The sequence below is a fragment of the Chiloscyllium punctatum genome, chromosome 37 (assembly GCF_047496795.1).
Source record: "Chiloscyllium punctatum isolate Juve2018m chromosome 37, sChiPun1.3, whole genome shotgun sequence".
NCBI classification, from domain to species: domain Eukaryota; kingdom Metazoa; phylum Chordata; class Chondrichthyes; order Orectolobiformes; family Hemiscylliidae; genus Chiloscyllium; species Chiloscyllium punctatum.
Window position 1 is genome coordinate 51,896,826 of NC_092775.1, and position 288,358 is coordinate 52,185,183.

Here is a 288,358-nt window from a genome sequence, read left to right on the forward strand (position 1 = left end):
GTCAGATGAAGTTCAATTGGGACAAATGCGAACTGATGCATTTTGGAAGATGCAACTCAAGAGTGAACTATACTGTAAATAGAAAGTTCTGCGGAAAATTGACATACAGGGATTTGGGTGTTCAGGTCCATTGTTCCCTGAAGGTGGCAACGCAGGTCGGTAGAGTGGTCAAGAAGGCATATGGCATGCTTGCCTTCATCGGACAGGGTATTGAGTTGGCAGGTCATGTTACAGTTGTGTAAGACTTGATTCAACCACAACTGGAATACTGCGTACAGTTCTGGTGGCTACATGACCAAAAGGATGTGGATGGATTGGAGAGGGTGCAGAGGAGGTTCACCAGTATGTTGCCTGGTATGGAGGGCACTAGCTATGAAGAGAAGTTGAGTAGATTAGGATTATTTTCATTAGAAACATAGAGGCTGAGAGGGGACCTGATTGAGGCCTACAAAGTCATGAGAGGTATAGACAGGATGGATATCAAGAATCTTTTTCCCAGAGTGGGGTCTCAATTACCAGGGGGCACGAGTCAAAGTGAGAAGGGAAAAGTTTTGGGGAGATATATGTGGAAAGTTCTTTATGCAGAGGGTGGTGGGTGCCTGGATCGCATTGCCGGTGGAGGTGGTAGGCGTGGGAATGATAGCGTCATTTAAGATGTATCTAGACAGATACATGAATGGGTAGGGAGCAGAGAAATACAGATCCTTAGAAAATAGGTGGCAGATTCAGATAGAGGATTTGGATCAGCATAAGCTTGGAGTGCCAAAGGGCCTGTTCATGTAATATAAGGTTTTTTGTTCTTTGTTCTTTGTACCAAGAATTTTACCATCAACCAGTACTCTGCATTCCTGTTACTCCTTCTGAAGTGAATCACCTTACACTTTTCCACATTAAACTCCATTTGCCACCTCTCAGCTCAGCTCTGCAGCTTATCTATGTACCTCTGTAACCTACAACATCCTTCATCACTATCTACAACTCTATCGACATATTTACTAACCCATCCTTCTATGCCCTCATCCAGGTCATTTATAAAAATGACAAATAGCAGTGGACTCAAAACAGATCCTTGCATTATACCACTAGTAACTGAACTCCAGGATGAATATTTCCCATCAACCACTACCCTCTGCCATCTTTCAGCTCACTCTTATTTCAGTACCTACCCACGGTCACCTTGACTGGAAAAAGAAGGCAATCAAGGTGTAATGATGTGACTCCAGATCCACAGCAATGTGGTCAGCTCTTAGTTGTCCTAGGAAATTACTGAACAAGTTACTCGATTCAAGGGCAAATACAGGCAATAAATGCTGGCAGTAATAGTGACACCTCCATTCCATGAAAGAATAAAGCAAAACTAAAGTTTGCATCAAGGAATGATGATCTGTGCAGAAGTAAGTTGAACCCTCCGTCTATCAATAATCATTCACAGAGAGAATGGGAAATCATGCCTGCCTTGAAGATGCTGGGCTGACCTCTAATCTCATTATTCACATGTCCAAATTGTTTTTAAAAGCCTTATTTCAGTATCATTGGCTTTAACCAGCTGAGGGGTTAGAGATCTATGTCTACCTGCTTGTTGTGTGGAAAGATTAGATTAGATTATATTAGATTACTCACAGTGTGGAAACGGCCCTTCGGCCCATCAAGTCCACACCGACCCGCCAAAGCGCGACCCACCCAGACCCATTCCCCTATTTACTCCTTCTCCTAACACGACGAGCAATTTACCATGACCAATTCACCTAACCTGCACATTTTTGGACTGTGGGAGGAAACCCACGCAGACACGGGGAGAATGTGCAAACTCCACACAGTCAGTCGCCTGAGGCGAGAATTGAACCCGGGTCTCTGGCGCTGTGAGGCAGCAATGCTAACAAGTTGCAGTTTTAATGTCACGTCTCCTTCACAGAGAATGGATTTTAACAAGACTCTAAGTGTGTTAATTACCCTGAAACCTGACACTCAAAACGCTAATAAAATGTCTGTGTACGAAGCTTTATTTTGGCAACACAGCAAGCGTTTTGAAGGATTGACATAATAAAATAAGCAGACAGCTCACTGAACTGCGATCAGAAAGGGAAGAGGGTGAAGCTAAATTCGACGGCATCGGAGAGAATCAAGTCATTAGGAAGACTAGGATTATTCCAGGCAGAAAGGAAGCTGAATAAAGCATTGTCTCAGTCATAGCCAGCACAAAGAATGTTGACTGAAATGTTTATAATCAGATGAGAGAGTGTGGTGAGGATGTGGAATTTACTACAACAAGAAGTAATCAGCCAAGACAAAAAAATGGGATAAACATGATAGAGAAAGGAGTAAAAGAAGACGGTGATGGGGGTAGGAAGAAGCTGCTGTGGATCATAATACTCTTATGCTTTAATGTCTTCATTGTGGTGTGGAGAATATTGCACAGAAGGGGTCTGGGATAAAAAAAAACTTGGGATTATTACAGTGTAGGAGGCCATTTAGCCTGTCTAGATCAACTCTCCATAGCACTACACTCAAGCCTTCTCCCCTGCAGATTCTTTTGCAGATAACAATCTAATTTCCTGACAGTATTTCCTGGTCACCTTGGAAACTGACAGGATCCGTAACTTTCCACATATTAGAGCTGAAAATGTGTTGCTGGAAAAACGCAGCAGGTCAGGCAGCATCCAAGGAACAGGAGAATCGACGTTTCGGGCATCAGCCCTTCTTCGAGCTCATGCCCGAAACGTCGATTCTCCCGCTCCTTGGATGCTGCCTGACCTGCTGCACTTTCCCAGCACCACACTCTCGACTCTGAATGTATGTCTCTGTAATTCTCAGGTAACTGGTGGAGACCTCGCACTGCAAGTGACAGACAAAGCGAAGTGATCCCATAACCAATGGATCAGATCTAAGCTCCACAGTCCTGCCACATCCAGTTATGAATGGTAGTGGACAATTAAACAATTAACAGGAGGTGGAGGCTCCACAAATAACCCCATCCTCAATGATGGAAGAGCCCAGCACATCACAGCAATCATCAGTGCCAAGTGGATGCTCCATCTTGGCCTCCTCCTGTAGCCCCCAGTATTACAAGAAATGGTTAGGGACACTGGGTACTGCAAAGGCTGTGGGCCCTGACAACATTCCGGTAAGAACACTGAAGACTTGAGTTACTGAACTCAGGGGAGGTGAGAGTGACAGCCCTTGACATTAAGGCTGCATTTGACCAAGTATGGCATCGAGGAGCCATAGCAAAACCAGAATTAATGAGCATCAAGGGGCAAACTTTCCACTGGTTGGAATAATACCTGGTACAAAGAAAATTGGTGTGAATGACTTGTTCAGCAGTGTCTGGGGCAGGGAGGAGTGCAGTACAGAGGGGGAAATACATGTGGGTGGTCAGGGGTGAGGGATCTTGGTCTGACCAGTACATGGTTCTGTGTGTGATGTTGAAGACCCTCATATTGAATGGTGCTACAGCCCCCTCCCTCACAGCTTGAGACCCTCACCCCACCCAATATGGCTGTGCTTACGGCCATTATCTTGCCCCATTGTTTACTCTCCATTCCCAGCTCGATGGAAGGTGACAGTGAGTGCACATCAGCAACAGGCTTCTGAATGTGTGGGCAAGGCCCGAGAACATCGCGATCCCCTTCCTGATATCCCTTCACCTTCACCCCATCAGCTAGATACCGCCCAAGCCCAGCCGATCTGTCTACCTGCTCCTTCCTGCACCTTGGCTCCCACCCCACAAAACCAGGCACATGAGGTGACCATGTCAGCCAGCGTGACATACTGCTCCCCCCTCAAAGGTCAGTGTGCCCCTGGCTTGGGACAAACTCTGCCCTCCCCCAATCCATGCTATCCCATGTGACACCTTTCAGATGATGTTGCTTCTCTCCCCTTCACAATTGTCATTCCCCACCACCCCCATCCCCCCCCCCCCCCCCCCCACTCCCCCCCAGTTTGAGGCCTCCACTCTCAAAGACAGACCTGGCAACACATGGCTAAGGCTGTCTTTGGCCCCACCCACTTTCTCCTTGGACAGACCCAATGGACTGACCTTGGCCCATCTCTTCGAGCAATTTCATTGGAAAGCCTCATATGATAAGTACTCAGAGCCCTGACTGCATTAGCTCTACTCCCTGGACTTGCCTCTGTGGAGCCACAGGACTGACTGTGAGCCACTCCCCGGACTAAGGAGCTACAGGATTGACTGTCCTGATAAGATAGAGAGCTGAATATTAATGAGGACAATTAAGCCATAATTTAACAAGATGTTTAACATTTGACAACTTGTCACATGTCATGCCACACAGCTAATGCAGAAAAGGTGGAACGAGTTGCTTCTGATCTCAGACTTACACTGTGGGGTTGTCATAGTAGGAAGCACTCAGACCATAATATGCTGACAGTGCTGTTTACCCCAGGAACTACATGTAGTCCCTTGTGCTCTTCTGATATCCCTCTTCTCTAGACCTATCTCTTGCGATCTCCCTTATTACCATCCCCTTTTTGGCCTCCACCATCATCTCTCCTACACTTCCCCTTTCCTTGCTTAAACCTGTCACATCTCCAACTTTTAAAAGCTCTAATGAAAGCTGAAATGTTAATTCTGTTCCTCTCAGAGGAGGTGTTAAGAAATTTTCATTGGTTTTACAATAGATTATAAGGCCGACTGCTCTTGCACACACAAAGGGCTGAATTGCCTCCTACTGCACTGTATCCCAGCCCCCAACGCCTCATCTTCACCATGGACATCTAATCCCTCTACACCTCCTCCCACCATGACCACGGCCTCCTCTCCCAACGTCCCCAACAGTACCCTTCCACTGACACTCCCATTCGTTTGATTGAACTGGTCCTCACCTTTAACAATTTCTCCTTCGAATCCTTCCACTTCCTCCAGACCAATGGGGTAGCCATGGGCACCCGTATGGACCCTAGCTATGTCAGCTATGTAGAATAGTCCATCTTCCGTAGTTAAACCGGCACCACTCCCCACCTCTTCCTCCACTACATTGATGGCTGCATCGGCGCCACCTCGTGCTCCCGCGAGGGGGTTGAGCAGTTCATCAACTTCACCAATACATTCCACCCTGACCTTAAATTTACCTGGACCATCTCTGACACCTCCCTCCCCTTCCTGGACCTCTCCATCTCCATTAATGATGACCAACTTGACACTGACATTTTTTACAAACCCACCGACTCCCACATCTGCCTGGATTACACCTCTTCCCACCCTACCTCCTGCAAAAATGCCATCCCATATTCCCAATTCCTCCGCCTCCACTGTATCTGCTCCTAGGCAGACCAGTTCCACCACAGAACACACCAGATGGCCTCCTTCTTTAGAGACCACAATTTCCCTTCCCCCGTGGTTGAAGATGTCCTCCAATGAATCTCATCCACATCCCGCACCTCGGCCCTCAAACCCCACCCCTCCAACTGCAACAAGGACAGAACCCCCCTGGTGCTCACCTTCCACTCTACCAATCTTCGCATTAACCTCATCATCCACCGACATTTCTGCCACCTCCAAACAGACCCCACCAACAGGGATATATTTCCCTCCCCACCCCTTTCTGCTTTCCGAAAAGACAATTCCCTCCGTGACTACCTGGTCAGGTCCACGCCCCCCAAAAACCCACCCTCCCATCCTGGCACCTTCCCCTGCCACCGCAGGAATTGCAAAACCTGTGCCCACACCTCCTCCCTGACCTCCTTTGATTTCCCACATCCATCAATGTTTTACCTGCACTTCCACATGTCATTTATTGTATCCGCTGCTCCCGATGCGATCTCCTCTACTTTGGGGAGACTGGACGCCTCCTCGCAGGGAACATCTCCAGGACACCTGCACCAATCAACCCCACCGCCCTGTGGCCCAACATTTCAACTCCCCCTCCCACTCTGCTGAGGGCATGGAGGTCCTGGGCCTCCTCCACCGCTGCTCCCTCACCACCCGACGCCTGGAGGAAGAAAGCCTCATCTTCCGTCTCAGAACACTTCAACCCCAGGGCATCAATGTGGACTTCACCAGTTTCCTCATTTCCCCTTCCCCCACCTTACCCCAGTTCAAACCTTCCAGCTCAGCACTGTCCCCATGACCTGTCCTACCTGCCTATCTTCTTTTCCACCTATCCACTCCACCCTCCTCTCCGACCTATTCACCCACTCCCATTCACCTATTGTACTCTTTGCTACGTTCTCCCCCGTCCCCACCACCTCCCCCACCCGCGCCCCCCTTCCCCACCTCCCCCCCCGCCCCCACCCCACCAACCACCACTCCACACAGTTATCTCTCCACCCTGGAGGCTCCCTGCCTCCATTCCTGATGAAGGACTTTTGCCCAAAACATCGATTTTCCTGCTCCTTGGATGCTGCCTGACCTGCTGTACTTTTCCAGCACCACTTTCACCTTGGTTATGGAGAGAGATAGGTGCGCACAACAAGGTAGATTTTACAATTGGGGGAAGGGAAATTATGATGCTGTAAGACAGGATTTGAGGAGCATAAGTTGGGAGCATAGGCTGTCAGGGAAGGATGTGGTGGAAATGTGGAACTTTTTCAAGGAGCAGATACGACGTGTCCTTGATATGTATGTACCTATCAGGCAGGAAAGAAATGGTCGTGTGAGGGAGCCTTGGTTGACGAGGGAGGTTGAATGTCTAGTAAAGAGGAGGAAGGAGGCTTACATAAGGTTGAGGAAACAGGGTTCAGACAGAGCAGTGGAGGGATACAGGATAGCCAGAAGGGACCTGAAGAAAGAGATTAGGAGAGCTAAGAGAGGGCATGAAAAATCCTTGGCGGATAGGATCAAGGATAACCCCAAGTCATTTTATGCGTATGTGAGAAACCTGAGAATGCCGAGAACGAGGGTAGGTCCGATCAAGGACAGTAGTGGGAGATTGTGTATTGAGTCGGAAGAGATAGGAGAGGTCTTGAACAAGTACTTCTCTTCAGTATTTACGAACGAGAGGGACCGTATTGTTGAAGAGGAGAGTGTGAAACGGACTGGTAAGCTAGAAGAGATACTTGTTAGGAAGGAAGATGTGTTGGACATTTTAAACAACTTGAGGATAGACAAGTCCCCTGGGCCTGACGGGATATATCCTAGGATTATGTGGGAAGCAAGAGAGGAAATTGCAGTACCGTTGGCAATGATCTTCTCGTCTTCACTGTCAACGGGGGTGGTACCAGGGGACTGGAGAGTAGCGAATGTTGTGCCCCTGTTCAAAAAAGGGAATGGGGATAACCCCAGGAATTACAGGCCAGTTAGTCTTACTTCTGTGGTAGGCAAAGTAATGGAAAGGGTACTGAGGGATAGGATTTATGAGTATCTGGAAAGACACTGCTTGATTAGGGACAGCCAGCACGGATTTGTGAAGGGTAGGTCTTGCCTTACAAGTCTTATTGAATTCTTCGAGGAGGTGACCAAGCATGTGGATGAGGGTAGAGCAGTGGATGTAGTGTACATGGATTTTAGTAAGGCATTTGATAAGGTTCCCCATGGTAGGCTTATGCGGAAAGTCAGGAGGCATGGGATAGAGGGAAATTTGGCCAATTGGATAGAAAACTGGCTAACCGGTCAAAGTCAGAGAGTGGTGGTAGATGGTAAATATTCAGCCTGGAGCCCAGTTACAAGTGGAGTTCCACAGGGATCAGTTCTGGGTCCTCTGCTGTTTGTAATTTTTATTAATGACTTGAATGAGGGAGTCGAAGGGTGGGTCAGTAAATTTGCAGATGATACGAAGATAGGTGGAGTTGTGGACAGTGAGGAGGGCATTTGTCATTTGCAAAGGGACTTAGATATGATGCAGAGCTGGGCTGAGGAGTGGCAGATGGAGTTCAACCCTGCCAAGTGTGAGGTTGTCCATTTTGGAAGAGCAAATAAGAATGCAGAATACAGGGTTAATGGTAGGGCTCTTAGTCAGGTGGAGGAACAGAGGGATCTTGGGGTCTATGTACATAGATCTTTGAAAGTTGCCACTCAGGTGGATAGAGTTTGTAAGAAGGCCTATGGTGTATTATCGTTCATTAGCAGAGGGATTGAATTCAAGAGTCGTGAAGTGATGTTGCAGCTGTACAGGACTTTGGTTAGGCCACATTTGGAGTACTGTGTGCAGTTCTGGTCGCCTCACTTTAGGAAAGATGTGGAAGCTTTGGAGAGGGTGCAGAGAAGATTTACCAGGATGTTGCCTGGAATGGAGAATAGGTTGTACGAGGATAGGTTGAGAGTTCTCGGCCTTTTCTCGTTGGAACGGCGAAGGATGAGGGGTGACTTGATCGAGGTTTATAAGATGATCAGAGGAATAGATAGACTAGACAGTCAGAAACCTTTCCCCCGGGTACAACAGAGTGTTACAAGGGGACATAAATTTAAGGTGAAGGGTGGAAGGTGTAGGGGAGACGTCAGGGGTGGGTTCTTTACCCAGAGAGTGGTGGGGGCATGGAATGCACTGCCCGTGGGAGTGGTAGAGTCAGAATCATTGGCGACCTTTAAGCGGCATTTGGATAGGTACATGGATGGGTGCTTAATCTAGGATAGAAGTTCGGCACAACATCGTGGGCCGAAGGGCCTGTTCTGTGCTGTATTGTTCTATGTTTGTTCTATGTTCATTCTAATCTAAACATTGTATCCATTCTGTGCTTTTCAGTGTCCGTGAGGGTATATTTTTCTTTTTGGAAAAAAACTCAGAATTTCAGATGTGAAAGCTCTGACTGAATTCCTTGAGGTGGGAGCGATAATTGTGCTTAATCCATACCTTTTGCTCAGATTAACTGAGTTTCATTTATTTGATTGCTTTCATTGACTGGCCCTACCTTCTGCCTGATCACTCTCTTATTCCTCACCTTTGAGTAAAATGCCTTTGGGTTCTCTCTAATCCTTCCTGCAAAGCCTTTTTCATACCCCCTCCTGGCTCTCCTCAGTCCATATCTGAGTTCCTTTCTAGCAAGCCTGTAATCCTCTAAAGCAATGCTAGGTCCTTGCTTCCTCCACCTTACGTAAGCTGCCTTCTTCCCTGTCATCCAAGGCTTCTTAATCTTACCCCTTCTTGCCTGTCTCAGAGGACAAATTTGTGCTTCACTCGCGACAACTGCTCCTTAAACAGTCTCCACATGTCTGTTTTGCCCTTGCTGTGGAACAATTATCCCAAAATGTACTCCCCAACTCCTGTCTGATAGTGTCATAATTTCCTTTTCCCCAATTAAATATCTTCCCTTGGGAGCTGCTCCTTTCCCTCTCCAAGACTATGGTGAATGTAAGGTAGTTGTGGTCACTGTCACCAAAGCATTCTCCCGCCGCGAGATCTTACACCTGTCCTGGCTCATTGCCGGGCACCAAATCCAAAATGGCCTCTCCCCTTGTTGGCCTGTCTACATACTGAGTAAGGAAACCCTCTTGAACACACCTGACAAAAATGGCTCCATCCAAACCCATCTACACTGAGGAGGTTCCAGTCAATTTTGGGCAAGTTGATGTCACCCATAACAACAACCCTGCTACATCTGCATTTTTCCAAAATCTGCCGGCCTGAGTTCTTCAATCTGCCTACTGCTTTTAGGGAGTCTGTAGAAAACCCTCAATGAGGTGGCTGCTCCCTTGCTGTTCCTAACTTCCACCCATACTGACTCAGTAGATGAACCTTCCTCAGCAAACTTTATTTCTGTAGCTGTAACGCATTCTCTGATTAGCAATGCTACACCCCCTCCTCTTTTTTCATCCTCCCTGTTCTTTTTAAGCGTTCTAAACCCTGGAATCTCAAGCAACCATTCCTGCCCCCGTGAAACCCACGTCTCCATTATGGCCACAACATCATAGCCCCAAGAACTGATCCATACTCTAAGGTGGTCACTCTTATTTCTGACACTCCTTGCATTAAAGCAGACACACTTTAACCGATTCCCTTGTTCCATTACATGAAAAACCTTCCCATTAGATTCACAACATCCTGTCACTTCCTCCTATCTAACTAACCCCTTTCAGATGTGTAGCTCTGGTTCCCACCCCCCACCGAACTAGTTTAAACCCTCCTGAACCACAGGAGCAAATCTCCCACCCAGGACATTTGTGCCCCTCCAATTCAAGTGCAACCATCCTTCATGTACAGGTCCCACCTTCCTGAGAAGGCATCCCAACAGTCTAGGTAACTGAAACCCTCCTTCCTGTACCAGCCTCACAGCCACATGTAAAGCTGCACTTGCTGACTATTCCTCACTTCACTGTCTCATGGCACCAGTAGCAAACCTGAGATCCTGCTCTTCAGCTTCCAACATAGCTCTCCATAGTTACTTTTCAGATCCTCAATCCCTTTCCTGGCTATATGATTGGTGCCAATATTCACCACGATTTCTGGCTGCTCACCCTCACCCTTCAAAATCCTGTAAACCCTATCGGCGACACCCTGGATCCTAGCAACAGGGAGGCAACATACTTTCCGGGAGTCTGGAAGGTTTAAGGTGAGTGGGGAAAGATGTAACAGGGCCCTAAGGGGCAACATTTTCACGCAAAGGGGTTGCATGTGTGGCCAGAGGAAGTGGTGGAGGCTATTTCAATTACATTTAAAAGGCTACAGGAAGGGTACATGAATAGGAAGGGTTTAAATGAAAAGGGCCAAACACTGACAAATGGGACTAGATTAATTTGGGATACCTGGTTAGCATGGATGAGTGGGACCAAAGGGTCTGTTTCCATGATGTATGATTTTCTGACTCTATTTCTCTGTAACATTGCTTCACAACAACCACTGAGCTTTTCACTGCAGGGAGAGTAGAGTCAGGAAGTGACAATGAAAACAAACCTAGCAGCTTTTTTTTAATCACAGTAACAAGAGCCTATTGGTTTAATGTCTGACTTGAGATAGATGATTTGCTGCAACAGTTTTCTCAATTTGTGCTTTTTAGAATGTTCAGACATAATTCAGGATTGGAACTGGAATTAGCTCACAAACAAATTGGATCCAAATCCTCCTCTCAATGGGTGTGACTTAATTGTTCATTTCTCCCAAACCATCAGAAATTACAATGTCTGTCCAACCAGTGGATGTGTAATGCTTGTTATTAGCCTTGATGGTTCAATTTCACACACCATTTAAAAACTGAGATTGAAAGCATTTTTGTTCTACCTTAATTTTAAGCTGTGCACTGCTTTAATGATTAATTAAGAAGGTTTCTGCATTCTGAATTCGAAACACAATAAGACATAAAGTCAGAAGGAATGTACCCACTGCTGAGACTGCCTAATCCCATTACATTGTCTTCACGCCTATTTACTCTGGCATTGTTAAATCATATGGAAGCTATTCCTCAGACGGTGTCTACAACAAGCTTCTGTGAGTTTCATAGAGGTTGCAGCAGGGAATCAGGACTTTCAGCCTGACTGGTCTGTGCTAGCTTTTATGCTCTGCTGACAGCAGGAAGTTCAGAGTAGAAGTTCACTGGGATGATCTCAGGTATGGAGGGACTGTCTTATGAACAAAGGTTAAATAGGTTGAGACTCTGCTCAGTGGAGTTTAGAAGAATGAGAGGTAATCTTATTGAAACATATAGGATTCTCAAGGGGCTTGGCAGAGTAAATATTGAGAGGATGTTTCACTTCATGGGAGAGTCTAGAACCAGACAGCATAATCTCAGCCTTCTTCACTCCAAGGAGAACAGCCCCAACATTTTCAAAGCTGATGTCCCTCACCCCTGAAACCATTCTTTTCAACTTCTTCTGCACTTTCTCCAATGCATTCACTGCTTTCCTATAAGGTAGTGCCCACAACTATGCACAACACACTAGCTGAGGTCTAATGTGTGTGATATACAAGCAAAACATGATGTTTTTGCTCTCGTACTTTACATCCTTATTAATGTTGTTGCCCTCATTTTAAAGGGCTGGGGATTTAAATCACTTCAGATTAATCATTTTATCAGTTCAGAAATCAATGGGTGTTTGCACATTCTCCATAAATTCATGACTCACTCAATTTAGGGTGTTAAAGTGCTTAAACCAGTGGTGACATGTGAGGCTCTATTTGACCTCATCACGAATTGCAGATTACCCTGCTAAGATTGGGTTTGTTGCCTGTGTCAGTCTTTCTCCCATTTGGCAACAACAGGATATGCCAGGAATGAGGTCTATGGCAGGTGAGATTCATATCAAAGTCCTGCCAGCCATTTTTAAAGGCCTCGGAAGTCAACACAACTTCATAAAATCTTCGCACATGTATCCAACACACAAGGAGCTCTCTTTATTGCACCTGAACTGGAATGAGCTATTCATCCGCACAGGCCATTCAGTTACATTGTATTTGATCTCCATCTTCGTTTCTTCCATTACAATAGTAACTGGAGTTCTAAATAATTTGATCGGCTGCAAGTTACTTTGGACCATCCAAAAGCCCTGTAATGATATCAGCTTTTCAGTTTCTCTCACATGTTTCCACATTCCTTAAAATCCTTGACCTACAAAATTCTATCAACCTCTATTTTGGATTGTTCAATGAAGCCTCAGCCTAAATCACTATTTTGGTGGGGAATGTTCTTTGTGTGTCAAAGTGAATCTTTGCATCACTCCAGAGTGGCCTGGTGCTAGTTTTATGGAATGTCCCAACTCCAGGATTCCTTTAATAATCTTCAGTACCTTAATTTGATTACCCCTTAATTTAATATATTCTGGGGAAGACAAGCCTAATGTATAAGTTCCCCTAATTCTTGTCAGTCTTTGTATGATTGCAGCCCTACAGTGGAGTGCTTAGAAGATCACTGCTTGATGATTTTATGCTTCAATATTTGAGCCTGAGGATAAATTTGAAATATTCCTGCCAAGTGTCAAACTGTTATAATGGGTTGTGGATTCAGTATAGAAACTATTCATTGCCCCTGTCCTGGGAGTGTTTGATGTGGGCAGTGTATAGAAGGAGCTTTACCCTGTACCTAACTCCCTGCTGTCCCTGTACAAGGAGTGCTTAATGAAAGGTAGTGTAGAGGGAGTATTACTCTCTAACTAACCCTATACTACACCTTTCCTGGGAATATTTGATGGTGGGAAGTTTACAGAGTGAAATATATTACTCTGCATTTAATGTTTTGCTTTTTGTGTCCCGGATGGTTTGATAGACGACAGTGTAGAGGTAGCTTTACTTGTAATTTAAAAAGGACAAAACTGCTCAAGGGTGAACTTGTAGTGTGATGGTGCTGTCCTGCCTTTGGACCAGGAGGCTAGGCTTTAAGGATCATTAAATGCAGAGCGGTGTAACTGAACACATTTTATTTTATTATAAACCTGAAATGCTGTCTCAGAGTAGAAACTATTCAATCGCCAGTTCTGTTTGTCAGGCACAAACCAGTGACTTCTCTCTCTTCTCCCTCATAGCATTTTGCAAAAATATCAAAGAGGGGACTACAATCATGCTGAAACATCCTGCATCTCCGCAAAAAATAGGCAATGGTTGCATTTTTTAAAAATGCCCTTCTTTTTCCACTCAACCTCATTAAACCTGTCTCTCTCTTGCTCCTGAGCATGAATCACCATCAGAGAGATGGTGGTTCAGTGCTTCAATGGTTCTCGAACAGTGATTCAGAAATTTATCACTGAGTATTTTCTTTTATTAAATTGTTCACCGTTTAACCACTGTGAAGATTAACATGAGAGTATTGAAACATACAACATTTGCATATTCTCACAGGTACATGAGTCTGTGCTCACTTGTGCCATTGTACAGAATTCAGTCTATCAATCAGATTGATTTGCCGATGCTTGGTGTTGTAAGACTGTTGCGACCCTTAGTGTTAGCTCCTGTCAAACTAAATCCTCTGATAACAAGCAGTGTGATATTTTATCTCAGTGATTTATAAGTAATGTCTGAAGTCAAATTAGCCAATCGGTAAATTTCGGGGAGATAGTGGCTTAGTGGTAGTGTCACTGAGCTATTAATCATAGAATCCCTACAGTATCAAAGCAGGCTATTCAACCCATCGAGTCCTCACCAACCCTCTGAGACCATCCTACCCAGGCCCACTTTCCCCCTACCCTAACCCTGTAACCCTGCATTTTCCACAGCTAATCCACATAACCTGCACATCCTGGGCACTGTGGGCAATTTAGCACAACCAATCCGCCTAACCTGCACATCTTTGGACTGTGGGAGGAAACTAGAGAACACAAAGAAAACCCACGCAAACGCAGGGAGCATGTTCAAACTCCACACAGTTGTCTGAGGGCGGAATTGAAACCAGATCCCTGGTGCTGTAAGGCAGCAGTGCTAACCACTGAGCCACCCATATCTATAAAATGTATAAAGAGACTTGTGGAGAGATAGAGTATGTAATACATTGTAAAAAGATGAATGTGTTTTATTTATTCATTCACAGGATGAGGGCATCACTGGCCAGGCCAGCTTTTATTGTCCCTGCCTAATTGTCCAGAGGGCAGTTAAGAGTCAACCAACAAGGGTCTGCCAACAAAATTCTTAGTGGCTTCATGGTCATCATTAGACTTTTAATTCCAGATTTTTATTGAATTCACCTCCTGCCATAAAAATATAACAATTAGGTGGAGGAGAGGAAAAGATATTGTGCATGGGGCTGAAAGGTTTAATATCTGAAAGCATGTGGTTAGCAACACATAGTTTACAGCAATGTGATAAATTCCTTAATATTTACTTCACCCAATTTTTGAGTCCAAAGATATACAAGCTATGTGGATTAGCCAGGCTAAAATGCATCTAGAGATATACAGTCTAGGTGGATTAGCCATGGGATGTGCTGGGTTACAGGTGTAGGTTAAAGGAGTGGATCTGGGTAGGATGTCCTCTCGAGGGTTGGTGTGGAATTGATGGACCGAATGGCCTGCTTCCACACCATAGGGATTCTATGATCTACAAATTTGGACAAAAGAGGTGGAGTTACCGTATTCATCATAACAGTAAGAATCAGACACGAATCAAAGTGTTAAGTCTGTTTCTCGCTCCACAGATGTTGCCAGAACTGCTGAGTTTCTCTCGCAATTTCTGTTTTTGTTTCACAACAGTAACATGAGAGCCTGCAATCAAAACCAACATCATTAGTTCCGAGGCTCAATGGATTATCTTGAAATTGTGACTCAATGTTACCTCTTTCTGTGAGGCTGTGTACCATAGTAACCGAGAAACATTTATGTTTATTCAATCAGCAGTGAAGGTGGAGCGAGAAGTTTTTAAGCAGAAGCCAAGCAGTGACAGAAACTCTTTTTAAAAATTTCTTCATCGAATCTTCAAGGAGAAAAAAAGCAGAGATGAAAATGATTTGCTGCCATGCTTCAGTGATCTGCCTAATTACCAGTGAAATGAAAGAAGGGCCATGGACAAACTCAACACTAAATGTTCAAGCTAATTGGGCACAGCATCATCTGCATTAATAACTGCAGGAAACATTTTGATGATTTTCTTTTTAATATCTGCGGAATTTTCATTCTTATTTTAAATTTGACCCTCGAATTCTCTGTGTTGACACAGAAAACTGAACTGGACTGGATTTGTCATGTATATATACAATATAAATAAGAACAGGTCAGAGACTAGGGATACTGCAGCGAATAACTCACCTCCTGCCTCCCCAAAGCCTGTTTACCATCCACAAGGCACAAATCACAGGTTTGATGGAATACTCCCCCCTGGATGGGTGTAACTCCAACAACACTCAAGAAGCTTGACACCATCCAGGGCAAAGCAGCCAGCTTGATTAGCATCACATCCACAAACTCCCTCCACCACCAACATTCAGTAGAAGCAGTGTTTACTATCTACAAGATGCGCTACAGAAATTCACCAAAGATCTCCAGACAGCATCTTCCAAACTCTCAACCATTTCCATCTTGAAGGACAAGGGCAGCAGATACACAGGAACACCACCACTTGCAAGTTCCCCTCCAAGTCCCTTACCATCCTGACTTGGAAATATATCACCGTTCTTTCAGTGTCGCTGGATCAAAAATCCTGAAACCCCCTCCGTAATGGCATTGTAGGCCTACCCTACTGCACACAGTTCAAAAAGGCAGTTCCCCACCATCTACTCAAGATCCCCAAGTTGTGGTCAATAAATATGGGCGAAGCAAAGAAACTTTTCTGACCAGCGTCTGAATGAGTAACAATCTGACTGAACAGATATATACATCTGAAGCCTTTGGGACTACTTTGTCATTCTCTAAGATCATGGCTGATCTGACTGTTGTCTCAATTCCTGTCTGTGCCCTACAACCTGTATGTTATTGATATTATTGCAACCCCAGCAAAACCTCAAATTGAAGGATAAAACCCATGTCCAAACAACTGAGAGAAAAGATATCAGAAGGAGTACAGAAGGCAGAGGGACAGCTGAGGTGGAGATATATCGTCTAGGCTGTTGGATCAAAGTGGGAGATTACTTTTGATTATAGTTCATCTAATAGACAGGATAGAGAGACAGCTGGAGAAAGCTGCCTCTGCGCTGTTCCCATCGAACTCTCCCAGACCAAGGACAGCATGGGGTTAGATACAGGGTAAAGCTCTCTCTCTACTGTTTCCGTCAAAAACTCTCAGGACAGCGACATGACAAGGTTAGATACAGAGTAAAGCTCCCTTACACTGTCACCATCAAACATTTCCAGGACAGGGCAGCAGAAGGTCAGATACAGCATAAAGCTTCTTCAACACTGTCCTCACCTAGCACTCACAGGACAGGGGCAGCACAGGGTTAAACACAGAATAAAACTCTCTGTGGGATATTAGTCATAGTCAAAGCAACTTGGCTGGGCGGGAACTGAAGCAAAGGTTTGAGATCTTCAGAAAAAGGACTAACGCAAATGCAGAAGGTACTATCAGGAGGATGGGGGGAGACCACAGAGACCAAGGGATGTCTGGCTTTATTTTTGAGTTGATCGAAGAAAGAAAAGTGGTGTAGGTATAGAGGAACCAGGTAAAAAATATTGGGCCAAGTTGAGAAGAAACGCAGAAATATAGAAGACAGTATAAAGTCATGATGAAATGTTGCAGGAGAGATGATTGAGGATAAAGTGATATAAAATCAGGATGACACAAGAAGTCAGAAATCAGAATGACTCCAAGATACCATACAGGATTGGACAGGAACTAAAACCAAAGTATGGGGGATGTTGGAAATCTGAAACCAGCACAGAGAACGTACTGGAGAAACACAGCAGGTCTGGCAGCATCTGTGAAGAGAGAAACAAAGTTAATGATTTGAGTCAGATTCAGAAGAGTCATACACTGAACTGGAAATATCAGCTCTGTTTCTCTCTCCACAGATGCTTGCAGACCTGTTGAGTTTCTTCAGTGCTTTCTCTGTGCTTGTACAGGAACAGACTGGTTCACAAAACAACACCACTCAAGGGTGAGGGTGGTATTGGCAGATAAGGTGCTGGAGGCCAGATGGGTAGAACACTTTCAAGAGACAAACCAGCCCTAGCTTAATGTTCGAACTTCAGTCCATCTTAGCAGCTGGGTGAATTGCCTGATGAGAGGCTCATAAAGCCTTCTCCACCTCCTGCTATCCCTATTTTCTCTGTTTTCCTCTGTCTCAGAGTAGAGGGGTTTCGGATATAGGATCAGAATATATTAAAGGAAGCAACTTAGGTTAATAAGGCTATTGATAAAAACCTTCATGATATTTTAGGTTTCATTACGGAAATTGTGTTTTGAATATAAATCCAAAAAGCCGATGGTAAACATGAATAGTCTGACCTCAGTTCGGGCACTCTGTACTGCATGATTTTCAATGATACTGTCTGGAAGTGGGAATACAGAGTGGAAGATAGACTTGAGAAACAGATGCTGTGTTTTCAGCACTGCAACTCAGGAAGTATACAGGGGCCACATTTCTGATTCTGAAAGGATGGGCAGGCGATAGAAAATTAGACCCTTTCCAATAGTCAAGGATCAAGAGTGGAGGGTAACTGATTCAAGATTAGAGAGAGTCAGCACAAAGTTGTGTTTTGTTCCTCAGTGAGATGCACAGATGAGTTCAGTTTTTATGGCTGAACTGGTGCTTAATGTGCCGTAATTTTAAAATGCCTGTGACATTCACGTATCCCAACTTATATCTGCTTCTCTTCCATTACTTGCTGATGCAATTTGACCCAGGTTTGGCTAGCAATGGAGAGAACACTGAACAATTCAAAAGTGGACAGTATATCTTTCTCCCTTGTGAAACTAAAAGATCCTTTGCACTAAACAACCCTAAACAACTAGCAAATGAACATTGAGTCATTTCCAGTCATTTAGCTTGTCCATTTTCTCAAGGAACAGAAATAGTGTCTGAGCTATGAAGGTCTGTGATGACGACACTAAGATTTACAATCTTGAAATTGTGGTTCATTAGCTTGATGAGTAACATCGCAGTCAGTCATTGAAAAAGGAAATGTATTCTCACACTGACACTTTGAGACATCCTGGTCTGCTCAAAATCAAATTTCTCCCAGTCCGTTTTATGTTCTCATCTGGCTTAGAACTGAGAAACGATTTGGTCTGCTTCATACTTGTGAAGAGTGATGTGCAATTATAGTTTTGCCATTTCATGTCAACCCATTTTCTGACTCCTCACTGCTTTGTGCAAGTTGACTTTTTGAAGTATGCTATTGGTTAACTTTGTTCCTTTGCAATTTCTTCTCCTCTCCCTCAAAAATCTTATTGGATAGCAATGAGAGCTTAAGAATACACATAAAATATGGCAGATGCTGGAAATCTGAAACAAAAAAATGCTGGAGAAACTCAGCAGGTCTGACAGTATCCATGGCAAGAGAAACAGATTTGATGTTTTGAAACAGAAAGCAGAAATTGCTGGAAAAGCTCAGCAGGTCTGGCAGCAGCTGTGGAGAGAAATCAGAGTTAACGTTTCCTCAGAACATTTCGAATCTGGTATGACTGTTCTGCAGAATTCTTCAAACTCTTCAATAACTGTCTCTTGCTGCCAGAAGGGAAAGTGAGGACTGCAGATGCTGGAGATCAGAGCTGAAAATGTGTTGTTGGAAAAGCGCAGCAGGTCAGGCAGCATCCAAGGAGCAGGAGAATCGACTTTTTGGGCATAAAGAATAGTCAGCAGTACGCAAAGGTTGTGACCTGTCATAAGTCTGTTGGTGTTTTTCTGATTAGAGAGAGTGAGGTCAACTGATCCATACAAAATTTGATGTGTTTGGACTGTTCCCCTTGGGTATGAAATCTCTCAGCCTGACCCTGAACACCTTGTGAATTCATTGATGTCAGCATTTGGGTGTGGGTTGTATCATGTTGCCAAAATGTTCTTGAATTAAACCAGAAGATCATACAAAATAGGAACAAGAGAACCTACTCCACCATTCAATAGGATCATGGCTGATCCAACGTTCCTCATGTCCTCTTTTCTGCAATTTCCCTGTAACCCTTGATTCACTACTGATCAAGAATCTATCTGTCTCAGCCTTAAATATGCACAAGGACTCTGTCATTGCAGCTCTTTGTAGCAAGGAGTTCAGAAAGACTGACCCCTTTGAGAGAAGAAACTCCCCCTCATCTCAGTCTTAAATTGGTGTCCCTTTATTCTGAGACTATTCCCTCTGGTCCGAGACTCTCCCTGAGGAGAAACACCCTCTCAGCATTGACCCTGTCAAGCCCCTTGAGAATCAAATATGTTTCAAACAGGTCACCTCTCATTCTTCTAAACTCTAATGAATAGAGTCCTAACCTATTTAACCTTTGCTCAAAAGATAATCACTCTATACCAGGGATCATCCCAAAGAACCTTCTCTAAGCTGTCTCCAATGATAAAATATCTTTCCTTAAATAAGGGGACCAAAACTGCTCACAGTACTCAAGATGTGGTCTTACAGTTGTACAGTTCCCAACTCCAAACTGCTTAAAATACAGGACAGCATTCTATTAGCCTTCCTGATTACCTGCTGAAAATGTGTGCTAGCTTTCTGCATTTTGTGTAGGAGTTCCCCCAAATCTCCTGTGTTGCAGCTTTCTGCAGTTTTTCTCCATTTAAATAATACTTTTATTTTGTTCTCCTTCCCAAAATGAACAACTTCACATTTTCCCACATTATATTCCTGTTACCAATCTTTTGCCCCTTACATAACTGTTCAGTAGCTCTCTGTAAACTGTTTGCATTGCCTTTGTAACCTGTCATTCCAGAGTTTGCCAGGAGCTCATTAACTGACAAGAAACAAACTGTGTCCCATTGTCTGCGATGATAATTTCCAGGAAGCTTTGATAAACATTGATTGCTCAAGAGCTGCTTGTATTTCTCCAGAAAGTCAAAAACGCACGACACTGGGTTATAGTCCAAAGTTTTTGTTTAAAAACCACAAGCTTTCAGAGTCCCCATTCCTTCCTCAGGCAGCTAGTGAGAGAGAATACATCGGGCTCTGAAAGTTTGCAGTTCCAAGTAAACCTGATGGACTACAACCCAGTGTCATGTGATGTTTGACTTGGTCCACCCCAGTCCAACATCGGCACGTCCACATCATCTGCTTGGAGTTGTTTGCATGGTTTTGTTGGCTGTGGTTGTGGAATGGTTGAGGGATATATCTTCACAGCTTTTGCTCTAAGTGCACAAACGATACCGTTTCGATTGAAGTCGATCTGTTACTGGCCACCAGTTTCATGAGATCACTGTCAGAACATAGAACAGCACAGCACAGGAGCAGGCCCTTCGGCCCACGATATTGTGCCGAATGTGATGCCAAATAAAACTAACCCTTCCTGCCTGATCTTGGTCCATATCCCACCATTCCTTGCATATTAATATGCTTATCTAAAAGCCCCTTAAACACCCCGATCTTATCTGCCTCCACCACTGGCAGTGTTCCAGCCAATCACTCTCTGTGTTAAAAAAACCTGCCTCTCATATCTCATTTGAACTTTCTCCAATTCACATTAAATGCCTGCTCCTAGTATTAGACATTTCAACTCTGGGAAAAAGATTCTGACTGTCAACCCTATGTATGCCTCTCATAGTTATATAATGTTGTTACATTGTAAAAACATTCAGATGTCCTGCAGAAGCTATCCATGTTTCTGCAGTTTGTGTAATGTTTGGTCTGTGGGTCACAGTCCAGCTTGCCAGGAATTACCATTTGGCCCATTTACTGCGTACTAACCCATGCCCAAAATGTATATAAGAACAGATACATGTGAATGAAAATGTCTGTTAAATGCTGCCCTAATCACAGGCTCTTCCTCAGTTACAATTGTTGCTGATAGACTGATTAGTCTGACACACCAAACACACACCCGGCCTGCTTAGTTGCTTTAAATGTGGCCCATGTGGCTTCCCATTGAATTAACAGGCTGACATAGTCATTCTCACAGAAGCTAATCCTAACACTAGCCTTTACAGCTAGGTGCTACTATCACCAGCCCTGATTAGATCCTGTCCCACAAGCAGGACAGAATTGACAACACAGGGCTATACAGTTAGGAGGGAGTAACCCAAGGAGTCCTCAACAATCATGTCAAATCCCATATGTCTCTTGGCATCAGGTCAAACTGGGACAAGGGAACTTCCTGCTGACTACCATGTATCCTCCATGCTACTGCTGCCATCTTTGGATGGTAAGTCAGTGGTCCTCCATATAAAACACCACCAGCAAGGGCACACAATGTACTTTAGGTGGAGGGCCTCAATGTTCACCTCCATGAACGGATCAGTAACACGAGTACTGGATTCTGGAAGGGTAAGCCTGCGATAGCTAGTGAAGGTACTTATATGATGGAAGAATCACCTCGAGGTACCTGAGAGTGACTGGCTTAATTTCAAGGCAACATTTGACTGGATATGACATCAAGGAGCCAGCAAAACAATCGCCAATAACATTCATAAAGAAAACTCTCCACTGGTCAGGGTCAAACCTGGCATGGTTGTGGTTGTTGGAGATCAATCATCCCAGTTCCAGGACATCGCTGCAAGAGTTCTTCAGGGTAGTGACCTAGATCCAACCATTCTCAGCTGTTTCATGAATCACATTCCCTCCATCATAAGATCAGAAATGGGTGAAAAGAAACATGTAAGTTAGGATCAGAAGTAGGCCATTCAGCCCTTCAAGCCCACACTGCCATTCAACAAGATCATGGCTGATCAGACTATGCAGTTTCCTGTCTACCTCTTCACTGATGATGAAACAGTGGTCAGCACCATTCACAACTCCCCAGACACGGAAGCATCCCATGACCCTTTGCTGTAAAATCTTGATAGCATTCTGACTTGGACTAATAAGGGGCAAGCAACATTCACTTAATAAGTGCCAGACCGTGACCACCTTCAAAGAGGAAATGTCTAACCACTCTCCTTGACATTTAATGTAATCACTATTACTGAAACCACTCCCTCACCAAGGCACCTTAGACAGAATAAGCTCTTTCTGATGAAGAGCTGATGCTTGGAATATCAACTCTCCTGCTCCTCTGATGCTGCCTGACTGGCTGTGTTTTTCCAGCACCATATTTTTGACTCTGATCTCCAGCATCTGCAGTCCTCACTTTCTCCTTAGACAGCACCTTCTAAACCCACTACCTCTACCATCTAAAAGGACAAGGGCAGTAGATACATGGGAACACCACCACTGCAAGTACCCCTCCAACCTATTCACTGTCCTGACTTAAAAATGTCATCATTCCTTCACTGTCACTTGGTCCAAATCCTGGAATTCCCTCCCAAAGGGTATGTGGGTCTATCCTAAAGCACATGGTCTGTAGTGGTTCAGGAACCAAGGGCAACTAGGGACAGGCAAAAATGCTTGCCCAGCCAGCGATGCTCACATTCCAAATGTGAATGGATAAAGAGCCTCTGAATTCAAATTAAGACTCCCATTTCTGCTCAAAAATTTAATAGTGAAGACCCTCCTTAACCATTTCATTGTACAGTGATGTTTTTGGGTATTCTCAGTGCTGGGGGCCTACAACAATGAGATTGCCTTAAAAATCAAACTGTTTTCCGTGGGAGTTCTGTCCAAAATGTATAGAAATGATGTTTTCTGGAGTAACCAGCTCCTGAAAGATATAGGAGAAAGGAAAAACCTTATAAGGGGGAACTGGAAAGAAAAAGAAACCAACACGATGGGCGGCACGGTGGCTCAGTGGTTAGCACTGCTGCCTCACAACACCAGGTACCTGGGTTCAATTCCAGCCTCTGGTGACTGTCTGGCTGGAGTTTGCATATTCTCCCTGTGTCTGTGTGGGTTTCCTATGGGTGCACTGATTTCCTCCAACAATCGGAAGTTGTGCAGGTTAGGTGAATTGACCACGCTAAATTGCCTGTAGTGTTAGGGGTAAATATAGAATAATAGGGGAGGGGAGGGGATTACTCTTCAGAGGGTTGGTGTGGGCTTGTTGGGCTGAATGGCTTGTTACAACTCTGTAGGGATTCTATGAAGGTGGAGGAGTTTAATTAAAGATTGAAGGACATATTGTCATTACCTCACATAAGTGCTACAAAGCATTTACTTAAGTGTCATTATTTAATTAAACACTACCTTGCAGCGACTTTGAAAATAATTCAAGTGGTTTCTCTTTATTTTGCAGTTTTGGTTGGCAGTCATTCACGTGTTAAAACAACCAGATATCTCATAAAGCAGAAAATCTACTGAGCCAATTCCCCAAGCTGTGGTAAAATGCCAATGTTTAGACAGGCTCGTTTAACAATGTTTGTATTTTACCTCACTCAACCTGTTCCCTTAGACAACATCATCACAATTCCCTTTGCTACCTCCCAGTTTATTGGAAGTTTTGCAAGTTGTTCATCTCTTTATTAACTTGGCAATGACATAGGTGGAGCAGGAAAAGTACAAAAATATGACCCAACATTGATCATTACATTTAAGCAGTTCTGCTGAGCATGTTGCTGAGCAAGGAAAGGAAGTATTACAAAGCAAAGTAAACAGGAGCTGCTATGCTAGGGAACAGACTGATTTCAATCACACAACAAAACAAATATGTTTGAATCACATTTGTGAAATAAGTGGCTGGTGGATAAAGAGTTTTAATCTCACTAGCAATTGTAATGTTGCTTATTCGTCTTCATAAATATTGAAATTGTTTACTCTCATCATCATCATCATGCTCTCATACCATCCACCCATTCATTCTCACTTGTTTCTCCTCATCCCTCTGATATTCAGTCAAGGTTCACAGAATCCCGACATCCCGCAGAAAAAGGTCATTCGCCCATTGGGTCTGCACCAACCCTCCAAAGAGCATCCTATCCAGATGCCCACCCTATGTTTTTAACCTTGCATTTCCCATTGGCTAATCCATCAATTCTAGCAGCTTCTTCATGGCTACTTTTCTGATACCAGGCAAAAAGCTCAAGTCATAGAATCAGGCATCTTCAGACTAGCACGGAAGTAGGCGCTGGCAAGCCTACTGCACCTGGTATTCCCAGGTGGTCTCCATCCAAGTACTAACCAGGCCTGAGTCTGCTTAGCTTCCGAGATCAGGTGACGCAGCTGTACAAAACTCCGGTGTGGCCGCACTCAGAGTATTGTGTACAGTTCTGGTCATTGCACCATAGGAAGCATATGGGAGCTTTGGAAGGGTTCAGAGGAGATTTACTAAGATGTTGCCTTGCATAGAGGGAAGGTCTTATGAGGAAAGGCTGAGGGACTTGAGCTGTTTTCATTAGAGAGAAGAAGGTTGCGATGTGACTTAATTGAGACATAATGAGATAATCAGAGAGTTACATAGGTTGGACAGTGAGAGCCTTTTTCCTCAGATGGTGACGGCTAGCACGAGAGGTATACCTTTAAATTGAGGGGCGATAGTAATAGGACAGATGTCAGAGATAGTTTATTTACTCAGAGACTAGTAGGGGCGTGGAGTGCACTGATTGCAACAGTAGTAGACTCGCCAACCTTAAGGGCATTTAAATGGTCATTGGATAGCATATGGACAAAAATGGAATGGTGTAGGTTAGATGGGCTTCGGATTGATTTCACAGGTTGGCGCAACTTTGAGGGCCGAAGGATCTGTACTGCACTGTAATGTTCTATGTTCTAGAATTCCTACAGTGTGGAAGCAGGTCATTCAGCCCATTGAGTCCATACCAACCCTCTAAAGATCATCCCATACCCCACCCCAACCCCCACCACCCTATCCCCATATTTGCATTTCCAGTGGCTAACCCACCTAGCCTGTACAGCCCTGGACACTATGGGCAATTTAACATGGCTAACCCACCTAACCTGGACGTGTTTGAGCTGTTGGAGGAAAGCAGTGCACACAGAAGAAAGCAATGCAGACTTGGGGAGAGAGGGCAAACCAATCGTCACCAGAGGGTGGAATCGAACTCTTGAGGGTTCTTGGGAAAGCAGAGAGTGTTTGTTTCTGCCGCACTATCTCAATGCTGCCAATGACTGAATAACTCACCAGATAGCTCTCTGTTGAAGCTCTGTTATTGAGCTTTGTGTAGATCGAAGGGACATAGCCTGGTTACCAAGATCAGTCTGCCAGTTTTCAAGGAAGGTCACCTCTCTGAGATTGACACTAATGGCTGATGGGAAATAGAATGATGAGGAATATAGCAAGAATTAACGAGTCTATGACCAGAACCTTGAAAATTAGCTTCTGATGGAATACTTATTGGGTTCTTACTTGATGGTCACAAGGACCACAGAGTTTAATTTGTTAATAGCATCTATTTCTGCAAATAGATACTCCTTTGTCTGTTTCAATCCAGAACAATTAGCCTAACGACAAGGTAGTTACTCAGGGATCAAATGAAGAATTTAGAATGATTGCCTGTACACAGGGGAATGGTTGACAATGTACAATTCTCAGCGACATGGAATGGTTGAAGCAGGCGATATTTCACATGAGGCTTGCTACGTTCATGAAGTGAAGGCAATAGAATGAAAGAATTTCTCATCTGACAGCAGCATATTGCATAATAAGGGGAATTATTATTTGTTAGTAATCTTATTATCTGCAAATCAGACTTTGGTAATAAGCAGCTGCTTATCCTACCACCTGCAGTGAGCAAACTAAGTGCCAAGAATTCTTGCCATGGGGTCAGAATTGGTACTTGGTCACTTCAGTTCACTGCTGGCTATAAAGAGCCTTGATTATTGCCCACCAGGCAATAGCAGATCAGGACATAATCCACAGGCACCTGTTCCCTGCATCCCTTCTCCATGTACATTGGGATCCAATCATTGTCAATCTCTCAGGATCCTCATGGCACCTAGAATCTTAGAATCCTTACAGTGTGGAAGCAGGCCATTCAGTCTATCAAGTCTATACCGACCCTCCAAGGAGCATCCCACCCAGACTCACCACCAACCCCTCCGCCCACTACCCCCAACACACTATCTCTGTAACCCCGCATTTCCCATCCACCTCGCTTGCACATCCCTGGACAACATGGGCAATTTAGCATGACCAATCCACCTAACTTGCACATCTTTGGACTATGGGAGGAAAGCAGAGCACCAGGAGGAAACCCACACAGGCACAGGGAGAATGTACAAACACCGTATAGACAGTTGCCCGAGGGTGGAACTGAACCCGGGTTGCTGCAGCACTGCCATTGAACCACTGTGTGACTAGATGCAGCCTGGTGTTGATGGTGTCCACCGTAAGCCAAGGTCCCTGCCATCATTTGCTGTTCATTAGTCACTAACTGCAACTAGAAACTTGCCAAAGCAATGCCCAGGAGGCAGTTTCAGTTCGATGGGTAAAAGCACAGGCTCCCCGACTGTTGGAAACTAGGACATTGAAGAGGCAAGGACACAAAGCATGTGCTTGGAAAGTGCAATCACAGCTAAACTGCAATCATTTCATTGTTCATTTGCAATGCATGCAGAGCAAATGTTTCTCAGAATCAAATGCTAGTCAAAGGTAATTAGTGATTGCAATTGGCATTTCAATGCTGCAGAAGTTAGTGGCAAGGAATTTAAAAAAGGCAAATGCTGGCTTAAAGCGATTCATAATTAAGGGTGCTACGGGAAGTGGAGCCGATCGCTTCATCAACTGTTTTGATTTATTACTATGCACTCTATTGAATGAATTAGTTTCACGGCTAACGTAATTCTGGGGAGGGGGTTTGGGTAAGTGCTCAGAGCACAGCAAATGGTACCATTTTTTGTATATGTATTGGTCATTCAGCTGGCATTCCATCTTCCCCAATTTTGGGCCCATGTTTTGGCTGAAGCTGAATGAATGATGGAGACATGGCCCTCATGGTGAGGGAGCTGCACGTCTCACAGTATGGAAGAATGATTCCTAGGATGTAGGATGAATGGATGGGGAGAGACTGATAGGTTAGAACTATACCTACTGGTCAGCATGGATGAAGGGTCTGTTTCCATACTCTATAACTTTCACTGGTTTTGGACATGGACTCCAGTAGTTCTGTGGGTCAAAATGTAAAGAGTGAAAGTGAGCAACTATTTTGTTGTTGCAATCTTTAATCCCCGCTTTGCATAGTAGTAATTTGCATTTGTATAACACCGACAGCATAATGAAGCATCCAAGGTTCTTTCACCATTCACAGAAACTAATTCCTTGCAGTCTTTCAGTTCCACTCTGGTAGCAATTGTTAACTCCTGTCACTGATGAGGAACCTGCCAAGAGTTGCTCTGCACATGCACATGGCTTACTCTGTGACCACTGGCACATGTGCATTTTTTCCTGGAGATTTTCCAGTCTGTGACAGGAGTTACAATTAAGTTTTACAATATGCTATAAATGTTACAATATTTCATAGTGAAGGTCAGGGTGGGAAAGTCATCACAGTGAACGAGGGTGAACAAGGACAGAGTGATCTGAGTGAAAGCAGGCTGCGATTTGAATTCAGAGCATCTACAGTGTGTGGGATTCACGTTCAGCACATACCAATGTACTGCCATCACAGGCGGGGCAGAGGGCTGACAGAAATCTGGGTTAATGCTGTTTGTCGATAGCCTAATTATAACTGTGTTCCACTGATCAGGTTACAGGGTTAATGATCATTGTGAAGAATCAGCCAATTTCCAATCGCCTAATTATAACAGGAACAATGTGAGAAATTGGCAGATCTTCAAAAAGGGGCCACCTGATTTTATGAAAGCAAAATATTGCGGATGCAGGGAATCTGAAATAAAAGATGTTTGAAAGACACAGCAGGGTCCAGGAATGCCTTTGGACCAGGAAACAGAGTCAATAAAGTGAGTTTAACCTGAGTAGGGTTGGGTGATGAGTGCCGAGCTGCTGTGAGTGGGCACTGGGACCTCAGCGCAAACCCCTTACCAGCTATTGGGCCTGCCAACTAATTCAGGAAGGGGGTCTGGATTCTCATCCTGGTGACTCAATCAAACAGGAGTGACTCTTCAACTTCGGCCCCTCTAGTGAGAGAGGCAACTGTGCTGGGACTGCATAGAAAAGCCCCTCACAAAAGGAGTAATAGCATCACTTTTCCCCCATCACCCTCTTCTTGGCCCACCAGATAGAAAACCCCACCTGGCAACCAGTGGGAGGGCAGCTGGCAGCCTCTGTACACAGCAGGGGAGGGAGGAGGGAATGGTTCTTTAATTAGTCATAGAGTCAGACAACATGGAAACAGAACCTTTGAGCCAACCAGTCCATGCTGACCATAATCCCATTTGCCTATGCTTGGACTATACCCCTCAAAACCTTTTTTATTCATGTACTTATCCAAATGTCCTTTAAACATTGTAACCATCTACCCCTTCCTCTAATAGTTCATTCCACACATGAACCAGCCTTTGTGTAAAAAAACTGCCCCCATGTCTTTTTTAAATCTTTCCTCTCACCTTAAAAATATGGCCCCTAGTCTTGAAATCCACCACGTTAGGGAAAAGGCATCTACCACTGTGCATGGTGGCTCAGTGGTTAGCACTGCTACCACACAGCACCAGGGTCCCAGGTTCAATTCCAGCCTTGGGTGACCGTCTGTGTGGCATTTACACATTCTCCCTTTGTCTGCATGGGTTTCCTGTGGGTGGTCCGGTTTCCTCCCACAGTCCAAAGCCTCCAGGTCAGGTGGATTGGCCATGCTAAATTGCCCATAGTGCTAGGTGCATTAGTCAGAGGGAAATGGATCTGGGTAGGTTACTCTTTGGAGGGTCAGTGTGGACTGGTTGGGCGAAGGGCCTGTTTCCACACTGTAGGGAATCTAATCATTCACCTTATCTATATTCCTCGTGTTTTTATGTACTTCTGTAAAGTTACCCCCTCAACTTCCTACGCTCCAGTGAAAAATGTCCCACCCTATCTAACCTCTCCTTATAACTCAAATCCTCTATATGTGGCAACATCCTGATAAATCTCTTCTGAACCTTCTCCAGTTTAACAATATCCTTCCAATAACTGGGTGACCAGAACTGCACACAGTATTCCAGAAGAGACAAAGAACCAAGAAAATTTACAGCCCAGGAACAGGCCCTTCGGCCCTCCAAGCCTGAGCCAATCCAAATCTACTGTCTAAACATGTCGCCCAATTCCTAAGCATCTGTATCCCTCTGCTCCCCACCTACTTATCCATCTGTCCAGACGCATCTTAAATGAATCTACCGTGCCTGTCTGTACTACCTCTACTGGCAACACGTTCCAAATGCCCACCACCCTCTGTGTAAAGTACTTTTCATGTGTATCCCCCTTAAACATTTCATCTCTCACCTTGAAAGCATGACCTCTCGTTATTGAATCCTTCACCCTGGAAAAAAGCTTATCTCTCTCCACCCTGTCTATACCCTTCATGATTTTGTAAACCTCAATCAGGTCCCCCCCAATCTCTTTTTTTCTAATGAAAACAAACCTAACCTACTCAACCTCTCTTCATAGCTAGCACCTTCCATACCAGGCAACATCCTCATAAGCTTTCTCTGCACCCTCTCCAAAACGTCCAAAGGTAATGTGGTGACCAGAACTGTACACAGTATTCTAAATGCGGACAAACCAAAGTCTTGTACAATTTTAACATGTATGTTAATGTTCACTAATGTTCAGTGCAACCTAAACATAACGTCCCAATTAAAAGGTCTGAGCAATGAAGGCACCTTCTTAACCGTCCTATCTATACGTACTACAAACTTCAAAGAATTATGTACCTGATCTTCTAGGTCTCTCTGTTCTACAACACTTTCCAAATTGCCCATCACCATTCCACACCCACTCCACAGGCCGAGGAAATAGTTTGCCCTGATTCCCAGTCACTTTCTACCTGCCCACCCACCACCCAGAGAAGCTAACATCTCATACAACTAACAACGTCTCACTGGAATGGGACCTTTCATTCAAACATCTTCAACTATTCCCAGCTCTGGTGAAAGGTCCATCAACCTGAAACACTAACTTACTCGCTTCACAGATGCTGCCTGACCAACAGAGCCTTTTGAACATTTTTGACTATTCTTCTTGCAAGTCTTCTCCCGGACATCATTTTGATTCCTTATGCATTCAGGACCACATCTCAAGCATTCATAAATAAAATCTGGTCATGGATGAGTTACACAATTGAGTGACAAAAGAAATTCCAATATGTGCTTCCTCAATGTCGTGGTAGTTGGGAGTGAATGGGATGGAATATTTGAAGATGATTAGAGGACAGTCAGAGAGCTCAGTTGAAGTGGTAATATTTAAGGAAGATCTTGAGTACAAAAGGGAGGGAGGAAGGGAAGAAGGAAAGATGATCAATAGATAGAAAGATAGATCTGAGAATAGCAACAAGATGGCTGACAACAAATGGAGCACAGGGTCTGGTGAGGTCTGAACAAATACAGTTTGCGGTTGGAAAGAGTTGGAAAAAGAATTCTCGACCTTACAGGTTGATGTTGGAGCCAAAGGGTGTGAAGGAGAAGAAGAATAGAATCTGGAATGTACTACCTGAGATCATGAAAGCAGGTTCAGTTGGCTTTCAAATGAGAATTGGGGTATACTCTCCTGACGGGAATAATTGTCATACTCTGAAGTAAAAGTGAAGTGGGACTGATTGGGTACTTTTCTCAATGAGTTAGGAGCTAATTCAAAATGTCAAATACTGGTACATCAGAAGCATAGAAGTAGTGCAATATATAATTCAGAGTTCTTTCTTATTCACCCATGGGACATGGGTGTCACTGGCTAGGCCAGCATTTATTGCCTATCCGCTAATCGACCAGATTGCAATTTAAGAGTCAACCACACAGCCGTGGGTTTGGAGTCACATGTAGGCCAGACCAGTTAAGGATGGCAGTTTTTTTCCCTAAAGAACATTAGTGAATCAGATGGGTTTTTCCAGTAATCGACGATGGATTCATGGTATCATTAGACTCTTAATTCCAGATTCTTTTAAAATTATTGAATTAAAATTCCACCATGGCTGGATAAATAAATGGATAAATAAAGCCCACAAGCCTCAGTTTCTTCCCCTTTTGTGTTTATCAAAATTCCCTTTAAACTATCTATACAATTCAGTTCAACCAGTTGTTGTGGTATTATGTTGTACGTTCTCACCAGTCTCTGGTTAAATTCCTCTTCAGTTTATTCACAACCAACTTATATTAGAGACCTCCTGTCCAGGTTTTCCTCATGAATGGAAATTTTGTCTCTGCACCTGCTTTGTCAAAGTTAAACGTAGTTTTAAAGATTCCTATTTTGTTACATGGTTTCAGGAGAAAAGCACTCCAGCCAATTTAGTCTTTTCTGACAGTTATACCTACCCCAGCCCACCATCACTCTCACCTTCTTTTTCTCATTTTCCCCAGAGCCTTCAAACCTTTCTAATCTGTGAACCCTGCTGATTTGACCACATCTCTAGTCATTCAGCTCAGCTGCAAAGTTTTCAAACAATTAGGCCTGCATTCACTCTCCAGGACTCACACACATGATGGCCCCTCATTCAGTTGAGGTACATAGAACATAGAACATAGAACATAGAACAGTACAGCACAGTACAGGTCCTTTGGCCCACGCTGTTATGCCGAGCATTTATCTTAATCTAAAATCAACCTAACCGACACACCCCACAATTTACTGCTGTCCACGTGCTTGTCCAGCAGTCAGTTAAATGTCTCGAATGTCACTGACTCTACTACCACCGTTGGCAGTGCATTCCATGCACCCACCACTCTCTGTGTAAAGAAACTACCTCTGATATCTCCACTGTACCTTCCTCCAATTACCTTAATATTATGACCCCCTCCTGACAGCTATTTTTGTCCTGGGGAAAAGTCTCTGGTTATCTACTATCTCAATGCCTCTCATTACCTTGTACACCTCTATCAAGTAACCTCTCTTCCTTCTTCTCTCCAGTGTGAAAATCCCTAGCTCTCTCAGCCTTTCTTCATAAGACAAGCCCTCCAATCCAGGCAGCATCCTGATACCTTGAGGAATTATGATCAATGTGTGCCTCAGTTGGTTATTCACTTTCCTCTGAATCTGAAAGGGTTAAAAACCACACAGAGATTGGCCAATGCTCATCAAAGCAACAAGGATCCTAGAAAAGAGGTAATCTGGACACTGGATGGTATAGTGGCTTAATGGTTAGCACTATTGCCTCACAATGCTAGTGACCCAAGTTTGATTCCACCCTTGGGTAACTGTCTGTGTGGAGTTTGCACATTCTCCCAGTGTCTGTGTGGGTTTCCTAACACTGTCCCAAATTGTGTAGGTTATGTAGATTGGCAATGCTAAATTGCCCATTGTGTCCAGTGATGTGCGGGCTGTGTGGCTTACTCATGGGAAATGTGGGGGGTGCAATCTGGGTGGGATGATTTTTGGAGGGTCAGTGTCAACCGGATGGGCCAAGTGGCCTGCTTTTCCACACTCTAGGGATTCTATGATTTATTGCTTATAGGATAATGCAGTGTAGAAATCGCCTGCCATATTTCCTAAATTAAATCAGTAACTACATTTGAAAAATGCTTCATGGTTTGCAAAAGCCTTATGTATACAGATCACATGGGAGGGGGTTGAGATATGCAAGTGGGTGGCACGGTGGCACAGTGGTTTGCACTGCTGCCTCACAGCGCAAGAGATCTAGGTTCAATTCCCACCTCAGGCAACTGTCTGTGTGGAGTTTGCACATTCTCCCTGTGTCTGCATGGGTTTCCTCTGGGTGCTCTGGTTTCCTACCACAGTCCAAAAATGTGCAGGTTAGGTGAATTGGCCATGCTAAATTGCCCGCAGTGTTAGGTGAAGGGGTAAATGTAGGGGAATGGGTCTAGGTGGGTTCTGTTCGGGGGCTTGTTGGGCTGAAGGGCCTGTTTCCATACTGTAAGTAATCTAATATTTATGACAGATCTGGCCACGTGAGTGTAAATTACTATCACCTCCTTGTAGCTGTCTGGTATCACCGTCAAAAGTTCTCATCTTTCACAGAAAGCAAAAGAATTAAATCCTGATTGCAATTTTAATATTTTATTGTGAAAATGTTCTCAGGCAGCAGTAGGGGTAAGACCCTGACTGAAACTACTTACTAATATAATTAATAATTATATGCGGTGCCTAGGAAATCTGATGGTATGTGCCCACAACCAACAAACCCCGTGGAGAGGTAAGGATAGCGGTAACAAAAGATGCTCATGTGAACAACAGATCCCTCACTTTGCTGGGAAATGTGTCTCACTGTAAGGCAAAGCAACTGACAAGATACAGTGTAGAAGTATTGGTGCATTACTGCAGTAATACCTTCCAAACCCATGACAGCAACCACCCAAAAGCAGATAGAGGAGAATATCATTATCTCAAAATGAGACAGCATTCTGATTTGGTACTTCATTGCTGTTCTTTCATCATTCAGCCAAGAACTTTCTCTCAAACATACAGTGGGAGCACCTTGACCACATGGACTGTCGCAATTCAAGAAGACTCTCTCAAGACCTCTCTCGGATGGATAATATCACTGACTTTGCCAGTGATGCCCACCTCCTGAGAGTCCCCATGCCTGCAGCACCAGGTGTTATTGCCCACTACCACGGTGTTCAACGACAGAAAGTATGCGCCAGATCTTGGCATCATCTAACAATGTGTCATCAGATGACTTGACATCAATGGCATCATGGTCCATTGATAACAAATGGAAATGTGAACAGACTTTATTTTCTTTCAGGTGGTTGTGGATTTTTGGGACCACAGAGAGCTGTGGATGTAATGTCGATGAGCGTTTTAAAGGCACAGGTGAATGGACTTTTCACCAATAAAAGAGTCAATGTTTATCAGAGATATGTGAGAATTTGGTGTTGTGAGCACAATCAGATCATCTGTGATGTTATTGAATGGCAGTGCAGACTCAAGGGACTGAATCCATTATCCAACTCCAACTGGAGGAACAGAGAGGGTGAAGTCTATAGAGAGGGAAAGATGAATTTTTTGAAGTTGTTTCAGTTTTAGTAATACCAATTCAATATTAATGTATTCAGTTTTTACCATTTGTGCAATTTATTCTATAATCCAAGGTGGTGCTGGAGAGTGGTGATATTATCCATTTTTCACTGTACCTAGCAACAAGTGACAATTGATTAAATAAATAGATCTAAATAATTTTCTGCATTCATAATATCTAAAGAAATGAACTGTTCTTTTAACGGTGCACTGACCCCCATTTACCCACTGTCCCACTCTAACCTTTAAATCGTCCTTCTGAGTTATCATAGTCCTCCAGAGATCGCTTACCTTCCCTCTCTAACCTTGTCAGTTTCTCCGTATATATGTCTGTAACTTAACCTTCTTACCATAGAGAACAATCTGAAAGCACTTTGTTCAATGCCCTTTGCATTGTCTGAATCTGTGATGTGAAACTTGACATTAACTTCCAAAATGTTTTTGAAAAGAGCCACATGAAAGACTTTGAAACTATAAAGGCATTGGCCTCTTCCTTTGCATGCACAGGCACTTAGTTCAGGAGACAGAATGAGAGATGTTTTTCTCTATATCCCTGCCTCCTGCTGCTTCACACACATTTACAGTGCAAGGATATAATTTTATGACATTACTTTGACAGGACACACTGTCTCCAAATTATCCTCTGACAGGGAGAAGGATTACCTGCATAAAGCAGAGATGTTGAAGTCAGAAAGCAGCAAGGAGTTTATGTGTATGTCAGAATTAAAATCTCTAAAATGCCTAAGTTAAAATCTCAATCGACATTTGTCAGTCAAATGACTAGGTTCAAAACACCCAGAAGGATAGAGCCCAGACAGAATGACACATGTTGAACATCTGTATTATGCCATATCTCAAATAATGCAATGTTAAATATCAACCTTCACATCCAATAAACCTAGTTATTTGCCTTCTAAATTAGTGGTTGCCTTTTCTTCCAACAAACACATTCCCCAGCAAGATGTTTCTTCCTCTGCGTTTGAGTTTTAAGTCCAAATCTCTACAGAATCTATTTAATTTTTACAGCAATCCAACATCTTGGTGATTCTAATTTAACATAAATTCCCCTCACTTCAATTTCCTGTGGTGGATTACCACAGGATTGTAACTCTGCATTAGTACAACCACTCTGGTTGGCACAGTATGTTGGGCACCAAAGGCTGGTGCTGCTTTTAATTTTGCTGAATTGTCTGACCTACCATCCTTTGGTTTGCTGACTTATGATGCTCAACCAGACTAACCAGCACAATCTACTGTTTATGCAAGACTTTGATCTCGTTCTCACTGAGGCTATCACCGAGACAAGTCACCACTGAATCAGATACTTGCAAAGAAACAGAAACAATTACAAATAATTCCACAAAGCTTTAAAAAAACAACAAAAATCTTGTTAAGGAAATACCCAGAAAGTGCATTTGTTTTTGTAGTATGGCAACAACACAAACATCTGAAATGATGAAATGAAATGTGATTTCAAATCATTGAATCATTGAATCCCTACAATGTGGAAGCAGCCCATGTGACCCATCAACTCCATACTGACCCTCTGAAGAACATCCAGACCTACCATATCCATGTAACCCCACGGCTAATCACCTACCCTGCACATCTCTGGACATTGTGGGCTATTTGGCATGGCCAATTTGGCATGCACATCTTTGGATTGTGGGAGAAAGCTGGAGCACACCCATAGACACATGGAGAAAACACCATACAGTCACCCAAGGTCTGGAATTGAACCTACTGCAAGGGAGCAGCACTAATCATTGGGAAATTGCATTCAATTGCTTAAGCATATCTGGGATGAAAATCCAATCTTGTAACGTCCATTTGACTCACCAGCCAACCTTAGCCAAACTGGCCTGTATGTGACTCCCAACACACTACAACGTGCTTGACTCTTAACCTCCTGCTGCAAATGGCTGAGTAAGCAAACAGCTACCAATGGGCAATGGCGGCCTTTCTACAGATCCAGTTAATAATTCTGTTTTAAAGAATACGGTCAGGAATTAAGATTTTGTCCAGAAGGACAGGTCTTATTTGTCAGCTCTGGCTCAGTGGGGAGCACTCCTGACTTCATAGTCCGAAGGCTGTGGGCTCATGCCTCACTTGGAGACTTGAACACATAATCCATAACTAAGGTTCAAACTGAGGATCTTCACCCTGACTTCTCTAGTGAATGCATATGTTTAATAGTGCTGTTGTCAAGAGATGTAGGAGCTCCCCTGAATAAGCCTTTGGTTTGATAATTCTACTTCCTCTGACAAGGTGAAATGCTGCGTCTGTTATCTTGGGGGCATCGAGCGAGGCAGACAGCCCCATTGTGATAGAGAGTGCTTTTTGATCACATTCAAAATCTCATGGGATTATCCTTTGAAGACTTTAATAATCCTGTGGCATTGTGGAGGGATCTGTGTCACATTCTGAAGGGTTTTAACAGGGACTAAAGAATCTTTTTGGAGTAATTACCAGGAGCCAAACTTCAGAATTCAGCGACATTTGAACCAAGTTTCAAAGATACAGTCAGTGGTGTTACACACTATAATCCTCCTGAGGTAGTGAGACTTTAGAAATAAATACCTCTAATGGCTTAAAACCAAAAAAACCTTCTTTTATAAAGCTTGTCAGCTGATTTCTGTTCACCTCAAACCTCCAGGCTCTAGGTCTAAATCTTAAGTGTCGTTCAGTTTGATGGTAACTGCTTCAACTAAATTTCTCTGCACTTGTTCCCAGTATCAGTCAGGTCCTCAATGACACCAATGCTGCTTTTATTTCAGGAGGTCGTGGTCCCAAACCCCAAAACAGGTACTTGATCATGTTACTTAAAAGGCGAGTTATGTTTCAAATAAAAAGCTCACTTTCGGTTTTTGGTAGTACATAAAAGAAAGGCATGCCTCAAGTAGTTAAAAGGAGAAATTTGAATTCAATAAAAATGGAAGTCTAATGATGACCATGAAACCATTGTCCATTGTCAGGAAAACCCTGTCTGGTTCACTAAAGTTCCTTAGGGAAGGAAATCTACCATCCTTACCTGCTCTGGCCCACATGTGACTTCTGATCCACAGCAATATGGTTGACTCTCAACTTCCCTCCTGGCAATTAGAGGTGGGCATTGAAGAATGGCCCAGCCAGTGTTCCCCACATCCTATGAATGAATTTTTAAAAAAGTTAAATCAGCTCCCATGCAAATGTGGCACCATATACAGTGTCACAGAGTTTCTAACATGTCCTCCGGTATAGAGGATCCATCGATTCCCATTCACCGGATTTTGTCGTTGAGTCACTTTCACTGCCAACTGTATTCTACTCAAGGTTCCTGTATATGCTTGATACCTCAACAAGCCTTTGTGGTTCAGTGGTAGTGTCCCTACTTCTGAGCCAGGAAGTCAAGGCTCATGTCCCACCAGCTTTAGAGGTGTGTAATAACGACTCTGCACAAATCAATTAGAAAATACTCACTCCTGGAGAAACTCCCCATCTCAGTGAAAAACAATCTTGATGACACAGAACTCCCCAGAGACTCCTTCTCTAACCCCTTTAATGGTCTGGTAGACACTGGTGAAATAGAACTGGCTGTGAGGGGTCTTGTACAAACCATAATCCCTACTGTCACTGGCTTCAACTCTCTATCTTTTTAATTGTATAGCAGACAGGAGCGTGTCCCTGCTATATCCTCAGCGTTTACTGTTTGTTTCCTCAACTGGATCTGTTTAGAATTGCAGATGCAGCTTCAATTCAATCACCAATTTACTGCCCATTTATTTTTTACTTTTTAACTTTCACCTCTAGAGCAACCTCAGGTCACATGTGCATTTCTTGAAACTTAAACACTTGTTAGGAAGTTCAATCATGCCTTTTTCAGAAGACTGCTAGGTTCAGTCTTGAATTAAAGGGAGAATTAAAGGGACACCATGCAACAGGATTTAAACTTTTATCAGCTCCCTGCCTTTGGCCCGGGTCTGGGTTATTGACATTATATCACTGGCTTGTGCTGGCTTATATGCTGGCTTGTGCTTTACCAACTTTACCAACAGCCTAAGTTCAATTCCCATAATGGCTGTGTCTTCCGCATAGGTCTTGCCTTCTCAGTCTCACCCCTCAACCTGAGGTGTTGTGACTCTCAGGTTTAACCATCACTACTTATCCATCTCTAATGAGAGAGAGCAGCTTGACACATTCCTCCCTAACTTCCAAACCAAATCCATTAGCAGATACACCTGTCCTTGTGTGTTCACTAGAAGCCCTAGCATTATAAACCCTTGCGAATCACTCAGTTACAATAGCCATCCGCAGGCGTTACCAGTTACCCATTTAGAATCATGAGTGGTTGCAGAACAGAAAGAGGTCACAGGATAAATCCCACCAAATCACCTGGTAGAATTTAAATTCAATTCACAATTTTGAAGTTGAAAGCTAGTCTCATAATGGAACTGTAGCAACTATCATCAATTTTGTTTTTGTAAAAACTCATCTGGTTCACTAATGTCTTTTAGGAAAAGAGATCTGATTTCTTTATCCAGCCTGACTTACATATGGCTCCTTACCCTGAGTAATGACTGTTAATGCCATCTGAAACCATCTCAGAAATGACTCAGTATTTGAGCAATTAGGGACTGGCAACAATGCCAGCCTTGCCAGGGATGTCCACATCTCATTGTGTTAGTGGCAGCTTGACTCTAAGGTCAAGTTAGCTCTATTTCACAGGCCTCCCACCTTTGCTATGTGTTGCTGATTGATCATTAGCTATTAAATGTGGCTTTAAGGTACCTAACCTATGTGGTTTTCAGTAGAAACCAACAAGGTATTTGCGTCAAAGAGAAATACGATAGAAAACAGCTATTTGCATTAGTCATTCACAACTGCACAGTGAATTCCTGCTGTCCTGGTAACACTGTGTCTCTGACTCAGAATGTTGTTGGTTCAAATCCTGCTCCAGGAGTGAAGTGCAAAAGTCAAGGCTTATAATCTAGTGCAGTCCTAAGAGATCCTATGTTATTAGACGGTGGTGTTTAAATGAAATATTAAACAGAGTCCTGACCTACACTCTCCCATATAAGATCCCCTGCTGTTTTTCAGATGAAGAGCAGGGGAGCTATCTCCAGTGTTTGTGCCAATGACCGTCAATGGCCACCACAATGGCAGTTTCCAAACAGAATTATGTTGCTGTTTGTGGGATCTTGCTGTGCCCAATTGAACTGCAGGAAACAAGCTTTCTACGTTGTAATAGTGCAACAATTTCTTTGATTGTGAGGTGGCATGGGTCATCCTGTAGCTTTCTGTTCACCAAACTCCCACTAGCAGGTAAATAAATGGTTTATTGCCTCACTTTGTGGTTGGATGTAAATTGCCTCTTGTCTTTCCTACATTGTTTAATGGTAGCTGCGTTAAGCTATATTTAGTGGCCTGGAAATTGGTTGAGCTTATGTAAGAATTGACGACTTGCTTTGCTTGTGTGTTGCTAGTTAATCACTGACTTCCCAATAATGAGTCTGACCCCCTTATAATTTATTTCATAAAGGGCTAATCTGTCTCATTAAAGTCAGTCAATCTCTCAGCTTTGACAATGATATAGTGAGCAGCACCACACCCTCAACAACTTCCACCTGAAATATCATCTATGGCTTACTCCCTTTATGTTATATTGAAATATGCTCGATAATTACATGCTTTGCATTGGTGGTGTGATACTTGATTTATTCATTACCTGTCTCTGCATGACTCTTCATTGTATTGTATATAAGATTCCATATGGCTGAGATCAAAGCTCCTCTTGTACATACTTTTCGTGGTGTTAAACTGTTGGAACACCTGCTCAGAAAATTGCTTAGGCATGTGGTTGCAAGGTTATAATTTACATAATCGTTTGTGAATTCCAGCCCCATAAAATTCTCAACACCTGATCATCAATTCAGATCAGCCAAAGCAAGGAATGGCAAAAAATGAAAATGTTTTCTATGTATTTTATTGAATTCATGCTCTTTCTGTTAAACAATATATTCTTGCCCTTTGTTTCAAAATGACTGCTTGTGTTCTGATTTTGATCACTGCAAGTCATTGCTACAGCATATCCTGACCCACATTCATCCTTAAGCCAATATCATGGGAACAGGTGATTCCTTTATTTAAGAGCTTCCTGGGCATAAATTGGCATGTGACAACTCTGTTACAGTACTTCATTGTCTCTGAAGAACCTAACTGGGATATTGAGGTATAAAGTGAGATATAAATATGAACCCTTTTCTAATCTTACATATGGACAGAGAATGCAACAGTAAGGAACTGCTGTTGAATTTGTACAAGATATTTGTTAGGCCACAGCTGTACACTCAGTTCTGGGAGCCACAAAATCACAAAATTGTGAATGATCTGCAAAGAGTACAGAAGCGACTTACAAAATTAGTTTGAAGAATGAGATATTTCAGTTATGAAAATAGATTGAAGGAGCTGGGACTATTCTCCTCAGAGAGAAAAAAGCTGAGAGATTTGACAGAGTGAGTTTTGAGAAGATTTGTAGCTCAGGTTGAGGTTCTGGATGTTTGTTTGCTCGCTGAGCTGGAAGGTTCATTTTCAGATGTTTCATCACCATACTAGGTAACATCATCAGTGAGCCTCTGGTGTAGCACTGGTCTTATGGCCAGCTTTGTATTTATTAGTTTAGGGTTCCTTGGGTTGGTGATGTCATTCCTGTGGTGATGTCATTTACACATCTTTACATACATATGAGGATGGACACCACTTCGACTGGGACAACACATCCATCCTAGGAGAAGCCCAACAGAGACACGCCTGATAATTCCTAGAAGCATAGCACTCCAACCAGAACTCTATCAACAAATGCATTGACTTGGATCCCATTTACCACCCCCTGAGAAAAAAAAAACAGAAATGACATTGACTCTACTCCAGTCAGCCTGGTCCTGAAGGACAAGTGGTAAGGTGGTAATGTCACTGGGTTAGTGATCCAAAGGCCAGGACTAATGTCTCAGAGACATGGATTCTAATTCCACCCAGGAGCTGTTGGAACTTAAATTCATTTTTTTTTAAAGTCTGGAATAGCAAGTTAATCTCAATAACAGTGACAATGGAAACTATCATTAAAAACCCATCTAGTTCACTACTGTCCTTGTGGGAGGGAAATTTGCTGACCTTACCTGGTCTGGGTCTACTACAAAGTGGTTGGCTCTTAACTATCCTCAAGGATAATTATGCTTTGTTATCACCAGGCCTTGTTATTGCATAGTCTGCCATTGCATGCTACCCACTGACAGTCCCCATTAATAGCTATTCAGCCTCCTAGCCAGATTGTTATCCATTTCTTTGTCTGTCCAACTATTCCAGTTTCTCTTTGGGCTCTATCCCCACCTATTGGTTTCTCCTTACCTCCTCTCCCCTCACCCTATCTTCTTCATATATCAATCTTTCCCAGCTACCATCAGTTCTAAGAGTCACTCAACCCCGAAACGTTAACTCTGATTTCTCTTTACAGGTTCCACCAGACCTGCTGAGCTTTTCCAGCAATTTTTGTTGTTGTTTCTGATTTACAGCATCTGTAGTTCTTTTGGTTTTTATTTGATAATTAGGCTTTGCTTACCATTCCCACATTCCATGAATGAACAAAACAAAAGTTTCTTTTCCACATCTCACTGCTGAGATTGAGAGGCATCTAGTTAATATTTTACTTTCCAATTATATTTGAATATCTGCTTAACTGGCCACAACCACCTGTTTAACTGAATCCAAGAGAAAGGTTTGAGAATTTGAATTAAAGTTAATGAATCATCTTGAAATTACAAAAAAAATTAATAAAAGTGACTGTGAAGTTATTGGTTTATCATTGGAAAAAAAAACCCAACTGATTCTCAATATCCTTTCAGGCAGGAAGCTATTGAGAAGGTTTCATTGCACTCTGTGGAATATTGCTTTGATAGTTTGGGAAGTAAGTTAATCAAGGATATTCTGTGTAGCTCAGCTACTGACTAATGGACAAGATTCTTGTTTAATCTCTGCATTAGACTGAAAGGACAATGATAAGAATTGAGAAGCTTGACACAGTGAGTACACCTCAAATGAACAACCGTACAATAATATATCCTCCATGATGCCCCATGCTCATTGAACAGTAGTAACCTAATAATCCCAACAGTGTAAAAGCCAATTTAGTTAGCATTTCTGATATTTTAAAGTGAAGCATATAAGCATGATACAATAAAAAGCTTTACCACACAGAGAGTCGTTAGGGTCTGGAATGCATTGCCTGGAAATGTGGCAGAATCAGGTTCAGTTGAGGCATTCAAGAGGGAATTGGATTTTGTTTTTGGATAGTGATGACATGGAAGTGTATGGGGGAGATTGTCACTAAGTTATTGAGCTGGGCTAGCTAACACAGCCTCCTTCTGCAGTGTAATAATTGGGTGATTCTAAATAAAAGTCAGACTTTGCCATATATATTTCATGGAATTTGAAGGATCAACAACCCAGAGACATTTTGAAAATCATTTGAGCCAAAACTGAGTCATTTTTGGGTCTCTACTAATGCCAAGCCTGCTACCTGATATAGGACCCAAGACAGACACTGGGGCTGCCCTTCAGCAGAGCGGTGCCGAGAATGTTCTCAATGTGAATTCAGCTCCACTGTCCTTTTGCCAATCATGATTTCCTATCTGGGGACATTACCCAAAGGCTGCTGCATGCACTCCAAAATTCAATTCTTCAATCATATGTATACAAGTGGGCCCTGAAGACCCATTTATTCTGCTCATTGTGCTTCTTTGAATCAATTTAATGTTCCCAGAAAGAGACTAACATATTTCTAGCCACTATCATTCTATATTCTTGCTGTCAACTTATTTCTTTATGAATTCCTGTGTCTTGTCTCCTTGTCTTGCTTTAATTACTCCTTCACTGCAGCACCACCCTTTGGCAGGAGGGTGCAATTCCACCACCATGAGTTTATGTCACAAACTTCCACTGAAAATACGCACATATAGATCTGCATTTGAAATATTCAAATGGGGCATAATGCATACTTTATGCAAAGTTAAAAATCACACAATACCAGGTTATAGTCCAACAGGTTTAATTGGAAGCGATGCTCCTTCATCAGGTGATAGTGGAGGGCTCGATCGTAACACAGAATTTATAGCAAAAATTTACAGTGTGATGTAACTGAAATTATACATTGAAAAATTGATTGTCTGTTAAGCCTTTCATCTGTTAGAATACAGTGATAGTTTCACTTCTTTCATGTGTAAATCACAAAACCTTTTTTTTAAAGTTGCATTCTCAGGTTAGCTGTTAACAATGGTGATAGCTCGACAATATGTTGAAGGTGTTGGCCCCCTGTGTTCTCTGTCTATACCATGATGTTTAGAATGATTCTAATCTAAAAAGTGAGATAACAGAGTTTTACATAAATTCATGCAGTTTTTGAGCTCAGAGTTCTACATGAATGCATGTAGTTTTTGAGTAAAGTACAATGTAACTCTGCAAGTACAAATTCACCCCACAAAATATATGTGTGCATGTGGGTCTTTGTCTGTGTGTGTGTGTGTGTGTGTGTGTGTCTGTCTGTCTGTCTGGGGTGGGGGTTGTGAATGTGAGAGAGTGTGTGTGTGTGTAGTGACTACAGAGTGTCTTAAGTCTGTGAGGAGGTGCATGTGTGAGTGTGGGAGTGTGTGTGTCTATAAGGGTGTGTGTGGGTGTCTGTGTGCGCGTCTGTGTGTACCTGTGTCCATGTGTATGGGAGAGTGTGTGTGTGTAGGAGTATCTGTGTGTGTGTGTAGTGCAATGGTGGTCACCTGTAATGTGACATGAACCCAAGGTCCCGGTTGAGGCCCTCCCCCCTATGGGTACCGAACTTAGCTATCAGCCTCTGCTCAGCCACTTTTCTCTGCTGCCTGTCCCAAAGTCCACCTTGGAGGATGGTCACCCGAAGGTCGCTACTGAAGTGTTCCCCAACTGGGAGGGAACCCTCCTGTCTGTTGATTGTTGTGCGGTGCCCATTCATCCATTGTCGTAGCCTTTGCTCAGGTTCCCCAATGTACCATGCCTCCCAGTTGGGGAACACTTCAGTGGTCCAGGACATTCAGCCTCGGACCTTCGGGTGACCATCCTTCAAGGTGGACTTTGGGACAGGCAGCAGAGAAAAGTGGCTGAGCAGAGGCTGATAGCTAAGTTTGGTACCCATAGGGAGGGCCTCAACCGAGACCTTGGGTTCATGTCACATTACAGGGGACCACCATTGCACTACACACAGATACTCCTACACACACACACTCTCACATACACATGGACACAGGGACACACAAACGCACACATAGACACCCACACACACCCTTGTAGACACACACAGTCCCACACTCACACATGTACCCCCTCACAGACTTAAGACACCCTGCACTCACTACACACACACACACTTTCTCACACTCACAACCCTCACCCCAGACAGACAGACACACACAGACAGACAAAGACCCACATGCACACATATATTTTGTGGGGTGAATTTGTATTTTCAGGGTTACATTGCACTTTGCTCAAAAACTACATGCATTCATGTAGAACTCTGAGCTCAAAAACTGCATGAATTTATGTAAAACTCTGTTATCTCACTTTTTAGATTAGAATCAATCTAAACATCATGGTGTAGACAGAGAACACAGGGGGCTAACACCCTCAACATATTGTCGAGCTATCACCATTGTTAACAGCTAACCCGAGAATGCAACTTTAAAAAAAAGGTTTTGTGATTTACACATGAAAGAAGTGAAACTATCACTGTATTCTAACAGATGAAAGGCTTAACAGACAATCAATTTTTCAATTTATAATTTCAGTTACATCACACTGTAAATTTTTGCTATAAATTCTGTGTTACAATCGAGCCCTCCACAATCACCTGATGAAGGAGCGTCGCTCCGAAAGCTAGTGTGTTTCCAATTAAACCTGTTGGACTATAACCTGGTGTTGTGTGATTTTTAGCTTTGTACACCCCAGTCCAACACTGGCATCTCCAAATCATACTTTATGCAGCTATTCTTGGTCCAATTATACATCAAAACCAAATCAAAGCGCTGGAGATCTGAAATAAAAGCAGAAAATGCTGAAGAAACTCAGCAGGTCTGGCAGCACCTGTGGAAAGAGAAAGAAGTTAACATTTTGAATCCAATATGACTCTACTTCAGAACTGTAGAGATGCAAAAGAGCTGGAACTTACACAACATAGCAATCTCTCATCTGTTAAACCTATCACAATTCTAATTGCCACAATGGTTCACCAACATGCTGAAGTGAAGGAAATCTGCCATTTTTACCTGGTCTGGCCTGCATCTAACTGCAGTTCCACTGCAATCTGGTTGACTCTTAACTGCCCCCTGAAATAGTTGAGGAAGCCACCCAGTCAAAATATAATTAGAGATGGCCAACAAATGTTTGAGTTGCTGTTAGCAACCACATCCCATGAAAGAATTGACTCCATTTATATCCTAGGTCTATCACACACTCACCAGATTTTTATCCTCAGAATAGGTAATGAAAATGTCCTGACTTGGCCCCTCTGCCTCAAGAGAAAGTGCCCATAAGGACAGGATCCCCATGTCAGTGGCTGCAGATCTGCTGACTGACACAAGAAGAAGGGGCAGAGAAAACCATGAGGGCGGCCAGTCTAAAAAGCCTGCTTTGGTGCTGTGGGGCTTCATCACAGTAGCAATCAAGAAGAAAGTCCCTCCAGCCTGCCCTCCACTCAGACACATGTGCCCCTTTCATGCTAACTATCACCCTCATGACCCCTCATGCCATCTATGCCAAAGTATGTCACTCAAAATAACTCCTATGGCCATTCATTCCCCAGATTGAGACTTGGCTGAGAGTCCAGACATCCATTTGTCTCTTGAAACATTCGAGCCTCTGCTTGAATAAGAGGCCATGGTTGTCTGATCTCTGCTGTTCACTACAACATATCACTGTTGCATGGGTGGCACAGTGGCTCAGTGGTTAGCACTGCTGCCTCACAGCGCAAGAGACTTGGGTTCAATTCCCACCTCAGACAGCTGTCTGTGTGGAGTTTGCACATTCTCTCCATGTCTGCATGGGTTTCCTCCGGGTGCTCCAGTTTCCTCCCACAGTCCAAAAATGTGCAGGTTAGGTGAATTGGCCAGGCTGAATTGCCCTTAGTGTTAGGTGTAGGGGAATGGGCCTGGGTGGGTTGTTCTTCGGAGGGTCGGTGTGGACTTGTTGGGCCGAAGGGCCTGTTTCCACACTGTAAGTAATCTAACTTCAGTGTAAATTTCAGAATCAATATTGACATAAACATAATATATGACCCAGGTCTTATACTATGTTTAGTTAGGAGTTCCAAATCTTTTTTTAAATATATTTTTATTGAAAAATAGATTTTACTTACTATTACAACAAATACAAGATAATACAATTCAAAACAATACAAAGAAAGAACAGAAAAAAAAAACAACCCACTCTCATGTACAAATGTATAAATATACATAGAAAAATATATAATAACAACACCCAACTAACTATTTAACTAAATACATGATAACCAACAACAAACTAATAGATAGTAATAATTCAATTCTGCCAAACAAGACACTCATAAGTTCATAGTTCCTCCTCCCTGGATATTGAACTTGTAAACACAATCATTATGGCTATATAAAAGCCCTTGTTAGTGTGGCAGATAAATCTGGGCCCAGGTATTCCAAAAAGGATTGCCATGTCTTATAAAAATTCTCTGTTTTGTGGTTTACCATATTTGTGAGGAATAAGGGAATATGCTCCATAACAATCTTACGCCAACCTGACAGGCCCGGGGGATTTTTGGATATCCAACTTAGCAAGACTTTCTTTCTTGTGCGGAAAGTGAGGATGTTGAAAAGTTTTTTCTTATGTTCATCTGCAGGGAACACACTGGGCAGGCGAAGAAGAAGAGAGATCAGGTCCTTCTCCACCCTTACACCCAAAATCCCCTCCATTGCACAAGCCACAGCACTCCAGTATGTTTGAAGCCTACCAGAGCACCAGAGACAATGGGTAAGAGAGCCCGTACAAACCTTGCACTTGGGACATGTTGAAGATACCCCTAGTTTAAAGATTGACAAATGGTCTGGAGCCAAGTGGACCCTATGGAGAGTCTTCAACTGTAAAGATGGGTCCTATTGCAAATTGATATCTTTCTTGCATTTTCCCAAATACCTTCCCATGCCTCTGAGGAGACCTCAATGCCTTACTCTCTCTCCCACACCCTGCAGAGTCTATCAAACTCATCTGAGTTTATAACATTGACGATATAAAGTGCTGACAAAAAGTGTACTCTTAGCATTGAGCACCCTCCTCTCTATGTTGGATATGTAGGGATCAGTCGAAAGTGTCGTCTTTTTAAAAATAAAATCCCTAATTTTAAAAAACTGAAAGAGATCCCTGTTAGAAAGCTCGCACTTTCATGCTAACTGATCAAAGGACACCATTGTTTATCCCTCAACTAAATCGCCCATGTAAGACAAACCCCTAGTTGCCCAACGTTTGAATCCTGAATCTATCATCCCTGGTTGGAAACACGGCACACCCACTATAGGCGTAAGAGAAGATGTTTTGCCAATATTGCCTTCTGTCTGCTGAGTTGCCCTCCATGCTTTAACAATGCTGATAACTATTGGGTTGTTGCAATATTCCCCCACGAATTGTTCTCATTTTGTCCAAAAACAGCAAGCTCGTAAGGGGGCACCTTGCTTGGGAGCTTTTGATATCTAACCATATTGAAACAGGGTCCCTACAGGCCCAATCACTCACGTAGGATAAAAGTGAACTTAGTTGGCAGCTTTTAATGTCCAGGAGATCCACTCCCCCCAATCTGTGAGGAAACTGCAGTTTAGCTAATTTACTGAGGGGCTGTTTACAATGCCAAATAAAACAGCTGAACCAGTCATTCAGTCTCTTGAATGTTTGCTTATTGAAAATTGGGGAGGGCATCCATGTAGGGTATAACAAACAGAGAGAATATTCGTCTTAATAGATTAGATTAGATTAGATTACTTACAGTGTGGAAACAGGCCCTTCGGCCCAACAAGTCCACACCGACCCGCCGAAGCGTATACCACCCAGACCCATACTCCTACATTCACCCCTTCACCTGACACTACGGACAATTTAGCAAGGTCAATTCACCTAACCTGCACATTTTTTTGGATAATTGCTATCCGACCCAACGAGACCGGACATGCCTCCCAACTTTGAAGGTCTTGTTTGATTTTGTCAAATAATTGAACAAAATTGGCTTTGAACAGCTGATCCAGAACTAGAGTAATGAATATGCCCAAATACACAAACTTCCCTGTGACCATTTAAATGGGAATCGATATTCACCCTCAAGACCTAGCACCTTCATAAGACCACCCATAGGCATAGCCTCTGATTTTGCCATATTAATCTTGTACCCCAAAAATGCACCAAACACATTGTATTAGGCGATCCACTGAAACTGTGGATTTTTCACACAAATTAGGATATTGTCCATGTACAACAAAATCTTATGTAATTTTGACCCCACTTCTGGCTCCTAAAAGTGTTTAAGTCATTGGATTACACCCCCATTGGTGATGACCTCAGCAAGAGGGTCACTGTAGAGAAGTTTTACAGATCTTATAAAGACTTTACCCAAGCCAAACTGCTCCACAGTATTGAAAAGGTAGGGCCACTCAACTCGGTCAAATGCCTACTCTGCATCTAGAGAAATCACCAGTCCCTGTATTGACTGTTGTTGACATGCTTGAATTACATTAAGCAGCCTCCTAACATGATTGGAGGTTCCATGGCCCTTTATGAAGCCTATCTGGTCCTCTTTAACAATAGAAGGTAACACTGTCTCCAGCCTTAATGCGAGAGTCTTAGAGAGGATTTTAAAGTCCACATTTAAGAGTGAAATGGGCCTGTACGAAGCACAGTCCTCCAGGACCTTCCCTTTTTTAAGAATAAGCAAAATATTGGCGTCTATCAGAGATGGTGGGAGACAATCATGGCTGTATGAGTCATTAAACATATTGAGCATCGGGCCTGACAATATAGAACATAGAACATGCAACATAGAACAGTATAGCACAGAATAGGCCCTTCAGCCCACAATGTTGTGCTGACCACTGATCCTCATGTATGCACCCTTAAATTTCTGTGACCATATGCATGTCCAGGAGTCTCTTAAATGTCCCCAATGACCCTGCCTCCACAACTGCTGCTGGCAATGCATTCCATGCTCTCACAACTCTCTGTGTAAAGATCAGAATTATAGAATTCACTGGGAAGTCCATCAGGACCGTTTGCCTTTCCTCTCTGAAGTTGCTCCATAGCCTCCTGCACCTCTTGCTCTGATAAGGGGGCATTAGAAAAGACTCTTGTTCAGGGTTCATGCCTGGGAGGTCTGGATCCTTCAAAAAAAGATTCCATTTTGGCCCCCTGCCCACAACCTTCAGGTTGCTATACGTTCTCTGGAATGCCACATTAATCTTTTTGGAGTCACATGTCAGGTTCCCAGACCCTTCCCTAATCACCGTAATGGCTTCAGGGGCACTCCTTTTCCTGGCAAGATATGCTAAGTATTTGCCTGGCTTGTCACCATGTTCATATAAGGTAAAAACAATGACTGCAGATGCTGAAAACCAAATACTGGATTAGTGATGCTGGAAGAGCACAGCAGTTCAGGCAGCATCCAACGAGCAGCGAAATCGACGTTTCGGGCAAAAGCCCTTCATCAGGAATAAAGGCAGTGAGCCTGAAGCATGGAGAGATAAACTGGAGGAGGGTGGGGGTGGGGAGAAAGTAGCATAGAGTACAATGGGTGAGTGGGGGAGGGGATGAAGGTGATAGGTCAAGGAGGAGAGGGTGGAGTGGCTAGGTGGAAAAGAAGATAGGCAGGTCGGACAAGTCAAGGAGACAGTAACTGAGCTGGAAGTTTGAAACTAGGATGAGGTGGGGGAAGGGGAAATGAGGAAGCTGTTGAAGTCCACATTGATGCCCTGGGGTTGAAGTGTTCTGAGGCGGAAGATTAGGCGTTCTTCCTCCAGGCGTCTGGTGGTGAGGGAGCGGCGGTGAAGGAGGCCCAGGACCTCCATGTCCTCGGCAGAGTGGGAGGGGGAGTTGAAATGTTGGGCCACGGGGCGGTTTGGTTGATTGGTGCGGGTGTCTCGGAGATGTTCCCTAAAGCGCTCTGCTAGGAGGCGCCCAGTCTCCCCAATGTAGAGGAGACCACATCGGGAGCAACGGATACAATAAATGCAAAATGCCATCCCGTATTCCCAATTTCTCCGCCTCCGCCGTATCTGCTCCCAGGAGGACCAGTTCCACCATAGGACACATCAGATGGCCTCCTTCTTTAGAGACCGCAATTTCCCTTCCCATGTGGTTAAAGATGCCCTCCAACGCATCTCGTCCACATCCCGCACCTCCGCCCTCAGACCCCACCCCTCCAACCGTAACAAGGACAGAACGCCCCTGGTGCTCACCTTCCACCCTACCAACCTTCGCATAAACCAAATCATCTGCCGACACTTCCGCCACCTCCAAACAGACCCCACCACCAGGAATATATTTCCCTCCCCACCCTTTTCCACCTTCCGCAAAGACCATTCCCTCCGTGACTACCTGGTCAGGTCCACGCCCCCCCTACAACCCACCCTCCCATACTGGCACTTTCCCCTGCCACCGCAGGAACTGTAAAACCTGCGCCCACACCTCTTCCCTCACCTCTATCCAAGGCACTAAAGGAGCCTTCCACATCCATCAAAGTTTTACTTGCACATCCACTAATATCATTTATTGTATCCGTTGCTCCCGATGTGGTCTCCTCTACATTGGGGAGACTGGGCACCTCCTAGCAGAGCGCTTTAGGGAACATCTCTGGGACACCTGCACCAATCAACCACACCGCCCCGTGGCCCAACATTTCAACTCCCCCTCCCACTCTGCTGAGGACATGGAGGTCCTGGGCCTCCTTCACCGCCGCTCCCTCACCACCAGACGCCTGGAGGAAGAACGCCTCATCTTCCGCCTCGGAACACTTCAACCCCAGGGCATCAATGTGGACTTCAACAGCTTCCTCATTTCCCCTTCCCCCACCTCATCCTAGTTTCAAACTTCCAGCTCAGTTACTGTCTCCTTGACTTGTCCGACCTGCCTATCTTCTTTTCCACCTATCCACTCCACCCTCTCCTCCATGACCTATCACCTTCATCCCCTCCCCCACTCACCCATTGTACTCTATGCTACTCTCTCCCCACCCCCACCCTCCTCTAGCTTATCTCTCCATGCTTCAGGCTCACTGCCTTTATTCCTGATGAAGGGCTTTTGCCCGAAACGTCGATTTCGCTGCTCGTTGGATGCTGCCTGAACTGCTGTGCTCTTCCAGCACCACTAATCCAGTACCATGTTCAAATAACCTTTGTTTTGCAAAAGTAAGCTCCTTCTTTGCTGTCTGTGTGAGCATTGAATTCATTGCAGACCACAGCGCGATAATCCTCTGTAGCTTGACCACTGAGGGCCTGTCAGAGTAAGCCTTCTTGGCTGCTTTCAGCCGTGCTACGAGGAGACATTGCTGCTCATCCTTCTGCCGCTTCCTACTGGCAGCGTACAAAATAATTAACCCCCGGCATAGGCTTTGGCAGTTTCCCAAAGGACGGATGGGCTACTAACCGAACCTGAGTTAATGTCTAAGAATGCCCGAAAGTCCCTAGAGGAGTACTCCACAAACTTATTATCCTTGAGGTTATAGAGATCCATTCGCCAGTGCCTTGGACCCACTGTAATGGCATTAATCTTAAACAACAGGTATATTGGAGCATGATCGGAGGTTTTTTTTTAGATTACTTACAGTGTGGAAACAGGCCCTTCGGCCCAACAAGTCCACACCGCTCCGCCGAAGCGTAACCCACCCATACCCCTACATATACCCCTTACCTAACACTACGGGCAATTTAGCATGGCCAATTCACCTAACCTGCACATCTTTGGAGTGTGGGAGGAAACCGGAGCACCCGGAGGAAACCCACGCAGACACGGGGAGAACGTGCAAACTCCACAAAGTCAGTCGCCTGAGGTTGTAATATTACCAATCGTACCAAGTACAGAGGGTTGCCACAGGGGTCAGAAAAACATCAATCCTGGTGTGATACCTGTGCAGATTGGAAAAAAACATAAAATCCATGCCTGTAGGGTAGAGACACCTCCAGACATCCACCAACCCTAACTCCACACACAGGTCCACTAATTGTTTAGTTTGTAAAGAGGATATCAGGGGGACTTTGGGTAACCTGTCTACTATGGGATCCATGAGATAATTACAATCTCTCCCGATAATGATATGCCGGGACTCGAGACTGATCAGTTTAGAGAACGCATCTGACAAAAATTTGAGGGGATGGGCCGGAGGACAATAAACATATTCTTCTCCTTTTGAGAATTGAGCCTGTTTAAGGGCTTTGAGAATTACAAACCTCCTGTATGTGTTTTTAACACACTCTCATAATTTAAATGGGAGATTCCTCCTAACCAATATAGCCACTCCCCTACTTCTGGTATTAAAAGATGAAGAGTAAACCTGATCAAAATTCCAAATGCTCCCTATCTTCCAAGTGTGTCTCCTGTAACAGGACAATATCCACCTTCTCCTTTCTAAGACTCAAAAGTACCTTATTTCTCTTAAATGGTGAGTGACTCCCCTTGATATTCCAGGTACACCATTTAATCAAGTCATTAGCCATAACCTTCTGCAGTAACATTTAAATTCCAGAGAGAAGGAACTTGAATCACAAATCACCGAGCCTTAGTGTCACATGATCCATCAAACCTAAAAACTACATAAACTTAAACCACTACATTTAACAAACCTACAAAGCTATCAAAGATTATATATAACCAAAACCAGAAAACAAATCAACATATAAAGCACTAACGGTGCTGCATAGGGGAACTTACCCCGTGCTCAAAGGGGGCAACTACCCATCCCAAAACCCAATTTCCCATCCCGCTGCTAACACTGCAGCCCGAGCATTTAAATATCTGAACCAGGCATAGAATGCCTGTAAGTAGGCACCTAGCCATCCCAACCATTTTCCCTCCTCCTAGCAAGAGCCGCAATGCAAACACAAGCAGAAAAGAAAGAAAATACACCATGAATTAGCAATATGAATGAAGAAAAAGTAATTTTTAAAGAGAAAAAGGGTATATACCCTACCCATCCTTTGGTATAAATTAACTTAGAAATTTAAAGTACACATCTCAACCGCCGTCAAACACAATTTAAACCAGATTATTACCAATAATAAAAGGAAAAGAAAGCCCCAAACTGGCCTTCCTCTGTTTTTAAAGAAAAAAATACAAAGATATAACAAACAACATTACTATTTGTACATACTAAATTATTCAGATTAGGTTAATTTGTCCACAAAGTCTCTTGCCATCTCCGATGTGTCAAAGAGATGTATGGAACCATCTAAGATGATCTGAAGCACTGCCGTATACCACAGGGAGTGCTGGATCCCAAGCTCCCTCAGTCTTCTCTTGACACTGTCATAGGATTTTCTTTTCTGGATCACCGCCACTGAGAAGTCCTGGAAGAACTCGTAAATTAGGGCCTTTGGATCCTTCCCCTAGATTCTGGAAGCTTCCACAATTCTCTCTCTATCTCTATCATGATGAAACTGCACCAAGAGAGGAGGAGGACGTCGACCCAGACCTGGTCTCTGCGCCGTGACCCGGTGAGCACTCTTGATCTTCAAGTCTCTCATTCCAGTCTCCAAGTTAAGAAATTTCAGCAAACAGTCCTCAATAAATTCTGCCAGCCACTCACCTTCATTACCCTCCGACAGACCGAAGATACGAATTTTTTTCTCCTGCCCCTGTTCTCAAGATCATCCACTTGGTCACGTAAATTACGGACCTACACCTCCAAAGCTTGGATCCTATCCTTGGAGGAACTTGTATCAGCTTCCACCACTGTGACTCTGTGTTCAAACTCATCCTTCTTTTTTTTCCAGGTCTCCCAGCTGCTGTTCATCTGCAGCATGATGGAGATCGGGGCCAGCTTCTTCTCTATCTACTGACCCAACATCACGCAAGATTTCGTGAGCTCTTTCACCAGGGCCTGGTAGGTAATCGAGTCCGTGGATCCTACAGGCTGGGCCTTGGGCCCAGCCTCAGACACTTCTCCTCCCTTCTTCAGCATTTCTGGATGGCAAAAACACAGGTAAGTTGATTTTTCACAGTTCCCTGGGACCCCACAAACTTTCCAGAGTCCCAGGATATTGCAATGGTCCAGGTTGAGCAGGTTAGAAGTTCGTCCCGCTTGTGCTGCGGTGCGGAGCTCTGCAATGCCCTCCTCCTAGATCACCGCCAACTTGGACCCCCCTCAGTTTCAAGTCTTTATAATTTGAGCTATTAACATTTTAGGCATTTGAGAGATTGACATTTTTGTTGGGTGTAAGTGGAAAAGATGAATGAATGATTTCTTTAAAAGCTTTCTTTACCCATATAACACCCATATAACCTGTGGGTTACGTGGCTTGTATACAGTATATGGTGGGTGAAAAGTCATGGCCTGGCATGGCCTAGCGGGCAAAAGTGGCCAGGGTGAGTGTATGAGGGGCACAGAGAACCCTTTGAGTTTAGTTTTTAAGTGCTGTTCCTCATGTAGGTTATGGTTTGTGATGCCTCTGATGAGCTGTGGACCATGCCTCTTTAAAAATTTGACCTGACTGCATGTAGAGCCATGGGTCACGTCCATCTCCAGTCAGGTCAGAAGTGCCAGGACTGAGCTCACAGCCTGAACCCCTCTCAAAAGGCACTCCTGAAATTTGTAAAGCTCAGGAATGGGGTTATAAATCCAGGAATCAGGTCCTAGCCATTGTTTCTAAAGGGCTCATGGATCATCCCAATTTTGCAGAAATCCCGGACAAACAGATATTGGAGTTGGCACTCCAGATGTCATGCCACAAATGATACTTCTCAAAATTACACTTCAGGGCCATACTTTTCATAGAAAATGGTGAAAATAAAGTCTATTTTTATCCAAAAAAATGCCAGTAATTGACTTGAAATCCATTAGCTGTTCAATGACCCTGTGACTAATCTTGTAATTTCCTTCTGGTCAGAGGATGTACATTCTCCCAGTTAGATCAAAGCATTCAAAGGGTTAACTGTCAGAGCTAAGCTTCTGATCCAAGTCAAGACTAGATTTATAACATATTAGGAAGGTTAAAGCCTTTCAGCTAGCACAGCATCCACTGAGACATTGAGCACAAGAGCTATTTGTTGCCTACTCTTGGAGCAGCCAGAGATGATAATACTATTGCCTGTCTCAATGATAATGAAGATGGCTGTAAATCAAATCTGAACCAAACTGCAGACTAAATAGCATCTGTTCAACTCTCAATGCCAAGTATCAAGTTGAACAGCAAAACTAATTCATGTCAAATCTCTTACCATCAGCTTCCCAACTAGTACCTGGATAGGTCCAAGTCCGAGGGCAGAAACTTTAAGAAGCGAGGGGGGAAAGGTACCCACACACCCATCCTGCCTCATTGGTGGGCAGTTAGAAGCCCTCCCCCTAGCACTGTAGTTGGGTTAAACAAGCCCTGAGTGAGACTCTCACAGGGGTGGGTTCCCATTCTTTGCCAGAGGTGGTGTGGGGAGGGGTCGTTGCTGGTCAATCTGAATGATTGGGCTGCTCCAACAGTCTGGGCAGGCCCACAACTCTCTTGTGGGCACCACTGGAGTAATGGCAGGCCCCATAGCAACTGAAGGGCTTTGAGCTGGGTTTGGCTTTACCAACTTAGAGAGGTGGTAGGATGTGGGTGGGTTTTAAAGAGCATGCAGGTAGGAAGGAAGGAGGGGTAATCCTGTCTTCATGAGGGATGTCCCTGATGGGCAAGGACCATCCACCAATGACAGTACCCCCGTCTTCCTTCCTGTGGCTTTAAAGACAATTTCATTAATCCCACTCCTGCCTGATTGCCCACACAATGCTCAGAAGTTCTTCCCAAGTCCCCAACCCCCTCCTGCACCATCCCTCTATTGGCTCTCAGTGATTTGCTTCCATCTGCTGGGTAGATTGCTTATACTGGTATCTGCTTACCCTTTCCTATGGGGGTGAGCCCAGACAGAGTTTGGGAAACTGTTAGGTTAATCACCTCTTACACTCCAAAAATCTCATTAAGCACCAACATGGAATACTCACAGGCCATGTCATATTCATGGGCATGTAATACTCATAGAATCCCTGCAATGAGGAACCATCGCATCCACACCAACCTTCTGAAGAGCATCCCACTCAGATCCACACCCCATACGGATCTGTGTTTCCAGCTAAACTGCATATCTTTGGACCATGAGAGAAACTGGAGCACCCAGAGGAAACCCACACAGACACAAGGAGATTGTGCAAACTCCACACAGACAGTCACCTGAGGTTGGAATTCAACCTAGGACCCTGGTGCTGTGAGGTAGTAGTGCTAACCTCTGAGCCACTGTGCTGCCCATGGGCATGTTATACTCATGTGGCATTTAATACACATAGACATAGAGTCATAGAGTCATATAGCAAGGAAACAGATCCTTTGGTTCAATCAATCCATGCCGAAAATAATCCCAAACAAAATTATTCCCACCTGCCTGCTTCTGGCCCATATCCCTCCAAACCTTTTATTTTCATGGACTTATCCAAACATCTTTTAAACATTGTAATTGTATCCAACTCCACCACTTCCTCAGGAAGCACGCGAACCACCCTCTGTATAATACTCAGGGGTCATATAGTGCTCATGGGCATGTCATACTCATAGGGCATATCATACCCAGTCCTAAGTCTTGATTCTCTCTAGTCTCTAGTCTGGGTCTCTGGCCAATGGTTTGTTCAAACCTCCATTCTCTAAAGACTGCCTCTATCCTCCTCCTTGGTATCAGATGAAGCCCTTCTGTGTAGAGCCCGGGATGGGGGAGCTGTGGGAATATGTGATCCTTGCAGTGAGCTTTTGACCTTGGATTAGTACAATTAACAAGGCCAACTGCTTCCACCTCTGCAATATCACCCACTCCATCACAGGCTCAGTTCATCTCTGGCTGAAACTCTCATACAGTGTAGCTTGAGACTCACCTGTTCCTACACACTCCCAGCTGGCATTGTGCTCTTTATGAACGTAAGTTCCAAAACTCTGCTACTCATGTTTTAACTTGTAACCTTACTAGTACAAATCTCACTGATTTATATTGATTCCTGTTCAAGTTCCATTTTCCCATCCTTGTTTTCAAATATTTCCAGAACTTATTTTCCCCATCTCTATAATTTCAACCAGCCTTACACACTCCCAGATCTCTGTGTCTCTCTAATTCTAACCCTTTGTGCATCTCTATTTAAAATTGATCCACCATTGACTTCAGTTACACTGCCCAGCCAAGCTTTGGAATTCTTTTCATAAACCTCTCGGCTTCTTTACCTCACTTTTCTTATTGAAGGCATTTCCTGAGACCCACCTCAGTCACTCAATCATGTGCACTAACATCTCTTTATCTGTCTCCACCTCATTAATTACTTTATACAGCTCCTTGGGTTATTCCACTGTATTAAAGATTCTGTATAAACATAACTCTGAGTGAAAGCAATTTGGGACACTATAGCAGAAGTGTTGGGGAGATGCTGATGCAACCTGAGAATGATGGGGTTGTTCCCAAATGTGCAAATACTGACCCAATTTTCCTCTCCAGACAGACACACTGTAAAGACTGTATTGTTTTATATTTCTGTAGTTTTGATTGTAGACTGAAACGAGAAAAGAACAGCTTCAAAAAAAAAAGCAAAGATGTTAAAGAATTATTACACTTTTTAAAAATAAACAACCTGACAGTCATTGTAAGTATGGTCTACACAGCTGCTTGTTCAATCTATCACAGGCCTATCACAGCTCGTTTCCTGATTTGTCATACATGGGCAGCACGGTGGCTCAGTGGTTAGCACTGCTGCATCATGGCGCTAGGGACCTGGGTTTGATTCCAGCCACGGGCGACTGTCTGTATAGAGTTTGCATGTTCTCCCTGAGTCTGCGTGGATTTCTTCCAGGTGCTCCAGTTTCTTCCCACAATCCAAAGACGTGCAGGTTAGGTGAATTGGCCATGATAAATTGCACATAGTGTGTAGGTTAGATGCACTAGTCAGGGGAAATGTAGAATAAAGTGTAGGGGAATGGGTTTGGGTGGGATTCTCTTCGGACTGTCAGTGTGGACTTGTTGGGCCAAATGGCCTGTTTCCACACAGTGAGGATTCTATGAATCCTGCCAACATTAGGCCACAACACACTGAATTCTTCATCCAGAACACCATGACGCTGCTCAAAAAAAGATTTCATGAAACTTGATCTTGAATATATTCAGAGACTTGGCCTCCACAGCCTTCTCCAATGGAGAATTCCACAGGTTCACTATCCTTTGAATGAAGACATTTTCCCTCATCTGAGATTTAAGTGGCCTCACAAGTCTGTGTCACTTGGTTCTAGACTCTCCCATCAGGGAAAACATCCTCCCTGCATCTAGTCTGTCCAGCCCAGTTAGAACTTTATACGTTTCAATCACATCCCTGCCCATCCTTCGAAACCCAAGTGAAAACAGACCCAGTCAAACCAATCCCTTCTCATGGGACAGTCCTGCCATCCCCAGTGTCAGCCTAGTGAAGCTCTGCTGCCTTCCCTCTCTGGTAAATATATTGTCTCTGAGATAGGGAGACTAAAACTGCTCACATTATCCAAGTGTGGTCTCACCGAGGCCCTGTGTAACTGCCATAAAACATCCCAACCTGAACTCAGATCCTCTTGCAATGAAGCCCAACATACTATCTACATTCATAGAACATAGAACATAGAACATAGAACAGTACAGCACAGAACAGGCCCTTCAGCCCACGATGTTGTGCCGACCACTGATCCTCATGTATGCACCCTTAAATTTCTGTGACCATATGCATGTCCAGGAGTCTCTTAAATGTCCCCAATGACCCTGCCTCCACAACTGCTGCTGGCAACGCATTCCATGCTCTCACAACTCTCTGTGTAAAGAACCCGCCTCTGACATCCCCTCTATACTTTCCTCCAACCAGCTTAAAACTATGACCCCTCGTGTTAGTCATTTCTGCCCTCGGAAATAGTCTCTGACTATCGACTCTATCTATGCCTCTCATTATCTTGTATACCTCAATTAGGTCCCCTCTTCTCCTCCTTTTCTCCAATGAAAAAAGTCCGAGCTCAGTCAACCTCTCCTCATAAGATAAGCCCTCCAGTCCAGGCAGCATCCTGGTAAACCTCCTCTGAACCCTCTCCAAAGCATCCACATCTTTCTTATAATAGGGCGACCAGAACTGGACGCAGTATTCCAAGTATGGTCTAATCAATGTTTTATAGAGCTGCAACAAGATCTCACGACTCTTAAACTCAATACCCCTGTTAATGAAAGCCAAAACACCATATGCTTTTTTTAACAACCCTGTCCACTTGGGCAGCCATTTTAAGGGATCTATGTACCTGCACCCCAAGATCCCTCTGTTCCTCTACACTGCCAAGAATCCTATCCTTAATCCTGTACTCAGCTTTCAAATTCAACCTTCCAAAATGCATCACCTCGCATTTATCCAGGTTGAACTCCATCTGCCACCTCTCAGCCCATCTCTGCATCCTGTCAATGTCCCGCTGCAGCCTACAACAGCCCTCTATACTGTCAATGACACCTCCAACCTTTGTGTCATCTGCAAACTTGCTGACCCATCCTTCAATCCCCTCATCCAAGTCATCAATAAAAATTACAAATAGTAGAGGCCCAAGGACAGAGCCCTGTGGAACACCACTCACCACAGACTTCCAGGCAGAATATTCTCCTTCTAGTACCACTCGCTGTCTTCTGTTGGCCAGCCAATTCTGTATCCAGACAGCTATGTCCCCCTGAATCCCATTCCTCCTGACCTTTTGAATGAGCCTACCATGGGGAACCTTATCAAATGCTTTCCTGAAGTCCATATACACCACATCCACAGGTCGACCCTCATCAACTTTTCTAGTCACATCCTCAAAGAACTCGATAAGGTTTGTAAGGTTTGCAGTCCGTGTTGACTGCATTTAATCAAGCCATGCTCTTCCAGATGGTCATAAATTCTATCCCTCAGAATCCTTTCTAACACCTTGCAGATGACAGACATGAGACTTACTGGTCTGTAATTGCCAGGGATTTTCCTTTTTCCTTTCTTGAAGAGAGGAATTACATTTGCCTCTCTCCAGTCCTCAGGTACGACTCCAGTGGAGAGCGAGGATGAAAAGATCTTCGCAAGTGGTAAAGCAATTGCATTTCTCATTTCCCAAAGGGCCTGGCGACTTGTCAATCTTAATGTTTGACAAAATTTTCAGCACATCAGCTTCCTTTATCTCTATCCATTTCAGCATGCACACCTGCTCTTCAAAGGTTTCATTCACTACAAAGTTCGTTTCTTTCGTAAAGACAGAAGCAAAAAACTCATTTAGGGCTTCCCCTGCCTCCTCAGACTCCACACACAAATTCTCTATGCTATCCCTGATCGGCCCTACTCTTTCTTTGACCATTCTCTTATTCCTCACATAAGTGTAAAATGCCTTTGTGTTCTCCCTAATCCGTTCTGCCAAGCCTTTCTCATGCCCCCTCCTGGCTCTCCTCAGACCATTTTTAAGCTCCTTCCTCGCCTGCCTGTAATCCTGTAGAGCTGAGCTTGACTCTAGCTTCCTCCACCTTATTCCTCATTGTTTGCTGCACTTGCCTGACTATTTGCATTGCCTGTTGTACAAGAACACCTTTTGCACATCCACACTTGTCAATATATCACCATTTAAATAACATTCTTCCCTTCTGTTTTTCACACCAAGGTGTTTCACTTCACTTTCATCCACATTACACTGCATTTGTCATGTGTTTGCCCACTCACTCAACTTGTTTGATTCATCTTGAACCCTCCTTATGTCCTCCTCACAGCTCAAAATTCCACTGAGGTTTGTGTCAAAAGCAAATTTGGAAATCTTCTATTTGGTTCCTCCATGCAGGTCGTTCATCCATATCGTGAATAGCTGAGGCCCAAGCACTGGTCCTTGTGGTACCCTACTTGTCATTGCCTGATCCGCAGAAAAAGACCCATTTATTCTCACGCTCTGGTTCGAGTCTGTGAACCGATTTGTTCCCATGTGTTTTAATTTTGCTTAATGTGAGGCAGGTATTTGCAGAGCAGGTTATGTCTTACTAACCTGATTGAGGTTTTTGAGGAGGTGATGGAGATGATCAATGAGGGTAGAGCAGTGGATTTTGTCTACGCAGACTTTGGTAAGGTTTCGACAAGGTGTCTTATGGTGGGATCATCTAGAAGATTAAGATGCAAGGGATCCATGGTGACTTGGCCACTTAGATTCAGAATTGGCTTGCCCGTAGAAGCCAGAAGGGATTCGTGGAAGGGTGTTTTTCTGGCTGGAGGTTCATATCTAGTGGTGTTCCACAGGGATCTGTACTGAGACTTCTGCTGTTTGTGATGGCAGGACCTTAACCAGCATTGATGTACAGAAGATTCTTGAGGTTCAAATCCATAGCTCCCTGAAAGAGGCCACGCAAGTAGATAAGATGGTGAAGAAAGCTTATGGCATGCTTGTCTTTACCAGTTGGGAATTGGGTATAATGGAGACAGGATGTCATGTTGCAGTTTTATAAGCCTTTGGTAAGGCCACACTTAGAGTATTGCATTCAATTCTGGTCACCACATTAGAGAAAAGATGTGGAGGCTTTGGAGAGGATGCTGAAGAGGTGTACTAGGATGCTGCCTGGACTAGAGGGTAGGAGCTATAAGGAGAGTCTAGAAAACTCAAATTGTTTTCTCTGGAGTAGCGTACACTGAGGGAGACTTCATGGAAGTCTATAATATTATGAGATGCACGGATAGAATTGATAGTCAAAATATTTCTTCCCAGAGTTGAAATGTTTAATATTAGGGGGCATACATTTAAGATGAGAGAGGGAAAGTTCAAAACAGATGTGAGGGGCAGATTTTTACACAGAGAGTGGCAAGTATGGTAGGCGCTCCCAGGGATGGTGGTGGAGGCAAATATGATAGGGGTATTTAAAGGGGTTTTAGATAAGCACATGAATATGCAAGTAATGGAGGGATATGGACCAAAGGCAGGCTGAATGAATTAGTTTAATTTGGCATTATATTCGGCACAACATCATGGGCCGAAGGGCCCATTCCTGTGCTGCACTGTTTTATGATCTATGTTCTATGTTCTAATCCCTCTTATGTGGGACCTTATCAAAACCTTTCTTGAAATCCAAATATACTACATCCACTTGTTCTCCCTTAACTATTTTTTGAGTTACATTTTCAAGCAACTCAAGTAGATTAGTTGATCATGCCACCCCTTTAATAGATCCATGTTGACTTTGTCCAGTTGAATTAATGCTTTTCAAGTGTTCTGTTATCATGTCATTTATAATAAATGAGATCACTTTCTCCATTCCTGATGTTAGACTAACTCATCTGTAATTCTCTGTGTTTTCTCTCTCTCTCTCTCTTTTTAAACAGTGGGGTTCCATTTGCCACCCTCCAATCTGTGGAAATTTCTCCAATGATAATCAGATTCTAGAAGAAGGTTACCAGTGCATCAATTATTTACAAAGCTCTTTGGACTTAGGAAGCAGTACTTAGAAGGTTTCAGCTCATTAGACCCCATACACACAAAAAAACATGGTGGTAACACTAATTAAAGCGGAAAAGGCAGTCTAAAAATAGAGGCAGGCATCCAATGAAATAATGTAGTAAACCTCACAGTTAAAAAGTGAAAATATAATTTTTAAAGACTCATAAGGACTTTGGGGAAAATTGCAGTAGTCAAAAGATGAACTGAGATCAGATTGTTCTGTTTTGGTCAGTATGTCAGAAAATCTTTAAGAAGTGAGTTTATGTTATCATCATCACAATATTGTTTGTGATCTGAGGGTATAAATGTCTCATATTCCATCTTACCTCAGGTCACTTGAAATATGGAGTTTTTGAAAAGATTTGTAGCTCGGGTTGTGGATGAGGTTGTAGATTTGTTCACAGTGCTGGTGTGGTATTCTGCAGACATCTTGTTGCCTCGTTAGGTAACATCTATGGGTGCGACACTCTCAAACTAGCCCGACAATGGGAGACAAATGGCACTGATGTCGTCACCTAGTGAGATGACGAAACACCTACAGAAAACGACACCAGCTTGGCGAACGGATCTACGACCTCACTTGAATAATGGCATTCTATCTGATGAGTGAAATACTTGCATAAAACAGTTAATTGTAATAAATGTCTGTCAGATTCTTCAATACCAAGATATCTATACCCACTTTCTTATGCTGCAGGAGGCTAGACAAATATTATCATATCATATCAGGCAGACACCATCAGGCAAACTCACACCATAGTGGCAGCGATCACCTCCTTAAAAAAGACTCCAATATCTTGCTGATAGACATTTAGAAAACTAACTGAAGACCAACCTAACAACAGCTTTGGACAACAGAGAATTGAAACAAGGGAGGTTTTCTCATCTTGAACCAGTGTTAGCTTTTGCTACACAGATCAGGCTAACTACTTTTTGATTGGAATGTCATTTATCTCAATATTCAAAAAATTTATAAGATTCCCTTAATTGCAAATAAATATTTCAATGCAGTACAGAAAGCTGGAAAGCTGGAACACACTGTTCCTGACAGTTGATACATAAGTTATAGTGCCTCATAACACCAAGGAGCAGTTGGAAGTTTACGCTGATATTAAGTCACAAAGCTGGTAAAGAGCATAGTTTCTAAAGCAGTATCATAATTATAGAGTGGGTATTCAGTGACACATCAACTGACTTAAAACTGTTCAAACAATCTTGGCAGCTCTGTTTCACAAGTCAAATTAATTCACAACATCACAAGATTGTAAATAAAACAAGGAAGGAAACTTCATAATGAATTTGCAAGATTGGTGACAGGTTGAGGAAATTGAAGACAAAGCAGCCCAATGCCCTCAGGGATAAAGCAAAATTAATTTGCTTCCAGACATAAAGACATGTGACATGCAAATATTTGGATAAAGTTAAGGAAGACATTGATTGGATGCTCAGACAAAGGGTAATTACATTGCATACAATGTGTAACAACTAGATGGTGTTTAGGAATTGTTACACTACTAAAACCAAATTGTTCAAAAAGCATTGTGTGGAGCAAAATTAATTGAATAAAACAGAAACGTGATATTCACATAATGGCTCCATTTGATGAAAGTTTATCAAAATTAGCCCATTGTACTCTATTCATCAAACAGGATTCAAACAATTGATTCTGACAAATTTTAATATTTGAGTTCATGAAATGGGGGTGTTGCTGGCTAGGCCGTATTTATTGTCCATCCCCAATTGCACTGGAAAAGTTGAGGGTGAGCTGTAATTTTCCACTGCAGTCTTTGGGGTTTAGGTACACCCATAATGCCCTTAGGGAGGGAATTCCAGGACTTTGACCAAGCGACCATCCAGGCAAGTAGGGGGGTATTAGGGGGATTGGGAGTATTCCATCACACTCCTGACTTGTGCTTTGTAATGGTGGACAGGCTTTGGGAGTCAGGAGGTGAGTTAGTCACTGCAGTATTCCCTGCTGTTGTGGACATTGTGTTTATGTGGTGAGTCCAGTTAAATTACATCTGGATGAAGAGTCCAGAAAGCCGATTATGCTCTTAAACCATTTGGGTGTTATTACTTGAACAGGTTATCCTTGGGATCACACCTGCACCAGTGACTTTATGACTCTGGAACATTTAATGCGTCTTTGAGACAGCTACTATAGAGAGTCATAGAGTTGTAGCAGGTAGAAGCAGACCTTTCAGTCCCACTCCTCCATGCCGACCAGATATCTTAAATTAATCTAGCTCCATTTGCCAGCATTTGGCCCATATCCTTCTAAACTGATCCTATTCATGAACCCATCTAGATGCCTTTTAAATGCTGTAATTGTACCAGTTCCACCACCTCCTCTGGCAGCTCATTCCATACACGCGCCACCCTCTGTGTGAAAAAGTTGCTCTTTAGGTCCCTTTTAAATCATTCTCCTCTCACCTTAAACCTATGCCCTCTAGTTTTGGACTCCACTATCTTAGGGAAAAGACCTTGACTGTTCACCCTATCCATGCCCCTCATGATTTTATAAACCTCTATAAGGTTTCCCTTCAGCCTCCAATGCTCCAGGGAAAACAGCCCCAGCCTATTCAGCCTCTCCCTGTAGCTCAAACCCTCCAACCCTGGCAACATCCTTGTAAATCTTTTCTGAACTCTTTCACTTTTCACAATATCTTTCCTATAACAGGGAGACCAGAATTGAACCAGAATCACACGAGAAACGTCAACCAGGAAAAAGTGTTTAATAAAGTTAGGCAATTCCTGATCTGACAGGAAACTATAATACATTATGATTTTATCTGCTGATCATAGAATCAGCTGATGTATCCTCAGGATTGGGATCAGTAGTCTTTCCAGTGCAGAACGATGGAAAATGTAGACCAGCCTATTGCACTTCTTGAATATCCAAGACCGAACAGAGTATGCAAGAATTGAAACAGAGATTTTATCAGCTACCTGGGCATGCAAAAAGTTTCAAATTATGTAAATGTGTCTATAGTTTAAAATAGAAGCAGATCAAAAACTATTGAACAGTCTTCTGAATATAAATGAAACACCAATGGCACTATCCAGCCTTCAGAGCTTCAGAGATGAATTGAGTTTGACTCAACAACTGCAAGGCAAGTACCAAATGACGCAAGACACACTATCAAGAATAGCAAATGTAAATACAGCAGAGAAACCAGACTTAGATTTCCAAAAAGGAGGTTGAAACATCAGAAGTTGCAAAACATTTATCAAGAATAAAGGAGCCAGGAATATGGGAAGCATAAATATGCAACGGAAACATGAGGAAATGCTGTTTGGAAGACTTGTCAGATTATACACTGAATAATGCCACATGGTGCCAGTATTTTAAACAGTCTAGACATCTCACTGTTACCAACAACTTAAATGCCAGTTTCTCTCTGTTATACCAGTAAAACATTGCGGGGTCTGCTTTAACCTAAATGCAACCTATTTTCAGCATGACAGACATAGCTGAGAAGTACTGTTCCCTCATTGCGTCAAAAATCCAACAATACATCTGCTTAATATCCACAGCTTCTTTCCTGTATACCCTGCTTCTTTAGGTGGTTTCAAAGGATTTTCCCTTTAAAAAATATCTCCCTGCAAAAATGTAGCTTTTACAACAATGGGCTTGCATTCCTATGAACTGTGAAGGTAGGAGGTATAGTTTGTCAGTTTGCAGATGACACCAAAATTGGAGGTGCAGTGGACATCACATTACAACAGGATCTTGACCAGGTGGGCCAATGGGCCGAGGGGTGGTGTGTGGAGTTTAATCGAGGTAAATATGAGGTACTGCATTTTGGAAAGGCAAATCAGGGTAGGACTCCTGATGAAGGGCTTTTGCCCGAAACATTGATATTCCTGCTCCTTGGATGCTGCCTGACCTGCTGTGCTTTTCCAGCACCACTCTAGTCTGGACTCTGGTTTCCAGCATCTGCAGTCCTTGTTTTTACCTTCTAGAGATATGGGCCAGGTGCTGGCAAATAGGACAAGATTAGTTTAAGATATCTGGTCAATATGAATAAGTTGGACTGAAGGATCTGTTTTCATGCTGTACATCTCTATGACTATGTCTTTAATATGTTGCTGTAATCCACTAGCACCTTGATTACAAAGTTTTCTTCAAAACCAAAATCCACTATAGATTCATAGCATTATGCAGCACAGGAATAGACCCTTTGGTCCATGTTGACCATGCCAACCAGATATCCTAAATTAATCTGGTCTCATTTGCCAGCATTTGACCCATATCCCTCTAAACCCTTCCTATTCATGTAACCATCCAGATTCATTTTAAATACTGTAATTGTACCAGCCTTCACCACTTCCTCTTGCAGCTCATTCCATACATGCACCATCCTCAGTGTGAAGAGATTGCCTCTTAGGTCCCGTTTAATTCTTTCCCCTCTCACGGTGGCACAGTGGTTAGCACTGCTGCCTCACAGCGCCAGAGTACCCGGGTTCAATTCCCGCCTCAGGCGACTGTGTGGGTTTCCTCCAGGTGCTCTGGTTTCCTCCCACAGTTCAAAAAAAATGTGCAGGTTAGGTGAATTGGCCATGCTAAATTGCCCGTAGTGTTAGGTGAAGGGGTGAATGTAGGGGAATGGGTCTGGGTGTGTTGCGCTTCAGCAGGTCGGTGTTGTCTTAGTGGGCCGAAGGGCCTGTTTCCACTCTGTAAGTAATCTAACCTTAACCCAATGTCTTCTAGTTTTGGACACCCCTACCCTGGGGAAAAGATCTTGACTATTCATCCTACACATGCCCCACATGATTCTCCATCGGGTCACTCCTCAGCCTCCGACACTCCAGAGAAAAAAACACCAGCCTATTCAGCCTGTCCTTATAGCTCAAACCTTCCAATCACAGCAACATCCTTGTAAATCTGTTCTGAGCCCTTTCAAGTTTTACAACACCCTTCCTATAGCAGGGCAACTAGAATTGTATGCAGTACTCTAAAAGAGGCGTCATCAATGTCCTCTAGAGCATGACCTCCCAACTCCTATACGCAATACACTGTACAATGAAAACAAGCATACCAAATACCTTCTTCACCACCCTGTCTACCTGTTACTCTACCTTCAAGGAATAATGCACCTCAACCCTGGGCCTCTGTTTGGCAACATTTCCCAGAGCCTAATATTATCCATGTAGGTCCTGCCGCAGTTCGCATTACCAAAATGCAATGCCTCACATTTATCTAAATTAAATTCCATCTGCCAATAGTCTGGTTTTAGCCTTTTATGTGTTTTTAGAGAGCATGTTTTCCGTGCAGTCCATCAGTATAATAAGGTTGTTTCCCCATCTGGTACCTCAGTGTGCCTCATTCCTGCTGTCCAACACTTTTTGTTTTACATCTTTTAGATAAGGGTGAAGATACAAGAACTGACAAGAGACTTTATAATGAATTGTTATGTAAGCTAAGCTATTCGGGTTGGCTCAGAACTAACAAGTATGGGTTTGTGGATAAGCACTAACCAAGGGCTGCAAAGACGTGGTTTGACCAAATAAGGACAAACCATTTGGGATTAGTCGAGAGAGAATTTGGTGCAGTTAAGGTGTAGATTCTGCAAGGTGTACAAACAATTTCAAACAAGGAAAATGGATGAGGTCACACACTTGGCGCAGAGATACGTGTATATAAACAGCATGGGAAATTCCCTATCTCAGCACTGACTCTGGAAACCAATCATCACAAAGAAGTGAGGAAACATCATGTCAGGAGGCATAGTGAAGACACAGTGAAGAGCATGAGCTTGGCCAGCTAAAGACTCTCCTGGGTGACAATGTTTGAGTGTGTTTTGGATTCAGGGAATTTAGAGGATGCAATTGAGACACCTCAATATTATGTTATCGTCATAATGTCGGAATTCATTGTGGGTTCAGGGAATCCAGAGAGAAGCAATTGTGATGCCTCAGCAATTTAAGTATGATTTTGAGATGCTGGTGTTGGACTGGGTGTACAAAGTTAAAAATCACACAACACCAAGTTATAGTCCAACAGGTTTAATTGGAAGCACACTGGCTTTCGGAGCACTGCTCCTTCATCAGGTGATTGTGTATAGCTTGCGTACAATTTAAGTATAACAGTGTACACACCAGTATTTGTTAATAAAGTTGTTTTTTCAAAATACTCTGGATGACTTATTGTTTTCTGTTCATCAATTGTTGTCTTTTCAGAAACGGGAAACACATCCTTCATCTTTTCATTTGTGTGTAGCTACTGAAACACTTTGTTCATAATGGCTTCTACTTATCAGCTCATTCCCAACCTTTTCCATGGTCCTAAGAACTCTACACATTCCCCTATCTCATAATGGGCCACAAAATCTTCTCATTCTATCATCAGATATTCCTTCTCCAAATTCAGAATCTTTTCCTTGAGTCATATTCACTACCAGGTTAATTTTCAAAACTCTTATTGCCATTTTCTGGCCTCCACATGTTAACCACATTTTGCGAATCCACGGATTTATTTTTGTCTCTCGCCTTAAACATTGAGGTAATGTTTGTATTTGCTGCTGGTTAACCCCTACTCTCCCTATAATGGCATTGTTTCTCCATTCATCGGCCCTTCTGGATTATATATTACTTTGGTGCCAACATTTAGCTGTTGTTTTCTGTGGCAAATATCCTAATTCTGTGCCTCTTTAACCCTTTGTCCATATTCAGTCAGCCCATCATCTACCATCATATGGTCATTGTAATTGTCCACTATTTGTGAATTGTTCTAAGACTTGTTCAGATTCTGAACAACTGTTAGATAACCTAAAGGAATAGGCCTGCACAATTTGATTGTCATGCTGTAAAATTGCAGTCTTTTCCATCACTATCTATAAACCACATGGACCATTCTGCTGTTTCTGCCCTTTTCTTTGTAAAATACCAAATCTCCTGGATTAAAATTTATTTCTAATGGCCTTACTTGATGCCATAAGCTTTGCAAAATTTCTCTGAAGCCTTAGTTATAAGAAATATGCTTTTCTATGTATGTAATGAATATGGAATGAATTGTAATCCCTTTCCTGGAGTGGACAATGTGTCATAACGCATCACCAAAGAAATTCTTGGATTTCTCCCAAAAACAAATTGATAGGCTCAAACTGCTTATAGTGAGGCCTTCGCAATACCTGGCCAAATCAAAGCAGATGTTAATCAACAACATGCTTGATGCATCACGACTTTTATGAAGCATTATGTCTATCACTATGTGATTTCTTTCACACACTCCATCACTAAAGGGAGTCCCCGCTACAATATTCCTTTGCAAAATGGTTATATTTTCACACATAACCTTAAATTCATCATTGGCAAATTTCAACCCCCACCATTGCCACTTAGAAAATTAAACTCTTTGCCAATCTGGTCCCTATCCATTTGCATTACTGGTCTTCATTTCATTACATTTTGTTGTACACAGAATAAATCTGGTTGTCATATTTATAAAGTGCAAAGTGAATTGCTTTCCCTTATCCCATATATTCACTTTTCTTAAAGTCCATTGTGATGGGAGACTCACTTCGGGACCTGATGCTCCACTATATCTTTGGCAAAAGTCTCATTTATCGCTGACCTCTTCGGCACACTTAGTTACTCATTGTCCTTCATGCCTGCTTCCTTTGGTAGGAATTTTTAACTTGTGAGCAGACGGATTGGCAAACCACTGATGTAGCTTTTAGTTAATTAGTATTTTTTTTCTAATGCTTATCATTTTGTTTCGAGAAGTTAGGTCTTTTCAGAGAAAGCAATAATTGTGCAAACTATGAATCCACTGACTCCCCAAAAACAATTGCGTTGTCATGTTTTATATCCAGCTTTATTTGAGCCTTGATTGTCAGTGATTAACAGCCAGAGAATTTCACTTGGCTGTGCTGATAAAGTGGCCACATGCAGCTGTGACACAGGGAATCACCAATCCTTTCTGTGATTTCAATGTGCTGTCATCCTCAAACCTGAAGTAGGTAGTAAAATCCTTTACTTAGGACCTTTAGATTTGAAGAACCTAGGCTACATTTTAACCAATCCATTGCCCAACTCAATGCAGGAGAAGGAGTCTTCAACTAAAACTGACGATTCTTGTAACTAGTCCAACTTCCTTTGATCAGTATTGCAGTCTTCTCCTCTCAGTCTTCAATGTCTTGCATAATTTTGAAAACTTTATTATTTCATTTTGCATAATTCATTGCACAATGGTTTTTCAAGCCACATACAGACATAAAGTAATACAGATGTGCAACACAGAAACACAACATTCGGTACAGCTCGCCCATGTTGACCAGATAGTCAAAATAATCTAGTCCCACTTGCCAGCCTTTGTCCCATATCCTTTCAAACCCTTCCTATTCATACACCAATCCAGGAGCCTTGTAAATCTCATATTTGTACCATCCTCCACAACTGCATCTGGCAGCTCATTTCATAGACACACCAACCTTTGCATGAAAAGGTTCCCTTTTAAATCTTTTCTCTCTCACCTTAAACCTGCACCCTCTAGTTTTGGACCCACCCCCCCCCCCCCACCCCAAGGGAAAGTCCCTGACTATTTACCCCATCCATGCCCCTCATGATTTGATAAACTTCTATAAAGTCACCCCTCAGCCTCCAGGGAAGATAGCCCCAGCCTATTCAGCCTCTTCTTATATCTCAAACCCTCCAATCTTGGCAACATTCTTGTAAAGATTTTCTGAACCCTTTCAAGTTTCACAACATTCTTCCTATAGCAGGGAGACAAGAATTACACACAGTATTCCAAAAGTGACCTAACGAATGTCCTGTACAGCTGCAACATGATCTCCCACCTCCTATACTCAACGCTCTGAAAAGTAGAAGAAAGCATACCAAACATCTCCTTCACTATCCTATCTACCTGCGAATCTACTTTAAAGCAACTGTGAACCCGCACTCCAAGGTCTGTTTGTTCAGCAGCACTCCCCAGGACCTTCCCATTAAGTGTATAAGTCCTCCCCTGATTTGCCTTTCCACAATGCAGCATCTCGCATTTATCTAAATTAAACTTGATCTGCCATCCCTCAGCCAATTGGTCCATCTAATCAAGATTGTACTCTGAGGTCACCTTCGACATTGTCCACTACACCTCTAATTTTGGTGTTATCCGCAAACTTGCTAACCATATCGCCTATGTTCACATCCAAATCATTTATATAAATGACAAAAAGCAGTGGACCCAGCATCGATCCTTGTGGCAAAATGCTGGTCACAGGCCTCCAGTCAGAATTGCAATCCTCCACCACCACCCTCTGTCTTCTACCTTCGAGCTAGTTCTGTATCAAAATGGCTAGTTCTCCCTGTATTCCATGAGATCTAACCTTGCTAATCAGTCTACCATGGGGAACCTCGTCAAACAGATTACTGAAGTCCATATAGATCATGTCCACCAGTCTGCCCTCATTAATTCTCTTTGTTACTTCTTCAAAAAACTCAATTAAGACATGACTTCCCACACACAAAGCCATGTTGACTATCCTGAATCCAAATACATGTAAACCCTGTCCTTCAGGATTCCCTCCAACAACTTGCCCACCACCGATATCAGGCTCACCGGTATATAGTTACTTTTCCTTACCACCTTCCTTAAATAATGGCACCACGTTAGCCAATGACCAGTCTTCCACAATCTCACCTGGCTATTGGCTATTGATGATCCAAATATCTCAGCAAGAGGTCCAGCAATCACTTCCTTAGCCTCCCACAGATTTCTAGGGAACACCCCTGATCAAGTCCTGCAGATTTATGCAACTTTACGCATTTTAAGCCATCCAAAACCTACTCTCTGTAATATGAACATTTTTTAAAAAATCACTAATTATTTCCACATGTTATATATCCTCCATATCCTTCTCTACAGTAAACACTGATGCAAAATACTCATTTAGTATCTCCCACATTTCCTTCATCTCCACACAGAGGTGGCCTTGCTGGTCTTTGAGGGGCACTATTCTCCCCCTAGTTATCCTTTTGTCCTTAATGTAATCCTTAATGTAGACTCCCTTCTTAACCCTATAAAGCTATCTCATGTCCCCTTTTTGCCCTCCTGATTTCCTTCTTAAGTATATTCCTAATGCTCTTCTAAGGATTCACTCAATCTCTCCTGCGTATACTTGAAATATGCTTCTTTCTTTCTCTTGACCAAAACCTCAATTTCTCTCGTCACCCAGCATTCTCTATATCTACCAGCCTTGCTCTTCATCTTAACAGAAACGTACGGTCTCTGGACTGTCATTACCTCATTTTTGAAGGCTTCTCATTTTCCAGCCGTCCCTTTACCTGCAAACATCTGCCCCTAATCAACTGTTGAAAGTTCTTGCTTAATGGCATCAAAATTGATCATCGACCCATTTAGAAATTCAACTTTTAGATCTGGACTATCCTTTTCCATCGCTATTTTAAAACTAATACAATTATGGTCACTGGCCCCAAAGTGATCCCCTAATGATACCTCAGTCACCTGCCCTGCCTTATTTCTCAAGAATAGATCAAGTTTTGCACTTTCTCTATTAGGTACATTCACAGACTGAATCAGAAAATTTTTTTGAGAACATTCCTCTCCATCCAAACCCTTAACTGTTTGGCAGTTCCAGTCTATTTTGGAAAGTTAAAATTCCTTCCATAACCACCCCATTAATTTTATAGATAACTAAATCTCCTTACAAATTTGTTGGGGTCCATATTATAATCCCACTAAGGTGATCAGCCCTTTCTTATTTCTCAGTTTCAACCAAATAACTTCCTGGATATATTCCAGGAATACAGGGAGAACTGGCCTTTTGGATACAGAACTGGCTTGAAAGCAGAGGACAGAGGGTGATGGTGTAAGGTTGCATTTCAGGTTGGAAGCCTGTGACCGGTGGTGTGCCACAAAGATCAGCTTTGGGTCCACTGCTTTTTGTTATTTACATAAATGATTTGAATGTGAACATAAGAGGTATAGTTAGTAAGTTTGCAGATGACACTAAATTGGAGGTGTAGTGGACAACGAAGAAGGTTACCTCATAGTACAACTGGATCTTGATCAAATGGGCCAACGGCTGAGGGGTGGCTGGGTAGGATGTATGCACTTAATAGTGCACTGGGGAGTGTTGCTGAACAAAGAGACCTTGGAGTGCAGGTTCATAGTTCCTTGAAAGTGGAATCACAGGTAGATAGGATAGTGAAGAAGATGTTTAGTATGTTTTCCTCTACTGTTCAGAGCACTGAGTATAGGAGGTGAGAGGTCACGTTGCAGCTGTACAGGATATTGGTTAAACTTTGGAATATTGCATGCAATTCTGGTCTCCCTGTCGGAAGGATGTAGTGAAACGTGAAAGGGTTCAGAAAGGATTTACAAGGATGTTGCCAGGGTTGGAGGGTTTGAGGTATAGGGAGAGGCTGAATAGACTGGAGCTATTTTCCCTGGAGTGCTGGAGGTTGAAGAGTGACCTTATAGAGATTTATAATATCATGAGGGGCATGGTAGGGTAAATAGACAAGGTCTTTTCCAAGGGGTGGGGGAGTTCAAAACTAGTGGGTATAGGTTTAAGGTCAGAGGGTAAAGATTTAAAAGGGAACCTAAGGTACAACTTCTTCATACAGAAGTAGGCGTATATGTGGAATAAGCTGCCAGAGGAAGTAGTGGAGGCTGGTACAATTACAGCATTTAAAAGGCATCTATATGAATCGGAAGGGTTTAGAGGGATATGGGCTAGGTGCTGGCAAGCTGTACATCTCTGTGGCTCTATGACTGTAAGTATAGCCATAATGTTATCCCTAATCAAAAATGCCACTGGCCTTCCTCTCTTACCAACACACCCCACCACCACGCTCCCCCCCTCCCCCTCCCTCCCCTGCCCCAATCATTCTTCCTGTAGCATTTGTATCCTGGAACATTATGCTGCCAGTCCTGCCCATCCCTGAACCATGTTTCTGTAATTGCTATGATATCCCAGTCCCATGTTCTTTACCGTGCTCTGAGTTAATCTGCCTTCTCTGTTAGGCCTCTTGCATTGAAATAAATGCAGTAAATTAATCCGTCCTACCTTGTTCTCTGCTTTGTTCCTTCCCTGACTGTTTGACTTGCTCTTTTTCTCAGCTGTACAAGTCTCATGCTGATCTCTTTTCTCACTATCTCCCTGAGTCCCACACACACATTAGTTGAAATCCTCCCGAGTAGCTTTAGCAAATTTTCCTGAAAGTTTATTTGTCCCCTTCCAATTTAGGTGCAATCTGTGCTTCTTGTACGGGTCACTTCTACCCCAGAAGAAATTCCAATAATCCAAAATGTGTCCTCTTCTCCCCTGCACCAGTTCCTCAGCCATGCATTCATCTGCTCTATCCTCCTATTCTTATCCTCACTAGCTCACAGCATCAGAAGTAATCCAAATATCTCAAGGATCTCCTTTTTAAATTCCTTCCTAACTTCCTATAATCTCTCCTCAGAATCTCATCCTTTTCTCTTCCTATGTCATCATTCCAATGTATATAATGACATCCTGCTGGTCCCTCTCCCCTTTGAGAACAATCTGCACCCTCTCTGAGAATTCTGTGTCTTACAATTGTGTACTCCACAACCACCTGATGAAGGAGCGGTGCTCTGAAAGCTAGTGCTTCCCATTAAACCTGTTGGACTATAACCTGGTGTTGTGTGATTTTTAAGTTCGAGATAAAGCATCCAATCTGCAGACAACAGCATTAAAAAACAGTGACTTGCTGAACACAAACAGATGGATACTTTTCCTGCATTACAAAGATTGAAAAAGGTAACTTCACCTCAGCATGTATATAAATAGTGGTAAAGCACTTTGGGTGCTCCAAGGTTGTTAAAGGTGCTATATAAATACAAGCCTTTTTTTCATTTTTTAGAATTGTTGGATGGCCATCAAAAACAGGAAAGGGTTAAATTCTTTTCCAAGTGTCATGGATTCCCCTTGACCTACCTATAGTATTAGACTTTGATGTTTAAAGGCTGCTGTCTCTGCATTGATCTCTGCTCTTGTCTTAATCATATTAGCATGTTCCCAAGTCGGGAAAGGCGTAGCAGGCCTGGCAGGATGTGCCCTACTGTGCCCTCCTTCAGTCAGGGCTGTAATAAGTCCCTGACCCGAGAGGGGTCAGCTCTGTGGTTTCTCTGATGGTTAGTGTTTCCCTCAGAGATGTCGGGGACAGAGTAAGTGTCCCCTTTCTTCACTCTCCAGCTCTGCCTGTTACTCGCACTGAGGTGGAGACACCAGCATGCCATGAATCTTTGAAACACGGGGGAATCTTCTCACCCTGTGAGAGTTCTTGTATACAGGACACCTTACTGAAGGAGACAGCGAGATGAAAGCATCCCTCTATGAGTCCAGAGCAGCCGGAACCACCAGTAATAAAACTCCACCCAGCATTCTCATTAACTTTATTTACATCCAATGTCTGTGATTCTTTATTCCTTCATGAAGAGTCCTACTTAAAGGTACCACATCAGACACCATTAAGAAATAAATTCCTCCAAATGGAGAAGGAAAAAGTCATGAAATGATGCAAGAACATCAATAAACTAATCAAACCTGGACAGGATAAAACTGCTGCTCTGGATGGATTGCATCTGATAGAGAAGTAGCTGATTCATGCAGTGGCTCAGTGGTTAAAACTGCTACTTCACAGCAGTAAGGACCCGGGTTCAATTCCAGCCTCGGGCGACTGCCTGTGTGAAGTTTGCACATCCTCCCCATGTCGACATGGGTTTCCTCCAGGTGCTCCTGTTTCCTCCCACAATTTAAGGATGTACAGGTTAGAGTCAATTGGCCATGCTGCGTTGCCCATAATGTCCAGGGATGTGTAGCTTAGGTAGATTAGGCATGAGAAATGCAGAGTTGCAGGGTAAGGTAGCAGGGTGTGTCTGAGTTGAATACCCATTGGAGGGCTGGTGTGGACGCAATGGGCTGAATGGCACTGGAGGAATTCTGTAGAAATGGAGTAATAGATCAATTAGCTTAATTACAGTGATGTGAAAAGCAACGAGATCCTTAATCAAAGAAAATAATTTAGAAATTGAAAAGCCAAAAACTCAGAGGATCTGACAGCATCAGGGAAAAACAGAATTAACATCTCAAGTCCAATATAACTGTTATACACAAAGAAATAGCCAGACAGAATTTCAAAGGAAAATTCATTAGTGGATAAACTTACTAAATTCTCTGAAGATTGAACAGAAAATGTAGAATCCTTGCAGTGTAGATACAGGCCATTCAGCCCATTGAGTCTGCACTGGCCCTCCGAAGAACATCCCAACCCCAATCCTATCCCCATATCCCACATGTAAATCCACCGAGCTCTTGCACATCGTTGGACTACAGGCAATTTAGCATGGGTAAAGAAAGGTAATGCATTAGATACTGCATATTTGAATTTCCAAAGAGTCTTTGATAATGTGCTACCTCAGGGACTGATCATGAAGGTGGGAACTTATCAATTCTGGCATCAAGCAGCAGGCTGGATAACACAAAACAAAAAACTGGGGTTAAAAGTGGTCATAAGATGAGAACTGATGTTCTACAGATATTGCGCTAGGATTATCACTATACACAATTTACATCAATAATTTAAACTCGGAACACATTGGAAGCAATTTCAAAATGTGCAGACGACGCCAGTTCTGGAATAAATTAAACACAAAAAAGGATTGTGATCAGTGCGGGAAGATATTAATAAATGTTGGGGCAGATTAGCTAATGGTCAAGCTATGGATCAGAGTAAGATGACATTGATGTCCAGACCAGTGCTTAAAGTGCATGGGGTCACAGACAAATTTGCCCCGAAGCCTCTCTAGGGAGGCTAAATTAATCTTCAAGAAACACAACTGGAAGTGCTGTTTTAATGTTTGTCCCACGGTGTGAAGGAGAATTTAATGAGGTTGCTGCAGGCCAGAGTTTGGGAAAGAACTTTCACAAGTTGGGTTCCCATTGGGGTTATCCTGGTTTTCAGCTGGTTTATTGGCAAGAGATGGTGGGGCTGGAGAAAGAGATGGGTCAGTGTTAAGGCCTGTCCAGCAGGATGGGGTGTGGTTGGGTCAGTGTTAAGGCCTGTCCAGCAGGATGGGATGTGGTTGGGTCAGTGTTAAGGCCTGTCCAGCAGGATGGGGTGTGGTTGGGTCAGTGTTTCAGGTAATATTGCTTGGTTGTCAAGGTAATGGTAAGTTTTTAATTATATTTGTTCACAGAATTATTCAGTGTTCCATTTGCAGACTGCATCTTAAAACTGCACTCATTTTTTTTCTGCAGTGAAGGGGATCAATGGTTGCGTGGGAGAGTGGTAGCGCTGGTTCAGGTTTTCGACAAGGTGAGGAGAGCTAATGGGGGCCATTCTGGTAATATTTCACTTCCCATTACTTTGATCTTTTGAACATAGAAAAGCACAGCACAGAACAGGCCCTTTGGCCCACGATGTTGCGCCGAGATTTAATCCTAATGTAAAATATAGTAACTTAACCTACGCACCCCTCAACTCACTGCTATCCATGGGCTTGTCCAGCAGTCACTTAAATGTCCCTAATGACTGCTTCCACCACCACAGCTGGCAACGCATTCCAAGCATTCACAACTCTCTGTGTAAAGAACCTACCTCTGATGTCTCCTCCAGCCTTCCTCCTAACATCTTCAAAATATGACTCCACATACCAGTCAATCCTGCCCTGGGCAAAAGTCTCTGACTATTGACTCTATCTATTCCACTCATTATTTTGTACACCTTGATCAGGTCTCCTCTCTTCCTCCTTCTCTCCAGAGAGAAAAGTCCGAGCTTATTCATAAGGCAAGACCTCCAGTCCAGGCAGCATCCTAGTAAACGTTCTTTTCACTCTCTCCAAAGCCTCTATATCTTTCCGATTGTAGGGCGACCAGAACTGGACACAATATTCCAAGTGTGGTCTCACTAGAGACTTGTAGAGCTGCAGCAAAACCACGTGGCTCTTAAACTCGATCCCCCTGTTAATGAAAGCCAAAACACCATATGCTTTCTTAACAACCCTATCCACTTGGGTGGCAACTTTGAGGGATCCATGTACTTGCATACCCAGATCCCTCTGTTCCTCCACAATGCCAAGAATCCTGTCTTTAATCCTATATTCAGCATTCGAGTTCAACCTTCCAAAATGCATCACTTCGCATTTATCCAGGTTGAATTCCAACTGCCATTTCTCAGCCCAGCTCTGCATCTTGTCTATGTCACGCTACAGCCTGCAGTAGCCCTCAATACTATCGATGACACCTCCAACCTTTGTGTCATCTGCAAATTTACTAACCCACCCCTCAAACTCCTCATCCAAGTCATTTATAAAAACTACAAAGAGCAGAGGCCCAAGAACAGAGCCCTGCAGGATCCAACTCAACACTGACCTCCAAGCAGAATACTTTCCATCTACAACCACTCTCTGCCTTCTGTCAGCCAGCCAATTCTGAATCTAGACAGTCAAATCTCCATGTATCCCATACCTCCTGATTTTATGAATGAGCCTACCATGGAGAACCTTATCAAAAGCCTTGCTGAAGTCCATATACACCACATCCATTGCTGTCTTCATCGACCTGTCTTGACACTATCCCTCAGAATTCTTTCCAAAAATTTGCTGACCACAGACGTAAGACTGACTGGTCTGTAATTGCCAGGGCTTTCCCTATTACCCTTCTTGAAAAGACGAACAATGTTCGCCTCCTTCCAATCCTCCCGTATGACTCCTGTGGAGAGTGAGGAGGCGAATATCCTCGCCAGCGGCTTAGCAACCTCCTTTCTCGCTTCCCGGAGCAGCCTAGGATAAATCTGGTCTGGCCCTCGGGGACTTATCAATCTTAATGTTTTCCAAAATTTCCAGCACATCAACTTCATCAATTTGACAGATAGCTCTTGAAAGCTGAGTGCACATATTATTTGGATTCTTCCCTGGTTTTGGCACAGAAAAATGGGTGCACTAGAAGTTGGTGCAGTGTATGTGCAGGACCTGGCTATAACTTCATTTGCCTTCTTCATTTGTAACCCCTCCATGTCAGCAACAAATCTGCTTCTGGACAATGTTTTTTTGGCTTGTAACCTGAAATCTCACCTTAATCCTGAATGTTACCTTTCTCATTCCCAATAAGTCACTTTGCTTCAGGTGTTTAGAATTTTCATTTCAGAAATGGAGTATTGGAGATCAATTTATGATAAATGATCAAAAACATTGGGCAGAATCTTCCTAGGCCCTGGAAACAACATAGTGTATGGTGAGAAATTTGGAGAAATTGGGTGAGGTGTCGAGCAAGGTTCTTCTCAATAGCAAGACAAAAAGGTCGCATTTTCCAATCTAGCCCACAATGTTGAGACAAGAGAGAGAGGCGGGAGACCTATTAATGAGGATTTATCATTCATTATACACTGACTACTGCCTTATCACACTCCAGTGATGCACAGTTACCCATTCTCCAACCACCTCAAATAGAAATGAGGCAGCAATAACCCCCGACATGGAAGTCAGCGTGAGCCTATGGTGACTCCAGCTCCATCGCTGGTTTATCTGGGACTGGTCTCATAGACTGGGCAATGACTGCAAATGCCCCACATCCACAGATGTTGCCAATCACTATGTACCAGCTTCATGGCATCTCAGGGCTATTCACTTGCCTTTTTAGCTCTTGCTCACCTTTTACACATTCCTCATCTCAGCCAGAGATTAGGGACTCCAAGTATTCCTGTCTTGTCTTGCTGTTCAGCACAAGCACAAAGAGAGGCAGTTTGTCAAGGTTGTCAGCAATGTTATCATTATAGAGGTGGGCATTTTGCTGTAGGGTACTAGATTAGATTAGATTAGATTAGAAACAAGCCCTTCGGCCCAACAAGTCCACACCGCCCCGCCGAAGCGCAACCCACCCATACCCTTACAGCTACCCCTTACCTACACTACGGGCAACTTAGCATGGCCAATTCACCTGACCTGCACATCTTTGGACTGTGGGAGGAAACCGGAGCACCCGGAGGAAACCCACGCAGACACAGGGAGAACGTGCAAACTCCATACAGTCAGTCGCCTGAGGCGGGAATTGAACCCAGGTCTCTGGCGCTGTGAGGCAGCAGTGCTAACCACTGTGCCACCGTGCCGCCCTATGCTCTATGTCAATCACACACTGACAGCATGTACTTCAACCAAATGGTTGTATCACAAAGTCTAAAGAGGAGCAGTCTTTAGTCAAAGAAATTCACCAAAGATCCTTCGACAGCACTTTCCAAACCTACGACCATGTCCATCTAGAAGGACAAGGGCAGCAGGTACTTGGGAACACCACCACCTGCAATTTCCCCTCTAAGCCACTCCCCATCCTGACTTGGAAATATACCACTGTTCCTTCACAGTCGTTGGTTCAAAATCCTGGAAATCCCTCTCTACCGGCATTGTGGGTCAACCCACAGTAAGTGGACTGCGGCAATTCAAGAAGGCGGCTCACCACCACCTTCTCAAGGGCAAGTAGGGACGGGCTATCAATGCTGGCCAGCCAGCGAGGTCCAAGTCCCACAAATGAATTTTTAAAAAATCAAGGGCATTATCCGCTATCGGTCTAGCAGCTTGAGCATTGGGGCATTGGGGGAGGGGGGGGGGGGGGGGGGTGGCGGTGGTTGAGGTAAAGGTTGAGGCCACAAATGTTGGGCAGACCACCAACTCATTCTGCCAGTTTTCATCTGGCAAAGGGAAGGAGTGAGTGAGATGAAGGTAGATATCTCAGCTGGTAGAGCTATATAAGTGTGACGCAGGGTGATACCCCTCCAAGTGAATGAGTAGGAGGGGTAGAGGCAATGCAGGATGAGTATTCTGGGGGGAGGGGGGTTGTGTGGCTAAGGGCAAGTGGGGAAGAGGTCACAGTTCATAGTGACAGTGGTAGAGTATAAGCCTTGGTGAGAGGTGGGTGCAGGTTCAGAGATAGAGAGAAGAGTGAGGTATCAGAGAGAAGATAGTTGGCATGTCCCCTGGTGGAGTGGGAGAAGTTGTTGATCTTCTCACTACACTGCTGGACGTTTCTCTCAGTGGCTGAGACTGCAATTATCCAGGTGGCACCCTGGAACCACGCTGGCATGGTCTGGTATCCTATCTTCCTCTGACAGTCCTAAGGGCAGAGGGCATCCCTCTGCACTGGCCCATCCAGTAGGACTTCCATATGCCTGCCTGCAAAGTGGGACATCGGTTTCCCCTCAGTTGCCATGTATGGGGCAAGTGCCACAAACCATGCAAGGTGGCACCATCTGGCAGCCTGGTGCACAATTATTGAAAAACATGGTATGAGCACCAGTAATCCTGGGAGGTCATGTCAGTGGAGAGTACTTCCATCTCCAAAGATGGGAGAATCAGGCTATCACCATATGAGAAAAGCACTATAGGGGCATGGTAACTAGTAACAAATCAAGCTTTCCAAATAATGGCATGGTGTGAGAAACGCTTACCCCAAATCAAAGACATCAAAGACAATCAAATACAAGTGAATTCCTTCAGGAGCGTATACTTTCTCTTGTTACTACTAAAATAACTCCACAGAGGCTGGTATCCCATCACCAAGTCACCCTTTACTTATACGTGCATAGTACTTGACACTGGTCTGGCTTTCTCAGAGCCAGCTCTCAGAGTGAACAGATTCTCTGACACCCCTGTTTTTTTTTATTAAACCCCCACACTACCGCCTTACTGCGGTAGTGCTTACTTTCCCCAGCACCCATGTTGTGTGTGTGTAGGTGCGAGACACAGTGAAAAGACACAAGGTGCACGAATCTTTATTCAGTTTCCACCACCCAAAAGAAAGGAAACACCCGAGTGGCCAGTAACAAGCAGTGCCCTTCACATCAAAGGGCAATGCTGTGTGATCAAACAGTGAAGGGGAGGGCAGGGATTAAATCAAAATAGAGTTGGAGGGGGGACCCCTGTTTTTATCTGTCAGCTAAGGCTCCCTGATTGGACTAGATTAACAGCTACAATTGACGAACACATATTCAACATGGCTGACCTCATTGCAATCACTATATCCCTCCTGCTCTAAGTCTGGGAGCATAAGCTAGTTCTTTTCCTTGTTACAGAGTAGTGTCACACCAGGCCCAGTTCCTCTGACTCAGCCTTGGCTACGTGCAGTGTAGACTGCAGCCCTCCTCTTGAGCCTAGAGCATCTCATCTTCAGGCATTGAGGCTGCAACATTCTTGTGTCCATCTCAGACTCGGAGGTTTCTTCGACGCGAGGTGGAGGGGGAGAACCCATGTTTTCTGACAGCCTTTCCGGCTGTTCTTAGGGGCCGAGTATGTTTTGCACCTGCCTCATTGGCAAGTTTGCAGCTTTCATGAGCTTGTTCACAACCGGTGCACCTCCCCAAACTTTGTACATCACGGAACCAGACATCACATTGACCATGTAGAATCTGAGGAGCAGGAAACTCGACGTTTCAGGCTGGACCCCTTCATCATTCCTGCTCGATTTTCCTGCTCCTTGGATGCTGCTTTACCTGCTGTGCTTTTCCAGCAACACACTTTCAACTCTGATCTCCAGCATCTGCAGACGTCACTGTCTCCATCACATTGACCATGCCTCTTACCCATGCAGGGTCATTCCCATGGTTCCTACACCAAACTTTGTCATCTGAAATAAATTATCTCTCCCACTTGTGGAGCCTTGTGCCTGGTATTGGCGTTCCTGGTGCTGTTTCACTCTCCCCATCCTCCAGGTCTGGAAAGATCAGATTTAACCTGGTGCAGAGTCTTCTCCCCATTAGCAACTCTGCTGGAGCTATCTCTGTAGTTGCACGAGGGGTGGCCCTATAATCAAAAAGGAACCAAGACAGCTTGGTATCGAGTACAGCTGTAGGCTGTTTCTTTAAGCTTGCCTTCAAATTTTGGATTGTTCTTCCTGCCAGACCATTAAATGGATAGTATGGAACTGTCCTTCTATGTCGAATGCCATTCAACTTTAGGAAATACATGAACTCCCTGCTGGTAAATAATGATTCCTTTGCTTTCCAGCCTCCTGGTTTCTACCTCTATTTTTGCAACTGAGGCAAATGGCAATGGGCAGGCCTTGCAGAATTGTGGAAGGCCAACACATAGGGTGGCCTAGGCTCTTTTGATAGTCCGTAGACATTCCTGAAAAACTTCCATGTATTTATTTAGAACTTCATTCAGGCAATCTTTATCTAATTGAAAATTTTTAAGCCAATCTGGGTGAATCTTTCTCCACCGATTTTGCCCCATCAGGCTTGTGCCCGAGCCTTTTACCACAGCCAGTGGTAACTGAGTCAGCTGCTTCACATATGAAACTGGAACCAAAATTGTATCCTTACTCTGTAAAAGTTCCAGGGTATAGGTTCTCAGTCTAGCCAAGGTCTTAGACAACTTAAGGGTTGGAATCCAGAGCGTATTTGTTAAAGACTGGTTCTGTAATCACTGATACAGCTGCACCAGTATAAACCTCCATTAGAACATAGAACATAGAACATAGAACAATACAGCACAGAGCAGGCCCTTCAGCTCACGATGTTGTGCCGAACTTCATTAGAACTGGTTTACCATTTAACTAGATGTTTACTTTGATCAGTTTTGATTTGGATGTTGCTACGTAATTTAACTATTCCAAGCCAGATGTAGCTGGACTTTCCAAGGTGTGGACTCTCCTAGATTCTGGCCTATGTATTCTCTTACTTAGTTCAAGCCCAGTGGGACTCTTTGGTATCTGAAGTCTGCAGACCAGCAACAACTACAGTGGCTTACCAGCCTGGATCCTGAAGAAAATATTAACCGCTTGGCTGAGGTTTTGCCTCATTTGGGATTTTCCTGTGCGCTGACCTAGAGTCACTTTGTCAAGGATACGTCCTGAGTGAGGCTGTGCAATTACCTGCACTCGAGTCATGTTTCCCAAGCTGAGTTGGCCTGGCGAGGGTGCCCAGTTCCATCTGCATACCCTGCAAATCATAAGCTCCACTTGCCGCATTTTCTAATGACAAAGCCTGTTGTGCCTGTTGAAGTCCAGTTGGGCTTCAGCTGGTAGGCAGCTTTGCATGGTTACATCATCAATCTTACATACCAAATGGTCTAATAGCATCTCATTAAAGGCTACACCAATGTCACATGCCTCTATCGGTCTTCTTAAACTCATCAAAATTCCTGACACAGATTCCCCTGGGTCTCTGAGCAAACTGCTGAGCAAATTTGATAAGTTCCCAAAATTAGAGGTGGCTTGGTCTCATAATATTTCTTAACTATATCCGGTGCCAGGAAACATCAGGGTCCCAATAACAGAAAAAGCTGCAGGGCCACAGGCTGTCAGGCTGCTTTTCATCTGCCCCAATGTCATTTACCTGGAAAGAATAACGTATTCTTTCCTCATACTGGACCTAGTCTTTGACGGCAGGATCGAATGAGTCAAACGTCCCAATAATGGAATGATGCCAGAAATGCTGATCCCAACTCACAGATGCTGTTGTGAGCAAATTTCTTCAGGAGCATTTTTTTTTTCTCATTGTCAAATGTGGGGAATTGATGGCCTAGTGTATTATTGCTAGACTATTAACCTAGAAATTCAGCTCATGTTCTGGGGACTTGGGTTCAAATCCTGCCATAGCAGATGGTGGAATTTGAATTCAATGAAAATCTGCAGTTAAGAGTCTAATGATAACCATGAAACTGTTGAAGGTTTTTGGGAGAGAACCTATCTGATTCACTAATATCCTTTAGAGCAGGATATCTGCCATCCTTACCTAGTCTGGTCTACATGTGACTCCAGACCCACAGCAATGCAGTTGACTTTTAACTGGGCAATTAGGGAAGAGTAACAAATGCTGATCTCGCCAGCAATGCCCACATCCGGTGGATGAATAAAAAAAAGTGGATGGATCCCCTATGTCCTGATATTTCAGGACTTTACCATTTCCTTTTCATTTATATTCACTTTAGTGAGTTTCAATCCTTGAGTTATTAATTTTGCTGGATTATCACATGTTATTTTCTTTGTCTTCTGTGAAGATTACAAATGAATTATTCAAGTTGTCTCCTATTTTCATCTATGCTTGATTTTAAAGGCATCGTAGTACCCTTCACTACACATTTTCTTGCAATATAATTGTAAAACCCTTGTGTATTAGATTACTTACAATGTGGAAACAGGCCCTTCAGCCCAACAACCAACCCTCCCAAGAGCAACCCACCCAGACCCATTCCCCTACACCTTATACTACGGGCAATTCAGCATGGCCAAATCACCTGACCTGCACATTTTTGGACTGTGGGAGGAAACCAAGCACCCAGAGGAAATCCATGAAGACACAGGGACAATGTGCAAACTCCACACAGACAGTTGCCTGAGGTGGAAATTGAACCCAGATCTCTGGCGCTGTGAGGCAGCAGTGCTGACCACTGTGCCACCGTTCTACCCAAATTAATCTTGATACTTTTTGCACTTCTTCTTATGTTCCATTTTGGTTGTTCTGTTTTGTCTTTTACACTAATTGCCAGCCTTAACTTTATTTATCTTCCAGTTTCTACATTTGCAACATTTTTGTTGAATTTAGTAAGTAGAACTCCTTCTTTTTATAAAAGCTATTCTTTTCTATTATGAGACTCTTGGGAAGTGGCAAGGTCTGTATTTATTATTAATCCCCAGTCACTTGAGAAGGTGGTGAGCTCAAGTGAAGTGCTGTGGACCTATCTAGGGCCTTGCTGGTTCCTGAACTCACTATTCTGACAAGTGTCTGTGAATTCCTTGCCATTCCCTTTGACAAGGCTCTGATTTCAGAAACATATTCATATACAAGACCTTTCACAATGTTATATCATCTATTTTTACTTGAAAATAATGAAAATATAAACACTCCCTTGATGGCCATTGACACTGCTACACAAATCTATTACAATTCAGTTAGTTCATTAGACGTATAGCTTAAAGTAGCAATTTTACTAAAAAGTCATTAGTGCTGTTTTATGCACAATGCAATAAATCTATCAATGCTCGTTCTTTTTTGCCCATAAGTACTGGTGGAGAATTAACATTAATGCATTGACTGAAGACTGAAAGAATCATCCCAGGACAACTTTTAACTAGGATAATATTAAGTGTGAGTGGGGTTAGAAACTAAATGCTTATTGCATTTAGTTAAAGTTCCTCCAAACCAATTTGGCAAATAAAATTTGGCAGCTGTATTGAACTGAATTTAAAATAACCAAAACTGATCACTGCAAATCAAATTGTAACATAGGAACCAGGAGAACACGTCTTTTTAAATCTGTTCTACACCATCATGGCTGGCCTGATTGGAGCCTCAAGTTCTGCCCACCTCAATAATCTTTCACTCTATGCTTACCAAGAATCTATCTACCTCCACCTGAAAAATATCTTGGGCTCTGCTTCGCCAACCTTTCAAGATCAGAGTTCCAAAGATTTTTGACAGGAAAAGTTTAGTTTCATCTCTCTTATATTGGGTGACCCCTTTAATTTCTCCAAGTTGCCAGCTAGTTTGGAATTCTCCCACAACAGGAAACATCCTCTCCACATCCGCCCTGCCAAGGATGTGTTTCAATCAAGTCAGCTCCTATTTCAGGATAAACACCTAGCTTGTCCAACGTTTTCTCATAACAGAATAGGAATTGAGGCAACGTGTTGAGGTTGTGCAGGATGATGGTGTGGTCTCTTCTGGAGTACTGTGTCCAGTTCTTGTCCCTCTGTTATTATTATAAAGCTGGAGAGGGCTCAAGAGAGATTTACCAGCATGTTGCTGGGAATGGCGAGTTTGAGTTATATGGAAAGACTGAATCGGCCGGGACTTTCTTCAATGGAGCAGATGGGACTTCACAGAATCATAGAATCCCAACAGTGTAGAAGCAGGCCATTCAGCCCATCGAGTACACAAGACCCTCCAAAGTATATCACACCCAGATCCATCCCTCTACTCTATCCCAATAACCTTGCATTATCCATGGTGAATCGACCCAGCCTGGACACTAGAGACAGTTTAGCATGGCCAATCCACCTACCCTGCACATCTTTAGACTGTGGGAGGAAACCAGAGGACCTAGAGGAAACCCACACAGATACTGGGAGAATGTGCAAACTCCACACAGACAGTTGCCCGAGACTGGAATCAAACCCAGGTCTCTGACGTGAGGGCCAGGGTCTCCCAGTCCAATGATAGGGACACAATTATTGTACGAAGCTGCTGATTAAATTGTGCTTTGGAACAATGTTGTGGTAGTGACTGGAAGTGCCAGTGAGCAGAGCATAGCCAGACCATCAGCTTACGGTCTGTGCCAGACGCCTGGTAATGAACCACCATTCCCTACCTTGTAAACCTGTCTCAGATCACCAACCAAGAGAAACCACGGTAAGTGGGAGAGAGGCTGGACAGCTGCAAGGTGCCCTGCAGAAAGATGACCTGCTGCTCTTCAAACTTGTATAGAGCTTCACTTGAAATGTACAGGAGGCCAAGGTCAGAGTAAGAATGAGATGAAGAATTAACTAACAAGTGACTGGGAGCTCAGAATCATACTCTGGGCTACATGGAGATCTTTCATAAAGGTAGTGTCCAATCTGCATCTAGTCTCCTCTGTGACACGAGACAATATGGTAAGGAGTAACGGGCTGCCCGGTGGCACAGTGGTTAGCACTGCTGCCTCACAGTGCTAGAGACCCGGGTTCAATTACTGCCTCAGGCGACTGACTGTGTGGAGTTTGCACGTTCTCCCCGTGTCTGCGTGGGTTTCCTGCGGGTGCTCCAGTTTCCTCCCACAGTCCAAAAATGTGCAGGTCAGGTGACTTAGCCATGCTAAATTGCCCGTAGTGTTAGGTAAGGGATAAATGTAGGGGTATGGGTAGGTTACGCTTCGGCGAGTCGGTGTGGACCTTTTGGACCGAAGGGCCTGTTTCCATGCTGTAATGTAATCTAATCTAATCTAAAATAACCACTCCCCAGTCTCCCAGACTCAATGATAAACTTCAACAATGGGGTTTGAGCTATTAGGGGAGGCTGATTAGGCTGGGGCTATTTTTCTTGGAGCGTCAGAGACTGAGGGGTGACCTTGTAGAGGTTTATAAAATCATGAGGGGCATGGATACAGTAAACAGCCAAGGTCTTTTCCCCAGGTTAAGGGGACTCCAAAACTAGAAGGCATGGGTTTAAGATGAAAGGGATAAGAGTTAAGAGGGGCCTTTCTCATGCAGAGGGTGGTGTGTGTTTGGAATGAGCTGTGAGAGGCTGGTACAATTACAATATTTCAAAGGCAGCTGGAGGAACATAGGCCAAATACTGACAAATAGAACTAGATTAATTTAGGATATGTGGTCGATATGGACGAGTTGTGTCACAGGGTCTGTTTCCTTGCTGAGAAGGTCTCTAATTATGACTATGACTCTGCTCCAAGTAGTTCAGAAGGCAACTGTTAGCGACTACTGTCAAGAGGGAAAGAATGCAGGAGCAGAGACATATTTTGAGGCTGTATAAGACTCTGGTCAGACCACATTTGGAGTAGTTTTGGGCCCCCTATCTAAGGAAGGATGGGCTAGTATTGGAGGTGGTCCAGAGTAGGTTCACAAAAATGATTTCAGGGATGAAGAGCTTGTCATCTGGTCCCAGGGATGGAGAGCAGTTGAGGACTTTAGGTTTGTACTCGATGGAGTTTAGAAGGATGGGGGAATACAATTGAAACTTACAGAATACTAAGTAAGTGTACAATACTAAGAACACTGGATAGAATGAAAGTGGAGAAGGTGTTTCTCCGAGTAGGAGAGACTCAGACCCGAGGGCAGAGCCTCAGACTGGAGGGACGACCCTTGAGAACAGAGATGACAAGGGATTTCTTCTGCCAGAGGGTGGTTAATTTGTGGAATTCAATGCTGGAGAAGGGAGTGGAGCCAAGTTATTGAGTATATTTAAGACAACGATAGATTAGTAAGGGCTGTGGGGAGAAGGAAGGAAAATTGGGATGAGAAACATATCAGCCATAATCAATTAACAGAGCAAACTCAATGGACTGAATGGCCAAATTCTACTCTTACATCTTTCGGCCTTATGGTGTTATTGTACCTATGGAATCAAGTGGGCCCAATGTGGAATTGATTGGCCGTTTGCGGAATCAAGTGGGCCCAGCATGGTATCCAGTTGGCCTTGCACGGAATCGAGTGAGCCTTGCACAGATTCGATTGGGTCCAACAGGAATCGAGTGTGCCCAGCATGGAATCGAGTGCCAGCACAGAATTGAGTGGGCCCTGCGCGGAATTGAGATGGCCCTGCGCGGAATTGAATGGGCCCAGTGCGTAATTGAATGGGCCCAGTGCGTAATCGAATGGGCCCAGTACAGAATCAAGTGAGCCCTGTGTGGAATCAAGTGGGCCGTGCGTGGAATTGAGTGGGCTCAGCATGGACTCCTGGCAGTAGTTTCTGGTAAGATGGCAGCAGAGGAGTTGGCAGAGGGGCAAACACAGGAGCCAGAATTGACATTGGTGGCTGCTATGTCAGTGGAGGTAATGTTGGCGAGGTAGGCCCAGTGGCAAAAATGGTGCCTGAGGTACCTGAGGATTGCCAACTTCGATATTGGTTAAATCTAGTGCTGGCGACGGCAAAGCGGTGGTGACATGGTCATCGCGGCAATGTCAGCGGAGGAGGTGGCATCGGCAGTCAGCATCAGAATGGGAGATGTTGAGCTTCAACTGCGGCGATGCAGTAGGCCCTGGTGTGGTCCTCCTGGAATGGACAATAAGGCATTGGTAGGCCTTCATCCCAATGTGGAGATGCCCCAGCTCTCCAATTTCGAGTGGAGCACAAGAAGATAGGAAGATGAACTCTGTTTGTACTTATATTTAAGTTTTATATCTTCCTTTCAGTCCAATATTTTAATACTTTCTGTAAGTCAAAATGGTGCTGGAGTATGCCAACATATTGCACTTTTCACTGCATTATTTGTTAAATACAAGTTACAATAAATCATTCAATTCAATTCAACTCAACCATGAATCATCTGAGGGAAGGGACAATCACTTATTCCCTCTCAACATCAAATTCCAATCACACAACTTGATGTTTTAGAACATTTTCCAGCTATGATCCTTGCACCATTTTGAGACCATTTCTCCTCAAGTTATCATACCGTCTATATGTTAACATTAGCTGACATGCTAGTGAACAATAGGAAATACGGGTGACTGTAAACACTGCTGAGTGTGGCCAATGGACGTAACAACAGAAATAGTCATGGCAATGCTACAACTTGATATTAATGTTTCAAGTCATCTCTTGTAGACATAATAAGGTTGCAAGATCAGAAAAGCTCTCACTCTATCTATAAATAAAACATTGTAGCAGAACACTACAGGAGAGACTTTATACAACTTCTTGCTGGTTTACCAAACAGTCAAATCGAACCAGCATCAGTAAAATTGTGTTAATAAATTGCCATGTTATATGGGGGGAGGAATTAAAGACAGAATAGACTGCTGATGGGAGGGAAGCATTTCCGAAAGCATGATGTAACCACAAGCAGACTGACGGGATTACCAGGGGCAGGGGGTCTCTGAGAGGTTGCTGGTGGAAGGAGAGCGAGGGGCGGTCTCAGCCTGACTGAGTGTTCATACTGTCAAATCAGATCAGAAACTAATCCTGTCCATTTCCTGGATTTGCTGTTTCTTGGGGGAAAAAAGACAGGGTGTTGAGGATGTTTGCCACAATAATACTGGGGAAAGACTGAGGAAATCTTTTTGTTATTGTGCAGAACCTGAGAAATCTGGAATCGCACTCCTTTAAAACATAACAAGATACAGGGAGATTTGGGTCTTCAAAATTATGACAGGTTTTAAATTTAGGTTCAGATTTAGATTTTATTGTCATCTGTATTCAAGTACAGAAGTACGGGAGCACAGTGAAAAATGTATAATGTCTCCAATCACCATGCCATCTTAGGTGGAAAAAACTTAGGTACAACTAGAAAGAGAAACATTGTTTAAAAGTTAGACATTACTTCATGGAATAAGTAGAAAAATAAAGAAATGAGATAATACTTTACATTAAAGTCTTTCTTAACTAAATTAGAAAAGTAAAGGAATAAGTTAAAAGTTCAACAGTTTTAGATGAGTCCTCCATTTATCTGCTGTCTGTTCTCACCACCAACACTGCTGCTATTGATCTGGTTGTTGTTGCTGAAGCTGTCGTGTCTCTGGTCTCCCCTGGTGCCTCAGGAACAAACCCAGGCAGGATCCACTTGTACGCCAAGCCAAGATATCTCCATGAGCAACTAAGAGACACGATCAAGAACTGCTGAGAGACTGGGACGAGAGCCGCTACGGTTGACAGAGTAGAACATAGAACATAGAACATAGAACAATACAGCACAGAACAGGCCCTTCGGCCCACGATGTTGTGCCAAACTTCTATCCTAGATTAAGCACCCATCCATGTACCTATCCAAATGCCGCTTAAAGGTCGCCAATGAATCTGACTCTACCACTCCCACGGGCAGCGCATTCCATGCCCCCACCACTCTCTGGGTAAAGAACCCACCCCTGACATCTCCCCTATACCTTCCACCCTTCACCTTAAATTTATGTCCCCTTGTAACACTCTGTTGTACCCGGGGAAAAAGTTTCTGACTGTCTACTCTATCTATTCCTCTGATCATCTTATAAACCTCTATCAAGTCACCCCTCATCCTTCGCCGTTCCAACGAGAAAAGGCCGAGAACTCTCAACCTATCCTCGTACGACCTACTCTCCATTCCAGGCAACATCCTGGTAAATCTTCTCTGCACCCTCTCCAAAGCTTCCACATCTTTCCTAAAGTGAGGCGACCAGAACTGCACACAGTACTCCAAATGTGGCCTAACCAAAGTCCTGTACAGCTGCAACATCACCTCACGACTCTTGAATTCAATCCCTCTGCTAATGAAAGTTAGGGAGAAGTTGTTTCCACTGCCTAGACCATCGGTAACTAGAGGATACGGGTTTAAGATAACCAGCTATCTTGTGATTTAAGACCTGGCAGAAAGGGTCATTGAACCAGATTAAATAATTATCTTGGGTAAATACTTGGAACTTTTGCAGGATTCGAGTGGAAAATAAGGGAAGTTGGTGTTATTGGACAGCTCATTCAAACAGCAAACACAAGGGTGAGGGTGAATGGCCTCTTTGCATAAAAGCCTGAATTCTGTGCACCATAGAAATGAATGTGGGGATTGGCAGGGAAAGTGCAATGTGGGATAGCAACCATGAGTGTGCGAAATAGTGAAATCTAGAGACGAGCAAGGTATGAACGAGCCTTCGGCATAGATCAGCTGGGACAGGGACAGAGTGGAGTTGGAAATGAGGATGTCTTACACATGACATGCATAAAAGAATGGAAGTTCATTTTGAGTTCAAATGTGATATCAAATTCACAAAGAGACTGGTTTAATCTCACGAGTGGGAGGGATGCTATGGGCAGTGTTCAAAATTTGAAGCGGTGGCTATAAACAATGGCTTTTGCCCTTCCAGCGTGGGCTATGAGGTTGGCTCCATGAGAATTTAGCAGCAGTAAATGAGGCGGTGGTGAATACAACTGGGAGTCTTCGGTGAACATACAAAATCTAACAGAGTACCATTGGATGATTTTGCCAAAGGGCAACATGTAGATGAGAAATCGTAGCAGTCCAATAGACCCTGGTGAAAGTCTGGAGGGAATGGCTCAGTAGAAGTAAGAGAAGCCATTACCAGTGACTGTGCGTAGACAGAGTAGGATGGAAGCACAGCTGTTGGGACATTATGTTAAGTTTGTACAGAGCATTGGTGAGGCCTCTTGTGGGAGACTGTGTCCAGTTCTGGTTGCCCTGTTATAAGAAGGATATTATTCAGCTAGAGAGAGTTCAGAAGAGATTTACCAGGATGTTGCCAAGTGTGGAAGGTTTGAGTTACATGAGAGGCTGGATGGACTGGGACTTTTTTCACTGGAGCTTAGAAGGTAGAGGTGTGACCTTCTAGAGGTTTATAACATCATGAGGGATATAAATTAAGGGAATGGCAGGTATTTTTTTACCCCTAGGGTTGGGTATTTCAAGACGTGGAGAATAATTTTAAGATGAGAGGAATAAAATTTAGAAAAGACATGAGGGTCTTTCTTTAACTCAGAGTAAGAATGTGTGGAATGACCTTCAAGACAAAGTAGTAGATGCAGGTACAATAAGACATACACTTATAAGACATTTAGGGAAGTAGATGAATAAGAAATGTTTGAAGGGATATGAGCCAAACACAGTCAGTAATCTACCTGATGAAGGAGGAGCGCTCCAAAAACATTTACTTCCAAATAAATCTGTTGGAATATAACCTGATGTTGTGTGATTTTTAATTTTGTCCACCCCAGTCGTACACTGGCTCCTCCACATCACAGTCAAGTGAGATAGTTTAGTTTGGGAACATGGCTAGTTGGACTGAAGGGTCTGTTTCCATGCTGAATGACTCTATGAGAGCAGACAAACTAAGCTGGACAAGAATGGAGAGCTCCTGGAACAGGAGAATGTGCTCAATGGGGAAAAGGCAGCAGAAATGAGGAAGCAATAGCTAACTTTGTCACAAACACATAAGGTGTAACTTGTAATCTTGAGAGTGCTGTTTTGATACTGTGGTAGGGATGGACACTAGATGGGATTCTGGGAATGGTGGAATGGATTTGGGAGGTTACAACATGCTCTTCATATGTTGTGGTTCTGTTCGCCGAGCTAGGAATTTGTGTTGCAGACGTTTTGTCCCCTGTCTAGGTGACATCCTCGGTGCTTGGGAGCCTCCTGTGAAGCGCTTCTGTGATGTTTCCTCCGGCATTTATAGTGGCCTGTCTCTGCCGCTTCCAGTTGTCAGTTCCAGCTGTCCGCTGCAGTGGCTGGTATATTGGGTCCAGGTCGATGTGTTTGTTGATAGAATCTGTGGATGAGTGCCATGCCTCTAGGAATTCCCTGGCTGTTCTCTGTTTGGCTTGTCCTATAATAGTAGTGTTGTCCCAGTCAAACTCATGTTGCTTGTCATCTACATGTGTGGCTACTCAGGATAGCTGGTTGTGTCATTTCGTGGCTAGTTGGTGTTCATGGATACGGATCGTTAGCTGTCTTCCTGTTTGTCCTATGTAGTGTTTTGTGCAGTCCTTACATGGGATTTTGTACACTACATTGGTTTTGCTCATGCTGGGTATACAGGAAAGCCACACACACAGACCAAGTCCTGAACTATGAAAGCAACCTCCCCAACACACACAAAAAAAGTTGCATCACGACACTGTTCAAAAGGGCCACGACACACTGCAGTACACCAGAACTGCAAAAATAGGAAGAAGAACACCTCTACAATGTATTCGCCAAAAACGGACACCCCTGAAATTTCATCAACAGATACCTAAGGGAAAGACAACGGAATGAGGACATGCCACAACCCAAAGGACTAGCCACGTTACCATACATCAAGAACATTTCTGAACTGACAGCCAGACTACTACGACCACTAGGACTCATAACAGCACACAAACCAACAGCCACTCTCAGACAACAACTCACCAGGACAAACGACCATACCCAGCATGAGCAAAACCAATGTAGTGTACAAAATCCCATGCAAGGACTGCACAAAACACTGCATAGGACAAACAGGAAGACAGCTAACGATCCGTATCCATGAACACCAACTAGCCACTAAACGACACAACCAGCTATCCATAGTAGCCACACACGTAGATGACAAGCAACATGAGTTCGACTGGGACAACACTACTATTATAGGACAAGCCAAACAGAGAACAGCCAGGGAATTCCTAGAGGCATGGCACTCATCCACAGATTCTATCAACAAACACATCGACCTGGACCCAATATACCGGCCACTGCAGCGGACAGCTGGAACTGGCAACCGGAAGCGGCAGAGACAGGCCACTATAAATGCCGGAGGAAACATCACAGAAGCACTTCACAGGAGGCTCCCAAGCACCTGAGGATGTCACCTAGACAGGGGGCGAAACGTCTGCAACACAAATTCCCAGCTCGGCGAACAGAACCACAACAATTAGCACCCGAGCTACAAATCTTCTCACAAACTTTGAATGCTCTTCATATGGTCATTAAATCACCAAATATATCCAAAATTTCTAAACATGAAAGGCACCATGTGGTTTGGGGAATGCACAGGGAAATGGCATTGAGATACGGGATCAGCCATGATCATATTGAATATTGCAGCAGGAACAATGGGCAGAATGGCTTGCTCCTGCTCCTATCTCCTATGTTTCCCCTCAACAAGTCTGTCTTGTACCCAAACTGTTGGATTTGACAATCACGTGATAAACCATCTGCGAGCAATTGCCTGTAAATTTCTTGCGAAATGCCATGAGACATTTTCTTCACCAGAAACATTAAATAATTCCTTTACAAGCAATAATCCAACTGTCTCTTAATCCACTGGAGTGAACCTGCCTCTCATTGATTTGAACCTGCCTCTCCCACACTCTCAGACAGTACATCCAAGACCCTAACTATATGTTAATTATTTGGGTGAGGGAAGTGAATGGTCAATATCTAAGTGGACAACACAGAAAAAGGTGGAAAGCAAGTGGTGAGGATAACACAGAGTCAACACAGAGATACAGGCAGGTGAAGTGAGTGGATCAGAGTTGAGCAAATGGAATATAATTTGGGAAAGTGTGAGGTTATGAACTTTGGCAGAAAGAATAGAAGTGCTGCATGTTGTTTAGATCAGGAAAGCAGCAGCAGAGCAGGATATGGATGCCCTCATGCATGAATCACAAATAAGTAAGCATTCAAATTCATCAAGTAATAGTGAAGGCAAGCAGAATGCTGGCCTTTATTTTAAATGGAATGGAGTATAAAGTCCAGGAAGTCTTGGCAAAATTGTACAAGGCCCCAGTCAGATCACCCCTATAATAAATTAATGGCTTCAGCCTCCTTATTTGAAGAAACAAACACTGGCACTGGACACCGCTTAGGAAGGTTCAGGAGGTTGATTCCGAGCATGGAGAGGTCTTCTTATGAGGAGAGGTTGAGTAGTGTACCCATTGGAGTTTAACAGAATGAGAGACGACATTTCTGTAACATAGACGATTCTTAGGGGATTTAACTGAGTAGATGCTTATGGGAGAGTCCAGGATCAGAGAACAATTTCTAACTTGATAAGTACTCTATTGGCTGTAAAGATATTTGGAAGTCTTGATGGTTGCTATATATTTTCAAAGCTTTCTTTCAGAAGCTGTCCTCCAGCTTTTGCTATAACCCACACTCTAATATAAGTAAACTCTGTTTGTTACACACAGTTTGTGTTCTGCTCTCTGTTTATCTAGTTGCTTTCTCTTCATTGCCAGAGGCAAGCAAGCATGTGGCAGATTTAAGAGAATGCGAATGGTGTCGGGAGGGATTTGGTCAGAGAGAAGCAGCAGTGACAGTACATTTACACACACACACCCTCCCACCCCCTCTCTCCCCAACTCTCTGAGCTCTGGAGTGTGAAGGCCAGAGGTGGATCATCGCTGACTCCTGTGTGCTGGTCCCCCTCACACATTGTCACTTCCAATTTACACTGTCTTTGCTACGATGTGAATCCTGTCACTTCTCATTTTGTGGCCTCCCTATGTGTGGGTTTTGTAATTGTGACTAGCTGCAAATCTGCCCATGAAGCCCTAACATCCAGTCAGCTGTCCCTAATGCAAGACACTACAAGCAGAGAAGCCAGTCAATGACGTCTCTCAGTAATAAGACATAATCTATTGAAATCCTGTTGTTTATTTTCTTAATGCTGTCTTGCTTTCTGCTCAAAATCATCATTTGTCCAATGATGGTCCTGACAGTTCAATATGTGACTTTCCATCACGTGTTTCTGTTTAAAATTCCTGGACAGTAGTCACCACACCTTATCTCTGTCCAGAGATCCATTCAGGACACTACAATGTTGCTGTTTTAGTTCAATCACAGGAATGATACAAATAAGAAAGGACATTGAACTACTCCATCAAGATAAACATTGAAAATGCCTCCAGTGACTGCAACAAACTATTTCCTTAACCATTCCTGGGCCTTTATCCCTAGCACTGCACCAGTGGATTCTTTTAACATACTCGCCCAATCCGCTTGGATTGTTCCATGCCAATCCTTACCCCAAATCCAATGCCCACTCTACCAATACCCCTGTCTCAACAACCTCACCTTAAGCTACATCTACAGCCCTATCCTACTGTACCTCATCCTACCCATTCCACTTATCCTACTCCCAAACTATTATCAAATCTACCCAACCCTTACCTATCCCAAACCCACCCATTCCCACTCCAATTCTACGCAAATGTGATCAACTCCAGACTTTAACTTCTTATAGAGTCATAGAGATGTACAGCATGGAAACAGACCCTTCAGTCCAACTCATCCATGCCGACCAGATATCTCAACCCAATCTAGTCCCACTTGTCAGCACCCGGCCCATATCCCTCCAAACCCTTCCTATTCATATACCCATCCAAATGCCTCTTAAATGTTGCAATTGTACCAGCCTCCACTACTTCCTCTGTTAGCTCATTCCATGCACGTACCACCCTCTATCTGAAAAAGTTGCCCCTTAGATCTCTTTTATATCTTTCCCCTCTCACCCTAAACCTATGCCCTCTCGTTCTGGACCCCCGGACCCCAAGGAAAAGACTTTGCCTATTTATCCTATCCATGCCCCTCATAATTTTGTAAACCTTTATAAAGTCACCCCTCAGCCTCTGACGCTCCAGGGAAAACAGCCCCAGTCTATTCAGCCTCTCCCTGTAGCTCAAATCCTCCATCCCTGGCAACATCCTTGTATATCTTTTCTGAACCCTTTCAAATTTCACAACATCTTTCCGATAGGAAGGAGACCAGAATTGCACACAATATTCCAACAGTGGCCCAACCAATGTCCTGTACAGCCGCAACATGACCTCCCACCTCCTGTACTCAATACTCTGACCAATAAAATAAAGCATACCAAATGCCTTCTTCACTATCCTATCTACCTGTGACTCCACTTTCAAGGAGCTATGAACCTGCACTCCAAGGTCTCTTTGTTCAGCAACACTCCCTAGGACCTTACCATTAAGTGTATAAGTCATGCTAAGATTTGCTTTCCCAAAAAACAGCACCTCACATTTATCTGAATTAAACTCCATCTGCCACTTCTCAGCCCATTGGCCCATCTGGTCTGAATCCTGTTGGAATCTGAGCTAACCCTCTTCGCTGTCCACGACACCTCCAATTTTGGTGTCATCTGCAAACTTACTATGCTTGCATCCAAATCATTTATATAAATGACAAAAGATAGAGGACTCAGCAGTGATCCTTGTGGCACTCCACTGGTCACAGGCCTCCAGTCTGAAAAACAACCCTCCACCAGCACCTTTTAGCCAGTTCTGTATCCAAATGGCTAGTTCTGTATTCTGTATTCCATGAGATCTAACCTTGCTAATCAGTCTCCTATGGGGAACCTTGTCAAACGCCTTACTGAAGTCCATATAGATCACATCTACCACTCTGCTCTCATCAATCCTCTTTGTAACTTCTTCAAAAAACTCAATCAAGTTTGTGAGCCATGATTTCCCATGCACAAAGCCAAGTTGGTTATCCCTATTCAGTCCTTGCCTTTCCAAATACATGTACATCCCGTCCCTCAGGACTCCCTCCAGCAACTTGCCCACCACTGAGGTCAGGCTCACCAGTATATAGTTCCCTGGCTTGTCTTTACCGCCCTTCTTAAACAGTGGCACGTTTGCCAACCTCCAGTCTTCCGGCACCTCACCTGTGATGATCGATGATATAAATATCTCAGCAAAAGGCCCAGCAATCACTTCTCAAGCTTCCAAAAGAGTTCTCAGGTACACCTGATCAGTCCTGGGCATTTATCCACCTTTAACCATTTCAAGACATCCAGCACTTCCTCCTCTGTAATCTGGACATTTTGCAAGATGTCACTGTTGGACCTCCTGATTATAATCTGGCATTTTCTCTTTTTATGCCAGACTGCTTCAGTACCTGAGGAGTTGCAAATAGTGCTGAACATTGTGCAATCATCAGTGAACATTCCCATTTCTGACCTTGTGATGGAGGGAACATCATTGATGAAGCATGTTGGGGCTCAGACAAGATCCTGATGAGCTCCTGCAGAGATATCCTGGAGCTGAGATAGCTGCCCTCCAATAATCATGACCATCTTCCTTATGTGACAAGTCTGACTCCAACCAGCTAAGAGTTTTCCCCTGATACCCATTGATTCTACACTCAGCCAATTGCAGTTTTGATGTCAAGGGCAGCCGCTATTAGCTCGCATCTGGAATTTCCTGACAGTGACTTTAATCGTCTATGGGAAATATACCACTCAACTGAGCACCAAAACCATTAATTTCATATTAGTAACAACTTCATCTGTTGTAGAGATACTCCCCATGCAATCTCTAACAGAAACTAACACTAAAACAACTGTGGATTCTGCAAATCAGAAACACAATTAGAAATTTCTTCAAAAGCTCAGCAAGTCTATAGAAAGAAATCAGAGTTAATATTTCAACCCTTCCTATCTATAATCCTAATGCCCTGTGTTGAGATGGAGGTATTCCTCTATTCAGGAGTTGACCCTTTTCCAGCAGGAATTTGGCATGGAGTGTGTTACACTCAGTGCTTCTGTCCAGTAAAGGCCAAATTGGTTCACCAGTTCCCAGGCAACTAGTCAATTCGGACTGAAAACAACAAATGCTGGAGATCACAGTGGCTCAGAGGCAGCATCTATGAAGATAGAGCAAGCTAATGTCTTGAGTTTTGATGACTCTTCATCAGAGCTGATGTGAATTGTGGAGGGGGAAGCTAGAGGAGATACTTGTTAGGAAGGAAGATGTGTTGGGCATTTTGAAAAACTTGAGGATAAACAAGTCCCCCGGGCCTGAAGGGATATATCCTAGGATTATGTGGGAAGCAAGAGAGGAAATTGCAGAGCTGTTGGCAATGATCTTTTCATCTTCACTGTCAACGGGGGTGGTACCAGGGGACTGGAGAGTGGCGAATGTTGTGCCCCTGTTCAAAAAAGGGAATAGGGATAACCCCGGGAATTACAGGCTAGTTAGTCTTACTTCCGTGGTAGGCAAAGTAATGGAAAGGGTACTGAGGGATAGGATTTATGAGTATCTGGAAAGACACTGTTTGATTAGGGACAGCCAGCACGGATTTGTGAGGGGTAGGTCTTGCCTTACAAGTCTTATTGAATTCTTTGAGGAGGTGACCAAGCATGTGGATGAGGGTAGAGCAGTGGATGTGGTGTACATGGATTTTAGTAAGGCATTTGATAAGGTTCCCCATGGTAGGCTTATGCGGAAAGTCAGGAGGTATGCAATAGTGGGAAATTTGGCCAGTTGGATAGAGAACTGACTAACCGGTCGAAGTCAGAGAGTGGTGGTAGATAGTAAATATTCAGCCTGGAGCCCAGTTACAAGTGGAGCTCCGCAGGGATCAATTCTGGGTCCTCTGCTGTTTGTAATTTTTATTAATGACTTGGAAGAGGGAGTAGAAGGGTGGGTCAGTAAATTTGCAGACGATACGAAGATTGGTGGAGTTGTGGATAGTGAGGAGGGCTGTTGTCAGCTGCAAAGGGACTTAGATATGATGCAGAGCTGGGCTGAGGAGTGGCAGATGGAGTTCAACCCTGTCAAGTGTGAGGTTGTCCATTTTGGAAAGACAAATAAGAATGCGGAATACAGGGTTAACTGTAGAGTTCTTAGTAAGGTGGAGGAGCAGAGGAATCTTGGGGTCTATGTTCATAGCTCTTTGAAAGTTGCCACTCAGGTGGATAGAGCTTGTAAGAAGGCTTATGGTGTATTAGCGTTCATTAGCAGAGGGATTGAATTCAAGAGTCATGAGGTGATGTTGCAGCTGTATAGGACCTTGGTAAGGCCACATTTGGAGTACTGTGTGCAGTTCTGGTCGCCTCACTTTAGGAAAGATGTGGAAGCTTTGGAGAGGGTGCAGAGGTGATTTACCAGGATGTTGCCTGGAATGGAGAATAGGTCATGCGAGGATAGGTTGAGAGTGCTAGGCGAAGGATGAGGGGTGACTTGATAGAGGTTTATAAGATGATCAGGGGAATAGATAGAGTAGACAGTCAGAGACTTTTTCCCCGGGTACAACAGAGTGTTACAAGGGGACATAAATTTAAGGTGAAGGGTGGAAGGTATGGGGGGATTTCAGGGGTAGGTTCTTTACCCAGAGGTGGGGGCATGGAATACGCTGCCTGTGTGAGTGGCAGAGTCAGAATCATTGGTGACCTTTAAGCGGCAATTGGATAAGTACATGGATAGGTGCTTAAGCTAGGACAAAATGTTCGGCACAACATCGTGGGCCGAAGGGCCTGTTCTGTGCTGTATTGTTCTATGTTCTATGTTCATTCATGCAATATTGTGGGGCTGGAGTGCCAGGGGGAAGAAAAGGTGTTGATTGATGTACACTGGTCAAGTTTGTCATTCTTGAGGAGTCTGCTTTCCATTTTTGCGTGGTCAGTGCCTGGTGGCAGACCTTTTCTCATGATTTGAAGATACTGCTCCCCAGCATTTGGTCATCCTTGATCTCCATGTCCCTGATGTTTGACCAACCTTACTAGGTATGGAGGGGATTGGGTACCTCATCGTGAGCATGCCCCTAGCACACTTGAGTCTTCCTCCAGATGTTGGGAATCACAGGGACTACAGTGCAGGAGCAGCCTACAGAAACAATATTTCCCTTTGCAGTTCTTGCTTTGGATCCTTTAAGATGTTGGAAATTAGTTAATTTATTCATTTGTTTATTGTTTACTCTGTCTATAAAAATGCATTCTGGGTGCATTGTCACTTTCCATACTCACCACCCTGCTCCAAAATGCTATTTTAATTTAATTTTATAATTTTCCTTTTGTAAATTTTTGTTTCTTTGGAATAGCCTAACATTGCTCCTTATGGGGTTGTTTGATTAATTGTAGTGTTACTGCTCAGAACAACATAAAAGAGGCTCTTTGTAACACTCACTATAGAGCTGGGAACTACATGCTTATAATCTTATAGCAGAGCTATAATTAATGAGTGCCTTCAGATCTCCATCACCAAGTGACTGCCAGAGATTTACCTAATCACCACCCACCAGCTCCCTGGTCCCAGTTCAATGTTCAGATTGTATCCTGCTAAAAATATCCTTTCTTGTCTTCCCTGTCTTTGTAGCGAGTCAGTTCTATCTCTTTCCTTTCTCTGTCATCGAGAGAGCTGTACTAATATGCTGCAATTCCCAGCTATATCATCATTCCATACCTGACTCCCTACATTTAGCTGCCCTACTTAATGTCTGTCTCTTTCCTTCTCTGTCTGTGTCTTTGTCCGATTGCCTGTCTGTCTTTCACTCTTACTGTCAGTTTCTCTGCCCATCTCTTTCCTTTTCGGTGTGATTGACTGTCTCTCTCTGTCTGTCTGTTCCTGTCTGATTGTCTGTCTCTCTCTTTCCCTCTCTCTCACTGTCCGTCATTGTCTGTCTGTTTTTGGCTGACTGCCCATGTGCATTTCCCGAATTGACTCTGTCTGCCTGTCTTCCTGTCTGTCTCTGTATCTCTCCGCTAGCTTGTCTATCTGTCTGTCTCTATCTCTTTCTCTCTCTCTCTCTCTCTCTGTTTCTCTCTGCCAGTCTGTCCCTGCCTGCAGTCTCCTTCTCTCCATCTGTCTTTCGCTCTCCCATTCTGTCTCTCCCTCTCTATCTGCCAGTCTCTCTCTCCTTCTCTTGTCTTGATGTGTCTTCAATGAGATTATTCCCCATCTATCAAAGCCTCAAGCCCCTATTAGCAACTAATGGGCCCCTCAATTTAGCCCAAGTCCGGTGATCCCATACCCTTTTCATGCCCACTGCATATGGGATGTGAACCTGTGGATATTTTTTCAGAAATCTGTGACTGAAACGATCCTTTTTCACGTATACCCTGTCTGTCAGAAACCTGATTCTAGTTAAAGATGATATGTAGGTGCTGGTGTTGGATTGGGGTGAATCATTTAAGATGTTGGCAATTAGTTAATTTATTTATTTGTTTATTGTTTATTCCATCAATAAAATTACACTCTGGATTCATTGATGAAGAGGCAGTTTCTCTGGAAGCTTGTGGTTTCAAATAAACCTGTTGGTCTATAACCTGGTGTCATGTGACTTTTGACCTAGTTAAAATGACCTGGAATATTCTAGCCTGGGTTTGTTCAGAGGCATAGTTGCAAACATATGAGATAGAAGGTTACATCTGCTGCTTAAATCTGCTTTGTCATTCAATAAGATCATGGCTGATCTGTTGGCATTCCATATTTCACACCTACCCCTGAAGTCCTTTGATTTCCTGCTGAACAAGAATCTATCCATCTACAATTTGGAGATGCCGGTGTTGGACTGGGGTGGACGAGGTTGAAAATCACACAACACCAGGTTATAGTCCAGCAGGTTAATTTGAAAGCACTAGCTTTTGGAGCACTGCTCCTTCATCAGGTGATTATGGAGTATAAGATCGTAAGACACATTCTCACACCACCTGATGAAGGAGCAGGGCTGCAAGAGCTAATGCTTCCAAATAAACCTGTTGGACTATAATCTGGTGTTGTGTGATTTTTAACTCTATCTATCTACCTCTGTCTTAAAATATTCAATGACCTGATCTGAGGTGGAGAGGGAAATTCTGTGGGCAGGACAGGAGAGGAAGCTGCCAGGCTGGATTGGATTTACATTCTGATCTCTGGTTCATTCAAACAACTGAACAAGTGGCACATGGGCCAAGCTCGACAATGGTTCAGTTGTACAGCTCAAGACAATAGCCTTAACCTAAAGTACATCACAGACTGCACTCAACAGGGAATGTGATGCAGCAATACCCATGTTAGCTCCCATAACAACAAAGTAATCCAGTACCGAAAGAGTCAATTGCCATTTATTGCAACATCTGGTAGCTACAGATCTGATTGTTATGGACACTTCAGTAAGAAACTCAGAATGCTGGAGAAACTCAGCAGGTCAGGCAGCATCTGTGGAGAGAGAAACAGTTAACGTTTTGAGTCGGGTATGACTCTTCTTCACAACAGAAAAAAGGAAGGTCATAGAGTCATCAAGTTGTATAGCATGGAAACAGACCCTCTGCTCCACTTTCTCCATGCTGACCAGATAGCCTTAGTCTAGTCCTATTTGCCAGCATTTGGCCCATTTCCTCCTAAATCCTTCTAATTCAGATGCCTTTTAAATGTTGTACCCCCTTCCACCTCTTTCTCTGACAGCTCATTCCATACACGCACCACCCTTTGCATGAAAACACTGCCTCTTAAGTCCCTTTTAAATCTTACCTCTCTCACCTTAAACCCATGCCCTCTAGTTTTGGACTCCGTCACCCTGGGAAAAAGACCTATCCATGCACCTCATGATTTTTTAAGCCTCCATGTTATAAACCTGCAGTCACCCCACATCCTCCAAAGCTCCAAGGAAAAAAACCTCAGCCTTAGGAGGCACAGTTGTTAGCACTGTTGCCCCAGAGCGCCAGGAGCCAAGTTTGAGAGGTAGATTAGATTAGCTTCGCTACAGTGTGGAAACAGGCCCTTCGGCCCAACAAGTCCATACCAACCCTTCGAAGAGCAACCCACCCAAATCCAACACCCTCTGACTAATGCACCTAACACTATGGGCAATTTAGCATGGCCAATCCATCTGACCTACACATTTTTGGACTGTGGGAGGAAACCAGAGCACCCGGAGGAAACCCACGCAGGTACAGGGAGAAAGTGCAGACTCCATACAGACAGTTGCCCGAGGCTGGAACCCAGATCCCTGGCACTGTGAGGCAGAAATACTAACCACTGAACCACCATGCCACCCTTCCCATTTGGTAGCATGAACAGCCAAGTTTCTGACAACGAGACAGGGTCTAATATAATGAGGGGTACATTGGGTTCCAAGCGATCAATTGTGATAAGGGACTGTCTAATCAGAGACACAGATAAGCATTTCTGCAACCAGCAGTGACAATCAGAATGGTGTGTTACCTCCCTGGTGCCAGAACCAAGGATATCTCACAGGGTGCAGAATGTTCCCAAAGAGGAGAGGGACCAGCAGGAGGTCTTTGTACACACTGAAACTAACAACAAAGAAAGAGAAAAGAATGAGATTCTGAAGGGCAAATATAGAGAGTTAGGCAGGAATTTGAAAAGGAGATACTCGAGGGTAGTAATTTCTGGATTACTACCAGAGGGCAGGACTGGCAGCTTAATGTTCCAGGATACAAATGCTACAGGAAGGATAGAAAGGGAGGCAAGAGAGGAGGGCAGTGATGTTTTTGATAAGGGATAGTATTACTGCTGCACTTAGGGAGGATATTCCTGGGAATACATCCAGGGAAGTTATGTGGATGGAACTGAGAAATAAGAAAGGGATGATCATCTTCTTGAGATTGTATTACAGAAACCCCTAATAGGGGAAATTGAGAAACAAATTTGCAAGGAGATCTGGAAGAATAATAGGATGGTTATGGTAGGGGATTTAACTTTCCAAACATAGACTGGGACTGCCATAGTGTTAAGGGTTTAGATAGAGAGGAATTTGTTAAGTGTGCACAAGAAAATTTTCTGATTCAGTATGTGGATGTACCTACTAGAGAAGGTGCAAAACTTAACCTACTCTTGGGAAATAAGACAGGGCAGGTGACTGAGGTGTCAGTGGGGGAGCACTTTGGGGCCAGCGACCATAATTCTACTAGTTTTAAAATAGTGATAGAAAAGGATAGACCAGATCTAAAAGTTGAAGTTCTAAATTGGAGAAAGGTCAATTTTGACGGTATTAGGCAAGAACTTCCAAAAGCTGATTGGAAGCAGATGTTCACAGGTAAAGGGATGGCTGGAAAATGGGAAGCCTTTAGAAATGAGATAACGAGAATCCAGAGAAAGTATATTCCTGTCAGGGTGAAAGGGAAGGCTGGTAGGTACAGGGAATGCTGGATGACTAAAGAAATTGAGATTTAAGTAGAAGAAGGAAGCATATGTCAGGTATATATAAGAGAGATCGAATGAATACTTTGAAGAGTATAAAAGTCGTAGGAATATACTTAAGGGGGAAATCAGGATGGCAAAAGGGGACATGAGATAGCTTTAGCAAATAGGGTTAAGGAGAATCCAAAGGGTAACTAGGGAGAGAATAGGGCCCCTCAAAGATCAGCAAGGCAGCCTATGTGTGGAGCCGCAGGAGATGTGGGCGATACTAAACAAGTATTTTGCATCAATGTTTACTGTGGAGAAGGACAAGGAAGATATAGAATATAGGGAAATAGATGGTGACATCTTGAAAAATGTCCATATTACAGAGGAGTAGGTGTTGAATGTCTTGAAACGCATAAAGGTGGATAAATCCCAAGGACCTGATCAGGTGTACCCTGGAACTCTGTGGGAAGCGAGGAAAGTGATTGCTGGACCCCTTGCTGAGATATTTGTATCATCGATAGTCACACGTGAGGTTCGGAAGACTGGAGGTTGGCAAACATGGTGCCACTATTTAAGAAAGGTGGTAAGAACATTGCTGGTGGGCAAATTTTTGGAGAGAATCCTCAGGAACAGGATATACATGTATTTGGAAAGGGAAGGACAGATTAGGGATAGTCAGCATGGCTTTGTGCGTGGGAAATAATGTCTCAAAAACTTGATTGAGGTTTTTGAAGAAATAACAAAGAAGATTGATGAGGGCAGAGCAGTAGACGTGATCTATAAAGACTTCAGTAAGGTGTTCAACACGGTTCCTCATGGGAGACTGGTTAGCAAGATCTCATGGAATACAGGGAGAACTAGCCATTTGGATACAGAACTGGCTCAAAGACAGAAGAGATAGGGTGGTGATGGAGGGTTGGTTTTTCAGACTAGAGGCCTGTGACCAGTGGAGTGCCACAAGGATCGGTGCTGGGCCCTCTACTTTTCATCATTTGCATAAATTATCATGTGAACATAAGAGGTATAGTTGATAAGTTTGCAGTTGACCCCAAAATTGGAGGTGTAGTGGACAGTCATGAAGGTTACCTCGGATTACAATGGGATCTTGATCAGATGGGCCAATGGGCTGAGGAGTGACAGATGGAGTTTAATTTAGATAAATGTGAAGTGCTGCATTTTGGAAAGGCAAATCAGAGCAGGACTTATGCACTTAATGGTAAGTTCCTAGGGAGTGTTGCTGAGCAAAGAGACCTTGGAGTGCAGGTTCATAGCTCCTTGAAAGTAGTCATAGGTAGATAGGATAGTGAAGAAGAGTTTTCCCTTATTGGTCAGAACATTGAGTATAGCAGTTGTGAGGTCATTTTGCAGCTGTCCAGGACGTTGGTTAGGCCACTTTTGGAATATTGTGTGCAATTCTGGTCTCCTTCCTAATGAAAAATGTAAAACTTGAAAGGGTTCAAAAAAGATTGACAAGGATGCTGCCAGGGTTGGAGATAAAGCAAAAGACTGAATAGGCTGGGGCTGTTTTCCCTGGAGCTTGAGAGGCTGAGGGGTGACCTTATAGAAGTTTATAAAATCATGAGGGGCATGGGTGGGATAAATAGACAAGGTCTTTTCCCTGGGGTCGGGGCGTCCAGAACTGGAGGGTATAGGCTTAGGCTGAGAGGGGAAAGATATAAAGGGACCTAAGGGACAACTTTTCATGCAAAGTGGTGGAAGCTGGTACAATTACTGCGTTTAAAAGGCACCTGAATGGATATATGATTAGGAAGGGTTTAGAGGGATATGGGCCAAGAACTAGCAAATGGGACTAGATTAGGTTACGATACCTGGTCGCATGAACGGTTGGACCGAAGGGTCTGCTTCCATGCTGTACATCTCTATGACTCTATGGCTCGGATGACTGCCCTTATGGAGTTTACACATTCTCCCTGTGTCTGCGTGGGTTTCTTCCGAGCGCTCCAGTTTCTTCCCATATGTCCAAAGATGTGCAGGTTAGGTGGATTGGCCATGTTAAATTGCCCATAGAGTCCATGGATGTACAGCCAAATGCGTTCACCATGGGGAATGCACGGTTCCAGGGATACGATGGGTCTGGCTGGGATGCTCTTCAGAGGGTTGGTATGGACCTGATGAGCCAGCTGGCCTGTTGCTGCACTGGAGGGATTTGATAACTGTATTCAGCCTCTCATTTTAGCTCCAACCCTGGCAACATCCTTGGAAGTATTTTCGGCACTCTTTCAACTTCACCATCTTTCCTGTAGCAGGGAGATCAGAATTGGCCTAACCAATTTCTTGTACAGCCACAACATGACCTCCCAACTCTGCACAATGCACTGCCCAATGAAGGCAAGTATACCAAATGACTTCTTCATTATCTTGTCTACCATGCGACTCTATCTTCAAAGAACTGTGAACCTGCACTCCAAGGTCTCTTTATTCAGACACATTCCCCATTAAGTGCATAAGTCCTGCTCTTCAGACCACAAACAGCTCTTGTGATACCACACTCCTCACCAATGCCTCTGTTCTGCCCCTGTGCTTCTGGACATCATTTGCCTATTTGGGTAGACAAAGTCTTTTGATTGAAGCCTTTTCTTTTAGGTGCAGTCCCAGCACTGGCTTTTAATCCCAGTGACACTTCTTAGAGTGTTGAAGTCCCTGCCAGCCCTCTGATTGGCTTATGGAATCTATTCATTGCAGTTCCCCCACCCCCCAACCTCCATCCCCAGTACCAATAATGTGAAAGGCTGCTCCTTCCTGTACGTCTCCCATCACCTCCTGTGGTCATGGATCCTGGGGAAGTGTGAGGTTGGGTCACTGCCCTGCCTTCAGACTCAATGCCACATTGTAACATGTAAAATTCTGGCCATTGTGTCCAATTCAGACAGTCCTGCATCCATGTGGATTGTCTGACAGATAGACAGACAGGGACATGACGGCCGACCTATGAACCCTTGCCTCAACTGTATATGATGAAGATTGATCCTTCAAGCTATTGATTAAAATTAGCAACTTGTCAATGAATCATTGGGATCTCTGTCCAATTTGTGAGCTCAAACCATTTGGTTCTCACATTAGCTTCATGGGTGCTCTATGTGGCAACTAGTTTGTATCTGTGACTGCAGAGAGCGGGGGGGTGAAGTACTCAATATCTTTGTTGTCCCCAAAACAATATGAAATGCAGGAGTGCCATTATCCTCTCATATTGAACTCAATTGGTTTAATCTACATCCAAGGTGGTTGTGCACATCTGTGGGATTTATAAACTGAAATCTTTTTTATCTTCAGGAACAGAACATAAATTAAATCCAAGAGCTTCTGGGGGAAATAGCAAAATGAAAATCTCAAATTGTTAGTCAGTCATTTGTCAGACAATTCTGTCCCACTTTCCTATTGTGAGCTTGGTTTATAGGTGAGTGTGACCATTTTTCTTTGTTTCTGTTGAAGTTTTTCATTCCGTTTATCTGAGGCGAGCAAGAAAAGAATACTACATCTTCCTTGATCTCAACACTTCCCAAAGGGGAGTCCAGATCATCATTTGCAAGGTATGATAAAAAGGAAAGTACAAGTGTGGATCGTTGAGAAAAAAATTAAACACTGCGACTTAGACAAGAAGAATCTGAATGTTGAGCAAAAAAGACTCAGAATTCCTCTGCTTTTAGAATTGATGGAAAGCCCTTGCAACTATGATGTTCAGCAATGTGAATAGGATAGCAATTCTATTTTTACGTGTATTTTTATAAATAGACAGGGAAAGGTTTTACAAGTCTCCATTAAGTGTTTTAATGACAGAAGTCATATATGAGAAGATAAAAGAAAAAATTAAGACAAAATTCATCTCAGATCAATTTCACTTCTGGGAAAGTTGGTAAAGACTACAAATGGTGGAATGCCCAGAAGTCAGCTTCTGAAAAAGTTCCACACCAACGAGTTCTGCTGAAGAAGTTGAAAAAGGTAACATAATAAACAGAAACATGAAGAGAAAGCAGAGAAAGAAAAGGAAAGTAAAAGCAGATACAATAGATAGGCTCCAGGCTCCTGTGCTGCCACACTGCTGCCATCTTGCTCACTTGCCTCTGTGCTTCTGGTCACATGAAGGGCAGCATATCCAAACCCAGGGTCACTCACTACTGTCCAGGCCCAGCACCCACCACCAGGCCACAGGGGGTTAAAAGGAACATGTGTGAAAACTCCGAAGCTTGGGGTAGTTTCACACAGTGTAATACCAACCTGCCCAGTTGGAGACCCAGCTTCAGAGGATAAGTAAATGTAAATTTCAAATAACTACAAAATGTAGTGCTCTCTCAAAATGGCCGAGGTCTCACAGCGGAGGGAGCGATATTTATCAAATCGGCTTCCGTCCGTAATCTGGGATGTTTGATGAAGGGCAGCGTAAAGAGGGCTTTACTCTGTATCTAACCTCGTGATGTCCCTGTCCTGCGAATATTTGATGTAGACATGTGTAAAGGCAGCTTTACTCTGTAACTAACCCTGTGCTATCCTTATCCAGGGAGTGTTTGATTGGGACAGTGCAGAGAGAGCTTTACTTATCTCACCCCCTGCTGTCCCTTACCAGGGGGACTCAATTGACACAATCCTTCCTGATAGGACAAATATCAGTCCAGGGATTCAGTATGGGAGTATGGACACACTCCCTCTATGGCAAGTAGAGTAAACTTCATTTTCACCAGCACCATCTTGATAAACCGGCAAAAATTATATAATTCAAATACCATGAAGTTTATTGTATTATTCTGAATTGAGTTGAGTTGAATTTATTGTCATGTGCACCGAGACACAGTGAAAAACTTTGCCTTGTGAGCAATACAGGCAGATCACAGAGTAAAGTAGCATAGATAAGTAAACAATCAGTAAACAGCAGCAAAAACAAAAACACAGGTACAGGTGAGTTTTTGTTTTTGCTGCTGTTTACCAATTGTTAAGAGTTTGTGAGTCCATTCAGTATTCTAACAACAGTAGGGTAGAAACTGTTAAGGAAACCGGCTGGTGCGTGTGTTCGGCTTCTGTACCTTCTCTCGGATGGAAGAGGTTGTAGAAAAGCATTACCAGGGTGGGATGGATCGTTGAGAATGCTGGTGACCTTTCCTTGACAGCGGGCCTGGTAGATGGATTCTATCGATGGGAGGTTGGCCTTTGTGATTGTCCGGGCCGAGTTCACCACTCTCTGTAACCGTCTCCGATCTTGAATGGTATAGTTGCCATACCAGGTAGTGATACATCCAGACAGAATGCTCTCTGTTGGCAAGGGTATTCTGGACAATTATTTATAGTTTTTAAAATTACTTACCTCAATGTAAATATGCTTGTTGTTCAATCAAATGGCCACCTGAAATATCAACAGTTGATTCAATTTCAAGTAAATTTCTCCTCAAATTCTGCGATTTCCAAGGAGTCAGCTGAGGGTGTGAGTGAGAAGGTTCCCTGCTGGCAAGTTTTATTTAAGGTAAAGTTGCATTATTATTTAAGTGATTTATGCTGTATATAAAGTATAACCACGATGTGTATACCCCCTGCATAACGTTTCTATTATTTGTGTGTGTGTTTACATTGATTGTGGACCTCATGATTATCCACAATATTTGATCAACCAGCACCCTCCTAGTGTCACAGGTGTTGTATGAAATAAAGGCTTGCTGTACATCTTTTCTTAGATAGAAGATCAAAAGTGCACATAATAATCCAAATGTGGTCTCACCAATGTCCTAGATGGTTCAAATACTTTTACACTAGAGCCAACAGATTTTTGATGGCTAACAGAGTCAAGAAAATAGATTTAAGACCATAATCGGATCAGCCAGCTTCATGTTGAGTATCAGTATGGGATTGAGGGGCTGAATGGCCTACATTTGCTCACAGTGGCTCCGTGGTTAGCACTGCTGCCTCACAGCACCAGAGACCTGGATTCAATTCCAACCTCAGACAACTGTCTGTGTGGAGTTTGCACATTCTCCCCGTGTCTGCATGGGTTTCCTCTGATTTCAACCCACAGACCAAAGATGTGCAGATCAGGTGGATTAGCCATGAGAAATGCAGGGTGACAGGGATAGGGTGGGGATGCTCTTCAAAGGGTCAGAGTGGACTTGATGGGCTGAATGGCCTGCTTCCACAACATAACGATTTTATGTTTCTATTCTCTATTCCTATGTTTATTGGTACATGATGGTACGAGGCACATAGATTATGCTGGTATTAGTTTAGTACATCTAAATGATCGCCATTATACAGGATCACTCCATTGAAGCTATCAATCATACATGTTGTTGCTGCATCACTACCAAATGAGCTTAAATTGATCAGGTGTCTCTGCAGCCACATTAACTCCCACAGAAGGGGCTACTGTGGTTAACATCAACTCAGTGGGAAATGCAATGGAATCAATTAAAACAAACATGGTCACAGCAGCTGAACACAAGTGATCATACTCATGCTGACACTACAATTAAACTCGCAGTAGAAAAAAGCAGCTAAAACAACATCGACACAAGGCGTCAGCAGGGCTAAATAAAACTTTTTCATTTTTGTCCCCCACCCATGAAGTCTGTTTTCCTCACAGAGGCAGGGTAGCTTGTCAAACATGTCATATTACCGTGCTCAGCAGGCACTGTCAATCTGCGCCAACACTGTGAAGTAAAAATGCACTTACACACTGCAACTCAACCATGCCGCTAGAGATGCCATAGCAATCCTCTTCTATCACGAGACAATGAGCTGGCTCAGGGATCCAAGCGATGTATTGCGCAAGCATTCGATGGTTATAGCAACTGTAAGAGCTGGTGTTGAATGACATGAAATCCAGGAGACTGAGCCCCTCCTTTCCTTCCTATGAAGGTGAATCAACACTGAGTAACAGCAAATAATAAATTCCTGTCACCAGCCATCTGTCATCACTCACTTAGGCATGAAGATAGTGAATTCGAATCACATTGGATTTTCGGAAAAGGTGAAGCGATTTGTTGCATTCTTGATGATGAAGTGATTTTGTTGATATAGAATACCTGTTTTCATTGCTCCTGTCGTGTTGTATTGAGAGCTCAGACAGTCAATGCAAAATGGATCTTTTTTGTTGCCCTACTGTTGCTGACCGACATTCCTTTAAACATTTCAAGGCTTCAAATATCACCACTTGAACCATTGAAAGGAGCCTTACCCCACAAGCTTTGCTTCACAGCAACATTATGGAAGGTTTGCACTACGTCAAGCATCTCACCAAAAACCCTGAAAATTTAAAAGATGTGTGCTCCCCCCTGCCTCCTCCCCCTTTTCTCCCATGCTAGCCCAGTTCAGTTTCCGGTCAAAGAAAACCCCAAGTTGTCGATAACGGGGGTTTCAGTGGTGGCATCGTCAGTGAGGCAATAGTTAGATTGTTTCTTGTTGGAGATAATCTTTGCCTGACATTGATGTGGTGCAAATGTTACTTGCCACTTAGCCCAAGCCTCAATGTTGTCTACAAGAGCAGGCCAGAGGCTAGGAATACTGCAGCGAGTAATTCACCTCCTGATTCCCCAAAGCCTGTCCACCATGTACAAATCAGGAGTGTGATGGAATACTCCCCTTTGCCTAGATGGGTGCACTTCCAACAACACTGAAGAAGCTTGCCACCATTCCGGACAAAGCAGCCCGCTTGAGAGACACCACATCCACAAGCATCCTCTCCCTCCACTACCGGCACTCAGCAGCAGCAGTGTGTATTATCAACAAGATGTATCACAGAAAATCATTGAGGATCCTTAGAGAGCACCTCCCAAACCTATAACCGCTTCCATTCTTGTAAATCTCCTCTGGACATCTTCCAATGTCAGCACATCCTTCCTAAGACACAGGGTCCAAACTGCTCACAATATTCCAAATGCAGTCTGACCAGAGCCTTACCCAGCCTCAGGAGTACCCCTCTGCTTTTGTAATCTTGCACTCTCTAAATGCATGCTAGCATTTCATCTGCCTTCCAAACTGCCAACTGAGTCTGTATGTTAACCTGAGGATAATCCTGAACTGGGACTCCAAAGTCTTTTTGTGCTTCAGATTTCTGATGCCTTTTCCCTCTTAGAAAATAGTCTTTGCTTCTATACTTCCCATCAAAGTACATAATCTCACACGTTCCAACATTGTGTTCCATCTGCCACATTCTGCCCACTCTTATAGCCTGTCCAAGTTCTTCTGCAGCCTCCTCAACACTACCTGCCCCTCCAGCAGGTAGTGGAGACACCCACAATGCTCTGAGGTGGGAGGTTTCCAGGATTTTGACTCAGCGACACTAGAGGAGCAGTGATATATTTCCAGGTCTGTTTGATGAGTGTCCAGGAAGGGGGCAGAACACCTCAGTCATCAACATCCTGACAAAGTAACTCTGAGATTCACTCCAGAGATGCTGCTGGTCCTGTAGAGTGTTTTCATCATGTTACCTCAGCAGGCCATCTCTGGGTCTTTGAGCAACTACCTTCAAGCTTGTGTCCTCTTCATAGAACCTCTACAACGTGGAAACAATCCTTCGGCCCAACAAGTCCACACCAGCCCTCCAAAGAGTACCCACTCAAGCACATTCCCCTACCCAATTACTCTACGTTTACCCCAAACTAACACATTCCTGAACATTATTTAACATGGCCAATTCACCTGACTTGCACATCTTTGGACTGTGGGAGGAAACTAAAGTACCCGGAGGAAGCCCATATAGACACAGGGGAGAATGTGCAAACTCCACACAGACAGTCGCCCAAGGCGGGAATTGAACCTGGGTCCTTTGTGCTGTGAAGAAGCAGTATTAACCACTGAGCCCCCATGCCACCTCTGTCCTACTGGTGGAAACCACTTCTCCACCTCTCTCTGTCAAAACTCCTCAAAACTTTAAATATCCATATTAAATTTCTCTTCAATGTTTTGAGCTCCAAGGTGAACATTAGCATCTTTTCTTCATTTCCCCATACATATCCGGAGTTGGAAATGTTATCTTCCTGTCTATTGGCTGAAAGCCAGTTTGATTGCAGTAACCTGTAACAATGGAGGGACTGCTACTGTGAGGATTACACTAATAATCAGTGTAACATGGAGCTTTTGGCAAGAAAGAGCAAAAAGTAGATCAAAGATTTGGGTGGGGATCCAATGATGACAGGAAAACTATTGACATTGTCCTTAGCTGCCTTACTGCATTGTATTGGAGCATATGTTTTCATTAACCTCTCATGCCCAATGTGGTAACTCCCTCCCCTAGGGCTTTTGTTAGAAAGGTTACCATTAACACTTTATTACTTTGCCAGTCTGGAGGATGCAACTGAAACTAGTTCACACATAAATGTTAGCTCAGTGTAAATGTTGAGAAACACCCTTGGCATTTCCTGGGAGACACATGATGGCTGCAGAGATTGTCAAACTCTTCTGTGTGGGACCGTCTGGAAAGATCTTCACATTCTTAGGGGCATGTTAGGAAATACAGACACAGACATAGTAAGCAAGGAAACCCCTAGAGCACCACACAATCCCCCAAGTTTACAAATTTCTGCCCTTTAATGTCATTTGAGAATCGGAATATTTGTTGTCAAAACAGATAAGATTGGATCCAAATCCCAAGTCCTGTGAAGCATTCATTTATAGAAGTTTGGGCCTGGATTTGATCAGATACCTGATACCACCTACCTCAGCTGAAAATGCATAGGGTTTTAGTGGAGGGTGCAGTGGAATTCTGACAAATTGACCCACTCCATGGAATTTGTGCCTAGTCAGTGCATTAATGTGAAAACTGTCGGAGTGTGGTTTACCATCTCCAGCCAGGCTCAAATCAAATTTATTAAATTGGGACCCAAATCTGTTTGTTGCGAATGGGCAACATGGTGGCTCAAGGGTTAGCACTACTGTCTCACAGCACTAGAAACCTGGATTCGATTTCACTCTCAGATGACTATCTATGTGGAGTTTGCACATTCTCCCCGTGTCTGCATGGTATTCCACCAGGTGCTCCAGTTTCCTCCCACAGTCCACCCTATGTTCAGTGTAAATATCCCCAAAGTTTTCATATTCCATCAGGCAAAATAATTTTGTAACCTGAGATAGCAACCCGTCATACAATGTTTGCAAAATCCTTTCATTGCTCAAAGACAATTAACTGGTTTCCAGAACTCATTGTGACAGTGCTGCTTTAGGTAAGTTGGCCATGGCTAATGCAGGGTTAAAGGATGGGGTGGTTCTGGGTGGGATGCTCCTTGGAGGGTCAATCTGGATGCAATGGGCAGAATGGCCTGCTTCCACGCTATAGGGAACCTATGATTTTAATGTACTTTCCAATAGATGTGTCTCATTAACACAGCACCTATTTAAACTGTGATGACCTCTCCACGAAAATAAACCTCCCACCTCATGTTGACTTAGCTGCCTGTACATTAGTCTTTCAATGGGAGTTTACTTCAGTTAAAATGTGCTCTTCAGACATTGGGGGTTAAAGATTTGGCACTCTAAGGCGAAACACTTGATTTGACCGTGAGAGTGATAGTCAATGTTAATGTCTCAATCAACAATTCTATTGACTAGCTGGTGATCCCACATTGCCATTTGTGGGATCTTGCTGTGCATAAAGCTGCCTTTTTTGTGCATTACAACAGTGACTGCATTTTGAAAGTGGCTCATTGTTTCCTGGGGAGGCATCTTGAGGTTTTGAATGACTCCTACAGTAATGCCAGTCTACCTTTTTTTCAAATCATAGGGGCAAGTTTGAGTTCAATGCAGGAGTCAATCCCACTCTCAGTTGCTGAGGGATATAGATGAATAGAGGAACAGAAGAAGGTCCTTGCATCTGTTATATAAATTAGTTCATAGTTGATCATTCTCTTAACTCCATCCACCTGTTTTGGCTCCACATTCCTCAATTCTTTTGTCCAATAACAGATTATCCAAACCCATCTATGGGTGGCACAGTGGCTAGTACTGCTGCCTCACAGCACCAGGGTCCCAGGTTCGATTCCAGCCTCAGGCGACTGTCTGTGTGGTGTTTGCGCATTCTCCCCGTGTCTGCGTAGGTTTCCTCCCACAGTCCAAAGATGTGTAGGTCAGATGAATTGGCCATGCTAAATTGCCCGTAGTGTTAGGTCCATTGAATCAGAGGAAAGTGGATTTGGGTGGGTTACTCTTCGGAGGGTCGGTGTGGACTGGTTGGGCCAAAGGGCCTGTTTCCACACTGTAGGTAATCTAATCTCAACTTTAACATTTTCAATTCACCCACCAATCTCAACACTTTCCTGTGGTGATGTAGATAGTTGATTTGATTTGATTAGATTAGATTCCCTACAGTGTGGGAACAGGCCCTTCAGCCCAACAAGTCCACACCGACCATCTGAAGATTAACCCACCCAAACTCATTTCCCTCTGACTAACATACCTAACACTATGGGCAATTTAATATGGCCAATTCACCTGACCTGCACATCTTTGGACTGTGGGAGGAAACTGGAGCATCCAGAGGAAACCCACACAGACACTAGGAGAATTGTGCAAACTCCACACAGACAGTCACCCGAGGCTGGAATCAAACCTGGGACCCTGGCTCTGTGAGGCAGCAGTGCTAACCACTGTGCCACCATGCCATCCTAATGTGGATTCGGTGCAGGACATTGGGAGGCTGCTGGTGGTCATGAAATTACACTGTAGAATCCCTACAGTGTGGAAGCAGGCCATTCGGCCCATCGAGTCCACACAGACACTCCAAAGAGCTTTCCACCCAGACCCACCCCTTCCTACCTTATCCCTGGAACCCTGCATTTCCCATAGCTAATCCAGCTAGCATGCACATTTCCGGGCACTGTGAGCAATTTAGCATGGCCAATCTACCTATATGCACATCTTTGGACTGTGGAAGGAAACCAGAGGAAGCCCACACAGACACGGGGAGAAAATACAAACTCCACAGGGATAGTCGCCCAAAAGTAAATCAAACCCGGATCCCTGGCACTGTTGGAAAAAGTAATGGTCCTGAAAGAGTTAATGTTGGAGATTGTATTCAGTTCCACACAATGTGGTGATAATACATAGTCTTGGGTGTACAATTGTGGACTCTAGCTCCAGATCCTGATGAGGTTAGTTGTATCATCTCTGACTCCTGTTCATCTTAATGCTTAAGTTGAACAAGTTAATGTATCTTGTACCTATTACTGTCAGGAAAGAAACTACATCTTGTTCCTAAAACAAGTACCTCCTTGTTTGGGTTACAAATGATTTATCCTCAATCACTGCTTACCAAAGAGGCTCTCAATCATAACACCATAAGGACTCTTACGGCATGATGGCAGTGTTTGATTGAAAAGTCCTAGATTCAAATCCTACTTAGTCCAGAGGTGTGTCTGACAGGGCTGAATAAAATATCACAAAAGGGAGATTGATGGCCATATTCTAACTTGATCACACACTGCCACACACCATTTGACAGAATACCCAATATCTTCAGGATGGGGTAAGTACAAAGTTAAAAATCACACAACACCAGGTTATAGTCCAACAGGTTTAATTGGAAGCACACTAGCTTTCGGAGTGTCGCTCCTTCACCTGATAAAGGAGCAAGGCTCCGAAAGCTAGTGTGCTTCCAATTAAACCTGTTGGACTATAACCTGGTGTTGTGTGATTTTTAACTTTTACACCTCAGTCCAACACCGGCATCTCCAAAGGATGGGGAAAGTGATGGAAAAGTTGGTTGGCCGAATATTTTTGAAGTGGCTAATGATCTATCAAGATGCCGGTTTTCTGGAAAAGGCTTGTGCACGTGCCAAATCCAGGCATTCCTCCAATCCTTATCCTTCTGGCTATTGTTGTATATGGATCTAAGAGTCTGAAAGCACTGTGATTATGTCCTGAGGACTTGGTCAGAGTAAAGAAGGAGCTGATAGGAGACAGACCTGAGGCTGTTGTGTTCCCATCAGTCCCATAGTAATGTAGGTCTTATTCCTACCATCTGTAAAATGGTGCGGTAATGCTCAATAAGACTCTGCAAGTTAGACTGGAAAGATGCCTCTGCACATCTAAACCTGACTACTTTAGCCTTGTAAAAACCGACACACTTTACAATTACCGATGGTATATATTGTTTGTATGTTATGGTGTTTTTCTGGAGAATGTTATACCATTTGCCAAGAGTGTAGGTAACATGTACAACAGCACCCACAATAAATCATAAAAGTAATGATTTGGTCAGCTGCTATCAATGGTCACGACTGGCCAGAAGTCCCCCTGTTGTACGAAATGGAGCCAAGGGATCTTTTAGTTTGATCTTGACTGGCAAAGGGGTTCATTGCATCTAAAATACTGTGCCCCCTTCAATGCTGCACTCCCTCTGTTCGAACTGGAATGTCAACCAAGATGATCTGCTCATGTCTTTAGGATAGGACTTTAAATGTATAACCGCTTGACTCAGTTCTGAGTGCTGAGTTACCACTGACTAATAGATCAAACCATTTATAGATTAATGGTGTGAATTGCTGTAGGCATTGCTCCCTCAATTCACACTCAAACTGATTATCACAAGGTATAGTTCAGCAACAGATCCTGTGCCATTTCAGTCATTGCAAAATGTTCAGTGTAAATATCCCCAAAGTTTTCATATTCCATCAGGCAAAATAATTTTGTAACCTGAGATAGCAACCAGTCATACAATGGTATTGTTATGTTTGCAAAATCCTTTCATTGCTCAAAGACAATTAACTGGTTTCCAGAACTCATTGTGACAGTGCTGCTTTAGGAATTATGAGTTTATTCTGTTTCAGTCTGGCGACAATGAGGAATGTGATTAAAGAATGTGCTTTGTTCTGTTCCATTATGCTGTGTTTAGCAACTTCATATGTGCTCCTCAACTCAATGCTTTTCACCCGGGATTAATGGTTGCAGCCAGCTAAAAGCGTTATAGAGTCATTCAGCACGGAAACAGACCCTTCGATCCAACCAGTCCATAATTCCAAGCTAAACTAGTCCCACCTGCCTACGCTTGGTCTGTATCCTCCAAACATTTCTTATTCATGTACTTATCTCAATGCCTTTTAAACATTGCAACTGTACCTGTGTCCACCACTTCTGGAATCTCCTCCCACACATGAACCACACTTTCTGTGTAAAATTCGCCCTGCATGTCTTTTTTAAACCTTTCTTCTCTCACTTTATGGCCTCTAGTCTGGAAATCCCCAACCACAGGGAAAAGACACCTTATCTATACATCTAATGGCCTTATAAAACTCTCCAAGGTCTCCCTGAACCTCCTACACTCCAGTGAAAACATCGAAACTTATCCAGCCTCATACCCTCCGTTCCAAGCAACACCCTGGTAAATCTCTTCTGAACCTTCCCCAGGTTAATAATATCCTTCCTACAACAGGGAGATCAGAATTGAATATTGTACTCCAGAAGAGGCCTCACCAATGTTCTGTACAACCTCAACGTGACTTCCCAACTCCTATACTCAAAGGTCCGAGCAATGAAGGCAAGTGTGCTAAATGATGATTCTAACATAATGCCTTAGGTAATATTGCAAACAGTTGCTCATTTGTTAAGGAATAGCATCCTTCTTGTTCTAATGCAAAATGGTTCTGTAGAAGTCATACTGGACTCAGAACGTTAACTCTGAATTTCTCAGTACAGATGCTGCTGACTTTGTCCCGCAAACTCTGTTGGTTTCTTGTATCCAAACTATCTAATATTTGTAGGTCTCCCAGTGTTCAATTATTAATTTACCTGCTATCTTATATTTCTAATTCACTTTACTCTTTTCAACTCATTGAGATTTTAGGAGAGTGAGATGTTAAAGCTCAGTGACCAGACTGAAGCTTATGTGTAATGGAACTCGAGAAGGCAAAACAAAGTGGGAGATCGGTCGAGTTCCAAGGTAATGAAAAATAATTTGGGATAAACTATCATTTTCATTATGGATGGAAATACTCAGCCAGAAGTTAAATAATGCTGTAGGTGGGAAACAATAGCAGAATATGTTACTTGACAGGGTAGAGAATAGCTGAGTGCATAAAACATTTTTCTTTCTTTACGACAAAATGAAATGTCTTTCTAGCTCCGTCAACCTACTTTTGGTTTTCATTGTTTGCACAGAAGATAGACTTCACTGGAGACCATAAAGTCAGGTTCAGTTTAGGCTACTTAGGATAAAAGCAAAGGGTCAGTTAGACTCGAAACGTCAGCTCTTTTCTCTCCTTACAGATGCTGCCAGACCTGCTGAGATTTTCCAGCATTTTCTCTTAAGGGTACTTAGGAAGTGCACTAACAGATTCCCAAGCTGAGTTGTAGAATTTTCTGTTGCAAGGAAACTGATCACTTGGTCAAAATACCTCACTTAGACCCAACCTGGTATTCTGAGACTGGACAAGGACATTCAAGTTAATGAAGGAACTACAAAGGCTTCAAGACACTGAGAGAGAAAGGCAATACATAAATGTGTGTCTTTGTTTCTTTATAATGTGAGAGTTAATAGGAACTTCCAGAAGTTCCCTTTTTAGACAATAAAGGAGGAGTTTGAAGTATGGAAAGACACTTCCATTATCCAGCTAAACTGAACTCAGGTTGATTTCTAAACAACTAGTCAAAAGAAATAACCAAGAAACATTTGCAACCATAAACTTCAAGGACAATGTCACGTTCAGGAACTGAAAAATCCATCAGACCTGCATTTGTTCACAACAGTCAAACAGAATAAAACAATTCAGAGGATTACAGGCTAAATGGCTTCTCTCTGTAAGAATGTACTGTAAAATTTGATGAACCTATGAATACATGTCTGAGAAACTGAGGCCGAAAAGCCAGCTTTCTCTTTAAGGGATTAAAATTCCTATATTTACCAGACTGCTGAATGGATTTGTTGCAAAGTTCTGGCAAGGGGCCCAGAGGAGATGAGGGCCTGGATTATTACTAACATTAAGAAGATGAGCTACGTTCCAAAGCATGACTAAAGCTGTTAAGACTGAAGGTGTTAATGATAAGTACAGGTCAAGGAATGATCTGTAGCATAGAACATGCTGGTAGCTGACTCAGGGTGATATTACGAAGGGGACAGATGAGGGATGCACAGATAATGATCAAAACGTTGATGCGAGGATAGGGAGGAATCTTCCTTAGAACTCTATATTTCTCATGGCTAATCCACCTAGCCTGCACATCCCTGGACACAGTGGGCAATTTAGCATGGCCAATCCACTGGGATGAAAAGAAATGAATTTATGTGGCATTTTGCAATATCTCTCAAAAGCATCCCACAACCCTTCACATTGGCATTCCTTGGCATTCCTTTCTCCAGTTCCTTTTCCACACTTCCTCTTGGCACCAGGCGTTCTTAAAGAATTGTGTCCCTCAGACAGCAGGTCAATTTCTTCTGAACGAGGCACTCCCAAGCATTGACAACTTGTTGCGTTTCTTGAAGGAAGTCTTTGAAATGTTTCCTTTTCTTGTTCTTACTTTTGATGCTCAGGTACAGTCCTTAAGCTTGATGAAGAAGATTTGCTTTGATAATGCAACAAAATACATTTTAATTAGAATCATTCTTTTAATATATGACATGCAGCAGTAACATCCAGCACAGCAAGTTCACACAAAAGTCAATTGGCCAGGGCACCCACCAAAGCCCCTTGTTACCTGGAGATTACACTGAGGATCTTGAAAATTGTAAGTGAAGGTGAGAATGTATTGACTTAAATCAGCCATGCACTAAATTTGTTTTTTTTAATAGAATCCCTACAGTATTAAAGTAGGCCATTTGGCCCATCAAGTCCACACCGACCCTCCGAAGAACATCCTACCCAGACCCACCCTATCCCAGCAACCTTGCATTTCTAATGGCTAACCCACCTAGCCTGCACATCCCTGAATACTGCAGGCAATGTAGCATGGCTAATCCACCCTATCCTGCACATCTTTGGATTGTGGGAGGAAGCCAGGGCACCCAAAGGAAATCCACACAGACGTGAGAAGAATGTGCAAACTCCACACAGACAGTCACCCAAGGCTGGAATCGAACCCAGGTCCCTGGTGCTGTGAGGCAGCAATGCTAACCACTGAGCAATCATGCCACCTCAAAGGGTAGGTCAAACAGTAGGTTTTAAAGAATTTGTCAAAAGGAGGGAAATGATACAGAGAGGTAGAGAGATGTTGCGACAGTATTCCAGAGCCTGAAGTCTCAACAACTGAAGACAGCCCCATAATTTATGAATCTGAGGCTCCTCAAGATGCCTTTTCTGAAAAGCAGGAATATCCCAGAGGGTTGTAGGGATTGGAGGACATTACCAAGTTAGGGAGGAGTTGAACCACAAAGAAGTTTGAAACATGGTTAAGAATTTTAACTTGTTAAAATCAAGACTTCACTTATAACCAGGGGCCAATGTAAGCCAGTGAACACAAAGGTAGGAGATAACAGGACTTGGATGTGAGTTAAGGCAAGGGCAATAATGTTTTAAGTGATATTAAGCTTCCAAAGGATAAAATGTGTAGGAGCGGATAAGAGTACATGGGAATTGTATGGTAATTGAAAGGTTTGGATAAAGATGTCAGCTACCGGAATCTCAGATAGGGGCAGCGTTGGATAATGCTATGTAAATGGAAATACTCAGTCTTAGTGATGGCACAGACTTTGGTCAGAAACTCTTCTCGGTGTCAAATACGATGCCCAAGCTGAGAACAGCCTGGTTCGGTCAGCAGGAAAGTAGCTGAAGTTGGTAGCTGGGGAGCTGAATCTGTTGAATGAACTGATGAGGGTGGCTTTGATCTTCCAAAAAATGTAATTGAAAAAGTTTCTGCCCATTTGGTTTTGCTTGTTGGACAGGCATTCTGACAATTCACAGGTAGTGAAGGGTTTGAAAGGGGCAGTAGTGATATATAAAAACAGAAATTGCTGGAAAAGTTCATCGGGTTTGGCAGCATCTTTGGAGAGAAATCAGAGTTAACATTTTGGGTCAAGTGACTCTTCCTCAGAACTGATGGCAGCAAGGAAAAGGTTGGTGTTATGCAGAAGACAGGGTGAGGGGAGTGGGTAAGGAGTAAATGATAGGTGTAAATGATTGAGGCGGCACAGTGGCTCAGTGGTTAGCACTGCTGCCTCACTGTGCCATGGACCTGGGTTCGACTCCAGCCTTGAGTGACTATCTGTGTGGAGTTTTCATGTTCTCCCCATATCTGCACAGGTTTCCGTCAGGTGATCTAGTTTCCTCCCTCAATCCAAAGATGTGCTGGCCAGGTGAATTGGCCATGCTAAATTGCCCAGAATGCTAAGTACATTAGTCAGGGGTAAATATAGGTAGGGGAGTGGGTCTGAGTGGATTAAACCTCAGAGGGATGGTGTGGACTTGTTGGGCTGAAGCACCTGTTTCCATACTGTAGGGAATCTAATCTAAACAGGTGGGGATAGACCCCAAAAAGCAAGAAGGACAGTTGGACAAAGGAGCGGATAACGGTCAGCCTGGGAAAATGAATAGCTACTAATGAGGACTATTAGTGGCTAATGATGGATGGTGTATAATAGCAGACCATGTGATAGGCCTGGTGTGTGGGGGTTGGGATAAGGACATGGGAGAAGGTGTCTCAAGCCCTAAAACTGTTAAACTCGGCATTGACTCCGGAAGGCTGTAGAATTCCTAATTGGGAAATGAGGTGCTGTTGAGATGGTGATATACAATTGGTTTTGCAAGTATATTGTATATTGACAACCTGAGACTGTCTTTTAGGAAAATGCTGGCAAGGTGGCACAGTGGTTAGCACTACTGCCTCACAACACCAGAGACCTGAGTTCAATTCCCGCATCATGTGTGGAGTTTGCACATTCTCCCTGTGTCTGTGTGGGTTTCCTCTGGGTGCACCGGTTTCCTCCCACAGTCCAAAAATGTGCAGGTTAGGTGAATTGGTCATGTTAAATTGCCTGTACTGTTAGGTGAAGGGGTCTGGGTGGGTTGCTCTTCAGAGGGTTGGTGTGGACTTGTTGTGCCGAAGGACCTGTTTCCACACTGTAGGTAATCTAATTTTCTGTGGGCGGACTGTGGGCGACACTGCTGCCTCACAGCACTAGAGACCCGGGTTCAATTCCCACCTCAGGCAACTGTCTGTGTGGAGTTTGCACGTTCTCCCCGTGTCTGCGTGGGTTTTCTCTGGGTGCTCCGGTTTCCTCCCACAGTCCAAAAATTTACCAGTTAGGTGAATTGACCATGCCCGTAGTGTTAAGCGAAGGGGTAAATGTAGGGGAATGGGTCTGGGTGGGTTGCTCTTCAGAGGGTCGCTGTGGACTTGTTGGGCCAAAGGGCCTGTTTTCACACTTTAAATAATCTAAAAAGTTGGATGGGCTACACAGTCTTTGTGTTGAATAATGTTAGTTGAAGGATGAATTTCGGTAGACAGCAGGATAACAAGTTAACTCATGATCTTCAAAACCTACCCGATGCAGCATGCAGTGACATTTAGGATCAAAGAAGAGCCATACTGAACTCAAAATGTGATTTGAATTTCTCTAGCATTTTGTTTTTTTGCATTCATCCATACAGTGATAGTCAAAAATCTGTACTCAGTCCTTGATCAAACCCAAACACAGAGTGGTACAAGCAGTGTGACCCAGTCTTGCTGGGTCTTTTATTCACATTGTGTGCTTCCTGAAATTGTGCATGGCAGCTCTCCAGTGAATCCTCCTGCTTGATTATTCATGTTCTCCTTATTGCTGAATATAGGAATAGGGATGTCTTGCTGCAGTTATACAGGGCCTTGGTGAGACCACATATTGTGCGCAGTTTTAGGCTCCGAATCTGAGGAAGGACGTTCTTGGTATTGAGGGGAGTCTAACAAAGGTTCACCAGGCTGACATGAAGAAAGACTGGATTGACTGGGCTTGTATATGCTGTATTCTGGATTAGTGGTGCTGGAAGAGCACAGCAGTTCAGGCAGCATCCAAGTAGCTTCGAAATCGATGTTTCGGGCAAAAGCCCTTCATCCTGATGAAGGGCTTTTGCCCGAAATGTCGATTTCGAAGCTACTTGGATGCTGCCTGAACTGCTGTGCTCTTCCAGCACCACTAATCCAGAATCTGGTTTCCAGTATCTGTAGTCATTGCTTTTACCTTGTTGTATTTGCTGTAATTTCGAAGAATGAGGAGGTATCTCAGAGAAGATGGGGGAGGCGTGGCCTTGTTAATCAAGGATAGTATAACAAAGGCTGAGAGAACTTTTGAATGAGGGCTCATCTACTGAGATAGTGTGGGCTGAGGTTAGAAACAGGAGAGGAGAGGTCACATTGCTTGGAGTTTTTTATAGGCATCCACAGAGTTCCAGGGAGGTTAGATTAGATTAGATTAGATTACTTACAGTGTGGAAACAGGCCCTTTCGGCCCAACAAGTCCACACCGCCCCGCCGAAGCGTAACCCACCCATACCCCTACAAGTACATCTACCCCTTACCTAACACTACGGGCAATTTAGCATGGCCAATTCACCTGACCCTGCACATCTTTGGAGTGTGGGAGGAAACCGGAGCACCCGGAGGAAACCCACGCAGACACAGGGAGAACGTGCAAACTCCACACAGTCAGTCGCCTGAGGCGGGAATTGAACCCGGATCTCCGGCGCTGTGAGGCAGCAGTGCTAACCACTGTGCCACCGTGCCGCCCACGGTGGAAGAGAGGATTAGCAAAATTTTTCTGGGTAGGAGTGAAAGGAACAGGATGGTCATTATGGGGGACTTTAACTTCCCCAACATTGACTGGAAATGCTATAACTCTAGTATGTTGGATGGATCAGTTTTTGTCCAACGTGCACAGGAGGGTTTCCTGACATAGTATGTCAAAGGGCCAACAAGAGGGGAGGCCACACTCAATCTGGTGCTTGGTAATGAACCAGGCCAGGTGTTTGATTTAGTTGCAGATGAGCACTTTGGAGAGAGAGGCCATAATTCAGTTACGTTTAGTTTAGCGTTGGAAAGGGATAGGTATATACCATAGGTCAAGAGTTATCGATGGGGCAAGGGCAATTATAATGCAATTAGGCAAGAGTTAGGATGCATAGAATGGGGTAGCAAAATGGAAATGTGGAGCTGGTTTAAGGAACAGATATTGCACGTCCTTGATAGGTATGTCCCTGCCAGGCAGGGAGGAAGCGGTAAGGTAAGGGAACCGTGGTTTACAACAGAAATTGCATCTCTTGTTACGAAGAAGAAGGAGGCTTATGTGTTGATGTTGCAATGTTTAAAAGACTGGAGGATTGCAAATGTTGTGCCCTTGTTCAAGAAGGGCAGGAGAGATGACCCAGTTAATTATAGACCAGTCAGCCTTACTTCTGTTGTAGGAAAGGTTTTGGAAAGGATCATAAGAGATAAGATTTATAATCATCCAGCAAGCAACAATTTGATTTCAGATAGTCAACATGGTTTGTCATGTCTCACAAACCTCATTGAGTTTTTGAGATGGTGACCAAGCATGTAGATGAGGGTAGGGCAGCTGACAGGGTATACATGGACTTCAGTAAAGCCTTTGGTAAGGTTTCACATGGTAGGCTGTTGGAGAAAATGCAGAGGCATGGGATTGAGGGTGATTTAGCAGTTTGGGTTAGAAACTGGCTTTCTGAAAGAAGGCAGCGAGTAGTGGTTGATAAAAAATATTCAGCCCAGAGTTCAGTTACTAGTGGTGTGCCACAAGGATCTGTTTTGGGACCACGGCTGTTTGTCATTTTTATAAATGACTTAGACACAGGCATAGGTGAATGGATTAGTAAATTTGCAGATGACACTAAAGTTGGTGGAGTAGTGGACAGTGTGGAAGAAATTACAGGTTGCAGGGGGACTTGGATAAACTGCAAAATTGGGCTGAGAGATGACAAATGAAGTTCAATGCAGCTAAATGTGAGGTGATGCACTTTGAGAAGAATAACAGGAAGGCAGAGTACTGGATCAATGGAAAGATTCTTGGTAGTGTGGATGTGCAGAGGGATCTTGGACTCCATGTACATAGATCCCTGAAAGTTGCCACCCAGGTGGATAGTGCTGTTAAGAAGGCATACGGTGTGTTAGGTTTTATTTGTAGAGGAATTGAGTACCATAGCCGCAATACCATGCTGCAACTATACAAAACGCTGGTGCGGCCACACTTGAAATATTGCGTACAGTTCTGGTCCCCATATTTCGGGAAGGATGTGGAAGCATTGGAAAGGGTGCAGAGGAGATTTATCAGGATGTTGCCTAGTCTGGAGGGAAGGTCTTATGAGGAAAGGCTGAGAGACTTGAACCTGTTCTCATTGGCAAGAAGAAGACTAAGAAGGGATTTGATAGAGACATACAAGATGATCAGAGGATTAGACAGGGTAGACAGTGAAAGTCTTTTTCCTAGGATGATGATGTTAGCATGTACGAGGGGGCATAACTACAAATTGAGGGGTGATAGATTTAAGACAGATGTCGGAGGCAGGTTCTTTACGCAGAGAGAGTGGTAGGGGCATGGAATGCCCTACCTGTTAATATAGTCAACTCAGCCACATTAGGGAGATTTAAACAATCCTTAGATAAGCACATGAATATAGGGGGACGAGCTGAGAATAGTTCACAGGTCGGTGCAACATCAAGGGCCAAAGGGCCTGTTCCGCACTGTATTGTTCTATGTTCCATGTTCTATGTTCTATGTTCTATGAAACATATAAGATCAGGCTAAATGCAGGAAGAATGTTCCCAAAATTGAGGAAACTCAGAACTAGGGGGTCACATAAGGACTGAGATGAGGAAAAGTATTTTCACGCAGAGTATTGTGAATCTGTGGAATTCTCTACCACAGAACGCTGTTGGGGCAAGTTCATTAGATAGAGTCAAGAGGGAGTTGGACATGGCCCGTGTGGGGATCAAGGGGCATGGAGAGAAAGTGGGAGTGAGATACTGAGATATCATGGTCAGCCATGATCATATTGATTGGTGGTGCAGACTTGAAAGGTTAAATGGCCTACTCCTGCATCTATTTACTATGTTTCTATAACCAAAAGAAAACAACTCATCAACTCCTGGGTTTAGATTTGTGCTATCAAATTGCTTCTCCCTGGTTTTGTCCACCCAGATATCCATGCCTTGTTACTCTGTGTGTTTATTTAAATGTATATGTAAATATTAAAAAGGAGTGGCCATCCAACCCATCAAGTCCACACTGACCCTCTGAAAAGCATCTCACCCAGACACAGGCCCCTATCCTATCACCCTGCATTTCTCATGGCTAATCGACCTAACCTGAACATCCTTTGATAATTCAGGGCAATTTTGCATTGGTAATCCACCTAATCTGCACATTTTTGGACTGTGGGAGGAAACCTGAGCACTCAAAGGAAACCCAGGGAGACACAGGGAGAAAGTGCAAACTCTACACAGAGGGTGGAATCGACCACAGTGCTAATGACCAAGCCACCTGAATTAGACAATTAAGTAACATAGGACAACTCAACAGCAAAATCAAACCTTCGCATTTGTAGTGATTCTGGGAATAATGGGGTTTTGTTTCATCGCATTACACAAATGGATCATGATCTAGCCCACAAGATTTGTTGGGAATGAAAGGTTAACTTGAAGGCTAGTGTTATCAAGTCACTCGTTTGTTTCTATAAAAATAATGTGAAACAGTGAATGACCACGCAGTAGCTTCTCCGTTTGTCAATACTGGAATGAACCAGGACTTGTACTCCTTGCAATCTGTTCCATTATGTTCGAGCAACATTTCACTGTTGCCAAGTGTGGTGTTAGAATGTAAGTGACTGATAGATGGTTATCAGTTCTGGGCAGGGCTGAGAAATCCCACAGATTTGATTGTGGGCCCAAAGCCAACCTTCCCATTAAGTACTAGAAGGATGCAAACATTGGACTTCAATAGCATTGCAGTATAGAGACCTCGATATAAATGAGGAGATTTTGGTTCCTGCAATACTACTCCTGGAGCCTAGCTGTTTATTTGAGAGCAAATTCTTGAGAAAGAAAGAACATACATTGATACATGACTGTTCACACAGTATAGATTGGGCCAAGGTCTATGAACCTTGCATCTGACCTGACTGCTATCTTTTGCTATTGCTGGAGGGAAATATTGCAAGTTCAAGCTAGGCAGGGTAAAGGGATTGATGCCTTGGGCTCAAGTTCAGTTAACCCTTGCAGTAATTCAATTCATTGAAAGATTTAACTGTTTATTTAGCATCACGTTTCTCATATCTCCCTCCCTGACAACACTGTGGGTTTACTACAATAAATGAACTACGGAATTCAAGAAGGCAGCTCTTTATCACCTTCTCAAGGGCGGCTTGGGAATGGGCAATAAATGCTGGCTAGCCAGCAATGTCCACCTTCTGTAAAATATGCAGAAATCTCATTTCAAGTGGCATAGTTCAGCAAAGTGGTGCACATTACTGAACAGTTTAAAAACAACATGATAGTCAAGATCTCCAGCTCACCTTCAATCTAGTCCAACCTAGCAGCTATGAATCATTGAACTGATATCAACACAAGCTACAGGTCATCAATATCAAAGATTCATTCACTCTCTCTGCTGATTCAATCTGTATCCCATTCAAATTTATAGATGTCTTGTTATATCCTGAAGGCAACCTCATAATTAACTTGGCCCAGTCTTCTTTGACTAATTGTCATGCTCACTGGTTTAACATTGTTTGTAATTTCCCTTCTGGGTTCACTGCCACTATGAAACATCAATGTGTTCGCTCCCAAAATACTGGACTAATTCTAAGTGACATGTATCACTTTCATGAGTAAAGGGAACAGGACACCAATATTAAATAATGTTGGAACATCCTCAAACACATTGTTGTCCTAGTGATTGGGGTTTGAGGTAAAGTGAGGAACTCCAAAGGTGAGGAAGGTTCCAAACACATTATACAAGTTGAACATCCCTAGATTTCCTCTTGTGCGAATCTGAGTTGGAATTATATTGGAGTTGAAATAAGGAAAAGTGAGTACTGCAGAGACTGGAGAGTAGAGTTAAGAGTGTGGTGCTGGTAAAACACATCAGGTCAGGCAGCATCCGAGAAGCAGAAAAATCCTGATGCAGGACCTTTGTCCAAAATGTTCAACTCTTGGAGTTGAAATAATTCTACCTTATATTTAACTATCAATGAGACCGGTGGCAGCCCCATTCCCAGTGTCCCAGGGACCCACTGGGTTCAAGTTACAGTCCAATGGCTCATCCAGGCTGAAACTTCAGGGCCTTACTTAGCAATGTTTCACTTTCAGATGTGTTGTCTTCTGAGTAAGGTACTTAACTGAGAATCCATCTGCCTCTGCAGTAGGGTCTGAAAAATCCACAGTACAATTCCAAAGAGGAGCAGGGGAGTTATCCTGGTGCCCTATTGAATACTTATCCCTCAGCCGACTGCACAAAGTAGGCCATTTGTTTATTATCATGTTTTTGTCTGTGGGGATCTTGCTGTGTGCTCACATTAAAATCACAATGAAACTTCAGAAATGCTTCTTTGTGACTTAAGGTTTTGAGGTTGTGCATGTGTTTTATAAATTCAAGACATTGTCTCTTCTTTACAGTCAGATGAAAATGACTCCACATTGAAATATAGAGGCATCAATGGGACAGTTTAGAGGCATTTGGATGGGTATATGAATAGACAGGGTTTGGAGGGATATGGGCCAGGTGCTGGCAGATGGGACTAGATTGGGTTGGGATATCTGGTTGGCATGGACGGGTTGGACCGAAGGGTCTGTTTCCATGCTGTACATCTCTATGACTCTAAGTGGCCAGATCAGAAGGCAAACAACTGGCACTTTCAAAAGAGCAAAACCCTTGTAGCAAAAGTCAGAATGTAGGGCCAAGAGAGTGAATTGCTCGACTTCTGTGTGTGGACAGCTTGTTGAGTGCCTTCATGCTGTCTTCAGTAATCAAAAGGAAACCCTCAGGAACATCAAGCCGAACCATGGTGAAGTGTTGAGAGCTCCTGGACTGAGAATGAGTGTGAGCTGTACCAAAGTGACATATCACATCTCACTGTGGAGAACGAGTTTCACAAAATCCTGACACTTTGAACACTAAGAAATAAATCAATGCATAGATGTTTGTTATATCTGATGATTTCATTTGAAATAAACTCTTTTAGTTTTGCAAGGGGGAATCATGTTGATTCAGTTGTTTGGCGTGTCTGTTGACTCTTCACTGACTTGTGCCTGTTCATCAAGACTGTGGGTGTGGTCAACAAGATTCTGGAATGTAACAGGAGGCATCAGGCCAAGGAAATTTGTAGAATTTGTAATTTCATTTACATTTATTGTCATACAGAACCTGGTGAGAATCATCTCTGTACTTCTCTGAAGTGCAAAACACAATATCCTCCACCTGGTATTAAAAACTGCAGCAATTGGAGACTCTGGGTGGACTGCACTAGGAAGTGGTATTAACTCTCAACTAAGAGGTCTACAAAATTATGAGGGGCATAGATAACGTGAATGGTAAAGGTCTTTTCCCTAGGTTGGGGGAGTTCAGAATTAGGGGACATATTTTTATGGTGAGGGAAGAAAGATTGAATAGGGACCTGAGGGGCAATATTTTAACACCAAGGATGGTTTGTATGTGGAATGAATTGTCAGAGAAAATGGTAGATGCAGGTACAATTACAACATTTTAAAAATATTTGGATAGGTACATGGATAGGAAAGGTTTAGAGGGATGTGGATCAAACACAAGCATATGAAACTGTTTAGTTGGGGAAACTTGGTCGACATGGGGACTAGTTGAACTGAAGCATCTGTTTCCATGTTGTATGACTCTGTAATGTCTTGTGCTCCACATTGAAAGTCCTCCCACTCGCGAGACACATTAACTGCGGACCCCAGCAATGCAGGATGATGAGATCAAAATAGCCAGTTTATGGGGAAAGAGCTAGGGAGTGGGACTAATTGAATACTATGTTCGAAGAACCAACACAAATACTAGGGGCTGAATGGCCTTCTCCTGTGCACTCAGGTCCTGTAAAATTGCTATGTCTCTGAGTTAAAAGCTTGTAGAGACCTATGCACCTAATCCAGGTTGATGCTTCAGTGCAATACTGCCAGAACGCTGCAAGGCCAAAAGTACCACCTTTCAAATAAAAAATTAACTAGAGGCCGTTTTCTCTGTCAAGTGGGGCAGACAGGCTCTCACAGTGCTGTTCGAGGAAGAGCAGGCCAATTCTCTCTCATAGATTAGTTAATATCAATCCCTCAACCAACATCATGGAAACAGATTGCCTGATTATTGCTATTTGTGGATATGTTGCCTGCCCCTTCATTATAATTGTGACTACAATTTAACAATAGTTCATTAGATCTCAAACTGAGGGCCTGATCTACGCTGGGTTTGCCATTCATCGACTGGTCTGCTCTTTTTCCCATCTCCAGCCAAGCAATCAGTTGCCTCCAGGGGGAAGGCTGGTGTTAATCATTGGATTAGTGGTGCTGGAAGAGCACAGCAGTTCAGGCAGCATCCAACGATTTCGCTGCTCGTTGGATGCTGCCTGAACTGCTGTGCTCTTCCAGCACCACTAATCCAATATTTGGTTTTCAGCATCTGCAGTCATTGTTTTTACCTTGGTATTAATCATTACCATGACTCACACCCCCTGCACCATTATAGGAGGTAGGGCCTAGCAATAGCTGGGTGAATGAACACAGCCTTCTGCTGGGTGTTAGCCAGCTATTTATTAATTGAAATTCCTGTCTCTGCTCCCTGGGGCTGCCTGAAACATGCCTCAAACCTATAGCCCTCAGAGGCAGAAGATGGGATCCTGATACTGGCTATCTCCAAGATCATGGCTGATTTTGAACAGGGACTCTTCATTTATAGGCTGTAAGCATCACTGGCTAGGCCAGCATTTATTACCCATCCCTAAATGCACAGAGAGCAGTTAAGAGTCAACCATATTTCTGCAGATCTGGAGTCACATGTTGGTAGACCAGGTAAGGATGGCTGTTTTCCTTCCCTAAAGGACGTTAGTGAGCCAGATGAGTTTTTCCCACAATAGATTCATTAGACTCTTAATTCAAGACTTTTAATCAAATTCAAATATCTCCATCTGCTGTGTCAGGACTCGAACCTGTGTCCCCAGGACATTACCTGGTGTGTCTAGATTAACAATGCAGTGAGAATATCTCTAGACCATTGCTTCCCCACTTACATGTATATTTCCACCTCTGTAACAGTACCTGACTTCACCCCTCTCTCTCTCTGCTTAGTTGCAGCTCTAACCCTCTGTCATGCCTTTTCCTATCTAGACCAGACTATCCTGCTCCTCGGATGCTGCCCAACCTACTGTGCTTTTCCAGCATCACTCTAATCTTGACTCTGATCTCCAGCATCTGCAGTACCCACTTCTACCCAGACAATTCCAATATCACTTCTTCCTGGTCTCCCACATTTTGCATTCCACAAATCTAAGATCATCTAAAACTCTGCTGTCTATGGCCTAATGTATGCCAAGTCCTGTTCCGTTATCACTCTCCTGTGTTCATTGACCTAATTTGGTTCCTAGCTGAGTAGCACACTGAGTGTTCGCATTCTTATTTCCATGGCTACAACCCTCCCTATCTCTGCTTTCTCATCGAACATCACAGCCTGCAAGATCTCCATGCTTATCCAACTTTGGCCTTTTCAGCATCACCAATTTTAAGCAATTGCCTTTGCTGGCTGAATCTTCAGTTATCCTGCCCCTAAACTTGGAAATTCCTTCCCTACAGTTCTCCAATTTAAAGATACTTCTTTAAATCAAGCTCTTTGGCCAAGCTTTTGGACATCTGACCCAATATCTCCTGACATCATTTAGATCATCTTTTCACAGAATAGAAGATTAGAGCATTCCTACAGTGTGGATACAGGTGATTCAGCCCATCAAGTCCACACTAACCCTCCGAAGAACATCCACCCAATCCCTGTAACCCTGCATTTTCCATGACCAATCCACCTAACCTGCACATGGTTTGGACTGTGGGAGGTAACCAGAGCACCCCCACATCGACAGTTGCCCAAGGGTGGACTTGAACCTGGGTCCCTGGCGCTATGAGGCAGCATGACTAATCATGGAGCCACCGTGCTGCCCCGTGTTTAATAATTCTCCTTTGAAGTACCCCAAGACATTTTACTTTGTTAACATTATCCTAAAACCTTTTTTGTTTGTCTAAAACTTCTGCCTCAGGTCTCAATGGTGAACAACAACTTGGTCAACAATCCATTTAATATAATACACCTTATTTACATTAATAAATAGTAGGACAGATTCATAATGAAACCAGCTGCTGAGACATCCCACAGTCCCTGATGAAGAGTCATCTAGATTCGAAACATTAGCTTGCTGTCTCTCCAGATTCCAGCATCTGCAGTAATTTGCTCCTGCAGCCTCGGGCCTGTCTCAGGTGGTCCATCTCTTGATAGTTCACCTGGTATGTCTTCTGGAGCAGGTGGCGAAACTTGCCTCCCCAGCTGCAGTGATGAGTTGTTTATGGTGTCTTTTCTTCATACCCCTTTCCTTGCTCTGATTATGTTGGATAAGGTAATAACTGGCTTTGACCCATTTCACTGGATTCCAAAGACTTTTATAAGTGTGAACCAGTCACCCCGTGCCTCCAGCAACAAGCAAGAAACCCCATGTCTACATCCTCCTATTGATCTTAAACTGATTACTAGATTTCAGTGACATAACGACAAAACACAAAATATGGTTCCATTTTCAGCACAGATTACCACTCATACAGTGGAGACTGAGAAGCAGCATTATGATCAGCATTAGAACCATTGCACCAGATCCTGTGAACAGAGATTACTGAGCTGCTTTCCTAGTTCTCCCTCCATCCTTGTTTTTTTATTCCCTATAAGGAAGTTAAAGTTTTAATGAGCAGAGTCATATGCCAATGCTTCATAAATGTTTACCTGTAGATAGAGTTGAAAAGTGTGGTGCTGGAAAAGCACAGCAAGTCAGGCTCCTCAGGCATCTGAAGAGCAGGAGAGTCGATGTTTCAAGCATGAGCCCTTCATCAGAAATGTGCAGTGGGAAAGGGGCTGAGATAGGGACAGGGACTACTTGCGGACACAGAGATGGGCTCAAGTGCGTATACTTCAATGCAAGGAGTATCAAAAATAAGGTGGGTGAACTTAAGGCGTGGATCGGTACCTGGGACTACGATGTTGTGGCCATCACGGAAACATGGATAGATGAGGGACAGGAATGGCTGTTGGAGGTTCCTGGTTACAGATGTTTCAGTAAGATTAGGGAGGGTGGTAAAAAAGGAGGGGGGGTGGCATCGCTAATTAGAAATGGTATAACGGCTGCAGAAAGGAAGTTTGAGGGGGATCTGCCTCTGGAGGTAGTATGGGCTGAAGTCAGAAATAGGAAAGGTGCAGTCACCTTGTTGGGTGTTTATTATAGGCCCCCCAATAGCAGCAGAGATGTGGAGAAACAGATTGGGAAACAGATTTTGGAAAGGTGCAGAAGCCACAGGGTCGTAGTCATGGGCGACTTCAACTTCCCAAATATTGATTGGAAGCTCTTTAGATCAAGTAGATTGGATGGGGCGGTGTTTGTGCAGTGTGTCCAGGAAGCTTTTCTAACGCAGTATGTAGATTGTCCAACCAGAGGGGAGGCCATATTGGATTTGGTACTCGGTAACGAACCGGGACAAGTGGTGGGCTTGTTAGTGGGTGAACATTTTGGTGATGGCGACCACAATTCTGTGACTTTCACCTTGGTTATGGAAAGAGATAGGTGCGCACAACAAGGAAGTTTTTACAATTGGGGGAAGGGAAATTACGATGCTGTAAGACAGGATTTGAGGAGCATACGTTGGGAGCATAGGCTGTCAGGGAAGGATGTGGTGGAAATGTGGGACTTTTTCAAGGAGCAGATACGACGTGTCCTTGATATGTATGTACCGATCAGGCAGGAAAGAAATGGTCGTGTGAGGGAGCCTTGGTTGACGAGGGAGGTTGAATGTCTAGTAAAGAGGAAGAAGGAGGCTTACATAAGGTTGAGGAAACAAGGTTCAGACAGAGCAGTGGAGGGATACAGGATAGCCAGAAGGGACCTGAAGAAAGGGATTAGGAGAGCTAAGAGAGAGCATGAAAAATCCTTGGCGGATAGGATCAAGGATAACCCCAAGGCATTCTATGCGTATGTGAGAAACCTGAGAATGACGAGAACGAGGGTAGGTCCGATCAAGGACAGTGGTGGGAGACTGTGTATTGAGTCGGAAGAGATAGGAGAGGTCTTGAACAAGTACTTCTCTTCAGTATTTACGAACGAGAGGGACCGTATTGTTGAAGAGGAGAGTGTGAAACGGACTGATAAGCTAGAAGAGATACCTGTTAGGAAGGAAGATGTGTTGGACATTTTGAACAACTTGAGGATAGACAAGTCCCCCGGGCCTGACGGGATATATCCTAGGATTATGTGGGAAGCAAGAGAGGAAATTGCAGTACCGTTGGCAATGATCTTCTCGTCTTCACTGGCAACTGGGGTGGTACCAGGGGACTGGAGAGTAGCGAATGTTGTGCCCCTGTTCAAAAAAGGGAATAGGGATAACCCCGGGAATTACAGGCCAGTTAGTCTTACTTCTGTGGTAGGCAAAGTAATGGAAAGGGTACTGAGGGATAGGATTTACGAGTATCTGGAAAGACACTGCTTGATTAGGGACAGCCAGCACGGATTTGTGAAGGGTAGGTCTTGCCTTACAAGTCTTATTGAATTCTTCGAGGAGGTGACCAAGCATGTGGATGAGGGTAGAGCAGTGGATGTAGTGTACATGGATTTTAGTAAGGCATTTGATAAGGTTCCCCATGGTAGGCTTATGCGGAAAGTCAGGAGGCATGGGATAGAGGGAAATTTGGCCAATTGGATAGAAAACTGGCTAACCGGTCGAAGTCAGAGAGTGGTGGTAGATGGTAAATATTCAGCATGGAGTCCAGTTACAAGTGGAGTTCCGCAGGGATCAGTTCTGGGCCCTCTGCTGTTTGTAATTTTTATTAATGACTTAGAGGAGGGTGTCGAAGGGTGGGTCAGTAAATTTGCAGATGATACAAAGATAGGTGGAGTTGTGGACAGTGAGGAGGGCTGTTGTCGGCTGCAGAGGGACTTAGATATGATGCAGAGCTGGGCTGAGGAGTGGCAGATGGAGTTCAACCCTGCCAAGTGTGAGGTTGTCCATTTTGGAAGAACAAATAAGAATGCGGAATACAGGGTTAATGGTAGGGTTCTTGGTCAGGTGGAGGAACAGAGGGATCTTGGGGTCTATGTACATAGATCTTTGAAGGTTGCCACTCAGGTGGATAGAGTTTGTAAGAAGGCCTATGGAGTATTATCGTTCATTAGCAGAGGGATTGAATTCAAGAGTCGTGAGGTGATGTTGCAGCTGTACAGGACTTTGGTTAGGCCACATTTGGAGTACTGTGTGCAGTTCTGGTCGCCTCACTTTAGGAAAGATGTGGAAGCTTTGGAGAGGGTGCAGAGAAGATTTACCAGGATGTTGCCTGGAATGGAGAGTAGGTCGTACGAGGATAGGTTGAGAGTTCTCGGCCTTTTCTCGTTGGAACGGCGAAGGATGAGGGGTGACTTGATAGAGGTTTATAAGATGATCAGGGGAATAGATAGAGTAGACAGTCAGAAACTTTTTCCCCGGGTACAACAGAGTGTTACAAGGGGACATAAATTTAAGGTGAAGGGTGGAAGGTATAGGGGAGATGTCAGGGGTGGGTTCTTTACCCAGAGAGTGGTGGGGGCATGGAATGCGCTGCCCGAGGGAGTGGTAGAGTCAGATTCATTGGCGACCTTTAAGCGGCATTTGGATAGGTACATGGATGGGTGCTTAATCTAGGATAGAAGTTCGGCACAACATCGTGGGCCGAAGGGCCTGTTCTGTGCTGTATTGTTCTATGTTCTATGTTCTATGTTCTATGTTCTATATAATAGGAGGGTGGGGCTGGGGATCTGAGGTAGCTGAGAAGGCAATAAGTAGATGCAGGTGGGGTGATGATAAGTCGGAGGGGAGGGTGGAGCGAATAGGTGGGAAGGAAGATGGACAGGTAGAACAGTTCAGGAGGGTGGTGCTGAGTTGGAGGATTGGATCTGGGATGAAGTAGGGGGAGGGGACATGAGGAAACTGGCGAAATTGTGATGTTACCGTGTGGTTGGAGGGTCCCAAGTTGGAAGACTCTCCTGCTCCTCGGATGCTGCCTGACCAACTGTGCTTTTCCAGCATCACACTTTTTGACTCTAACCTCTAGTATCTGCAGTCCTCACTTTCTTCTACTAATCAAGGAAATCAAGGGTTACTGGGAAAGGGCAGGAAAGTGGACATGAGGAGTGTTGGATCAGCCATGATCCTACTGAATGGTGAAGCAGGATCGAGGGGCTGAATGGCCTACTTTGGTTCCTATTTCTTCTGGTCATATATGCAAGCCTTCCCTAACTGTGCTCTACATCCATCCAGAACCATTCTATCTACATGCCCACACTTACCTTGGTGGCCATATAGAAGTTGATTTTAATGGAGAGGCAGCCCTTTCTCCCAAGTTCTGAGTTGTTTAATTCCACATCCACCAAATGGATGGTGCAGGCACTTTGAAAATAAACAGAAGCTATTTTCATATGTACTGCTTAAAGAATAAAGACAGCTGCAATGTTTCGAGGTGTGTGACCTGTACTCTTCTCATGATGATGAACCTACTGCAAATGGATCCTTAATGTCAAGATCACTCCTGGATACTGAATATACCACAAAGGCTAAGATATCTACCACTGTTCTGGACAATGCAAACAGAAGGCTTACTATAGCCAAGAAACAGATGGGCCAATAGACCAAAGAGTGGTTGATGGGGCATTATTTAGACAAATGTGTAGTGTTGTATTATGGAAAGGCAGGCCATTAATCGTAGGGCCTGGAGGACTGTTGCCGAACAAAGAGACTTAGGTGTGCAAGTTCATAGGTTCTTGAAAGTGGAATCACAGATAAACAGGGTGGTGATAAAGGCATTTGGTACTCTTGCCTTCATTGGTCAGAACATTGAGTATAGGAGTTGGGATACAGCTATATAAGACATTGGTTAGGCCAATTTTGGAATACTGCATTCGATTCTGGTTGCTCCTCCATAGGAAGGCTGTTGTTAGAATTGAGAGGGTGCAGAAAAGATCTACAAGGATATTGCTGGATCTGAAATATTGGGAGAGGCTGAATAGGCTGGAGCTTTTTTACCCTGAAGCATCAGAGGCTGAGGATGACCTTATAAAGATTTATAAAGTCATGACGGGCATGGATAGGGTGACTGGTCAAAGTCTTTTTTCTAGGGTGGGGAAATCCAAAACTAGAGGGCATAGATTTAAGGTGAGAGGGAGAAGATTTTAAAAAGACCTGAGGGGTAACTTTTTCACACAGAGGGTGATGCGCGTGTAGAATGCACTGCCAGAGGAAGTGATGGAGGCTGGGACAATGATAATATTTAAAAGGCATCTGGATGTGTATATGGATAGGAAGGGTTTGGAGGGTTATGGGCCAAGTGCTGGCAAGTAGGACTAGGTTAGATTGGGATATGGTCGGCATGGGCAAGTTGGACTGAAGGGTCTGTTTTTGTGTTGTATGACTCTATATTTGTTGAATTGTAAATAAGATACTGGTGTCAGTGATGTATTCAGGTCAAGAATGAAAGGTTCTCAGTTCAATCATTGTTGGAGAACCATTGGATATAACTGACCAATAACAAAAACACTTTCACCTTTGATGAAGAATCAAATGTCGGCCAATATGTACATTGTAAGTTTTTGGGTCATGTGACTGGATTTATTTCAAGCAAGTACATAGTGGGAAGTTGTGGTCGGACAAGCTGCTCAAAATGATAGATTGGCTCAGTGGTTAGCACTGCTGCTTGACAGCGCCAGGGACCCAAATTCAATTCCCACCTCGACCGACTGTGTGGAGTTTGCACATTTTCCCTGTGTCTGTGTGGGTTTCCTCCTGGTGCTCTGGTTTCCTCCCACAGTCCAAAGATATGTAGGTTATGTGAATTGGCCATGCTAAATTGCCCATAGTGTTCAGGGATGTGTAGATTAGATGCATTAGTCAGGAGTAAATATAGAGTAATAGGGTAGGGGAATGGGTCTGAGTGGGTTACTCTTCAGAGGATCAGTGTGGACTTATTGGGCCAAATGGCTGTTTCCACACAGTAGGGATTCTCTGATTCCATGGTTTATGACAAATGGACAATAAATGAGGCATGCTGGGAAATTGAAACAGGCCTTGGCCAGAAGTGACTGAGCTCAAAGGTGCTAGAATAAACATGCTGCAGAATCCAGACAGGCTACAGCTACAGACAGACAGAATATAATTGACCCAGCAGCTGCAGACAATATTGGAATTGGAATTGAATACCATCCCCAGGTACAACAGAGTGTTACAAGGGGACATAAATTTAAGGTGAAGGGTGGAAGGTATAGGGGAGATGTCAGGGGTGGGTTCTTTACCCAGAGAGTGGTGGGGGCATGGAATGCGCTGCCCGAGGGAGTGGTAGAGTCAGATTCATTGGCGACCTTTAAGCGGCATTTGGATAGGTACATGGATGGGTGCTTAATCTAGGATAGAAGTTCGGCACAACATCGTGGGCCGAAGGGCCTGTTCTGTGCTGTATTGTTCTATGTTCTATGTTCTATGTTCTATCCCCAGGCCAATCAGAAACATTGTCTACCGGATGAAGGAGAGCCTCACATCCTTATTTGGAAAGGGCTACCTGAGCTTTATGTCCCCTAACACCTCCAGGAATGGATGCTCAAGGACCATCCTGACATTGACACATCAACACCTGGTTGGGTCGAATCAATCAAGGTGATCGAACCCCGATCAATCTATCGGTGAACATCGAAGCCCCTCCCAAAAGAGCGTGAAGACTTCTAAGTATAACAATGGCTGCAACACCACCCTCAGGAGTGGAAACTTGAGACCAGCCACCGTGGAGAGGAGAAGATACCCTTGGGACCACAGGGAGAAGACCAGCCGATCACCACCATGTGGATCAAAACCAAACTCTCGTGTGGTGGGATATGATCATCCAGAGTTAAGTTAAGGCACAAGGTGGATTATTAGATTTAAGGTGTAAATTGTTACCTTGTAGAGTATTTTATTATTATATTAATTGTGTTAATTTTAAATATTATCATTTATTATTAAGAGCCAACTTTGCTAGACAGAAGAGTTAAACACTGTGTGGCAGGTGCAACAAAGTGTTACACTAAGAAAGGAACTGGACATATTCTTTCTTGTTGGTGAGTGTTCTGTCACTCCCATTGCTACTTGTACCTATTGCAAGTGAACAGTCTCAGTAAAGTTTAGGCCAAGTCCTAATCAACAGCACATTATCACACTGCTGTTTGTGGGAACTTGCTGTGTGTAAATTGACTACTGTCATTCATAGTGGCTACATTTCAAAAAGGTGTGTTCGTGGTTGCAAACCGATGTCCTAAGGGCAGAGTAAAGTGTTAATATTAAATATGCAAATAGCCACCCTACATCATGTAGTGACATAGTAGTTTACCAGGTTTAAGAGGTTTACCAGGATGTTGCCTGGATTAGAGGATATGAGCTTTAAGGAGTGGCTAGAAAAATGCTTGTTGCTTTCTCTGAAGTGGCGGAGGCTCAGGGGAGACTTGATAGAAGTCTATAAAATGATGAAATGTATAGATAGGGTTGACAGTCAGAATTTTTTTCCTAGAGTTTAAATGTCTAAAACTAGAGGGCATGCATTTAATGGGGAAAGTTTAAAGGAGATGTGAGGGGCAAGTATTTTACATAGAGAATGGTAGGAGTCTAGAACATGCTGCCGTGGGGTGGTGGTAGAGGCAGATATGAAAAGGGGGCTTTTAGGTAAGCAAGTGAATATGCAAGGAATGGAAGGATATAGACCAAAGGCAGGCAGAAAGGATTAGTTTAATTTGGTGTTGTGTTTGGCACAACAACGTGGGCCGAAGGGACCTTTCCAGTGCTGTGCTGCCCTGTGTCAGAAGTCACATGACACCAGGTTAGAGTCCAACAGGTTTATTTGAAATCACAAGCTTTTGAAGTGCTGCTCTGTCATTAGGTGCAGTGATACTCTTGACTCCAGAGAGAGATGGCTTTGTGTTCAACATCACGTGAATAGTTTGCACTTTGTTCTTGATCTCACTCAAAGCCTAGACTCACCATTCTCTCTATAGAACATGCTAAGAAGCCAGCTTCTTCCCAGAGCCAGCAACATGCCTACAGACTAAGATCATGAAAGGTGCAATATAACGCCATTATGTCAAAGAATATATTCCTGTGTGAGCTTCGACATGCAACAGACACATGCCAGTAGTTACAAACTCAGCAATTCTGATCAAACTGCTTTCAATAAGTGTTAAGTTGGTTCCATTAACTGAGGCTGGAAGCATTGATACTGAGTAGACTCATGTAAAGAGGGTGTCTCAGTGATTGTGCTAACTGGACAACAACACACACTGTAAACAAGGCAGACTATATGACTCTGCAGCGTGATGCTAGTTACTGAAAGCAAACATAATCTCAGTTGTAAGGGCTCTGAATCTGTCTAGCTCTGCACACTCACCAATGTTCACTTCTGGCATAGCTCCAAGGCTGTTAGCTGTGCAATGCAGGCACCACTTCATACTTTGCTAGCTTTCGAACCAAGCATCTCAATGCCTTGTTTCTGGGCAAGTTGTGATTGCGTGGGTTTAATGATCCATGATTTGTTTAATTCTCTTAGACATGGCCTATTTAAGGGGATATGTGCACCAGACCATGAAGAAATGGAATTGAGCACTTGCCTGGCAGCATTCTTATTCTCAAAGTCCCTCTTGGTGAACCACTGCAAATTTCTTGTTTAATTCAATCCTATTTTCAATTCATCTGAACCATTTTAAAAAGTAGAAAATGTGCAGAATGAGTTAGAAGGTCCTCTGTTTGAAAGTAAAGACCAGAGCAAGGAGATAGGGAGGAAGAAAGGAATCATCAGAGGGTAGAAGTAGAGAAAGGAAATGAAGGTAAAATGTAGGGAAGGAGAAGAGAAGGTGAAGAAGATTGTGATAGATGGGTCCAAATCACACCACGGCAAATGATGCAATTTAAATTCAATCAAAATCAGGAACTAAAAGCCTAATGATGATCGTGAAACTATTGTCAACCACATCTGGTTCTCTAATGTCCTTTAAGGAAGGACATTACTAGTCTAAATGTGACTCCAGACTCACAGTAAAGTGCTTAACTCTCAGCTACCCTCTGAAATGTAAAAATTGTAACAATCATGACAAAGTTTCAAAAACAGAATGAAACCAGATGGAGCACTAGGCATCAGAAACGTCAACAGGAAACATAACCCTGTGACCCTGTAGAGTCCTCCTTACTGACATCTGAGAGCTAGTGCCATAACTAAAGATCGAGAAGGACAAGGGCAGCTGATGCACTGGAACACCACAAGATCCCGTGCAAAACACTCACCATCCTGACTTGAAAGTATATCACCATTCCTTCACTGTTGCTGCCTCAAAACTCTGGAATTCCCTTTGAATAAGACAATTAGCCTACCTTCAATACATGGACTACTGCAGCGGTTCACAAAAGCAGCTCACCATCTTCTCAAGGGACAATATGGATAGACCAATAAATACAGGCCCAGTCAGTGACACCCCAAATCCCATGGAATGAGCAAATGAATTGGATAGTGAAAGGCAATGGAAGGGAAGGAATGAGAAAGAGAAACAGGAAGGACAAGGAGCAGGGAAAGGGAACTGATGAGATGTCTACACTCAGGAAATAGGCCTCACTTCTCATGGCGTGATTGGGCCTTGGGAGAAGTGCTGAGAATGCAGGGTCTGTGGGCGAGGAGGTACACCCCTTCTTCAGGGCAACTCAGAGCCTCCTAGAAATGATAATCACCTCCCCTCACTGCGTGAGGAGCTCCATTATAAAACCTGCAGAGTGACGATACATTTGTGAAACTGCTAAATATGTCAAGGACACCAAAATAGAAAAGAAGTTCGGACCGGTCCAAGATTCAACTGGTCTAAACTGGTATTTACTGGTTCGGAACTGGTCTCAAGCTGGGGGTAACTGATTTACTGGCAATGCAGTAGGGGCAGCAGAGATCCAATAGGGATTGTGGATTTGACACCAATCCTATTCAGTTGACTCTTAGATTGTACCCATCCCACGCCAGCTGCCTGAAATTTTATTGGTTACTGTCTCAGGATTGGATATGTTCAGCCAATAATAATCTGTCTGTTTAGCATGTTCATTGTGTCATTTCTGCACCTTTGTGTGCATAGAATTGCAACAATTGCACAAGCAGCAATTTCAAAGGAGGTTTGCAAGTGTTGACAGGTATACCTTGCCTTAATTGATTCTTGAGAATAAACTGAGAATACACATGAACTAATATATTTGCAATGTGCACATATGTCAGGGCTGTCAAAGTGGGAGAGGAGGTGTCAGAGTAGGGGAGGGAGCATTAGAGGAGAGTGTCAGAGTTGGGGAGGGGTGTGAAACTGAAGGAAAGGGTGTTAGAGTGTGGGAGGGGGTGTTAGTATGGTTGGTGTTAGTGTGTCACAGTGGGAGTGGGTGTGTCAGAATGGGATAAAGAGTGTCAGAGTGGGGCGAGAGTGTCAGAGTCAGGGAGGACACATCAGAGTCAGGGAGTGGGTGTCACAATGAGGAAGGGTGTGTCAGAGTGGGGGAGGGTAAGAGACTGGGGGAGGGTGTATCATAGTTGGAGAGGGAGTGTCAGAGTGGGGGAAGGAGCGTCAGACTGGGGGAGGGGATGTCAGAGTGCGATAGGATATTTCAGAGTGGGGAGGGAGTGTCACAGTCGGAGGTCTGGCTGGGGGGGGGGTATTGGAGTGGAGATGGGGATGTTAGTGTGGGGGAGGGTGTGTCACAGTGAGGGTAGAGGTGTCAGAGTGGGGGAAGGAGCATCTGATTCAGGGAGGGGGTGTCAGAGTCAGGGAGGACACGTCAGAGTTAGGGAATGAATGTCACAGTGGGGAAGGGTGTGTCAGAGTAGGGGAGGGAGTGTTGGAGTTGGGGAGGGAGTGTTAGAGTGGGGAAGGGGGATGTCAGAGTCAGGGAGGGAGTGTTGGGTGTGTCAGAATATGGACGGATGGGTTTTCAGAGTTAAGGAGAGATTGTAAGACCTGGCCCAGTGCTGCTGGCCGTAATCAGGAGTTTATAAGCAGACAGCAACACACCATGAAAATGTTTCCCATCTCAATGACTGCCTGCCAAAAAAATGTTCTTCCAGATCACAGGTAGTGTACATATTTGGTAGAATTATTGGTGACTGTCTAAAACATGCAGTGGTTCTTTGAACATGCTCCTGAGAAACCTGTTTAAAGGCCCCTTGAAGATTAGATTAGATTAGATTAGATTAGATTACTTACAGTGTGGAAACAGGCCCTTCGGCCCAACAAGTCCATATATATTTGACATATATATTGCACAATCTTGAATAACAATTCTTTGTGTTCTTTTTATGTTACGCAACTGAGGTATGTGGATTCTGTTTATTTGAAGATACCTGGGAGGGGTTATTTCTGATTGAAGCTTAGACAGTACTGAGAGGCTCAGGAAACGTGAATGTGGAAAAGACTTTTCCATTAGTAAGAGAGACTCGGATCCGAGGGCACAACCTCAGAGTGAAGGGATGACCTTTTAGAACTGAGATGAGGAGGAATTTCATCAGCCTGAGGGGGGCTAATCTGTGGAATTCATTGTCACAGAGGGCTGTAGAGATCAAGTGATTGAGTGTATTTAAGACAGAGATAGATAAGTTCTTGATTAGTAAAGGGATCAAGGGTTAAAGACAGAAGGTAGAAGAATGAGCATGATCAAATGGTAGATCAAACCCAGTGGGTCGAATAGCCTAATTCCACTCCTATATTTTAAATCTTATAATTAAAGCTAATACATAAAGTACAGAGGGATCTCAAGACACACACAAATAGGCTGCAACAATGCAGAGTGACCGTGGCCTCTGGTCATGTGATAATATGCTGATCATTCATGTTGAGTTCTCAAAACGACGCTACTCTTTAAGTGATAGTCCCCAGTATACACAAATGGGTAGTTTCCAAATCCAGAAGACAGGAATTACACGTGGCCAGACCAAGTAAGAGGAAAGATTTCCTCTCGTGATGAGCATGACAAACCAGTTGGAGTTTTTTGGATTATCTATCACTTTTACCAACACCAGCTATTGACTTCCAGATTTTAAAAACTGGATCGTGGTGGGTTTGAATGCACATTCTCTGGCTCCTGAGTCTATCCATAACCACTGCACTTCAGTATGATGGTGAGTTCTGTAGGCGATGTGCACAGGTAACCATAAAACCATGGGCCAGTTCTCTAAAAGATGGGCTGTATGAACTAGCAATGATCCTGAACTCAACTCAGAGCACAGAGAAACATGCAGTTTGAATGACATCACCAACTGTGGTCCTACCTTTGGATTAATCTGCAAGCGAAGAAATGCAAGACATCAGCTTTAACTTTTGAAGGGCTCCTGACAGAAAGAAAGGGGGGAATAATAACCTTTTTCTAAGCTGACTGGAAGAAACACATAAGGAGCTCACTGGCAGGTGACATGCTGTCTTTGAGGTGGTCTAGTTATTGATCTGAAGTGAACATGTTCCAGCAGGTGACTTGGCAACCTCTGAGCAAGAGGCTTCTGTAATTTGCCCACCTCTTTATGTTATATTTAGTTGGAATCAAAATATGAACAACATGCAACAAGTGGGGAGAGTAGGAGGTGTAGAGCGAGTTAAGGCTTTGGCCCAAATTGCTCACTATAATAATCACCGATTGTGGTACAGGGGCGTATTAATCTGTACTCCGATGTGCTGGGGTTCTCCAGTCTGTAAAATCAGGGTTTACATCCTCGTCTCTGAGGAGATAGGAATCATAGAATCGCTACAGCGTGGAAGCAGGCTATTTGGTCCATCAAGTCGATACACAACCTCCAAAGATCATCCCACCCAGATACAAGACCCCACTCTATCCCTGTAATCCTGCATTTGTCATGGCTAATGTACTTAGCCCACACATCCTGAGATACTATGGGCAATTTAGCTTTGCCAATCTGCCTAACCTGCACATCTTTGGACTGTGGGAGGAAACCGCAGCATCTGGAAGAAACCCATGCACATACAATGTTAGATAAACTCAAGCACATTTATCCTTGTGCTCATTGACCATTGATTATAAAATCCTCCTCCTTGCATTGAAGACCCTCCCTGGCATCATCCCTCCCTGTCTCTGTCATGTCATCCAGTCCAACAAGCTTCCGAGACCTCTGCACTCCTCCAATCTTAGTCTATTGTTCATCCCTCACCTGCCTTCAGCCACTGAGGCTTGATCCTGTAGAATTCCTTCACTAATATTCTGCACCTCTCCTTCATTACTTACAATCCTCCTGGCAATGTCTCATCTACAAGAAGTGTCAACCACACTTTATGGGTCTTGGTGCCATGCCTTCCTCGGTAAATATTCTTTGCTGTTGACACAAGATTGGGAGCAAAAACAACATTGAGAATTTCTGTTTCCAGAAAACATATGACACTCAGAACATGCCCAAAGGGATTTAAACATTTCTGGCCAATGAATGCTCAGGTCAGTTTAGATGGCAGATAATTATAGATCTGCCTTTAGATACAGAGTCTCCTGGACTCAAAACAATTTACTGAGTTCACGGTCTAGGTCTGCAATGAAAGCACTGGCTTTGCAAGCTTTAGTGAATAAAGCACTTCCCCCAGTACATGGTGCCCTGCTTTGAACCACTAGACCTCAACTGATAATCGGCACTCATTAGCAATATCACTGAAAAGATGGAAGGAAAGAAATTATAGATTTTACAGAGAGGAGTCACGTTCCAGAAAGAGACTATAAGCTAATTTACTCTTTTTCTAACCCAATATTGTCCCTGCCCTGATGGTGATAGTGTAGAGAAAACTTTATTCAGTGTATCTAACCTCATGCCCTACCTGTCTGGGAGAGTTTGACATGTACAGTGTTGAGGAGGCTTTATTCTGTATCTAACCCTGGTGGCTGTCGCTGTCCTGGGAGGGCTTGATGGGTACAGTGTTGTGGAAGCTTTACTTTTGGTTCACTTTCACTTTTAAAAAAATAAAGGGAACCTTATCTTTCATTTAAAGTGTAGAGGAGCTTTACTCTATATCTAACCTCATGCTGTTCTTATCCTGGGAGTAATAGAGTCAAAGAGATGTACAGTACAACAGACCCTTTGGTCCAACTCGTCCATGTTGATCAGATATCCTAAATTAATCTAGTCCCATTTTCCAGCACCTGGTCCAAGTCCCTCCAAACTCTTCCTATTCATGTACCCATCCAGATGTCTTTTAAATGTAATTATACTAGCCTCCACCACTTCCTCTGGCAGCTCATACCATACACGCACCACCCTATGAAAAAGGGTATGAAAAAGTTGGCCCTTCGGTCCTTTTAAAGTTTTACCCCTCTCACCCTAAGTCTATGCCCTCTAGTTCTGGACAACACCACCCCTGGAAAAAGACTTTGTCTAAATACCCTATCCAAACCCCTCATGATGTTATAACCCTCTATAAGGTCACCCCTCAGCCTCCGATGCAGGACAAACAACCTCAGCCTATTCAGTTTCTCTCTGTAGCTCAAGCCCTCCAACAACAGCAACATCCATTTTTTGTGAACCCTTTCAGGTTTCACAACATCCTTCTGATAGGTGTTGGATGGGGGAAGAGTTGAAGGAGAATTACTTTCCCTTGTGCTTTATTTTCAGTTTAAAAGAGTAAGACGGAGCTTTATTCTGTATCTAATGCTATACTATTTGATGGGGACCATGGAAGAGGAACTGTATTGTATATCTAACAATATGCCGGCCAGTCTGTGGGAGTGTTGGATTGATGATGAAGGGACAGTTATAATCTCAGTGCCCTCTGCCCCTCTTTGGCTGAATGGCCCCCAACCGAAAGCTGAGAATTCCTGAGTGGAATACTCCTGATCCTGCTCACCCAGATTCTGTATTGTTCCAGCTGCAAGTTGCCTTCAGGATTCTGAATATGGAGGTAGAGAAAACCCAAAAATCTTGTTGCTGCTGAGGAACATCCTAACTTGTTAGAGAAATTCTGAAGTGTCTCGATAAAGTACAGCATTAGATATAAGGGAAAAATACATTGCCTCTATCAGCCTGGAGTTTGAAATTAAGAGAGATTTTCTTCATACTTGCATTGTTATAGTGCCTCACGGTCACTATGATAATGAAATATTTTTTGAAATATTTCAGATACTATTGTAATAGGAACTGCAACAGCCAATTTGCAAACAAGCTGCCGTAAAGGGCAATGTTAACTGAATTATACATAATAAACAGAACACCACAGGCAACTCTTCTTCTACAGAATGGAGGCATGGGATATTTTACATCAAGCTTAGGGAGTAGACCAGACATACTTTCAATGTCTTATTTGAAAGACAGCTCTTCCATCAGTGTAGCACTCTCTTGGTGCTACAGTGGATTAATAGAATGTCCACTATTTGCTCCCATTCATTTTGAACTAAGAAGTCACTGTGCCTCAAGACTGGCGACTGCATGGAGCATCAGTCCAATTCCTTCTTCCTTTGAACCAATGTTCCTTCTCAAATCAGGGCTTCCCCACTCACTGAACTACAGAAAATCATAAAACCTACCCATCACCTTCCAGTCAACTGTGGCTCTTTGGTGCTGTACTGCCTCCTTGATTTTAGTGAAAACTTGCCTGGCAGTGCATTGTTCCAATTCTCCTTAGGGACTGGGAGAATCTGTCCAAATGTTAGGGAGAAAACAGAGATCTGTCATTGAGGCATTTCCTGCCTTAGGAAATTAAAGCCTTAGCTCACCTGCACAAAGAACAGCCTACTGCACAATGTCACAAAGCTAAGGCAACAGAATTTAAAGATGAATTGAGACTACCTAGCATTGTAGCAGAAAAAGAGCAATAGAATTGTTCTCCAATTTATTCCCAGGACAAGAGTGTCAGTGGGAAGATTTACTGTCTTCTTGGACACCTGCAGTCTACATGATGTAGGTGAAGCCATCAGACCAGGATTTTCACCCAGTCTTGAAGAATTTGAAGGAAAACATGGGAACTGTTGGAAAGAAAAGACTGAGAGCCATCAAGACAATCTTCTACCATCTTCTTCCTTACATAAAATGGTAGTGTCATACAGTGTAGAAGCAAGCCCTTAACCCACCAAATCAATGCCAAACAACAGATGCAAAATACTAATCCCATTTATCTGCAGTCGATCCATAGCCTGGCATTTTAATTCCTCATCCAGATGCTTCTTAGCTGTTGAAGGAGTACCTACCTCCACCACCCTCTCAGGCAGCTAATTTCATGTTTTTACCATTCTCTGGGTGAAAAATGTTTTCCTTAGATCCCCTATAAACCACCTACTCCTCACATTTAGACACATATCTGCCACAGGGAAAAGATTCTCATGACTTACCCTGTCTATTTTCCATAATTTGTGAGACCTCAATCAGATTCCACCCTCAGCTCCAGGGTCAAATTCAAAGGTAACCACCTGCCATGAGCGGTTTGAACATATGCCCTCAAGACATTGGTATAAAGTTATGGATTGTTAGCCCAGTGACATTGCCTCTCCTACATGTTTAAAATAACTATCTCTAAGACTCTGTCAGTGAGCCTAGACCAGGAGGTGAGGGTTACACCAATGTTGGACAGTTTTAGGACCCATGGGTCCAAGGTCATTTAGTCTACTCAATCACGTCACAATCACTACATGTTCTGTCTCAAATTACTCCTGTATTGTGTCCAAAACGTTACTTTTATGAATGGAATTTATCTCATTAGAACCTGAGTAACTAACACTAACTGCCTCAACCAGGTCTCACCCATCAGGAAGTAATCTATAGATTAACAACTGAAATTCTCTTTTTGAAAAAAGAAGTCAAACTATTTTCCAATGCTTCCTGAAGGTTGAGACCATTCTATATTACCCATGATGCCAATTTTCTGCCCTGTTGCAGATGGTGGGTCAATAGTTAAACTACAAAAAGAACAAGTCCAATACTTTCCAAAGTGTCAGACTCTGGAAAGTCCACTCAGATAGATGAATGGTTGATCTGATCAGATCAGAGTTGACCTGATAGGGGTTTTGTTGGATCAGGGAGTCTAAAAATGAGCTGCTCCACAGTTACCAATCAGGTAATGGGAGCTACACCAAGGCGAGCATATTTCTTTTATGTTCATTCTTGGAAAGTATTCATTGTGCATCCCTAACTGTCCTTGCGAAGGTGGTGATGAGCTGTCTTCCTGACTGCTGCAGTCCATGGGGTGTTGATATGTGGTTAGGAACTAGACCAACTAGACAGCCTGTAACCTGCTGAGAAAGATTATGTAGCAGATTTCAGCATTTTACAGATGATATGCAGAGTGTACATTTATGGAATGTTTTTCTAAAGCTTATTCTCAAGTGCAGTAATATTAACAACAAAAAAATAATACTCCATTGGCAGACTTTGTGATGAACAGGGTATGGCTTAAGTGTGCTTTCTTGGTCCCAGATGGGGAAAGTAATTGTTAAAGTGCACTAAATCCTCTTTGCTCTTTACAAATAAAGATAGTTCCAGGAATGTTACTGAACCACAGAGTCATAGAATATAGAACAGTACAGCACAGTACAGGACCTTCACTTCATATAACACAGAAACAGACCTTTTGATCATAGATCTCAGCTTGGAATCAGAGTTCACAGAGTTAGCTGTTATGGTCATTCAGGTATGAGAAATAAGAGCAGAGGTAGGCCATATGACCAATCCATCATGCCTGTTCTGCTATATACAACAGACAATAGACAATAGGTGCAGGAGTAGGCCATTCTGCCCTTCGAGCCTGCACCACCATTCATTATGATTATGGCTGATCATTCTGTTCCTGCCTTATCTCCATAATCCTTGATTCCATTATCCTTGAAAGCTCTGTCCAACTCTTTCTAAAACAAATCCAGAGACTGGGCCTCCACTGCCTTCTGGGGCAGAGCATTCCACACACCCACCACTCTCTGGGTGAAGAAGTTTCTTCTCATCTCTGTCCTAAATGGCCTACCCCTTATTTTTAAGCTGTGTCCTCTGGTTCAGGACTCATCCATCAGCAGAAACATGTTTCCTGCCTCCAGAGTGTCCAATCCTTTAATAATCTTATATATCTCAATCAGATCCCCTTTCAGTCTTCTAAACTCAAGGGTATACAAGCCCAGTCGCTCTAATCTTTCAACATAAGATAGTCCTGCCATTCCAGGAATTGACCTCGTGAATCTATGCTGCACTCCCTCAATAGCCAGAACGTCTTTCCTCAAATTTGGAGACCAGAACTGCACACAATATTCCAGGTGCGATCTCACCAGGGCCCTGTACAGCTGCAGAAGAACCTCTTTGCTTCTATACTCAATCCCTCTTGTTATGAAGGCCAGCATGCTATTAGCCTTCTTCACTACCTGCTGTACCTGCATGCTTACCTTCATTGAATGATGTACAAGAACACCCAGATCTCTTTGTACTGCCCCTTTATCTAACTTGACTCCATCTGCCTTCCTGTTCTTGCCACCAAAGTGGATAACCATACATTTATCCACATTAAACTGCATCTGCCATGCATTTGTCCACTCACCTAACCTGTCCAGGTCACCCTGTAATCTCCTAACATCCTCTTCACATTTCACCCTGCCACCCAGCTTTGTATCATCAGCAAATTTGCTAATGTTACTATGAATACATCTTCTATATCATTAACATATATTGTAAAAAGCTGCGGTCCCAGCACTGATCCCTGCGGTACCCCACTGGTCACTGCCTGCCATTCCGAAATGGAGCCGTTTATCACTACTCTTTGTTTTCTGTCAGCCAAACAATTTTCAATCCAAGTCAGTACTTTGCCCCCAATATCATGCGCCCTAATTTTGCTCACTAACCTCCTATGTGGGACTTTATCAAAGGCTTTCTGACAGTCCAGTTGCACTACATCCACTGGATCTCCCTTGTCCATCTTCAGACTTACATCCTCAAAAAATTCCAAAAAATTCAAGCATGATTTCCCCTTCATAAATCCATGCTGACTCTGACCTATCCTGTTACTGCTATCCAGATGTGTCGTAATTTCATCCTTTATAATTGACTCCAGCATCCTTCACACCACTGAGGTCAAACTAACTGGTCTATAATTCCCTGTTTTCTCTCTCCCTCCTTTCTTAAAAAGTGGTACAACATTAGCCGCCCTCCAATCCACAGGAACTGATCCCGAATCTATCAAACTCTGGAAACTAATCACCAACGCATCCACGATTTCTCGAGCCACCTCCTTCAGTACTCTGGGATGTAGACCATCAGGCCCCAGGGACTTATCAGCTTTCAGACCTAACAGTCTCTCCAACACCAATTCCTGGCAAATATAAATTCCCTTCAGTTCAGGTCCTTCAGCCACTGTTACCTCTGGGAGATTGCTTGTGTCTTCCCCAGTGAACACAGATCTGAAGTACCAATTCAACTCTTCTGCCATTTCCCGTAATATATTCCCCTGTTTCTGTCTTCAAGGGCCCAATTTTAGTCTTAACCATTTTTTTGCCTTTCACATACCTAAAAAAGCTTTTACTATCCTCCTTTATATTGTTGGCCAGTTTACCTTCGTACCTCATTTTATCTCTGCATATTTCCTTCTTAGTAATCCTCTGTTGTTCTTTAAAAGCTTCCCAGTCCTCAGTTTTCCCACTTATCTTTACTATGTTATACTTTTTCTCTTTTGACTTTATATGTTTCTTAACTTCCCTCGTCAGCCACGGCCACTCCTGCCTCCTCATAGGATCTTTCTTCCTTTTTGGAATGAACTGATCCTGCATCTTCTGCATTATACCTAGAAATATCTGCCATTGTTCCTCCACTGTCATCCCTGCTAAGGTGTTGCACCATTGAACTTTGGCCAGTTCCTCCCTCATAGCTCCATAGTTCCCTTTATTCAACAGAAATATTGTCACTACCGATTGTACCCTCTCCCTTTCAAATTGCAGATTGAAGCTTATTGTATTATGGTCACTACTTCCCAATGGCTCCTTCACTTCGAGGTCCCTGATCAATTCTGGTTCATTGCACAATACCAGATCCAGAATTGCCTTCTCCCTGGTAGGCTCCAGCACCAGCTGCTCCAAGAATCCATCTCGGAGGCACTCCACAAAGTCTCTTTCTTGAGGTCCAATACCATCCTGATTCTCCCAGTCTACCTGCATGTTAAAATCCCCCATAACAACTGTAGTAACATTAAGAGCATTGTTAATTCTTTGCCTGAATTTCACTTCCTGTCCTATCTTCATATCGCTTGATTCTCTGGGGGCTGAATTTTATAGGGGTTGGGGAAGTCCTGTTGGATTTATCAGTTGAGTTCTTAAAGTGGTGTTCCTCTTCCCCAATCCCTTTTCCACCAGCCTGCGCCCACCATGGATACGGGCAGCATAATATTCAGGTCAAGAATTATAGGCCATTCAGCCCATCGTGCCTGCACCAGAAACAAGCTCAACTATGTGTTAGATTTTGTGTGAAATGTCAGGTGGGTTCCTTGATAGGGTGGTGCACCAGGTTGGGAGGGGAAAAGCAGCAAACTAGCAGCTTGTCATACTTTACAAGCCCCATCTTGGCCAATAGCTCTCCCAATAGGGAGTAAGCAGTATGATCCAGCCCAGAAGCCAGTTGCTTTCAATATTGAGCATATATAACAGCTGGAGATGCTCAGCCCTCTATGGCAAAAATTCCACAGTTCTGGGTAAAGAATTATTCATGTCAGTCTGAAGAAATCAATTCTTGGCCTGAGACTATGTTCTATATGGTCCAATCAGTAGAAACCATTTCTCAACATCTACCCAGTCCAGCACTTCGAAAGGTTGCATGTTGATTTCACTCATCGTTTGTAATGATCCTCATGAAGGGTAATCCAGATTCACTGATCCTGTGCAGTACTGAAGGAAAGCTGTTGTTAAACTTGAAAGGGTTCATAAAAGATTTACAAGGATGTTGCCAGGTTTGGGGAGTTTGAGCTACAGGAAGAGGTTAGATAAGCTGGGCTGTTTTCCCTGGAGTGTCAGAGGCTGAGGAATGACCTTATCAAGGTTTATAAAATCATATGGGGCATGGATAGGGTAAATAAACAAGGTCTTTTCACCACGGTACGGGAGTCCAAAACTAGGGGGCATAGGCTTAAGGTGAGGAGGAAAGATTTAAAAGGAATCACAGAGGGTGGTGCCTATAAGGAACAGGCTACCAGAACAAGTGCTGGACATTGGTAAAGTTAAACATGTTAAATGGTTGGGTGCATGAATAAGGAGGGTTTAAAGGGATATGAGCCAAATGCTGGCAAATGGGACCAGATTAATTTAGGATATCTGGTCAGCATGGACGAGTTGGACCAAGGGGTCTGTTTTTGTGCTGTACATCTCTATGACTCTAAAAATCGACTGAGGGTTATTCCTCTTCTCCCGGGAAGGAGTAAAAGATCCCAAAATGGTATTTTGCTGGAACCTCCTCTCAATGCCCTAGCCAATGTTTATCTCTCGATCAAAATGACAGAAACAGCTTCTTGTCATATTTGCTGTAAATATATCACTTCGATATTTCCCAATTACCTCAATGATTGCACTTCAAAAATTACTTAATGCCCTGGATAATCTATTGGGATGTCCTGAGATTGTGAAAGCGCTATAAAAATGCAAGATTTTCTTTTCGGTTTTCAATTGACATCTCAAATATAAATTATCTGATCATTCACCTCATTGCTGTTAATGGAAGTTTATAGTACAAGCTAGTTGCCACATTCCCTGCATTGTAACATTCAAACTACATATGCTTTATTGGCTATAAATCAATCTGGGACATTGTCGTATAGGTGTTTAAATGCAGTAGGGACCAGGGTGAGTGTGATTTTAAAATTTCAGTGCTCAAACTAGTCAGTGCATCCCCAGGATTACAATCAGCAATGTTTAAAGTGTTTTTGGGTAGGATTAACATCAACCAATAGCCTCGAAAATCCTTCTTAAAAGGCCAGGGAATGCCTTTTCCATCAGATTTTCCATTGTCAACCTGGTGAATCCTTGTAGCCTGGTGTGTGTTAATACCCAACTGTTTAGTTGTTGAGGTAGGATCTGGGTGTTTGTCTCCAATGGATGAAAAAGCTTGGTAAGTGGATATCTATGGCACAAGACCATAAGACCATAAGACATAGGAGTGGAAGTAAGGCCATTCGGCCCATCGAGTCCACTCCGCCATTCAATCATGGCTGATGCGCATTTCAGCTCCACTTGCCAGCATTCTCCCCGTAGCCCTTAATTCCTCTAGACAACAAGAACCTATCAATCTCGGCCTTGAAGACATTTAGCGTCCCGGCTTCCACTGCACTCCGTGGCAATGAATTCCACAGGCCCACCACTCTCTGGCTGAAGAAATGTCTCCGCATTTCTGTTCTGAAATGACCCCCTCTAATTCTAAGGCTGTGTCCACGGGTCCTAGTCTCCTCGCCTAACAGAAACAATTTCCTAGCATCCACCTTTTCAAAGCCATGTATTATTTTGTACGTCTCTATTAGATCTCCCCTTAATCTTCTAAACTCCAACGAATACAATCCCAGTATCCTCAGCTGTTCCTCATATGCTAGACCTGTAAGGTAGGATCTTTATTTTGGCTTTACCTGTTAACATTAATGGCTCTCTGAAGAGCCATCAGCTCAATTGATCAAGACGGCAGCAGCACCAAGATGGCTGCCTTCTGCCTTTGTCAATGACACCAGGAATGCAACTCCTGGAGACACTTGGTAACACTAACTGGATGGCTTACTCCCCTCCTGCCTCTTTACGATATTAGTATTTGAATCATGCATCACAAGACTGACACAGAGAAGGTGTGGGATTCATCTACATTATAGATTTCTGGCCCCAGTGTGACAATCCTGATTTTGTCTTCCTTTATCTTCCTCTTTGTCCTAATCCTGTCACTGAATATTTTTTGTGCTTGACCACCACCTGAGAAGTCATGAGTTCAAAACTCAAGCCTTACTTTTGAATTTAGTAAGTTTTACATTTAAATTCACCAAGTTTTGCATTAGAATTCAGTAAGTTTTATTTTGGTTCTGAATAAAAATGATAATAATGAAGACTATTGGCTTGTCACAAAAATGCAAACTTTTTCCGAATGCCCTTCAGGAAGGAAAAGATCGACTAGGAGCAGGTTAAAAAAAAAAGAGAGACCTCACTAGGCTGTCCCTTATACCAAGGCAGAAATATCTTTTAAATTCATTCCTGGGACATGAGTGTCACTGATGGGATCAGGCATTTTTTGTTCATTTCTCGTTGTCCTGAAATCAGTCATGAAACCATGATGCATTTAGGCAAGTCTAATTCTAGAACAAATTACACAATGAATGGAAGAGCCTTGCGAAAAGTTGGTGGGCAGAGAGATCTGGGAGTTCAGGTCCATTGTACCCTGAAGATTGCTGCACAAGTGGATAGAGTGGTCAAGAAGGCATATAGTATGTTTGCCTTCATTGGACGGGGTATGGAGTATAAGAGCTGGCAAGTCATGTTAAAATTGTACAAGACATTGGTTCAGCTGCATTTAGAATACTGTGTACAGTTCTGGTCGCCACATTACCAAAAGGATGTGGACGCTTTGGAGAGGGTGCAGAGAAGGTTTATGAGGATGTTGCCTGGTATAGAAGGTGCTAGCTATGAAGAGAGGTTGAGTAGGTTAGGTTTATTTTCACTAGAAAAAAGGAGATTGAGGGGGGACCTGATTGAGGTTTACAAAATCATCAAGGGTATAGATAGGCTGGATAGAGACAAGTGAAGGATTCAATAACAAGAGGTCATGCTTTCAAGGTGAGAGGTGGAAAGTTTAAGGGGGATACGTGCGGCAAGTACTTCACACAGAAGATGGTGGGCATCTGGAACAGGTTGCCAGCAGATGTGGTAGGGGCAGACATGGTTGATTCATTTAAGGTGCGTCTGCATAAGTAGGTGGGGAGCAGAGGGATACAAATGCTTAGGAATTGACTGACAGGTTTAGACAGTACATTTGGATCAGCTTAGGCTTGGAGGGCCAAAGGGCCTGTTCCTGGGCTGTAAATTTTCTTTGTTCTTTGTTCTTTCTATCTCATTGCTGTGGATCTGGAGTCACATGTAGGACAGACCAGATAAGCACAGCAGATTTCTTGCCCTATGAATGAACCAGATATGTTTTAATTAAACAACAGTGGTTGTTACACAGTTGCTATTAAGTTACGTTTTAATTCCAGATTTCCATTGAGCTCAAGTTTCACCATTGGCAATGGTGGGATTTGAATCCATGCCCAAGAATATGGTCTGGGATTCAGTGATATAACCACCATAGGGGGAGGCAATATTCTTGCGAGACTGTAAACCCTGAGACCCTGGGGACCTGCTTTTGAATCCTGCCATGGCAGAAAAATGGAATTTCAATTCAGTAAAAATCTGGAATTAAGAGTTTATGATGACCATTGTCAATTATCAGGAAAACCCATCTGATTCACTAATGTCTTTTAGGGAAAGAAACTGTCATCCTTACTTGATCTGGCCTATATGTCACTCCAAACCCACAATCATGTGGCTAATTCTTAACACCCCCTCTGGGCTATTATAGACGGACAATAAATGCTGATGTAGCCAGTGACACCCACATTCCCTGAATGAATTTTTCTTTAAATTAACACTTCACCCTAACGTCTGGCCCATCCTGATTGAATCTTCAAACAAGGTTCGAATCAGGTTCAACTGATCATCCCCGTCTGGGTCAGACACCAAGAATGGGGTGCTGTGTGAGGGAATACTGAATTATTTTATAAGTAAACAGGACATTTTGCCCGAATGCTTCATGCTAGTTGCTATGTTCCAGAGAAATATCCTTCTACCTAGAAGACTCTGACTGCCTGTGAAGCATCTCCATTAGTACAGGCATCCCCACTGGAATTATCTTCTTCCTCTTATGTTGCTTACAACAAACTATATTTCCTCTTGTGTGGAGTGCAATGACACAGATAGACATTTACGTGGCCAGCATGCAAACATTTATCTGATCTTTACTAGTCTTCATCCTCGGTGTGAACCTTCTCTCACTCTGATTACACCCCCGACCCTTTCTCTCTTCTGCCCCATGAATGCATCAATCTTCTCCTGAATGCTTTAATGCTCTCTCTCCATTGACCCCATCTTGTAGAATGCTCCAAATTGTTTCTTTGTAAGAATATTGCACTGAGATGGCAGCGATTAGAGTTGGTGCCCAGAATCCAGTCAGACCTGGGCTCCTTGAGCAAGCTCACAAGGCCTTGGTTATCATCACACTTATTATAGACTCTTGTTCAGCAGGTTTCTCTATTCTGGTGTGTGTATGTGTGTTTTCCTTGTATTTGAGGATTAGCCATGTCTTTGCATGTTGTTTGAAGAGATCAGTGGGGGACAAAGTTAATGCCAGCAGTCACTTCTTTTACTGTTTATTTTCAATCATCGCCTGTTATAATCTTGTCAGCTGGTGCCTTGCCAATTCCTTGCTAGCTACGCCCATGGGTTTGTGTCACAACAGTACAGCTCAGCGTTGCTATGGTTTCACCACAAGTTAGCATTTAGCCTCACAAAGAAGAAATCCATTAGACAGAATCTATTTTTTGCCCCAGTCTTCTGTGTGAATACTTCACAAATCTGTCTTCACTCCCCAAACATATTGGGCAAGAAGACATTTTTGCAAACAAAATCGGATTTTATCCTTGATGACTGCAACTTGACATTTGGCAGTGATCGGTATTTGCACGTGTGATTAGAAGTAAAATGCATTTTTAAAAAATAGCACTCTGAATGATTTCATTGGATTGCAAAGAAAAATATCCACTTACAGTCCCTCTGCAGTCAGCAACTATTGCAGAAATGCTCGCACAAAGTTTCCCAAATGTTTTCTCATTGTCATGAATGTTTTCAAGAAGATGTAAGATAGGGCTAAAGGGATCAAAGGATAGATGGAGAAATTGGGAACAGGAGACTGAGTTGGATGATCAGCCATGGTCATATTGAATGGTGAAGCAGACTCGAAGGGCTGAATGGCCTACTCCTGCTTCTAGAATGGAAGAGCAATGTATTGTCACGTGTATATTTCCAAAAAACACAGTTTTATATGTCACCCTATCATGGCACCTACATTAATAATAAATGTTATAAATAAGAAGGAAAAAGTAAATGTTCATCACAGTTCAATTAATGGCTCCTGGATTTGGGATACGCTGGCAAACCAGGCCAACATCACCATGCAGAGCCGAGACTGCCACAACACTCTGGGAGATGAAGCTGCCAGGCAGAGCTGCGACAAGAATGCCACGCTGGGCTGAGATCTCCATACCAGGACTAGATTTCCACATCAGGCTTAGACTTCCATGCTAGGCCAAGAACGTCCCTCTTGGACAAGACTGCCACACCAGGAGACTGCCCTCGCAGGGCCGTCCTATTTTCTACCCTATTTTGGTGCTCGATTGTTGCTGAGATCCTATACCCATAGGCTGTGGGGGTGGGGGTAGGGCTGGGAATAGAGTAGTGGTGGGGGGAGCAGGGTGATGGTGTGAAGGAACTGTGCCAGTGGGGAAGAGTGTTGCCTAATCCATAGGGAGTTTAAGTTAAAAGCACCAATTTTTAAGTCATTTATGATAGGGTTCAGGCCAAATAGACCAGGCAGCTAGGCCATGCACACAACCTAAAAAAATGGTTTGAAGTTTAAAGGGACCTTGCAGCTGTCAGCACTTGGTCAGGGTCCTCAAAATGTTGGCTTTTGACCCACAGTCTGTGAAGGCCAATCAAAGCACATTGTTTGAAGCTGATCATCACTTCACTAGAGGTCCCAGAAGACTGGAGGGTTGTGAATGTTGTGCCATTATTCAAGAAAGGCTGCAAAGAAAAACCTGGGAACTATAGACCAGTAAGCCTACCATCTATGGTAGGTATGTTATTTGAGAATATTCTGAGATAAGACACACATTCATTTGGAAAGACAGCGTTTAGTTAGGAGTAATTAGCATGACTTTGTGAGTGGGAGATCATGCCTCACAAATTGGTTAGAATTTTTGATAAAGTGACCAGGAAGGTTGACAAGGGCAGGGCGTTAGTCTACATGGTATAGAGTAAGGCCTTTGATAAGATTCCACTGCAAGGTAGATTGCTGGGAATCCAGGGCAAGCTAGCAAATTGGTTACAAAATTGGCTTGATGGTGAGAAACAGAGGGTAACAGTGGAAGGATATTGTCAGACTGGAGACCTGTGACTAGTGGAGTGCCCCAGGGGTCAGTGCTGGGTCCATTGCTGTTTGTTATCTGCATCAATGGATGGGAATATATAAGGCATGATTAGTAAGTTTGCTGATAACAATAAAATAGAAGGTATCGTGGACAGTGAGCAATGTTGTCAGAAATTGCAGCAGGACTTTGATCAGCTGGGGAAATGGGTCAAGAAATGGCAAATGGAGTTTAATATTTTGCATTTTGGAACTCATATCAAGGTAGAAGTTTCATGGTAGGGCCTTAAGGAGTATAGTGGAACAGAGGGATCTTGGAGTTCAGATTCACAGTTCTCTGAAAGTGGAGTTACAGGTAGACAGGGCAATGAAGAAGGCTTTTGTCACATTGGCTTTCATCAGTCAGGCACTGAGTTGATAAGTTGCGAAGTTGTGTTGCAGTCATACAGGACATTGGTGAGGCCGTACTTGGAGGATTGTGTTCAGTTAGGTCACCTTGGTATAGGAAGGATCTTATTAAACTGGAAAGCAGAAAAAATGTACAAGGCTTTGCCTGGACTCAACGGTCAGAGTTATAAGGAGAGGTTGGACAAGTTAGGACCATTTTATTTAAAGCATTGGAAACTGAGTGGGGATCTGAAAGAGATGTATAAGATCATGAGAGGCATAGATAGGGTGAATGCACCCAACCTTTTTCCTAGAGTTAGGGAATCGAGGACTAGAGGTAATCAGTTTAAGGTGAGAGGGGAAAGAATAAAAGCAAACCTGAAGGGCAAATCTTTCACACAGAGGGTGGTATGTATATGGAATAAGCTACCAGTGGAAGTGGTTGAAGTGGGTATATTAACAACATTGAAAAGGCATTTGGATAAATACATGGATAGGAAAAGATTAGAAGGAAATGGATCATGTGCAGGGAAATGGGGTTCATGTTGATGGACATTTTGGTCATGTTATGACACAGGGTAAACGCTCCTGCTCAATTTAACCCAGCAACACAGAAAAGATTTATCCCATGCAGTGGTCTGTGAAAATTCAATAGGCCGAGAACTAGTTAGAGTAATAGTGACAACTTTATTTCTTAAAGTATAACAGGGAATAATTAACTCATAACTATTTACAACTCCTTCCTCTAACCTATCTTTTACTTTCCATTTTATAATACTCGTCCAATAAAACTCCCAATTAAGATTTACAAAACAAAACTTTTTATCTCAAAACCAAGCAGCTTTCAGTTTTTCTCTGTATTCCTGTCTTCTTTTCTTCTTCTTAGGAATTTTACTTCACAGGTTACTGATCGATAAAGGTGCCTTTAAGGGAGCTAATTTTTCGGGCAGTCTCTACATGCTGGCTTGGCAGTTCTCCTCTCAACTGTTCAATCTTCCCCAGTCTTATACACTCAAATCATCGGATTGTGCCATTGGCTTTTAAGACTGTCAATATACTCAATTCAAATTGGATTGGTGTTTGGTATTTTTGGGGGTATAATTTAAACTAATTGGCTTAATTCAAATCTGTTTTTGTCTCCAGGCAACCAGGCACCATAGCTACCCCAGTAGCTGGACCACATGTTATATTGTGTCTTATTGAGAATACTATTGAGAACACTGCTAGCTTTTAACTCTGTTAAATGCGCAGTACACACACATCTTCATAACATTCGGTATGAACCAGTTTGGGCCAAACTGTCTCCATGCTATAGGACTCTATGATTCTCTGGCTCTCCAAGCGAAAGGATTTCAGGTGAATATGATTCAAGTAAATGTCACGGTCACTATTAAATCAGTGAAGGCCCAAGTGTTGAGAACAGCAGATCAGCTGCTATCTTTGCATTGACTCTCTCACTCCATTTCCAGTGCACTTGACCCATTGTCTACTCCACATCCAACCCTCCCTCCAGCCCCCATCTCCTCAATAGTTTCACACACAGACAGAGTAAAAATTGCTCATTGAATCTGAGTCACAAGGCACATCCCAACACTCTAGGGAGTGTATTACTGACCTGTGCTCTCTCACTGTGAAAAGCCCATGGAAAGAAAGGTTTGTATTTGCTCCATACTGTTCATAACCTCCAAATCTCAATACAGCATACAAATACTCAATACAAATGGCGAAGTGCGGCCAATGTTAGGGAAGCATGGACATTCATTAGAGCGCAGCATAGCAAGATCCCCCAAATGCCAATGGGACAATTATGTTGCACACATGCATGTCATTCTGCTGATAGTCCATTTGAGCTTGTTCCTCTTCCTCTTGTGTAAGCCAATACTCTTCTACTCTTTCCTCTGGTGGCTGGGCAGTTGCATTCCCAGAGCAATGTGATGTTAATAATATGGGTTCAATTCCCATCACCAGCTGAGGTTGCCATAAAGGACTCTGCTTCTCAACTTCTCCCCTTGCCTGAGGTGTGGTGGCTGTCTGGTTAAACCACCACCAATCATCTCTCTCTAATGAGAGAGCAGCCCTATGGACTGGTAGGACTATGGCAACTTGACTTGATTCTTTTCTCTATTATGTGGTCATCCCCTTTCTCTTTAAACACATTTGTGCTATTCACCTTGGCCATTCCACATGGTAGGGTAGCTTATGGTCAATATACTTTCACATACTAACTGCATTTGGAAGAAGAAATTCTTTAGGAATCTCCTGTGGAATTTCATAGTAACTAAGTATGCCTCCATGGTTCTGATAACATCCTTTAAACTCTCGATTTAACTTTCTCCTGTGTCGATATGTCCTTTTGCTAATAATACGAAGACTGAACTATACAGAGTACTTCAAATGTGATCTTACCAAAGGGTCTAATTCTTCTCAAAATCCATTAGCTACAGTTATCTGTATTGGAGATTATTTGACAGTTATCCACTCATTCTCTGCGCTTAATAACACCTTTCTACACTTTATCAGTGTTTATTGTATTAACTATATCACTACTCAAAAATTCGATCCTGTCTACAAATCTTGAAATCATAGTCTCATTTCCACATGGTTAACGTTAACAGTGAAAAGTATCCCAACACAAATCTATCTATTCAGGTGCTTATCTATTCAGATGATCAGATAATCTGTGTTAGTGGCAACAGATAAATATTGGGAAACTCCCTTACTCTGTTCCAAAATGGTGCTGTAGGATCTTTGATAGCAACCTATGTGAGCAGGTTGTAATGTTCACCTCCGATAGTACCACTCGAGTACTGTGTGCCATTCTGGTCACCTGTTATAGGAAGGATATTATTAAGCTGGAAAGGGTGCAGAGAGAAGATTTACCAGGATGTTGCCAGGAATGGAAAGTTTGGGGCTGGTTAGGTTTGGACCTTTATCACTGGAGCATAGAAGGCTGAGGGGTGACCTCATAGGGGTTTTTCAAATCATGAGGGGCATAGATAAGATGAATAGCCAAGGTCTTTTCCCTACCGTAGGGTGCGGGATTTCAAGACTAGGTGCACATTTTTAAAATGAGAGGAGAAAGATTTTTAAAATACATGAGGGGCTTTTCTTTTGCACAGAGACTGGTTCGTGTGTGAAATGAACTTCCAGAGGAAGGTACAGTTACAACATTTAAAAAACATTTGGCTAAATACATGAATAGAAAATATTTCAAGGGATATGGGCCAAGTGCAGGCAGGTGGGAGTAGTTTAGTTTGGGATTATGATCAGCATGGACTGGGAGGACTGATGAGTCTGTTTCGATGCTGTTTGACTCTACTCCGTGCTAAACTGGAAGTGATTGACGGCACTGTATAGAATCATGGAAACTGACAGCATGGAAGGATTTGGGCTTGTGTGTTCAGACTTTTTGGAAATATTTCAGTCAATACTTTGAAAAGTTGGACACAAGCTGAAAATCCTGTTACCTTTGGCATTTGAGCTCCAAGCAGCAACAAGTCTCACGCAAATATCACAACCTCTCACACATCTTTCTGCTTAAATGAACAAAGACTATGGGATCCCCTGACTGTCCCTCTCCAGATTTCATACTGAGCACAGTGGGAGCTAGGAGGAGATCAAAAGTTAGTTTGTGGATGATAGAAGTGAATGACTATTATCTGCTCTCCATTTGGATACCGATGGCTTTTCCCATCCGAACTAGATGAGGTGAATCTCAAGTGTGTTAAACCACAACACAAGTTGGAATCAACACAACACCAACTCATATTTGTGAAGGGCTTTGAACTGTTGAAAAATCCCATAGTGACTCAGCCATATTTTCTGACTACAAAGCTAAATTGCAGCATTTCCATCAACACCATCAAACTAGGTGTAATTTGATGAGCAGCCGAAATAATTAAAGGCAATATCTTGTAATCAGGGAACAGATCTCCCTCTGAACCTGTTCCAATTGCAGGTTCACCTGAGAAACTAAACTTCTAGACATTCAACTTCACATAGCCCATTGCGAATCTTTCAGTTTGCAAGATGTTCCCCTCAACTTTAAAACTAGAACCATCCAAGGAACTACAGACCTGCTTTAGGGAAAACAAGGGGACTTCAATCAGAGCCTGAGATAATTACAAACTGGAACCTTTGGCTGAATCTATGGGTATGAGATTGTGTGTGGGATGTCCGGTCGTCACATTGAGGATACCCTCCATCATGTTGTGTCATACAAGCACTGTGCAAAATGGACATGAAACAGATCTAGCAACTCAATGCTGGGCATTCAGGAGGGTACTATCAGTCATCAGCAGCAGAGGAAATGTTCTGAAGCAAAGCTTAATGCCAGCTAGGACAAAGCAGCCCACTTGATTGGCACCACATCCACAAACAGACACTCCCTCCACCACTAACACTCAGTCGCAGCAGTGTGTACCATCTACAAGATGCATTGCAGCTACTCACCAAGGCTAGCCACATCCAAACCCAATACCTCTACCAATGAGAAGGACAAGGATGTGGGAACACCAACCCCCTGCAATTTCCCTTCCAAGCCATCATCATACTGACTTGGAAACATATTGCAGTTTCTTCACTGTCGACAAAATCCTGGAAATCCCTCCCAAAGGGCATTGTGGATCCACCCTCATCACGTAGACTGCAGCAGTTCAGAAAGGCAGCTTACTACCATCTTCTCAAGGCAAATAGAGTTGGGCAATAAATGCCAGCTCAGCCAGCGGTGCCCACCCCCCACAACTGAATAAAAAAAAATACTCTTACTATTCAGGGTCAATTGAAAGTAGTAGCGTGACACCTGATAGTCTATTGATGGGGCTACATGGCCTAGAAGTAAGAGCTAAGGCAGCTGATGGTCACCCTTCCCTCAATATGGGGAGGGTGCAGAGCCCACATGGTCATGGAAATCCCAAGTGCCATTGGCTCTGGGGGTAAAAGGGGCATATGAATCGCAATGTAAAGGGTCTCAACTTAAATTGGGAGAAGGGTAAGGGTCACTGGTGCCATTGGATTGTGGGGGGAAAGGGGTTGGCAACAGAGATGGGGACATAAAAATGGCAGGGTAGGGAGTGCAAATTATGGGCCACAAGTGGAATCTGCGAGTCAGTCATGTGAATGTAAGGGTGAATCCTCATCATATTGATCTGGAAATCAACTACCCAATGAAGTCTGAATCCTATGCAAATTATTTGCAAAGTGTTGCAGAGTCATAGAGTCATAATGATATATAACATGGAAGCAGGCCCTTCGATCCAACTCGTCCATGGCAACCAGGTATCCCAAATTAATCTATTTCCATTTGCCAGCATTTGGCCCATTTCCTTTTAAATCCTTCCTATCCATATACCCAGCCAGATGCTTTTAAATATTGTAATTGTACCAGCCTCCACCCCTTCCTCTGGCAGCTCATTCCATGCATGCACCACCCTTTGTGTGAAAAAGTTGCCCCTTAGATCCCTTTTATATCTTTCCCCTCTCACCTTAAACCTATGACCTCCACTTTTGAGCTCCTACACGCCAGAGGAAAGACCTTGACTATTTACCCTATTCATGCCCCTCACGATTTTATAAACTTCTATCAGCTTCCAACACTCCAGGGAAAATGGCCACAGTCTCTCCCTATAGCTCAAACCCTCCAAACCTGGCAACATCCTTGTAAATCTTTTCTGAACCATTTCAAGTTTCACAACATCCTTCCTATAACAAGGGGACCAAAACTGAACACAGTATTCCAAAAGTAGCCAAACCAATAGGAGGAGTAAGTCCCATTTTTCAAAGGGGCAGGGAATAGCGATGGAATAGGAGCCTATCAAAGGGACCACTGCACTGGACATTATCCAAATAAATGAGCTATGCTGGTCATCTGCTTTCAATTAACCTGGAAGTTCTGTGCTGCAGTACTAGTGACCCTATGTCTTGACAGGAGATCCAGTTTCAACTCTGCACATGGTGAGGTCAGTGCAGCAGAGAGAAAGAGAGAGAGAGGGAGAGAGACAGAGAGAGAGAAAGAACCCACATTGCTAACTGACAGAGTTAGCAGTTACTACCTTTGCTGTTGCACTCATGTATTGCTGGACATCAGAGTGCGTTTGGGAAAATTAAAAAACAGTGACATTCACAACTGATCTTGGAGGAATCTGTTGGAGACGTCAGAGCACAGAAGCAGATAAGTGGAATTTAAGTACAGCCTTGAAGTAAGTCTGCAGTAGTGAGTGGAGTGGGTTCTTTCTTGGTTATATGTTTTATTGAGCTATGTCTCTTGATTAAACTTAAAATATAAGCCATATGTATTATTTTAACTTGGAGCAGTGCTTTGTAGAGGAATGAGACAGTGATATTTTCTGGGTCTGTAGATTGAAAAAAGCAAAAATAGCTTTAGTAGAGTGATATGCTCTTCTTGTCAGATGTTGGGGTTTAGGGAGAGTTTACGGGTTACTGAGCATTATATCTGCAATAAATGCCGTTGGTTGCGAATCCTATCAGATCGACTGGATCGGTTGGAGAGGCAGGTAGAGGCAAAGCGGAATTTACAAGACCAAGGGGATGTGATGGATGGCAGTTATAGGAAGCGGGGGGGAAGTCTCAGATACAGTTACATAGATGGATTAACTCCAGGAAAGGTAAGCGAGGTGGGCAGGTAGGGTAGGAGTCTTCTGTGGCTATCCCCATTTCAAGCAAGTATGCTGTTTTGTAGGGGGTGATGGACAATCAGGGGTATGTAGCACGAGCAGCCAAGTTTCTGGTATTGGGACTGGGTCTAATGTAATGAGGGGTACATCGGGTTCCAAGCGATCGATTGTTTTAGGGGACTCTCTAGTCCGAGGTACAGACAGACGTTTCTGTGGCCAGCAGCAAAAAATCAGAATGGTGTGTTGCTTCCCTGCTGCCAGGATCAAGGATGTCTCAGAGAGGGTGCAGAATGTTCTCAAGGGGGAGAGGGATCAGCAGGAGATCATTGTACACATTGGAACCATCGACAGGAAGGGAAAAGGTTGAGATTCTGAAGGGAGATTACAGAGAGTTAAGCAGGAATTTAAAAAGGATGTCCTCAAAAGTAGCAATATCTGGATTACTCCCGGTACTATGAGCTAGTGAGGGCAGGAATAGGAGGTTATAGCAGATGAATGCATGGCTGAGGAGCTGGTGTATGGGAGAAGGATTCATATTTTTGGATCATTGGAAGCTGTTTCGGTGTAGAAGTGACCTGTACAAGAAGGATGGATTGTTCCTAAATTGGAAGGGTACTAAAAACTGGCAGGGAGATTTGCTAGAGTTGCTCGGGAGGATTTAAGTTAGTAAGATCTATCGTGTCTATACCTGACATATGCTTCCTTCTTTTTCTCAACGAAACCCTCAATTTCTTTAGTCATCCAGCATTCCCTATACCTACCAGCCTTTCCTTTCACCCTGACAGGAATATACTTTCTCTGGACTCTCTTTATCTCATTTCTGAAGGCTTCCCATTTTCCAGCCGTCCCTTTACCTGTGAACATCTGCCCCCAATCAGCTTTTGGAAGTTCTTGCCTTATACCGTCAGTGGGACCCAGGGAGTTAGTGAGGAAAGATTTCAATCTGACACTGATAACAGTTGAGATCAAGGGCAAGTCAAACAATCAGGGCAGGCAGGGACAAAGCAGAGAACAAGGTAGGATTAATAAATTAAACTGCATTTATTTCAATGCAAGAGGCCTAACTGGGAAGGCAGATGAACTCAGGACATGGTTAGGGACATGGGACTGGGATATCATAGCAATTACAGAAACATGGCTCAGGGATGGGCAGGACTGGCAGCTTAAATGTTCCAGGATACAAATGCTACAGGAAGGATAGAAAGGGAGGCAAGAGAAGAGGGGAGTGGCATTTTTGATAAGTGATAGCATTACAGCTATACTGAGGGAGGATATTCCTGGAAATGCATCCAGGGAGGTTATTTCGGTGGAACTAAGAAATAAGAAAGGGATGATCACCTTATTGGGATTGTATTATAGACCCCCCAATAGTCAGAGGGAAATTGAGAAACAAATTTGTAAGGAGATCTCAGTTATCTGTAAGAATGATAGGGTGGTTATGGTTGGGGATTTTAATTTTTCAAACATAGACTGGGACTGCCACAGCGTTAAGGGTTTAGATAGAGAGGAATTTGTTAAGTGTGTACAAGAAAATTTTCTGATTCAGTATGTGGATGTACCTACTAGAAAAGGTGCAAAACTTGACCTACTCTTGGGAAATAAGGCAGGGCAGATGACTGAGGTGTCAGTGGGGGAGCACTTTGGGACCAGTGACCATAATTCTATTAGTTTCAAAATAGTGATTGAAAAGATGAAGTTCTAAATTGGAGAAAGGCCAATTTTGATGGTATAAGGCAAGAACTTCCAAAAGCTGATTGGAGGCAGATGTTCACAGGTAAAGGGACGGCTGGAAAATGGGAAGCTTTCAGAAATGAGAAAACGAGAGTCTAGAGAAAGTATATTCCTGTTAGGGTGAAAGGAAAGGCTGGTAGGTGTAGGGAATGCTGGATGACTAAAGAAATTGAGGGTTTCGTTGAGAAAAAGAAGGAAGCATATGTCAGGTATAGACATGATAGATTGAGTGAATCCTTAGAAGAGTATAAAGGCAGTAGGAGTATACTTAAGAGTGAAATCAGGAGGGCAAAAAGGGGACATGAGATAGCTTTGGCAAATAGAGTTAAGGAGAATCCAAAGAGATTTTACAAATATATTAAGGACAAAAGGGTAATGAGGGAGAAAATAAGGCCCCTCAAAGATCAGCAAGGTGGCCTTTGTGTGGAGTCACAGGAGATGGGGAAGATACAAAATGAGCATGTTGCATCGATATTTACTGCGGAAAAGGACATAGAAGATATGGAATGTAGGGAAATAGATGGTGACATCTTGAAAACTGTCCATATTACAGAGGAGGAAGTGCTGGATGTCTTGAAATGCACAAAAGTGGATAAATCCTCAGGACCTGATCAGGTGTACTCTAGACCTCTGTGGGAAATTAGGGAAGTGATTTCGGGGCCTCTTGCTGAGATATTTGTATCATCGATACTTACAGATGAGGTGCCGGAAGACTGGAGGTTGGCAAACGTGGTGCCACTGTTTAAGAAGGGCAGTAAAGACAAGCCAGGGAACTATATACTGGTGAGCCTGACCTCGGAGGTGGGCAAGTTGTTGGAGGGAATCCTGAGGGACGGGATGTACATGTATTTGGAAAGGCAAGGACTGATTAGGAATAGTCAACATGGCTTTGTGCGTGGGAAATCATGTCTCACAAACTTGATTGAGTTTTTTGAAGAAGTGGATTGATGAGGGAAGAGCGGTAGATGTGATCTATATAGACTTCAATAAGGCATTTTACAAAGTTCCCCATGGGAGACTGGTTAGCAAAGTTAGATCTCATGGAATACAGGAAGATCTCGCCATTTGGATACAGAACTGGCTCAAAGGTAAAAGACAGAGGGTGGTGGTGGTGGGTTGATTTTCAGACTGGAGGCCTGTGACCATGGAGTGCCACAAGGATCAGTGCTGGGTTCACTACTTTTCATCATTTGTATAAATGATTAGGATGTGAGCATAAGAGGTATAGTTAGTAAGTTTGCAGGTGACCCCAAAATTGGAGGGGTGGTGGACAGCGAAGAAGGTTACCTCAGCTTACAACAGGATTCGATCAGATGGGTCAATGGGCTGAGAAGTGGCAGATGGAGTTTAATTTAGATAAATGTGAGCTGCTGCATTTTGGGAAAGCAAATCTTCACAGGACTGATACACTTAATGGTAAGGTCCTAGGGAGTGTTGCTGAACAAAGAGACCTTGGAGTGCGGGTTCATAGCTCCTTGAAAGTGGAGTCACGGGTAGATAGGATAGTGAAGAAGGCACTTGTAATGCTTTCCTTTATTGGTCAAGAGTATTGAGTACAGGAGTTGGGAGGTCATGTTGCGGCTGTGCAAGACATTGGTCAAGCCACTGTTGGAATATTGCATGCAATTCTGGTCTCCTTCCTATCGGAAAGATGTTGTGAAACCTGAAAGGTTGCCAGAGTTGGAGGATTTGAGCTATCGGGAGAGACTGAACAGGCTGGGGCTGTTTTCCCTGGAGTGTCGGAGGCTGAGTCCAGAACTAGAGGGCATAGGTTTAGGGGGAGGGGGGGAAATATATGGAAGAGACCTGAGGGGCAACTTTTTCACGCAGTGGGTGGTACATGTATGGAATGAGCTGACAGACAAAGTGGTGGAGGCTGGTACAATTGTGACATTTAAAAGGCACCTGGATGAGTAAATGAATAGGAAGGGTTTGGAGGGATATGGGCCAGGTGCTAGCAGGTGGGACTAGATTGGATTGGGATATCTGGCCAGCATGGACGGGTTGGACCGAAGGGTCTGTTTCCGTGCTGTACATCTCTATGACTCTGACCACAGGATGTGTCTTATCCATTTACAACAGTCACATTCGGTGTTGTTGTTCATTATTCTTCTCAGTTAGAAGGTTAACGGTTGGTTTTTTTTCTCTGTCTTTTTCGCAATCTGGAGCAACGCGAGGGGAAACCCAAGTCCCAGACAGCACAACTTACCTTGGTGCAGCTGAGTGCCAGTGCAGAGTGGGGACTGGAGGCTTGGAGGGAAAGGGTACAGTTGTTGGACTGAGGCCTGGCACAGGTGGTCAGACCATGTGACAAGCTGCTCCTGTTTGAAATTCTTTACCTGACTGTAATGACAGTCCTTTAACTATGTTATAACTATCATATTTCCAACTATCTTTTAGACACTGTAAGTAATGGTACTACTTTTCCTTTTATTCCTCTTTTGTATCCAAAATTTGTATCTAAATATTTGTACCTAAGATGGCGCCATTAATTGCAGTTATTGTAAAAGCTTTTCCCTGTACTCGTGTGCTTCTGTACTGGTGTACGCGTGACAATAAAGGTATGAGGAGGTAACATAGGTAACAAAGGTACATATTCTATTCTATTCTTTTTTTTGTAAATATATTTACTAGCAATTTTTTTAAACTTTACAAACATATAAAATTATTGAAAAATATAATCAATAACAACATCAGTATAATAAAAAGAAAAAAACACAAATTACAATACAACTACTGTCTACTAACTACTAACCTACCCTATAATACAAAACAAACCCTAATACTGTGCAAAGCAACACCAATAAATTAGTAAATAACTAATAGATAAAAAAACCCCAAAAAAACCCCAAAAAAAGTACAAAGCTCCCAAACAAAGGAACGGGGGCATTGTATATATACCTGTATTAAGTCAGGAGACACCCTTCCAGGGCTCAGGGCTCAACAAACCTAACCATCCTGGTTAAACAAACACCCTAGTTAAGATAGCTGACAAATCTATATCCAATTAACTCAAGTCGGGCTGCCAGGTCTTATAAAAATGGTCTGTTGTGTGGTGCACCATGTTTGTAAAAATGTCCAAGGAAAGGTGCCCCATAATTAATGTCTGCCATCCCAGCAAGCCCAGCAGGTTCTCAATCACTCGGTTCATCAGAATATTCTTCCGTGCACACTGTGCAAGAATATTAAATAGTTTCTTCCCATGACCATCTAAAGATGGCAAATTCAGTAGACATAAGAGGAGAGATACCGGGTCTACTTTGACTTCAGTCCTCAATACCCTCCCTATCTCTCCTGCCACAGCACTCCAGTAAACACGGAGCTTGTGGCATGCCCAGAAGCAATGGGTAAGAGTACCTACACTTATTTTACATTTGGGGCACACTGAAGATGCCCCTTTTTTAAATTTTGCCAGATGGTCCGGTGCCAGATGAACCCTGTGCAGAACCTTTAACTGTGTAGTGCATGTCGTATTACAGATTGAGATCTTTTGAGCATTCTACCATATGTTCTCCCATGTTTCAGAAGAGATCTCCACTCCTAGTTGTTGCTCCCAGACCTCACATAACCGGTTAATCTCCTGTCAGGCCCTGCCATCCAGCAGGCGATAGAGGGCACTAACCGAAAGGGTGCTTGTGGAACGTAGCAACAACCTCTCTGCATCGGGCTTATTGGGCTTAGTGAGAAGCGTAATCTTCTTCTGGATGAAATCCCTAACCTGAAAAAAATGGAAAAGATCTCTGCTGTGCAACCCATATTTGCGGCTCAGTTGCTCAAATAACCTCCCCCTCAAACAAGTCTCCCAAACTAGAAACTCCTCTCACTGCCCATAGTTTGAACCCTGAGTCCATCATCCCTGGTCGGAACTCTAGCTTACAAACTATAGGCGTAAGTTGCGAAGTCTTGGAGAAACAACCCTCACTCTGATGCATCGCCTTCCATGCCTTAACTGTACTAATGACAATGGGGTTCCAGCAGTGGTCCAGAACTGTCCTCATCTTATCCATGAACAACAGGTTAATAAGCGGGCACTTTGCCTGGGAGGCCTCAATATCCAGCCATATTGAGTTTGGATCGTTACCTACCCAAACACAGACAAAGGACAGAGGGGAACTCAATTGATACCTCCTGATGTCTGGGAAATCAACTCCTCCCCCTCTTTGAGGCAACTGCAATTTAGTAAGTTTGATGAGGGGCCATCTATGATGCCAGACAAAGGAACCAAACCATCTCATAAGCCTCCGTAGCGTTGACCTGGGAAACATTATAGGGAGCATATGCATGGGGTAAAGCAAACAAGGAAGAACATTCATGTCAATGAGAGATATTTGACCTAGCCATGAAATTGGAAGAGCCTCCCGTCTCTGGAGATCTCGCCTATTATTGTCAAGCAAATGAGCAAAGTTAGCCTGAAATAACAGATCAAACTGGGGGGGTAATAAAAATGCCTAGGTACCAGGCGCTGCGCGTGACCACTTAAAAGGGAACTTAGGGCTACCTTCAACTTCTGTCACATCTTTAAGGTTCCCCAAAGGCATAGTCTCCGGTTTTGCAAGATTAATCTTATATCCTGAAATCGCCCCAAATAAATTGATACATTGTATCAAATGCGGTATGGAGGTCATCGGGTTCGATAAAAACAGAAGGACATCATCCACATTCAGTGTAATCTTGTGTGCCCTCGATCCCACTTCCGGGGCGGCTATGTGGACATTCTGACGAATGGCCTCTCCCAGCAGCTCTATCACCAACGTAAACAACAATGGTGAGAGGGGGCAGCCTTGCCGACTACCCCTACCAATCCTCAAATTCCCAGACTTCACCCCGTTGGTGATGACCACGGTCAGAGGGTGGCAATATAAAACCTCCACCCACCAAGCAAAGACTCCACCCACCCAAACTATTCTAAGACATAAAAAAGATACGGCCATTCCACCCAGTCAAATGCTTTCTCTGCATCTAAGGAAATCACCAATCCCTGAATCAATCATTGCTGACAAACTTGGACCATATTCCGCAACCTTCTAATATATTAGAGGATGTATGGACCCTTATAAAGGCTGTCTTGTTCTCTTTAACAATAAGGGGCATCACCTTTTCCAATCTCAGCACCAGGATCTTGGACAGAATCTTGAAGTCTGAATTTAATAGAGAGATCAGGCTGTATGAGGCACAATCCTCAGGAACCTTCCCCTTCTTAAGAATTAAGGAAATATTAGCTTCTCTCAGAGATATTAGTAGGCACTCAGGCATGTAGGAGTTATTGTACATCTCCAACATCGGCCCTGACAGAATCCCTATGAACTCCTTATAAAACTCACCCGGGAGACCATCAGGACCAGGCGCTTTCCCACTCTGAAGTTGCCTAGCTGCCTCCGATAGTTCCTGAACTGTCAAGGGGGCAATAAGGAGAGACACCTGTTCCAAGGTTACCCCTGGGAGATCCATGTTCTTAAAAAAGGTCTCCATTTTAGCCCTCCTTTCCTCGCAATCTTCAGACTGATAACAATTCAGAGTAAAAGCTCCGAAAAGCCTCATTAATCTTTCAAGCATCGTATGTAAGGATCCTGGCACTGTCTCTGTTTGCAGTAATGGATTGGGGAGCATGCTTTTTCCTAGTCAGGTGCGCTAAATACTTCCCTAGCCTATTCCCATATTTGAACAGCCTTTGTCTTGCAAAAGCAAATTCTTTCTTTGTGTTTGGTGTCAGTATTGAATTCAAGGCAGCACGGAGGGCCGTGATCTGCTGTAGCTTAATCATCAAAAGCCGCGCAAAAATGTGCTGCCTCGGCTTTCAACCACGTCTCAAGTAGACACTGCTGTTCCTCCTTCTCTTGTTTCCGGCTAGCCGAATAGGAACTGGTAATCCTCTAGCAAAGGCCTTAGCAGTCTCCCATAGCATGGATGGACTACTAGCTGTAGTTGATAGTCAGGAATTCCTGAAACTCCTTCAAAAAGTATTCCACAAATTTGGAATCTGTAATGAGAAAAGGGTCCAAATGCCAGTGTCACAAACATAGGCCCTCACTCTTGGCCTTAACTTCCAAATATTTTGCCGCGTGATCAGATATAGCTATATTCCCAATCTTACAACCCATAATCGAGTCCAGAAAGGCCGATGGAGCCAAAGATCAATCCTCGTGTGACATTTATGTGGATTTGAAAAAAAAAGTGAAGTCTCTGCTGGTAGGGTGAAGACATCTCCAAACGTCTCGCATAAGTCAACCACCTGCTTGGCCTGCGAAGAAATAGTTGGGGGCCTACAGGCATCCTGTCCACTGTCAGATCCAAAAGACAATTAAAATTCCCCCCTATATTAATGTGCTGTGTTCCAAAAGCACTCAATTTAGAGAAAGCACGAATCAAAAATTTGAGGGGATGCACCGGAGGACAGTAGACATTTAAAATGCCATATTCCTCCACATGTATCAGGGCTTTAATTATCACAAACCGTCCCTGTCCATCTTTCACCTGCTCTAATAATGTGAATGGAAGACTTTTCTGGATAAGTACCGCCACTCCCCTACTTTTAATATAAAAGATGAAAGAATGCCCGGTCATAACCCCCCTGTTGTAATTTTAGGTGTTTCCCATCATCAAGATGGGTTTCCTGCAATAAAGCGATATCAACCCTTGCCCTCTTAAGGCTAGAAAGCACTTTTTTCCTTTTAACAAGAGAATGACTTTCCTTGATGTTCCAGGTGCGCCATTTAATAGGACACTTGGCCATATCCCCTTTCAGAGACCCTTGACCACTGGGAGGGAGAACCCTGCTTACAAATTGCCGAGCACAACTGAATAAAGACTGATAGAGTGAAGAACTAAATATACAAAAACTACTCTATCATAACCATAAACAACTATTACTATCAAACAAACTACAACGAAAACCAACTATAAAACCTTGAATGGAAGACTCTTCCCGCTACTATACGGGGCACTCACCAAATCCATCCCATTGTTCATAGCTCCTTCAAACCCAGATTGTGCCCCAGCCTTAGGCCATACAAAAAAACAAGGAGATGATCCTTAAATCAACAGAAAAAAGACAAAGTCAGGATGAGCACTCTACCCATCCCTGGCTTCATGTCATCCCTACTTGTGACTAAAAGAGAAACAGAACAAGCAAAAAAAGGGGGAGACAACAAAGAACATCCACAAAATTTTACCATTAGAAAATCCAGTTATTAAAAAAAGGAACAACTTATTCAAAGTCTTTTTCCCCCTTTCAAATAAGAAATTATTAGGGACAAAGAAAGGAATTTTAAAAAAGGAAGGGAAAACATGGGGAAAGAAGGAAAAGAGAACAAACATTAACCGTATTCTTCAGGCCAGTCCATCTATTTTAAGGTGTCTACAAAGTTTTTAGCTTTATCCACTGAGTCAAAGTATAAACTGAGCCCTCATGACTGAAACGGAGCTCTGCCTGGTATCTCATGGAGTAATGGATGCCCAGGTTCCTCAGCCTCTTTTTAACTTAATCGAAGGACTTCCTCTTACAGCTGCTGAGAAATTCTGGAAAAACATGATTTTTGACCCCTTGTACAACAGCACCTGCGGATCTTTTCCCAGGGATCTGAAAGCTTCTTTGACTTTCTGCTTGTCCTTATATGAGTGGAAATGCCCTAGGACCAGGCGGGGACGCTGCACCGGCCCTGACCTGTGCACTGTAACCCGATACGCCCTTTCAGTCTGCAGCCTGCTGGACTCGATGTGAAGGCCCAAAAACTTCGGCAGCCAGCTTTCAAAGAAGCTGATTAGTTGCTCATCTTCCTCACCTTCAGGGAGCCCGACAATTCGGAGATTTATCCTCCGACCTCGATTTTCGCAGTCATCAATATGGTTTTGCAAGGCCTGCATCTCTCAATCCAGCACCTTGATCCAACTGGATGAGGACTCTATCGCAGCTTCTAAGGCCTTAGTTCAACCCTCCACCTCCTCCAGCCTCTCCCCGAGGCCCTGGATCTCCTGCTCATGCTTCGGCATCATGGACACGATAGGGTGGACCTGGGCACGAATGCCCCCAGGGATCTCCTCAATCGCAGCCCCAACTTTCAAGGTAAGTCTCTCCATTGCCACAGCCAATTCCTGACAGTCTGTCAGGTCCTGGGGAGGCTGCTGCTGCTGCAGTCCCTGGTGTTGTAGGTGCTGCAGGGGAGTGTCCTCCCTGCTGCTGTTTGCTCGCTTCTTTTCCCTTTGGCATCCTTCCCACTCCCAAATATTAACAAATATGTGTAGTTTTAAACTAATATTTCCACCACATAAGTTGGCCAGGGATGGCAAAAAACACCAGTATGGCTTGGCTGTCAGGCAGAGCTGTCCACAGGAGTTCTACAGAATTGCCGCCACCTTGTCAAGTTCCATTCTATTCTATTCTAAGTAAAAAGAAAGAAATAGGAATTTTCTACAGACGCTATAGAGTACCTGGGCCATATAATCGATGGTGAAGGGCTACTCAAGGCACCCAGAAAGATGGATGCCATCATGGAGGCCCTCAGACTGAGATGTGTCTCAACTGAGATGGTTCTTCGAGACTTGTAAATTACTATGGCAATTGTGTGTCTAATCTGGCAACAGTGCTAAAACCCTGGTATCAGTTCTGTATTCAAATCCTCTTGTAATTATGGCTCACATTCCAGTGGCCTTCCAAATAGTTTGCCACACCTACATGTTTGCCTTCAGCAAGTTATCAACAAGGGCATCCAGGTCTCTTTAGACACCAACACTTTCCAACCTTCTCCCAATTAATAGTACTCTACACAAATGTTTCTCCTATCAAAGAGGATAGACTCACATGTTTTCGCTGATATTCCATCTTCCATTTTCTTACCCCTTCATTGAACCTTTCTAAATCTACCTAAAGCTGCTTGACATCTTCCTCACTTACATTTTCACTTAGCTTTGTATTGTCCAGTATGCTACATTTGGACCCCAGCTACAAATTGTTGATGAATATTGTGAATAGCTGGGTCCAAGATGCGATCCTTGTGGAACCCTACTAGTCACAGACTGCAAATTCATTTATTCCAACCCTCTGATATCTGTCTGTTAGTTAATCATTCATCATATTACCTCCTATCCTGTGTGCGTTAATTTTTCTAACCAGCCTCCAGTGGGAGACTTTGTCAAAAGCCTTCTGAAAATCTAAGTGTACTATGTCCATTGGCTTTCCTTGATCAACTTCATTGGTAACAGCTTCAAAAACACTCCACCATTCATCAAACCTGAATTTGCATTCACTGACTATGGTCAATCAAATCATTATCAGTCAAGTATCTATTTATACCATTGTTTTTAACAGACTCTAGTATTTTCCCTATTATTGATGTAAGGCCAATAGGTCTGTCGTTCACTGTTTTCTTTCTTGCTCCCTTCTTAAACAACAGGGTGACATTTGCAACCTTCCAATCCATAGGAATCCTTTATTTATTCATTCATGGGATGTGGACATCGCTGTCTAGGCCAGCACCTGTGTTCGTCCCTAATTTCCCAGACAGTGGTTAAGAGTCAACCACATTGCTGTGGAGTCACATGTACGCCAGACTGGTGCAGATTTCCTTCTCTGAAGAACATTAGTTTACCAGATAAGTTTTTATGAAAACCTCCAGTTTTTACATGGTAGCCACTGGATAATCTTTAATTTCCAAACTTTATTGAATTCACCGTGGGCCATGGTGGGATTTGATCCCATAGTTGAGAATTGGGAAGCTCCTTAAACCTGCGTTCACTGAGCATTCCATATCTGGTGTATTCTGTGTAGCATGAGAACTCATGTGTGTCACATTTGTAACTAGCCTTCGGCAAATGTAAACAAATCTTGAGATAAAAACAGAGGAGAGTTCAGGAAGATCATCAAGGTCCTCACTGATTGCCACCCTACTCTGCTATATTAAGAAGAATTTCAATGTTAATTATTACCTTATTTCTTTATTTTACTACTTATTCTATAAAGGTAATGTTTAACTTTTTTAACTTTGTTTCTTTTACTACTTTGTGCCTAAGCATTTTGTATCAAAGATGGCGGCATACCACATTATACACTTTTCATTGTCCTCCTACACTTGAGTACATGTGACAATAAAAATCTAAATGCAAATCTAAATGCCTTGAAAATTAGAAGGTTTTGGTCTTAGAAGGAGTGAAAGTTAATCTTCAAATGAAAGAGGACAACAGGCTGTCCCATGACCATTGGCCAATGATTGACACAACATTGATTTTCAGTCCCAAAACAAGGCATGATGATAGAGACAGGAGGGAAGGACGCGGCAGGATGATCCAGGGAGATGACCAGGTGAAGACCAGGAATTCCTCTCATATCAGCCTGAGGGAAAAAGAAAGACTGTTGGTACTGAGACCACCAAATGCTATCAGACACTGCTAAAGATTACCAGAGACTACCAAAGACCACCACAAAAGGGTATATGGCCATGCGACATGGGGTTGCATTCTCTCTATTCTACAGAACAGATTCAGGATCGATAAAGAGTTTGCATCTGTCACAAGACAAGTGTTTCTTTACCCAGTTAACTTTTAGAGATGTACAGCGGAAACAGACCCTTCGGTCCAACCCGTCTATGCCAACCAGATATCCCAACACAACCTAGTCCCACCTGTCAGCACCCGGCCCATTTCCCTCCAAACCCTTCCTATTCATATACCCATTCAGATGCTTTTTAAATGTTGCAATTGTACGAGCATCCACCACTCCCTCTGGCAGCCCATTCCACACACGAACCACCCTCTGCGTAAAAGAGTTGCCCCTTATGTCTCTTTTTTACCTTTCCCCTTTCACCCTATACCTAAGCCCTCTAGTTCTGGACTCCCCCTACCCCAGGGAAAAGACCTTGTCTATTTAATCTATCCATGCCCCACATAATTTTATAAACCTCTAAACTGTTGTTTCTCAATAAAATGTCAGAAAATTGTGGATAACCATCACCTGCCTACATTAGATAACTGTGATCATGGAACCCCTAAAGTCAACATCATGCCACATGAAGATTAACCTAGAGACTGGATCATTAGTTCACTACCTCAACTCTCACACCTGCCCATTCCAGGATCTGTGAACTTCTGGAAGATAACCACCAAAGCCCCAATTATCTGTGTAGCCACTTTCTTCAACACTCTGGAATGTGGACCATCAGGTCCTGGGGATTTATCAGCTCTCAGTCCTATTAAATCTCTGTTATAGAGTATGCATATGAACACTAATTGCCATGAACTCCTCATTCGCCTGAGCTACACTGAGAGATTTATGACATCTTCTTCAGTGAAAACAGGCACAATGTAATCATTTATTTTCTCTGTCATTTATATGTTCCTCATTATAAATTATCCTGACTGCATCTGTAACAGACCCACATTTGTTTAGCCAAACACTTCCTTTTCATGTACATATCATAAGTCTGTTTGTTTTTCCTAGGTGTCCTTCATGATCTATGCTCTCATTCCTTGTCAGTTCGCTATTGTCTTCAATAAACATCCCAATTTTCAGAATTACTGTTATTTCGGACAACTCTTTGGGCCTTTTCTTTTACTCTCATGGGATCCTGAACTTCCTTTGTCAGCGCTGGTTGACTGACCTTTTGCCATGTTAAAGAAATGTATGGTTGTTGTAAATCATGCAAACCTTTCAATATATTTTCCCAATCCAGCTCAGCCAATTAGTGCCTCATGCCGTCATAATATTCTTTACTCAAATTTAGTAGCCTTGCTTCAGAATGAACTATCTCACTTTCAAACACAATGTAAAACCACTTGATGAAGGAGCAGTGCTCGGAAAGCTAGTACTTCTAAGTATACAAGAACCTGGTGTTGTGTGTTGGACTATAACCTGATGTTGTGTGATTTTTAACAATGTAAAATTCTATTATGTTGTGGTCACTCATTCTTAAAGGTTTTTGAATACCAAGGTTATTAATTAGCCCATTTTCATTACATAATACTAGGTCTGTAGCAGCCTGTTCTTTCTTTGATTCCTCAACATACTATTTTAGAAAACCATCCTGAAAGCACTCCAGAAATCCTTCCTCCACGGTTTTAGTGTCCAGATGGTTTACCCAGTTTAGATGTAGATTGAGAACTGCATTGCCTATGCTGTGTGCTTTTCCCACCTCCTGATTAGTACCAAGCCCCAGAGAAACACTACTATTTGTAGCTTTTAATGATTCCAATCAATGTCTGCTGCCCTTTGCTGTTTCTTTGCTCCACACTAGATTCCATGTTGCTATTTCAATCTGAGATGCTCACTCACTAATGTACTAATCCGATACTTTATTAGCAGCACTACTCCACCTCTTTTTTCTTTCTGTCTGTCCTTCCTGAACATTTAACATCCCGGAATATTCAGTTCCCAGGCCTAGTCATCATGCAGCCATGTTCCTTGTTGAGAATGCTGTGTGTGTCCAGATAGGGTGCCCGAACTTTGTCTCTTTGATACCATTTCAATATTGAAGAATTTTGAAGCTCAGCTTTGTCTCTCCTGCCTTCTATATTCTCGTTGTAGCTTTGCTACTTCCTGTTCCCAACTTTACTTCTTTCCAATTTGGGTTATTCCTCAGGTTACAATCTCCCTACCAAACTAGTTGAAACCAACCCCAACTGCACTGGTATATCTCCCTGCCAGGATATCAGTCCCAGTTCTGTTAAGGGGTCCAGTTTGTACAGGTCAAAAAGGTAATAGCTCATGGGATCTAAGGCAAGTTGGCAAACTGGATCTAAAATTAGCTTATAAATAGGAGGCAAAGGATGATGGTGGAAGGTTGTTTTTGTGAATGTAAGCCAGTGACCAATGGTGTACCACAGGAATTGGTGCTGGGACCCTTGCTATTTATTATGTACATTAATTACTTTAATGCAAATGTTAAAGGTTGAATTAGTAATTATGCAGTTAACACAGAAATTGGTGGTGTTATTGATACTGAGGAGGATGGACTCAGATTACAGTTCAATATTGATCAGACAGTAAATTGGCCAGTGTAGACAAGCAGGAGGCTGGAAGAACACAGTAAGCCAGGCAACATCAGGAGGTGGAGAAGTCAACATTTCAGATCTAACTCTTCGTCAGGACTGGAGGTAGGTATAAGGGGAGCTACAGATAGAGGGGTGGGGGTGGAGGAGGGTTTTGGGTGGGAAGAGGGGCAGAGTGGTGAGGTAGGGATCAGTGAATATGGGTAGAGGTTATGACCTGGTTGATCAAAAGGAGGAATAAATCCATTTGGTAGCTGGAAGCAAAGGTTGGTCATAGGAATGGAAGGGAGGGAGAGGGGCTGAAAAGGGAGTTGGGGGATGGGAAGGGAGGTTATTTAAAATTGGAGAACTCAATGTTGAGTCCTCTGGGCTGTAGGCTGCCCAGACAGAAGATAGGGTGCTGTTACTCCAAATTGCGGTTTGGTTCATTGTGGCAACGGAGGAGGCCAAGGATGGTCATGTCAGAAAGGGAGTGGGAAGGGGAATTGAAGTGGGCGCTGACTGGGAGGTCCTGCGGGCCCAGCTGAGATGCTTGGCAAAACATTTCCTATGTTTACTTTTGGTCTCCTCGATGTAGAGAAGACCACATCAGGAGAACCTGATACAGTAAGCTAGGTTGGAGGAGAGGCAGGTGATCCTCTGTCTCATCTGGAAGGATTGTTTGTGGTCATGGATGGAGGTGAAGGGGGCGGAGTACTGGCAGGTTTTGCATCTTTTCTGGTTGCAGGGGAAGGTACCTGGGGATGGCGTGAACCAAGGGCATGTCAAAGGGAACAGTCTTTGCGGAAAGCAGAGAGGGGTGGAGAGGGGAAGATGTTCTTGGTTGCGGAGTCTAGTTGAAGTTGGCAAAAGTGTTTAAGGATATTACATTGGATGCGGAGACTGGTGGGGTGGTAGGTGAGGACAAGAGGGGCCATGTCTTTACTTTGTTTAGAGGAAGGGGCTTTAGAGCAGTGGAGCGGGGAATGGAGGAGGTGTGTTGGAAAGCTGTCTCGATAACAGAGGGTGGGGAAACACGTTATTTGAGTTCTCCAATTTCAAATAACTTCCCTTCCCATCCCCTGACTCCTTTTCCAGCCCCTCCCCCTCCTTCCCATTCCTCTGTCTGACCCTTCATTCCAGCTACCAACTGGATACATTCCTCCAGTCCATCAACCAAGACGTACCCTCTACCTGTGTTCACCTATCTCTACCTTATCACTCCACCCTTCACCCCATTCAAAACCGTCTCCCACCCTCTTTTATCTGCAGCTCACCTCATACCCACTCCTAGCCCTAAAGATGGGTTTGACCCAAAACATTGACTTGTCCACCTTCTAATGCTGCCTGGTTTGCTGTGTTCATCCTGCCTCCTGCTTATCTACCTTGGATTCCACCATGTACAGTACTTTTGTCTCTAAGTAAATTGGCCAGAGTAATTGCGGATGGAATTTAATCCTGATAAGAGTGAGGTGGTGCATTTTAGGATGTCTAATAAAGAAAGGACATACACAATGACTAACAGGTCCCTAGAGAGCACTGAGGAACAAAGGAACCTTGGTTACAATCCATAGTTCCCTGAGAAAAATGGCACATGCTGCCTGAGAAGGTGGTGGGATTACTCCCCTGAGGAACCTTCACCCTCAACTCTTTCTAAAACAGAATACAGATTAGCAAGCATGAGGGACTCAGCAGTTTAGCTTGGACCTACTATGGAAACTCACCCAGGAAAAAGGAGAGAAGAAGGTCCAGAGACTTAAACACCAACTAAATACCCAATTTTCATTTCGAAGATTAGAAATATAGACCAACGTACATGCTAATCAACTGCATTGCCTGCACTTGTGATGGAATTCTGCCTCATACAGATTTCAATAGAGGCAGCCCTACTGATCCGCATATTACCTCTTCACCCACTCCCTCTGGAAGCTACATTTCATGGGGTAAATCTTACTTTTGGATGGAGACCTCAATGTCCAATAATTGGCTCATTAATTGTATTCATGACTGCAACAGACAGATTTTTAATCAATAAGGAAGACAATGTAATATTAGCTATGGATGTACTTAATGGCAGATCAGGTTTGATAGCAACAGTGAAACTTTTCTCAACATTGATCAATAATTTGGATAACGGAATAGGTAGCTATACCTTCTGCTTGTTGGGTCAGATGGCACCGTATATTATGTAGATGGAACTTACCAATGGGAATTAATAAATGTAGCGAGTCAATAAACTGTGGTGAATGGAGTTCAACGAATGAGAGTATCAAGACCTTAGACCTAAAAACAAGAGGTTGGTCATTTTCTAAATGGTGAGACGACAGGAACAGTGGAACAGCAGAAGATTTTAGGGGCACCTGGAACCAAACAACATCTCTAAGATGTAGTGGTGAGCTACTGAAAGTAATTTAAAAGCTAATTATAACCTTCATCTCAAGGAGGCTGGAGTACAAAGTGGAGGAGATTATTTAACAATCATATAAAGCTCCATTTGAACTCCAACTGCATTAATCAATACATTTGGTATTATAGAATGGGCTAAGGACATTAGATATCATGGAGCATGAGGGGCCATGGGTGGATGGAGTGGCAGATGTTAAGATGATGGCTGATATGTGTGATCTTGTAAGCTGGATGTAAGATCATATGAAATAGGAATAAGAATCCATTCAGCCTATCAAGCCTGCTCTGCCATTAAGTACATTCATGGCTGATCTGACATGGCCCTCTGACCACTTTCTTGCCTGCCTCCCACAAACCTTGACATCCTTATTGGTCGCAGCCTTAAATACGATCAATGAGCTAGCCTCCACTGCTCCCTGGAGAAAAGAACCTCAATGATCTACAATCCTCTGAGAGGATGAGTTTCTCCTCAGCCCCATCTTAATTGGATTGGCATGGATGAGACACAGACAGGTGAGGGGTTGTGAAGATTGGAGGCTGTTTTATATCTTATCATTATTATTTAAAGAATTCTTAACACATTTAGCAAACAGGGTTAAAGAAAATCCCAAAGACTTTTATTTGTATATATGGAGAAAAAGAGTAACTAGTGAAGATTACTTACAGTGTGGAAACAGGCCCTTCAGCCGAACATGTCCACACCGACGCGCAACCCACCCAGACCCATTCCCCTACCCCTCGGGCAATTTAGCATGGCCAATTCACCTAACCTGCACATTTTTGGACTGTGGGAGGAAACCGGAGCACCCAGAGGAAACCCACACAGACCCGAGGAGAACGTGCAAACTCCACACAGTCAGTCGCCTGAGGCGGGAATTGAACCCAGGTCTCTGGCGCTGTGAGACAGCAGTGCTAACCACTGTGCCACCATGCCGCCCATATGAAAGGTTGGCCCTTTCATAAAGGAGGGAAGTTATGTTGGGAGTCAGAGAAAATGAGTGAGATTCTTACTGAGTACTTTGCATCAGTATACATCGAGGAGAGAGACATGACAGATGTTGAAGTTAGGGTTAGAGATTTGATTACTCTAGGTCAAGTCGGCATAAGGAGGGAGGAAGTGTTGGGTATTCTAAAAGGCATTAAGGTGACAAGTCCCTAGGTTGGATGGGATCTACCCCAGGTTACTAAGGGAAGCGAGAGAGGAAATAGCTGGGGCCTTAAAAGATATCTTTGAATCATCCCTGAACACGGGTGAGGACCCAGAGGACTGGAGAATTGTTAATGTTGTCCCATTGTTAAAGAAAGGTAGCAGGGATAATCCAGGTAATTGTAGACTGGTGAGCCTGACGTCAGTGGTAGGGAAGCTGCTGGAGAAGATACTGAGGGAGAGGAGCTATTTACATTTGGAAGAAAATGGGCTTATCAGTGCAGGGAAGGTCATGTCTTAACAACTTAATAGAATTCTTTGAGGAAGTGATAAAGTTGATTGATGCAGGAAGGGATGTAGATATCATATACATGGACTGCAGTAAGGCATTTGATAAAGTTTCCCATGATAGGCTGATGGAGAAAGTGAAGTTGCATGGGGTCCAGGATGTACTAGCTAAATGAATACAGAACTGGCTGGGCAACAGGAGATAGAGAGTAGTAGTGGAAGGGAGTTTCTCAAAATGGAGAACTGGGATCAGTTGTGTTCTACAGGAATCCGTGCTGGGACCACTGTTGTTTGCAATATACATAAATGATCTGAAGGAAGGTATAGGTGGTCTGATTAGCAAGTTTGCAGATGACACTAAGATTGGTGGAATAGCAGATAGTGTAAGGGACTGTCAGAAAATGCAGCAGAATATAGATAGGTTGGAGAGTTGGGTGGAGAAATGATAGATGGATTTCAACCCGGGTAAAAGTGAGGTGATGCATTTTGGAAGATCCAATTCAAGAGCGAATTATACAGTAAATGGAAAAGCCCTGGGGAAAATTGATGTACAGAGAGACCTGGGCTTTCAGGTCCATTGTACCCTGAAGTTGGCAATGCAGATCGGTAAAGTGGTCAAGATGGCATATGGCATGCTTTCCTTCATCGGACGAGGCATTGAGTACAAGAGTTGGCAGGTCATGTTACAGTTGTACAGTTCTGGTTGTCACATTACCAAATGGATGTGGATGCTTTGCAGAGGGTGCAGAGGAGGTTCACCAGGGTGTTGCCTGGCATGGTGGGTGCTTACTGTGGAGTGAGTTTGTGTAGATTAGAATTATTTTCATTAGAAAGAAGAAGGTTGAGGGGCAACCTGACTGAGGCCTACAAAATCAAGAGAAGTATAGACAGGGAGGATTGCAAGAAGCTTTTTCCCCAGACTGGGGGACTCAATTACTAAGGTTCATAAGTTCAAAGTGAGGGGAAAGGTTTAGAGGTGATATGTGTGGAAAATTCTTTACAAGAGGGTGGTGGGTGCTTGGAATGCATTGCCACCAAAGGTGGTAGAGGTGGGCACGATAGTATCATTTAGGATGCACCTAGACAGATACATGAATGGGCAGAGAGTAGCGGGATACAAATCTGTGGAAAATAGGTGACAGGTTTAGATAGAGGATCTGGATCAGCACAAGCTTGGAGGGCCGAAGGGCCTGTTCCTGTGCTGTAATTTTCTTTGTTGTCCATCCAACCCAACTCTATATCCAGCAGCCTCCACAGCTATTCCAGGGTCACCCAATCTGTCTCCCAGGGATCCCAGAAAACTCTAACCTCTGGGGCACCTTCTCCCAGGTTAGGTTTACGGACCCAGGAAATACAGGACCCTGTATTCTAAAGCTGGGAGTAAATATCCAAGCTTGATTATAGAGAAGGAGGATTAAATGTGTTCTGCTTTGTGACCCTTGGAGTCTGGATGCATCTATCCTGATATCCTCCAATTGGATAGCAAGAGATTTAGACACAGACTGTCACGCAGGAATAAGGAATATGACACATGTACATACACCATAATAAAATAGAAACTGCTTCGTTCCTAATAACCTGGATGTTGGTATTTAAGTCAAGATTTGAAACCTTGAAAAATCCCTCCAAAACCGAGAGTTGATTTTTATATCAGATATAAAAGGCAAAGATGGGCACCCCTTAAATTCTTGCACATCTTTCCAGAATAGCCTTTATCATCTGCTCGATCCCAATGCTTCTGGTTATAAGGTACGGGTCAGTAAAACATCCACCTGTGAGGAAAAGGTTTGAGGTTACTAATGCTGACTTCTACACCATGTCTATGTAAAAATAGTTCGGGTCCAGAAAAATAGTGTTGTCATATATATCTGATTCAATTATGCAAACAATTCATAATAACTAACAATACCACTTCCTGTAAAAAAAATACAATACCTCCATATATAACAATGGAGTGAGTGAGCTCAGTTGACCCAACATCTACTGAACAATTCCGGGACACTATGGGCATTTTAACATGGCCAATCCACCTAACCTGCACATCACTGGGCTGTGGGAAGAAGCCCATGGTGGCACAGGGAGAATGTGCAACCTCCAAACAAACAATCACCTGAGGTCCCAGGTCCCCGCTACTGTGAGGCAACAATGCTAACCACTGCGTCAACATTACAGCCTCAAGCAGTTTTGAATCCTGCCATAACAGATGGTGGAGGCTGAATTCAATAAAAAAAAGTCTGGAATTAAGAGTCTAAAGTTGACCATGATCCATTGCCGATTGTCAGAAAAACCCATCTGGTTCACTGATGTCTTCAGGGAAGGAAACTGTCTACATTTGAGTCCAGACCCACAGCTATGTGGTTGACTCTGAACTGGACAAGATGGGTAATAATTACTGGCCTAGCCAGCAATGTCTTCATCCCAAGAATGATTTTAAAAATCGTGAACTTTTCCCTTACATTTTGTCTACGATTAACTGTCAACTTCCATAATTTTACCGTAATCCTGTAAACATTGCCTTCTTTTCACATAAGCACAATTCTGAGGTACACAGCAGTGTGGTAGGACCATGTGTTTCATATTTTAATTGTTGATTTATATTCTCTGCTGTTCGTGATCATGGGGCTAATGATGTTATATATCTCACTCTTAGTGCCATAGCAGTTTTCCTTGATGTTGCTGATGTTGTGGTGTTTGGAGGATTTTGCTGCTGGCATTTCACTGGCTATTGATGGTTCTGTTTTACCAACTCAGGTGAAGGTTCAACATGGACTTTGTTCTTTTGCATTAGCTCACTCTTTTCAGTTTCAGTGATGTATGGTCTTGGAGTCACTTCTACATTTCACTGGGTTCAAGATTTTCATGATTGAATCCAGTACATATATGAGATAAAAACAATGACTGCAGATGCTGGAAATCAGATTCTGGATTAGAGTGGTGCTGGAAAAGCACAGCAGTTCAGGCAGCATCAAGGAGCAGGAAAATCAACGTTTCGGGCAAAAGCCCTTCATCAGGAATACAGGCAGAGTGCCTGAAGGGTGGAGAGATAAATTTATCTCCCCACCCTTCAGCACTCTACCTGTATTCCTGATGAAGGGCTTTTGCCCAAAACATCAATTTTCCTGCTCCTCGATGCTGCCTGAACTGCTGTGCTTTTCCAGCACCACTCTAATCCAGAATCCAGTACATATATACTTCATCCTTTCAACAGCTCAGCCAGGGATTTAATGTGTTCATTAAAATGTTGACCTCCTTCTTCCTGTACACTAGTTGGTTGTTGCTCTAACCACTCTGGTCATTTGAAGGGCTTATTTTGTTTAATAAAATTGTCTTGTTCTTTCTGCTATTGAGGAGCTCTACAGATATCTTAGTTCACCCTTGAAAGCAGTGACAATAGGCTAGGTTTGGGCTTTCCGCATTCTTTCAGTGTTTGATTAGGGTCCTCTCGACCAGCTGAAATGTATCTTTCTGTAAGTCAGTTTCCCGAGTGGGTCAAGTAGAGATAATGTTAAATCCATACTCTTCCACAGATTCTGTACATTCTTTGCAGATGAATCATGTTTCATTCTCACATGTCATTCTTTCAGGGTTAGTTAGATCAGATGACTGGTTTGCAATGCAGAGTGATATCAACAGAATAGGTTCAACCCCCACATTGGCTGAGGTTACCATGAAGGTCCCACCTTCTCAACCTCTCCCCTCATCGAAGGCATGATGATCCTCAAAGTAAACCACCACCAGTCATCTCCCTCCAATGAGGCCTGTGGTCTGGTAAAACTATGGCAACTCTGCTGTTCAGGAATCCCTTGCTTAGTGATCAGAACTCTTACAGCCAAGATGTCTGTTGCACCTCTCAGATTTTTCATCCCTCCAAAGAAGGTGAACTTCAAAACAAAAACAGAAGTTGCTGGAAAAGCTCACCAGCCCTGGCAGCATCTGTGGAGAGAAATCAGAGTGAACGTTTCGGGTCGAGTGACCTTTCCACCGAACAAAGTGAACTTTGAGTCTGCGAGTATGAGATCCCAGTTTTGTTTGTGCATGAATACATCAGCTTCCACAGTATGGATGGCATTGAGTGAATCACAGCATTCCTGGTAGTCTCTGTGCCATTGCGCAGACAGTCAATTTCAATGATCAATTTCACTGGCACCGAGGGCCTGGATATCATCAACTATGCTAAATATTCTTTCATCTGTCTACTGGAATACATCCTGGTTCACTTTAGAGGCTAAAAGGTAAATGCAGGAATTTATACTCGCCCAGGAATGGGTAGAATATTGTTAACAGTGAAGGTTTCTCATCATGATCTTAAAAGATTTCTCGCATCAAATTTGATGAAAGCTTTTACCCCTGCCAGCACTGTGCTGAGTCCTCCAGTACTGTAATAGAGAAATAAATCTTCTTGGTGTAATTAGAATCTTTATGATCCAGACAAATTGTTAGTCGTTCAATTACCTTCTCTCTCACCATGATGGAATTTAGCCAGTCGATAGAGTTAGAGACTTTGACTCTGACAATCACTTTCTTTTCCTCTACCTCTTGAAGCTGTCTTTCAAGCTTCCCTTTCATTAGAACTAAAGAGCCATAGAAATGATACAGCACGGGGTGGGGGGGGTAGGGGGGGCTATTTGGCCCATCTTGTCCATGCCAACCCAAAGATATCTGAAGCCCTTTCTAATCTCATCTTCTTGCACTTGGTCCTACAGTTTGCAGCTCTTAAAATGCAGACGCACATACATTTGAAAGGGTTCAGGGTCTCTGCCTCCACTAAAAACTCAGACAGTGAATTCCAGACACCCACATCTGGATGTGAGGGGAATTCCTCACATCCCCTCTAATCTTCTGCCACTTAGCTTGAATATATGACCCTGACTTTTGAACACCCTGCCAAGGGAAAAAGGTTTCTCCTGTCCACTCTATCTCTACCCCTCACAATTTTGTATACCTCAATCACATCACCACATGTCTCCCCTCCCCCAGCTCCCCGTGTAGCTACAGTTCTCCAGCCCTGGCAACTTTCTAGTAGATCTTCTCTGCACTTTCTGCAGAGCAATCACATCCTTCCTGTATTGTGGTGACCAGAACCACATACAGTTGTGGCCCCACCAGTTCTATTAGTGTTTTATGCAGGGATGCTCAACAATCTTCAAAACATCCAACTACCTCAACAGACACACGTAGTCAAGATCTTTCACACTTCCAATCAGAGAACACTTTTCTATAGATGCAACTTCCATCTCCTCAGGATCTAGCACAATTAGCAGCAACTTTTCACGCTGAGATGGCAGGACCATCTGTCTCAGTGATAGAGATCATACAGCTAACCTAGCTTGTTTCCAGTCTGTGCCCCTCTGATGTATTTCCAGTCTGCACCCCTCTGATGTATGTTGGTCCTAGCTGTCAAGTCGCCATTCCCTTATTTGCTGGGAACATGACATATTTTGATTTCGGGACAGATTTTCTCACATAGCGATGTCCTTTCCACCTTTCAGGAGCGATTTTCTGGTCTGAGTGGAATGAAATTACTTTCTGCTCCTCTATTTAGCTTCAGATTCAGATTTATGGTGTGGGATTATTTCTCATTCTCCTCCTGATCTGAATTGTTCTGTAAATTTCTTTTCTCTCAGAGCTGTCACATCCAGACAGTTAATGTAACTGCCTCATTCCTGTATTCATTATCTCCTCAAACACATCCTCATCTTCCTGGATATGGATATTTTGGGGTTTTTTTCTCTTTTGATCTAGTAGTCCATCTCGAGGAACACATTTATGCCTTCTTTCTTTATTCTGTTCTTCACTTCTCAGTGATAGAGCAGTGGACTCTGCAGTTTGATCCAAATGTGAGCCATTTCCTTCTGGCTGTGAGCTCAGACAGGAGTCCACATCTCTTGTATCTCTTTCTGTTCAGAGAGCATTCTTCTGCTGCTGTTCCACTGCATCAATCCAGCTGCCTTTCTCCTGCCTTAGTGAAGACATCTTCGTCTGTCTACTCATACTTTCACGTGCTCCGGCCAAGCCAACAGCCTGTGATATCGGGTACTTATCAAATTGTTTTGTATACAAAGCCATAAATGAGCTGATCTAACAACATTTCATCTACGTCCTTGAACTAACACTTGCTGGCTACATTTCTCAGCCTTGTTACAAAATTATCGATTGGCTTCTGTCTCAGCTTTTAACACTGATATATCGCCAAATCTAGAGAAGGTGACCGAAGATATGCTTGGATTGTTGAAAATTTTGTCTGTTTTTTTTTGTTGTCATTACCAATCTTCCAGTTATTGAAAAATCTAATTTTTTCACTTCCAGGCACCCAGGAGGGTGAACATGACCCTTTCCTTTTTGCTAGTGCCTTTTAGAAAACTACTAATTGTCAATCTACACTTTTGTTTAAACCTCCCAGAAGGCTGCATATATCTCTATTTAAAGACCTAGGGGTTCAGGCGATGTCTGTGTCGCATATAGCTTGATTAAGAAGGAGTTTAGTACACTTGCCTTCATTGCTGAGATCTTTGAGTATAGGAGTTGGGATGGTCATGTTGAGATTATACAACATTGGTTGTATAATTAATTGGTGAAGTCTCTTCTGGAGTACTGTGTGCAGTTCTGGTCACCTTGTTATAGGAAGGATATTATTAAACTGGAGAGGGTTCAGATAAGACTTTCCAGGATGTTGCCTGGAATGGAATTATAAAATGTTATAAAAGAAATAAATTATAAAAATAGGCTGAGACTTTTTTCACTGGAGTGTAGGAGGTTGAGAGGTGACCTTATAGAGGTTTCTAAATCATGAGGGGGATAGCTAAGGTGAATAGCAAAGATCTTTGCCCAAGAGTGGGGAGTTCAAAACTATGGGGCATATTTTTAAGGTGAGAGGAGAAAGATTTAAAAGGGGCCTGAGGGACAACGGTTTTACACACAGGGTGGTTCGTGTATATAATGAACTTCCAGAGAAAGTGGTTAAGTGCAGATACAGTTACAATGTTTACAAGATATTTGGATAAGAACATGAATAGGAAAGTTTTGGAGGGTTTTGGGCCAAACGCAGGCAGGTGGGACTAGTTCACTTTGGAAACATGGTCAGTGTATACTGATTGTCTGAGGGGTGTGAATGACGCTATGACTTTATTAAAGGTTGAAGCTGTGCTTTCGTTACTACAGCAGCAACTATCTCATATTTGTACAATATTACTCAATTCGTGTCTCCCTATCTTTGATGTCAATTAGGGCTGCTTTTTCTCAGTCCAATTCATCACGAAATTTATTTGAAATGTTTGTGTTTTACTCACACATAACGGCTGCCTCCATGTTATGTTTGGTCATCCCTGATTTCTAAACTAATTGTGTTTTCAGAATAGATTCTGAAGCTTTCATTGAGTTCATATTTTTATCTATCTGGGTGGATGGTGGCCTAACACATTAGTAGTTTAGTACACAGGCCATTGTGAGTGATGTAGCACCTAGGATACCTCCATTTGCAAGCACAATAATACAGTTCCGAACTCTCGTTGAATAAAAGAACAATATAACAAAGAGAATAATTGAAGCTTTTAAGATAATTTCAGAAATCACTAAGATAAACAATTTCCTCTGGTGCAAGAGTTGAGAATAACGGGCATAACCTTATCATAAGAGTTAGGTTGATTTAGGGTGATTTTAGAAAACATGTCTTGGCACAAAGATCATAGAAATCCAGAACTCTCCCTTGAAAATCTACTGAGATTAAATCAATAGAAAATCTGAAAATTCAGATTTGGAGGTCATTGTTAGTCTAGACTTTTTCTTTAATGCATTCATGGAAGCTGAACATCATTGGCAAGGTCAAAATCAATTGATTGCCCCAGTTGCCTTGGAGAAGAGGACAGTTTTCTGCATTCTTAGTGCAGTTCACGTGCTGGGGTTTGACCATTATTTTGACTCTGCAACAGTGAAGGAGTGGCGATATATTTCAAAGTCAGGATGGTGAGTGATTTGGAGGGGAACCTGCAGGTGATGGTGACCCCATGCTTCTGATGCCTTTGAAGATTTGGAAGGTGCTGTCTAAGTAGCCCTGATGAAATTCTGCAATAGCAGTATCTTTTCAATAGCACACATTGCTGCAAATGAGCATCAGTGGTGGAAGGAGTGTGAATGTGGTGCCAATCAAGCAGATTATTCATTTCGGATGGTGTCAATCTTCTTGAATGTCACTGGAGCTGCACCCAGCCAGGCAAGTGGAGAGTATTCTATCATACTGCTGACTTATGTCTTGTGGATAGGCTTTGAGAAATCAGGAGGTGAGTTGCTAACTACCAAATATCCAGTCAACATATTTTCAATTAGTCATAGCCCCCGTTATCACCTACCTATTTCCTCTTCTGAAGAAGGGTGTCAAAACATTAACTCTGTTGTCTGTCCACAAATACCTTGAGATCTGGTGAGTTTCTCCAGCAATTTCTGTTGTTTGTTTGAGGTGAATACCCTATCTCTACCCTATCTTCCTATAGTGCTATTAGGCCATTGGAACAGATGAAAATGCCAGAGAAGGGATAGATTTGACTGGATACAAGAAGATAAATAGAAGGATTACTTTTAAAGAGTTTTCAGTAATTCTGAAGAACTCTGGCAGATCAACAAGGCTTTTCAATTCTCAGAGTTTGTTGGGAATTAACATCTGAATGAGCGAGGTAGCCAGGAGCAGTGTTTGACATGTCATTTTGAAGCGGTTTTTCTCAGGTGCCATTTGCGGGCTCTGGAATCTACCTGTTCCAAAGTCTCACCAGTTTTTCATCCAATGTCTAAGGCCTTGAATGGTAATCATTGGTGGTTGCTCCCTGTTTTAACATAGAACATAGAACATAGAAGAAGCCAGCACAGTACAGGCCCTTTGGCCCTTGATGTTGTGCCGATCCAAGCCCACCTAACCTACACTAGCCCACTATCCTCCATATGCCTATCCAATGCCCACTTAAATGCCCATAAAGAGGGAGAGTCCACCACTGCTACTGGCAGGGCATTCCATGAACTCACAACTTGCTGAGTAAAGAACTTACCCCTAACATCTGTCCTATACCTACCACCCCTTAAGTTAAAACTATGCCCCCTTGTAATAGCTGACTCCATAGGTGAAAAAAGGTTCTCACGGTCAACCCTATCTAAACCCCTAATCATCTTGTACACCTCTATCAAGTCACCCCTAAACCTTCTTTTCTCCAATGAAAACAACCCCAAGTGCCTCAGCCTTTCCTCATACGATCTTCCTACCATACCAGGCAACATCCTGGTAAACCTCCTCTGCACCCGTTCCAGTGCCTCCACATCCTTCCTATAGTATGGCGACCAAAACTGCACACAATACTCCAGATGTGGCCGCACCAGAGTCTTATACAACTGCAACATGACCTCAGGACTCCGAAACTCAATTCCTCTACCAATAAAAGCCAGTACGCCATATGCCTTCTTCACTGCACTATTTACCTGGGTGGCAACTTTCAAAGATCTGTGTACATGGACACCAAGATCCTTCTGCTCACCCACAAGTCCTTGTTTGGCAGATAAAAAAGGAAATTCGCCTTCTGCCAGACAAGTGAAGACCTCTGCATTTTAAGAAATTTGCTTAAATGCATAGGCTTTGTGTTTGCAATGACTAAACAACAAACAATTAACTGTTTGGTGTCCATTGAAAGTAGGATTTGACTCCTCATCGTGAAATTCCTGGTCTAAAGACCATTGGATATTCTATGGGTAATTCATAGATAGGATGTGACAAAAATTCCAGGAGGATTTAGTCATCCAACAGTGTTACACTAGAAAAAAAATTCATTTCCTTTACGTAAATTACAGTTTAAAAAGGAGATGCCCTGCTGTATTGTGAGCAAACCGCAACACTCAGTAAAGCTCACTAACTGCCCAGGCAACAGAAAGAAGCAGGGCACATCTACAAGCAGAGCTGAATAAAGGTCAATATAACCAAGATCAATATTTCAAGGCAACTAACTTCACTCATGTGTATATTACTTTGAATTTCAAGGACTTTTATCTAGCCGCACAGCCTACATTTCAATTTGTAATTTGATTAGTCCTTTCTCCATAGAAGTTTTACATTTTCTGAAGATGCTGAGAGTGCCATTAAGATAGGAACATTACTGGACAGGATTGAGCAACAAGACCCATTTACAGCACTCTGCTCAAAGCCATTCTGCTGTTTTGGACACCCTGATGTTGCAAACTACACTGACATGATGGCAACAACCTGACTGAAGCATGTAAGACTTTTAAGGGACTTGACAGTAGATGCTGAGGGGTTGTTTCTCCTTGTGGGAGAGTCTAAGACCAGAGGATATCATCTTAGAATAAGGGTTGCTCATTTAAAACAGAGATAAGGACGAATTTCTTTTCTCAGAGGGTAACGAATCTGGCTGTTGAGGCTGGATCATTAAGTATGCTCAAGGCTGAGATAGAGGGGACACAAGGATTAAGGGTAAGAGGCAGCAAAGTTGAGTTGAAGATTATCAGATCAGCCATGACCTCATTGAATGGTGGAGCAGACTTGATGGGCCGAACGGCCTGCTTCTATGTCTATGTCTCATGGTCTGATAAATGTAAATTGTTCTTTCTTTAAAACCTGACACCTGAGCAGTGATATCACAATGAACTCTTTAAAGAACACCAGTTGTGCACCCTAATAGTCAGCAGGAAATTGATACACAAATTTGTCAGGAGATTTCAGTTATCTGTAAGAGTAGTAGGGTGGTTATGGTAAGGGATTTTAACTTTCCAAACATAGAATGGAACTGACATTGTGTTAAGGGTTTAGATGGAAAAGGATAGACCAGACCTAACAGTTGAAGTTCTAAACTGGAGAAAGGCTAATTTTAACAGTATTAGGCAAGAACTTTCAAAAGCTGATTGGGGGCAGATGTTCTCAAGTTAAGGGACAGCTGGAAAATGGGAAGCCTTCAGAAATGAGATAACGAGAGTCCAGAGAAAGTATATTTCTGTCAGGGTGAAAGGAAAGGCTGGTATGTGTAGGGAATGCTGGATGACTAAAGAAATTAAGGGTTTGGTTCAGAAAAAGAAGGAAGCATATGTCAGGTATAGACAGGAGAGATCGAGTGAATCCTTAGAAGAGTGTAAATGCAGCAGGGATATACTTAAGAGGGTAATCAGGAGGGAAAAAGAGTTACATGAGATAGCTTTGGCAAATAGAGTTAAGGAGAATCCTAGGGTTTTTATAAATACATTATAGACAAAAGGGTAACAAGGGAGCGAAAAGGGTCTCGCAAAAATTAGCAAGGCAGCCTTCGTGTGCAGCCGCAGGAGATGGGGGAGATACTAAACAAGTATTTTGCATCAGTGTTAACTGTGGAGAAGGACATGGAAGAAGTAGAATGTAGGGAAATAGATGGTGACGTCTTGAAAAATGTCCATATTAGAGAGGAGGAAGTGCTGGATGCCTTGAAACACATAAAGGTGGATAAATCCCCAAGACTTGATCGGGTGTACCCTGGAACTCTGTGGGAAGCAAGGGAAGTGATTGCTGGGCCCCTCGCTGAGATATTAGCATCATCGACAATCACAGGTGAGGTGCCAAAAGACTGGAGGTTGGCTAACGTGGTATCATTATTTAAGTAAGGTGGTAAGGACAAGCCAGGGAACTATAGACCAGTGAGCCTGACTTCAGTGGTGGGTAAGTTGTTGGAGGGAATCCTGAGGGACAGGATTTACACATATTTGGAAAGGCAAGGACTGATTTGGGATAGTCAACATGGCTTTGTGCGCGGGAAATCATGTCCCACAAACTTGGTTGAGTTGTTTGAAGAAGTATCAAAGAGGATTGATGAGGGCAGAGCGGTGGATGTAATCTATATGGACTTCAATAAGGCATTCAACAAGATTCCCCATGGAACACTGGTTAGCAAGATTAGATCTCATAGAATATGGGGAGAACTAGCCACTTGGATACAGAACTGGCTCAAAGGTAGAAGACAGAGGGTGGTGGTGGAGGGTTGCTTTTCAGACTGGAGGCCTGTGACCAGTGGAATGCCACAAGGATTGGTGCTGGCTCCATTACTTTTCGTCATTTATATAAATGATTTGGATGTGGCCATAAGAGGTATAGTTAGTAAGTTTGCAGGTAACACCAAAATTGGAGGAGTAGTGGACAGCGAAGAAGGTTACCTCAGATTGCAATGGGATCTTGATCAGATGAGCCAATTGGCTGAGGAGTGGCAGATGGAGTTTAATTCAGATAAATGCAAGGTGCCACATTTTGGGAAAGCAAATCTTAGCAAGACTTATACACTTAATGGTAAGGTCCTAGGAAGTGTTGCTGAACAAAGAGACCTTGGAGTGCAGGTTCATAGCTCCTTGAAAGTGCTAGATAAATAGGATAGTGAGGAAGATGTTTGGTATGCTTTCCTTTATTGGTCAGAGCATTTAGTATAGGAGTTGGGAGGTCATGTTGTGGCTGTACAGGACATTGGTTAGGCCACTTTTGGAATATTGCATGCAATTCTGGTCTCCTTCCTATCAAAAAGATTTTGTGAAACTTGAAAGGGTTCAGAAAAGGTTTTACATGGATGTTGCCAGGATTGGAGGATTTGAGCTACAGGGAGAGGTTGAATAAGCTGGGACTGTTTTCCCTGAAGTGTCGAAGACTGAGGGTTGACCTCATAGAGGTTTATAAAATCATCAGGGCACATGGATAGGATAAATAGACAAAGTATTTTCCCTGGGGTGGGAGAATCCAGAACTAGAGGCATAGGTTTAGGATAAGAAGGGAAAGATATAAAAGGGACCTAAGGGCAACGTTTTCATGCAGAGGGTGGTGCGTGTATGGAATGAGGTGCCTGGGGAAGTGGTGGAGGCTGGTCCAATTGCAGCATTTAAAAGGCATCTGGATGGGTATAGGAAGTGTTTAGAGGGATATGGGCAAAGTGCTGGCAAATGGGACAAGATTAGGTTGAGATATCTGGTTGGCATGGACAAGTTGGAATGAAAGGTCTGTTTCTGTGCTGTACATCTCTATGACTCTCGGTCTAATTCATTATATCTAAAGTCAGTAGAAATGCTATCTTTTCATTTTAGACAATGCAGGGAGTTTGGGCTTTGAAACAAATCAGAGCCAATTGCAAGTGTGAGGCTTTTTCTTCAATATATATTTATTGAAAAAATTGTTTACTCTTTTACAAAATGAGAAAAGGTTATAAAAATACAAAAATACAGAAAAACAGAAATGATGCCATAATATTATACTACAGTAATGTTAACAAAAACTACATACTACTCTCTGGGATACAATTATCTCATATTTACTTAACTCAAAATAAACTTGAATTAAATTAAACTTGGGCGGCACGGTGGCACAGTGGTTAGCACTGTTGCCTCACAGCGCCAGAGATCCGGGTTCAATTCCCGCCTCAAGTGACTAACTGTGTGGAGTTTGCACGTTCTCCCCGTGTCTGCGTGGGTTTCCTCCGGGTGCTCCGGTTTCCTCCCACAGTCCAAAGATGTGCAGGTTAGGTGAATTGGCCATGCTAAATTGCCCCTAGTGTTAGGTAAGGGGTAAATGTAGGGATATGGGTGGGTTGCGCTTCGGCGGGGCGGTGTGGACTTGTTGGGCCGAAGGGCCTGTTTCCACACTGTAAGTAATCTAATCTAATCTAAATGAAATAAAATTAAATTACAACTGAATTAAATTAAATTATGTAACATTACTCCACTTGCTGCACCTCCACCAAAGCTCCCTCCCACGGGAGCAACAGTTATTATACCCATATTTACTCCTCCCCCCCCCCACCCCCCAAGGTCTTTGGACCACTACATATAGCCTTCATGGTTATACAAATGCCCTAGTCAGTACCGCTGATAGGTCCGTGTCTATGTAATTTAAAAAGGGTTGCCATGTCTTCTGAAATTGTTCTGTTCCATGGTGCACCATACTTGTCAGATAATCTTGGGGGAAAGTACTCCATCACAAGTCTGCACTACCCCACAAGACCTGGGACTTTTTTCTGATATCCACTTCATTTGGATGTTCTTCCTTGCACAATGTGTAAGAATGTTAAATAACCGCTTCCTGTGCTCACCCAGAGAGGGCAGATTCGGGAGTCCCAAAGGAAGGGATACCAGAGCCAACTTAACTTCAATTCCCAGGATCTTCTCCAGCTCATTCACTATGGCACCCCAGTATCCATGAATCTTGCAGCAGGCGTGTAGCAACGTGTAAGCGTGCCTGCGCTAATTCTACATTTGGGACATCCTGGAGAAGATCCTTTCTTAAAATTTGCTAACCTTTCTGGTGCCATATGGGCCCTGTGCATAGCTTGTGCTTTATTGCATATTGAGATGTTTTTCACATTCTCCCATATATCCTCCCATGTTTCTGACAAAATTTCTTTCCCTAGTTCCTGATTCCCGATCCCATGAGTCTCTCCATATCCCCCAAAGTGCTCCCTTTCTGCAAATGGTATATGGTACTAACAGTGTGAGGTTTTTAAGAAGTTCTGAGAATATTTAATGTTCATGTCAAATTGCCAAGAATGGTGACAACTGACACGAGTTCTCACTGGGCCCACTGAGAGACAATCACATAGTGATGGCATGGCCATTTTGATAGACACCCCCACACCTCCTCCCTCACTTCTGTCTAAAGCTCCAAAGAACCAGTCTAAGTTCAGCAGAGATTCACATGCGTGTTCTCTAACCTGATTTATTGCATCCCGTTGTTCCACATATGGTCTCTCCTACATCAGAGGGACTGAGCACAAAATTGGGAACTAGCTCAGGGAACATTAATGTTCTGTGCGCTCCAATCAACCCCACCTTCCAGTTGCCAGCCGTTTCAATTCTCCCACCCACTCCCCAACAGCATGTCCATCCTGGGTGTCCTCCACCATCAACACAAGGCCATATACAAACTGGTGGAAGAACACCTCATCCTCTGTCTCAGGAGCTTGCAACCATATGGCCTTAACATAGAATTCACCAGCTTCCAAATCTCCCCACCTCCCACCTCCCTTCAGGCCCAGGCCTCCATCCTCTCCCCACAGCCTTAACCTGATCTTAACTGTCCCATCTTCTTTCTCACCTATCCACTCCAGCCAACCCACTGACCAATCACAGCCACCTCCTAACTGCATCCACCTATCGCCATCCCACTCACCTTTCCCCCATCCCTCTATTTAATATGCAGCGTCCTTCCCCTACCCCAGACCTGTTGAAAGATTCTGAATTGAAACATTGACTCTCCTTCCCACCTGATTCTGCTTGACCTGCTGTGCTTTTTCCAGCTCCAATCTTTATCCATTTTGATAGATGACAAACTCACATGTAATTGATCAATTCAGAATTTCAGACTTAACCTGACGAAATTCAAAGCCATAATCTGATTTCATATTGTCCAACTCTACAACCAGAGCCACAAATTAACAAGAGTTACTGACTCTCTGCTCATGGATATAGTACTTACCTACAGAAAACAAGAAAATTGGGTCAGAGTTGACCATCCCCACTGCTTCTCAGTTAAAAAACTGTTTGAGTCACTGCAAGGGAGCTAGGATAGCATTGTGGCTCAGTGGTTAGCACTGATGCCTCATAGTGCTAGGGTCCTGGGTTCAATTCACAGCCTTTGTTAACTGTGTCGAGTTTGCACGTTCTCCCCATATCTATGTGGGTTTCCTCCCATGGTCCAAAGATGTGAAGGTTAGAGGGTTTAGCTGTGCTAAACTGCCCATAGCATCCAGGGTTGTATGGGATAGAAGGTTACAGGGATAGAGTAGGATGATGCAGCTGGGTAGGATGTCCTTTGGAGGGTTGGTGTGGACATGATGGGCTGAATGGCCCACTTCCACGCTGTGAGGTTTCTATGAAGTGCTTTTCTGATCTGATTTCTAACATTTTGTTCCAACTCTATTGAATTGAGTTGAATTTATTGTCACGTGTACCGAGACACAGTGAAAAGCTTTGTCTTGCGAGCAATACAGGCAAATTGCATAGATAAGTAAACAATCTGTAAGCAGCAGCAAAAACAAAAACACAGGTACAGGCGACTGTTAAGAGTTTGTGAGTCCGTTCAATATTCTAACAACAGTAGGATAGAAACTGTTACAAAACCGGCTGGTGCGTGTGATCAGGCTTCTCTACCTTCTCCCCGATGGTAGAGGTTGTAGAAAAACATTGCCAGAGTGAGATGGATCTTTGAGAATGCTGGTGGCCTTCCCTTGACAGCGAGCCTGGTAGATGGATTCTATAGATGGGAGGTTGGCCTTTGTGATTGTCTGGGCCGAGTTCACCACTCTCTGTAACCGTCTCTGATCTTGAATGGTAGTTGCCATACCAGGTAGTGATACATCCAGACAGAATGCTCTCGATGGCGCACCTATAAAAGTTGGCAAGGGTATTCGCCATCATGCCAAATTTCCTCAGCAACTGAAATCAGGAACATCTCCACTGGGTCCTAAGCAAACACCCTCCAGTAAAAAAAACCACACCGTAAATTACCTGCTACTCTGGGTCCTAAGCAGACCCTCTGCAAAAATACACTAAATTGCAACCTACCTGCTCCACAGGGTCCTACAATGGATCACTTAACTGGAAGCAGTCACAATCCACTCCACCAGATCACCGGATCACTCAAATGTAAGAAACCTGCAAGGTAGCCGGGTAAGTGTGCCGGCATACTAGTAAGACTGAGACTACGTGGTTTCAGAATACCCCTTCCTAGCTTACTCCGAGCAAATGTACAATCTCTGGAGAACAAGATGTACGGCTCAGCTTCCAGCGTGAACTGTGGGACTGTTGTGTACTCTGCTTCACAGAAACCTGGCTCAATCCATCCAGTCCTGACTGCGCACTTCAGACTGGGAACAATAGTTCATCCTCACTAACACTCAACACTGGAGTCCCCCCAGGGGTACGTACTTAGCCTCCTAATGTACTCACTGTATACCCATGACTGCGTCGCCAAATACCAATCTAATCCCATTTACAAGTTTGTTGATGACACCGCCATTGACGGTCGAATCTCAGATGTCGAAGAAACAGACTACAGATGGGAGGTGGAAGACCTGGAAAAATGGTGCACTGAGAACAACCTAGCTCTCAATGCTGGCAAAACCAAGGAACTCATTATTTACTTTAGGTGGGATGTTATCCTGCCCTCCACCCTCTCTATACATTAACAACACAGAGGTGGAACGAGGGAAGAGTGTCAAGCTCCTGGGCGTGGTCATCCTCAACAAGCTTTCCTGGACACTTCATGTGGATGCACTGGTTACAAAGGCCCAACAACGTCTCTTCTTCCTCAGGCAGCTGAGGGAATTTGGCATGACGGCAAATGCCCTTCCCAACTTTTATAGGTGTGCTATCGAAAACATTCTGTCTGAATATATCACTACCTGGTATGGCAACAGTTACAGAGAGTGGTGAACTCGGCCCGGACAATCACAAAGGCCAACCTCCCATCTATAGGATCCATCTACCAGGCCCGCTGTCAAGGAAAGGCCTCCAGCATTCTCAAAGATCCATCCCACCCTGGCAACCTCTACCATTGGGGAGGAGGTAGAGAAGCCTGAACACACGCACCAGCCAGTTTCTACCTATTCTTGTTAGAATACTGAATGGACTCACAAACTCTTAACATTCGCCTGTACCTGTGTTTTTGTTTTTGCTGCTGTTTACCTACTATTTACTATCTATGCTACTTAACTCTGTGATCTGCCTGTATTGCTCACAAGACAAATTTTTTCACTGTGCCTCGGTACACGTGACAATAAATTCGATTCAATTCAATAGAGATGGAACAAAGTGTTAGAAATCAGTTCAGAAAAGCACTTCATAGAAACCTCACAGTGTGGAAGTGGGCCATTCAGCCCATCATGTCCACATCAACCCTCCAAAGGATTTCCTACCCAGCTGCATCACCCTACTCTATCCCTGTAACCTTCTATCCTATACAACGCTGGATGCTATGGGCAATTTAACACAGCTAATCCCCCCATATCTTCACATCTTTGGACCATGGGAGGAAACCCACATAGATATGGGGAGAATGTGTAAGCTCCACACAGTTAACAAAGGCTGCGAATTGAATCCAGGACTCTAGCACTACGAGGCATTAGTGCTAACCACTGAGCCACCCTGCTGTCCACCTTGCAGTGAATCAAACAGTTTTTTAGCCTAGAAGCAGTGAAGATAAAACAATGTGATTGAGCTCAGATTTCTCCAACCACAACAAGGACAGAACCCCCACAGTCCTCATCTTCCACCCCATCAACCTCTGTATACATTGCATCATCTGCCACCTACAAACAGAGCCCACCACCAGAGATATATTTCCCTTCCCCCTACTATGTGTGTTCTGTAAAGATTGTTCCTTCTGCAACTACCTCATCAGGTCCACACACCCCCCACCCCCCCAACAACCCACACTCACCTCCCGGCATTTTCCCCTGCCACCTCAGGAATGGCAAAATCTGAACCCACACCTCCCCCCTCACCTCCATCTAAGGCCCCAGAGGAGCTTTCCACATCCATCAGAGTTTCACCTGTACTTCCACATGTCATTTACTCTATTCGTGGCTCCCAATGTGGTCTCCTCTTCCTTGGGGAGACAGGACACCTACTCGCAGAGTGTTTCAGAGAACATCTCCGGAGCACTTGCCCCAACCAACCCCATCGGCCTGTGGCTGAACATTTCAAATCCCCCTCCCACTCTGCCAAGGACATGCAAGTCCTGGGCCTCCTCCATTGCCACATCCTAACCATCCGACGCCTGGCGGAAGAACACCTCATCTTCTGCCTCAGGATGCTCCAAACCCAAGGCATCAATATGGACTTCACTAGTTTCCTCATTTCCCCTTCCATCAACTTATCCCAGTTCCAACCTTCCAACTCGGCACCACCCTCATGAACTGTCCCACTTGTCAATCTTCCTTCCCACCTATCCGCTCCACCCTATCACCATTATCCCCACCTCCATCCACCTATTGCACTCTCAGCTACATTCTCCCCAGACCCACCCCCCTCCCCATTTATCTCTCCACCCCCAAGGCTCCCAGCCTCATTCCTGATGAAGGGCTTTTGCTTAAAATGTTGATTTTTCTGCTTCTCGGATGCTGCCTGACCAGCTGTGCTTTTCTAGCACCACACTCTCAACTCTGAGCGCAGATCTTTATGAGCTGCAGCAAAAGAAAAATCAGCATTGAGAGGAAGCTGGTTGAGCAAGATTTATTAAAGATTTTAACTATTCAGAGCTGATTTAGGGCACATGAACAAACATTAATGACAGTTTAGAATGGTATAGGCAGTTCTCTGATACATTTAATTCAAGCATTTAAATAAGACATGTAAAAAGGTGAAGAAAATGTTGTTTCAAAGTGAAAGCATTTTTCACCCAGCTTCCAACTGAACTGTCGTATTGGAACAATCATTACCATATCAATGGCAATGTCAAAATCTGGACATATCTCACTGTAAATGAGTTAACTTCATTTCATGTCAACAATCTTAATTTTCTTCTCTTTAGGTGGTCTTGGAATGCTGGGAGCTGGATTATTTCCAAAGTGCAGTAAAACAATTTGTCTTCAGGTTAGAGTATAATGTTTTGAAGCAATTTAATGGATATTAGCTTTTGAACATGGGATGTTTTCCCTTGCTGATAGCCATTGTCACCATCAAATATTCCTCTATCTGATAAGTCAGTGCTGTCCAACACATCAGTTACTCCGTCTATTAAAAATAGTCATTTGGTAATTGCATTTCTGATCAGAAAATTTGAAATTAAGCATATGCATCATCACTGGGCATGTGATCCTAAATCACAGATTCCTGATGAAGGGCTTAGGCCTGAGACATCGATTCTCCTGCTCCTCGGATGCTGCCTTACCTGCTATGTTTTTCCAGCATCGCACTCTCGATTCTGATCTTCAACATCTGCAGTCCTCACTTCCTCCACAGATTTGTTTGTTTTGATGAAGCAACAAGGTTGAGGGATTGGTTCATGAGGAATGATTCTATACTTCAGATGTGTTCTCAATGGAACACCAGAAAGTTGCGAGGGGATATAATTGCTGTTTCCAGGATGAAATTATGTTGACCCTGACAGACTTGGCCAGAATAACAGAACCGTGAGACCACAACCTGCACTAGAATCAGGTAAATACAACAATGTCCCATCTGTGAACGCAGTGTGTAAAGTGTATTGATTAATCCAGAAAGGACTAGGTTGATTTCATTCAGAGTAATTTCATTCATCTGGGATATAGTCAATAAATAATTTGAAACTTGATGTGTGGTAGGTACAGCAGGATCAGTTGACCCTCCCATCCTGGCACTTTCCCCTGCCACCGCAGGAACTATAAAACCTGCGCCCACACCTCCTCCCTCACCTCTATCCAAGGCCCTAAAGGAGCCTTCCACATCCATCAAAGTTTTACTTGCACATCCACTAATATCATTTATTGTATCCGTTGCTCCCGATGCGGTCTCCTCTACATTGGGGAGACTGGGTGCCTCCTAGCAGAGCGCTTTAGGGAACATCTCCAGGACACCCACACCAATCAACCACACCGCCCCGTGGCCCAACATTTCAACTCCCCCTCCCACTCTGCCGAGTACATGGAGGTCCTGGGCCTCCTTCACCGCCACTCCCTCACCACCAGACGCCTGGAGGAAGAATGCCTCATCTTCCACCTCGGAACACTTCAACCCTAGGGCATCAATGTGGACTTCAACAGCTTCCTCATTTCCCCTTCACCCACCTCACCCTACTTCCAAACTTCCAGCTCAGCACTGTCCCCTTGACTTGTCCAGACTTGTCCTACCTGCCTATCTCCTTTTCCCCCTATCCACTCCACCCTCTCCTCCCTGACCTATCACCTTCATCCCCTCCCCAACTCACCTATTGTACTCTATGCTACTTTCTCCCCACCCCACCCTCCTCTAGCTTATCTCTCCACGCTTCAGGCTCACTGCCTTTATTCCTGATGAAGGGTTTTTGCCCGAAACGTCGATTTCGAAGCTCCTTGGATGCTGCCTGAACTGCTGTGCTCTTCCAGCACCACTAATCCAGAATCTGGTTTCCAGCATCTGCAGTCATTGTTTTTATCTCTACTCCTGTGCCTGGCTCTATTCCACACTAATAAATTTAAATTATCTATAGCAATTTGTTAACAACTCCTTTGTGATTGTATCATAGAACAGATTGGTAGATTGTATACATTGTATATCGACTATCCATCAAGATATATGTTCCATGTTACAAACCATTTTGCAGCTATGTAAAACCCTTGTTGGGCCGCATTTGGAGTTTTGTGTATAGTTCTGGTCACCACACTTTCACAAGGACTTGGAAACTTTGGAGAGAGTGCAGAAAAGGTTCACCAGGAAGTCGCTTGGTCCCGAGGGCTTTGGCTATGAGGAAATGTTAAAAAACTACAATTGTTTTCACTGGAAAGACAGCAGCTGAAAGGAGATCTGCTGGAGGTCTACAAAATTATTAGAGGCACAGATAGGGTGGATAGTCAGAGGCTTTTTCCCAGGGTTGAAGTTTCAATTACAAGAGGGCACATGTTCAAGGTGTGAGGGGGAATGTTTAAGAGATGTTTGAGGGAAGTTTTTCACGCAGAAAGTGGTCAGAGCCTGATAAGGTGATGGAAGCAGGCACCTTGGCAACTTTTAAGAGACATCTAGATGGTTACATGAATAGGGAGGGAATAGAAAGATACAGACCAAATAAAGGTAGAAAGTTTTTTTTAGTTTATTTGGGGCATGATGATCAGCACAGGCTTGGAGGGTCAAAGGGCCTGTCCCTGCGCTTTACTGCTCTGTGTTCTTGTTCTTTGTTCCTATAAAGCAGAGAAGGTTGACAGGAGTGACTGAAGTCTACAAAATGATAAGGATATGGATAGGAGCAATAGGAATAAACATATCCCCTCAGTAGAGGGGTCTATAACCACGGAGACAGATTTAAAGTAAGGGGCAGGAGGCTTTGAAGGAATTTAAGGAGAGTTTTATCATGTAGAGGGTGGTGGGTGGCACTCACTTCCTGGAAGGATTGGAGAGGAGAAGCCATTAAGAGGTATTTAGATGAAGACTTGAAATACTATATAAGGCCAGGTTCCAGAAAAGTAGGACTACAGTAACTACGAGGAGAAAGTGAGGACTGCAGATCAGAGTCGAGAGTATGGTGCTGGAAAGGTACAGCAGGTCAGGCAGGAGAATAGACAGGAATGAAGCACAGATATCATGGGCCAAAGGACCTCTTCCCATGCTGCATTATTCTCGGACTTTATAAATAACACAGAGCCCTGTTTGCTAATTACCGCTATACCCAATTAGCTCTCAGTTCAGTAACGCCTCATTTCGAAAATTCTTACTTTTTGTTTCAAATCCCTCCATCATAGCAAGTCATAGAGAATCATGCTTGGTTAGAGACCAAAAAAAACTGCAGATGCTAGAATCCAAAATAGGCATGCAGGAGACTGGAAGAACACAGCAAGCCAGGTAGCATCAGGAGGTGGAGAAGTCGACATTTTGGGTGTAACCCTTCCCTAGTCCTGAAGAAGGGCTACACCCAAAACATCAACTTCTCCGCCTCCTGATGCTGCCTGACGTGCTTTGTTCTTCCAGTCTCCTGCCTGTCTATCAAGAATCATACAGCATGGAAACAGGCCCTTCGACCCACCATGTCTTTGCTGGCTGGCAAATACCAAACTACACTAATCCAAATTATCTGTACTTCGTTCATAGCCTAGTATATCCTGGCATGTTCAATGCTCATCCAGATGCTTCTTAAATATTGTGAGAGTACCACCCTCTCTGGCAGCAAGTTTCATATTTCACCATACTTGAGGTGAAAACTTATTTCCTCAGACCTCCTATAACCACTTACTCCTCACCTTAAACTTCTGCCCTCTGGTCTTAGACACATCTGCCAAGGGAAAAGTTTCTCACAATCTATGCTCCTCATAATTTTGAATATCTCAATCAGATCCTCCCACAGTGTCCCCTGCTCCAAGGAAAACAAACCCAGCCTACCAAGTGTCCCCTCATAACTATTTTCTATCTCCTCATGACCTCATTTCTATCCCAAGCAACATCCCGATGAATTCCCTCTGCACCCTCTCCAGTGCAATCATGACCTCCCAATGGTGTGATGATCAGAACATCATACTGTATTCCACCAGTGGCCTAACCAATGTTTTATTAAGTTGTAACAAGATTTCCTTATTCCTAAATTCTACTCCAGCAACTGAAAATGTGTTGCTGGAAAAGCGCAGCAGGTCAGGCAGCATCCAAGGAACAGGAGAATCGACGTTTCGGGCATAAGCCCTTCCTGAAGAAGGGCTTATGCCCAAAATGTCGATTCTCCTGTTCCTTGGATACTGCCTGACCTGCTGCGCTTTTCCAGCAACACATTTTCAGCTCTGATCTCCAGCATCTGCAGTCCTCACTTCCTTCTACTCCAGCAAGCCTTCTTCACCATCCTATCTATCTGTGCTGACACCTTTAGGGATCTATGGACTTGTACACCAAGGTCCTTTTGTTCCTCAGTTCTCCCTAGGGACCTACCATTCAATGTAGGCAAAGGTGAGGACTACAGATGCTGGAACTCAGAGTCTAGATTAGAGTGGTGCTGGAAAAGCACAGCAGATCAGGCAGCATCCAAGGAGTAGGAAAATCGACATTTTGGATAAAAGCCCTTCATAAGTACTGAAGGCAGGGAGCCTCCAGGGTCAAGAGGTAAATGGGAGGAGGTTGGTGTGGGGAGAAGGTAGTAAAGAGTACAATAGATGGATGGGGGTAGGGATGAAAGTGATAGGTTAGAGAGGAATGTGGAGTGGATAGGTGGGAAGGGAGATAGGCAGGTAGGACAGGTCATGAGGATGGTGCTGAGCTGGAAGGTTGGAACTGGGGTAAACTGGGGGGGAGGGGAAATGAGGAAACTGGTGAAGTCCACATTGATACCCAGGGGGTTGAAGTGTTCCGAGGTGGAAGATGAGGTGTTCTTCCTCCAGGCGGTGTGGGAGCAGCGGTGGAGGGGTCCCAGGGCATGCATGTCCTCAGCTGAGTGGGAGGGGGAGTTGAAATGTTGGGCCATGGGGAGGTTGGGTTGATTGGTGCAGGTGTCCCAGAGATGTTCCCTAAAGCACCAATGTAGCGGAGACTGCATCAGGAACAATGGATACAATAAATGACATTGGTGGATATGCAGATGAAACTTTGATGTATGTGGAAAGTTCCTTTGGGACCTTGAATGGAGGTGAGGGAGGAGGTGTGGGCACAGGTTTTGCAATTCCTGCGGTGGCAGGGGAAGGTGCCAGGAGGGGAGGGTGGGTTGTTGGGAGGCGTGGACCTGACCAGGTAGTCACGGAGGGAATAGTCTTTGCGGAAAGTGGAAAGGTGTGGGGAGAGAAATATATCCCTGGTGGTGGGGTCCGTTTGGAGGTAACGGAAATATTAGCGGATGATGCAGTCTATGAGAAGGTTGGTAAGGTAGAAAGTGAGCACCAGGGGTATTCTGTCCTTGTTACAGTTGGAGAGGTGGAGTTTGAGGGTGGAGATGCGGGATGTGGATGAGATGCATTGGAGGGCATCTTCAACCACATGGGAAGGGAAATTGCTGTCTTTAAAGAAGGAGGCCATCTGGTGTGTTCTGTGGTGATGTATTCAATGTGCATATCCTTCCTTTATTAGACATTCCAAAATGCATCACCTCGCACTTATCAGGATTAAATTCTATCTGCCATTGCTCTGCTCAATCTTCCAGCTAATCTATAGGCTAAGACCATACTCCTCACTATCAAACCATCACCAATTTCTGTGTCAACTGCAAACTTACTAATTATACTTTGTACATTCACATCCAGTTCATGAATGGACATAACAACAGCAAGGGCCCCAGCACTGCTAACTGTGGTACACCACTGGTCACAGGCTTCCAATCACAAAACCAACCCTCCACCATCACCCTTTGCCTCCTATCTGTAAACCAATTTTGGATCCAGTTTGCCAATTTGCCTTGGATCCCATGGACTCTTACCTTTTTGGATAAGCCTTCCATTTGGAAACTTGTCAAAGGCTTGTCAAATTCCATGGATACCACATCAAATGCACTAGCCTCATCAATATATTTCATTACCATTTCAAAAAATTCATTTAAACTAGTCAGACAGGATCTCGCTTTAACCAATCTATGCAAACTATCCCTGATTGATCCCTGCCTTTCTAAGCGTTTATTCTTCCTGTCTTTTAGAATTTTTTTCAATAATTTCCTGACCTGCTTGTCAGACCAAGAAGTAACATGGAGGAAATAGTGTGATAGTGCTTCAGTATGCAATGTGAATTGGAGATAGGGCCAAATTCGTGACCTTAACCGTTGCTACCAACCAATTGAGCTCGGCAGCCTAACTCCCCAAGGTGATACTAGCCAATTAGAGGACCAATAGCTGAACAGTCTCAGTTGCGCCACTGCTCTGTCCTCCTTATTAATCTTAACATGCTCCAGAACCTCACCATCCCAAATGATATCCACAGCTACAATGTCTTTCTCCTCTCTCCTTACAAATGAGAAATGTTCATTGAAGACCCCATGTCCACTGGCTCCATGTAAAGGTTGCCCCTTTGGTCTCTAATAGGTGCCATTCTTTCCCTGGTAATGATCTTACTCTTAATATACTTAGAAAGTGCCTTGGAGTTTTCCTTAACGCTATCTGGCAAAGATATTTCATGACCCTTCTTTGCCTTCCTAATTTCATTTTACCCACTCTCTCGATACCCCTAATGGCACCCCCTGTCTTTAATACTGTACCTAACATATGCTTCCTCCTTTTTCTTTATTAAACTCATAGTTTCCCTTGACATCCAGGATTCTCTGTTGCCCTTACCCTTCTCTCTTGAAGGGGCACACTGAATGCTCACTCTAGTACTCTTACAAAAGCTCCCAATGTCAACTTATCGGTAAGTAGCTCCCATCAGTCTGTTTGCCAGATCTGTCTGATGGTCCTGAAATTAGCCTTCCCCCAATTTAGACTCTTAAATTCAGCACTATCCTTATCCCTTTCCACAACAACTTTGAAACTTACAGAGTTATTGTCACTATCCCTAAAATACTCACCTTCTGAAGCTTCAACAACTTGATAGGCTTCATCCCCTAGGATTAGGTCTAGCACAGCCCGATCTCATGTAGGACTATGTACGTACCGGCACATATAGCTCTCCCGGGTGCACTTTAAAAATTCCATCCCCCCTAATCCTTTCACGCTAATGCGATCCCAGTTAATGTTAGCGAAGCTGAAACTCCCCACTACTACAACTTTACTCCTCACTGTGATTTGCCTACATACTTGCTCCTCTATCTCTCTCTGACTGGTGGGAGGCCTGATTTGCCTCTTTCTTATTTCTAAGTTCTACCCAGATGGTGTCATTTGAAAGACATCCTCCCTCATTACTGCAGTGATGGTCTCCTTTATCAATCAGGCATGTCCCCACTGTTCTTACATCTCCCATTAACACAGTTGAAGCTTCTATACCCTTCCTTAACCATGTGTGAGTGATTGCAACAATATCACATTTCCCTGTGTTGATTAATGCTCTAAGTTCATCTGTCTTACTAAGCTAGATACTAAGCTAGATAAAATAGATACAATGGAACTTCCTAGATCTCCCAGGTCTTATATCCTGCCCATGTCTTCTCCTCCTATTTGACTATCACAGCATTCCTCTACATCTGATTGGATCTTACTCGCAACTTCACTCTATGCCCCATCATGCTGACAACTTAGTTTATAACCTAGTTAACAGACCCCTATTTCCAAACCACAACTTATTTCTATAAAGCCCTTCAGCCTCAAAATCCTCCAGATGTCTGTTACTATTCCAACCATCTAAAATGACTGACTTCAGTCATTGAAACCCCCATCAGGGATGGCACGGTGGCTCAGTAGTTAGCACTGCTGCCTCACAGTGACAGGTACACAGGTTTCATTGTACCCTTGGCCACATGTTGTATGGACTTTGCACTTTCTCTGTGTTTCTGTGTGGGTTTCCTCCCACAGTCCAAAGATGTGCAGGCTAGGTGGATTGGCCAGGCTAAATTGTCTACAGTGTCCAGGGATGTGTAGATTATGTGGTTAGCTATGTAAAAGCAAGGTTACAGTGATAGGGTGGGTCTGGGTGGGAAGCTCTTTGAAGGGTTTATGTGGACTTGATGGGGCTAAATGGCCTGCCTTCATGATTCTACAGAGAAGGTTGTGGGGGGACCTGGTAGAGGTGTATAAAATTATGAGGGGCATGGACAGGGTGAATAGAAAGCAGCTGTTCCCCTTAGTCAAAGGGTCAAGAACAAAGGGGCACACTTTTAAAGTGAAAGGCAGGAGGATAAGAGGGGGCTTGAGGAAATATTTTCTCATCCACATGGTGGTAGGGCTTTGGAATGCATTGCCTGGGAGAGTAGGTGACACAGGAAACCTAACAACCTTTAAAACATAGGAACAAATTACTGCAGATGCAGAACTGAAAACAATAAATGCTGGAGATCATAGCGGGTCAGACAGCATCCATGGAGGGAGCAAGCTAATGTTTTGAGTCTAGATGACTCTTCATCAGAGCTGAAGTGAAATGTAGAAGGACAGTATTCATGCAATAGTTTGGGGAGGGATGAGGGAGCTAGCTGGTGGGATTGGTGGAGGTGGTGCAGTGGGGGTAGTGGGTGAGGGGTGCTGTTGGAGAAATGTTGTTAGCAGTTTACACTAAGTCAGAGGTGGGGAACCTTTTCATGTTGGAAGGCCGCATTATGTTAGTTGTAATCTGACAAGGCCGCATCCAAGAAACTTCAATTATATATTCTTCAAAATTCACATTATTTTGTAAAAATCTAACTCTTATGTACTAAGTAACTGAAAAAATTGAAAAAAATGTTAATTCTAAAGTTAACTAACCTTTTAATGACTTTGTTATGACTGCTTTTTGTAGGAAAGCATTTGAATATTTCGTTGTAGCATGGAGGTCAGCAGTTTTAGCTGATCCTCTAGATGGGTATCCGCCATTTGTGACCTTAAGGGCATCTTGATTTTGGTTAAATAGGAGAATGTAGATTCGCAGCAATAAACGGTTGAAAAGCAAGAAAGCATTTTTCGTGCATGTTGCCGAAGGCATGGGTACTGTATTGCATTTTTCAATATTTCAATCGGATCTTTCTTAGCGTCAAATAAGGACTTTAAAATATCATCTTCTGAGAGCTCTATCAATTCCACCTGTAGTTCTTTAGGAGCCTTGGAGACATCAACTAGATGAGGTTGAAATGCTAATTTGAGTGTGATGTCATGTTTCTCAAAGTCAGAGAACCTTTCATTGTATTTCTTCTACTCTTTGGATGAAAAAAAATTAACAAATAATAAAAGATTTGTTCTGCAAAATTTGGATTCATTCAAAAGGCCACACACAATGGCCTAGAAGGCTGCATGATGTCTTAAGGCCGTTGGTTCCCCACCCTGCACTCAGTGATCAAAATGTAAAAATGCAGAACAATGGTGTGTCTCCTGCCAAAATTGAAAGGACTGTAAGTGGGGTGGGGGAGGGGAGGACATGATAACAAGCTAAAAGAAAGGAAAGAAATGGTTCACAGTTTAAGGGTGTTGAACTCAGTATTATGTCCAGAATGATATAAAGACCCTATTCTGAAGATGAGATGTTGCTCCTCCAGTTGCTGCTGTGTTTGACTGGAACACCATAGCATGCTGAGGACAGACGTGTGCAAACAGGGTAGGTGATGTTGGTTGTAGAATGGATTAGGGTGTCCTGGAGGGAGTGATCCCTGTGAAATGCAGAAAGGGGGACTGAGGGAAAGGTGTGTTTTTTTGTTGGTGTTGTCTGAAATGACGGAGGATGATCCTATGAATACAGAGGCTGATGGGATGAAAAGTGAGAACAAGGAGGACCCAATCATGCTGCTATTAGTGATGGGAAGGGGCAAGGGTGGAAGCATGGACAATAGGTCAGATGCAGTTGAGGGCCATGGAAGAAGCAAGACATGGCAGCAGCGCTGATATGGAAGCTGGTATCATCCAAACAGATGCAATGTGCGCGAAGGAGCTGGGAAAATGGGTCTTTGCAAGACATGGGGTGTGACAAGCTGTAGTGAAGATAGGTGTGGGAGTCTGTGGTTTTGTAGTGGATGGCAGTGGACAGTTTATTCCCTGAAATAAAGACAAAGAGGTCAAGGAAAGGAAGGGAAGTGTCAGAAATGGATGATGTGGAGGTTATAGAGGGATGGAAATTGGAGGCAAAATGAATGAAGTTTTCAAGGTCCTGGCAGGAGCATGAAGTGGCACCAAAGCAGTACTGAGAAAAATGTTGTGGGAAGGGGTCAAGGATTGTTCCACATACCCCATAAAGAGGCAGGCATAACTGAGACCTAGGTGGGTGCCCATAGCCACTCCTTTGACTTGGCAGAAGTGAGATGAATGAAAGGAGAAATTGTTCAGTGAGAGAATAAGTTCAGCCAGGTGGAGGAGAATGGTGATGGATGGGGATTGTTCAGACGTCTGGTCGAGGGAGAAGCTGAGAGCTCTCAGACCATCCTACCGGGGAATGGAGGTATAGAGGGATTTTAAAAAGTGCTTGGATGAGCACTTAAAATGTCAACATTTTCAAGGCTATACACTAAGAGAGGGGATCTTACAGAAAAATATTAAAATTATGACAGGGATAAATAAGATAGAGGCAGGCAAGTTGTTTCTGCTGGTGGGTGAGACTAGGACGATAGGACATGGCCTCAAGGTTAGGTGGAATAGATTTAGGACAAAGGCGAGGAAGAACTGCTTTTCCCAGAGAGTAGTGAATGTATGGGATTGTCTACCAAAGGAAGCAGTAGAAGCAGCTTTATTAAATATAGTCAAGACACAGTTGGATAGGCTTTTGCTTGGGAGGGGAATAAAGGGTTATGGGGATAATGCAGGTAGTAGGAGCTGAGACATTGGATGGATCAGCCATGAGCTTAATGAATGGTGAATCATGCTTGATGGGGCCAAATGGCCTACTCCTGCTTCTATTACTATGAAGCTAAATAGAACATAGAACATTACAGGCCTTTCGGCCCTTGATGTGGCACCGACCTATGAAACCAATCTAAAACCCATCTAACCTACACTATTCTATTTTCATCCATATGTTTACCCAATGATCATTTAAATGCCCTTAAAGTTGGCGGGTCTACTACAGTTGCAGGCAGGGCGTTCCATGCCCGTGCTACTCTCTGAATAAAGAAACTACCTCTGACATCTGTCCTATCTCTATCGCCCCCCAATTTAAAGCTAGCCATTGCCATCTGAGGAAAAACATTATCACTATCCATCCTATCTAACCCTCTGATTAGCTTATATGTCTCAATTGAGTCAATGTGGTTGAGCTCTCTAGCCTCGCAAGCTATTCAGTTCAAGGTCACTTACGAGTGGGAAACAAATGCTGGCCTGGCCAATGATGTCCACATCCCATGAATGAGAATCAATACTATAGAATCATAGAATCCCTACAGTGTGGAGACAGACCATTTGGCCCAACAAATCTAACCGCTCATCCAAAGAGCATCCCACCCAGACCTATTCCCCAACCTTATTACTCTACCTTTCCCCTGACTAATTCACCTAGCCTACACATCCCTGGACACTATGGGCAATTTACCATTGCTAATTCACCTAACCTGCCCATCTTTGGACTGTGGGAGGAAACCGGAGCATCCAGAGGAAACCCAGTTATTGTTTGACCTGTGTAGCTCACCTCTGTAACTGCACAATCTGGGTAACAGGGAAGGACTAAATTGAAGACTTGCTTTGAAAGTGAGCAATAGTTTGAAAGCTGCATTTGAAAAAGTAAGGTGAAGAAATGTGTCTACTTTGATTTCCCATGGTGACTAATGCAGGCAACCCTTGGTAATAAATCAGCAAATGTTCATTCATAGACAGTGTGACTCATATCAATTATCCAGAGTCTGATCCCTTTGTAATGGCACTAACTGTGTGAGGTCGTGGAGTCTCAGTCTGTGGGAGGTCTGCCATTTTATTTTGATGTCACCAAATGATGTAAGCAACCAACATGGTGTTCCACGCAATCCCTTCTGTTATCACACGAGGATTGCCTTCACAATCAAATCCTCACCATTGACTTGTTCATTGGATAATGCTCGCCATTAGCTGCAGTCTGTGGTGCTCAGGAAAGGAGCTGTGAACATTTTTAAATTTGGCTTCTTTATCTTCATAATCTTCAATGGATCTTGAAAATATAATTTCAAGATTTCATACTGAATGACTTGAGGACCACAGCCTTACTCCAGCTAAAGAAAATGTTTTAACCTGAATTTTACCTGATTACCTGGGATGGCACGGTGGCTCAGTGGCTAGCACTGCTGCCTTACAGCACCAAGGTCCTAGGTTTGATTCCAGCCTTGGGTGACTGTCTGTGTGGAGAGTGCATATTCTCCCCGTGTCTGCGTGGGTTTCCTCCCAGTGCTCTGGTTTCCTCCCACAGTCCAAAGGTGTGCAGGTCAGGTGGATTGGCCATGCTAAATTACCCATAGTGTTAGGTGCATTAGTCAGGATGAAATGGGTCTTTGGAGGTTTGGTGTGGACTGGTTGGGCCAAAGGGCCTGTTTCCACACTGTAGGCAATCTCATCTAACTTCTCCATCGCTGATATCATTTTGGATTTGAAAAATCAAACCATGTGGATTTTGAGACAATATTTTGTATCCATGACAATGCAAAGAGTTGTTTAACCAATTCCAAATTGCAATTACTAGAATAAAATATGGGTTAATACTTGAGTCTTCTGAATGTAGAAATTAGGTTTAAAATTCCTTCAATGTCCTACCAATCTCCCCTTTAATTCTTTTCACAAATTTTGCTTAGTGGTTGTGACACTGGTCTAACAGCTCAGAGATTTTGAGTTCAGTGTTGTGAAAGTGAGTGCATAAATCTGGCAACTTAATCTGGAGTAGCACGATGGCTCAGTGGTTAGCACTGCTGCCTCACAGCACCAAGGACCTGGGATTGATTCCACCCTTGGGTGACTGTCTGTGTGAAGTTTGCACATTCTCGGTGTGTCTCTGCGAGGGTGCTCCAGTTTCCTCCCACAGTTCAACAGATGTGCAACTTAGGTGGATTGGTCATGTTAAATCACCCATAACATCCAGGGATGTGCAAGTTAGGTGGGTTAGTCATGGAAAATGCAGGGTTACAGGGTCTAGGTTGGAAGATTGCTGTGGACTTGATGGGCTAAATGCCTGCTTCCACATTGTAGGAATTATATGATTCTAAGTTTTTGACCTGGTATATAAAAAAAGCCATATAAAATCTGGTGCACTGAAGTCCTTTGAGGAAGGAAGTTTACAACCCAAGCCTTAGTAAATTCCTATCTCTTTATGATCTAGAACTTCCTTATCCATGTAAAGTACTCCAGCACACAAACCTCTTGTTTTATTACATCTCCACCTTTTACACATCCTTAAAACCTACCACTCTTTAATTTGTCCTAATGCTAATTTACATGTGGGGAGGTGCTACTGGAACTGTATAAATCATTGGTTAGGCCATAGACTGTTGTGTACAGTTCTGGCATGCACATTGAGACATAGATATGGAGTACAGCATAGAAACAGATCTTCGGTCCAACTCATCCATGCCGACCAGATACCCTAAATTAGCCTAGTCCCATTCACCAGTTTTGGCCCACACCCATCAAAACCCCTCCTATTTATGTACCCATCCAGATGTCTTTTCAATGTTGTACCAGCCTCCACTACTATCTCTGGGAGCTCATTCCATATACGCACCACACCCTGCATGAAAACGTTGCCCCTTATGTCCCTTTTAAATCTTTCCCATTTCACCTTAAACCTATGCCCTCTAGTTTTGGACTTCCCTGCCCTAGGGAAAAGAACTTAGCTCTTCACCCTATCTATGCCCCTTATGATTTTATAAACTTTTATCAGGTCAACCATCAGCCTCCAACACTCCAGATAACATAGCCCCAGCCTGTTCAGCCTCTCCCTACAGTTCAAACCTTCCAACCCTGGCAACATCCTTTTAAATCTTTTCTGAACCCTTCCAAGTTTCACAACATCCTTCCTATAGCAGGGAGAAATGAACACAGTATTCCTAAAGTAGCCAAACTCATGTCCTGTTCAGCCACAACATGACCTCCAAAAATCCTTTACTCAATGCCAGGAGAGATGGGATAGTACTGGAGAGAGTTCGGAGGAGATTTACCAAGATGTTACCGAGGTGGAGAGTTTCAGTTATGAAGAGAGATTGGATGGACTGAGTTGATTTCCTTAGAACAGAGGAGGTGGAGGGAGGACATGATTGAAATGTAAAACATTATAAGGGGCATAACAGTGGAGTATATGCACATTTCCAATAAGTAGTGGGGGGTGTGGAGCAGTTATTAATATCTGATTCAAGATTAATTTTGCTCTTGTGTTTTTTAATCTTGGCAGCATTACATGGCTCTATTGCACCCACACCTCCCCCCTCACCTTCGTCCAAGGCCCCAAAGGAGCCTTCCACGTCCATCAAAGTTTCACCTGCACTTCCACACACACATGTCATTTATTGTATCCATTGCTCCCTCTACACTGGGGAGACCGGACGTCTTCTCGCAGAGCGCTTCAGAGAACATCTCTGGGACACCCGCACCAATCAACCCTACCACTCCGTGGCCAAACATTTCAACTCCCCCTCTCACTCTGCCAAGGACATGCAGGTCCTGGGCCTTCTCCACCGCTGCTCCCTAACCACCAGACACCTGGTGGAAGAACGCCTCATCTTCCACCTCAGGACCCTTCAACCCCAAGGCATCAATGTGTACTTAATCAGTTTGGTCATTTCCCCTCCCCCCACCTTATCCCAGTTCCAACCTTCCAACTCAGCACCATCCTCATGACCTGTCCCACCTGTCAATCTTTCTTCCCACCTATCCGCTCCACGCTCCTCTCTGACCTATCACCTTTATCCCCACCTCCATCCTCCTATTGCACTCTCAGCTACCTTCTCTCCAGCCCTACCCCCCCTCCCATTAATCTTTCCACTCCTGAGGCTCCCAGCCTCATTCCTGGTGATGTTCCTCACTCCGAAACATCAATTCTCCTGCTTCTTGGATGCTGTGCTTTTCCAGCATGACTCTAATCGTGACTCTAATCTCCAGCATCTGCAATACCCACTTCCAATTACATGGCTCTATGTCGAATTTGATTTTATCACCCTCACTGGGAAGTTTTACTATTTTAAAAGCATTATGCATCCTTTTGATAATCTCAAGCATTTAGCGGGTGGACAGTAACAATCCTTTGCAAGTAACACCCACAACAAAGAACAACTAAATAAAAATAATTGAGGGCTCTCCTTAGCATCTTGCTGGCGGTATGAAATGGAGGGGAAATAGAACATAGATTCATAGAGATTGCAGAAAATTGACCTGTGGCCATTCGAGTCAGTGCCGGTCAAAAACAACTACCTAACTTACAATGGCATTCTAATCACACTTGGTCCATAGCCTGGTCTGCCTTGGCATTGCTTCTTAAATATTATGAGAGTTTCTGCCTTGACCACCCTTAAGGCTGTTAGTTCCAGGTTCCTACCACCCTCTCAGTGAAAAAAACGTTGTCCTCACATCTTCTTTAAAGCTCCTACCCCGACCTTAAATCTATGCCTTCGGTCAGTGTTCGCTCCAACAAGGGAAACAGTTTCTTTCTGTCAACCCATCTATGCCCCTTATAATTGTGTACTTCTCAAACATGTCCCCTTCAACCTCCTCTGCTCTAAGGAAAGGAACCCCAGTCCATCCAATCTCTCTTCATAACTGAAACTCTCCAGCCTCTGCAACATCTTAGTAAATCTCCATCTGCACCCCCTGCAGTGCTATCATATCCCTCCTATAATGTGGATTCCAGAACTCTATACATGACTCTAGTGTGGCTGAACCAACATTTCATATAGTTCCAGCATAATCTTCCTGTTCTTAAACTCTATGCATCAACTGATAACGGCGAGTATGTCACATGCCTTCATTATCCAGCTTAAGGTACCAGTGCACATGTCCACCAAGGTGCCTCTGATCCTCTGTGCTTCTGACAGCCCTGTTGTTTGTCATGTATTGCTTCATCTGATTTGTCCTGTCCAAGTGCATCACCTCACATTTATCCAGATTGAATTCCATTTGCAACTGATGATCCCATTTTACCAGCTCATATATATCTTCTAATCTAAGGCTGTCTCCTTCTCTGTTTTCCACCCCAACAATTTTCATATCATCCATGAATTTATTTGATCCATGACCAACCCTCTTACATGGAAACTAAATAATTTATATAAACCACAAACAGCAAGGGCTCCAATACTGATTCCTGTGGAACCCCACTGGGCATAGACTTACAATCATGAAAACACCCCTCAAACATCACCCTCTGCTTTCTGCCTTTCAGCCAATTTTGATTGCAATTTGCCTAATTTCCTTTGATCCCATGGACAGCTTTGCTGTCAGTCTCCCAAGCAATCAGTCAGCTTCATAAAGCTCCAAACCCTATGTCTTAAATGGACCAAAAATGACTTGCAACATCTCAAGAGTTCATCTTGACGAAAACAAGTGTAACAAGGAACACTTGGATTTTTAAAACCTAAGTGCATGCTACCTCTTTTTTAATCATCTTTCTGTGTGTATGTTTGTGTGTGTATGTATGAGAGAGAGAGAAAGTGAGTGGCACTTGCTGCATATACATTTTATTGTAGAATAATAAACTATGATCCTTTTTAGAAGCTTACAATTTGTCCATTCTTAAGAGCTACAGTATTCCTTGTGGGGGATGGAGGGAGGAAGTTAAAACACTTTGATTTCAATTCCTAGTTTAATAACAATGCTATAGTAGTAGAAATCCTGATTTTTTAAATAGACTCTGATATTGTAGTTTGTTAGATTTGTGGCAGCTTCATGGTGTGACAAATTCAACTTTTTAAAGTCAGTGGCTCAGATCGATAAATGCTTTCTGAAAATTTCATCCAAGGTTAAAAGTAATAATTAAGTTAACACTATTTTTTTAAATTTGGGAGTTCATCCACATTTCCACTATTTAGTGGGAGGGCAAAGGGCATTTATTTATACTGAACCTTGTTCAAGAATACTTTTGCTCTTATATCTTTTACTTTTGACTCAGGTAGACTCTAACTTAGTGATGGACCAGTTGGGACAGGTGCCCTCTTTCTGTGCTATGAGTTTTATGTATCTCTAGCTGGTAGCATTATCCAAGGCAAAAGAGAGGACTGCAGATGCTGGAAACCAGAGTCTAGATTAGAGTGGCACTGGAAAAGCACAGCAGATCAGGCAGCATCTGAGGAGCAGGAAAATCGACATTTTGGGCAAAAGCCCTTCATCAGGAATAGAGGCAGGGAGCCTCCAGGGTGGAGAGATGAATAGGAGGGGGGTGGGGCTGGGGAGAAGGTAGCAAAGAGTACAATAGGTAAATGGGGGTGGGGATGAAGGTTATATGTCAGAGAGGAAGGTGGGGAAGGCATTATCCAATCCTCACAACATTTTTAAAATGCAGAAACAGGCAAGTCATGAAGCCCAAATAACATTACTGGGAATTGGTATCAGCCTGCGAGAGTTTTGATGATTCACATGTCAACACTAAGAAAGTAATGAAAGAGTTAACATTATCGTTGTTCAATTTCTGAGCAAATATCCGTATTAGTGATGATGATTAAGTGTAGAAGTATTTAGCAATTACTGGAAAACTGGCATCGGATACGAAAATTAAAGCGATTTGACTCAATTGGTTGATCTTCATCCAGGTTCTCAACATTCACACCCATTGGAAAGAAGCCAACAAACATAATAACTATGAATTGTCTTCCTGCACCAACATATTCTCACCTGCTGTACACTTTCCCACCAAACCATTACATCCCATTTTGGTTAGAACTTCTTAAATGTGGATGGAAATGTCACAGCTGCATAAAGATCTGGTTGGACATATTCAGAGTACTGCTTCCAGGTTTGGACACTGTACCTCAGTAAGACTACAAGGAACAAACTGCAAATTCACCATAATAATATTAGGGCAACAAAACAGATAGCCTTGTAATGATAGTTTACATAGAGAAGGCTATTTGATTCAGTGTTCAGAATTAAAGCTGCTATAATTGAGTTGTTTATGATGATTATAGAAGTTAATAAGGTTGGTAGAGAGAAACCATTTACTCTGGAGACAATCCAAAACTAATAAGGTGCAACATTAAAACTAGACATAGACTGTTGACAGCTGAATTCAGAAGTATTTCTCCACAAAGAAAGTGATGGAAATCTGGAAATGTCTCTCCCGCAGAAGGAAGCTCTTGGGATACCAAGTTAAAATTTCAAAGTAAAACCAATCAATTTTTGTTCGGCAGAAGTATGAATGGTTATGGAACTAAAGCAAAGGGAAATGACGTGAAGACACCAATGTTGTACTGGGGTACAACCACCTGATGAAGGAGCAGTGCTCCAAAAGCTAGTGCTTTCAAACAAACCTGTTGGACTATAACCTGGTGTTGTGTGATTTTTGAATCAGTTCAAGGGCCTCCCTGTCTGCCTACATGTCTAACATATTTTCAAACTTCTTTAGTAAGTTGTGGGTGTTGGTAATCCCTGATTTCCCAGATCTGAGTGGCATCAGAATGAAGCATTTTCCTATGGATCTGGAATCACATGAAGGCTCGATCCATTAAGATTGATAGACATCAATGAACCAAATGCATTTTTACAATAATTGACAATAGTTTCATGTTGTCCACTACTAAGACGAGCTTTAAATTTCAGGTCTTCTTGATTCAATTGAAATTCAACTAGTTGCTGCGGTAGGTTTTGACCCCATTTCTCCAGGCTTTGAAGATATTTGTCCAGTAGCACTCCCAATGTGCCCCATTGCAGAAATGCACCAAGAGTTACAACGAGATTGTACCTCTCACAACCTGAGAATTTTCTGAAATGCTTTAGAGCAATGAAGCGCTGTTCAAATATCATTACTGGTGGACCCACACAAAATGGGCAATGAATTTCCTTTTGCAGTCATTCTGGTGTCAGGAGTACCAGTCATATATTTGTCAGTTCTCAGCTTGAAGCAGGTCAAAGCTGTAGTTTGACTGCAGACAGGGCAGGGTGGCAGATCCTCATTGTACCGCACCCAGGACAGAGATTGAATCTCACCCTGCGAGCTACTACTCTGGACCAGCTGTCCAGCCAATGTATCACCACAGAACCCGAGTTGCTATGTCAACATGCACTTTAATACGCACGGTGTAGTGTGGAGCCATCAATAGTGATGGTGGAGGTTCCAATTTCATTCCGTCACACAGCTGATTAGGAATATGTCCTGTTCTTATCATTGGCCACTGGGATGTGCCGTATTACAAACTGTCACTGTTGAGCCCCAATTTTGGCTTCAGTTACATGAATTATCCAATACCCTTCCTCATCAGTTACAACAATATTAACATAGCTCCTCATCAGTTCCAGTAAGTATCCGACATGTCCCTCATCAATTACAATAAATACCCAATCACCTCCTCTTAATTACAACAAATGCCAATGTTTCCCTCATCAATTACAATAAATACCCAATCACCTCCTCTTAATTACAACAAATGCCAATGTTTCCCTCATCAATTACAATAAATACCCAACACACCACCTCATTAGTTACATTCAATACCCAATATGCCCCACATCAGATCTAGTAAATATCCAAGATGTCCCTCATCAATTGCAATAAATACCCAATACCTCACCAGTTACAGTAAATACCCAACACCCTCCTCACCAGTTACAGTAAATGCCCAACACCCTCCTCACCAGTTACAGTAAATGCCCAACACCCTCCTCACCAGTTACAATAAATAGCGAACACGCCCTCTCATTAGATTAGATTAGATTAGATTAGATTAGATTACTTACAGTGTGGAAACAGGCACTTCAGCCCAACAAGTCCACACCGCCCCACCGAAGCGCAACCCACCCATACCCCTACATCTACCCCTTACCTAACACTACGGGCAATTTAGCATGGCCAATTCACCTGACCCTGCACATCTTTGGATTGTGGGAGGAAACCGGAGCACCCGGAGGAAACCCACGCAGACACTGGGAGAATGTGCAAACTCCACACAGTCAGTCGCCTAACCACTGTGCCACCGTGCCGCCCACGTCATACTAAATACCCAGCAGGTCCATCATCAGATCCAGATGAAAGTGAGGACTGCAGATGCTGAAGAGCAGTAGAAGAATGTGGCACTGAAAAAGCACAGCAGGTCAGGCACTACCCATGGAGCAGGGAAGTCAACGTTTCAGATGTTTGCCTACTGTGCTTTTCCAGAGCCACACTGTTTGGCGACATCATCAAATACAGTAAATACCCAAAATGTTTCTCATCAATTACAATAAATACCCAACACATCCCTCCTCAGTTACAGCAAACACCCAACCAAATCCGTCATCAATTCGAAGGGTCCACTCTACTCAAAGCCAAGTGAGCCTAGACAGAGAAGTTTGAAGATGATGGGTTTTATTTGAGCAGTGCAGTCCAAGAAACATTCTTGCCCTGCTCTGTAGGAGAAAATGAGGACTGCAGATGTTGGCGATCAGAGTTGAGAGTATGATGCTGGAAAAACACAGCCTGATGAAGGGCTTATTCCCAAAATGTTTATTCTTCTACTCCTTGGATGCTGCCTGACCTGCTGTTTCTTTCCAGCACCACACTCTTACCCTGCTCTTTAGCCGAGATAGCAATTGTTGTGCGTGGAGTCTGGAATCCAAGCATGATACAAAAGGATTATGGTTACAAGTAGTTATAGATATTAAGTTGTGTAACACAGTGAAACAACAACTGCATTCAGCAAATTGTCAAACAAAGATTATTGCCAGTAATTTGAATTAAACCAGAAAATGATTGAAATGCACAAGTCAGTAAGCATTCATAACAGGTAGAAATGATCTCTGATTTGCCTTTCTATCTCTCAATTCGAACTGAAAGATGGCTGTTCCAAGGTGAAGCTACTTGGATAAACTATTGCAAAATCACAGCTCATAGACGATACATTCCTGAAACTGTTTTATGTCACCTTTCTGTGTTACTCATTGGTTGTGTGAGCCATATTCTCAAACATTGTCACATGCAAATAATAAACCCTGAAAAACTGAAAATAGCTGTTCAGTGATGAGTCCAGGTTGCACACAATAGTTTCTCGATTGCACAAGAATCTGCAAACCTTGGCACAATGAATGTATATGAAATATTCAGCCTCACCCCATCCGGATTAGGAAATCAGGTGAAACTGTATCTGGTTTCTCACCAATTGTTATTATTAATCCTCAAATTCAAATTATATTTCTCTCAGTCAGTGCAGATGAAATCTAAATTGAAATTTAACAGAATCACAGGATTGTTACAGCTTAGACAGAGGACATTCAGCCTGTCATGTCTGTGATGGCTCCCTGAAGGAGACAACTGCAGTCCCCTGACTTTTCCCTATATCCGGGCACATTCTTCCTTTCAGATAAGAATCTAGTTTCCAATACTGATGAATCCTGCCTGCCCCATTCTCTCAGGGCCAGCACAGATCAGTCCATTTGTTGCTTTCTCCTCGCGTCTTGCATTGCTTACTTTCCTGTGCATCCCCGTTTCAATTATCCAACATAGAACATTACAGCGCAGTACAGGCACTTCAGCCCTTGATGTTGCACTGACCTGTGGAACCAATCAGAAGCCTATCTGTCCTACACTATTCTGTTTTCATCCATATGTCTATCCAATGACCATTTAAATGCCCTTAAAGTTGCAGGCAGTGCGTTCCATGCCCTACTACTCTCTGAGTAAAGAAACTACCTCTGACATCTGTCCGATATCTATCACCCCTCGATTTAAAGCTACGCCCCCTCGTTCTAGCCATCACCATCCGAGGAAAAAGTCTTTTACTGTCCACTCTATCTAACCCTCTGATTATCTTATACATCTCAATTAAGTCACCTCTCAACCTTCTCCTCTCTAATGAAAACAGCCTCAAGTCCGTCAGCCTTTCCTCATAATATCTTCCCTCCATACAAGGCAACATCCTAGTAAATCACCTCTGAATCATTTCCAAAGCTTCCACAGCCATCCTGTAATGTGGTGACCAGAACTGTACACAATATACAGCTGCAACATGACTTTATAGTTCCGAATCTCAATCCCTCTACCAATAAAAGGTACCACACTGTATGCCTTCTTAACAACCATATCAACTTTCAGGGATCTATGTACCTGGACACTAAGGTCTCTCTACTCATCTACACTGCCAAGAATCTTACCCATGACTTAGAGATGCTGGTGTTAGACTGGAGTGTACAAAGGTAAAATTTAAATCACCTGATGAAGAAGCAATGCTCCAAAACCTAGTGTTTCCAAAGAAACCTGTTGGACTATAACCTGGTGTTGTGTGACTTTTAATGAAGAATCTTACCATTAGCTCACTATTCTTTATTCCTGTTTCTCCTTCCGAAGTGAATCACCTCACACTTTTCCATATTAAACTCCATTTGCCACCTGTCAGCCCAACTCTGCAGCTTATCTATGTCTTTCTGTAACCTACAACATCCTTCAGCACTATCTAGAACTCTACTGGCCTTAGTATCATCCACAAATTTGCTAACCAATCCTTCTACACCCTCATCCAGGTCATTTATAAAAATGACAAACAGCAGCAGCCCCTGAACTCCAAGGTGAACATTTCCCATCAAACATCACTTCTTTCCCATTTTCTTTCTGCTAGCTACTTTCTGATTCGCTAAATCACCCTCAATCCCATGCCTCCATATTTTCTGAAATAGCCTACCATGGGGAAATTTATCAAATGCCTTACTGAAATCCATATACACCACATCAACCACTTTACCCTCATTCACCTGTTTTGTCACCTGCTCAAAGAACTCAATAAGGTTTATGAGGTACGACCTACCCTTCACAAAACCATTGTTCACTATCCCTAATTAATTTATTCCTTTCTAGATGATTATAAATCCTACCTCTTATAAACTTTTCCAAAACTTTACCCACAACCGAAGTAAGGCTCACTGGTCTATAATTGCCAGGGTTGTCTCTACTCCCCTTCTTGAGCAAGGGGACAACATTTGCTCATCTCCAGTCTTCTGACACTATTCCTGTAGACAATGGCAACATAAAAATCAAAGCCAAAAGCTCTGCAATCGCCCCCTGGCTTCCCAGAGAATCCTAGGATAAATCCCATCTGGCCCAGGGGATTTCTCTATTTTCAGACTTGGCAGAATTGCTAATACCTCCTCCTTGTGAACCTCAATCACATCTAGTCTAATAGCCTGCATCTCAGTATTCTCCTTGACCACATTGTCTTTTTCCAGTGTGAATACTGGCAAAAATATTCATTTATCGCTTCTCCTATCTCCTCGGACTCCACGCACAACTTCCCATTCCTGTCCGTGACTGGCCTTAATCTTACTCTAGTCATTCATTTATTCCTTATATACCTCAAGAAAGCTTTCAAGTTTTCTTTGATTCTACCTGTCAATGACTTCTCATGTCCCCTCCTGGCTCTTCTTTGTTCTCTCTTCAAGTCTTTCTTAATTGAGTCTAATTAAGCGTCCTAATTGAGCCTTCACGTCTCATTCTAACATAAGCCACCTTCTTCCTTTTGACAAGGGATTCAACTTCTTTAGTAAACCGCAGCTCCCTTGCTCGACCATTTTCTCACTGCCTGACAGGTACATACTTATCAAGGACACTCAATAGCTCTTCCATGAATGAGTCCTACATTTCAATTGTGCCCATCCCCTACAGTTTCCTTCCCCATCCTATATCTTGCCTAATCGCATCATAATTGTCTTTCCTCCAGCTATAACACTTGCCCTGCAGTATATACCTATCCCTGTCCATTGCTAAAGTGAACATAACCGAATTGTAGCCACTATCACCAAAGTGCTCACCTACCTCCAAATCTAATACCTAAATCTAATTCATTACCCAGTACCAAATCTAATGTGGCCTTGCCCCTTGTGTCAGGAAACCCTGCTGCACACATTGGACAACAATTGACCCATCTAAAGTACTTGAAGTATAGTATTCCCAGTCAATATTTGGAAAGTTAAAGTCTCCCATAACAACTCCCCTGTTCCTCTCACTCCTATCCAGAATCATCTTTGCTATCCTTTCCTCTACATCTCTGGAACTATTTGGAAGCCTATAGAAAACTCCCAACAGGGAGACCTCAGCTTTCCTGTTTCTAACCTCAGCCCATATTACCTCCGTAGACAATCCTCATCAAACATCCTTTCTGCCATCATATCACTGTCCTTGACTTGCAATGCCGCACCTCCCCCCTTTTACCATCTTCTCTGTTTAGATTAGATTAGATTCCCTAGAGTGTGCAAATAGGCCATTCAGCCCAACCAGTCCACACTGACCCTCCAAAGAGTAACCCATCCAGACCCATTTCCCTCTGACTAATGCACCTCACACGATGAGCAATTTAGCATGACCAATTCACCTGACCTGCACATCTTTGGACTGTGGGAAGAAACCGGAGCACCCAGAGGAAACCCACGCAGACACAGGGAGAATGTGCAAACTCCACACAGACAGTCACCCGAGGCTGGAATTGAACCTGGGACCCTGGTGCTGTGAAGCCGTAGTGCTAACCACTGAGCCCACCATGTTCTTACTGAAACATCTAAATCCCAGAATCTACAACAAACATTCCTGTCCCTGTTCTATCCATGTCTCTGAAATGGCCAAACATCGAAGTCCCAGGTACCAACCCATGCTTCCAGTCACACACCTTATTCTGGATGCCATTGGAGTTGAAGTAGACACTCTTCAAACCACCTTCCTGCTTGCCGGTGAACTCTTGCAACCTTGAAACCATATTTCTGACCTCACTACTCCCAACCTCCTGGACGCTGGAACTACAATTTTGGCTCCCATCCCACTCCTGAAGAGCATTAGCAAAGTCCCCCCCTCCCAGGATATAGGTACCCCTCTGGTTCAGGTATAGACCATCCAGTTTGTAGAGGTCCCACTTACTCCAGGATGAGTCCCAATTATTCAGGTATCTAAATTCTTCCACCAATTGGAACAGTTTTTCCCTCTGAACTCTGCTCAGCCCATCTCATGAACACCTTGATCAGATTTCCACACAACTATCTCTTCTCCAAAAGAAACAGTCCCAAGGTGGCAGTCCCCTGCAACAGTAGATTGCGGTGGTTCACGGACTCCCAGCCTAGCTGCTTGTTCTGTGGTGCTGTGGAGTCTGTGGATCATGTGTAAATGGGGTGTGGGCGTTTGCACTCCCTTTTTAGTTTTCTGGAAAAACCTTCTTCTCTGCTTTTGGTTGCACTTCAGCTCCACGCTCCTGATCTTTGGGCACCCAGTGCGAAGGGGGGGAGGGTAAGTCAGAAGACCTCCTCATGGGTCTGCTCCTGGGCCTGGCCAAACTGGCCATAAACAGGTCCAGGCAGCGGGCCGTGGAGGGGGTTGTTAGGGCTGACTGCCTGCCCCTCTTCCACATCTATGTCAAGCCCCGGTGTCCCTGGAGAAGGAGCATGAAGTGTCCACCAACACCTTCGATGTTTTCAGGGAGGGGTGGGCACCGCGGGGTGGGGAGTGCATTATTTCCCTCTCTGACTCTATTTTCATTTAGTCCCTGCCCTCTCCCTTCACTGCTTGATCACGCGGCATTGCCCTCTCTCAAGAAGGGCACTGCTTGTCACTGGCCACTCAGATGTTTCTTCCTGGTGGTGGGATATAAATAAAGATTTATGCACTCTTTGTTTTTGACTGTGTCTCACACCTGTACACACACAACATGGGGGGGCGAGGGAAAAAAAGGAAAAGAAACAGTTCCAACCTCTCCAATCCAGCTACATCGCTGAAATTCCTTTTTTCTAAATTACTGTACTCTAGTGATTTTTTTCCTTTTACTCTCTCCAGTGCCCTCATACCCTTCCTAAAGGATTTATCCAAATGCAAGCCTCCAATTGAGGTGAACTAGTGTGTACACAGGTTTAAAATCACCTCCATGTCCATATTAATGAAGCTTAGTTGTCTGCTTTATCTTTTTCCCTTATTCATTCACAGGATGAGGGTGTCGCGGGCTTTGCCGCATTTATTGTCCATCTCTAATTGCCCAGAGGGCAGTTAAAGGTTAACCACATTGCTGTGGGTCTGGAGTCACACATAGGCCAGACCAGGTAAGGATAGCAGTTTCCTTCCTAAAGGATATTAATGACCCAGATGGGTGTTTCTGACAATTGACAATGGATTCACTGTCATCATTAGATTATTAATTCCAGATATTTAGTGAAATCAAATTCCACAATCGGCCAAGGCAGGATTCAAACACAGGTCCCCAGAACATTGTCTGGGTCTCTGTGTTAATAGTGTAGCGATAACATCACTAGGCCATCACCTCCCCTAAAGCTCTATAAAGCTTTTCTCAATCTATCCTGCACCTTCAATGACTTCTGCAGATTATTCACTCTGATCTCACTGCTCCTTAGAACATAGAGCATAGAACACAGGACAGAAGAGCACAGGAACAGGCCCTTTGGCCCACAGTGTCTGTTCTGACCATGATGTTAATCTAAACTTATCCCATCCATCTGCTCATGCTCCGTATCCCTCTATTCACTGTCTGTTCATGCCTCTGTCTAAATTCCTTCTAAACATTGCTTTTGAATTTGCATCTACCACCTCCCCTGGCAGCACATTCCAAGCACCTACCACATTGTGTGAAAAACCTGCCTCCCATATCTCTTTTAAACTTTCCTCCTCTCACCTTAAATCTATGCCACATACTATTTGATGTTTCCACCTTGGGAGAAAAAAGACTCTGACTACCCACCTTATCCACACCTCTCATAATTTTATAGACTTCAATCAGGTCGCCCCCTCACCGTCCGATGCTCTACCGATAACAATCCAAGTTTGTCTAACCTCTCCTTATAGCTAACACACTCCAATCCAGGCAACATCCCGGTAAACCCCTTTTGCACTTCCACAAAGTCTTCACATCCTTCCTAGAGCATGTTGACTAGAACTGCACACAGTATTCCAAGTAAGGCACATGTGAAGTTTTATACAGCTGCAATATGACGTGACAACTTTTATACTCAATGCCCCAATTGATGAGGGCAAACGTGCTGTACATCTTGACCACCATATCCACTGTGTTGCCACTTTCAGGGAAGTGTGGACTTCAACCTCAACTTCCCTCTGCATATCACTGCTCTTAAGGGTCCTGCCATTTACTGTATACATTCTTCTTGCATTTGACCTGACAAGGTGTATCACTTCACAATTGTATTTGGACTAAACTCTATCTGCCATTTCTCCAGTCAACTTTCCAACTTTCTATGGTGAAGTGACAGCCTCATGATATTGCCGCTAGACTATTACTCCAGAAACATCCAGCTAATGTTCCATGGCCACAGGTTTGAATCCAGCCACAGCAGATGGTGGAATTTGAATTCAACAACAAATAAAAGATGGACTAAGAATCTAATGATGACCATGAAACCATTGTTGGAAAAACCCATCTGGTTCACTAATGCCTTGCAGGGAAGGAAATCTGCCATTCTTACCTGTGACTCCAGACCCACAGCAATGAAGTTGACTCCCAACTGTCCTCTGAAATGGTCTAGCAAGCCATTCATTTGTATCAATCACTTACAAACTGTCCTCTGAAATGGTCTAGCAAGCCATGCATTTGTATCAATCACTACAAAGTGTCAAAGAAATGAGACTAGATGGTTAACCTGGCATTGACCTTAGGCATTGGGACAGACAACAGCAGAAACAGCCCTGTTAACTCTGCAAAGTCCTCTTTATTAATATCAGGGGCTAGTTCCAAAATTGGGAGAGCTATCTCACAAAATAATCAAGCAACAGTCTAACAGAGTCACACTTATGGAATTATACCTTAGAGACAATGTCCCAGACCCCACCATCACCATCCCAGGATATGTCCTATCCCACCAGCAGGACAGGCACAGCAGAGGTGGTGGATACAGTTAGGAGGGACTGTTCTGGGAGTCCTCGGTTTTGAGCCCAGATCCCATGAGGTCTCATGGCTTCAGGATAAACATGGGCAAGGAAACCTCCTGTTGATTATCACATACCATCCTTCCTCAGCTGATGAATCACTACTCCTCCATCTTGCACAAGATTTGGAGGAAGCACTGAGGTTGGCAAGGGTACAAACTCTGGGAGGGGGATTTCAATGTCCATCACCAAGAGTGGCTTGTCAGCACCACTACTGATTGAGCTATTGATGGAATAACCCCTATGGTGATATATGAACTGTTTCTTCACTGTGTTTTTGCTTTGTCTTTCCTCATCTGAAAGTATTGTGATTCGCTGATGTGCAATGACACAAGTGATAGCTCAAGAGCCTATCCCATGTGTGAATCCAGACTGAGACTATCAGTGGCCTATACACAGTCAAGCCTAATCCATTACTACCCCAGAATCTTGTCTCTAGCTGAGGGGAGTTGAGGCTGTACTGTGGCATTAGCCTTGCCACCACAGCTGAGATCAGGTGCCCATCCCATGACCATGGAGGCAATCATTTCCAATGTCTTACCCAAACATAGAGCTGCATCCACTTGCATTGTCACAGTTTACCAACTAACAAATGGAACATTGAGTAGAAGCATTGTGGTGAATTTTGGAGACACAGACAGCTGATCAGACCAACGTTTGTTCTGAAGAATGCAAAATTGTCAAAAGGCCAGAGTATTGGATGGTCACATAGATCCCTACAGTGTGGAAACAGCCACTCAGCCCATCAAGTCTACACTGACACCCCCCACCCCAAAGGAGCATCCCACCCAGACCCATCCCCCTACCCAATAACCCTGCATTTCCCATGGCTAATCCACCTAGCCTGTAGATTCCTGGACACTATGGGCATCTCAGCATGGCTAATCCAACTAATCTGCACATCTTTGGACTATGGGAGGAAACTGGAGCACTCAGAGAAAACCCACACAGACACAGGAAGAACGTACAAACTCCACATGGGCAGTCAGCTGAGGCTGGAACTGAACCCCGGTCTCTAGCACTGTGAGGACAGTACTGCCCTCACTGTAAAGGAGAAGGAATTAGACATGGGAAGAGGAAAGAATCAATGTCAAAACAAGGTGAGATCACTGATCTAGCATCAAATTAACAGGCAGTGAATTGAAAACGTTTTTGAGTCGAAATGGGGATCAATAAATCATCATTAATGTCGTTTGGAGTCAGTGGATTAGATACTCAGGTGTCCTGTGCAATGCGCTTCATTCCAGATCATTCCCTTTCTACATGAATTTCCAAAACATGTTTTAGATCTCATTAATTTCCTGAAACAGACAATCTGTTATTTCCAACCAACATTTTCCCAATAACCGACATTAAGTTTATAGTCAAGTTTTTTAATCTTCTTCCCATTTTAAATAAAGGTGTTACATTGACAGTTTTCCAATCCTTTGGGACTTAATCAGAATCAAAGGATTCCTCGAAGATTAGTCCCAATTAGCCAACTATCTCCAAAGCAACTTCCTTTAATATCCTCGGATGCATCCCATCAGGTCCAAGTGACTTATCGGTCTTCAGTATCCATTAGTTTCCACAGTACTATTTCTCGAGAATTAATCCCTCCATTTATTTCCTCTCCTCCTTTTGGCCTTGAATATTTAGTAATTTTGGCATACTTTAGTGTCTTCTATTGAAAGACCGATGCAAACTATTTGTTCACCTCCTCTGCCATTTACTTGTTTTCCTTTATGATTTCCCAGCTTCATTCTCTAAGAGGTCTATGCTTAGTTTACCCTCTCTCCTTATTTTCATAAGTTTAAAGAAGCTCTTTCTGTCCATCTTAATAATATTTGCAAGTTTGCCCTCAAAGTTTATCTTCTCCCTCTTCATTATTGTCTGTGTGTATTTTTGTTGGTTTTAAAACTTTCCCAAATATCTGCCACATTGTATGTTATTTCTTTCAATTTGATGTTCACCTTAACTTCTTTGGTTTACCACGGTTGGCATATCATCTTTCTAGATTTAGAGAAGCTGTGTTGGATTGGGGTGGACAAAGTTAAAAATCACACAACACCAGGTTATAGTCCAACAGGTTTCTTTGGAAGCACGAGCATTCAGAGCACTGCTCCTTCATCAGGTGGTTGTGAAGCAGGACCATAAAACAAAGAATTTATAGCAAAAGCTTACAGTGTCATGTAGCTGAAATGATATATTGAACAAACCTAGATTACGTCTTTCATCTTTTAGAATGGGTCTGCTGGATTCAGTCTTTAATATGTAAATCCAAGAACTTCTTCTAAGTCACATTCTCAAGATGACTTAAGGTTTCATAATAAAAGGTGCCATCTCAGCTCAGGTGAAAATAAGTACTGCAGATGCTAGATATTAGAATCAAGATTAGAGTGGTGCAGGTCAGGCAGCATCTGAGGAGCAGGAAAATCACCATTTTAGGCAAAAGCCCTTCATCAGGAATTTCCTGACCTGCCATCTCAACTCAGACAATGCCTTAGAGGTGTGAGGTCAGAGTCTGTCTGTATCCCAAACTTGAGTTAGACTGGTTCTATTTCCAAAGTGGAATTTAGAAAATATTACATGGATTGACTGCCTGCATTGACCATCTTCCAAGGCGGACTTCAGGACAGGCAACAACACCAAGTGGCCGAGCAGAGGCTGATAGCCAAGTTCATCACCCATGGGGATGGCCTCAACTGGAACCTTGGGTTCATGTCACACTACAGGTGACCCCATTGCATTACACACTCACACACACACACTCTCACACAAGCAGACACAAACATACACACACACACACTCTTACATACTCACACACTCAGACACACACACACACTCTCTTACATTCTCACACAGACCCTCTCCAGACCCTCTCTCATACATAAGCTCTCTTGCATATGTACACTCATAAATCCCCCCGCACTCACCCCCAAGCACACACCCTCTCACAGGCTTATACCCCATCACACTCACACACATACTTTACCCAGCTTGCACAAATGCAAACACACACACTCTCACGTGCAGTCACATGCATACAATTAAATGCACACACTCAAATGCACACACTCACTCTGTCTCTCTCTCTCTCTGTCTCTCTCCTGAATGTGCACACACATATAAGTTTATGGGGTGAAGATTGTGCTTGACTGAAGATTTCACATGGACCCCACCAGTAGCAGAGAGAAGTGCTGTAATCACAAAGAGTAACTAATTCTCCTCGAGGTAGCTCAACAGATATTGGGTATCCTTTGTCATGTAACACATGGAGACACTCTGTACGCAAAGTGTTCCTTCTTCTCTCTTGATTTTGGAACTGGGGGAGGATGGGATTGGGCAGCACACGTGTGAGCATGTCACATTGTTTTATTATTCTCCCTGTGTGGAGAAAAAAAGTGTTTGTGGAACAAAAAAAACAGCAAACAGCTTTATTCAGATCTGGCCATCTGCCAGAAAGGCATCGCTCCAAGGTCATTGCTGCAGATGCTGGAACAGAATGTGTTTACTATCTTCGTCTCAGGCAGAACTCAGCATGCTCTCCCTTGTGACAAAGCAATGCACAACCATTGGGGGCAGGAAAAATACTGATTTTTTAAAAATATATAAATAATAAAGCAACGCCAGTGGCTGAGAGAAGCAATGAAGGCTGCTCCGAATAGTGAACTTATCGTCATTTTGCCTCAGCACCTCCCAGCTAAACCCATCTCTTTGACCTTACTGTGGAAGTGAGGACTGCAGTTGCTCAAGCTTAGACCCATGAGTGTGGTGCTGGAAAAGCACAGCAGGTCAGGCAGCATCCAAGGAGCAGGAGAATCGAAGTTTCGTGCAAAAGCCCTTCAACAGAAATGAGGCTGGGAGCCTCGGGGGTGGAGAGATAAATGGGAGGGGGGGTGGGGCTGGAGGGAAGGTAGCTGAGAGTGCAATAGGTGGATGGAAATGGGGAGTAAAGGTGATAGGTCAGAGGGGAGGGTGGAGCAGATAGGTGAGAAGGAAGATGGACAAGAAGTTCATGAGGGCAGTGCTGAGCTGGAAGATTGGAACTGGGATAAGGTGGGGGAAGGGAAAATGAGGAAACGAGTGAAATCCACATTGATGCCCTGGGGTTGAACGGTCCCGAGGCGGAAGATGAGTCGTTCTTCCTCCAGGCGTCGGGTGGTGAGGGAGCGGCAGTGGAGGAGGCCCAGGTCATGCATGGCCTCAGCAGAGTAGGAAGGGGAGTTGAAGTGTTTGGCCACGGGGCAGTAAGGTTGGTAGGTGCGGGTGCCCCGGAGATGTTCTCTAAAGCGCTCTGCGAGCAGGCGTCCTGTCTCTCCAATGTAGAGGAGACTGGATCAGGAGCAATGGATACAGTAAATGACATGTGTGGAATTGCAGATAAAACTCTGATGGGTGTGGAAGGCTCCTTTGGGGCCTTGGATAGAGGTGAGGGGGGAGGTGTGGGTGCAGGTTTTGCAATTCCTGCGGTGGCAGGGGAAGGTGCCGTGGGGGGTGGGGGACGGGGAGGTGGTTGTTGAGGAGGGGGTGGGGGGGGGAGGTGGCATAGACCCAATGCAGTAGTCGAAAAGGGAATAGTCTTTACAGAAAGTGGATAGAGGTGAGGAGGGAAATATATCTCTGGTGGTGAGTCCTGTTTATTGGTGGCGGTAATGGCGGAGGATGATGCGATGTATACAGAGGTTGTTGGGGTGGAAGGTGAGGACTGAGGGGGGTTAAGACTTGTCAATGCCAATGAGTTCAGTGCGTAATAGAGAAAGCAAATGGAATGTTGGCCTTTATTTCAAAGGGAATGAAATATAAAAATAGGAAGGTTTTGCTAAAACTGGACAAATAACCCTAGTTAGACCATACCTAGAATACTGTGAACCGTTTTGGGCTCCTTACCTGAGGGAAAACATGTTGACATCGAGGTAGTCTCAAGAATGTTCTATCGGCTGATCCTGAGTGTGGGAGGATTATCTTTTTGAGAAGACGTTGGGTAGAATGGGGTCGATACTCACTGGAATAGTGAAGAATGAGAGGTGACCTTTCTTGAAGGATACAAGATTCTTAGGTTAGTTCAGTTGGCTGGACAGCAAGTTTGTATTGCAGAGTAATACCAACAATATGGATTCAATTCCTGCACAGGGTAAGGACACTCAGGGACATGGAGCCTGACCTACTGCCTCAGAGGTAGGGACACTACCACTGTGCCACTTGTGCATCCTCCATCCAGATACCTAATTACATTGTTCCCAACCAGTAGCCATCAGCTAACCAGGGCTTAACTTGAGAGTATTCCCCCGGCACCAAATTTCTTGGCTTCTCTTTATCCGAATATTTGCTTCTGTCATTCTTTGTCAAATTTCATTTTGTTTCTTTGTGTTAAAAGCGTAATGAAATTTCTAGCTGCTGTTGATCTTGTTTTGACCTTGCTCACCCTAGAATTGAGTTTCAAAGCCTCATAAACCTTTGTAAAGAGGCTTTCTCTGCCCTCTATTCAGAAGCTCATACATTTAATTTTGGAATTCCTGGCCTCTCAGTCCTAACCCCAAACAATTGGAGAGGGGAATTTCAATTGATCACGCCCCCTCCTTTGATCATTTTAAGCGTATCAATTTAAATATGAAAGACTCACCTTCTCAACCTTTCCCCTCACCTGAGGCATTGGTGACTCTCAGGTTAAACTACCACCGGTTCTCTCTCTCTTTTTCTCTCAATCTCTCTGATGAAAGGACTGTGGCAGCTTTATTTTTTTAAACTATACCTGAGGCTGATGAAGTTCAACGGAGAATCTAATGGAATTCTATGTTTCATCATAAGAGGTACAAAATATAACAGTTACATTGCACTTGGATACAACTTCAGTAAAACTTCGATTCAAGCACTGGGGGAAAGGCTCCACAATACAGTACACTGAGGCTTTTCATCGCAGTTCATTGGAATGATGTCTAAAAGCAAAAAATACAAAGAAACACTTCAGTTGTCAGGCCCCTATCTGTGTTAAAATATTTCAAATTATGGGGTGATAGCAGAGAATTACTTAAAATGATCAAAGACGGGGTATGATTGATAGAAATTCCCCTTTTATAAGGACATAGAACTAGGAGCAGGAGTAGGCCCTCTGGCCCATTGAGCCTGCTCTGTCATGGCTGATGTTTTTGTGAACTCAGCTCCACTTACCCGCCCATTCACTATAACTCTTAATTCCTTTACAGTTCAAGCATCCAGCTGTCTTTGCCTTAAAATCATTCAACAAGGAAGCCTCAACTGCTTCACTGGGCAGGGAATTCCACAGATTCACAACCCTTTGGGTGAAGAATTTTCTCCTCAACTCAGGCCTAAATCTGCTCCCCTTTATTTCATGGCTATGCCCCGTAGTTCTAGTTTAGTGTTTAGAGATCAATAGTTTACGCTTAGGGCTAAGGGACCAATGATTCCAAAACTAGATGTACAAACTTTCAAATAAAGGACCGAAGAAGCCTTTTCCCAAAAGATTATGAGGCTTTAGAACTCAATTCTAGGGTGAGCAAACCCAAAACCAAATCAACAATGATTAGGGTTTTCATAACGTTTTTAGCACAAAGAAATAAAATGAAATTTGACAAAGAATGGCAGAAGCAAATATTTGTACTTGTGTTCAAAGATTTAGATAAAGAGGAACACAGAGGCCAAGAGGTTTGGTGCTGGGTGAGTATCCCAAGTTGAAGCCCTGGCTGGTGGATGGAGCAATGAAACTGGATACTTGGATGGAGGAGACTCATGTGGCATTGTGGTAGTGTCCCTACCTCTGAGCCAGTCGGTTAGCCACCTACATTTGAGATTTATCACAGAGTTATGGAGCTATACAGCACGGAAACAGATCCTTCGGTCCAACCAGTCTGTGCCGAATACAATCCCAAACTCATCTGTCTTGCCTGGTTCTGGTCCACATCCCTCCAAACTGATCATAACATATCTGAACAGATTGATTAAAAATAATTGATAGTAGATGGGATAAGGGAGGGTAAGAATGATTCAACATTCTGTTTTTTGGGAGGGTGAGCACAGACATGGACTGATTGGGGCTGAAGGGCCTGTATCAGTGTATTATTGCTGTCATCTCCTGAAGAAGGCTGGGTAGTCTGTGTGTTTCAACATGAATCGGAAGCAGTGAGTGATTTAAGAAAAATACTCAAAAGATTAGCTCAAAGAAATATGTCGTGCTGACAGGATCTTTGATGACATTTTGGCACAGAGATGTACGTTTGTATTTCACTGCGAGAATCTCGCTGCTCTTCAATGTTAGATGCCGCTGTTTGATGCAGGTCTAATCCAGTCCTCTCCCATCTATCTAAACTCTGCCTGTTCTTGTCTATATCATTCCAGTCAGCTCAGCAAACAAAATCACAACGAAGTAACTTTCAGAGCTAACAGAATAAGCCATTCAGAGAGCCAACAGGATCTACAGTGGGGCAGGTCAGTGCCCTAGGGGTAATAATGTGTTCCCGTGCATCAATCACTTTAGTCCACCAATTTTTATTTCACTGCTACAACTGAAGTTGCTGAAATTTCGCGGCCTTTCTAGGAGTGGAGGAAGGAGCTATTGTACTGCACTTTTTCACAGTAATTTGTCAGGACATGGGTGGATCACAGCAGGACTCCCAAACCACATCACTAATGTCAAAACTTTTATTTCTCCATTTATCACATTTATTGCTATGATATTGTTGGTCTGTCATGCTGCGCTTTTTATTTCTTTATGTTCTACTTTTTTCCCTAAGAATTTGTATTTAAGCCTCTCTACCTTTGCATTCAAGATGGCCACTTGTAAACTTTTCACTGTACTCATGTGAACACATGTGACAATAAAGCTAATTCTCATATAATACTGTCAGTCACATAGCAATATTTCAAAAGTTGTTGTAAAGACACCAGGCTATGGGTCATGAAAGGAATTGCGAGCATTCACAACTTGCCTTCAGAACAGACATGAAATTCCTAATATTTGGTGGTTATTTTGTGTTAATCTTTCCCTATGGTGGGTGTGCAGTTTTGTCGACCTGGGGAATAAATTATCTTTTTGTAGTTTGAAAAGCAATAGAGGTCTTCTTCATCAAAACATATTGAATCTCAGATTCTCTCCAGTCCCCACGGGGTACTCATACACTATGAGGTCCGCCTCTTTCGTCTTCTGAGTCTGAGGACTTAGGCCTATTTTTTTTCCTGTAGCCTCTGTTGGGACATTTTTGCACCAGCTCCAGTTGCTCTGATTCAGCCTTGGCTACAGGCAGTGTAGACTGCAACCCGCCTCTTACGGCTGGAGCATATTGGAAGAAATTCATGCTCTCCTTCATCTGCCGTGTCCATCTCAGATTTTGCCAACTCACAGAGAGGAAGAATCAGACTTTCTCGACACTAGACAGAAGCCACGGGTTCTGACATCCTGGCCAGATGTTCTGAGGGGCCAGGTATGATTTGCTCCTGGCCTGTTTGTAAGGTTTCACATGGTTCCCATTTTAGCTCAGGACCTACCCGAACTTTGTACACCCCGCAGTGGGGCATGACATCTCTTTATCAATTGCTGCTCATTTTGTATTTTTTCACTATAGCCTTGGGCAGGGGAGACAGTGGAAGAACATATAATCTGATCAGCATTTGACTTCCTGGCCCATGATATATTGTAGCTGCTGTAATATAGCTCCTGTAAGCTACACTGTGGGAAATAAAGTTAAAAATCACACAACACCAGGTTATAGTCCAACAGGTTTAAGTGGAAGCACACTAGCTTTCAGAGCGACGCTCCTTCATCAGGTGGTATAGATGGTATTAGACTGTGCCCTGCATTTCTGAGATCCTGCGATATGCTGGTCAACATTTCTGCCACTGAATGCCAACATAATGCTTCCATTCTGCCCTGGCCAGCTCAGACTGTAGGCTCTCATGGCCACGGTTCAGTGGACATGCTCAAAGTTCCCTGCTTTAAATATCTGCAGTAAAGCAGACACTGAGGGCAACACTGGTGGGAGGGAGAGGCGCACCCAGGATTGAACTACCTCAACAATGTGGCATCGGTGCAACGGCTTTAAACAGCCTGAGGCCCTCGCTCCATTTTCAGCCATCGATCAGATTTCCCAGCTCTGATGATAGATGTTGGGAGTAAAGGAAGCAAGCAGGCTTGTCACTGAGGGATTCAGTACAGAAAGCCCTGCAGGCATCAAGTATTTTTGGACAGAAATTCCACTTGGAGAAAGTGAGGACTGAAGATGCTGGAGATCAGAGCTGAAAATGTGTTGCTGGAAAAGCGCAGCAGGTCAGGCAGCATCCAAGGAGAAGGAGAATCGACATTTCGGGCATTTCGGTGCTGAGTTCGAGGGTTGGGACTGAGACAAGGTGGGGGGAGGGGAAATGAGGAAACTGGAGAAATCTGAGTTCATCCCTTGTGGTTGGAGGGTTCCTAGGTGGAAGATGAGGTGCTCTTCCTCCAACCGTCGTGTTGCTATGGTCTGGCAATGGAGGAGGCCAAGGACCTGCATGTCCTTGGTGGAGTTGGGGGTTGGGGGGGGTGAAGTGTTGAGCCACGGGGTGGTTGGGTTGGTTGGTCCGGGTGTCGCAGAGGTGTTCTCTGAAACGTTCCGCAAGTAGCGGCCTGACTCCCCAATGTAGAGGAGGCCACATCGGGTGCAGTAAATGATGTGTGTGGAGGTGCAGGTGAATTTGTGGCAGATATGGAAGGATCCCTTGGGGCCTTGGAAGGAAGTAAGGGGGGAGGTGTGGGCGCAAGTTTTGCATTTCTTGCGGTTGCAGGGGAAGGTGCCAGGAGTAGAGGTTGGGTTGGGGGGTGTGGACCTGACGAGGGAGTCACGGAGGGAGTGGTCTTTTCGGAAGGCTGATCGGGGAGGGGAGGGAAATATATCCCTGGTGGTGGGGTCTGTTGGGAGGTGGCGTAAATGACGGCGGATGATACGCTGTATATAGAGGTTGGTGGGGTGGTAGGTGAGGACCAGTGGGGTTCTGTCCTGGTGGCGATTGGAGGGGCGGGGCTCAGGGTGGAGTAGCAGGAAGTGAAGGAGATGCGGTAGGGAGCATCGTCGATCATGTTTGGGGGGAAATTGCAGTCTTTAAAGAAGGAGGCCATCTGGATTGTAGGGTATTGGAGCTGGTCCTCCTGGGAGCAGATGCGGCGGAGACGAAGGAATTGGGAATATGGGATTGCATTTTTGGCAGGGGGCAGGGTGGGAGGAGATGTAGTCCAGGTAGCTGTGGGAGTCGGTTGGTTTATAGTAAATGTCCGTGTTGATTCGGTCGCCAGAGATAGAAATGGAGAGGTCTAGGAAGGGGAGGAAGGAGTCTGAGACGGTCCAGGTAAATTTGAGGTCAGGGTGGAAGGTGTTGGTAAAGTGGATGAACTGTTCAACCTCCTTGTGGTAGCACGAGGCAGTGCCGATACAGTCATCGATGTAGCGGAGGAAAAGGTGGGAGGGTGGTGGCAGTGTAGCTGCGGAAGATGGACTGTTCCACATATCGGATGAAGAGGCAGGCATAGCTGGGGTCCATGCGGGTGCCCATGGCTACTCCTTTGGTTTGGAGGAAGTGGGAGGATTGGAAAGAGAAGTTGTTCAGAGTGAGGACCAGTTCAGTCAGTCGAAGGAGGGTGTCAGTGGAAGGGTACTGGTTGGTATGGCAGGAAAGGAAGAATCGGAGGGCTTTGGGTCCTTCGTGATGGGGGATGGAGGTGTATAGAGACTGGATGTCCATGGAGGTTGAACAGTTCATCCACTTGACCACCACATTCCACCCCGACCTCAAATTTACCTGGACCGTCTCAGACTCCTCTCTCCCCTTCCTAGACTTCTCCATTTCTATCTCGGGCGACTGAATCAACACGGACATTTACTATAAACCAACCAACTCCCACAGCTACCTACATTACACCGCCTGCCGATGTGGCCTCCTCTATATTGGGGAGACAGGCCGCTACTTGCGGAACGTTTCAGAGAACACATCTGGGACACCCGGACCAACCAACCCAACCGCCTCGTGGCTCAACACTTCAACTCCCCCTCCTCATGCAGGTCCTTGGACTCCTCCATCACCAGACCATAGCAACACGATGGTTGGAGGAAGAGCGCCTCATCTTCCACCTAAGAACCCTCCAACCACAAGGGATGAACTCAGATTTCTCCAGTTTCCTCATTTCTCCTCCCCTCAGTTCCAACCCACGAACTCAGCACCGCCTTCCTAACCTGCAATCTTCTTCCTGACCTCTCCACCCCCACCCCCACTCCGGCCTATCACCCTCATCTTTACCTCCTTCCACCTATCTTATTTCCAACGCCCCTCCCCCAACTACCTCCTCCCTACCTTTTATCTTAGCCTGCTTGGCACACCTTCCTCATTCCTGAAGAAGGGTTCATGCCTGAAACGTTGATTCTCCTGCTCCTTGGATGCTGCCTGACCTGCTGCGCTTTTCCAGCAACACATTTTCAGCTCAGAAATTCCACTTGGCAGGAATCACCGTCAATTTGTACATTTTCCCGTATGGCTAATTTGGTAAAAATGCAGAAAAGCAACAAACACCGATTACTTTATATCATAATTAGAAGAGGTGATAGTAAACACAGTGGATGAGTAGACAGAGTGACAGGAACGGACACAGAGAGAAAGACAAGGGAATCAAAGAGAAAAACTGACAGACAAGGAGGAGGCATACGGAAACACTGGTGAGAAACAGAATAACAGAATAACACTCGCAGGAGGGGAGAAGGACAATGGTAGAAGCACATCAAGAGCAAATGGAGATAAGATGATAGAGAGAGAGAGAGACAGTGAGGCTGAGGGAGATGCAGGAACAAGCAACAATAGAGACTGACAGACACACACACAGTAGAGAGACAGAGACTTTGACAGAAACTTACAGTGAGAGGGAGAGACCTACACACACACACACACACACACGTGCGTAAGCACACACACACACACATAAAGAGGTAGACACAGAAGAGGAAGGAATGTCAGGAAGAGACAGAACAAGAGAGACAGAGTGGGGAAATTAAAAGATACATGCATTGAGGGAGGGTGAGTGAGACAGAACATTGGTGAGATAGCATTCAGAAGAAAGAGAAAAGGAAAAAAAGAAACACATACATCTGGACAGAGAGACAGCAACAGAATCACACACAGAGTGGGAGACAGATGGAGATGATACAGAGTTAAACAGACACAGAGGGAGAGATAGATGGAAGTGATACAGAGTTAGGAACACATAGAACCTTGGCTGAGAAGATTAGGGTGAATCTAAAGAGGTACTTCAAATACATTAAAGGAAAAAGAATAACTAGAGAGAGAATATGGCCCCTCAAGAATCAAAGTGGACATGTTTGTGTAGACCCACAGGAGATGGGCGAGGTACTCAATGAATATTTCTCTTCTGTGTTTACTGTGGAGACTTGGGAACTTGGGGAAGTTAGTGGTGATATCTTGGGGACAGCCCACATCAAAGTAGAGGTGGTGTTGGACGTATTAGAATGTATGAAGGTGGATAAATCTCCTGGTCTTGATGGGGTATATCCAAGAACACTGCAAGTGGCTAGAGAAGAAATTGTGGGGGCCCTGGCTAATATTTTTGCATCATCGTTAGTCACCGGTGAAGTCCCAGAAGACTGGAGGGTAGTGAATATTGTGTCATTATTCAAAAAGGGCTGCAAAGAAAAGCCTAGGAACTATAGACCAGTAAGCCTAACATCTGTGGTGGGTAAGTTACTTGAGAATATTATGAGGGATAAGATATACACACATTTGGAAAGACAATGTTTGATTAGGAGTAGTCAGCATGGCTTTGTGCATGGGAGATCATGCCTCACAAATTTGTTCGAGTCCTTTGATGAAGAGACCAGGAAGGTTGATGAGAGCAGGGCAGTAGACGTAGTCTATATGGATTTCAATAAGGCCTTTGAAAAAGTTCCATATGATAGGCTGCTCAGGAAGATTAGATCACATAGAATCCAGGGCGAGCTGGCAAATTGGATATAAAATTGGCATGATGGTAGGAAGCAGAGGGTATTAATGGAAGGATGCTTGTCAGACTGGACGCCTGTGACTAGTGGAGTGTTGGGCCTATTACTGTTCGTTACCTATATCAATGATTTGGATGAGAATGTACAAGGCCTGATTAGTAAGTTTGCTGATGACACTGAAATTGGTGGTATCGTGGACAGTGAGGAAGGTTATCAGAAATTGCAACAGGACAGCTGAGGGAGTGGGCCGAGAAATGGCAAATGGAGTTTAATATAGACAAGTGTCAGGTCTTGCATTTTGGAAAGTCAAATCAAGATAAGAGTTTCATGGTGAATGGTAGGGCCTTAAGGATCAGAGGGATCTTGAAGTTCAAGTTCACAACTCTCTGAAAATGGAGACACAGGTAGACAGGGCAGTGAAGGAGGCTTTTGGCACACTGGCCTTCATCAGTCAGGGCATTGAGTATAGAAGTTGGGAAGTTACGTTGCAGTTATACAGGACATTGGTGAGGCCACACTTGGAATATTGTGTTCAGTTTTGGTCACCTTGCTGTAGGAAGGATGTTATGAAACTGGAAAGAGTACAGAAAGAAATTACAAGGATGTTGCCTGGACTCAATGGTCTGAGTTTTAGGAGAGGTTGGACAAGCTAAGACTTTTTTCCTTAGACCGTAGGAGACTGAGGGGTGGCGGGGGCGGGGGGGGGAGGGGGGGGGAGGGGGAGGATCTTATAGGGGTGTATTAGATTATGAGAGGCATGGATAGGGTGAATGCACTCATTCATTTTCCCAAGGTTGGGGAATCGAGGATTAGAGGGCATCAGTTTAGATTAGATTAGATTAGATTAGATTAGATGAGATTACTTACAGTGTGGAAACAGGCCCTTCGGCCCAACAAGTCCACACCGCCCCGCCGAACCATAACCCACCCATACCCCTACATCTACATTTACCCCTTACCTAACACTATGGGCAATTTAGCATGGCCAATTCACCTGGCCTGCACATCTTTGGACTGTGGGAGGAAACCGGAGCACCCGGAGGAAACCCACGCAGACACGGGGAGAATGTGCAAACTCCACACAGTCAGTCGCCTGAGGCGGGAATTGAACCCGGGTCTCAGGCGCTGTGAGGGGAGGGGAAAGAATAAAAGGGAACCTGAGGGGTTACGTTTTTGCACAGAGGGTGTCTTGCAATATACCAGCAGAAGTGGCACATTAACAACATTTGAAAGGCATTTGGACAAATACACTGATAGGAAAGGATTAGAAGGATATGGGCCAAGTGCAGGGAAATGGGGTGAGTGTGGTCGGCATGGACCAGTGTGGGCCAAAGGGCCTGTCTCCATGCTGTAGGGCTCTATGACTCTGTGAGAGGAGACAGACACAGAGACAAGACAGAGTTGGACATACACAGAGGGATCGACAGATGGAGGTAATACAGAGTTAGAGAGACACAGAGCAGGAGAGAGTTGGAGGTGGTAGAGCATTAGATAGGCACAGAAGGAGTGAGAGGTGGAGGTGATATGGAGTTAAGAGAGATGTAACAATACAGAGTTAGAGAGACACAGCTGGGGAGAGATGCATACAGTTGGAAGATACCACTTGGAGAGACCGAATAGGAAAGTTAGCAGGTTAGTCAATCAAGTGGAACAACTATAAACACACCTGCTCCTCCTGTGTGATAGGAAACGCTGTTGATGAAAGGGAAAGACTCTCCTCAGGCAGTGTGGAGTTGCACATCACGCACAACACCTGCTGAATGAATTCAGGGGCTTGGGCCTTCTTTAGGCAGGAGCCTGGAGATTGTCTCGGGATTTATCTTTCTCCTTTTAGCTCGGAGTTTGGCCAAACACACCTCCTTTCACCCTTTAACCTAAATGTGTTTGTCCCAAAATTGATGACGGATTGACTGTGGGATGGAAGTCTAGTTTCAATGCACTAAGTTTAGTGCTGCTCTGTCCACATGGGAGAGAAGTGGGTCATTATTGTCTGTACACAAAGTGTAGTCAAACCCAGACATGGATTATAGCGCAGCCTTTCTTTTACTGGAGATGGTGTAGCAACCCCAGATAGACCATCAAAGTGAAAAACAAATGGTGAGCCATCTCATTGACTGGCAGAGGTAACATGAACAGTTAGTTGTGTTCCAACATTCCCACACACAAATAGTTTCTAATCAACCTGTTCAGAGATGTTAAGACACACCTCTGGAGTAGCTGGGATTTGAAACTGAACTTCCTGCCTCAGCAGTAGGGACACTACCACTGCACACCCACACACACACCCACACACACCCACACACACACACCCACACACACAATCCAATTCACTCTCAGTAACAAACTCATACATCTCATTAAACATTTCCTCCCATTCAGGAACGGGGGAGAATTGCTCAGAATAGTCGAAAACAGTCCGCTCTTGATCTTATAATTTACCAATAAATGTGCAAAATGGTTAAAACCCATATTCATTTGGCCTGGAAGGGAAACATACAAGGTTGACTCCCTGTTAGTTTTTCATTGAACACAATGATGGTCAGTCAGACTATGGCTAGTAATGTATTCATCTGTACACTAGAGGGGGTCCTAGGAGAGTATTATTGATCGAATCCCATATAGTGTTCACATCATCTATCATAACAAAGAAATTCACTCGCAAATAGAGAGTTCTTAAAATGACAAACAGGATCGTGGTCCAGAGATGTCACTGATTGGCAAGTTTCCCCAGAAGAAGGATCTGATGGTGTGATGCATTGGTCATTGTCACACTAAGGTCAGAGTTGGCATGGTGAGGAGAGGTCAAGAGTGTGGTGCTGGAAAAGCACAGCAGGTCAGGCAGCATCCGAGGAGTAGGAGAATTGAAGGGCTCTTACCCGAAAAGCGATTCTCCTGCTCCTCAGATGCTACCTGACGTGCTGTGCTTTTTCAGCACCACACTCTCGACTTCGATCTCCAGTATCTGCAGTCCTCACTTTCTCCTCCATTGTGAGGAGAGATGCGCAGACTTCACATTCAAGGCAATGCCATAATTCAGCAACTTTCTCCTCTGCATCGTGCCAATAATGAAGACAGCTTAAACCCTGACCCAGCTGAGTCTGAAGCGGCTGCTCCTGGGCCAGATGTTGAAGGTGCATTTGCACCTGCCTTTTCTCCCTCTGTGAGAGCTGTTTTTCCCTCTTCCTAATCCTCACTTTGCTATGGGACTGCTGGGAGCAGTTCCTGTGTTGCCTGCAAACAAGGCAGCAGCTGTCTGCAGGTCTGTGCTGGAGACAGGAGTTGGGGGAAATAATAAAACACAACACAAACAGCAAAGGGAAACATGTCAGAAGATACTTTCAAAAAAAAGGGAAAGTAATGAAGCTTTAATGAAATACAAAGTGAAACATTCCAGACCACAGCATCAAAGCCCTGAGGGCCTGTTGTAGTTAGGCAGGCAGTACTAGTGGATTGAAGAATGAAGTTATCATTGACTTCATTGGTTTCAAGATTTAAAAAATAAGCATAACCTGAGGAAACTGTCTCACAAGGTGAGATATGATGGAGAGGGACTTTGATTCAGACCTGGTTTGACATTGGGAAGCCACTCAGGAAATTCTAGTTCCCACTGAGATTGGCACCTCTGGTTGGACATGTTCCAGGACATTTCATGATATGCACTCCTTGACCCACCAACAGCCCGACATAGTCACCCAGCATGTCTGCCCTCTCAAGACTCTGTCTTGCCATGTCACTTGGGAAAAAAGTGCATTCTTCATTAATCAGTTAAGCATCAGTCACTTATTCCTATTACCAATCCTCAACAACATTTTGTAACTATTAAAGTAATAATTGAATGTTACAATTATCTAACACCGTGCTGTCTCTGCCTGGTGTGTATGATGGTGACTTTCTTGAAGGAACTTTGCTTTCAGTATAAAAGAATAAAGGCAGCTTTATTCTGTATCTAAATCCATCCTGAAGCTGTCCTGGGAGTGTTTGTTGTCTGACTACACCCTTCAACTGGACGAAATCAAATGTTCTAAACCAAGGGCTTAATTTCTGCCCCACTACCAAAATGAACCCCATCGGTCTGGCAACAGACATAGAGGAATTCATCAGGTGAATGAGGCTTGAGGAATTTGTCCCCAGTGCCCAAGATATCAGCAGCAAGCCCAATGAGACAACTAACAAACTGGAATAGCCAACAAAGAAATCCATGGTGCAGTGACCAAAGAAGAAACAGTTGAATAAGACCCTTCCAGAAGACTACTGCCCTGGACTTGACATGTATGATCAAGCTGTGAGGAGATGCATTATGCCAGATTGATTGGCCATGCTCACAAGATGTCACCCAAGTACAATGCAATGTCAACCATACTCTCAAGACCAATTGCAACATTGTCATCAAACCAACAAACAAAGGAGGAGCCATCATCAAGCAGAATAGAACAAACTACTGCAAAGAAGTTTACTGACAACTGAACAACCAGGAACACAACCAGCTGATCCAACCAAAGAACACGCAGGTGGGACTAGATTGGGTTAGGATATCTGGTTGGTATGGACGGGTTGGACCGAAGGGTCTGTTTCCATGCTGTACATCTCTATGACTCTATGACCTGTCAACCGAACAGACCTTTGATCCAGACCTTCAGAGTATCCTATGCATTCTCATCCCACATACTTCACTTGTAGAGGACTTCTATTGCCTTCCAAAGATACATAACACCAACACACCTGGGTATCCCATTGTATCGGGTAATGGGACCCTGTGTGAGAACCTCTCTGGCTTTGTCGAATGTATCTTGAAACCCATTGTACAAGGGATCACCAGCTTCTGTCATGACACTATGGAATTCTTACAGAAACTCAGCAGCCAAGAACCAGTCGAACCAGGAACATTCCTCATCACAACCTCATTTCAGCACTCTACACTAATATCCCCCACGATGACGGCAGCGCTGCAACAGCCTCTGTACTCGACAACAACAACTGCCAATCTCCAAGCACCATACCACAACTCATCTGCTTCATTCTCAACCACAACCTTTGACAATCAGTTTTTCATCCAGACGCATGGAACAGCCATGGGGACCTACTTTGCACCCCAATATGCCAACGTTTTAGAACATAGAATATTTTCATGCAAAATTTTGAGCAAAATTCCTTTGCTGCTCACGATCTCCGACCAATGCTATACACCAGATATATTGACAACATTTTCTTCCTTTGGAGACATGGCACAGAGTCACTGAAATGACTACATAGCGATATCAACAAGTTTCATTGCACCCTCAGACTTACCATGGACTACTCTTCAGAATAAGTCTCATTCTTGGACGCACGCATCTCCATCAAGGACGGACACCTCAGTACCTCCCTCTATCGCACACCCACGGATATCCTCATGATGCCGCGCCTCTCTAGCTTCCACCCTAAACTTTTCAAAGAAGCCTCACCACACAGATGAGGAAGAATGCGACGGACAGGTAAAGATTTTGAAGGATGCCCTCATTTAAATGGGATAGGTACTCAACTCACTGATCGCCAGCTCCGATGTGCCACAGCAAAAAAACTGGAACAGCCTCCTCAGAAGACAGACACAGGACATGACTGATAGAGTACCTTCATCTAGATTAGAGTGGTGCTGGAAAAGCACAGCAGATCAGGCAGCATCTGAGAAGCAGGAAAATCGACGTTTCGGGCAAAAGCCCTTCATCGGTAATCGAGACAGGGTGCCTGCAGAGTGGAGAGATAAATGAGAGGGGGTGGGGGTGGGGAGAAAGTAACATAGAGTACAATAGGTGAATGGGGGTGGGGATGGAGGTGATATATTGATGAGACTATGCAGCTGCTAGACAACAGATGAATGAATGCCGCGCAACAATTGTCAGGCAGGAATGTTCCCTTCCAGTTGGGGAACACTTCAGCGGACAAGGACATTCAGTCTGTGATCTTCAGGTAAGCATCCTCCAAATCAGCCTTCAGGATACACAACAATGCAGAATTGCCGAGCAGAAACTGATAGCCAAGTTCCATACACATGAAGGCGGCCTCAACCGTGATCTTGGGTTCATGTCACACTACATGTGACCCCACCACACTGTTCTGTATCTTCCTTACTGCCCTGTTTTAATACTATTACCTTGATAACTTGTTATGATGTCTCTAATTAGTTTGTACAGTTTTGAATTACTTATTATTTTGGTTCAACCCTCGGAATGCCACTCTTATACCCATAATGTTATTCCAGTCATTTGGTTTGTCTCCAGCACCACCTTATTTTTAATTTTTTTGTAATTTTTTTCTCTGCATCATTTATTTGGATTAGAGATCACCCCTTCACTTGTTGTTCAGTTGTTAACACCTTATTCACACTGTCTGATGCGTTTTATTCAGAAACTTATTATTCAACACTCCACTCGTTGTTTGTACGATCTTTTGATCTCTCTGCCCAGAAATTCTGTGTCTGTGTGCTCCTCTCTCATTTCACCTGATAAAGGAAGTATGCTTCAAAAGTTTGCGATTTCAAATATACCTGTTGGACTATAGCCTGATGTCGTGCGACTTTTGGCTTTGCACAGTCGGAGGAAACCAGAGCACCCAGACACGAGTGAACGTTCAAACTCTACAAAGACTGTCACTCAATGGTGGGGATCGAACCCAGGTCCCTGGTGCTGTGAGGCAGCAGTGCTAAGCACTGAGTAACTATAGGGAGAGCTGTGCCCCACATCCAAGGTTCTCAAAGCCAAGCTGTAACATGTAAAGATGTGAGGTCGTAAATGGTCAACTCACATCTCAATGTAGCCTCAGTGCTCAGTTAACTAAAGGGAACAGATGATGCAGTTCAGGAGGGTGAGGTATTGGAAATGTTCACTGTGTGCTCAGCCCTACTATTAATCCAGAATAAAGTTTGCACCCACATATTAGCTTTCATGGAGTTGGGGAAATTTGAAAATTGAAAGGAAAAGATAGTGTTTATAACAAGGATCAATCAAATAAAAAACAGACATAATACTGGGGGAATGTGACAACCAGCAACCAGGGACCTAACTGCCAATTATACAGATTAAATCATAACAGGTGCAGGAATAATCTCAGACCAGCTCAGTCACCCTGGAAACAGGCCTTCTCTCTGACTCCAATGGCTAGAATCTTGTGATGCAGTGGGAGTGTCTCTACCTCTGGACCAGAAGGTCTGCAGTCAAATCCCAGCTGCTACAGGAATATATCATATTATGTCTGAACAACTTATTTAAATATATACATTTATAAGAAGGCTAATGGAATGCTGACCTTTATGTCTAAAACTCTTCTTCACCTTCGCCTCCGTACCTCCTTCTTTGGAGCAGAGTAGTCTCCCTGTTTCACAGACTCCATCACCCATCTCCAACACTCTCCCTCCATCTGGACCCATCTCTCTGGCCATTTACCTGCACTTGGCCACACCAAAAGCTGTCAGTATGACACTGGTCGCATCAATCAGTCTGATAACTGAGAGTTTCCATCCTAGGCAACATCCTGGTGAACCTCCATTATACCCTCTCCAGTGCAAACATGTCCTTCCAAAAGCATGGTAACCAGAACTGCACACAGTATTCCATCTGTGGCCTAACCAATGTATTATAAAGTTGTAACAAGACTTCCATACTCTTATATTCTATGTGCTGGCTAATAAGGCAAGCATTCTGTATTCCTCCTTCACCACTGTGTCTACCTGTGCTGACACCTTCAGCGATCAATGGACTTGTACTACCAAGGTTGCTTTGTTCTCAGGGCTCCCTAGGGACCTACCATGCATTGTATATGTCCTTCTCTTATCACACCTCCCAAAATGCATCACCTCACACTTGTCAGGATTAAATTCAATCTGGCATAGCTCTGTCCAATTTACCAGCTGATTGTAGCCTGAGGCCATCCCCCTCACCAGCAACACTATTACCAATTTCTGTATCATCTACAAACTTATTCATTATATCTTCTACCAAGTTATTAATGCACATAGCAAACAGCAGGGTCCCAGCACCAATCCCTGTACACATCTAGTCACAGGCTTCCAATCACGAAAAAAAACCCTCCACTATCACTCTTTGCTTCCTATTTGTAAGGGAATCTTGGATCCAGTTTGCCAAGTTGCCTTGGATACCATGGGCTCTTACCTTTAGGACCAGCCTTCCATCTGGGACCTTGTCAAAGGCCTGACTGAAGTCTTTTAAACCACATGAATTGCATTACCCTCATCAATATATTTTGCCTCCATTTAAAAAAAACCTCAATTAAATTTGTCAGACAGGATTTCCCTGCAACAAATCCATGCTATGTTTGAGAGGAACACACTGGCCCTGATCTCTCACTCCTGGTTTCCAAATGAGGAGGTACCTGAAAGTAGCTGCTCCCAGTCTATGTTTGCCAGATCTTGTCTAATGATATTGAAATTGGCCTTCCCGGAATTTACATGTTCGCCTTCTGTGTATCCTTATCCCTTTCCATGTGAATGTCTTCCTTTTCTCTCTCAATTTTTTTCTCCTCTTTTTCAGACTTTTCTTACTTACATATTTGGATAATCTTGTTGGGGTTCATGGTTTCTATTAACTTTACCTCTGACTTCTAAGTGGATCGAATCACTCCCAGCCCCTCGTTCTAAGCACTTGACTTATTCATCTGGATGTAATGAAGAGACAGTGGACAGATGTTGAGGGTAAAAGAATCTCTGTTTTAACTGATATTTTTAAAAACTAATAGAACAGTACAACACTATGCATCCTTACAATGCACCGATACCACCCGCCTCCCATTACTAACTAAATTGAGACTCTGGGGTTTTGGGATTACTGACTAATCCAAGCATGGCTTCAAGGTTCACCGAATGCAGTTGTGCTGGCTTGTCGCATCCCGACCGTAGTAGCAACCGTTCAGTCTGGATTGAGTTCACTGATGTGGTTAGACGCGTGAGGGATTTTGCCACATGAGTACTTGGCTTCTTTTTAACTTCTGTTTGGTTTATCGAGCTCGGTCTTTGCCTCAGTTTGGCCTGAGGACTTGTAGTGCCTGTTGGGTCTTGTTGTTACCTCAGATTTTGTCAGACTTAGTTTCTCCCCGCCGACATTTCCTGAGTCTTTCCTTTCCCCATACCCTCTGCAAGCTCACACTCCACACGTCCCACTCACAAGATCGGGGTCTATAGTTATATTAGTTGCATGGTCTCTCAAATCTTCACGCTAATCATAGAATCCCTACAGTGTGAAAACAGGCCCTTTGGCCTAACAAGTCCACACTGACCTTCAAAAGAGGGATCCACCCAGACCGATCCCCCTAACAATTGCACCCAACCTACACATCCCTGAACACTGTGGACACTTTAGCGTGGCATAAAATTTGGATAGTGGGAGGAAACCGGAACACCCAGAGGAAACCCACGCAGACACAGGGAGAATGTGCAAACTCCACACAGACAGTCACCCGAGGCTGGAATCGAACCAGATTCCCTGGCACTGTGAGGCAGCAGTGCTAACCACTGAGCCACCGTAACCCCCCAGGCCCATTGTCTCATTGATGTTTCCTTGTGGACTTGATTAGTTTAATCAAATTTCCAATGGTTAGAAGAGGTGTTAATACTTTTGGATAGTTTTGAGTATTGGATGATTGTTAAAAGGCTCCGCATTGTCTCGGCCACATACCCAGAGGTGTGAAACAGGCTCACAGCTGGATTCCTTTTGGTTTTGGGTTAATTTTCTTAAATGCAAACGTTTAATTGAGTCAATGGTCATTTCCTTTTCATTGCATTTGGAATACCCAAACTCTCGTGCACAGGTCAATCCCATCACCTGCTTGTGCAGACCCAGCACCGTCTTAAAGATTTTAAAAGTCCAAAACGCGGTCCATATATTCCCAACACTGAGGATTTTTGTGCAATATTACAGTCTGATGCTTTAGGTCAATTTCAGAATTAGCAGTCTGCAGGCACCAGCCTCCTTCTCTTACCCATGGATGTTCAATCCCGATCCCCCATCAGGATGGTCTCAGGGCTATCCGCTTCTTCCTGGAAAAAAGGCCTGAACCATTCCCAACCGCCCGCCCCCCACCCACACTCCCCCGCCTGGCCCAGCTCATCCTCACCCTAAACAACTTCTCCTTTAACTCCTCCCACCTTCATCAGGCCAGAGGGTTGATCATGGTTACCCACATAAGTCCCAGCTATACCTGTCTCTTTCTGGGGTACTTGGAATATTCCTTGTTCCGGACTTACGCCACCACCCACCCACAACCCTTTCTCCGGTATATCGATGACATCATGGTGTTACTTTCTTCTCTCATTTGGAATTGGGAAAGCTTATCAATTTCGCTTCCATTTTCCACCCCACTATCGCCTTCATCTGGCCCACCTCAGACTCCTCCCATGGCTTCCTCAACATCTCTGTTTCTTTTTCTGGGGATAGACTGACCAGCTATATCCACTACAAACCAACTGACTTCCACAATCACCTTGATTGTACATCCTTACGCCCTGCTTCCTGCAAAGACTCTGCTCCATTCACCCCATCCCTCCTTTACTGTCACATCTGTCCTGGTGATGCCAACTTCCATAGACAGGCCTCCAAAATGTCCACCTTCTTTCTCAGCCGAAGATTCCCTGCCATTGTGGTTGACAGGGCCCTCAGCCATTTCCTGCACTTCTGCCTTCACACGTTGTCTTCCTTTGCACAACACTGATAGGTTCCCCTAGTCCTCACTTACCAATGCACCAGGCACACACTCCCCTCCACTCCCTTATCAGTCTTCCACAGGGATCGTTCCCTCCTGCACATATTGATCCTCTTCTCCTCCACTCCCAACACTTCCCCACAGCCCCATGGCACCTACCCCTGCAACCACATGAGGTTTGACATCTGCCCATTGACTTCCTCCCTCCTCAGTATTCAAGGTCCCAGACACACCTCCCAGGTGAAGCAGCACTTTACCTGCACTTCACTCAATCGAGTCAACTGCATTCGCTGCTCACAATGTGGTCTCCTGTACCTTGACAAAACAAAGTGTAGATTGGATGACCACTTTGCAAAACATTTACATCTATTTGTAAAAAGACCCTGAGCTTCCAGTTGCCTGCCACTTCAACACCCCACCCTGTTCCCTGGTTAAAACCTCTGTCTCAGACTTGCTCAGTGCTCCAACATTTCATTGTCCACACCTTCAGGACTCAACATCAAATTCAATAATGTTGTACCCTGAACACCTTCCCCTATGTCCTTTATCTACCCCTACACACCAGACCCTGACATGACAGATGCTGCACTCAGCAAAGCAAGTCCATTAGCAGCTTCTCATTCTTTCGGGTTCACTGTTATGCATCCCGTTGTCTGTCTAACTGTCTTTATCTCCCACTTTGCTCTGCCTCTACCTATATTCGTTTACTCTTGACGCTCCCACATCTTCAGCATCCAGACCACATTTCCCTATTTACTAATAGTTCTGAAGAAAGGTCACTGGAGCCGAAACATTAGCTCTGTTTTCTCTCCACAGATGCTGCCAGATCTAGTGAGTTCCTCCAGCAATTTTTGTTTTTGATAGATAGAGGATTGGAACCTCAGGATGCAGAAATGATGTTGTAGTTGCACAAAACCCTGGTTAGACCCCACTTTGAAACATGTGTAGCAGATTTGGGCACCACACCTTAGGAACGACAGATTGGCACTGGAGGAAGTACAACATAGATTTACAAAAATGACACCTGGATATCAGAGGTTGTTACGAGGAGCGGTTATACAAATCAGGCCTGTTTTCACTATAATTTAGAAGGTTAAGGGTTAATCTGACAAAGTGCTCAAGATACTATCAGGATAAGATAGGGTAGATAAAGTTAAACTGTTTGGGAATTCTAGAATGAGGGTCATAGTCTGAGAATTAGGGCCAGATTATGTCTCTTTTATATCTTTCCCCTCTCACCCTAAACCTATGCCCTCTAGTTCTGGACTCCCGGACCCCAGGGAAAAGACTTTGTGTATTTATCCTATCCATGCCCCTCATAATATTGTAAACCTCTATAAGGTCACCCCTCAGCCTCCGACGCTCCAGGGAAAACTGCCCCAGCCTGTTCAGCATCTCCCTATAGCTCAAAGTTGTTAATTTTAAATCTAGGTAGATACATTTTTGTTCAGCAGAGATATTAAACAACAAATATGGAAACCACGCAAGCTTGAAGAACAATTTATTTTTGTTTGGGGACCCTGCAGCCTCTGGGGCTAATCATTGAGTTCAATAATTTTGGAGGTCGATTCTATCCTTCTATGTTTTTTTTTACCCATGCCACACCTGGTCCTGTTATGACAGGCGTTGCTTTGAGCACAACCACCCCATTTTCACTTATTACCACATAACATGGTTTGTTTTAAGGACAGACTACCCATTCTCTGGTATCCTCACCTCTCATTATCACTTGTTCAGCTTCTCTTCTGTGTTGGCCTGCCATCCATAGTCCCTTCTTTACCTATCACTTTCTTATCCCTCTCTCTCTCTCTCTCTCTCTCTGGGTCCATCTCACCAATCTGCTCACCTCTCGTCCCACCCCTTCCCCAACCCTCAGCACAAATGTCACATTGTCCTAGCCACTATCACATCTGAGAGTCATCGAGTCTTAAAGCGCGGAAACAGATCCTTCAGTTCAACCAGTCCATGACAGCCATTATCCCAAACTAAACCAGTCCCACCTGCCTGCTCTTGACCTATATTCCTGCTAAAATTTCTTATCCATGTACTTAACTAAATGTCTTTTAAAAATGATAAAACTTTACCTGCATCTACCACTCCCTCTGAAGTTCATTCTACATGTAAAAAATTGTGTAAAAAAATTGCACCTCATGTCTTTTTTAAATCTTTCTCCTGTCAGCTTAAAAAATGTGCCCCTAATCTTGAAATTCCAAACCTTTGGGAAAAGACACCTTATTTATACTCCTCATGATTTTATAAACCTCTATAATGTCTCTCCTCGACCTCCTACACTTCAATGAAACAAGTCCCAGCCTATCCAGCTTCTCCTTATAACTCAAACCCTCCATTCCTGGCAACATCCTGGTAATCTTTTTGAACTCTATCCAGCTTAATGCTACCCTTAGTTCTGATGAAGAGTCACCTCATTTGAGCTGTTACTTCTACGTTCTTCCTGCACATGCTGCCAGATCTGCTGAGTTTCTCCAGCAATTCCTGTTTTTGTCAGATCTCTTGTATCTGCAGCAGTTTGTTTTATCCAAAGTTATTAAGTGATATGGAGGTATATGGAGTTATGTCGCAGATCAGCCATGATCTCACTGAATGGTGGAACAGGCTCGAGGGGCTGAATGGCTTCCTCCTGTTCCTGGTTGTTACGTTTTTATGGTCCTCAGTGCTGGCTGTCAGTGATTGGCAGATGCCTATATCTAAGCCAGGTCTCTTCCCTGCTCTGGTGGATCACATTGTGCTGTTTCTCCGTTTGGAGGCCATGTACCCCATGGTGCCGCCAGTATCTTCATAGAGGTCAGAGCTCAAGAAGAATCTCGGCCGTTCTTTCTCAATGCATGTCAGAACCCTGCGAGCGGTCAAACAAAGACTAGAGTCTTGGTAGAGGTTCATCTCACCCCTGACATCCTTCACCATGAAGTACCATGTTCTACCCTCACAGGGGGCTTCTACCCCCTGGGCAAGACCACAAGCAGCTGATATTGCCTTCTCGGCTGTGTTTGTTAAGAGGACACTCCTTGCTGCCAACCTCAAAGGAGTTTTGGAGGCATGCACTGCTGTGGGATTACCAACTACTAATTGTCAATACTCTATCCTATTCTGTAGGGTAGTCTCAGAAAGTTTCCATGTGACCATGACATGATGCATCCACCAGGAGGTTCCTACCACCAACTCTAACCTCGCTACCTCTCACTATGAAGGCCAACATGCCATTTTCCCTCTTCACCATCTGCTGCATCTGCACACTTACCTTCAGTAACTGTTGTGACGCCCCCCCCCCCCCCAGCCCAGTCCAGTTGCACCTCCCCCTTTCCCAATCTATCGCTATTCAGTTAATAATCCAGCTCCCTGTTTTTGATCCAAACCTCACATTTACTCATATTATACTGCATTTACCCTACATAGCATACTCACTCATCATGTCCAAATCATCATGTCCAAAGCATCTCTGCATCCTCCTCACAGCTCACCCTCACACCCTCACCCCAGTAGCTACTCCTCCCCTTTCTCTTTCATCATGGTGTTCAAGAATGTTAGCCCAATCAGCTGCTGGCATGTGCCAAACTGCAGTACAATGTGCTGCCTTGTTCTCAGTAACACTTCCCTGTTTCCCCTATCAGAAGCTGACTCTCTTCCCATTCAGGCTAAAGGTCCTCAGAGTGAAACAAAAGTTGTGCCTGCCCGTGAAGGACCAATGAGAAGCTGACCCTGGAGCATGTCCAGATGGATGGAGTAGTGATTCCAGAGAGAGGTCATATCATGATCCACATGGAAAGCCCTGCCATCAGTAAGATACCCAGTGAAAGTGAAGGGTAGTTGCATTGTGAAAGTCCTATACTCAGCCCAACTGAGCCAGAGGGCCAAAGCCAACAGGTGCTCAGTTGGTTTTTGTGGTCAAGCTCCTGAAGCCTTGAGTATCTCAACTGGGCAAAGGTTAAGTGGGAAAGAGGAGTCAAAGTTGTAAATTTGCTCGCTGAACTGATAGATATTGTTCTCAGGTATTTTGTCACTTATGCTAAGCAACATCATTAGTGAGCCTCCAGTGAAGTGTTGGTGTTCTGTCCCACTTGCTGTCTATCTGTCTCAGTTTGTTGTGTTGGATGATATTATTTCCTGTTCGGTTTCTGAGAGACTGATAAATGGGGTCCAAATCTATTTGTTTATTAGTGGAGTTCCAATTTGAATGCCAGGCCTCGAGGAATTCCTGCGCGTGTCTTTATTTAGCCTGTCCCAGGTTGGATGTATTGTCCCCATCAAACAGGTGTCCCTTTTCGTCTGTGTGTATGGATACTAGTGAGAGTTGGGCATGTCTTTTGTAGGCTAATTGGTGCTCATGTATCCTGGTGGCTAGTTTCCTGCCCATCTGTCCAATGTAATGTTAGTCGCTGTCCTTGCAGGGTCTTTTGTAAATGACGTTTGTTCTGCTGGTTGTTGGTATAGGGATCCTTTAAATTCATCAGGAGCTGTTTCAGTATAGTGCAAGGTTTGTGGGCTATCATGATGCTTAGGGGCTGGAGTACAGGAGTTGGGAGGTTATGTTGCAGCTGTACAGGACATTGGTTAGGCCACTGTTGGAATATTGCGTGCAATTCGGGTCTCCTTCCTATCGGAAAGATGTTGTGAAACTTGAAAAGGTCCAGAAAAGAATTACAAGGATGTTGCCAGGATTGGAGGATTTGAGCTATAGGGGGAGGCTGAACAGGCTGGGGCTGTTTTCCCTGGAGCGTCGGAGGCTGAGGGGTGACCTTATAGAGGTTTACAAAATTATGAGGGGCATGGATAGGGTAAATAGACAAAGTCTTTTCCCTGGGGTCCGGGAGTCCAGAACTAGAGGGCATAGGTTTAGGGTGAGAGGGGAAAGATATAAAAGAGACCTAAGGGGCAAACTTTTCACACAGAGGGTGGTACGTGTATGGAATGAGCTGCCAGAGGATGTGGTGGAGGCTGGTACAATTGCAACATTTAAAAGGCATTTGGATGGGTATATGAATAGGAAGGGTTTGGAGGGATATGGGCCGGGTGCTGGCAGGTGGGGCCAGATTGAGTTGGGATATCTGGTCAGCATGGACGGGTTGGACCGAAGGGCCTGTTTTCATGCTGTGCATCTCTCTGACTCTATGATTCTATGACACTCAGAAACCAGAACCAGAAATGATATCACCCACCAAGACAGATATTAGCAAATGGGACAGAACACCAGTGCTTCACCGGAGGCTCCCTGATGATGTTACCTAGCATGGTGATTAATGAGTGCATGTCTATAACCTGTTGGAGAGAAAGGCATCTTTCCATCTAAGGATGGAGGACTTAATTGCAAGAGTTATTCTCGATGATGAGAATCTGATTTTTGGATCTTTGTCCACCATTAGTCTGATCATCTCAGCAAATCACACACAAATGGACAATAGCAGTCACTGAGCCCTTTTTGAAATGTGCATTGATTATTTAGTCTTAATTCTGCTCTATCCCTTTTATCCTTGAGTTAGGACCCAGTATTTTCCCAATTTCTGATTCTTCGCCGAGTGATCTGTAGCTTCCTGGAGAGGTTCTTTCTCCCTTGTCAATTACTATCTGGCATACCTACAGAGAGGAAGGAAATGTGGAAAGATAACTGAGGGGGTAGGGTGCCGGGTGGGTGTTGGGGTAAGGTTGCAGTAAATGAGTGAGAGCTTGGGATAGATCATGGGTTGCAAGTCAAGTCATGGGAGGTGAAGTCCAAGTTCAGGGATATGGATTAAGGCTCAGGGTGGGGTTAGTGGAGTTGATTCCAGCAAGCTGTGAGAGTGCTATCAGCTCCAGAGCAGAATCGAGGGTAGTCACAAATTGGGTACTGCCATAAGGGGGTAAGGTATGTGAAGAGTCCAGTGGGGGTCAGTGGGAATTACATTTAGGCAAGGGGAGTTGTGGGAGGACCAGAATAGTTGGATGTAATGTATAGTCCCAAAATGAGGTTCCTCAATCTGTTACAGTCCTGGATAATCCAGATAGTCAAATCTCTGAATGAGGAGGGCTAACCCTTCTTACACAGCACAGAGGTTAAAAATGAGAAGTGAGACCACAGAAAGATAAGAGTTAAAATTGAGGGCTATCAGTCTCTGAGATATTCATAAAGAATCCTTGAGGATAATAGAAGGCAGTACCTTTGGTGATATCAGCAGTGTTGAAATGTGATGTTGAGCAGTGAGTTTCAAGATACTTGGTTTGGCAGGTTCGCGCAAATTATTTTCACAGGATCGTAGAATCCCTACAGTGTGGAATCAGGCCATTAAGCCCATCAAGTTTACACCAACCCTCTGAGAAGCATCCGACTCAGACCCACACTCCCAACCTATCCCTGTAACCCTTTTGTCCTGCTTCCTTGCTGACCAGCTTTCAACAAAATGAGAGGTACATTTTGTTTTTTTAACCTACAGTGCAGGGGTGTACCACTCCAGCACCACCTCCCCTCTCCTCCCGTGACTGGAGCTGATACACTGAAGCTAAGTCATGCTCAAGTCACTTGGGACTATTTGGGTCATCACATTTGAACCGTGATCTCTGTGGACAAATAATACCAAGTTAGGAATTGATTTGACTCTCTCACCACTGCTTTGGTCCATGAGGGAATGGACATTGGGAAATGGATAGCTATGTCCATAATGGTGAGGATATGCTGATAGTGGACAGCATGGTGGCACAGTGGTTAGCACTGCTGCCTCACAGCACAAGAGACCTGTGTTCAATTCCTGCCTTAGGCAACTATCTGTGTGGAATTTGCACATTCTCCCCGTGTCTGCGTGGGTTTCCTCCGGTTTCCTCCCACAGTCCAAAAATGTGCAGGTTAGGTGAATTGGCCATGCTAAATTGCCTGTAGTGTTGGGTAAATATAGGGGAATGGGTCTGAGTGGGTTGCTCCCCGATGGGTCAGTGTGGACTTGTTGGGCCGAAGGGTCTGTTTCCACACTGTAAGTAATCTAATCTTTGCTTTGGGCAGATGTAGCACACAGTCCACTGGTACCTTGCTGACTGATTCCCCTAAAGCTAGTACAGGAGTCGTAGCTCCATGTTTTATTGCAGGTTGAGGTTGTCCAACAATATGGCAGCTTCCGCAAAACCTTTCCTACATCCCTATGAAGCTGAGAGCAGGAAAACACTGGCTGATCCGGACATATCCTCACATTCCCAGCCATCAGAATCCCGTGAGCCCAATGGGCTTCTCGGAGACCCCTCTCCTGGGGTCAGTCATTGGCTTTGATCCTGCAGATGACAACCAAGAAGCGGGTCAGCACCATTTCCAGGGGACACTTCCCACAGTCACTGCTCCTGACACAAGGACACATTCCAAATGTATCCAACAAAGACAAAGGGGAATATTCCCTCTGTCAAATCCCTTTCCCCAGCACCTCGGCACTTACTGCGTTTTCTGCTGGGGAGCTCATACCTTTTTCTCTGAAGTTAGAGTTCTGAAACAGACTTGTAATGTTAATTCTGTTTCGCTGTCTTTGCAAACGCTGCTGAGATTCCCCAGCAATCTCTGTGTTCACATCTAACAGTACAGCGCAGGAAGCAGCCCTTCAGCCCATGATGTTGTGCCAAACATGGCACCAAATTAGACTAATCCCTTCTGCTTGGTCTTGGTCCATATCCCTCCAATCCTTGCATATTCACGTGCTTATCTAAAAGTCTCTTAAATACCCCTACATAACTGCCTCCATGTTATACCTGGCAGAGTGTTCCAGACTCCCACCACACTGTGTAAAAAACTTGCCCCTCACATCTCCTTTGAACTTTCCCCCTCTCACCTTAAATACATGGCTCTTAGCTTTACACATTTCAACTCTGGAAAAAGGATTCTGACCGTCAAACCTATATATGTATCTCATAACTTTACAGACATTTATCAAGTATCCCCTTAGCCTCCGCCATTCCAGAAAAAAACAACCCAAGTTTTTCTCGCCTCTCCTTACAGCTCATATTCTCTAATCCGGGCAGCATCTTGGTAAACCTCTTCTGCACCTTCTCCAAAGCCTCCACATCCTTCCTGTGATATGACAACCAGAATTGAATGCAATACTCTAAGATCGATCTAACCAAAGCCAACATGACATCCTGACTCTTGTACTCAATACCCCAACCAATAAAGGCAAGCGCGCCATATGCCTTCATTCCCACCCTATGTACCTGTGTGGCCACTTTCAGGGAGTGATGGACTTGAACTCCAAGATCCTTCTGTACATCAATACTGACATTAAACTGCATGCTTTTCCTTAACATTTGATCTCCCAAAGCGCAGCACCTCAGATTTTGTTTCAGATCTCCAGCACCTACAGTATTTTGCTTTTAGTTGAGTCTGACTGGTCCCAGTGCTCCTCATTATTGCTGCAGTCTTTTTTACCACTCCCTGATGAAATGTCAGCTACCCTTCCTTTAGAAGCAAAATAATTTTAAGGGCAGGGTTGCTTCTGTCAAATTTTATTTCACAGGCACTCAGTAAGACCTTCAGAGGCAGGAAAATAGTTTGCAACAAACCTTTTGCAATAAACTCTTAACCATTTTGAGACTGTAATAGGTAATTTTGCTTTTCAATTTAAAGAAAAACCTGATATTTCACTCAATTACTGTAATTAACATCTTGCAACGTTTCTGCTTGGAAATGTTTCTGACAAGCAGCCCATGTCAGGAGCAATGTCAAGTCAGTTGTAATAACAGCAGGAGCTGATGTAAAACCACTGTAGCCCAGTATGCAGACCACTAGGTCACATCTGTTCCTAGAGTAGTGTCAGATGGCTTAGGATAGCTGTCAGTAAAACTCCAGTGTGGAGACTCTCAAGCCAATGCTCAGAGGATCAGATAGGTCCACACACGGGACACTGTTCTTTATTCCATCTCTGTTCACTGCGAGTTTTATCCCAGGCACATCAGTCACCAAGAATTACTGTCACATTGCAGAGAACCATTCACAATGAGGGGATTTTAAGAATCCAAGGAGTCACTCAATGAAGAATTTGTCTTGATGTACAATCTTAAAGGCTCAATGTTTCCCATCTGAATGGTCCTCAGGATTTCCCGACACCCAGAGGTAACCGATTGCATTTGAAACAGAAAGGTTGATTTAAGTACAACAAGATCTCACAAACAATAATAAGATAATGAACTAGATATTTCTATTTGTGGGGGAATCCAGAACTAATGGACACAAATATCCAATATCCAATAGCAGGGAATTCAGGAAGAAGCACCTTCACCCAGCCAGAGTGAATAGAATAAGCAACTACATGGAGTAAAGGAGGAGAACAGCATAATGGCCTATTGGTGGTATCACTGGACAGTTAGTCTATAGACCTAGGCAATGTTCTGGGGACCCAGAATTGAATCCCACCATGGCAACATGGTGGAATTTGAATTCAATAAATATCTGGAATTAAACGTCTAATGATGACCATGAATCCATTGTTGATTGTTGAAAAAACCCATCTGGTTCACTCATGTCCTTTAGGGAAGGAAACCGCCATCCTTATCTAGTCTAGCCTACATGTGACTCTAGACCCACAGCAAAGTGGATTCTTGACTGCCCTCTGGGCAATTAGGGATGGGCAGTAAATGCAGGCCCAGCTAGTAACACCCACATCCAATGAATGAATTTTTTAAAAAGTGTAACTGAGTAACAGTCCGTTTGATGTAAATGTTCACTAAACCTTTGGCTGAAAAAAACCCTGAATTTTTCATTTGTCTCAATTAATTGTTTATTAAAGCACTATTGCGAATTATTCATTCCAATGGGATATTTTCCAATGCCACAGTCTTGCCCTGAAACCTGAGCAATATTCAATCTACATCCCCAGCCTCCTCTCCTCTCCTGAACTGTGAAGGTTGAAGACATCGCTGGGGGAGTCTCTCTGAACACTGGTATCAGCGAGTGGACTCAGATTGACCTCCTCGATGGGATTAGCATGCTGACATCAGTATGCTGGATAAACAAATGTCATGCTCCATGTAAGGTTGGGAGCGCCATGTCCAGTTCAAAGTTCATGGGATTGGGGAATAGAGATCATGGTGATGGGTCAGCTGTCTGGTTCACAAAGGAGTGTGAGCCATCTGGAAGGAAAGCTTCATAGACGTGTGCCTGAATGATGGGAATGTTGATTTTGTGCTTTCCTCATTACCTTTTCTGTTCATTCAAAAGCATTCACCCTAACATTAACCAGGCAAACCGTAACTTTACGCTGTGGAAACGGATTTCAGAACTCAATTTACATAGAAGTAGGGATGGCATGTTTAAGGAGATGCTTATTAAATGTTTGTTTATTTATTCACAGGATGTGGGTGTCACTGGCTTGGCCAGCATTTATGGTCTATCCCTTATAAAGAGGTAACCACGTTGTTGTGGTCTGGAGTCACATGTAGGCCAGACCATGTAGGGATGGCATTTTCCTTCCCTAAAGGGTATTAGTGAAACAGATGGGCTGTTTCCCTGACAATTGACAACAGTTCTACAGGCATCATAGATTCTCTACAGTGTGGTAAGAGACCATGCGGTCCATCGAGTCTGCACCCACCCTCCAAAGGGTATCCCAGGCAGCCATACACACCCGAACCTGCACATCTCTGAACACTATGGTCAATTTCCCTTGGCCAATCGACCTAACTAGCACATCTTTGGACTGTAGGAGGAAACCAGAGTACTTGATGCAAACCTATGCAGATATGGGACAATGTAAAAACTTCACATAACTCAAGGCTGGAATCGAACCCGGGTACCTGGCACTGTAAAGCAACAGTGCTAATCATTAAACTTATTATTTCAAATGTTATTGAATTCAAATTCTCCAACATTCCATGGTGGGATTCAAACCCGGGTTTCCCAGACCATTACCTGGGTCTCTGGATTAATAGTCTCAAGATTATATTTTGTTTTTTTTTTTCTCTTTTTTTAATTACCCCCACACCACCGCCTAATTGTGGTAGTGCTTACTTTTTAGTCCAGAGATTATACCACAAGGCCATTGATCACTAACCCCACTCCCTCTAATTGATGACAGTGAAATCAATGCAAGGATTTGCTGATATATGAACTAATGGGAGAGGCGAAGTTGCAGAGTGAATACTGGCAAATCGCCAGTCTTGGCGCTGGAAATCCTGTATCATCTACTTTTGATGTTACTTTAGTTCAGGGTCCAGTCTCCAGAATGGGCCTTTGAAGCACCAACATCTCTCTTGGCTCAGTGAGTCTACCAAACAAATGATAGCCAGCCAGACAAGGGAAAAATATAAAGCAAGGAAACCGATCAACCACGCACAGTGGAATGGGGTAAAGTGGCATGCTCCTCTTCCAAAAGGAACATAGACCGAAGCATAGCAAACTAAACAAAACTCAATAGTAGTCATGATTTGGAGATGCCGGTGTTGGACTGGTGTGTACAAAGTTAAAAATCACACAACACCAGGTTATAGTCCAACAGGTTTAATTGGAAGCACACTAGCTTTCAGAGCGACGCTCCTTCATCAGGTGATAGTGGAGGGCTCAATCGTAACACAGAATTTATAGCAAAAATTTGCAGTGTGATGTAACTGAAATTATACATTGAAAAATTGATTGTCTGTTAAGCCTTTCATCTGTCAGAATACAGTGATAGTTTCACTTCTTTCACCTGATGAAGGAGAGTCGCTCCAAAAGCTAGTGTGCTTCCAATTAAACCTGTTGGACTATAACCTGGTGTTGTGTGATTTTTAACTTTAAACAAAACTCAATTGCTACAGTTAGTGAGATAAATCTACTTCCCTTTCCCATATCATGCATGGCGTATCTCTCTTCATGCCAGCAACCTCACCCCACCTGCCCCTACTCCCCATTACACATTCTGTGGGCCCTTCACTCTCTCAAAACAAATTTCCTAACTCTGACTGAATCTAACTTCTAGATAGAGGCTATAGTACTGACAACGTGTGCTCCAGAACTTGTCACTCCCCTAGCCAAGCTGCTCCAGTACAGTTACAACATTGGCATCTACCTTACAGAGTGAAAAATTGCCCAAGTATGTCCTATACACAAAGATCAGGACAAATCCAACCCGGTTAATTACCACCATATCAATCACCACCCTATCAATCTACTTCGATTGTCAGTAAACTGTTGGAAGGTGTCATCAACAGCGTTACAAAGCAGCATCCACTCAGCAATTACCTGCTCAGTGATGTCCAGTTTGGGTCCTGCCAAGCAACTCAGCTCCTGACCTCATTACAACCTTCATTCAAACATAGACAAAAGTGCGAAATTCCAGAGGGGAGGTGAGAGTGGTAGCCCTTGACATCAAGGCTGCATTTGATTGGCTGTGGCATCAAGCAGCCTTAACAAAACTGAAATAGGAATCTGGGAGAAAGCTTTTTGCAGTTTGGAATCAAAGGCACGTAGGAAGATGGCTGTGGATATTGGAGGTCAAGTACCTCAGTTCGGGATATCTCTGCAGAAGATCCTCAAGGTAGTGCCCTAGGACCAACTATCATTAGCTGCTTCATCAACAACCTTCCCTCCATCGTAAGGTCCGAAATGGGGATGTTCGCTGATGAATGCACAATGTTCAGAACCGTTCACGACTCCTCAGATACTGAAGCAGTCCATGTTCAACTGCAACATGATCTGGACAATATGCAACCTTGACAAGCAGGAGGCTTGAAGGACACAGCAAGCCAGGCAGCATCAGGACGTGGAGAAATCGACATTTTGGGTGTAACCCTTCTTCAGGACTAGGGGTGGCTGTGGGGGGAGCTGCAGATAAAGGGGTGGTGGGGGCAGGGTGGTGAAGTGTGAATAGGTGAAGGCAGGTAGAGTGTACAACCTGGTTGGTCAATGGGAGGAATGAATCCAGTTGGTGGCAGGGTGTAGTGGAGGGGAGGGGGAGGGGCTGGGAAAGGAGTCAGGGGGATGGGAAGGGAGGTTGTATGAAATTGGAGAACTCAGTGTTGAGTCCACCAGGCTGTAGGCTGCCCAGGCAGAAGATGAGGTGTTGTTCCTCCAGTTTGCAATGTGGTTCATTGTGGCAATGGAGGAGGCCAAGGATGGTCATGTCAGAAAGGGAGTGGGAAGGGGAATTAAAATGGACAGTGATTGGGCCGTCTGGTTGGCACCTGTGGGACTGGCTGTGATGCTCGGCGAACTGTTCCCTAATTTTACTTTTGGTCTCACCTATGTAGAGAAGACCACATCCAGAGCACCTGATGCAGTAAACTAGGTTGGAAGAGAGGCAGGTAAACCTCTGTTGCACCTGGAAGGACTGGGGCCCTGGATGGAGGTGAGGGGCAGGTTTAACATCTTTTCTGGTTGCAGGGGGAGGTACGTGGGGGTTTCGGGGCGGGGGGGTGGGTGGTGGGGAGGATGACGCAAACCCAGGACTGGAGGAGGGAATGGTCCTTGCAGAAGGCAGAGGGGGTGGGGAGGGGAGGATGTTCTTGCTGGTGGTGTTTAGTTGGAGTTGGCAGAAGTGTTTAAGGTTGATGTATTGGATGTGGAAACTGTTGGGGTGCTAGGTGAGGACAAGGGGGACTCTGTCTTTATTGCGTTTGGAGGGAGGGTTTAGGGCATTGGGTCAGGGAATGGAAGTAGTGCAGTGGGGGGCTGGCTGGATGACAGAGAGGGGGAAAGCACATTGTTCAAAATAGATGGACATCTGGGATGGTTGGGGGTGGAATGTCTGCTTGTCCGAGCAGATGCGGTGGAGGCGGAGGAATTGAAAGAATGAAGATTTGGGAGCTCTTGAAGCATACTGGGTAAGAGGGGGTATAGTGCAGATAGTTTTGAGAGTCTGTGGGTGTATAGTAAATGTCCATCTGGAGGCTGTCACTGGAGAAGGAAATGGAGAGGTCAATTTCGTCCAAATCCAGGGGTTGGCCATGGGCACTCGAATGGGCCCGAACTGCGCCTGCCTCTTTGTCAGTTATATCAAGCAGTCTGTCTTCAGTGCCTACACAGACACTCTGCTCCAACTCTTCTGCCATTACATCAATGGCTGCATCAGTGCAGCATCCTGCACCCAGGCTGAACTGAAGCAGTTCATCGACTTTGCTCATAACTTCCACGCTGCCCTCAAATCCACCTCGGACACCTCCCTCCCCTTCTTGACCTCTTCGTTTCCATCTCCAGCAACAGTCTCCAGACGGACACTTAGTGCAAACCCACAGACTCTCACAACTACCTGGACTATACCTTGTCCCATCCAGTATTCTGCAAGAACTCCCAAATTCCCGTTTTCCCAATTCCTCTTGCATGACCTGCTCTGTCATCCAGATAGCCCTCCACCAGTCCACTGCTCTAAACCAGCCCCCCTCCAAACATAATAAAGACAGAGTCCCCCTTATTCTCACCTACCACCCCACCTGTCTCTGCGACCAACACATCATCCTTAAACACCTCCGCCAACTCCAGCTAGACACCACCACCAAGAATATTTTCCTCTCCCCACCCCTCTCTGTCTTCCACAAGGACCATTCCCTTCCATAGTCCTTGGTTAATGCCACCCTTCCACCAAGCCCCCTATCCCTCAAGTACCTTCCCCTGCAACTGGTAAAAATGCAAAACCTGCCAGTACAGCACCTTCCAGGGCCAGAAACAGTCCTTTCAGATGAGACAGAGGTTCACCTGCCTCTCTTCCAATCTAGTTTACCGCATAAGGTGCTCCCAATGTGGTCTTCTCTACATCACGAATACCAAACATAAACTTAGGGAACGGTTCACCGAGCATCTCAGCCAGACCCACAGGGGCCAACCAGACCTTCCAGTCTCTGTCCATTTTAATTCCCCTTCCCAATCCCTTTCTGACATGACCATCCTTAGCCTCCTCCATTGCCACAATGAACCAAACCACAAATTGGAGGAACAACAGCTCATCTTCCACCTTGGGCAGCCTACAGCCCAGAGTACTCAACACTGAGTTCTCCAATTTCATACAACCTCCCTTCCCTGCTGCCCCCACCATACCAACACCCCACCCCCACCCCACTACTCTTTGACACCAACCAGATTCATTTCTCCCATTGACCAACCAGGTTGTACCCTCTACCTGTCTTCACCTATCCCCACTTCACCACCCTGCCCCCACCCACCCCCTTCATCTGCAGCTCTCCCACATCCACCCCTAGTCCTGAAAAAGGTTTACATCTGAAACGTTGTCTTCTCCACTTCCTGACGCTGTCTGGCTTGCTATGTTCTCCCAGTCTCTTGCTTGTCTACCTTGGAATCCAGCATCCACAGTTTATTTTTGTCTCTAACCAAATTGGGCTGACGAGTGTCAAGAAACGTTCATGACACACAAATGATCATCTCCAATAAGAGACAATTCATATACCGTGCTTTAATATTCAATGGTGTTACCATCACTGAATCCTCCACTATGAACATCCTGGAGGTTATGATTGACCAGAAACTCAACTGGATTGGCCATAGAAATGCCATGACTACAAGAGAAGATCAGAGGCTAGGGATACTGCAGTGAGCAACTCAGCCCCTGACTCCCCAAAGCTTATCCACCATCTACAAGGCACAAGTCAGGAGTATGTTGAAATACTTCTCACTTGCTTTGATGATTGCAGCTCTAGCAACACTCACAAAGCTTGACACCATTCAGGACAAAGCAGCCAGTTTGATTGGCATCCACCACCTCCAGAATTCACTCCCTTCACCACTGGTGCAAGTGGTTGCAGTGGATACCATCCACAAAAAACAATAACTCACCAAAGCTTCTCTGCCATTACCTACCAAGTAGGGCACATAAGCTGGAGTGGGACACCCCACCAGCAAGATCCCCTCCAAACATTTCCCAATCCCGACTGTTCCTTCACTAACAGGATCAAAATCCTGCAAGTGCCTTTGTAACAGCAATGTGGTTGTATCTAAACCAAATGCACTCCAGAAATCCAAGACAGCCCATAAACCGACAGCCACACTCAAACCATAATTCACCAGAACAAAAGGCCCTCTTCATATCATGTGCAAGACAAACGTAGTTTACAAGATTTCATGAAACACTATATAGGACAAATAGGCAGACAACGAGCAATCCGCATCCACGAACACTAACTAGCCATTAAACGTCACGGCCAGCTGTCCCTAGTAGCCATACACAAATGATAAGGACCACAAATTTGACTGGGAAAACACAACAACCATAGAACAAGGCAAACAGAAGACAGCCAGAGAATTTCTAGAGGCAAGGCACTCATCCATGGGCTCCATCAATAAACACATTGACCTGGACCCAATATACTAACCACTGCAAAGAACAACCAGAACTGGCAACCAAAAGCAGCAGAAACAGAACCAAATACATTCTACAGGAGCACTTCATAGGAGGCTCCAAAGCACTGAAGATGTCAGCTAGACAGAGGACAAAATGTCTGCAAATCAACTTCTCAGCTCAGCAAACATACACACAAATACCCACAAATATGACAATCCAAGACTTCTTGGAGGCTAAGGAAATTCAGCATGTCAGAAAAGGCTCTTACCAATTTTTGTAGATGTACCACAGAAGGTGTCCTATCCGGATGCATCACAACTTGGTATGGCAATTAATCTGCCCAGGACCTACATAAGGAACTACAGAGAGTTGTAAACACAGCCCAGCCCACTATGCAAACCAACCTTCCATCCATTGACTCCATCTACCCATCTTGCTTCCTCGAAAAGGCAGCCAACATTATCAAAGACCCATCCCACCCTGGTAATAATCTCTTCCAACCTCTGCCATTGAGCAGAAGATGCAAAAGTTTAAACACATGTACTAACATATTCAAGAACAGTTTCATCCCTGCTGTTATTAGGAGTCTGAATTGACCTCTCAAATATTAAATTTAATGTAAATCTTGCTTTTTGTGCACTTTCTCTGCTGCAGTAATATTGAATTCCTCATTCTGATCTGTTGCCCTAATACACTTTGTCCAGTATGAGCTATGTGTACTGCATGCAAAACAAAAACTTTTCACTGTACCTAGGTACATGTGACAACAATAAATCAAATCAATCAAAAGATAGCAACTTGGCACCAATGTCCTAAAAAAGGGTTACACCCGAAATATTGTCTTCTCCACCTCCTGATGCTGCTTGGCCTGCTGAGTTCATCCAACCTCCTGCTGGTCAACCTTGGATTCCAGCATCTGCATGTTTTTTGTCTCTAACCGCCTTCTCCAGGGCAAATAAAGATGAGCAATAAATGTTGGCTTTGCCAGCAATAGCCACAATTGATGAATTTCTTCAAGGTGTGCAGATGAGTCAGCTTCCTCAAAATTCAAGAGTGAGGGTTAGGTGGGCTTAGAAATGCAATTTGATGAGTTACACATGGAGATAAGCAAACAACTCTGCAACTCAGCCTCCTGACGGCTCATAGAATCATACAGTCATAGAGATGTACAGCATGGAAACAGACCCTTCAGTCCAACCCGTTCATGCCGACCAGCTATCACAATCCAATCTAGCCCCATTTGCCAGCACCCGGCCCATATCCCTCCAAACCCTTCCTATTCATACACCCATCCACGTGCCTTTTAAATGTTGCAATTGTACCAGACTCCACCACTTCCTCCGGCAGCCCATTCCACACATGCACCACCTTCTCTTTTATATCTTTCCCCTCTCACCCTAAACCTATGCCCTCTAGTTCTGGCCTCCCCCACCCCAGGGAAAAGGCCTTGTCTATTCACCCTATCCTCCTATCCTTGCCTCTCATGATTTTATAAACCTCTATAAGGTCACTCTTCAGCCTCCGACGCTCCAGGGAAAACAACCCTTGCCTATGCAATCTCTCCTGAGAGATCAAATCCTCCAACCCTGGCAACTTCCTTGTTAATCTTTTCTGAATCCTTTCTAGTTTCACAACATCCTTCCAATAAGAAGGAGACCAGAATTGCTTGCAATATGCCAAAAGTAGCCTAACCAATGTCCTGTACAGTGGCAACATGACCTCCCAACTCCTGTACTCAAGCGCCTTTTTCACTATCCTATCTACCTGCAACTCTACTCTCAAGTAGCTATGAACCTGCACTCTCTAGGACATTACCATAAAGTGCATATGTCCTGCTAAGAACTGCTTTACCAAAATGCAGCACCTCATATTTATCTAAATTAAACATCTGCTACACCTCAGCCCATTGCTTATCTGATCAAGATTCCGTTGTAATCTTCTTCACTGTCCACTACGCCTCTAATTTTGGTTTCATCTGCAAACTTACAAACTATACCTCTTATGCTCGCATCCTAATCATTTATGTAAATGATGAGAAGTAGAGGACCCAGCGCTGATCCTTGTGGCACTCCACTGGTCACAGGCCTCCAGTCTGAAAAACAATACCCCACCACCACCACCACCCTCTGTCTTCTACACAAGAGCCAGTTCTGTATCCAAATAGCTAGTTCTCCCTGTATTCCAAGAGATCTAACCTTGTTAACCAGTCTCCCATGGGGAACCTTGTCAAACGTCTTACTGACATCCATATACATCATGTCTACTGCTCTGCCCTCATCAATCCTCTTTGTTACTTCTTCAAAAAACTCAATCAAGTTTGTGAGACATGATTTCCCGCACATAAAGCCGTGTTGACTATCGCTAATCAGTCCTTGCATCTCCAAATACATGTACATCCTGTCCCTCAGGATTCCCTCTAACAACTTGCCCACCAATGACTTCAGGCTCACTGGTCTGTAGTTCCCAGGCTTGTCCTTACCACCATTCTTAAATGGTGGCATGACGTTAGCCAACCTCCAGTCTTCCGGCACCTCATCTGTGACTATTGATGATACAAATATCTCAGTAAGAGGCCCAGCAATCACTTCCCTAGTTTCCCACAGGGTTCTAGGGTACACCTGATGAGGTCCTGGGATTTATTCACTTTTAAGCGTTTCAAGACATCCAGCACTTCCTCCTCTGCAAAATGGACATTTTTCAAGATGTCACCATCTATTTCTCTACATTCTATATCTTCCATGTCCTTTTCCACAGTAACTACTGATGCAAAATACTTGTTTAGTATCTCCACATCTTCTGCGGCTCCACACAAAGGCCGTCTTGCTGATCTTTGAGGGGCCCTATGCTCTACCTAGTTACCCTTTTGTCCTTAATGTATTTGTAAAAACCCTTTGGGTTCTCTTTAACTCTATTTGCCAAAGCTATCCCAAGTCCCCTTTTTGCCCTCCTGATTTCCCTCTTAAGTATACTCCTATTGCCTTTATACTTTTCGAATGATTCATTCGATTGACCCTGTCTATGCCTGACATATGCTTCCTTCTTTTTCTTAACTAAGCCCTCAATGTCTTTAGTTATCCAGCATTCCCTATACCTACCAGCCTTCCTTTTCACCCTATACTTTCTCTGGGCTATCATTATCTCATTTCTGAAGGCTTCCCATTTTCCAGCCATCTCTTTAACTGCGAACATCTGACCCCAATCAGCTTTTGAAGATGCTTGCCTAATACCATCAAAATCAGCCTTCCTCCAATTTAGAACTTCAGAATTTTAGATCTCGCCTGTCTTTTTCCATCACTATTCTAAAACTAATAGAATTATGGTCGCTGGTCCCAAAATGCTCCCCCATTGACACCTCAGTCACCTGTCCTGCCTTATTTCACAAGAGTAGGTCAAGTTTTGCACCTTCTTGAGTAGGTACATCCACATACTTGAATCAGAGAATTTTCTTGTACACATTTAACAACTTCCTCTCCATCTAAACTCTTAACACTATCACAGTCCCAGTCTATGTTTGGAAAGTTAAAACCCCCTACAATAACCACTCTATTATTCTTACAGATAACTGAAATCCCCTTACAAGTTTGTTTCTCAATTTCTCTCTGACTATTAGGGGGTCTATAATACAATCCCAATAAGGTGATCATCCCTTTCTTATTTCTCATTTCCACCCAAATAACTTCCCTGGATGTATTTCTGGGAATATCCTCCCTCAGTACAGCTGTAATGCTATCCCTTATCGAATACACCATTCCCCTCCTCTCTTGCCTCCCTTTCTATCCTTCATGTAGCATTTGTATCCTGGAACACTAAGCTGCCAGTCCTGCCCATCCCTGAGCCATATTTGTGTAATTGCTTGATATCCCAGTCCCATGTTCCTAACCATGCCTCGAGTTCATCTGCCTTCCCTGTTAGGCCTCCTGCATTGAAATAAATGCAGTTTAATTTATCAGTCCTACCTTGTTCTCTGCTTTGTTCCTGCCCGCCCTGACTGTTTGACTCACATCTTTTATCAACTGTACCAGTGTTAGATTGATCTCTTTCCTCACTATCTCCATGGATGCCACCCCACTACCTTACTAGTTTAAATCCTCCCAAGCAGTTCTAGCAAATCTCTCTGTCAGTATATTAGTCCCCTTCCAAATAAGGTGCAATCTGTCCTTCTTGTACAGGTCACTTCTACCCCAGAAGAGCTTTCAATGATACAAAAATGTGAATCCTTCTCCCATACACCAGCTCTTCAGCCATGCATTCATCTGCTCTATTCTCCTATTCCTGCCCTCACTAGCTCATAGCACCAGGAGTAATCCAGATTTTACTACTCTCAAGAGCTTTCTTTTTAAATTCCTGCCCAACACTCTGTAATCTCCCTTCAGAATCTCAATCTTTTCTCTTCCTATGTTGTTGGTTCCAATGTGTACAATGACCTCCTGCTGGGCCCTCTCCTCTTTGAGAACTTCTGCACCTTCTCTGATATACTCTTGGTCCTGGCACCACGGAGGCAACACACCATTCTGATTTTTTGCTGCTGGCCACAGAAACATCTGTCTGTGCCTCGGATTAGAGAGTCCCCTAACACAATCAATCTCTTGGAACCCGACGTACCCCTCATTGCAGTAGAGCCAGTCTCAAGACCAGAAACTTGGCTGTTTGTGCTACATTCCCTTGAGAATCCATCACCCTCTACATTTTCCAAAACAGCATACTTGTTTGAAATGGGGACAGCCACAGAAGACTCCTGCACCACCTGCCTATCTCTCTTACCTTTCCTGGAGTTTACCCATCTATGTGACTGCATCTGCAACTTTTCTTCCTTCCTATAACTGACATCCATCACATCCCCTTTTTCTTGTAAATTCCTCATTGTCTCTCACTGTCCCTCTAACCATTCCATTAGATCTGATAGGATTCACAACTAATGGCATTTATTGCTGATATAATCCTCAGGAACCTGTAAACTCTCCCTAAACTCTCACATCCAACAAGAAGAGCATATCACTCTACTAAGGGCCATTTTTACTTCTTTCAATCTGCAGACCCAGAAAATAGCACTGTCTTATTCCTCTACAAAATACTGCTCAGGCTTACTTAATACTTATGGCTTATATTTTTAAGTTTAATCAAGAGACATATCTCAATAAAACATATAATCAGGAAAGATTATATTCACTACTGCTGACTTACAGCAAGGCCCCAAGGCCACACTTAAACTATTCACTTTTCTGTCTCTGTGCTGTGACCTCTACCAAACAGGTTCCTCCAAGATTAGTTGTGAATTTCACTGTTTGTTAATTTTCCCAGACGCACTCCGATGTCCAGCGATACATGAATTCAAACAGCAAAGGCAATAACTGCACAGGTTCTTAGTCAGGTGGAGGAACAGAGGGATCTTGGGGTCTATGTACATAGATCTTTGAAGGTTGCCACTCAGGTGGATAGAGTTTGTAAGAAGGCCTATGGAGTATTATCGTTCATTAGCAGAGGGATTGAATTCAAGAGTCGTGAAGTGATGTTGCAGCTGTACAGGACTTTGGTTAGGCCACAGTTGGAGTACTGTGTGCAGTTCTGGTCGCCTCACTTTAGGAAAGATGTGGAAGCTTTGGAGAGGGTGCAGAGAAGATTTACCAGGATGTTGCCTGGAATGGAGAGTAGGTCGTACGAGGATAGGTTGAGAGTTCTCGGCCTTTTCTCGTTGGAACGGCGAAGGATGAGGGGTGACTTGATAGAGGTTTATAAGATAATCAGGGGAATAGATAGAGTAGACAGTCAGAAACTTTTTCCCCGGGTACAACAGAGTGTTACAAGGGGACATAAATTTAAGGTGAAGGGTGGAAGGTATAGGGGAGATGTCAGGGGTGGGTTCTTTACCCAGAGAGTGGTGGGGTCATGGAATGCGCTGCCCGTGGGAGTGGTAGAGTCAGAATCATTGGCGACCTTTAAGCGGCATTTGGATAGGTACATGGATGGGTGCTTAATCTAGGTTAGAAGTTTGGCACAACATCGTGGGCCAAAGGGCCTGTTCTGTGCTGTATTGTTCTATGTTCTATGTTCTATGTTCTATGTTCACTGTTGTGTCAGTTAGCAGTGTGAGTTCTTTCTTTCTCTGTCTCTCTCTCTCTGTCTCTCTGTCTCTCTCTCTCTCTCTTGCACTGACCTCACCTGATCCTTGTCTGTTCCTCTCCCTTTCAAAAATGTCATTGCTTTGACTTTTCTCCAAAGTTCCAAAACAATGCAACAGCATATAAAGCAATAATTGCTGCTCCTGGAATTCGAGGAACTCACCTCCAACACCTAAAATACCTCACCCAAGATGTTCAATCTAAATCGCAAGAAGAATATATTGATCTTGCTCTTTTATCTCTCAATCCTTTCAGTTCTGGGTCACTTTTCAAGTGACACTGTCTCCTGTATCAGTGGCAAAACAAAATGGGCAAAATTCAGTCAGGAGCTAAACTGACTTTGACAGCTAGGATCCAAAAGACAGACTTTCCAATTGTGCAGACACAGTGCACTTTGAAACCAGTGCACTCCAGCTTTTCTGTTGCTTGCTGATTTGTAAACCTATCAAGCCCACATACTCAAACCAACCCAACAAACATGAAGGATTGGTGGCCACTTTCCCAAACACAGCAGTGACTCAAAGAGGAGTGACTGTTATCTCTTCATCATCAGCAGTCCCTCGCTGATCAGGATGACTCTCTTCCACTCTCTGGATGTGTTCTGTTCTAGGTGGCTGTACAGACTGATGTGGCTACTGCAGGCTCTGTTACACTTGAGGCAAAAGGTGGTTGCAGTAAACACTGAGTGGGGCATTTGTGTGGCCGCACACTCCTTTCACTGTTTCGCCTGACTTCCATTTTTTTCCCGACGGCAAGACTTGAGGTGCTCGACGCCTTCGTGGATGCTCCTCTTCCAGTGTGGATGGTCTTGGGCCAATGATTCCCAGATGTCTGTGGAATGCCACACTTCACCAGTGAGGCCTTGAGGGTACCCCTGAAGCATTCCCACTGTCCACCTGGGGCTTAAAGCTGGGAGTAGAGAATCTGTTTAGGGAGTCTCGTGTCAGTCATGTGGACAATGTGCCCAGCCCATCATAGCTGATCAAGGGTGGTCAGTGCCTCAATGCTGGGAAATTGTGAGGTCATTGATGTTGATCCATCTGTCTTCCCAAAGGATTAAGAGGATCTTTCCCAGACAGCATTGGTGACACTGCTAGAGCACTTTGAGATATCTGTGTAGACAGTCCAGTCTCCAAGCCATACAGACTTACATCACTTACAGCTGTAATGGCTACTCAACGCATTAGTCTATCATCACTGGTGCCAGCTTACCAAACTCAAACAGTTTGCATGGCTGCACTTGACATGTTTAATGCAATGCAAACATAGAATCATTGAACTTTACAGTACAGAAGGAGGCCAGTTGACCCATCCTGTCTGTATTGGCATACTGGCCATCTAAACCTGAAAAGAAATTTGGCTCAGTCAAAAACTGTACTGCTTGAAATACCAGAGTAATCCTTGGCTCATGAATACCCACCTCTATAGTGAGAGGGTGTGGGGCTGTGGTATACAGCCCGAGGCGATGATATGGTGCATCGGCATGGAATTCTGTGATGGAATCTAGTGGCAGTTCATTCATAGTGATGCTTGCAGCCTCTCCCTTCCTTCTAAAGATTAGGTAGGGCCTTGAATCAACTGCCCAGGAGCCACCGTCAATATAAAAGCCCTCAAGCAGGCAACAGCCAACTCCTTCAGTTACCTTTTCCCTACTTTCTGAAGGAACACATCTGTAAGATTTGAATCAGTCCTACCTTAGGGAACAGCACCTCTCCAGGATTTTAAAAGATAATATCAGAAGCACTCCTGGGAGCGAAACCTCAGGAGAAAAATCATCAGGACTTTAAAAAAGAATAATAAAGATGAAGGACTCATAATCAAGATCTTTTTTCTCATTTGTTCTTGGGGATGTGAACACCACTCACAAAGCCAACATTTATTGCCCAATCCTAATTGCCCTTGGGAAGGTGATGTTGAGCCATTTCTTCTACTCTAATAAGACTGTGAGAGATTGGATCAGGAATTGTCCATTTGGCCCATCAAACCAGCTGCAACATTCGGTAAGATAATGCCTGATCTGTGAGTTTAACCCTGTGCCCTATTGACTCTTAGCTTTCTTGTCAATCAAAATCTGCCTAAATCAGCCTCTGCTGTTCACCATGGATGGGAATTCCTATGATTAAAGTCTCTCTGTCAGCCAGCAATCTCCTCATCTCCATGTTAAATGGGATGGCCTTTATTTTCAAATGGTGCCCAGAAATCGGACAAGTGAACATTCTCTGAAACACAACGAGCTTCCTTTTAACTGGCACCTTAAACAAACTAGCCCTCTCGAAAAACCAGCAAAAACTAAACACTTAAAATACTGGAAGTTTACTATCGCTCTGAAGAAGGGTCACTGAACCCAAAACATTAACTCTGATTTTTCTCCACAGATGCTGTCAGATCTGCTCAGTTTTTCCTGCAATTTCTGTTTTTGTTTACTGTGTTTTCATAATCCATCAACTAATCAGTTGAGGGTCTGAATGAGAAGGCCCTCTGCCAGTAAGTTTTATTTTAGGAAACGTTGCAATATTATAAATAAAATACAATAATGCTGTGTATATCCCTCTGCATTATGATTCTGTTACTTAATGTTTGCTTTTACATTGATTATATAGACCTCTTGATAATCCGGAATATTTGATCAACCAGCAGTAGTAGTCCCATAGGTGCAGGTTAATAAATATTTTGCCAGAGGTTAATTTGGGCAGATGTGAGGTGATGCATCTTGTAAGGTCAAGTACAGATGGAAATTCAAAGTTTGGGAGAAGATTTGTAGCTCGGGTGCTCGTTGTTGTGGTTCTGTTCGCCAAGCTGGGAATTTGTCTTGCAAACGTTTCGTCCCCTGTCTAGGTGACATCCTCAGTGCTTGGGATCCTCCTGTGAAGCGCTTCTGTGCTGTTTCCTCCGGCATTTATAGTGGCCTGTCTCTGCCGCTTCCGGTTGTCAGTTCGAGCTGTCCGCTGTAGTGGCCGGTATATTGGGTCCAGATCTATGTGTTTGTTGATAGAGTCTGTGGACGAGTGCCATTGGCCACTACAGCGGACAGCTCGAACTGACAACCGGAAGCGGCAGAGACAGGCCACTATAAATGCCGGAGGAAACAGCACAGAAGCGCTTCACAGGAGGATCCCAAGCACTGAGGATGTCACCTAGACAGGGGACGAAAGGTTTGCAAGACAAATTCCCAGCTCGGCGAACAGAACCACAACAGATGGAAATTATACAATGAATGGTAGAACCCTGAGAAGTATTTATATGCAGAGAGATCTGGGTGTGTGGTTCCACAGATCACTGAAGTTGGCAGCACAGGTAGATAAGGTCATAAAAAAGGCCTATGGCATGCTTGCCTTCATTGGAAACGGCATTGAGTATAAGGATAGACAATTTATGCTGCAGCTTTATCAAACTTTAGTTAGGCCACATCTGGAATATTGGTCTGGGCACCACACTACCGAAAGGATGTAGATGCTTTGGAGAGGTTACAGAAAAGGTTTACCAGGATGTTGTCTGGTGTAGAGGATTTTGGCTATGAAGAAAGGTTGGATAGACTGGGTTTGTTTTCACGGACAACTGGAGGCCGAGGAGGCAACCTGATAGAAGTTGAGGAGATTGTGAATGGCATGAATAGAATGGAAAGTCTGAGGCTTTTTGTTAAGAGTGGAGGGGTCAATTACTAGGGGACACAGGTTCAAGGTGCTAAGGGGGGAAATTTAATAGAGATGTGCCAAACAGGTTTCACCACAAAGGGTGGTGAGTGCCTGGAATGCGCTTCCAGAGGAAGTGGTGGAAGCAGACACAGTAGCAGCTTTCAAGAAACACCTGGACCAGGACACGTAAAGGACAGGAATAGAGAGATACAGATCCTGTAAGTGAAAACAGTTTTAGCATGGAAGAGCAAAATGTGTCGGTGCAGGCTTGGAGGCTGAAGAGCCTGTTCCTGTGTTGTATTGTTCTTTGTTCCTCAATATGTAAGGAGAGGAAAATTAAACATAATATTGTGGGGGCAGTCTCATCAGTGCCCTTTGCAGTTGTAACAAGAATGTCCTGCTTTTATACTCTATTCCCTTGCAACAAAAGCCAACAATCTATTTGCTTTTGAAGATACTCATTGTACCGGCATGCTAACATTTTGGGATTTTTTTTCAATAATTCAAACCCGTCTATACTGTAGCACATTGCCCTCCCTCTGCAAAGATTACTTTGTTTTCTATTAGAATCATAGAGTCATAGAGATGTACAGCATGGAAACAGACCCTTCGGTCCAACCCGTCCATGCTGACCAGATATCCCAACCCAATCTAGTCCGAGCTGCCAGCACCCCGCCCATATCCTTCCAAACCCTTCCTATTCATATACCCATCCAAATGCCTCTTAAATGTTGCAATTGTACCAGCCTCCACCACATCCTCTGGTAGCTCATTCCATGCATGTACCACCCTCTGCATGAAAACGTTGCCCCTTAGGTCTCTTTTATATCTTTCCCTTCTCACCCGAAACCTATGCCCTCTAGTTCTGGACTCCCCATCCCCAGGGAAAGACTTTGCCGATTTACCCTATCCATGCCCCTCATAATTTTGTAAACCTCTATAAGGTCACCCCTCAGCCTCCGATGCTCCAGGGAAAACAGCCCCAGCCTGTTCAGCCTCTCCCTGTAGCTCAGATCCTCCAACCCTGGCAACATCCTTGGAAATCTTTTCTGAACACTTTCAAGTTTCACAACATCTTTCCGATAGGAAGGAGACCAGAATTGCACACAGTATTCCAACAGTGGCCTAACAGCTGCAACATGACCTCCCAACTCCTGTACTCAATACTCTGACCAATAAAAGAAAGCATACCTTCTTCACTATCCTATCTACCTGCGACTCCACTTTCAAGGAGCCATGAACCTACACTCCAAGGTCTCTTTGTTCAGCAACACTCTCTAGGACCTTACCATTAAGTGTCTAAGTCCTGCTAAGATTTGCTTTCACAAAGTGCAGCACCTCGCATTTATCTGAATTAAACACCATCTGCCACTTCTCAGCCCATTGGCCCATCTGGTCCAGATCCTGTTGTCATCTGAGGTAATTCTCTTCGCTGTCCACCACACCTTCAACTTAGGTGTATTTGCAAACTTAGTAACTGTACCTCTTATGCTCGTATCCAAATCATTTATGTAAATGACAATAAGTAGAGGGCCCAGCATCCAGCACTTTGAGCTAGTTCTGTATTCAAATGGCTAGTTCTCCCCATATTCCATGAGATCTAACCTTGCTAATCAGTCTCCCATGGGCAACCTTGTTGAACACCTTACTGAAGTCCATATAGATCTCATCTACTGCTCTGCCCTCATCAATCTTCTTTGTTACTTCTTCAAAAAACTTCTTCAAAAAAGTTTGTCAGACATGATTTCCCACACACAAAGCCATGTTGACTATCCCAAGTCAGTCCTTGCCTTTCCAAATACATGTACATCCTGTCCCTCAGGATTCCCTCCAACAACTTGCCCACCACCGAGGTCAGGCTCACCAGTCTATAGTTCCCTGGTTTGTTTTTACTGCCCTTCTTAAACAGTGGCACCACATTTGCTAACCTCCAGCCTTCCAGCACCTCACCTGTGATTATCGATGATACAAATATCTCAGCAAGAGCCCCAGCAATCACTTCTCTAGCTTCCCACAGAATTCTCGGGTACACCTGATCAGGTCCTGGGGAGTTATCCACTTTTAACCGTTTCAAGATATCCAGCACTTCCTCCTCTGTAATCTGGACATTTCCCTACAGTCTATATCTTCCATATCCTTTTCCGCAGTAAATATTGATGCAAAATATTCATTTAGTATCTCCCCCATTTTCTGTGACTCCACACAGAGGCCGCCTTGCTGAACTTTGAGGGGCCCTATTCTCTGAGCTGAAAAATGTGTTGCTGGAAAAGCGCAGCAGGTCAGGCAGCATCAAAGGAGCAGGAGAATCGATGTTTCGGGCATAAGCCCTTCTTCAGGAATGAGGTGGGTGTCACCTGACATATGCTTCCTTCTTTTTCTTAACCAAACCCTCAATTTCTTTAGTCATCCAGCATTCCCTATACCTACCAGCCTTCCCGTTCACCCTGACAGGAATATACTTTCTCTGGATTCTCGTTATCTCATTTCTGAAGGCTTCCCATTTTCCAGCCGTCCCTTTACCTGCGAACATCTGCCTCCAATCAGCTTTCAAAAGTTCTTTCCTAATACCGTCAAAATTGGCCTTTCTCCAATTTAGGACTTCAATTTTTAGATTTGGTCTATCCTTTTCCATCACTATTTTAAAACTAATAGAATTATGGTCGCTGGTACCAAAGTGCTCCCCCACTGACACCTCAGTCACCTGCCCTGCCTTAGTTCCCAAGAGTAGGTCAAGGTTTGCACCTTCTCTAGTAGGTGCATCCACATACCGAATCAGAAAATGGTCTTGTACAGACTTAAGAAATTGAAGTGGTTAACTTCACATTTTCTCACAATATCCTCCATCAACAAGTTTGTTTCAGCTCACTT